General features: G+C 40.7%; 3 protein-coding genes and 2 long non-coding RNA genes across 9 annotated transcripts; 2 read left to right on the forward strand and 3 right to left on the reverse strand.

The window, feature by feature from the left end:
- Positions 1 to 496: 496 nt before the first annotated feature.
- Positions 497 to 56,580, reverse strand: UBE2U (ubiquitin conjugating enzyme E2 U). 4 transcript variants are annotated; one of them, XM_029948024.1, is made up of 11 exons: positions 56,157 to 56,580; positions 54,373 to 54,454; positions 53,285 to 53,377; positions 48,827 to 48,924; positions 42,608 to 42,728; positions 38,762 to 38,810; positions 29,575 to 29,663; positions 22,074 to 22,155; positions 10,643 to 10,746; positions 2,753 to 2,978; positions 497 to 614 (listed from the first exon to the last, which is right to left on the reverse strand). In XM_029948024.1, the coding sequence occupies exons 1-10, from the start codon at positions 56,220 to 56,222 to the stop codon at positions 2,791 to 2,793; spliced, it is 972 nt and encodes a 323-aa protein (XP_029803884.1). In that variant the 5' UTR covers positions 56,223 to 56,580; the 3' UTR covers positions 497 to 614; positions 2,753 to 2,790. The 4 variants fall into 4 exon arrangements, with proteins under 4 accessions (XP_029803884.1, XP_029803885.1, XP_029803886.1 ...); XM_029948025.1 differs by lacking the exon at positions 497 to 614 and having other exon boundaries at positions 2,645 to 2,978; positions 48,827 to 48,921; XM_029948026.1 differs by lacking the exon at positions 497 to 614 and having other exon boundaries at positions 2,645 to 2,978; positions 10,652 to 10,746.
- An 11,138-nt stretch (positions 56,581 to 67,718) lies between these two features.
- Positions 67,719 to 109,892, reverse strand: ROR1 (receptor tyrosine kinase like orphan receptor 1). Its single transcript, XM_029949048.1, has 6 exons — positions 109,558 to 109,892; positions 106,122 to 106,249; positions 103,395 to 103,712; positions 101,122 to 101,367; positions 86,859 to 87,070; positions 67,719 to 72,263 (listed from the first exon to the last, which is right to left on the reverse strand). Exons 1-6 carry the CDS (start codon positions 109,677 to 109,679, stop codon positions 70,836 to 70,838), a joined length of 2,454 nt encoding a protein of 817 aa, XP_029804908.1. The 5' UTR covers positions 109,680 to 109,892; the 3' UTR covers positions 67,719 to 70,835.
- Positions 109,893 to 121,870: 11,978 nt separating this feature from the next.
- On the reverse strand, positions 121,871 to 238,718 carry LOC115299624 (inactive tyrosine-protein kinase transmembrane receptor ROR1-like). Its single transcript, XM_029949049.1, has 4 exons — positions 238,662 to 238,718; positions 196,235 to 196,522; positions 195,535 to 195,565; positions 121,871 to 123,007 (listed from the first exon to the last, which is right to left on the reverse strand). Exons 2-4 carry the CDS (start codon positions 196,494 to 196,496, stop codon positions 122,911 to 122,913), a joined length of 390 nt encoding a protein of 129 aa, XP_029804909.1. The 5' UTR covers positions 196,497 to 196,522; positions 238,662 to 238,718; the 3' UTR covers positions 121,871 to 122,910.
- LOC115299626 lies at positions 173,340 to 175,079 on the forward strand. Its single transcript, XR_003912267.1, has 2 exons — positions 173,340 to 173,422; positions 174,841 to 175,079. It is a non-coding gene; the product is annotated as an uncharacterized LOC115299626 (long non-coding RNA).
- LOC115299625 lies at positions 211,243 to 219,598 on the forward strand. Of its 2 annotated transcripts, none has more exons than XR_003912265.1 (5): positions 211,243 to 211,309; positions 215,196 to 215,378; positions 215,928 to 216,040; positions 217,245 to 217,430; positions 219,472 to 219,598. It is a non-coding gene; the product is annotated as an uncharacterized LOC115299625 (long non-coding RNA). The 2 variants fall into 2 exon arrangements; XR_003912266.1 differs by lacking the exon at positions 211,243 to 211,309 and adding an exon at positions 215,008 to 215,097.
- Positions 238,719 to 252,250: the final 13,532 nt, after the last annotated feature.

The following is a 252,250-nucleotide window of genomic DNA, read 5'->3' on the forward strand; positions in this document are numbered from 1 at the left end:
CCCTTACTCACAAAAAACTGACCTTTACTAAACAATGCTGTTTGCCTCTTTGTTAAAGGTTGCTTCCTTAAGGCTTGGCCTGAGGTTTTGTAAAAAATACCTATGACAACATGAGTGCCTGTAGCTAGGTTTTTAATGACAATCATTACTACTAGAATTGTAACTTCTGCAGAACCCATGTCCTGGAAAATTGTAAAACTTATCCATGAAAAATCATCTACTGCTCTTTCTGGTCCTTGTACCTTTTGCCATAAATAAAGCTTGAGAACCAGACAGGGCAGAGATGCCTGCCAGAATGGTAGAGACACCTGCCAGGTGGGCAGGGATGCCTGTTGGGTGATCAGAATGAAACTCAAGGCTCTCTCACTCTCTCTGGCCTACACCGTCATCCTTCAGAGGAACCCTGGACCTGCTGGAGCTGGACTCTGGCAATACACTTGCACTTTCTATCTCTCAAAATAAATAAATAAACTTTAAAAAAAGCTATCTTGTTCTACTGACTAAGGTCTCTATTTCAAAGACATGTTCCCTACCCTTCCTTTCCCCATCACCCACTTTCACCCCCAGGTCTTCTGGTAGCAGGAAAAGAAAGGAGCAAGTGTAACTTCTTTGTCCTGAAAGAAATTAAATAGAAAGGATAAAATAAAGTATATGATAGCTGATATCAAGGACATCTTTTTGGCTGACTATAATGGTTCTTTTGGGTTTAATTTCTTGGTGATTGCTGTATATCGTTGACAATCTACACGTTTGTCCTCCCAGAAGACCACAAGAGAAGAGTCAGAGGCCCAGCCTCCATCATTGTGACCATCAGCAAAATGCACCTTTCAACTACATTCTATAATTTCACTGAGGTATGGGATGGTCCATTCAAAAGGGCACTTTTCATTGGGTGTAAAAATAACCCTAATTGTTATCAAGTTGGGTGGGAATCATGAAACTGGCTCTTGGCTGTACTTTGACATTGACAAAAGCAGAAGGAAGTCTGGGATAGCTGCTAGAATTTTGTGGTTCTGGTTGGGGAGGATAATAAACATGTTAGGCGCTACAATCACTTGTGGCCTTATTGTCTGAACTACCTCAGTCAGACTTGAAAACATCTAGCTAGCCAGGGAGGTGCCTACACACTAGAGTATATATAATAGCATTTTTATTTTTTTCACAGGATATAAAATCAGTTTCCTTAGAAATGAAGGAGAGACCTATTAACAGCTAGATCCAAGGTCAGGCATCTATCTATATATAGATATACACATTTATATGTATACATATTTATGGTGTTTGTGTGAAGAAATGTGTGTGTAGTTGGATGGGTCTCAAAACAAACCTCTTCCAAGGTGAGTCAATAAACATTAAAAAAAGAGACAGAAGCGATCAATAATATAGAACATAGCCTAGGGGCACCTAGGTGCCTCAATAGGTTAAGCATCCGGCTTCAGCTCAGGTCATGATCTCACGGTTCGTGGGTTTGAACCCCGCATCTGGCTCTGTGCTGACAGCTAGCTCAGAGCCTGGAGCCTGCTTCAGATTCTGTATCTCCCTTTTTCTCTGACCCTCCCCTGCTTGTGCTGTCTCTCTCTGTCTCTCAAAATAAATAAAGAAAAACAAAATATTTAGAATATAGCCTAGAGATACACTAAGATACAGTAGCTATTGAATTTTAGAAATGTGGAAGTCTTTGGTGACCCTAGTGAGTTTTAATCAAGTTAGAAGATAGATTTTATTGTGCAGTTGGATGCAAATATGACGTGAATCAAGTCAATAAAGATGGTGAATGATAGACTGTATAGACTATAATCAATATTTTATTTTTTAATGTTTTTTTAATGTCTTTATTTTATTTTGAGAGACAGAGCAGAGAGTGAGCAGAGGAGGGACAGAGAGAGATAGGGAGACACAGAATCTGAGCAGGCTCCAGGCTCTGAGCTGTCAGCACAGAGCCCGACACGAGGCTCGAACTCACAGACTGTGAGATCATGACCTGAGCCGAAGTCAGACGCTTAACTGACTGAGCCACCCAGGTGCCCCCAGAGATTTTTTTTAAGCTCTTAGTTTTAATCTCTCTACCCAGCATGGGGCTCAGAGTTACAACCCCAAGGTCAAGAGTCACATGCTCCACCAATTGAGCCAGTCAGGTGTCTCTGAATAAAACAGTGTCGAGGGAAGTAGAAATTCAGGATCAAAGGTAAACATTTTAAAAAAAGGAGAGATCTGAGCACATTTTCAGGTTGAGGCAATGCAGCAAAAAGATAAGGAGGGGAAAAAAAGGATATGAGAATATGAGGGGATGATTGGTTAAGGTCAAAGAAGAAACAAAATATGTGAGAGAAAACAGAAGAGGAACATTGGTGGATGGATGACATCTCATCCCTTGAATATGGAGGAAATGAGACACTAAACCAGGCACCTGGGGACAACTGTGAAGATCCCTCTACTTGGTTCATGTGCACTTCTGAAGCTCTGGAGTGCTCTCCCCCTATCCTAGCCTCTTCCTGATTCATACCTTTCCTGCAAAAACTTGCATCCAGTAGCCTAACAATTGTGGGCATAATACCATTGATTAAAATGCCACAATAAACACACCTAATTTGGTTAATTTAGGTTCAAACAATGAAGTAGAGCTCAAAAAATGCAAAGCAACATATTCATTGATTTGTACTTATATTTCTAATTTGTACTTGAAGTGAGAGCATGAGTTCAACTTGGAAAAGAAAATGGAATCCATGTTCCAAAGTTGCTTCATGAAGCTGACCTGTGGTGGAGGCTGTTCACTTTTTAAATCCTGGAGCATCAGGCTTGATCATCTAAAACATTTGTATCAAGAGTGTTGGTCCAGGCGACCAGATCTTCCACTTGTTCTTCCCATGACTCATTCGTGTCACCATCATCTCGTAAAATTGCTCTCTTCCACCTCTCCTTTGTTCTATCAGTCTTTACGACCATATCGATTTCAGGTTGTGAATCAGGAAAATGTTGAACTTTAAGAGGAAATATAAAAAAAATTAATAGACATGGCAGGGAACACAATAAAAAGAAATATGCCCCTGCATTTGTAGCACAGTGCCTAAGATCTGGGAGTGAATGTAAGCAACCTTCTAAAACTCTCTAAATTTCACATTTTTTTGTCATATATCATTATTTCCATTCTTGTCAGATTTTAGGGTTTTGTTATTTCATTTATTTAACATGTATTTACTGAGTCCCCGCTCAGTGCCAGTAGATGTGCAGTGAGAAGAGTGTCCATAAACACTTTAGCAGCACAAGGATAGAATCACTGTGCCTAAGTGAAACAGACTTGGATTTTGCCAGAGGAGAGGCAATTGGCAGAACAGAGAAGGGCAGAGAAGGAAAGTATAAGTATTCTAGACTGAGGACACAGCACATACTAAGGCACAAAGGTATAGGAGCACTTGACAGGTTTGGAGGTAATCAGAATTGACACATGAGCATTTATATGGCTAGCTGCTGTGCTAAGCAGTCTATACGTCTAATATTATTTAATTTAGATACAACCCTCGTGACAGGTAGGTATTACTATCCTTATTTCACAGATGAGGAAATGGAGACTGAGTGACCCACAGTAACTTGCTCAAGGACACCCAACTAATAAGAATTGATCCCAGGTCTGTCAGATCCCAAATTCCTGTGTTAGAGTGTGCATGAAGGGGTAGTGGAGCTAATGAGTTAGGCTGAGGCCAGACTAGGAAAGCCTCCTTATGTCATGCAAAGGAGAGTCATCTCTTTTGTAAAGGTCTTGTAAACAGGGAAACAAACTGATTACTTTTAAAAAAATTTTTATGTTTTTAATTTATTTTTGAGAGACAGAGACAGCGTGAGAAGGGAGGGTCAGAGAGAGAGAGAGAGAGAGAGAGAGAGAGAGAGTTACAGAATCTGAAGCAGGCTCCAGGCTCTGAGCTAGCTGTCAGCACAGAGCCCGACGCAGGACTTGAACCCACGAACCGTGAGATCATGACCTGAGCCGAAGCCGGACGCTTAACCGACTGAGCCACCCAGGCGTCCCACAAACTGATTACATTTTAAAGGAAGAATATAGATATAGAATCTACATTTCTCAATATTTCCACTCAGCATGGGGAATGTGTTTTCTAGGAATGTTTCATCCTTGTTGGTGCTATTTATGTTTTGTTTACCTCTACAACCTCATTCATTTTCCTCCCATCTGCATAGTTGCCACCTAATTCATTGCCTTGTAAGGGATCTAGGACGAATTCTGTTGGTCTCATGTTCATTTCCCTAATAACATATCAAATAAGCCTTGTAATATTCATTGTATTCTAGTTATGCTATGGACAAAAGTTATAAGCAAAATGTTCTCTTGGTCTTTTGCTTTATAGAAAGATTTCTAAAGAGCTATGAATTTAGACCACTGCCATTATTCTGGGAGAATCCTGAGGTCTACAATGATGGAGCTTTTAATTTTGTATTTTAACATTAATCTCTAGCTTTCATTAATGTAAATGTGAATTCTGTCTTTCCCTTAAGAAAACTTTCTACTTTATTTTCTATGAACACATTATTGAAGGACTAACTCTAGTTCTTCCTAACCTGTATTTGGGTCATTCTGAATTTGCATGTTTTGGGGTACGAAAAATTCAGAGCTCAGTTCAAACCAGTTTAAACAATAGGCAAATGTCTTATCTCACAGAAGAGGAAAGTCAGACATAGGGCAGGACTGAATGATCCAGAGACTCAACAATGCCATTAAGGACCATTTCTTTCCACTGCTCTGCTTCCCCATCTTTGGTGTTGTTTTCATCTTCAGAGTCACAGCAAGAGAGCTGTGACCATTCTAGAACTCACATGAGACATGGCAACATTCAGAGATAAAAGGAGGTCTTTCTCTCCAGAATCTCAGTTAAGAGAAGGAAAACCATCCCTTCTGTAGACATCCTCTCAGGCAGAATTGTGTTACACGCTGCTCCTAAGCTAGTCCCTGGCACGGGAAATGGGATTACCGTAATTGACTGACACCACTGTTGTCCAGGAATGATTGTTGAGAGCCAATCACTTTGACCATTTGCCTTCTAGTTTCTGCCATGTTAAAAGAAAAAACTAATAAACAACACCCCACCAAAAAAACCAAAAATCAACCAACCAACCAACCAAACAAACAAATAAAACCTACTAGGAAGCATAAATGAAATCCTGGCTAGAATAGCAGAGCATACTGTCAAACAAATATAAAAAATGTTTCCTTATGACAAAGAAAAATTATTATTTTCAACTTCCTTCCTCCAAAAAATCTTAAGTATTACAAATCCCTTCAAGAAACCTTGGATCTGCTGGTTGGAATTAATAACAAAGGCAGAAACTCTGTTATTGTGTTAACAAAATAACTTAAGAAAGCACAAACCCTAGGAGCACCTGGGTGGCTCAGTCGGTTAAGCATCTAACTTTGGCTCAGGTCCTGATCTCACAGTCTATGAGTCTGAGCCCCCTGTAGGGCTCTGTGTTGACTGCTCAGAGCATGGAGCTGCTTCAGATTCTGTGTCTACTCTCTCTGCCTCTCCCCTCCTCACCCTGTCTCTCTCTCACACAAAAATAGGTAAAGATTAAAAAAAATTTTTTAAAGCACAAACGCTAATTGCCATATAGTTTGTGCTTTCTGGGAATGGATCCTGGAAACTCTACTTCTTATATAAGTTTTTTTAAATCTGAAAATAATTGAGTTGGTAAAGATATTAAAATTTGTTCTGATTGGTAAGCTCTTTGGCAATACCATTATTGCCAGATGGTTTATTTCCATTTACTTCTGTTGTCAGTCAGGGTTCAGTTGGGAAAACAGAGGCACTATAGATAATACAAGAATGAGGAGTTTAATGTAGAAAATAGGGATTACACAGGTGTGGGGAGACATAGGGGGAATGCAGGTCTGGAGGGCCACAGCTGGAGAACTGGAAAAACAGTCACTATCTACCTTAGCCTGATGTGGGAAAACCAGGAATTCGTGGGGAAGTACAAGGAGCTTCACACATCTAGCCACCCAAAATGCAACAAAAATTGTGAGTTCATAGAGATATTTGTGAAGCCATCATATTTTTAAAGTTTATAAAGAGTTGCATAAAATTGCTGTCAGGGGAAACTGACAATTTCTCAGGAATAGTGGCCTCTTCTTTCCTTCCACCTCCTATATCTCTGATGAATTTTTCTCATTAGCAAACTATGATATGCTAACCCCCTCTACGAAAGAGGATCACAGAGTTCATTACTTTTTCAACCATGTCATGCTTCCCTTTCATATGCTGTGTAAGTTCACTATTGCTACATAATAAACAACCACAAAATTGGAGTGACCTACAACAGTAAGCATTTGTGAGATCACACATCTGCAGGTCAGCTGGAGATTGGCTTCCCTAGGCTGGGGACAGCTGGGAAGTCTGGCTGGGGAAGCTTGGCTCTATGGCTCTCATCTTTCTCTGTAATCAGAAGGCTAGTCAGACATGTTCTTGTGATGGTGACAGAAGTGAAAAAGAGCGAGCCAAATTGCACAAACTCTCTTCAAACCCTGGGCATGCCACACCCACCAATATTTCCATTGATCAAAACAAGTCACATAGCAAAATTTAAAGTCAAGGGTCAAGGGAGTACATTTTGCCCATGGACGTAGAAGAGGATAGAGAGTGAATATTTCTGAACAATAATCTAATTTACCATAAGCTATTATGTGCAGTCTCTCCTCTTATTAGTAAGATTAGACACAAAATATAGTTTACCCCATTTTCAAAGAGGACAGGCTCAGGACTGGAGATCTAATTAGTTTCTAGAGATTCCTTAAAGTGTTCTCTCTTCCAGCTTACCTTTCTTACTATTCTCACTCATCATGGGTTTATTTACTTTATTCCAGGTTCAGAGCTAAAAGCATAACCACTCTGCTTCACTGCGGTAGTCATTCCCTCATTCATTTATGAGCACTGAAAGGCTACTCTATGAGGCACTGTGCTGTGGCAGATTGAGAGGTAAGCAGACCCTTTCCTTAGGAGGTGATTTTTTTAAATGTTTATTTATTTTTGAAAGAGAGACAGAGAGTGAGAGCAGGGGAGGGTCAGAGAGAGAGGGAGACACAGATCTGAAGCAGGCTCCAGGCTCTGAGCTGTCAGCACAGAGCCCAACATGGGGCTCGAACCCACAAGCTGTGAGATCATGACCAGAGCTGAAGTTGGTTGCCCAACCAACTGAGCCACCTAGGCACCCCTAGGAGGTCATTTTCTAAGGAGATTGGCAGTACAGAGACTTATATAACATTGCATGTGTGGAGGACAAACTCTAAGGGGCTCATCATGATCCCCACATTCCAGTGTTCACATCCTTATGTGAACTCCTATATTTTAAATATAGGTGGGTCCTATTACTTCTAACCAATAAAATATGACAAAGTGATGGAATTTCAGTCCCATGATTATGTTATATTACATAAGACTCCATTTTGCTATCAGACTTGGTCTAAAGACTCTCCTTTCTGACAGGTGAGGCGAGGTGGTAGGCTAGGTTGGAAAAGCCCACATGGCAATATACTGCAGGCAGCCTCTGGGAGCTACAGGAGGGCTTCAGCACATAGCCAGAAAGAAGCAGGGGCCTCAGTCCTAAGGATAGATGGAAGTATATTCCATTAGCAACCTTAGTGTGTTTGCAAGTAGCTCTTCCCCATGCAAGCCTCCAGATGACACTGCAGCCCAAAACACACCTTGATCACAGCTTATGAGATCCCAAGCAGAGGATCCAGCTATACCATGCCTGGACTCTGGGAACACAGAAACTGTGAAGCAATAGATATGTGTTGTTTTAAGTCATTAACTGTGGTGGTTTGTTACCTAGCAATAGAAAAGTAATAGGGAGGGGGAGTTAAGATGGTGGAATAGACCCTAAACTTGTCTCATCCCTGAAATGCAGCTACATCAGCATCAAATCATTTGGAACACCCAGGAAATTGATATGAGGATGAAGGCAACACTTGTGCCCAGTGAAGGAAACAATCAGCAAAACTAAAAGGCAACCAACAGAATGGGAGAAGATATTTGCAAATGACATATCAGATAAAGGGTTGGTATCCATAATCTATAAAGAACTTATCCAACTCAATACCCTGAAAACAATCTGGTGAAGAAATGGACAAAAGACATGAATAGACACTTGCAAAGAAGACATCCAGATGGCTAACAGACACATGAAAAGATACTCAACATCACTCATCATCAGGGAAATACAAATCAAAACTACAGTGAGATACTATCTCACATCTGTCAGAATGGCTAAAATTAACAACTCAGGCAACAACAGATGTTGGCGAGGATGTGGAGAAAGGGTAATGCTTTTGCACTGCTGGTGGGAATGCAAACTGGTGCAACCACTCTGGAGAAAAGTATGGAGTTTCCTCAAAAAATTAGAAATAGAGATACCCTATGATCTAGCAATTGTACTACTAGATATTTATCTAAAGGATATGAAAATGCTGATTTGAAGGGGCACATGCACCCCAAAGTTTATAGCAGTGCTATCAACAATAGCCAAATTATGGGAAGAGCCCAAATGTCCACTGACTGATAAATGGATACACACACACACACACACACACACACACACACACACACACACATATATACACAATGGAATACTACTCAGCAATCAAAAAGAATGAAATCTTGCCATTTGCAACAACATGGATGGAACTAGAATGTATTCTGCTAAGTGAAATAAGTCAGTCAGAGAAAGACAAATATATGATTTCACTCATATGTGGAATTTAATTTAAGAAACAGAACAGACGAACACAGGGAAGGGAAGGAAAAATAAGACAAAAACAGAGAGGGAGGCAAACCATAAGAGACTCTTAAATACAGAGAAAAATCTGAGGGTTGCCGGAGGGGTGTTGGATGGTAGGAGGATGGGCTAGATGGGTGATGGGCATTAAGGAGGGCACTTGTTGGGATGAGCACTGGGTGTTATATGTAAGTGATGAATCACTATATTCTACTCCAGAAACCATTATTACATTATATGTTAGTGTAGTAAGTTAGATTGGATTTAATTACAAATCCAATTTTAACTTGGATTTAATTAAAACAGAAACAAAGAAACATACAAACAAAAGGTACAGGGAGTGATATGACAGAAATGCTTCGATAGCTCACAGGGAAAGTTTCATAGAGAAGGTAATACCTGAGCTGAATCTCAAAGAATGGGTAGATACTAGAAAGGAATGAAGAGTATTTGGAGTGGGGATATGAGAAAACACAGCATACTTCTCAAATCTTTTTGAAATGAGGTAGAAAGTTGTCATGAGCCACTAGGTCAGCATGGTGTTTAGGGTAAGAGGGGGAGAGCAGAAAGAGATGTCACTGAAAAGGTAGACAGATATTAGAGCCTTCAGGACTTTGCCACGCCAAAGAGTAGAAGTTTTATCCTGAATGAAACGGGGAGCGGAATATTTTAGACTCAGAAAAACATAAGCAGATGTGAGTTGTAGAAAGAAGTCTGACAGAGCAGGGCCAGGAATTGCTGTAATCATCCACGGAACCAAACGATCTCTTCCACCGGTGCAGGTGTGGGGAGGTGAGAGGACAGAGACTGCAGAGAGCAGAGGTTCAGGAGGGAAGCAGAGTAAGGCTAGAAAAGGCAGCGTTTCTTACCAGTGCTTGTAGGTACCCTGAAATGTGGAAGAAGGCAGAGTGGGGGAGAGAAGACTGAGGCTGGGGAGTTAGAGGAGGAAATCTGAGTAGTACATGGAAACAAGATGGAGGAGGAGTAGAATCCAAGCCAGGGGACAGGAAGCCAGAGATACAGAAGCAAGGCTCATGAAAAACCACTAATTGAAGGTTGCTGCCGGTCCCTGGAATGTCTATGCTTTATGCTTGAAGGACAGGTATCAGGGAAATGCGAAAACTAATACTTTTAGTGCTTTCCTGTTCACGAAGAATGTTGGCACACCTGGAGTCATTTAGTCACAAGAATGCTGTGTGTCAGGGCCGCATATTAGAAGCAAGTATTCACTGAACATCTTCTACAGACTCAGTACTGGCTGAGGATGAAGAAATTGAAAGTCAGAGTTTAAGTGACTTTCTCATCATTGCACAGACCTGGTACCTAGACCCAAGTTCTCTGACTCCAAATGTCTTGCATTCCCCTTCATACTAATGCAATTCTATTATAAGGTACCAACTCTCTTCCTGCTCAAGACCTAGCCTCAATTTATCCCAAATATTTCTTTAAGAAACACTAATTTTAAAAAGATTGCCAAACTCAACTAACATTGTTCCTTCTCTTCAGCCATATTGCGTATATCTCTGAATCTACAATGATATTTAGGGATCAGTTTATTTAGTGTTTTTCTTGTTTCGAATGCTTTTATACATTTTGAAACTTAGCTTTAGATTTTCAAGTAGTGTATTAACCCATTAAAGGGTGCTAAACTTCAAAGTAGAAGTGAGTCAGGTTTTTTCAAAGCTCCAATTCTTACGTAAGTGATATACTGAATTTATTTTGTTAGCCTGAAAGAGTTAAAAAATCTTAAAAGGAGAACACGATATCAGGCCTTGCAGATTTAAACTTATCTGAACTCAGCAGAAATGTAAATGTATTATGACTAATATTTTAGTTCCCAAAACAAAGCAAAACAAATAGGCTATACTCAATGTACTTGGAGTTGGGCAGGAATGAACACTTTCTGGTAGATAATTGGCTGTGTAAGGCCTTCTGCTTTCTCTGGCGAGCCTCGCCATGGCAGCAGTGTACCTGGGATAAGAGAAAGAAGACGTTATGTAAGTTTCGAAGTGAATTCTGGGAAGTGTACATTACTATTGAGACAGATAAGGCCAAACATAGCAAATCTGACAGCCCAGCAGAGCAGTGGGGTTTGATTCTGATGCCCTTCTGAGTGAGTATTCACTACTACATCGGTAAACGGAAATTACTCCAGGATGTTTCCTAACGGTCAGTACAAAAGCAAATATAAAGTAATATTAATACTGTAAAAGTAATAAAAGCATCAACTGATAAGGCAAGGTGCATGTGTTTCCTGGTACCTACATAACTTACTTATTTTCACAGAGTTCTGGAGGCTGATTCCTTTTTTTTAAAATTAGGAATTGGTATTGAAATATTCGTCTCCCATTGAGATGATCGTATGATTCTCCTTCCTTATTCTATTTTACATTTTTCAAATATGAATCCAAGGTTACATTCCTGACATAAACCCCACTTGGTCATGTTATAATTATCACAATTATTTATTATATTATCACATTTATGTTATAGTTATTATAATTATATATGGGATTCAATTAGCTAAAATTTTTGCATTTGTGTATATGAGGTATATTTATCTATAATGGGTTTTTATTTTCTTCCTGGTAATGTCTTTGGTTTTGTTATCGAGGTAATGCAAACACTAGTTATTTTGTTTCTTCTTATTTCTTTTTATTTAATTTTTTTAAAAATCTGGTATAATTAACATACAGTGTTATATTAGTTTCAGGTATACAATACAATGATTCAATGATGCTCTACATTATTCAGTGCTCATCATAAGTATATTATTAATCCCTTTCACCTATTTCATCAACCTCCCCTCTGGTAACCACCAGGTTGTTCTCTATAGTTAGGAGTCTGTTTTTTTGGTTTGTCTCTTTTTAAATTTTTGTTTATTTGTTTTGTTTCTTAAATTCCACATATGGAATCATATGGTATTTGTCTTTCTCTGACATTTTTTGTTTTCCACTGTACTCTCTAGATCCATCCATGTTGTTTGAAACGGCAAGACTTCACTCTTTTTTATGGCTGAGTAATATTCCACTATACATATACATATACATATACATACACATACACATACACACATAAACACACATATATGTACACACCACATCCATTTTTTATCCATCCATCAATCAATGGACAGTTGGGCTGTTTCCATAGTCTGGCTTTTGGAATAATGCTGCTATAAACATAGGGATGCATGTATCTTTTTGAATTACTATTTTCCTATTCTTTGGGTAAATACCCAGTAGTGGAATTATTGGATTGTATGGTATTTCTATTTTTAATTTTTTAACATTTATTTATTTTTGAGAGAAAAAGAGAGTGCAAGCAGGGAAGGGGCAGAGAGAGAGGGAGACACAGCATCTGAAGCAGGCTCTAGGCTCTGAGCTGTCAGCACAGGGCCTGATGCAAGGCTGGAACCCACAAACCAGAGATTATGATCTGAGCTGAAGTCAGATGCTCAACTGACTGAGCCACTCAGGTGCTCCTATTTCTAATTTTTTGAATAACTTCTACACGGTCTCCCACAGTGGCTGTACTACTTTGCATTCCCACCAACAGTGCCTGAGGGTTCCATTTTCTCCCTATCCTTGCCAACACTTGTTGTTTCTTGTATTTTTTATTTTAGCCATTCTAACAGGTGTGAGGTGATACCTCATTGTGATTTTGATTTGTATTTCCCTGGTGATGAGTAATGTTGAGTATCTTTTCATTTGTCTGTTGACTATCTGGATGTCTTCTTTCAGAAATATCCATTCATGACTTCTGTCCATTTTTTAATTGGATGATTTGGGGGTTTTTTTAGTTTTGAGCTTTATAAGTTTTTTTAACATATTTTGAATACTAACTCTTTATCAGATTTGTCATTTGCAAATATCTTCTCCCATTCAGTAGTCTTTTAGTTTTGTTGATTATGTCCTTTGCTGTGCAGAAGCTCTTTATTTTGATGTAGTCCCAAAAGTTTATTTTTGTTTTTATTTCCCTTTCCTCAGGAGATGTATGGAGAAAAATGCTGCTATGACTAACATCAGAGAAATTACTGTTCATGCTGTCTTCTAGGGTTTTTATGCTTTCAGGTGTCATATTTAGATCTTTAATCCATTTTGAGCCTATTTTTGTCTATGGTGTGAGAAAGTGGTCCAGTTTCATTCCTTTGCCTGTAGCTGTCCAGCTTTTCCAACACCATTTGTTGGAGAGGCTGTCTTTTCCCCATTGCAGATTCTTGTCTCTTGTGTTGTAGATTAATTTGCCAAAACAGCATGGGCTTATTCCTCTGCTCTTTATTCTTTTCCATGGATCTGTCTGTCAGTTGTTGTGCAGGTACCATACTGTTTTGATTATGACAGTTTTGTAGTATATCTTGAATACTGGGATTAAGATACCTCCCATTTTGTTCTTTTTCAAGATTGCTTTGGCTATTTCGGGTCATTTGTGATTCCATCCAAATTTTAGGATTATCTGTTCTAGTTCTGTAAAAAATGCTATTGGTATTTTGATAGGCATTGCAACAAGAGGTAACCCTGACTTTAAAACATGTATTGGGAGGTATTCTCTTTTGTATTTTCCTAAAAAAAGGAAAAATTTGCATTTTCTACACATTGATACTAGGTTTTCTGGAAAAATTCTTCAGTGAAGCTATTGGGCTGGGGGTTGTCTTTGTATGAAGGCTTTTAATTACCAATTCAATTTCTTTATTAGACATAAAATTATTCAGGTTATCCATTTCTTTTTAAGAGAGCCTATCTTTCACTTCATCTATGTAGTTGGATTTATTGGTCAAAAATGTATTTTATCTTCATTTTAGAGAGGTATTTTCACTGAGTATAAAATTCTGGGTCAATAATTTCTTTCAAGAACTCTAAAGTTGTCATCAATTATCTTTTGGTGATAAAGTTTCTGCCATAAAGTTATTGTTCTTATCATTGGTTCCTCTGCATGCAGTGTGTGTGTGTGTGTGTTTATCCTTTGCTGCTTTGAAGATTTTTCTCCTTATCACTGAGTTTCAGCAATTTGATTACGATGTGTCTGGGTTCAGTTTCTTTTTATTTCTGTTTCTTGGAATTCATTGAGTTTCTTGGTCTCTAAGCTTATAGCTTTCATTAGATTTGGACAATTTTCAGGCATAACTATTTCTTCTTATATTTTTTTCTGTCAGTTCTTGTCTGGGCCACATGTAACTTATACCAGTTGATATTGCTACATAGTTCACTGAGGTGTTTTTTCCTCATCTTTTTTTCTCTATGCTTATTTTCAAGTTTCTATTGCTCTATTTTAAAGTTCATGGGTCATTTCTTCTACAATATCTAATTTGTTGTTCTTTCCCAATAGTGTACACTTCAGTTTTTTTACTTACTTTATCTGTAGATATTCCACTGACCTTTTGTATATCTTCCATTTCTCTTCATCATAATCACAGTTTTCTTTAGATCCTTCAGTATATTTTATAAGATGTATAATAGCTGCTTTAAAAGCCATATCAAGGGGCACCTGAGTGGCTCAGCCAGTTAATCGTCTTGACTTCGGCTCAGGTCCTGATCTCACAGTCCGTGGGTTTGAGCCCCGCGTCGTGCTCTGTGCTGACAGCTCAGAGCCTAGAGCCTGCTTCTGATTCTGTGTCTCCCTCTTTCACTATGTCCCTCCCCAGCTCGCTGTCTGTCTCTCTCAAAAATAAAAGATATTAAAAAAATTTTTTAAATAAAATCCGTATCTACTAATTCCATCATTTCTATTATTTTTGGATCTATTTATATTGATAGATTTTTATTTTGGTTATGGATTATATTTCCCTGCTTATTTTCCTGACTGGTCATTTTGTATGAGATTCTGGGTGTTGTAAATTTTCCTTCATCGAGCAATGAATTTTGTATGTTTCTTTAAATATGATTGCTTCAGCATGGAATTCAGTATCTTACAAATCAGTTTGCATATTCGAGGTTTCTGTTTATAAAATTTCTGACGGGTTTAGCTTCTCCAGAGGGGCTAATATAGCTACATGTTCTTGAAAAGTACATGACAAGAGTGATAAAACGTACTGTATCCCTTCCATCCAGGGATCTGACTTTTTGTAACAAGTTCTAAGGGAACTTCTTGGCTTCCTTCCTGTTCCTCCTTTCAGACAGTACACAATCTAATATACCCCTGGGAAACCACAGCTGTCCTCAATTTCACCCCTGCTTACACCAAGCCCTAAGCTAACATATATACCTTATTTCTGTGGCCGCAGTTGGGGGGATGGGTGGGGTAGGATGCTGACGGGGAAGGCAAAGCGGGGGAGGGACACAGAGAGAGCCCTCAACAGTGTTCTATGTGGGAGCAGAACCAAAGGAATAATTCTCTCCCTCTCCCTTTTTAAAGCCCAGTATGTGTTTTTGACTCATATAAAAGCCTCCTTTTTTAGAGAGATGAAGGGGGAAGCAGCTTTAAGTCACAGTATTTATAATACAGAATGCCCCACTAGCTTTGTGCTACAACTAGAAATCCATGGTAAAGTTTTGGGGTACATTCTGAGAGAGAAGCTGATTAAATGAATTAAACTGACAAAATTTGAAGAATAAAAAATGTGAAATTCGTTTTAAAAAACTGTTGAAAGGACTGGGTATGTTTATTCTGAAAATGAGAACACTTAAGGGGAGGTGGGAAAAAGACACAATAGCTATTTTCTGAACTCAAAGGACAACCCCACAAAAAAGAAGAGCCTTATTTGTGTTGCATCCAAGAACAAGTGGAGACTCTTTCATTTCTGCCACAACATTGCCTTTGAACCAGGCCTTCCACCCAAACCCAGAGCCATCCTTGGCCTCTCAGGGTCTGAGCTGACGCTCAGTCTCATAGACAAAAGCCCGGGTTGTAGCACCCAGGATGCCTAGATAGGAATTTGAGCTCTGTCTCTTACAGAGTGGGTAACCTTAGGGAACATAAAAAACACCCACCTTTTTCTGTATACCCTCTTATTAAAATGGGGATAATTTCTCATTTCCAAATGGTTTTTCAGGCAAATGTAAAAACATAGAGTAAGTATTCAATAAAAATCTGTTAATTGAATGAAAGAAATCTATAATAGTTGAATGTCATAAGGTATTAGATTTAAGCTAGAAATAAGGGAGATTCAAGCTATTTGAATGATCCTTGAAGTACTGAGCCCCCTGTCTCTAAAACCATCCAAGCAGAGAATATAAACTGCTATAGCCGCTCGGGAAAACTGTGGAGGCTCCTCAAAAAACTCTCAGTAGAACTCCCCTATGACCCGGCAATAGCACTGCTGGAGATCTACCCAAGGGATACAGGAGTGCTGATGCATAGGGGCACATGTACTCCAATGTTCATAGCAGCACTTTCTACAACAGCCAAATCATGGAAAGAGCCTAAATGTCCATCAAATAACAAATGGATCAAGAAGATGTGGTTTAAATATACGATGGAGTACTACATGGCAATGAGAAAAAGAAATCTGGCCATTCATAGCAACATGGATGGAACTTGAGGGTGTTACGCTAAGTGAAATAAGTCAGGCAGAGAAGGACAGATACCATATGTTTTCACTCATATGTGGAACAGGAGAAACTTAACAGATGACCATGGGGGAGGGGAAGGGGAAAAAATAGTTAAGGAGAGGGAGGGAGGCAAACCATGAGAGACTCTTAAATACTGAGAACAAACTGAGGGTTGATGGGGGAGGGGGAGAAGGGAAGGGGATGATGGGCAGGGAGGAGGGCGCTTGTGGGGATGAGCACTGGGTGTTACACGGAAACCAACTTGACAATGAAGTACAAAAAAAGAACTTAAAAAAATAAATTAATTTAAAAATAAATGAAACCATCCAAGCAGAGACTAAGTAATTTCTTGGCAGAAATGTTTTAAAGGTTTGTTTTTCCCTTTGTCTACATTTTTTCCCAAGTATTTTAAAGGGAGCATTTCCAATGTCCATGCTAATGCTAATTCTCTCTTTAACCACAAGATGGCACTTAATGTTCAGTCTTTGAGTAGTCCAATAAAGCCAGCATTCCTTCTTAAAAATGCATTAAGCACAGAATTATGTAAATGCATAAAAACAAGGTTTAACTTCAATAACCCTGAAAGGCTAGCACAAACGTACATTAAGTTAATGTGTTCAGCACAGATATTTTCTATATAATTGGAGATAAGGGAATCATAGTATACTGAAGAGTAGTAATCCAATATTTTTGTGAGTTAGAACACTCGCAGACTCAGATACATGAACTTAGAAATCATATATATTAACTCCTTAATTTCAAATACAGTACAGAAACATCTGGGTGGCTCAGTCAGTTGGGCATCTGACTCTTGATTTCAGCTCAGATGATGATCTCACAGTAGTGAGATAGAGCCTGCTTGAGATTCTCTCTCTCTCTCTCTCTCTCTCTCTCTCTCTGCCCCCCTATGCTCTCTCAAAATAAACAAATAAATTATAAAAAATAAAATACAGTACAACAAAATCCATCCTACATTTTATAAATACGAGAAAGTCTTATGAAGGAGAAAGGAGCTAACATTGTTTAATAAAAGAATTTGAGATTGACCCAAAAAAAAAACTTTTTCCACAAAAGGTAGACTTGATTTGTGCTTGCATTTGGTAGACAATATTCCCAGATTATCTGACAATTTTTAAGTTTTTAATAAGCCTATATTAATGGGCAAGTAGAAATAATTGTGTTTTAGTCATCAAATACGTGCTTATCAATAACTTTGGGCAAGTTGATTAATTTTATGTTTCTCTCATTAGCAAACTGCAGAAAATATCTACCTCTATGTCCGCAGAATTTCTGTGGAGACACTTAGGGGTGACAATCCAGGTGAAAAGGAGGCTAGGAACTTTGTCTTGAAGCTGTGTCCATCCAACAAGGAAGTGGCGTGGCCTCAAGTGCAAGTTGATTTGCTGTGGCTTTGAAGGAGGCTGAGGGGGACTACGGTGGGGTTACACTCAGGGGGACAAATGTCAACTCCACAGCATGGCCAGTATTACGTTAGGAAATGAAAGCATGCCTGGCACACAGTAGACGGTTTGCCACTTAGTTCCTGTTCTGTCTGTGCCTACTATGTGTGCACAGGAGCAATATTCTTTCTCAAAGCTACAAAAAATGGAAGTCTCCAGAATGGCTAACTTTTATTTAGATAACCTGCTGTCACACAAAGCTTAGATTATTGGCACAGATATTTCCAAGACCACCTAGGTGATCACCAGCCACAGAGTATGACATAAACAGTTTTATAAGGAAGAATATTTGAAAGAACAGCTTGTACTGCTTTCCGATTCTGTATCTTTCAGTATTTCTCCAAAGAAAATAAATACAAACTACTGATTAGCCTCTAGATTCATATTCTTTCCCATGTCTTAGTAGAAAAAAGCATTTGCTTGAATAGTCAAGAGACAGGCAAGGCAATGGGGGAGGGAAAAAGGCCTTAGAAATGATCGAATGACCAACCAAATGATCAGCTCATGAATATTTATGAGCTGCCTATAATGACAATGGGTTCCTAGTAATAGTAACTAAAAACATGTGTAAAACTTAAGAATTTGCATAAAATATTCATAACAGTTCATTTATATTTCCAGTTTTCAATCACTCTTATATGATCATACCCTCAGAATTCTTCAAAGAGAACCATTATCTATTAGAATCAGCCTTAATAGAAGTCAGCATCTACATTTAATTCTTCTAAAACTTAACTCCTTCACATTAATTTAACTATTAAGTAGGGAAACAATGTAAGTGTGCATCATTCAACAAATGACTGAGTGCCTGCAAGACGCCAGGTCCTGTACTAAGGGCAGGGAATACAAATCTGCAAGAATGGCCCTGGTCTCTCTCCATGAACAGATGAATGTCTACACTGCAGGTTCTGAAGGAGCCCGCAGGTGCTATGGGAGGAGGGTGTGGGGGGACGTGGAAGCCCGAATCAGGGACCCTGGATCTTTACGCCATCCTGGTGATAGACTTTGTCAGGCAGGAGAGATGACTAGAGTGGATAAGAGAAAAGAACCATGTGCATCATGGAACTAAAATAAATGTGGTCACGATAGGTGGGAAAATTCTCTAATTTTTACCTGTTTATGACAGAGACCATTTTCATCATCTGAAAAGTTGGAGGGTGTGGGTTTTTGTCTCCCCTTCTCAGGAACTAATATTTATTGAGTGTCAACACTATATGATTAAATTTATATACAGTCTCACTCAAGAGATCAAATGAAAAACCACTTTGCAAGGTAACTAATGTTATCTCTATTTAACAGCTAAGGAAACAAGCTGAAAGTGAGTAAGAATTTTTCTAAGATTCGCATGACTCAAAACGCCATGCTTTCCCCCATGCTACCTCCAAAGAAGAAGGGCCACAGTGGGAAAAGCCTGAATCATAGTGAACCTTTTGAGGACTTACTGCATACCAGATTCTGTTTGAAGAGATTTACAATGTATAAATATATTAATCCTCACACTCGCCTTGAGGGATGGGTATGGCTTTTACTTCTATTTAACAGATAAGGAGACTGAGGCACAAAGGAGTTGGATAACTTCCCCTGAGTTGGTCAGAGAGGTGGTACTTGGTGGAGCCAGGCTTGAAGTGGAAACAGTCCGGCGCCCTGATCCCATTGCTTAAGCACTCCACATTCCACCTTTTCCCTCAGACCAAAGCCTAACTCTAGACCACCAGCAAAGACCCTGCTGGGAAACGCAGCCCAGCAGAAGGCACACAGTGGTGAAGAGATCTTATGTCCCAGAATAATAGTGAGAAAAAAGAGCTTGGTGTGGCTTAAGAATCAAGTCTTGATTGATGAGGAGATGGGAGGACAGTAGGAGGAGGGATATGAAGCAGGCAAGATAGGGCTTTCTCTTTAATACTATGCAGATAAAAAGTTGTTACTTTGCATTTTCTGTTTCTTTTAATAGGAAATTTCAAGTCCAGGAAAGCATTTTCAATAAAGCCGAGAAAAGCGTAATGACATTATATGGCATGCACATATAGACCAATTGCTTGCAAAGATGCCCAACCACTTTCTGAGACTATGAATTGAGCACTTTATTATATTGTATTTTGATCGAACATGAGATTTCTAATAATTATTTGAAAAGAAGTTGATTCAACATACTTTAGATTTTTGCAATTTCTTGTGCCATACTAAAATTATTCAGCTAAATGTAATATCTTTAAAAAACTTTATTGTTTTTAAACTAATCAACTCCAACATTTAAAAGAAGCAAGTATCATTTGATCTAAATATATTCTCATCAACCACCAGATGGCATAAGGTGTGAGAGTTTTATTCTGACAGGGTCAACCACGCACATGATAATTTCACCTATAACTTCAAAATAATGTATTTGGGAAAATGTTCTACACTCAAACAGCTCACAATTATTTCAGCCATATGTAGAAGTGGATGGATAAGTTGAAAATGACACAGTCCTACTTTTTCTAAATTTTGGGTTCTGTGGGATGCTGGTATTACATAATGAATCAATGATCAAACCAAAAAAAAAAAAAAAAACCCAAAGCAGTTCTGTTAAAGGAAATAAAAAAGGAAGCCATGTCAAAGCAAAATTAACCGTATATTCTAAGTAGCTTTCTTTAACTCTAAATGAAACTTGAAACATGCCTTCATGAAAAAAACCACACTTGTATTCTTCAAATTCTGCCTTAAAAAACATTTTCTACTGCCTATAATTTATTCTGAAGGTAGAGAAGTATCAAATGCAAAAGCTTTTCTCCACTCTGGCTTAAAGGGAAGCTGCCACGGAAGTCAACTGAAAAAAGAATATTCGAATGAAAACCCCAGTCAAAGGGTAGGAAAGTATGTATTTTTTAAGAACCTCAATTTCTTTAAAAATTTTTTAAATGTTTATTTATTTTTGAGAGAGAGAGAGAGAAGGTGCAGAGAAAAAGGGAGACACAGAATCCAAAGCAGGCTCCAGGCTCTGAGCTGTCAGTACAGAGCCTGATGCAAGGCTCAAACTTGTGAACTGCAATATCATGACCTGAACCAAAGTTGGGATTTTAACCAACTGAGCCACCCAGGTGCACCAAAGAACCTCAATTTCTACAGAAATACAAAACACAGTATGTTATTTTTATTAATCCTGTATATCCTTCTAGAAATAAACAATGATATTGCTAACAAGCCAAAGAACTAAAAACTGAGGTTAATGAAGTAAATGCAAAAAAAAAAAAAAAGGATCTTTAACTCCGCTAGTGTTGTGTACAGCACATTAACCGAGTCCTTTGAAATAAGCACACCAGAATAAATAGCTACTCTAGCTAACTAAACCACAGCGCTCTGATGCAATCTTTTCCCAGCATGATAAAGAGGCAAAACTGTCTTTAGGAGTCAAGAAAACAAAGATGAGATTAAGATCTGTCTTCTAACATAGTTTAATCAACAATTTCCGAAGATATTATAATAGTTTTATATTTTACTAGATGCTTCCCGATTAGATGAAATACATTTGGTTCTTGAATGAAAAATCCATGGACGATGAAAAGATATTCGGAACTATGAGGATAAAAAGGATAAAAAGCTAATTGGTGGTAGAGAAACAGGGGGTTCTTTTATTTTCTGATTTCTAAGTCATATGATAATGAGGATAATGGCAATTGGAGTAAGAGAAATAATGTGGAAGGTGTTGTGAGAGTCCCTCACTGAGGCGCATGCCCAACTCTATTTTTGGCAGCCAACAAGTGAACATTAATAAAGGGAACCTCACTAAACTGGAGTTGGGGGGCCAGAAGGTAGAACCCTACCACCCAACTTCAATTACAATTACAATTACAATGGAATGGTCCATTATGGACCCCAACAGAAGAACCATCATCAGGAAAGAATCATCAATCACAGATACTAATAGGAAAAGGTGTATATTCCCTCTCCTATAGGAAACTGACTACGCCAGCAACTTAGCCAATGAGAAACTGTCATCATCCTGAACTTGTGCTTTCAAAACAACTCTTCTCAACTTATTCCTTCTCTATAAAATGATGTTTCTCTTCCTTTGTTTGTTGGACTTGGCCTCTGGTATTGACCTGGATTTCAAGTCCCAATTTGCGATTTTCTGCTATTCCTGAATAAACCCATTTTTGCTGGTCAAATAACTTAAATTTTAAAGGTTAACAGCAGCAAAGATGTTTCCCACCTAGGTTCATAGGAAGGGAAAAAGATACTTCTTATTCTTGTTCTTATGTTTAGAAAAGGGCATCCATTGTTATTTCCAAAGATTTCTTTTGATGGTTCAGCTAGACAGTAGAAAGTAGAATGATAGATATTTCAAGTTAAAAACAGAATACAAATTACTTACTTTAGATTCCATTCTCTAGGATGTTTTAATTCAGGTTTCTTCCATTTATAATACTTTCCAATAAAATGTGGATCTTCAAACACTGAAATTAGAATTTTGAAAAAGATTCAAAGTTTAAAATAATTCTCTTTTCATTAAGTTGATATGTGGCAATGATGTACACTATATAAGTTCAAGTCAAATTACCGTGCTCACTTTCCAAATTTCTTCCTTTTATTTGAACTTTGTATTACTGGATATTTGAAATAAGTAAATTTTTCTACAAAATTTCCATTATAATGACATTTGTTTATATATCATTTATAGTAATGAAGAAGGTGTTAAAATAATGCATAAAAACTATGGACGCCACAGTTTAATAAAATTTGAATTCAGCACTGCAAGTGAAAAACGAAAAGTGACACTATAGGTCTTGATCTTTCACAAAGCTAGAATCTACCCTGAATGAATTCCTTGCCAATGACAGAAAATTCTCCTCTCTGTTGTTGGGAAATTGCCTGTGCAGTTGCCAAACAGTAAGGTCACAATGTCTTTCCGTAACCTGAGTGCTGAGTCTTTATGGGTCCTAGTTCGGACCTCTGGGGCAATATTGACCAGGATCATCCCTTCCCTGTGGGAGAGAGTCCTTCTAATATTTGAAGATACCTATCAGAACAGCCTCAGTTCCCCCAACTCTATCTTAAGATATGATTTTCTAGAGACCTAATCATCCTGACCACCCTGGCGGTAAACTTTGCTAACCTTCCTATTAAAGTTTATGTCCAGAAATGGCTCAGGATCTTGATTTCTTTTAAAAAGCAAAGATGTAAGTAGGTTACTACCCCTCTTGATCTGTGTGCTACGCTTCTGTCACTTCAGCTCAGATCTGCATTAATATTTTCTGGAAATCAAAGTATACCACTGGCTCATATGTTTGTGGTTAATCATAAGCTTTATGCCTTCAATAAAATTAACATAAAATTTACTGAAAGTCAGATCATACACACAAACATCTAACTATCTATCTATCTATCTATCTATCTATCTATCTACCTACCTACCTACCTACCTACCTACGTCTCCCTGTTTCTTGTAATTGTCCTGGGTTTATAGTCTTGAACTATTTAACCAACAGATGCTCTCCACCAGTCTTACCCTTATCTGGAGCTTCCTTCTAAACAATGATTGATTAACCACTGCTAGCTTGATGAAATATGTCATTGATAGAAACATTTACACTGAATAGTTCTCATTTTCTTCTATTAATATTATTTTAGCCAGCAGTGTTCCTGTCTATTCTTTGATTTCTTTTCTTCCTTCAAACACACAAGTACACACACGTACATGTTCTTATAGGCTTTATTAATATTCTTTTGTTGCTATTTGGATTTTTATTTCTCCCTTCCTTTATATTAAGGAAGCAAATATGAGCTCCTTAAGGTTCTTAGTGAGGTTTCATTATTTCCTTTAGATGATTATAATAACTAATATTAATAGAGTTCTTACCACACATTAGGAATCTGTACAGTAGGTATGTAGTGGTTGCCATTACAATATACACTTTATAGATGTACAAACTGACAATTTGAGCAATGTCTTCTCATTGGGACTATTCATTACCACTTAGATGAAATTTAATTTTGGGATTTCTATTCAAGGATAATTCATGTTTCCTTGTTTTTTTGAAATTGCCTTTCCTACATTTTCTATTTGAATATGGACATCAGTCTCTTCCTTTCATATTATGAAACCCCAAATGGCATGGTCATCCTTCCTGAATATTTCCATTAATTTTATTTCATTGACTCATTTTCTTTATTGCTTTCTCTACTATCTGAGAGTTGAAAAATGCCATAGTATTTGTACATTTTTATTTTAATGTTTCCTTTTTTATCCCTATAGTTTATTCATTCACTTGTTCTCGTACCATCTGATCATAAACTTCTCAAAAAAGTGTATCATAATACGTATGTATCTAGACATAGAAGATTCTAAATGAGTGATGTTGACAGGAGGGAAATAGTTCACAAGGTGGTGGGGGAGGACATGAGAGCGAGCAGGAGGAAAGGACCAGTGAAATTTTGTCAGAAGTTCTTGAAGCTAAAATTCCTCACCATGACCATATCTTGTCTTTGTGGCAGTCCGTAGTCTCTGGTAGGAAATCACCTTCTGTTGGCTCCATGATAAACTTTTTTCTTCTCTTCCTTCTAAGGATAACCGGGCATCACCTTTACTTTGTTTTTTCCATGGTGAATCTCTTATCCAACATCTGTATAGGTTGATCTAAATTTTTTTCCGCTGCTCGGACTGTCACATCCGAAGAAACATAGTAGCATCAACTTGCCTTAGCATGCTTTGTTTCCACACGTATTATCTCATACTAACCATTGAACAATTTAAAATAAAATGTTTCTTTCCATGAATAGAAGTTTTAAAATGAGGAATAAAGAGTTAAGTGTCTAACTTAAATCCATGAAGTGTATGTGGCAGAATTAGTACAGGGCTATGAAGTCTCCAACTTCCAACATCATGCTCCTCCCACTACAGCCTTTCCAACCTTGGTTGCACATTGTAATCACCTGGGGAGCTTTAAAAACTACTACTGCCAGGTCCTGCTCCCAGAGATCCTGATGTAATCAGTCTGGGGGTGTGCCTTTTACATGGGAATTTTTACAAGTTCCTCTGGTGGTTCTATTGAGTGGTCAAGACTGAGAAGCACTGCATTAGAATTAGATAACGCTGCCTCTGGTATTCTGGAGACACTTGTCCTGATTGCTGCTCAAAAACAACGAATGGAAGTCTTCTGTGGTGAAAGCAAGCGCCCTCATGATGCTTCAGGGCGTCTGGCCTGTCTGATGGCAGCAAACAAACACCAGGAAGCCTCTGCTCAGGATTACAGAGCACACTGGTCTGAAGGAGTTCTTCTCCTTCAACATAAACATTTCCTTATGGGGATCATATTCTGTCATTAAAGGTGCTGTTGCCCACAACCATGTGTATTGGTTTGTTCTCTGCCAAACTTTTATTTGCCGTCCTATTCTGATGGACAGAGAACAGGGGATCATCAGTGCATTTCCCCATATGATTGCCTACGATTATAAGCTAATAATTATAATTATTGAAAAATGTACTGCATATACTTCAGAGTTTGAACTTACATCTCAGGCTATATAGAGAGAGCATTTTTATACCATATTATGGAAGCAGTTTTAGTATGTGAAAAAGAGCAATAAATGTAGAGTCGGAGAAACTGGTTCAAGTCATAGAGTCAGAACCTACTTGTTCTAATAATAAGCACATTATTGAGCACTCACTATGTGCTAGGTACTATCGTACGTGCTTCAATGCTACGAGGTATGTGCTATAATTATACTCATTTTACAGACGAGGGAACTGACAGAGAGGTTAAGAAACTTGCCCAAGGTCACACAGCTACTAAATGGAAGAACCAGGATTAAATCTCAGCAATTTGTTTCCAGAATTTACACTCTTTATCAATATATAATATTCCCTCTTACCTGTGTGACCTTAGGTAAATTCCTTAGCTTCTCTCAGCCTTGATTCTCTCATCTGTAAAGCAGAGTAATAATAGCAGCAATGTCTGGTTCATGGGGTTGACACGCCACATACTGGTTGACAGATGAATTCAAGAATAAGACGGGGACGATTGAAAAATCATAGACAGCAGACTTTGTCAACGGGACCGTACATGAATACCCGTGCTAGTCTTATTTTTTACGCATTTTTAAATGTTTTTATTTATTTTTTGAGAGAGAGAGAGAGAGCAAGAGACATAGTGTGAGCAGGGGAGGGTCAAAGGAGAGGGAGATACAGAGTCTGAAGCAGGCTCCAGCTCTGAGCTGGCTGTCCGCACAGAGTCTGACGCGGGGCTCGAACCCACGAACGTGAGATCATGACCTGAGCCGAAGCCAGACGCTCAACCGACTGAGCCCCCCAGGCGCCCCTGTACTTGGTATTATTATGGCACACATGACTATGGGTAGATTTGTTGCACAAAGATATGGAAAAGAGTTAATACCCCAAATCAAAACACAACCACTCATCAATATTCATAAAAAAGCTTTAAAAATATATAGACAAGAGTTTCATAATCTTTCCAGTGATAAGGATGTAACTGTAGAAACTGAAGATATTGGAAGTTTCCCTTTTATTTCTCAGTGCTTGAAGAAGCATTCTATAATCGGAAAGCTTCATCTTTATTATACACAAAATTAGACCATTAAAAAATAGTATTGGATCTCATCTGGCTGAATTATCCAAAGGCAAAATGGCCAGCAGCACAATAAGGTTTAACTTTAAATTTAGTTTTAATTTTTAAAAAGTGTTTATTTTGAGAGAGAAAGAGTACGTGAGCGTGCAGGCAGGGGGAGGGGCAGAGAGACAGGGAGAGCGAGGACCCCAAGCAGGCTCTGCACTGTCAGCACACAGCCTGATACTGATACTGGGCTTGATCTTATGACCTGAGCCAAAATCAAGAGTCAGATCCTTAACTGACTGAGCCACCCAGGCACCCCTAAGTTTAATGTTTAAAAATAAAATGCTAATTATTATTGAAGAAAACCTCCTGAAACATTCTTATAACAAATCCGTAGGGGAAGAATAGACAGAGTGATTGTGAAATCCTGCGCCAATGGTTAGAATCAAAGTCTCTGAAACTCTTCTGAGTTAGAGGCAGCCGCTAAAGATCACAAAAAGGGTGGAATTACCAACTAAGTTAGTAATAGATCTAGAAAGGAGAACTAAGTTAAACATTTTGGTGGCAAGTCTTTCAAAGAAGAAACTGTAGTCAGTGGTGCTTCATTATTTTTTCATCTTAATTGTTTTTTCAATAGCATGACAATCATTTCCAAATTTCCTTAAGTTCTGGCATGTGCTATTATTATCATCATCATCATCATTATTATTATTATTATTATTATTTATTATTATTATTTTAAGTGGGCTTAATGCCCAGTGAAGAACCCAAGGTGGGGCCCAAACCCATGATCATGTGAAATAATGACCTGAGCCAACAATCAAGAGTCAGACGCTCAAGCAGCCACCCAGGTGCCCTTATTTTTGTTTCTTAGCAGTTTGGAGTTTCCAAATGCTTCTAACATATTTACATGTTATTCCAAAAAGCACATTCTTCTCCTTCCCCGCCTCCTCCTTCTTTTCCTCCTTCTTTTTTAGAGAGTATGTGAGTGGGAGGAAGGGGCAGAGAGAGAATCTGAAGGAGGGTCCACACTCAGTGCAGACCCTGGGATCATTCATTCATTACCTGAGCTGAAACTAAGAGTCAGTTGCTCAGCAAACTGGGCCACTCAGGTGTCTCTTCCATAAACCACCATCCTATACCAGTTAGTTTGTTTTATGGTTGAAGGAGTTGGATGGTAAGTCATTCCCTAGAATGGGCCACTTGCCTCTCTACCCCTTGTTTGTTAAGGGTTCCTGCCTTCTGGAACCTTTCTGAGTTCCTCAGTGCCTCTGCACAGGAGGTACTCAAGATGTGTTTGCTGAGTTGACTAAACAGCACCCAAACACATATCTCTGAAATGAAGTAAATATTCTTGTACTCTGGTATCAAGAGTAATAAAATTCTTTATTCTGATGGAGTTGCTAAAGATTGTGTTTCTTGAATCATTTTTCTTTACCACAAATCTATGATGAGGAAGGTAATGTTTGATCACGAAATTAATAACTAACATCCTGAAAAAACATTTAATTTCTTAGAAATTATTGATTTAGTTTATCTTTTAATATTTGTTAAGCTTAGTATTATTTCTTTCTCTAATTTGTGCCTTTAAACTACACACTTTTTTGGTGATATTTTGTTCTATTGAAACCAAATATGAGACTATCACAATGATGAGATGAAATTCAATGAGACCACAATTAAGGCAGTGATCATCAGGGTGGAGTGGAGAGGGAAGAATTGGTTTTCTTTTTAGAGCAGGGGAAAAGGGTAGAGGGAGAGGGAGAGGGAGAGTATCTTAAGCAGGATCTCTACATGGGGTTTGATCCCACAATCCTGGGATTATGACCGAGGGAAACCAAAAGTTGGCCACTCAACTGACTGAGCCACCCAGGTGCCCTGAAGGAGAAACATTCTTAATGTGGTAGAAAATAAAGTGAACAAGGCTTAATCTGGGAGACAGAGAGTTCTAGGAAATGTCTATGATTCTGGTTTATTACCCAGAGAGGTAATAAGGGAGGGAGGCTAGATGTTGGGGCAACATAATGACTTCGCTTTGGGATATCTTAAGTAGGAGATGCCTGTAACACACATAGGTGATGTGTCCAATGCAGTTATAAATACGCATGCAGAGTTCAGAAGAGAGCTTGGTTAGAAATGAGGCTTTGAGAATTATTGGCAGGTAGGCTAATGAAAACCATGGTGATGGCTGAGGTCTCTCAGAGACAGTGGGCAGAGGGAAGTAAATGAAGAAATTTTTGGTAGGGGTGACTGGGTGGCTCAGTCAGTTGAGTGTCTGACTCTTAGTTTCCCCTTGGGTCATGATCCCCGGGTCATGGGATCAGACCCACATTGGGCCCCACATCGGGCTCCAAGCTGAGCATAAAGCCTGCTTGGGATTCTCTCTCTTTCTCTTTGGCTCCCTCTCTGCCCCTCCCCCACTCACACATGTGTGCTCTCTCTCTCTCTCTCTTTCAAAGAAAAAAGTTTTTTTTGCTAAAGAAAGAGGCAGAGAAGCACTGAGGAAGGGAGGAGGCAAGCCGTGGATGCGGTGTCATCTAACTCAAGGAGAGCATAGCAAACAGGAGAACAAGTAAGATAAAGATTAAAAGGTTGGGGCGCCTGGCTGGTTCAGTTGATGCGACTCTTGATCTCACGGTTGTAAGTTTGACCCCTACACTGGGCAAGGAGCCTACTTAAAATTTAAAAAGGTAATCACTGAGCCTGGGAGTTAGGAAGTCATGGGTAACTTCAGAATGCACCATTTCAGCAGGACAGACTGGATAATCTACTTGGATCCAAATAATGAAACAGCACACAAAAGATTCAATTAAAGGGGACCCGTAAGTTGTCCAGCTCGCCCCTTCTGCCTTGTGGTTCCTAATGTATGATGGCAACAGGTGGTTCTTCGCTAAACTGATCACTGAAAGCCCTCGGCTCATATGTTTCCTTGTTGTCTACTTGATACTTTTCTCTGGTGTTGAGGATAATTGTGTTTAGAATCAAAAAGGCTCCTTTTGTCAGGAAGGCTGCTGTGAGGAGTTAAGGGAATAAAGTAAACCTCATGAGACTGAGAACTTCATCTTTTAGTCCTCCAAGTGTCTATCTTTCCATCTGGTTGTTAATGAAACTGCAGTCCAGGGCTCTATACAAAAGGGGAACTAAATTAATAGTTGCTGAAGGATTCATATGTAGAGGCAGCAGGGAAGTTTACCACCTTCAGATTACAAATAAATGTCAATTAGTCTTTGAAAGCAAGACAAGTTGAGAATAATTAAGAGATTAATGTATACCAAAAGGACAGAAGATAAGGCTGGATCACCTTACATGGGCTTCTATAACATCCTGTGGCATTGGATGTGGCTATTCCAGACCATGTCTTGTAGTAATCATTGAATGAGATTGCCTTAGTTGACCTGAAAATATACATAAAAATCAGACAATGAGTATTTGCAAATTTGCTTTTAAAAATTATTTATCAGGTTAGACTGCTTCAGATAACAATATCTTGCCATAAGACATTAAACTGATTTGCAATTTCTAATAAATGATCTAACATTAATTTCTCCACTAACATATACAAATCACAAAAAGAAAATCTTGCCAAATGTATTTCAAAGATAAATGTAAAATGTGCATTTGCGTTATTATAAAATGAAAAATATAGGTTTAAGATATCTGTCTTTCATGACTAATATTTAAAAAAAGAATTTCAAGAAAAACATCATACTTGCACATTTCTCTTTCTTCAATAAAGTTTTCTTAAGTATCGCTGACAAATTTTAGTAAAATCATCTTTATTTCCTTCTTATTATGAGGAAAAATATAACGGCAGAGTTGGGATCAGTTTAATTTTCACACAAAATCTGGCCATTTTAATAAAGGGGGAAAAACCCAACTCTTTTCTAATAATCTTACCTGCACTTTTTCTTCCCCGTGCTAATATTACTCTATCCTAATGGTAGAGCAAAGATTGTTAGAAAATATTGAACAGGAACTGTGAAACAGTCACTTAAATAACTACATTTCCAACTCTTTTCGTACAAAGATTTTGACTGCAGAGATCCTCAGCACTCTGCAAACAAAACGCGACTTTGGAATATTTCCAGATGTGTGAAATCACCAATTAACTGGCTTATGTAGATGCCTAAGTGTCAGATATAAAAGAGCTTATGTCTATTTTCTTTGAAGCTCTTAGCTCTTCGGAAGAAGTGACTTTTCAGTTAGAACAAGTACACCAGTATTAACTTTTCTAGGTGAATTGTGGCTACTTTGAAGTAAATATCAGACTCAATTTTGAAATGGATGGGGCAATATCTAAATTCTTTAATGCATTCATTTATTTAAATGATAATTACAGACACCTCATTTTAAGAGTAACATTTTCCCAATGCGTTATTGCTTTTGCAATCACACGTAAGAAGAAATCTGAAACTGGGTGAAGCTAAATTAATCACGGCTGTTAAGGCTCCCAGAGCTGCGTGCGATGCTTTACACCAGTAAATGACATATTAAATTAACATTAATTTTGCCAACGAAATGCTTCAGCATTTGGCAACAGAGGTAACAAAATGAAAGGCTGCATTATATCTCCTGCATGAAAAAGCTTGTGATCAATTTGCTGTCACAGATCATTTACCAGACAACAATGACCCAAGAGGAAGGAAACTGTCAACACACTGTCTCATGAAAAAAAAAAATACACCATCTTTAGACACAATCGTCTCCATTGTGTTTTTTTTGTCTGTTTGACGACGACCCTTGACCCTCTCCCGTCCCAGCGGTGTCCTGCTCAATTTCAAACTGTTAGCCTTTGGGCGCTTTCTTTTCTTCCCCAGCATAATTAAAAATATTACTCAAAAAGGTATGACTTTAGTACAGTTTGAATACACCGAGTAGAATGTCTTAAACATTTGAGAAAACTTGCATTTCCAATTCTGTGAAAGAAACTGTTCCTTAAAATAAAAGAACAGTAACTATTTTAAAGATAATTTAGATAAGCTACTAAGTTTACAGGGAAGTATACACATGTTTATAATTTGAAACATGAACAGGAATTTCCTGAGTATTATCATTGGCATTATGAATATGAGAAAGCAGAAGATATAATTTTAAACTGAACATCAGAGCCTATTATCCTATTGAGAAGACAGGATATATACCCAAATTAGCAAACAGAATCGCTCTATATTTAACACCTAAAGTGTTATATCACTTGACACAGACATTTGGAGATGACAGTGACAGTTCTTTGGCAGTGGCAGTAAGCTAAAAAAGTTGGAAGAGGGAGGTGTGACTTTGTCTTGGAGGCTTTAGCGAAGGAGTCACTTGGGATATGGACCTGGAAGAGATGGAGGCATTTTAGGCCAGGAGCACAGTATTAGCAATAGCTCAGCTGGGAGAGAGCACGGTGCACGCATGTGCATGCATGTGCTCTGCGTGCAGTCCATGTTGAGGGAAGAGACAATAACAACAAGATAATTGACTATAGTGGAGAGTTCCGATTTCAGAGCAATTGGAATTCGACAAAATAGACGAAACTGGGCAGGATCTTCAGATGGAGGCAGAGAATAGGTTAGAGTCGGTTCAGTAATCTGATTTATTAGGTGACAGACAGCAATTAGAAGTTCTTGAATTAAGGCAAGTAAATTGTGAAACGAGTGTGTGAGTTAAGAGCTTTTTCTGGCCTTAGTATGCAGGGTGGAGGATATGAGAGGGTAAATGCAGGGAGATAAGTCAGGAAACAGATGCAGGAATTCAGGGAAGAAACACAGAGCTAACGGGGTAGGGACAGAGATTGTGGAAGGGAGGAGACAGAGCCTCTGACACGCTAAGCAAACGAGCAGACTGGTTTTTTGATAGGGTAGGAAAGGTGGAGGAATCTGGGGGTCAACTATTCTTCTAAAGCCCGGAAGATTATTTAGTCTTGCTATTAACAGAAAGCATCTAGAGAGTCTGAAGTAAAATATGAGTTTAAATTTAAACATGGGTTTTAGGTGATGACCCTTAGGAGTGTGACTGAGAAACAGAGACTGGAAATAAGAGATTTGGGTCAAATCAACATAAAGGTTGATAGATGATGCCATTAGGGAAAACAAACATAGAAAGAGTAAGTAAGTGTTTAGAAAAGAAAGAGGAGGAGCCAATTCAGAGTCAGGAGGAGCCAGTGAAGGAAACAAAAAGGATCAAAAAGGGGAGGAGAGACTCGTGGTACTGCTCGTTCATGGAAGCAACATCCCAGCCATAACCCAAGCCTACTGACTAACCCCCCACAAATCTGGATATTGAGTCATTGGAGCATCATGATTAAGAGTGCAGGCTCTGGAATCATCTGGTCTGTGTTAAAACACTCAGGTACTGCTACTTGTTAGCTCTGTGACTCCAGGCAGGTAACTATTTCACTCCTGTTTCCTCATGTACAAAATTAAGCCAGAACTTTCTCCAGCAATTTGTTGAGCCTTCAGTGAAGCCATCCATGGGAAGAGCCAGGCAGGGAGTGTAGCATCTTGTAACCCTCTGCGTCAGCCACAGCTGCTTCTCTCCAGTGCCTTGAGGAAGCACCTCATCGTTTCTCTCTTGCAAACTCTAAACAGTTTCCTAACTCTTTTTCTCAGTCTCTTCCTATTCCAGGGAATCATGCCTCTGCTTGAGAACCATGTTCAGTGACCTAAGTCTACAGGAAGAAGTCTAAACACTTTCAAATAGAACTCGAGGTGCGTTAGCATCTGACCATTTCCAACTGATTCTTCCACGATTCATCTGCATGTAGAGAGGCTCCATCATATGGAACCTCCTGCGGAACCCGAGTTGACCACAATATTCTGTATGTGTGCAAGCAGTCCTGTCTAGAGACTCGCTGGTCTCCTGTGCTTGTCCAACTCTTATTTACCAAGTTTCCAGTCCAGTAAAAGTAGTATGTATGTGGAGGTTGTCACAGTGGACATTGAGGTCATCTTGCCAATAGTAACTATTCCGTTCTTCCCCCTTATGAACGTGCCATTCAGTCTGACAGGACTGACTTCCACCCTGACTGTAAGCTGGGGCCCGATGGGTTTAAGGCTTTCTGACAACAGTAACTACTTAGGGAACATGACCTAACTAGATGCAACTGGACTGAAATTTATTCTCATTTTCTACTGAACCCTGATATCTGGCAGAGTCAATCCTCTGTTCTTCTTCAAGATTGTCTCGTTATCCTGAGTCCATTGCATTTGTAGAGACACTTTAAAACCGTCTTGTTAATTTCCAGGGGAAGAAGACTGCTGAGATTTTGACTGAGGTTGAATTGAATCTATAGATGAATTTGGAAAGAACTGACATACGATAATATTTAGTCTCTCCAAAGTCACAAACATTGTTTATCTATTTCTTTAGGCCTTTTAAAATTTCTCCCAGATACATTTTGTAGTTTTTGGCATGGATGCCTTACTCATCTTTTGTTACATTTTGATACTACTATAATGGCATTTTAAATACTTTCCATTTCTGTGTATTGATTGCTAGTATATAAAAATATAGTTGCTTTAAAAATTTTTTAGTGTTTATTTTTGAGAGAAAGAGAGAGAGAGAGAGAATCAGAGTGTGAATGGGGGAGGGTCAGAGAGACAGAGACACGGAGTCAAAGTGGGCTCCAAACTCTGAGCTGTCAGCACAGAGCTGGACGCGGGGCTTGAACTCACAAACTGTGAGATCATGACCTGAGCCAAAGACGGCTGCTTAACTGACTGAACCACCCAGGCGCCCCTGTTGCTTTTTTAAATGTTCATCTTCTATCCAGAGGCCTAGTGAAATTCACTTATTAATTGTCAAGCTTTGTATATTCATTTGGATTTTACTTCTTTATAATCCCATTATTTGTGAATAAAGGTGGTTTACTTCCTCCTTTCCAAACTTTGTAACTTGTGTTCCTGGCTTCATTGCACTGCTTAGGACTTCTAGTGTAGCGCCGAATAGAAGTGGTGGCAATGGACATACTTGTCTCACTAAAGTCAGGAGGAAAGCACTCAACATTTCACATGTAAGCATGAGGTTTGCTGTTGGATTTTTATAGATTCTTTTTATTGGAATAAAGAATTTCTTCTCAATTACTAGTTGCTGAGAATTTTGACCATGAATAGGTGATAAATGTTAGCAAATACTTTTTCCTGATTCATTGAGATCATTTTATGGTTTTTTTCCTTTATTTGGTTAACTTAGTGAGTTACACTGATTTTTAAATTTTAACCCAACCTGGTTTTCCTGAAATGAAGCCCTCGTAGTCATGATGTATTACCCCTTTTTATGTATCAATGGATTCAATCTGCTAATATTTTGATTAGGCTTTATGCTTCTGGGTTTATGTTAGGTTACGGCCTATAATTTTTCTTTCTTGTAATAATCTCAGATTTTAGAATCAGACTTCGGAAGTTTGGAGCTATACCCATTTTCTCTATTCAGTGAAAAAAACTAAATACTTTTCTTCAAAAACTTTTCTTTAAATTTTGAAATACAGACATACCTTGTTGTATTGTGTTTTTCAGATACTGCAGTTTTTGCAAATTGAAGGTTTGTGTTCAATTTCAAGCAAACTGTCAAGCAAATCTGTGCCAGTTTTCCAACAGGTTTTGCTCACTTCCTGTCTCTTTGTCACATTTTGGTAATTCTCACAATATTTCAAACTTTTTATTTAAAAAAATTTTTTTAATGTTTATTTATTATTGAGTCAGAGAGAAACAGAACATGAGTAGGGGAGAGTCAGAGAGAGAGGGAGACACAGAACCTGAAGCACACTCTAGGCTCTGAGCTGTCAGCACAGAGCCCGATGCGGGGCTCAAACCCACGAACTGTGAGATCATGGCCCAAGCTGAAGTCGGATGCTTAACCAATTGAGCTACCCAGGTGCCCCAAACTTTTTCATTTTTTTTAATGTTTATTTATTTATTTATTTATTTATTTATTTAATGTTTTATTTTTTTTATTTATTTCTGAGACACAGAAATAGACAGTGTGAGCAGGGGAGGGTCAGAGAGAGAGGGAGATACAGAATCTGAAGCAGGCTCCAGGCTCTGAGCTAGCTGTCAGCACAGAGCTTGACACAGGGCTCGAACCCACGAACTGTGAGATCATGACCTGAGCTGAAGCCGGACGCTTAACCAACTGAGCCACCCAGGTGGCCCAATGTTTACTTATTTTTGAGAGACAGAGCATGAGCAGGGGAGGGGCAGAGAGAGAAGACACAGAATCTGAAGCAGGCTCCAGGCTCTGAGCTGTCAGCACAGAGCCTGACTTGGGGCTCAAACTCATGAACCACAAGATCATAACCTGAGCCAAAGTCGGCTGCTTAACAACTGAGCCACTCAGGCACCCCTCAAACTTTTCCATTATTATATTAGTTATGATGATCTGTGACCAGTGATCTTTGATGTTACCATGGTAACTGTTTGGGGTAAAATGAACCACACCTGTGCAGTATGGCAAACTTATTGATAGATGTGCGTGTTCTGACCACTCCACCCACTGGTCGTTCCCCTTTCTCCCTCCCCTCCAGCTTCCCTATTCTGTGACAAAACAATACTGAAATTAGATCAACTAATAACCCTGCATAACCCTGCAATGGTCTTTAAGCGTTCAAGTGAAAGGAAGAGCAGCAGAAGCTAGACATGACTAAGCTTAGTGAGGAAGGCGTATCAAAAGCCAAGATTAGCTGAAAACTAGGCCTCTTGAGCCAGTGAGCCAAGTTGTGACAGCAGAGGAAAAGTTCTTGAAGGAAATTAAAAGTGCTGCTCCAGTAAACCCAGGAATGACACAAAGCGAAACAGCCTTATCACTGGTAGGGAGAAAATCTGCGTGGTCTGGAGAGAAGATCTAACCAGCCACAACATTCCCTTAAGATAAAGACTAATCCAGAGCACAGCACTCTCTTCATTCCGCAAGGGCTGAGAGAGGTGAGGAAGCTGCAGGGGACACGTTGGAGCTGGCGGAGGTTGGTTCCTGGGGTTTAAGGAAAGAAGCTGTCTCCGTAACATGAAGCACAAGGTGAGGCGGCAGATGCTGACGTAGAAGCTGCAGCAAGTCCTCCAGAAGGCTGAGCTCAGATAATGACGTATGTGATATTCCACAACCCATCCTCTGCCTCCTTTTAAAGTAAAAGTGTGCAGAATCATTCTGAAAAGACACTCCTATTTTCTTGAGATCTAGCAACCAATCCCTTGCTCGTTCCCTCCTTCTGGGTTTATACCTGAGGTCCTGATACACTTTGGTTGCCCCTGGCATCTGGATCCATTTTTACTTTTTATTCTGGATGTCAAATTACTTTCCCTTGGGTCAGGGGGTGCGGAAGTCAGCTTTCTCACATCTCCATGCTTCTAAATGTCCTTCTCCTCTGGTCTGTAGGTGAATTCCTATTCTCCCTTTAGAAATCACCTCAGGCACCACCCTCTCCTGGAAGCTGGTCTTTATATGCCCCTCTTCCCACTCTGGCATTCAAGCTTTAGGAAGATATTTCTTCCTCTATGCTCCTCCAACATCTAGATCTTATCTCTGTGATAGGACTTATTATATTGTAAGTATTAACGTAATAAAATAAATTAGTAGGTGTGGAATTCGTAGCAATGTTAGATTGCATTTAACAGAGGAGGTACCAGTGATAGGTGACCTGGTGAAAAAGTATAAGCCTCTAAAGGAGGGCTTTGAAGAAAAGCTACAGGAGATGAAGTTTCTACTCAGTATGACTCATTTTAAACATGATCCCATCTGGTCTGACTTTAGCATTCCCCCCAGCCATGATCCTGGTATTAGCCCTGCCTTCCAACTATACCCTTTGGTAAAAGTTGTTCCCTATATGGCCCTGGAGACACGGACAGTCAGGCCCACCCCTGCACGGTCTACTCTTCGGAGGAGAGCTTCCCGTCCTGGACTATAAATCACCCAAGATCAAAGATGACGTATTATTCAGATGTGTGTCCCCAGTATGAGAGCACAGTGTCCAACACACAGCAAATGCGTGGGGAATGTATTTTAAATAAACGAGTCAGAAGCTGTTCTCCCAGAAGCTGCCCTGTATCTTGGTAAGTGGCATCCTACAGCCCATGTGCAAACTTCCCAGGTGATAAGCACAAGTCTACTCAGTTGACTAGACTTTGCCTATGTTTTGCTTTATCTTTTGGAAACAGGGTCTTAACTGTCTGGCTAGGTCTCTGGAATTCATTTCTACAGTCAAGTCAATTCTTTTAGCTCATGAAGTAAAGTCCTAGCATCTGATGCTACACAGACAATGCTAAGAGCAGCATCTCTTTTGGAAGAACTTCTGTGAGCCCTCAATGTAAAACTCTACATAAAAATTAAAAGCTAGGAGCACCTGGGAGGCTCAGTTGGTTAAACGTCCAACTTCTAGTCAGGTTATGATCTCATGGTTCACGAGTTTGAGTCCTGCTCAACTGTGCTGACAGCTCAGAGCCTGGAACCTGCTTCAGAATTCTGTGTCTCCCTCACTCTCTGTCCCTCCCACGCTCATGCTCTCTCTCTCTGTCTCTCTCTCTCTTAAAAACAAATAAATAAACATGTTATCTTCTAAAAGATACAATCGCTTCATCCTTAACTCTCAACATTTTCCTCTGGAACCTTATATTTTCCTAAATTGCTTGGCTTTTTGTGATCTGTAAATGGTTTGTGCTCATTATATTGATAATGTGTTTTTTCTTTATCAACAATAAAAAATGAAAAAGGAATAAGAAAATTCATATAATTACATTCCATTTTAACTCAATAATCTACAAAGAATTCAATCATTTTTCCACACTCTTCCCAAAAGCAAAATTTTTAAAAAAGGCATTGTAGGAGGAAAAAAGATCTACTTCCTTTTAGAAGTTAAAAAGTGAAAATATGGAGCACCTGGATGGCTCAGCTGGCTAAGCGTCTGACTCTTGATTTCAGCTCAGGACATGATCTCATGGATTGTGAGATGGAGTCCTGTGTCTGACAGCACAGAGCCAGCTTGGGATTCTCTCCCTCCCTCTCTCTCTCACCTTCCCTTGCTTGTGCTCTCTCTCTCTCTCTCAAAAATAAACAAACTTTAAGTAAGTAAATAAATAATAATGAAAATTCAGTTATGATAAAAAATATAAACAGTTTAAATCAATAGCCCTTTTAGTGAATACATTGAGGGTCAGTTGGCTGGCTCAGTTGTCAGAGCATGCAATTCTTGATCTCTAGGTCATGAGTTCAAGCCCCACGTTGGGTGTAGAGATAAAAGAGAAAGAGAGGAAGGAAGCAAGCAAGGCATTGACACAAAATATATAAAGAAAAACTTACCTGGGGCACATGTGTGGCTCAGTTTTCAAGCATCCAACTCTTGATTTAGACTCAGGTCATGACCCCAGGGTCATGAGTTCAAGCCCCACATCAGATTCTGTGCTGATCGCCTGCTTGGGATTCTCTCCCTCTACCCTTCCCCCTCATGTGCACGCTCTATCTCTCGCGCGCTCTCTCTCTCTCTCCATCAATCAATAAACAAACATTTTTTAAAAGACAAACTTACCTGATAAATTTATCTGGATCTTTAAGTGGCTCAGGGCTGTCATCTCTCACTGTAAAGAAAAATATGAAAGGATTCTGGTTGACTTGGAAGAAGGAATAAATGGTTTTATGTACACTCTTTCCAAACCCTCAATAAAATAGTGATAAAAGAATAAAACTAAAGTATAACACTGGGACACCTGAGTGGCTCAGTTGGTTAAGCATCAGACTTCGGCTCAGGTCATGATCTCAGGTTCAAGCCCTGCATCGGGCTCTGTGCTGACAGCTCAGAGCCCAGAGCCTGCTTCTGATTCTGTGTCTCTCTTTCTCTCTGACCCTCCCCTGATCATGTTCTGTGTCTCTTTCTCTCAAAAATAAACGTTAAAAATAAAAACAATAAAGTATAAAACCTCAAGGAGAGCAAACAAAAAACAGTAAGAAAATCATCAAAATGAAAGGTGTCAAGTGGTAACTGTTTTATCCAAAAATTTAAAATCAAATGACATGATGAGGGGACACCAATAAAAAGCAGTTGAATTTATACTTCAGAACCTGAGAAACAACTTAGGAATTGGAGATGCCAGATGTCTCTGTGTAATTTGTTGTGCCAACCAGAGCATAGAGGGAAAGGGGTGCTAGAAACAATTATACCAGGAGTGTCCCAGGCAGTCTGGGGTGCATGAGCACCCTCGTTATCAGTAAGGGAGTCAGAGGCCAGGCCCAAGAGAGGATGCAGGATTTGGGAAGGTCACTGGAACCTCCCTCATCTGGGTTTGAGCTCAGAGCTTAGCATGTTCTTGTCAATTCGCCAAGGCAGAGACCGGAGACCTAGCTGTTTGGGCTAGACAAACATCACGTTACGGAAAGTTTGGGGAATGAGACGCATTTGCATGTCTGCATACCAAACACCAGGTTTCGGCTTGGGCTAATGAAATTAATTCCAGACCACTGATTATGAGGGAGGAATCCCCTATATATTCAAGGTATGTTCTGGCACAAGGGAGGGCCAAGCCTGTAGATTCTGGACAATAGTTGCTACAACCTAGTAGGCCTGGAGAAGGTAGAACTGATTGTAGCTACTTCAGTGCTTTTGGAACAACAGAGAGGAAACTGCCCTTTTCTATCTGAAAGCCCGTCTATTATTTGAAAACAGCTTTTACAGCTGCCTTTTTATCATTTCTTCCATTAGCTAAACATACAGTTTCTTCAGCTCAGGGAATGAGATGCTCCAGATTGGGCGCGCCGGTGACTCCGGACGAGGGCCCGGCACACCAGGGTAGGGTAGGGTTTTCGTAAGACGTGTACCTAATGGAAGGGCACGCTCTGTTAGCGGTTCACCTAAATTTGTGATCCGATGACTCCTCGAGAACTCTTTCAGGGAGCTCTGCCACCAAGCTAGCTCACTCTCTCATTCTTTACTGGGAAATGTTAAGGCTTTGATCCCAAATGAATGACTTTATGCTCATCCCGTTATATTTGGAGGCACCAGGGAAAGGGAAGGCCTGGGTGAAGCTCCGGCTCTGCAGCTTGCTCTCTGTGTCCTCGGGCCACCTGCTTCATCAGCAACCCCCAGCCTCCTCACAGCGGGAGAGGCTGAGTGTCAGATGAATAAATGCATGTGAAAGCATTTTGTAAACAATGAAGTAAAATCAGGATCGAAGTTTACATGCATTCTTTTTTCATTCATTCATTCTACAAGTTTTTATTCAATACCTACAACCAGACACCACAGTGGGTACTGAGGCTGTGGTTCTAGCCTCTAATCCATGCCTCCAGAGAGGATACAGTTCACTGCCTAGGAGTTTCTCTTTTATACAATTAACTATCTGCTCCAATTTTGGGTTATCTAAAACTATGGTAATTCCTTTTATGCTTTTTCTAGATCTCTTTATTAATCTTTTAAACTATATGAAAGATGACTCTTGCAGCACTCCCCTTGAGACATTTTTTTCAAGTTGTTACAAGTAGGGACGCCTGGGTGGCTCAGGCAGTTGAGCATCTGACTTCGGCTCAAGTCATGATCTCAGGGCTCTTTGAGTATGAGCCTTGCATTGGGCTCTCTCTCTCTCTTTCTCAAAAATAAACATTAAAAAAAGTCTTTAAAAGTGTTATAAGTAATTTATCCTCACTGGATGCAGTTTTTCACAGAAATCCACACAGTTCAAAACCCTCTAATTTAGAGTGAACTTCTCCCCGCCTCCCTCCCCCTTAGCTGCTGTCTCTGCTGTTACCATGGACACTTTCCCTCCAAAGCTGTAGGAAGCCAGTCTCTGCTGCGGTGCCCCAGGCCACCCCTCCTAGTCTGGCGGAGATGGCAGGCAAGCTGATGACCTCTTACTGTCTTGGATTTCCACATATTTCACCAACATCACTAAAGAATATGGCGAAAACCTGCCAATGTTCTGTTCACTCTGTTGTCCTGTGCAGGGGCAGCTTTTCTGTCCGACTTGGCGGCACAGCTGGAGGGCCAAAAGGCGTGAAGGATGGCACCTACTAGCCAGGAGGACAAAAGGAGGTCTCTTCAGTTCTTTTTCTCACCCTTCCTTTTTGCAGGGCAAACCCAAAATCTATTACACTGAGTCATTTGCTATAGGAAATCCTTCAAAACGAGTTTTTAAATGTCCACTTCCTAGACTGTGGACACAGCTTTGTTATACAATCTTTCTCTATAATGATAGTACTGTAGGACTCAAGAAGGCTTACATGATATGAATTGTTCATTCATTCATTCCACAAACAGGAACTGAGTCCAGAGGATATGGCTGTGGATGCTACCGTATTCCATTAGGTCAGAAGTGTGGTCAGAGGTGAAGCGATAGGATTCATCTGTGTGCAAATCAGTTTCAAAACTGTCAGGAATTGGTTGAGGGACTCTGTGACTCTCATGACATGTTTGAAGATACTGAAAAAGATGCCTGTCAACGCCGCTTGATTTGTACCAGACCCAGGAGCCCTTGAACTCGGTCACAATTGGACAGACCTAGCTAATGGACTGGCAGGCCCTAGAAGGGGAACAGAAAAAAGAAACAGGGGACATCTGAGCAAAAAAGTACAAAAGAGCTCGCTTTGGCAGAGTGAGTCTGAAGAGCAGGGCTTGCTGTCAGGGAGGTAATACTTCCCTGACCCATGGCTGCCCTGTGCTGCTGGGAGGGGGAGGGGCAGGACATGGAGGAAAGAACTGTCCCCAGGGGCCCAACCTCACTTGTGGCAAACCTCTCTGGTCATAAGAAGCCAACAGCATTCCTCGGCTAACCTCACAGAGAACACAGGAGCAGTGGAGATGAAGGGGAAAGTCATGAAGAGGTCACTGGCAGGATGAGAGTGAACAGAACAAATATGTATATATTGACCGCCACTGGTCAACAGAGCAGAGAAATTCAAGGGCCTCAGGTGTCATTTCCGCACAGACTCACAGAAGGAATACGTTGGGGGGAAGAACTCTTCAGAACAAAAAACTGAACATATTGCCTGCTAATAAAGAAGAAAGGAGTTCCAGATCAGTAAGATCTGGGGTATTGCAGATGAAATCTGGGAAATATCCATTATAGATCAAAGAGTTAAAATCAGATGTCATGTCTCTGTGATGGGTAAATAACTTTCAGTCAGCACCATCCATCCATATGACCATAACATTTAAAAATATGAAGCTTATGATCGCTGATAATCTTTTAAAAACAACTTTTGATTGGCTTTTTGATGACTGACTAGCTTGACAAAGCGGTACAGTAGGAGAGATCTGAGTATGATTTCATTACTGAAAATGGATACAGAAAATATTCCCTTATGTAACAGTTATTTGCTAGGTCATTTATTTGCTATAAATGTATAATTAATAATTGGCAAAAAACAATAAGTAGGCACTTCTTACATTGTGATGGTTGGCTGCAAAGTCTTAGAACTGTTTGTTTGTACAGAGATTCATCTTTAATCAGCATTTGGGCTGCTTCCAAATTCACTGGATTTTCTACCACTGGATTAGAAAGCATAACCTACAGGAAAAAAATAGAAAACTTAGAGTTTTTAAAGTAAACTTTTTTGTTAGAGCAAAAAGACAAGCAACACATACAAGAATAACAGCATTTATTAAGCGTCTTCTATACCTCCATCTGGAGACGGATATGAAGACAAAGAAGACATGGTCTCTCCTCTCAAGAAACTCTTGATCTACTTTAGTTTTATACTTTACATTCATGAGCCAAACAAAGCAAGTTATCAGTTCCTTCCTATGACCTCTTCCCTTCTACCACATGAATTTAAGTTTAATTTATGGAAACTAAACTTTAGGAAACACTGAGGCATTTCCATTAAAAAATATAAGTTTACATTTTATTTTTTTAAACGTGTATTTGTCTTGGAAGAGAGAGAGAGCAAGCACAGGGGAAGGACAGAGAGAGAGGGAGAGAGAGAATTCCAAGCAGGCTCCAGGCTGCCAGTGCAGAGTCCCACGTGGGGCTCCATCTCATGAACTGCGAGATCATTACCTGAGCCAAAATCCAGAGTCGAATGCTTAAGCAACTGAGCCACCCAGACACCCCAAAAGTTTACATTTTAACATAAAACCATATTTCGATATGGATAAACAAGCATATTTATTAAGGCTGTGTATACTTCATTATTCCTCCAGATCATTGAATGATTACTTTGGTATCTGTAATTTTCTACTGCTGCTGTAACAAATTTAGCAGCTTAAACAATGAAAACTTATTATCTCATATTTCTGCAGGTGGGAAATCTGGAGTGGTTAGGCTGGTTTCTCTTTTCCAGACTTAACAGGACAAAAATCAAAGTGTTGGCTGGCTGGGCTCTCATGACAGGTTCTAAAAGAATCTGTTTCCAACCTCATTCAGGGTGTTTGTTAGCTGAATTCAGACCCTTGCATTTGTAGGAGTGAAGTCCCTGTTTCTTTGCTGGCTGTTAGCTGGGGGCCATCCTTAGCTCCAAGAGGCCTCTTGCAGGTTACATTTGGACCCCTACATCTCAGAAAAATCGAGGTATAAAAAGCCCTTCTTATTCTTGGAATTGCTCTGAAGTCCCATCCTGCCACAACTATTCTAATTCTACTTCTTCCACTGTGTGTCTCTGAGTGGTTATTCTGTCTTCCTCTTCTGTTGGTGAGAGGCCATATAATTTACTTTGGGTCCCCCTGTATAATTCAGGATTACTTTCCTATTTTAACATCAGCTGATTAGTAACCGTAATTCCATCTGCAAAGTCCTTTTACAGCAGTGTGTATATTAGACTGAATAATCAGACCATGGGAGGATATCTTTAAAATTCTGCCTGCTATTGTATATGTGCATTTGGACAAAATAGGGTGACCAGTAGTGATCAAAACTTAATAGTTCTGCCAGACCATGATCTTGTTCACCTCACATTTTTTCATCATTTGCCCAAATTGCAAATATTTATTCAATAATTCAGTATTTTGATGATTACAACATTCAAATTAGATAATAAAATACAGCCAAAATAAAAACTACCAGAATACCTATGTGCAGATGTAGTGGACAGTGTGGCTTATATGTCATGGAAATGATGGCAGTCGTGACCAATGAAAGCAATAGTCTGGCATCTGATATTTCAAAAGCAATATGAATTTGCTGCTGTTATTTGAGTTTTTCTGTTTGGAAAACACATCTGAGCTATATTTCCAAGGATATTATAAGTTGCTTGCATAAGGATTCAGTGTGGATTGCACTATACCTTTCAAAGTAGGTAGGAAGCAGATGAAACTTCTCTTCAAGAACAAGCTTTTTTTTTTAAACATTCTTTTTTTTAAAAAGTTTTTATTTATTATTGAGACAGAAACAGAGCATGAATGGGAGAGGGGCAGAGAGCGAAGGAGACACAGAATCTGAAGCAGGTTCCAGGATCTAACAGTCAGCACAGAGACCGACGCAGGGCTCGAACCCACAAACCATGAGATCGTGACCTGAGCCGAAGTTAGACACCCAACCAACTAAGCCACCCAGGCGCCCCAAGAACAAGCTTTTGGTCTTTGGCTGGGGAAGTAACTACTCAGAGATATGTCTGGCAAAGTTTATTGGATAGTCTTCACATTGACACTGTGCCCAACACCTTTTTGTATAATGTGTACACAAGCTACTACATGTACTTAATAATTTTTAAAAACTGGAATATATTCAAATGTATAAATCAGACAGCTTGCTAAAATAGTAAAAAAAAAAAAATAAAGGTCCAACTTTTAAATTAGCCGTGTGATAGTATGAAAGAACATAAAGCAGATTTCCAGCAGATAAGTACAAAAAAACTGAAGCATCAGTAAACAACTCTAACAGTAGGTACAATTTACAATTTGCAATTAGTTAAAGTCCATGAATTTGGAATTCATTTTATGGATAGGTTTTGGTATTTACCTTTGCACTATATATTAAAGTACAAGCATTCTTATAATCTTATATAAAGTTATAAAAATTTTAGGAGGAGATGATCAGTATAGTTGGGCTTTAAAATATTTTCAACACATTTCAAATGCTACTCCCTCGAAAAACAATGTGATAATTACACGTTTCATCTGTTATTTAAAGGGAAGTATTCAGAAATGATGGTCTATCTGTGTACTGTTCATTACGGTAGGAACTGGGCATATAAAATAAATGAGAACCTGAGTTCTCCTGTTACACTAGCCACGTTTCAAGTTCTCAGTAGCCATGTGACTAGCGCCCGCCATATTGGACAGTGCAGATACTGGACATTTCCATCAGTGCAGAAAGTTCTACCGGGCAGCGCTGACCCTGAAAGGACCATGAAATAGCCATTAAAATATTAACTACAGCAATATGAAAATTACTTGAGATAAAATGTTAAGTGAAAAATAAACAGGTCAAGTAATTTATAGATATAAATCATAACTGAAACAGTGTAACAATTCAGGTTCATTCTTTCATTTGTGTTACTTAGTATCACTGGCAGCATTGTCCTGGGGAGGTAATGGGGAATCAGAGGTGAATGGTACCTGTTCCGACCTCAAGCAGCTTGTAGTTGAACAGGAGAAGACAGATAAGAAAACAGTAATGTGTTTTACAGTATTACAGGGCTCTGTTAGAAATCTGTTTAGAGGGATGGCTGGGTGGCTCAGTCGGTTAAGCTTCCAACTTCGGCTCAGGTCAGAGCTCACGTTTGGGGTTCGAGCCCCGCTCAGGCTCTGTGCTGACAGCTAGCTCAGAGCCTGGAGCCTGCTTCTGGTTCTGTGTCTCCTTCTCTCTCTGCCTCTCCCCCTCTCATGCTCTGTCTCTCTATCAAAAATAAATAAAAATTAAAAAAAAATTTTTTTAGAAATCTGCTTAGAGGGGCCCCTGGGTGGCTCAGTTGGTTAAGCCTCCGACTTCCACTCAGGTCAGATCTCACATTCATGGGTTTGAGCCCCGCGTCGGGCTCTGTGCTGACAGCAGGCTCGGAGCCTGGAGCCTGCTTCGGATTCTGTGTCTCCTTCTCTCTCTGCCCCTCCCCGTCTCATGCTCTGTCTCTCTCTGTATCAAAAATAAATAAAACATTAAAAAAAAAAAAAAAAGAAATCTGCTTAGAGTACTACTCACTGGGCGGGGGACAAAAGAAATTCCTCAAACACCAAAGCCATCAATTCTACCCCTGAGAGAAAGTCAGGAAAGGCATCCCAGTGGACGACTCATTTGCCCCGACTCTTCCGATGGGAGCATCTGCTTGCCAGACAGACTGAGCAAGAGGGAAGGAGAACATGGGTTGTCAGGCAGAAACCAGACTGGGCACTTCTGGAGGTCCGAGACTTGCTTGAGATTAGAAATGAGAACTCTATAAACGCTTTTTAACCTGAACTGAAGGAAGCACTGTGAGTGAAGAAAAGCATGAAGATCTAATATGAGGGGGGCTGCGTGGTATGTTAGGGAGGGTCGGAAGCCCAGGCGTGAGGACAAGTGGATCCTTTGTCAGGCAGCAGAACTGAGCTTGACGCTGCAGTGAATGTGGAACTGAAAGATTTTAAACAAAAACACAGGAGAAAACATTACAGGGAGATGTTAATAACAGGGTTAGGGGTTTTGTTTATGACTATCAGTGATTTCCTTTTACTATCTTATAGATCTTGTGGAATGTAAGCATGTTTGTTTTATAAATCGATCTGAAAAATTAAAAAAACCAAACAACTGTGCCATCTACTGGCTTTCCATGATATAGTTGGCAGTACTTAGCTGTCACTTTGCATTACTGGTTGAAGGTAAGAACAATCATAATATTAACTAGGTTTTATTGAGTTTTTTTCTTGGACCACTCATGATTCTAAGAACATGTGTTAATTTATTTAATCCTCACAAGTTATATAAGGGAGTTACTAACAGCCCCATTTGACTGATGGAGAAATCTAGGTATTTAGAAGTGAAGAAATTTGTCCAGTGGTACAAAGGTGTGAAATGACAGAAACAAGCACTCTAACCTCAGACCCCCCAAATCTTCCTTTTAATAAATTATTCTGCAATTCAAACTTTCTATCATTTCATTCTGGATTTCCCTCACTCATTAGATCTTGGGAACATTCAGTTTTACTATTCTTAAGGTGGATCCTAGTTTGGGTGGAAGAGATCGGAGTATTACTTTAAAGGAATCCAGAAGATCAATCGTAGATATTTGCATATCACACTCACTTACTTCTTTCCACTGTTTGCTCAAATATCTCTTCCCAAACATGACCTGGCACAGGCAGGTGCCCAGTACATATTTACATATTTACAGAATGAATGAATGAACAAATTTGAGCATTAATCTTTCGAAAAGTTTGCTTTTCTCAGTATACTAAGATGACTAGACAGAATTTTTTTTCAAAAATAAGAAATAGGACTTCTTTATAATTCTACATGATTCTATAATTCAATTAAGCCAGAATACTTTATTGTCTAAGTATTCCAGATGATCAACATTTAACAGTTTATCTTCAGATATTACTAATGATGTAAGTAGGTCCATGGAAAAGACATCACTGGGCTGGATTACAGGTGGTCAAAGCAAGTGCCACCGAAAAAACTTATTTTAGCAACAGATGAGGAAGGAGACTCACTGAGGCACAGAAATAACACAACACTAAGGTAAGGCATGCTTCTTAGGACCATGCATCCAAGGGGCAACAGGGCATTCCACAAACAGGCATCAGTCTTAGGAGAGGCAAAGATCTCCGGTTTAATTGTTCCCTGGGTTTGATATGAAAGCTGATAAAAGAGCAAGTGCTAGCACTGTCAGAAGCCAGGCTGGTAAAGCTGAATGTTTTAAGTTGCAGCTATTTGATTCACCTCTCCGAGCAAGGCAAGATTCATGAATGAAGAAAGATCATATCCAATATTATGAAGTGAAGTTAGAAGTCAAAAGAAAAATTAAGACTATATTTCTAGAATTGAAACCATCCAGTTCTTCTTTAAATAAAATACGTATTCTCTCATTGTAAAGGGCCCTAACTATCAATTTCACTTTAAAATAATAATCTTTGGGCACCTGGGTGTCTCAGTCAGATGAGCGTCTGACTTTGGCTCAGGTCATGATCGCATAGTCCATGGGTTCAAGCCCTAAGTCAGGCTCTGTACTGACAGCTCAGAGCCTAGAGCCTGCTTCAGTTTCTGTGTCTCCCTCTCTCCCTGCCCCTCCCCCACTCGCTCTCTGCCTCCCTTAAAATAAAGACATTAGAAAAAATAATAAAATAAAATAATAACCTTTATAAGTTCCACTTTATAGTTTTGGTGTAAAAAAATGTTATTGATTTACATAAGCTTACTCAAGTCCTTCAAAGATTTAAATATGCATTGTACACTTTATTTTTTATATTTTGAATAACTGGGAGAGTTGGAAGTATTAGAGAGAGCATTGGGGGTGCCTAGGCAGCTCAGTCAGTTAAGCATTTGACTCTTGATTTTGAGGTCATGATCTCACAGTCGTGAGACTGGGCCCCATGTCGGGCTCTGAGCTGACAGTGTGAAGCCTGCTTGGGATTCCCTCCCTCTCTCTCTTTCTCTCTCTCTCTCTCTCTCCTCTCTCTCTCTGTCCCTCCCCACTTCTCAAAATAAACAAACTTATAAACAAACTTAAAGAGAGCACTGTATTACTCTGTTCTTACCTGCAGGGTGAGTAAGATGCTGCTCAATGTATAGCTTGTACTCCACTTAGCAGGGTCATCCAAAAAATCTATACAGGCCTGTCCAGTATTTTGGTCTACTGTATTGAAATAATACATTAATATTGACACATATAAAAAAATCAGTATTTACAATTTATGAACATCAAAACATCATAGGCAATATCAGAAAGCAAATGAGAAAGCAGAAAAGTATTTTTGATGAGTGTGGCGGGCAGCTGATACAGCGTAGCTGTTAAAATCCTGGGCTTTGGTGTCAGACACACATTGGTCTGAACACTGACTCCCCCACTTGTCAGCTCTGTGATGCTGAGCAATTTAACTTTATGTCTCTAGGCCTCACTTGCCTAACGTGTGAAAGCGGGATATGATGAAAGAACCTATCTTCACTGGAACGAATTAGAAAATAATGTACTTAACAGAGTAGATGACATGTAGCAAATCTTCCCAAAATGACAGATATCATTAATAAGTTTTATTAATATATAAAAACTTTTGTAAATAAATAAGAGAAACATTCCTACTCTAATAATCTTGTGATAAAAAGCTAAGAGTGAAAAGAAAATTTTGAAAAGGTGAACTTGACACTGTATTGTGAAACTACAATAATTATAACCACAGAGTGGGATTAAATAATGTGATAAGAGCCTTTAGAAACAAATCCTACTATGTATTACAATTGTTACATTTTATTTTATTTTTTAAAGTTTTTAATGTTTTATTTATTTTTGATAGAGAGAGAGAGAGAGACAGTGTGAGCAGGGGAGGGAGACACAGAATCTGACGACAGGCTCCAGGCTCTGAGCTAGCTGTTAGCACAGAGCCTGACGCGGGGCTCGAACCCACAAACCCCGAGATCATGACCTGAGCTGAAGTCAGATGCTTAACCGACTGAGCCACCCAGGCGCCCCAATTGTTGCATTTTAAAAGTGCAATTGTGAGTCAGTGGCAAAAGAAAAGATTGCCGATGGCATTAACAAGTGTGCAAACTACTCATTGTCCTCTGGTATTTACTCTTCCTTTCCTCCATTTCTTCTGGGACAAGAAGCTCTGTGCCTGCCTCTGTCTCCGTCCCTCTGTGTGGTTTTAGATAAATACATGGTTGCCCCGTTTCCCTCAGCCTTTGCTGCAGCGAGAGAGGCGGCCATGTAACTGAGCTGTGGGACATTAGCAGAAGGGAAGTGTGCAGCTTCTACATACTTCCCGAAGGAAGCTGTTTGGCCCTCTCTGCTTTCCCCTTCCCCCTGGCAGGCAATGGTCACAGGGTGCACGCCTTACCCAGAAATGACACCGCACATTGAGGATAGCAATTGGAAAGATACATAGGAGCTTGGCATGTCCCGACACAATTCATGAACGAAATCAGTATTTTATTAAAATTTATAAATGTTTATTTGGTTTTGAGAGAGAGAAAGGGGAGCACAGAGAGAGGGAGACACAGAATCCGAAGCAGGCTCCAGGCTTCTAGCTGTCAGCATAAAGCTCAGCGTGGGGCTCAAACCCATGAACCCCAGATTATGACCTGAGCCAAAGCTGGATGCTTAGCCAACTGAGCTCCTCAAGCACCCCAGTTAACAAAATCAGTATTTTAAAGAAAGAATAGAGTTAAATACGAAATATAAGGCTACAGAACAACTAAAAGAATATTAAAATGACTATTTGATTGTGTTTGGGGAAAGGGTCTACTAAGTTTAAAGATAATTACAAAAATCCCAAAGGACAAAACTAAGAATATGATTACAGAAAAAAAATTTTAAATCCCAGGTATAAAAGAACAAGCATAAGCAAAATTTAAAAATCAGTGACAAAGGAAAATATTTGCAGCATCTAAGACAATGTAATAACATTGTTAAGTCTGACAACTTGCAAAATAAGAAATACAATGAACAGACATGAAAATGTCTAACTCACAAATATTCAAAGAAGTGCTCATTAAAATAACAGTGAGATTCTTATAAAATTGGCCAAAAAAAGGTCTCTGAAGTTTCAATGCCCAGATTTGGAGAGTGCTAAAATGAGAACTTTACACATAGTTACCGGTGGAAGGGTAAATAACATCCCAAAAGGCAACTTAGCTTATGTATCTAAAGACTTAGAACTGTATAGAGCCATCTCTTGGAGTTTGGGGGCTAATAAATAACCCTCCATTCCTCCCAAGTTCATATATAATGAAACAGACCTAAGTGTTGAAAGATAGAAGTAAAAAAACAAAAACAAAAAAAACCCCATCAGATTTACTGTAGGTAAGACTATGCACGATCAATGGTTTTAATTGAGCTCCACCAAAAGCCCCCCATGATTTGAACTTAACATCCAAACTGAGGCCCTGCCTGGAGAAAGCAAGACGGCACCCCTTCTAAGGGAAGGCTGGTTGGAAAGAAAATGCTGAGAAAGTGCTGAGCCACACATGTTCAATCTGTCCTCCTATTTCCCCAACAGATAAGTCATTCCAGGAGTGAGGGAGGGAAACACAGCCATCACAGGTTTTCTATACCTTCCTAGAGACAGAACGTCTGTGTACATTGTGGGAAAGGGACGTGTGATGATGGGTTAAGACCAACCTCCCACTGTGCTCGACCAGTAACTTCACTCGTGTTTATTTTAAGCAAATAATAGAAAATATATGCAATGAATTTTGTACCATAAATTTTATCCCTTAAAAAGAGGGATTTTTTAAAATAATGTACTTAGAAAAATTATATGAAAGTATCTAAAGTATGAAAACTGCCTTGCCTACTAATGCCACTCTTTAGAGCAACTACAAGTTGGTCTATACAAATATACCCACACGTGTGTGCGTGTGACTTGTATGGTTTTTGTTTTTTTTATTAAATGGAATATCTTACATGCTGTTCTTTGAAGTGTTTTTTTTTCCCATTTAACAGCGAATCATCAACATATTTCTGGACATATTTTATTTATTTATTTAATTTATGTGTTTATTTATTTATTTAGAGAGCTTGTGCAGGTGAGAGCAGGAGAGGGGCAAAGAGAGAGAGAATTCCAAGCAGGCTCTGCACCGTCAGCACAGAGCCCGATGTGGGCCTCAGTCTTACAAACTGCAAGGTCATGACTTGAGCCAAAGTCAAAAGTTGGATGCTTAACCGACTGACCCACCCAGGTGCCCCTGGACATATTTATTAAGAAATATTTGAACACCAGATATATGCCAAGTATTAATATTCTCAGACTATAGCAATGACCAAAAAGTCTTGTTTTTATACATCTTCATTCTTATGTATATAGCTGTAAGATATTTCATTTAAAAATTCCCATATTAATGGACACTGGGTTTATTTCTCTTTTTACTGTTTCCAACATTGTTACTGGGAACAAACATCTTTAAATATTAAACATACTCTTCCACACTTGTGCTAGTATTTCTATGGATGATTTACAAATATGGTATTACACAGATTTAGGGCTGTTTGTACTTTATTGCTGATTAGAAACTGTCAAACTGCTTCCCACATTGTTCACACTAAGATTGTCATTATGTCAGAGAATCATGTTTGCCAACCCCAATTAAAATTGTGTAGATTTTTAACATTTTTTAAACATAAGCAATGAATCATAATTTTTTGTTTTAATATGCATTAAAACATGTTTAATAAACGTGTTTATTTTTGTTATGTTTCTTTTATCAAGTATTTGTTTATAGCCTTTGTCCATTTTTCTATTGCTTTAATTTTTCTTATTGATTCTTAAGTGTTTTTTATATGTTGTAGATATTCTGTTCTCATTGCAAATATTTTCCCTTGGTTTGTAAAAGTCATGTGTTTTGTCTCTTTTTATAATATTGTTGGACACAGAGAAGTTTTAAAAATTTATATAGTTTAATGAGCCATGCTTTTTTCATTGATTCTAGGTTTTATCATAGTTAAAAAGGCCTTCTTCATCAAGCTGATAAAAAATTCTATCAGATTTTCTTTTTAGTATGTAAAACTTTTAGATTTTTTGATGCATCAGGAATTCATTTTGTATATGACTTGAACAGCAATCTAACTCATTTCTTTCTAAAATGTTAATTTGTCAGCGCATCATATTTTATGAGAAAAAATTAGATCCAATGAGAGTATTGAACAATACGAGAATAATTAAGTTTATCATTTGGTCATCAAAAATGACCTTTTGAAGAATGTTTAATAATGCAGAAATAAACATGTCATTTTACAAACTTCATATGTAATACTTCAACTATGCAGATGAAATGTATACATAGTAAAAAGAAAATAAATTTGTTTAAGAGTTGAGAGTAATAGTCCTCTGAGTTAGGATTCAAGTTGATAATTTTATCCAGCCTTTTAATATTTTACCCAATAAGCGTGCTTACTAATATAACCATAACAAAGTTGTTAAAAAGAAACATTCTTAGACACTTATGAGGAACAAGGATAATACAGACAGAGCCCCAGTGAAGAAATCTCTTTTGTTCCTTACCATTTGGGTGAAAAGGAATTGTCAAGAATTTCACAGCTGGTGGGACAAAATTGTACTCTGATGTAAAATTTATTGTCAGTTGGAATAATGATCCTACGATAAGGAAACAAACATTTTTACAAAAGTGTCATGTACTGATTAGCTGAAACCTGACGTTTCTCTACAGGTTAGCCTCCTCAACGTCCCTGGATTTTTATTTATAGTAAACTGGATCACAGGGTAGGTAGACGCCTCTACACAGCGTAACAGACTCCTCACAATCTAACACCACTGTGTTTTCAGCTTGTTTCCCATCAACCCTTCTGTCCACTGACTCCGTCCCCTAACACCTGCCTCCTGCACCATATTGCTCATATTTACCGAATTCACTGTTCCAGAACCGTCTTTTGTCAATAAGCTTTTGCCATGCTGTTTACTCACACTGAGTTTCTTTCCCTCCTTCTAAACCTGATGAACTTTTACCCATTCTTAAGGATTCACTGAAACGTCACTTCCCTGTGAAGCCACACCTGATTTTCCAAGGTGACATTAACTAAGCACTGCCTCCTCGGAATTCCATTCAAAATCCATTAATATCACATATTATATTTTATTAGAATTATCCACTTATGGTTTTCTCCCCTGCTTTGCTCAACAAATCAATCTTTTTAATCCACAAAGAGCGCATGGTCATTAAAGGTTATAATGGCCCATTCTTCTTAAAAATTTGATTAATGAAAATTTTGGGGAAAATCATACAGGAAAGAAATGAAAAATAATTGTAGGATTTTTATGCAAGTAGGAATTTTGATAGCTATTCTCTGATTTCATGGAAGGCTTACATGATATTCCCAATTAATACACTTCATTGTGTCTGCCTCTTAAAAGTGTAATAACGTTAAAATTTGGCATAAAGAAAAATTCAAATCTAAAATTTCCATCTATGTTGACAAATGGCAAGAAATTATTTTAATGAAAAAATAACACGCAAATACTTTTAAAATTCTAGAGAATTTATATATTGTAACCTTATTATACACATGTAAAGAAAAGAGGCTAATAATGGCATAAAGACTTTAAAAAAGCAAATTAGTTTTGAAAACACAAACCTTGCCAAAATGTATTCTGCAGACCTTGAATATCAGCTCCCCATTCCATTAGATCTTCACTTACAGGAAAGGCAGTAATGCCCTTTAATTTAAAAAATAAATCAAAGCAGAAGAAAAGATTAAATATCACAGCTTTGAAGATCAGATGTCAAGTTACAGTGAATTCCAAAAAACTCCACATTTTCTTTTCCTGATAAATTTACTTATTTGTTGATTTGGAGAGATGCTATATATTGTCTTATTACACAGATGTTAAGGTAGACTCCAAGAAATACACACAATAGTAGATTTAAAATAAATCGTAAGCACGGAAATTACAAGTGCGACTACAAGGTCAAGATTGAGATGTGTGGCTTATGTAAATCAATAGCTAATTTAAGATTTCAAATAGGAAAGAAGAAAATAGTTGGAAAGGATGCATTTCTTCAACGCTTTAAAAAACTACATGGATGCTATGTTGAAGGAATGAAGGAAATTTTTCATTAAGAAAAACAGTTCCAAAATTATGCTTGTTTATAAAAATAAAATGTTCATACATTTGAGATACTGTCCCAATGGAGGGACAAAAATGTATTTCATGGAAAACTGTCATTTTTGCTAAGGAATACCTAAATATAGTTGACAAATATTTCTGAGCAACCACATCATTATTAAGTATGTTAAAAGCTAGTCTGGATAAACATTATAATATTTCCATTATCTCCAATATCTATATTTACGTATCACTTCTCCCATCATCAAAATCTCTTTTAGCAGAGAACCACAAAGTTCAGGTAGAGCAGAAACAACATCAAATATTAGGTTTGTGCGTCTGGGATGTTTGTTGATGGACTCAGTAATTGGTCCTAACATCTGCAGCGAAGACAACACTTCAATAGCAGGGGTTGAAACAGAACAAAACCACTGAGCTACACCTGAAGCAACTGTTGGTAGCCCTCTATGACCTCCCTTGAAGGTGGCTTTCTTTCTATTCTTTCTCTTAAGTCCTCCCTCCCGCTCCCTTCCATTTTTAATTCTCCATACAAGTGATACAGCAGCCTGGGGCACCTATGGACCTCATTGAGGTAGAACTCAGGGAAAAGCCTTCCTCTGTGTTAAAATTCTAAAGGAAAGGCACTCATGCATTACATATGATAGCAGTTGGTGAAAAGTGCACTGGACAGTGATTGGTAGAACTTAAGAGCAAGGGGTTTGGAATCAGAAAACCCTATGATAGAATCCTGGGGCCAAATATTTACTGAGCCTTTCTAAGACTTGGGTTTCTGGTAGGTAAAACAAAATTGTACTAAAAAAAAGTTTATTTGTTTATTTTAGGGGTGGAAAGGAAGAGAGAGAAAGAGAGAATCTCAAGCAGGCTCCGCACCACCAGAGCAGAGCTCGATTTGGGGATCGAACTCACTAACAGTGAGATCATAACCTGAGCCGAAATCAAGACTCAGACGCTTAACTGAGCCACCCAGGTGCCCAACACTACTTATTTTGTGATACTGTAATTAATGAGCGCAACCCTGCACCCACTAATTACTACTTGATATTCAGGGCTTAAATACACATAAATTACATAGCACAATGTGCTCAATATTTTTTTACTATTATTATTATTATTAAGGAATAATAATAATTATTATAGAGTGTTACACTGTTGTCAGTTCATTAAATAATAATGCTATCGTGGCAAATTAGGTCTAACTAAATTATGCCTTTTAGGATAAACACGGATCAAAATGTTTTTAAAAAAAATTGTACCCCAACAAAACACATCCCTCCACGTCCCCAGTACTTACCTTAAAATTGTTCTCTTTCAACTCTTGGAAGTCTCTTTCCAGCAAGAAGTAAGCCCTGCAGTGCATGATAAGGCAGCAAAGGGTCTGGCACTTGTCCCCACACTCCTAGGGTGTACTCTGAGACAGAAGTCTGAGGTTACCGGTCAGTCTCCCACTCTGACCTAAATCTTGTTTTCTAGAGCCCCAGAACGCTGTGTCCTCCCAAGAGAAGTGGCTCTAAACTGGACATAGAACAGTGACTCTTTTTTCTCCTCTGACTTCAAGAAGGAAAACCGCCACTTGCTCAACTGCGGTGACAGCCCACCCCAGTCTCAAGGCAAACTTGGAGGAGCACCTGGGACAACCCGTGGTGCTCGTGCGCGACGCGAGAGGGAGCGGTTAAGCGTGGAGCAGCGTGGGCCGCTCGTTAGTCTGGTATTTACAGTTCACAGGTGTAACTGGGGGCCTGCTTCCCTGGAGGTCGCAAATCGGTTGCCAAGCAACAGAACCCTGAGGGGAAGGAGAGCGGGAGCTTGGCTGCCCCTCATCCAATCAGCGATGGGGGCAGTCCTCTGGAAACCTTCGCAGCCAATCGTCCAACCATTTCACTTTGACAGACCAATGAGATCCGTTGTCAAGGCAACAAGCCCTCCTCCCACGCCAACTCAGTCCACCAAAGTGGACTGTACCCAATTAGTGTAGAGGGTGGGGGAAATCTTACAGAAATCTTCACTCCAAGTTCTTTTTTGAAATGTTTTCACTCTTCTTTGAATACCAGAAACTGGTAATAAGTAATCACTAGGTACAGGTCTGAGCTTATTAATCATAACGTTTACGGCAGGCTATTATTCATAATACGTTTACATATATTACTGTGTCGTCAAACCCTACAGTTTCCTTGGGAGGATGCTCCGGGAACAGGGAAGTACTTCAAAAGTGTCAGGTTCCCATCTTTTGCCACAGGGTTTTGCACCTCTGTTGCTTCTATCTAGACATTTACCATAGTCCTTCCACCCTTTCGCCCTCCATTTTTCCTTCACTCATTCAGATTTAACTTGGCCCTTAGAGTATCCTTCTTTTATGATCCTAGAGGACCCTGTGTTTGCCTCCTCGTTAGCATTTATCCAGTGGATCACAGCTGCCTGTCGTCTTCTCCAGCAGACTGTGAGCTACTGAGAGGTGCTCACTTGCCAGTGCCAGCTGCAGTAGTTGGCATCGTTGTTCAGAATGCTTTTTGGTCAGCTATTTATTTAGCTAATTTTATAGAACCTGGCTATGAGTTAAATTAGTTCACTCATTTCACAAATATTAAGGACTTCTTATGTGCCGTGAAAACAGTTCAGAGGAAGTGACTGCCTTTATGTCTCCATTATGTCTTTATGTCTCCTTTATGTTTCATGGCTCCAGGATACAATAAAGTACACATAAACAAAACAAGTACACAAAACAAAAAATCATAATTTCGGATAAGTACGTAAGTGCTGGCTAGACAATAAAAGAGTAACGTGACAGAGAGCGCAGTAGGTAGTTAAGGGTTGGACGTAGTGGTCAAGGAAGCCCTGTGTCAGGCGTGGTTTTTGATATGATACTTGAGAGATAAGTTGAAAAGGATCCAGCTTTATAAAACTGTGGGCACATACTTCCAAGAAGATGAAAACACAATAGTTGTAGTCAGAAAAAAGCTAGGCTTAAAAAATGAACTAGGGAGGGCTTGAGAGGGTAGAGAGAGATATAATTAGGATGGGGCCCTCCCTACACAATGGGAGGTTTGGGTTTTATTTGAATAGCAATGGGAATCCATTCAATGACTTTAAGCCAAAGAGAGTCAGGCTCTGATTTACATTTACAGAATTTCTCTGGCTGCTTTGTGAAGGATGGATTGTGGGGAAGACAGCTTAGAAGGCTCCCATGGTCAATTTCATGTCCAAGTATGATAGCTTACAAATTCCCAACAATATATTAATTTTACTAACATTGTGGCACAATAAAATGACTTTATTCTGTTTCATAAAACTAAATATAAAGGAATTTTTCCTGTTAAAATATCAATTAGGATTGAAGATCGAATTTTTTTGGCTACCATTTATATCCAACAGATTTTAACTTGGACGTACGCATATAGGACCGTGAATGTAGTGTGAAAGTGAAGACAGGGCATTTCAGTGAGAAGAGAATACACCCAATTTGGAGGTTTTAGCCAGATTTCTTGATGATATCATGGTGGTCCTGTGGCTCCTTTGACTCTGTAGAACTCTGTGATAGTAAATGCAGAATCCTTTGTCTTTTCTTTAAAATTTTGTTCTAGGGAAAATTATGTTAAGGTAAAAGGAAAAGGTAAAATTGTTCTGAATTTTTAGAAATTGGTATTTATATGGGTACTTTAATGCAATGAAAATCAAGTTGGTAGATTCTCATAGACCCCTTAAGTTGATATTACTAGCCTTGACCTCTCCTCAGAACTTCAGCCTCATACACTCAATTGCCTGGTTCCCAGCCAGCTGTTTCAGACATTTCAGAATCAAAATGTCCAAAAATGGCCCCATTATCTTTCCTCCTCTCCACTAGCCTTCTATTCCATTTTGTTCATCCATTGTCTCAAGCTGGAAATCTGAAGTTCCCTCTGATTCCTCTTCCCCATGACTCACCTTCAAGTACTAAACCAAACCTGCTGCTTTTCTAGCTTCTTCTAGAGCCTTATCGCCAGTACCCAAGTTCACAGCCTTGTTATTTTTGCTAGAACACAGAGCATCTTTATGCTCTACTCTCTGCCTCCAGAGTTGCATGTCAGGATACCTCACAGCAATGTGTGTAAACATGTGATCATGTAATTTGCTGTTTAAAATACTGCCAGAGATCCCCTTCATCACCCCAGCTTACCCTGCCTACCTCCATTTTCAGGATTTTAAATGTGGATTGACTTCTGGGGCATAGAGCTCAGGGGGCTATAATTGTGGGCAACCTTGTACTTGCTTATATATCTATATGTGTATGTGTGTGCACATAGACTTTTTTTTGTAGAACAGGGTCATGGAATTCATTAATTTTAATAATAGCTTGTGATGCAAAAAGCTTAAGAGACCATGCACTACAGAGTTAAGTCCGAGCTACTTAACATGGCGTTGCAAAACCGGCTGCGGTATTATACCTATCGACCTTCCCTTTACTGATGCCCACTCCGCTTCACATTTGAAGCAGCAGCAGCACTGACCTGCTTGCTTGTCTTTTCTGTGTTGTCTTGCCCCGGCTCTCAACCTGGACTTTCTTCCTCTTCTTTATCTGGCTAACCAGCTCTTCCAGATTGCTGAAAGACAGAAGTTCCTTCTCAGAGTCTTCCTGAACCACCAGGATGGGTTGTATTCTTATTTAACCTGGGCACATCTTTGAGGATTTTTACCACATCATCACATTATTTTGGTGCAGTGATGAATAAATAGGTCTTCATGCCCTTAGGGATTTACATTCTATTGAGGAAGAAAAAGCAGCTGGCTCAGAGGGGCATCACCATGTGCTGATTGGATTGAATTTAGCAGATAAAAAACTGGGGAGCCAGGAGAGTGACCCGTCCATGACAGAACCAGGTGTAAGCAGAAGAAGGGGTTTACAGGGATGGGGGTGGTGGGTGATTTAGGGGAGTTTGTCCAGCCTCGTGGGTACAAAGCAGGTTCAAGTTGGGAGGATAGTGACAAAGTAGACAATGGAGCAAAAGAATCAGTGACAGCGGGAGCCCACAGAGCAGAGGGGCTGGCGAGCTGCAGGCAGGACGTCGATTATAAGCAGGATCCCCAGAGCACCAAGAGGAAGGCGCAAGTACTAGAAGGGTCCCCAGCCAGTGGGCCTCAACGGACAAACAGCTTATAACTCTTGGAACTGTTTTGGGAATGAGATTGCTGAGAAATACAGAGCTTCCTGCTAGGCTGCCTCTGGAAGCTTGGCCCTATTGTATTTGGAGGTACTAAGTAAACGGGATCACAGTTCTACTCACTGGTTGGCCAACATCCTGTGTTGTTACAATTACCTTCGCTCCTGTGTGGATGGAAGACAGGCTCTGGTTATGGAGGCTCCTGAGCTGATAAGCAGACCTGGGGCTTTGGTGAGGGGTAGGAGTGCGGTGTGTGTGCATTTGTGTGCACGCATTGAGCATGTGGGTAGCAACTGGCTAGGTTTGGTCTCGCATTAATAGCAGCAGGAGCTGGAGATTAGCAACATTAGCTGTATGAATATCTGAGTCGCTTGAAATTGCAAATTTTAAAGTAGAGGCCCATCTGAAGATACTTTTCTCTGTTTAGACTCACCTTCCATTTCTTACAGCTTATGTTTTAATAAAGTTTCCCTGTATGTCCTTGCTACTTCTAAGTCATGTTCTTTTCTTCTTGTTCACCATATTTGTTGTTGTGTGTGTTTGTGTCTTAGATAAACCAACACAATCAGGAAAATAAACCCCATCTGGAGTCCTTCCACTGTCTGTTTTTTAAAAAAATTTTAACGTTTATTTATTTCTGAGAGACAGAAAGAGACAGAGCATGAGTGGGGGAGGAGCAGAGAGAGAGAGGGAGACACAGATTTGAAACAGGCTCCAGGCTCTGAGTTGTCAGCACAGAGCCCAACACGGGGCTTGAACCCACAAGCGGTGAGATCATGACCTGAGCCAAATTTGGATGCTTAACTGACTAAGCCACCCAGGTGCCCCTCCACTGTCTTTTTTTTTTTTTTAATTTTGTTGATTTATTTTGAGAGAGAGAAAGAGAGAGAGTGAGCAAGCATTCTCGAGCAGGGGATGGCCAGAGAGTCATGAACTGTGAAATCATGACTTGAGCAGAAATCAAGAGTCAGACACCTGACTGACTGAGCCACCCAGGGGCCCCTCCACGGTCTAAGTTTATTAGTAAGTAAACAATGTGTGCTCTCAAGACAGACTCAGGTTGTATCCCAAGATACCTATGTTTTAGTAACGGTGTAACCTTGAAACAGTTACTCATCATTCCTCCCTGTGCCTGCATTTCCTCCCCTGTCGTCTCCAGCCAGTAATAACAGCTACTCAGAATCCTTGTAGGGTTGAAAGCAGTAACGCCCGCTGAGCACTCAGTGGCTGGATGGCATAGAGTAAGTGATCGTCAACCCCTGTGCTGACCATGGGCTGGGCAGGGCTCTAAGAGATTCATGGAAATTCATTTCATCCTCAGTAATGACTCTATAAGGTAGGTACTATTATAATTCCAACGTTTACAGCTGAGGGAGATATACAGTCACACAGCTGGAATGCGGCAGCTAGGACGCAACCCCAGGGTATCTAGCTCTGGATTCCACGCTTTTAACCACTAGGCTATCCTGCCTCACAAATGTTTCATGTTCTACCAAGTGAGCCCTGTGGCCCTCTTTCAAAAAATATTGCTACTATTGGGGCGCATGGGTGGCTAAGTCAGTAAAACATCCCGACTCTTAATTTCAGCTCAGGTCATGATCTCACAGTTTGTGGGTTTGATCCCCAGGTCCGGCTCTGTGCTGACAGTACAGAGCCTGCATAGGATTCTCTGTCTCCATCTCTCTCAGCCCTTCCTTTGTTTTCTCTTTGTCTCTATCTTTCTCTCAAAGAAAAATAAACATTGAAAAAAATTACTGCTATTTTCAATATTTTGTGTGTGTGTGTGTGTGTGTGTGTGTGCATCTGTTGTTTTTGTTTTGTTATTTTTAGTGCATCTGTTTCCAGGTGAATTTCTACTTGTTTGCTTTCTGAGTTTTCCTCCACTAAAATGTAAACCCAAGAAAGCTGGACCATTGCCATATAATCAAATAGAGCCTAGCATGTAATAAAGGCCCAATATGAATCTGTTAACTAAATGTGTATTCTGTGTTTTCTTTTGAATTATAAATTCATTTAAAACTCAGTCTGACTTCCATAACTTTTTTTAATGTTTATTTATTTTGGTGAGGGAGGGGCAGAGAGAGAGGGAGATAGAGAACCCCAAGCAGGCTCTATGCTGTCAGTGCAGAGCTGGACACAGGTGTCAATCCCACAAACTGTGAGTTCATGACCTCAGCCAAAAGCAAGAGTCGGTCACTTAACTGACTGAGCCACCCAGGCACCCTTAATTTATGTTACTTATAAATATGTAGCACTCTGTATGCAGCTCAGAAATATACATACCAACTACAAAATAATTATTTTTACATTAACTTTTATTACTTTTGTAACTTCAAGTGGACAGTAGATCTTATTAAGACCTACTATACCTGCCCCCCTTTTTGTCTTTCTCTTTTAGTCTTTCCCCTTAAAATAGGCCTAGAGGATTGGAAGGAGAAAAATTTCATTGTATTAGGCAGAATTCTAAGATGACCTTCAAGATCTCCATCCACTGCATAGCCCTCAGGACTATGAATATGATGCATTTTACTCTTGCAATTAAGTTAAATGGAACAGTTGGCTTTAAGAATGGGTGAGCCTGGCCTAATCAGGTGAGTCCTTATGAGGGACTAGACTCTTTCTGAAATCAGTAATTGAAAGTGTAAGAAGGATTCATTGTGAGGAAGATTCTCTTTTGCTACTTTTGAAAATTTAGGGGGCCATGTGGCAGTGGCCTCTGGTTAACATACAGCAAGAGAATCAGGGCCTCAGTCCTACAACCAGAAGCTACTGAATTCTGCTACAAACACATGACCTTGGAAGAGAACCTGAACTCCGGATCAGAACTCAACTTAGCTAACACTTTATGAGACCCCAAACAGGGTATTCCATCATTCCATGCCCAGCTGACCAACAGGACTGTGGGCTAATAAATGGGCATTGGTTTAAAATATTAAGCCTGTGGTATTTTGTTACACAGTAATGGCTAACTAATACAACTTATCCAGAATGTACAGCTAGTGACCAAGACAAGTTATACGGTGAAAGGTCAGGCACTTCCTGGCTGGGTTCACCCTGATTTAGTGTGAGAAGAACTTGAAAACAGTTGATAGACATTAACATATGGCTTTAGAGGGGTAGGGGATAAAATGGGTGTGATATCTGAAAAACGAAGACTGCACCAAGGCTCACGTACAAACTTTCACCATCCTAGGTGAGCAAAGCAACGAGCAGTGTAACTATTTAACATTTGCAAAGTTACTGAGGACATCTCCGGCTTTTATGGCGTCCCTTCCCCCTCTTTTTAAAAACAAGTCCTTCCCTCAGGACTTGGACAGATGTTTTCATTTTACTTAAACTAAAAAACTGTTTTCCTCATGCACCAGGAATATGTACCAGTACAAAGTGTTAACCTCATTTGGATTTGAACCCCCATCCTCAAGAACAAAAAAAGGCTGGGGATCGCCAAATGTCAGCTCAGCTGTGAGAAGTGTTTTAAATCATATTTTGACGTCTGTTACGCTAACTAGAATATGAACTGCAGCACACATGCTTCTAGTAACTGGTTTCAAATCATATGATCCCTTCTTTGTCTTGAAGACCTTTTGATGTGTGTTCCCAATATTGAGTTTCTCTGCTTTTAATAATCTTATATTCCTTCCTCAATATAAATGTCATGAAAAATACTGAATGCTAATCCTCAAAGATCAAACAGGAAGAAAGAGATGGGCAGCATAGTTCAGCGACTTAGATTCCTAAAATTTCTCATTTAAAAATTTTATTTTAGCTTATAAAGTCTAAGCTCAAAGAAGTGCTTCCTTCCCCTTTGTAAAGTTGAAGGTGCAGATTCCTTCAAATTTCAGAATTGTGTTAATTATAGAATAATTTAGTCTCTCTCTCCATAAGGTACCTGAGATGCAGGGGCCCGTGGATCACTATTCATATCTGAATTTGTGTCTGCCTAACAGAGGGGAGCTCAGAAGCAACACATGCTGGCTTTGATTTTATATTCTTTGTTTCAGATAGGATGACCAGGAGTGCAGTTTTGCCCGGGCATAGTTCTCTTGGGGAAAAGGACTTTCAGCGGTAAAATTGGGGTAATTCTTGGCAAACTGCCACAGCTAGGTCACCCTACCTTGGGCACTGAGGACATTTTCAGGCTTGGGCCTTGAGGGCATTTTCAGGGTGGGAATTACATAGACAACTTGATAACAGCTGTTTACTTGTTTTGGAACTTGGTGTTTAAAGGAGCCCAATTTGTTTTCCCTGGCAGGCTGGTGCCCAAACCCCGTAATCCAAGTTCTAAAACGTAGTGCCCAGAATTCCATTAGGAGAGGATTTGGGTGGATAATGAAGGAATGCAGCCCTTTCCATACGCTCAAATGTTTTAAGAGGATTGGTCTCCCTTTATTTCATTCTCCACATGAAAACACCAACTGTTGAGAGATACTGCATTTAATATGGTCTAATACAACTGTGACTGCGTGTGTGTGTGTGTGCGCGTGTGTGTGTAGGGGGGTTGGGATCTGCTTAAAAGATGTAATTGTTCAGGGCTTCCTTCACATAGACTGGTTTAATACAGATCTTCATGGTGCTCTTAGTTGCCCCCAGGGATGATTCCAGAATTCCAACATGGGAGAAGCTTTGAGGTGGCAATCAGCTTGGGGGTTTACGGGATGACATATGGCACAGGGATGGTCGGGGGATGTGTCCTGAAGCTGTTTTTAGTTAGTGTATGTTTATTAGGGCCGGTTTTAAGGAAAATGATGGAAATTATTGAAGGGCTAAGCCCACCCCCACCTCACTGGCACTAGTACTGGGTGTTCTACATTATAGTGTGCGCATAAATAACTAGGTGGAATATTTTGTGCTCTAAATATCTTACCACATTAGAAAATAATATATCCCTTTACAAAAGTTGCTTAAAACACATTGAATAATAGCAACGTTACCACTTTCTGGGCACCTACTATGTGCCAGATACTTCTTAACATATTTATATATATTCTCATTGAATGCTGTATCAAGTCTGAAAGGTAGATACCCTAAAAATACCATAAAATTATCTAGACTTTATTTTTTTGATAACTTTGTGTCAGGTGTACTTCTGTGAAGCTCACATAAATTAGCTCATTTAGGTTAATCAGCTTCAATCCTAGGAAGTAGATACTTTCACAGATGAACAAACAGCAGTTCAGAAACATGTCTCAATTTGCATGGTTACCAAGGGAGAAATGGAGACTTAAGCCCAGACAGTGTGACATCAGAACCTTTACTCCTGGCCTGTGTGCTACATTTACAACATTTTACTGATAAGGAGCAGGGCTGCAGCCCCAGACCTACCTCTGCTGACTGACAGGAATGGGAAGTAAACATAATGCAAGTCACTGAGATTTTGGAGGTATCACCACAGCCAAGCTGATCAATACAATGAACACACTCTGTTTCCAGAGTGAACTTTGGAAGTATGAACAAGTCCCAAGCTTTCATTCTGCCCGATGGTTAGTTTCAGTCTCCCTAGGTTGATTCTTAGTTAACAACTAGATCTTGCAATTGGGGTGTTTCAGTCTCTTTCAAGTGATCTTAATGGGTATAGACTCAAAAGAAACCTTTCAGGAAATTGTATTAAAATGGGCCCAGATGATAGCTGAGATGACCGTTTTGCTGTCCAAGGACTGTATTGGTCAAGGACCACTTGCTGTAGGATGAAGCCTGACCTCTCTCCATTTCTGCTGCAAAATCCATGTGCCTTCAAGGTCAGGGAGAGCTTTAGCACTAATCTATGGCTGTGTGCAGCAAGCTCTGTTTTGCATGGGATATGAATTTCGGTCAAGAGCACGGGTCCAACAAAGACTGATACTAAGAACCATTCTCCTTCAAATTGAGTATTTCTTGAATGGTCTTTACTCAGCATGTCAGGATACTGGTCTTTTTCAAAATGTAAAGGATGTCTTGTCTAATTTTAAAGAGGAGCATTCTTCTAACTTTACCGTACCTGGATAAGAATATTTACTAACCTGGTCACTTTGGTGAGGCTTTGCACCGTGTCAAACCTTGTCAGCAAATGTTACAGTACTCGTTTGTGAAAATGCATGTCATAGGTGCATACGATTCAGCTAGTCATAAATATGTCAGCAGACTTTCTCCCTGTATGTCTCTATTTTTTAAACCTTCCCTGCCTAATTTCCTAGGGGATTACAATGACCTTGAGAACTCTGATGGTTTGTAAGTCTCTCCTTCCTCTGAGTTAACAGACTCCTTAATACTCTTGGCATTTACGGTAACCAACTTCAGGTGCAGTCATATTTTGGCTGCAAACATGTTCCTCGTGTGATCCCTTGCTCCTTCTCTTCTAATCTAGCATTTCCTCCTTAGCGTTTGAACTATTGGTTTAAAAAATGCCGTATAAATTAGGAAGAGTATGGGCTTCACCTCTAGCACCTCCCGTGGCTCCTCACTGTCCTCCTTCAGAGCTTGCAGTCTCTGCAGGCTGTGGGGAGCAGAGAAACCCTCACAGCCAGCCAGTGAGGTCCCCTGGTCTGCAACTGGCCAAAGAACACAGTGCAATGCGCCACAGGTGACTGCATCCAGCCTCTGGGTCAGCTTGTCACAGGAAGCTCAGGGGAGGGGGGAGCCTCTGCAGCTGCTTCTGCTCCATGCTTACTAAGAGCTGGATCTTTCTTCCTTCCAAGAGAGAACAGCCCATCCCTGACCCAGACGTGAAGCTGCAACACAGAGGAGAGCGCTTTTCGTTGTGTTAATCATCACTGCAACGAGTCAGAGAGAGTACACTAAGAGACCAAGTCTTTTGAGTTTGTCCATATGAAGGAAAAAACTTTTGATTACTATCCAGCAATAGGGGCCTCTAGTGAACTAGACAAGATAGTCTTGTCAAAGGCTGGGGCTATTAGTTTTCTATCCAAGAGAACAACTACAAGACATATAACCAATTGCCAAGTGGTTAAAGCAAAAGGATTTTAGTGCTAAATTTTCCATTAAGTAAAACTTGATTTTCTTTAAGAGGAACCAAAGCGGCAAATGTGTTATTAAATGCTTACACATACATTTCTAAGGATGTAATGACTGTATCCCCTGCCCCCACTCGCCACCTCAATGTTTAGGTTACAGGAGAGCTGGTTAAAACACAAATTGTGGGTCCCACCCCCAGAATTTTGGATTTAGGGCTTTAAAGCCGGGCCTGAGAATTTGCATTTCTGGTAAGTTCCAAGGTCTGCTAGTCTGAGGACCACACTCTGTGAACCACTGGGATGGGTAGATAACAGAGCTCCCTTTAATCAATAGTTAGTGGTTTGTAGTAGGCATTATCTGAGGTGCTGCTGCACATTTGCAGATGTTGGTGATTAGGGTAAGGCCGAAATCACAGACTTGAAGGGTTGGGGATGGTGGGAGGGGAAGAGCCTGGAGAGACAGTAGGAAATAGGAGTGAAGGGCAGACTGAGGAATTCACATGAGAGGGAGAAACCCAACCTGACATCCATCTCACTGCCAAGAGAGGTGACTGCTTTATTGAGTTTGATCGCTGAGGTGGTGACAAGAACTGTACCTAAAACAGATGGATAAGGCCCTGAAGGTTTTATTGTATTCCCTTCTGTATTAAAGAGCAGAATGGACAAGTTCTTTGAACTTTCATAATGATACTCATTTTCCTTGACAGTGTGTATTAATTGCCAGATGGGGAACTCTTTCTTTTGGGCAAAGAAGGTCATAAAGATAAGCTGTGACAATTAAATGGCCACATTTCTTTTTATTTTATCAGTATGGTTGGAATCTAAGTTGAACATGATAAGATGTACACAGCTTTTTCTTCTTCAGAGTTCAAAGACACGATTTTTGATGTCTAAGTTCACACGGAAACAAGGCAGAAAAGGATGCAACTTTCAAAACCAATTTTTACATTCCATTTGGTTGTAAAGTAATTATTCAATATATTATTTTGATTTTAAAAACTAAAATCTTGCCATATATAGTTGGATAGTTTATGGTCATGAGATCACTGGGAGTTTTTCCCTTCCACCTGTGGTCTGTGGCAAAAGAATGCCCAAATCTATTTTAAAAGCCTACTTTAAAAAATCATTTCAATGAAATAGGAATTACAGTAAATAAGAAGTATGATTCCTTTTTTTATGAAATGTCAATAGTTAGGAGAAATAATATTAAAATCCCCAAATACCTCCATGATAGCAATTTTCAGGAAATAATATTAAATGGTAAACATTTTTAATAAACAGCAGCATAAAGTAATCAGTGTTTAATATCATCGCTGGTGTGTGAAATACAAATGCACATATCCTCAATATAAAATAGCCTTTTTGTCATTACATCCATGCTTGTCTACTTGAAATGCCCATAACAACAGATCAAACATTAAGTAATACAGTGATTAAATGCATGCAGTGAAAATAAGAAAAGATATGGGAGGGCAAGATATCTGAATATTGCCATGATATATTTGAAGACAATCTATATGGAGTTCAAAAGAAACAAACAAAGGAAACAAAGAAACAGACCGGATATAAAAATGCAGAGATATATTTTCACTTCTGTGATACAAACCATAAACATAGTTTTGTGCAAAAAAAAAAAAAAGGAAAAAAAAGAAAAAGATCTGAAAATAAAGTCATCTTACAAAACATTGTCAACAAAGCATTTTTTCAGTTTGTGGAAAAAAAATACCATTTTAATACAAAACGGACTGTGTTATGTAGTATCACAGTGCTATCACAAAATACATTATTACAAGTGGTTGTGAAATTTGGTTTGCTCACCTTAATGACTTCAGTAATTATAAAATGTTTAAAATAAATGTTATAGTTCTTTATAAAAAACTAACTTGAATTTATTTTTTAACCATAGTAATGTTTTTCCAGAGTACTTATTTTATTGGCTCACGGAATGCTAATTTCCCTTTAAGGGACTCCTAGAAAAACTCAGATTCACTGAAATCGTGTTTACTTAAAATAAATATTCTTGGAAAACAATTGATTGTCGTATGATATACAAAATTGTGGTTTGAATCTCCATCATTAAACAGTTGCATAGCAACAAAAGGATCCAAATATTCTCCTCTACCTAAAGTTAAGAAATGTAACTCTTGAACCAGCTTACTTATGCCACAAAAATATTTATCTTTCAATAAAACTGGATACAGCCAATTTTTTTTGAGTTCACAGTTCTGATAAGTCCATGTTCATTGTTTGAAGATTCAGTGTTTAGGAAAATTGCAACACATTTGGTAAACAGATTTCCTTGATTTCTCATCTTAATTGCATTTCTTTTTGTTTTCTTTTTAAAAAATGAAACATCAATGTGCTTTACATTCTCCTCATCAAATATCATTTCCAGGAATTATTTTATATCCTGTAAGTCTCTTTGTAAGTCTCTTTAGCTATAAAATAATTTGAAAAATGAGACCTGGAGACATTGTTCTTAGAATAAAGGAGTTATTTTTTAACAAGGGAAAAATCTAACATAACATTCCTTTCTATATAGAACTTAAAACCCATAAGAATTCGAAACTTGGCAAAGGTGGCTAGCAGGTAAGTGGCATGAAATGCACATTTGATGCTCCCTCCTAAGGCAAAAATGATTATATTGCTTCTATTCACCAGCTTCAAAAATTCAATTCATGGTCATCTTTGAAATGAGAATCCAGTACCTGTTTTTTAAAAAAATACTGTAATATTTTACAAAATAGAATTCATAGTCTTTGGATTCCAACTAACGCTATGAATATATGGTCATAACTCCTGGTGCTGGAATAAAAAATCTATGAATATTTCCAGATCAGATAAAAAAAAAGGTGAGAGAAACTTTAACTTGATACTGGACTTTAACTTGATACTGGTATCATAGGGTTTCCTGCTTCCCCAGAGTCCACTGATGGTGAGCCCCCTACACCTGGGACAACTATGCAGGCTGTTGTAAGCACTAATGAGCTGGTCTGCAGCCACACCTCTATTCTTCAATCTTATTGCTCCAGGGAAGTTCCTGTGAGGCTGTCCCCGTGGGGACTCTTGTTCCTCTCGCATGGGTGCTGATCTAGGTCGAGGGGCCACTTTCCTGACTGTGCTTCCTTTGGGTTCCTCATCTCTAATGCAATGGAGTGAACTATCAACCAATAATCAATTCCAGCATCACGTCTAGCCTTCTTATGGTCTGATGCCCTATGTGATTTGGAGGGCTTGTGTAAACACACTGTGGAAAAGGCCTCGGTGATCAGCAGAGGAGATTCACAAAGAGCCGCACTCTGTACCTTCCCAAAGAAGCCCCACTGTGTAGATGGCCCTAAGGGATCTTACACTTGTCTTATGGCTCGTTTCCATCTGGGATTTCAAATTTTGCTAAAGTTTCCTCATTGATTCTGAATATCATTTCCATACAAGAATGCATAGAGTCGAAATTGAATCAACATAATTCCTGAACATTTGTCCTGAAGATAAGACAGCAGGTAGACAAATGCTACGGTATATACATTTTGGGGAGAGACCAGTCGTGGTGAACGGACGTGAATACACAAAGCACCATTTGACTTTCCTTTTTGGTTTGATATTTAGTCACGAGATTCTTTTCTTCTTCACTGGTTTGCAGTTTTCAGTACGTGAAATCAGATGTACTGATCCAATGCCATGCCACGTACCCCTGGTGGAGTGCTAATCCCACGACGTTTTCTTTTCCTGGCTGGTGTCCACCCTGCTTGGTAAGACACAGTTAAACTTCACAGAAGATACTTGTTGCAATGTCTGCTAAGTGAGAGCCTTACTTTAATAAAAACATTTGAATTTAAACCTTTTCTACGGCTTTCTAGTTTTTCCTGTATACCACATTTACAAAAGTCATGCATTTTACAGTTCTGCAGAAATCATAGATTCGGTGTGTCCATGAATATTGGAGTCTCCTAGCAAAGATGGTTGCTTTGAGTCTATTTTGTACGGTTTTTGAGATTTGTTGCCAAAAACGGTGATACCCATTCCACTGGGATGATTTGGAATCGACATGTGTGGTAGTAAGGGAATGTTTGCCTCCTGATTAGATCCCGAAGAAGGCAGGCTGGTCACATGACCAGTGCTAGTCGACCCACTGGCACTGCTGGGGGACCGACTCTTGGGAGGCGGACAATGCTGAATCACTCTGGGAGGACCCGCTGGCTGAAAGTGGGCGGCTGGAAACGCTGCGTAGCCCGGAGGTACTGGGTATCCACTGATGGGGATGAATCGCTGGTTCTGAGGTATTGGTGGGCCAATGAAGCCAGCAATCTGGCCCTGTGGTGTGATACCCTGACTTGGGAACATATAATTGGGATATCTGGGGTTACTGAGATTACTCACTGGGCTGGCGCTAAGGGAGGTTGTTTGCGTGGTAGCATTTCCTCCCGAAGGAGAAGTGGAGCTGGTGTGGCTTGAGAGTCCCTCCCAGGACCGAAGCCGGACATGGATATCTTTGAATCTTGGTCTCCTGGAAGGAATCTCATTCCAGCACTCCGTCATGAGGCTGTACATTCGGGGCGGGCAGTCTTCCGAGCAAGGTAGCAGCTGCCGTTTCCTTACCATTTCGATCACTTCCTGGTTACTAAATCCATAATACGGTTGCAGTCCAAAGCTGAAGATCTCCCACAAGACAACCCCGAAGGACCAGATATCTGAATCAGAAGAAAATTTGCCATACATGATGGCTTCAGGGGGCATCCAGCGAATGGGCAGCAAAGACTTACTCTGCACCCTGTAGTAATCGGCAGAATAGATTTCTCTGGAAAGCCCAAGGTCTGAAATCTTTACATGAAGTTGCTCTCCAATTAAAATATTGCGAGCTGCAAGGTCCTTGTGGACAAAGAAGTGACTAGACAGGTATTCCATGCCAGCTGCAATCTGAATTGCGATGTGCAGGAAATCTCCATGATCCAGGCTGGATTTTACAGTCCCGTCTTCATCACTGCTGCAGCCAACATCAGAGTGCGGGGAGCGCATGATAAGGAACTCATGGAGATCCCCCTGGTTCATATACTCAAAGAGCATACACACAGGCTGTTCCTGAGTGACAGCACCCAGCAGGCAGACGATATTGGGGTGGTGTAGTTCAGCCATCAAGGAGGCTTCTTGTTGAAATTCTGTCCATTGCTGGGGGTTGTTATAGTCTTTCAAGGTCTTTATAGCAACCAACTGAGCGTGGTCCATGCCTGGGAGATAGAGATGGCCCTTATAGATCTTTCCAAAGGCACATTCACCCAATTCTTCCATAAAACGTACAGCAGAGAGGGGCAGCTCTTTAGCCTTGCTCTGTATAGAAAGAACGGGAAAGTGTAGTTTAAAACACTTAAGGCAAGACAACGTGGCATCTGAAAGGAGGCTTGGGGCACATTGAGAAAGGTTCTAGATATCAGACTGAGTAAAACACTGTCGGTCTATAAGTCTTTAAAATTGTTGGCCACAACTTAGAGGAGGTACCACAGATGACTTTTTATCACTCTGCTCTGCCTCCCTCACCCCTCATCCACATTCCCTACTCCAATGGCAGTTTCCTGCCAAGCCTACCATCTTGGTACTCAATGTGTGGGCCTGGGACCAGCAACATCAGCATCGCTGAAGCTTATTACCAATGAGGGCTCCTGGGCCCACCTCAGACCTGGATCAGAATGTGCAATTAACAAGATCCCAGGTGATTTCAGTGAACAATATAGTGTGAGAGGCGCCACTGGAGAGGATGCAGCCTTAATTCTTAGCCTGGCACATAGAGTGTGTGTGATTTGGTCCTAACCCGTGGACCCTTGCCACTTCCCTATATGATAGCATCACGTTACTTACCTGGGTCTTCTCAGTCTCCACCCTTAAACACCATGGCCATTCTTGCCTAACACCTCTGTCACCGCAATGCTTTCTTATTCTCAGGATATTTATTATAGGAAAAGCCAGAGAAACCACAAAGAAAGGCTGTCCTCCTGAGGTGCTCACAGCAGAGGTAGGGAGTTTTGGAATCTGCTCCCCTCTGCTTATCAGTTTCCTCTCTGAAACTCTTCCTGACGACTATGTTCTTTGCCTCCTCTGGAGTCCTTTTGCATTAGTGTCTGACAAGATCGGGCGCGTTCAGGGTGGTATGGCCGTAGACAGCATTAGTGTCTGAATGATGCCACATGCAAGAGGCAGTGAGGCGGCTCATGACATGCATGGCCTCCGCAGTCAGACAATTAGAGTTTGAATCCTGCCTTCCCACTTACCAGCTGTATGACTCTAGGTACAGTATTTAACCAACCTCTGCCTCAATTTCCTCATCTGTAAAATGGGATGATACTAATTGATAATAATTGTACTAATCTTGTAGGGTTGTTATGGATTTCTAATAGATTAACATTTGTAAAGTACTCAGCATGATGTCTGACACATGGTAAGGGCTATTTAACTTTTCGTTCTTACCTTGCTGCTGCTGTTCTTTTTATTAATATTTTGTCCTCTCAATCAGATTTCAGTTCCTTGAAGGGAGGCATTTGCCCTTGATAACCATACCAATTGATAATCTTACAGCTTCACAAGGGGGTTGTTTACTGATTGACCTTAAGACAGATTGGGGGGGGGGGTGAAGCATCTATCTCACAATGAAAACAAGTATTAAATTGTGACATTTGATCTTGGGTGTAATTTTTGAAATTTACTTCAAATCTAGCCTGACTTTTAGATGAATTTATTAAGAAAAAGATCATAAAAGCAATGCATTTGTACATAAACTAATTGAAAAAATAATCTCTGCACTTCAAGAATTTGATAATTCAATAATTTAAAAGATTATTCTCTGAGTATTCCAATTAAAGCTGGCAATATGGCAAATACATATGGAATTCAGAGCTCTCTGTATAGAGTTTAAAACAACAGTTTAGAAAACTAAGTAATATTTCTCAATCCAAATTGTATTAACTTAAAATTTGTGATGATTAGCTCTGTTGGAGGCTGATTTTCCAGGGCAAAATGCCCATTAACCTAATTATAGAAGTGTAAATAAACATGCAGCAAAATATCCACTTAAGAGGATGAAGTAAAATTGAGAATTTTGAAACATTAATTTGCCCATGCAAATAATATTTCCTATTACAAATATGTCTCATTTATTCATGAAAGCAGATCTCAAGGGGTTTGTATTTGCAAATACCTTACAGGAAAGTTACTTCTGCTGAAAGTAATAACACATTGCTTTAAACATGCAGTAAATTAAAGCTTATTGATCCAGTCCTATTCATTATAGCGTTGCAGGAACAAAAGATTAGAAACAGCCTAAATGTCTACCTAAAGGAGACTGGTTATATTAATTATGGTAGAGCTAATAAATAGAGTATCATATAGTTTAAGAATGAGGACATTTTCCGTGTGCAGATATGGAAGATCTCCAAAATCCTATTGCTAAGTCAAAAATAAAAAGCGGGGTGCCTGGGTGGCTCAGTCCCTTAAGCGCCAGATTTCAGCTCAGGTCATGATCTCATGGTTCGTGGGATCGAGACCCGTGTCATGCTCTGTGCTGACAGCTCAGGGCCTAGAGCCTGCTTCAGATTCTGTGTCTCCCTCTCTCTCTGCCCCTCCCCAACTTGCTCACTCGCTCTCTCTCTTTCTCAAAACTAAACATTTAAAAAAATTAAAAATAAATAAAAAGCAAAAGAATAGTTAATGTTGTATGCTGCTTTTGTGAAAGAGGAGGTGAAAAAGAATGAATATATTCATGCTTATCTGCATATCTGTCAAGAAACTCTAGAAGGATTCTCAGGAAACAGCAGTGGCTGTTGGGGGAGAACAGAGGTGGGAACTGGGTGGAAGGGACAGAGTGAAGAGATTTTTCACTTCATGCTTTTTTATACTTTAAAATTTCTTGAACCAAGAAAAAAGTAAAAACATATGACCAATCTTTGATCTGATCGAATATGGAAATTTCATGGCAATCACAGGTCTGTCCACTATTTTTCCTTTTGCTTATAGGAATTGGATTCTTCTGGGAGATACATTGTTCCTCTGGGGGAGCAGCGATGGAGTATAGGAAAAGCAACCTTTTGAACCAACCCTACGTTTTTCTCTTGTAGCGCTCAGATGATTTTGCTTTAAAATTTTTTTATCATTTCATTTATTTTATTATTTTTAAATATAATTTATTGTCAAATTGGCTGTCAAATACATTTATTTTAAAGGGAAAGGGAGTGCTAGCTGGGGAGAAGCACAGAAAGAGAGAGATAGAGAGAGAGTAAGAGAGAGAGAGAGAGAGAAAGAAAGTGAGAGAGGATCTTAAGCAGACTTTATACTCAGCATCCATGCAGGGCTCAACAGACTGAGCCACCCAGGCTCCCCTGAGATGATTTTGCTCTTGTGGGAAGATTAATCCAAGGTGAATTTCTTCTGCATGATGTTAAGATTGGATTTCTATCACAATTTTCCCTAATGATTTAAAGGAATCCAATTTATGTGAAGGTTCCCTGAATGGCATAGGAGGTATTTACTTACTTTTGGACCTAAACAGGATCTCCAGGCTTCGGTAGGAGAGAAGGGTATGGGACTGAGTAGTAAAAATTTTTGAGGGAATATAGTAATTCATAGCTAAACTCAAGGAATATTAGGAGTTGGGACTACTGCCTTTTCCTGCCCCCGCTGGAACTAACCCATAGGAAGTGTGCTGTATTCAAACAGTGTGGCCTTTGGAATCATACCAATCTGAATTTGCATCTTGGACATGTTGCTTTCTATTAATATTAGTTAATACTTATATAACATTCAGTATGTGCTAGATACTATTCTAAGCAGTTAACAAATATTAACTCATTTAAGACAATAATCCTGTGGGATAGGTCCTATATCTTAGCTGGTTGACATTGGGTGAGTTTCTGAACTTTTCTGAACCTCTATTTTCATATCCTTGAAATGATCTTCAACTTCCACAGTTATACTAGGGATTAAATGCAACAATGTATGAAAGTAATTTCCACCTGGTAAGTAATCTTTAAATTGATCTTATTATACTTACTGTGGAAGTAATCCAGGAAATGGAGTAAATGCAAATGACTTAGATCAATTTATAGCATTAAGTCCCTCTAGTCAGTGTTCTATAATTCCCTTTATGTTTTTCTTTAATGCATTTGCAGCGTCTGGATGGCTCAGTCAGTTGCATCCAACTTTTGATTTGAGCTCAGGTCATGATCTCAGGTTGTGGGATCGAGCCTCGCATCATGCTCCACACTGAGTGAAGAGCCTGCTTGGGATTCTTTCTCCCTCTCTCTCTGCCCCCCCACCCCCGCTCACATGCTCTCTCTCTCTCTCTCTCTCTCTCTCTCTCTCTCTCTCTCAAAATAAATAAACATTAAAAAAATTAAAGATGCATTAAATTTCCTCCTTTTAATCTTTCTCTGTTTGCCTGTATTTATTAGTAAAAACAAAAACCAAAAAGCCATCTTGAAATCTTAAAAATCTTCAATCTCAAGACAGAGTTAATTTTGGAGCCCGAAGATGGGTACAGTTTGAGTGGCATGTAGCCTGCTCCTCTAGGATTCTGGGAGATGCATACAGGTGGAGGAAGGGAGAACCCACGTGGAAGAGTAGATGGAGGCAGACAGGACAAGCTAGCCAGGCTTCTGGGGACTGGAGAGAAGACGGGTGGACAGGACCTTGGCACCAGCCTGACACACGGCCCTTGGGGCTTCATGGCTAAGACCGGCTGCATTCTCCTCCACTGAGGTAAGCAAATTAGTTCTCTGCTATTGCCTTTGGAAAAAGAACTCTTATTCTCACCATTTTACAGATGGAGAAAGAGGCTTGAAAAGCATCAAGAATTTCTAGAAGAGCCAAAAGAACCACACTTGCACTGCAAGCCCTTCTGTTTTGGGCCACACCATTTCTGTCTGAAACCAGAGAAGCCTGCTGGCGGCCGATCCCAGTTTGACACAGAAGGTCTCTGGCGGCTTAGCCTGGGACCCGACGCCTCACAGGGCTGTGAGGTCAGCCTTCAGTGTGGGGTCGCTATGGATTTGCAATTGTTCTTTTTCCCTGTTCAGACACATGAGCGTGTATTTTGACCCCAAGTGTGTCTTGTCGGATCCTACCTCGCCCCATGGTCCATGGGGCTGCTCATAGTCCCAGCTCCTCTCTAGCCTATCGAAGGAAGGAACAGCTCACCAGAGCCTGTCATAACCAGATTTGGGGATTTGCTCTGGACGAAGCACAGAAAGCAACTAAAATGGCAGATTTCACAAAACCTTTCTTGGGAACACCTGTGCGGCAGCCGGCCTAGAAGTTACCAGAAAAACCGCTCAGAGCTTAGTTTCTGGGGAATAATTTACAGAGTGATTTGCATTTTTAAAACGCTCAGGTTACTTGGTACAAATGTGCCTTAACTATAGACTCATTTTCAAATTTTACATAAATCCTGAACTAGTTAAAAAATCATAAAAACCCTTAAAGAAGCAGTCAGTAGACCCTACAGTGACGGCAGGAAATTAGCTGTATTGTTGAGGAACAGATGGTTTACATTATATAAACCCTTTAGGCTAAACTTGTTTAGGTCTGGCATATTGTAAATTATATTTTAGTAATGAAAGTGAAATGACCTCTGCTTGACCTCAAGTGGGGTTTGTCTGTTTGAACCCAATGTCGTGGAAAACTATGAAAGAAAATGAAGTCATAAAGTTTTGGCAGCCCAATTTTGGCTCATTTCAAGTTAAGGGGTTATAAATCTGTTTAGTTTTTGTTTGACAAGTATTTGTCATACAGGGATGTACAAAATGTAAAGAAGTGTAAAATACACATGAGGCACAGTGCCAAAGTAAACTAAGTACAAAGGAAAACTGAAATGAATAGGGTCCTGGGCTCCTATCTCTTTATCACTCCTTCCATTAGTTGAATGACAAGATGGACTCAGTTTATTATATGCTGTAAGGCAATTAAGTACCTTAAAACTGAAACAGGCTTTCAGTTTAAATGTTAACATTTTTACTTCTCAAAGTAAACACACATCTGCCTCACTGAGGTTTAAAAAATTCTATAATTGGGGGGGGGTGTAGAAAAATCAAAGTTGAGTAGAAGTTGATACGTTGTTCTAGAATCCAAATCTGCTTCTTTCCTTAGATTTGTGAAGAGCAACTGTATTAGGGTTTTAATGAGTGCTTCGTAGGAGGAAAATGAAGGGAGAACATTTTAGATGACAGTCATTTACATGTGAGTCAGATGTGACTCTTGCAGTCCTGTCTAAAGGGCCGATGGAGACCAGGCTGATGTTTGTGGCTTCCTTCACCTGAGTGACAAAATACTAAGTGGGGACATTCGATCCTTTCAGATCTATTACCTTTGGATATGAAAGCAATGAACCAGGAATAGAGTTTTTTTACATTGTAATTAGGTAGGTGGTAGATGGATAAGGAGGACAGACTCAATGACTTTATCTTGTTCCACTTTTGAGAAGTTACACCTTCGGTGATAATACACTTCAAATGATTCCTCTGGGTGACAAAGCTTCTGACGAACCTGCCATTTCCTGCTCACTTTACATAAGTGACTGCTGTAGGAACTGAGGGGAGGATTTCGTGATGGCCAACATTCATGTGCAGTACTAATCCATGGATTTGTGACTTTGGCTTCTAACCTGAACAGGGTCTGAATGCTCTACTTTTGAGCCCAACTTGAAGTTGGATGCAGATAAAAAGCTGAGTGACAGGAGGGGGAGGGAAACAGAGCCCAGGGTGTTCTTCAGGACAGGAAAGTGACTTCAGTGGCAGATACTGAAAAAGTTGTGCCAGAATTTTTCATACAATGGACTCAAACCATGCCCTCTAGTCCCTGCCATCCTTATACAGGCTCCTTTCCCACGCCCTTTAACAACTCTCATTTGCTATGCATTTGCTGATTCTAGCCAGACCCAAGTATCTTGAGAAATTGAGCTACTATGGACTGAATACAGTGGCATTTGTCCTCAGCCTCGTTAAAATTAGAGGGGGGATTTGGGGTAATAGGTCATCCCTGGTCCTTGCATGATGAGTGACCACAATGTGTCTGAAGAACCTGATTGAGCAATTTTGACTTATAGGAGCCAGAGAAAATAATACTTTGCTTCAGAAGATGCTCTGGAAATGGCAGCTTAAGAAAATATAAGCATCATTGACTGGTATTCACTGTGTTTGTATTGTGCTACTATCTTAGTGAGATTCAAGGCTTTGACATTAAATATCTATAGCTTGGGCTATGTCATCAGTTTATTCTATTTTCATGTGCAGCCTATGGTGTGGGACCTTTTTTAATAGCTGGTTGTATCAGTCAGTCAACTGATACTGTATATGCTATATAACAAAGAGTATACATATAGAATAGTATATGAGGACCCATGCGAGAAGCATGAAGAGTGGAGACACAGCTCCTGTCATAGACGTCTGTCCTCTTGAGTTTAATAATAGCTATCACAGATCGAATACTTGTCCTGCACTAGACACCGAGACCATAATAAGGCCTGTGAGTTGATTTTGGAGTGCTTATATTTTATAGGCTGTAAGTATACATATCAGCCCCTTTCATCCTTACAGCAACCCCATGAAATTGGTCACTATGCCTATTACTCCATTTTACAGATGGAAAATGTGAGAAACAGACTAGTTACATGAACACACAGCTGGCAGGCTGTATGCTGGACAGCAGAGTCTTCCAAGGACTTCTCTAGGGGCTTCATACATCAGCTTGTTTAATCTTCATCACCATCCCGTGAAATTCATACTATGACATTCCCATTTTATGGATCAAGAATCTAAGAGGCTGCTTAAGAAGCGCACCTATTAAGTGGTGAAGCCAAGATGCAAATCAACTCCATCTCACTGCAAACCTGGAGCATTCTTTCAGGAATAATTGGCAATTTTCAATTTGATCCTTAAAGGGCTCCAGCATTTTAAAAGCATAAAGCCCACTGGTAGAAAAGTGGAATGTCAAGGTATAGTTGCTCTTGGTCTCTGATCTAGACTTCACTCCTATTGATTCTCTGCTGTCCCCATTAGTTGACTGGGACAAGGGAAGAAAACCTTTCTACAGCAGCCTTTGCTGGGCACAAGAGCCCTGGAGAGTATATAAAATAGAGATTTCTTCGTTTCTGGACTTAGCTGTTGACAGAACTTGCCTGACTCCAAAGCTTATTTCCCATTCTTGTGCATCTTCCCGATTCTGCAGGGTTTGAATTGTAAAGCAATGGGTGCTACTCCTAAATGGAAGTGACTATGTTTTAAAAACTTAAAGGCCACAGGCATTTCTTTTCAGGAGGTTACAGACATTCTCAAAGACTTCAGCTGAACTAAGTTCCTTCCAGCTTATGCCCCAAATTCTGGAGGGAGTTTCAACCAAAAGTTTGCCATATTTGCCTGGAGTTCAGCTGCACTTCTCTGGAAGTGATTTAACTTCAGAAGCAGCTACTTTCTCTACAACATAACTTTCTAAAGGTTAGTTTGAATGTTTAGTGGTGACCATGGTTGATACTGTGGGAGCTACTTGATAATGTCAATGGGAGAGCTTCTACTGCCAGAGGCCAGTAATTTTAATGTCAGCTTGAGGTACCAAATGCTCATAACTTGAGCTCGTGTGTTTGGTCCACCTGAAAAGTATGGCAGTAGAGTGAAATGGGGAAGAACATGGGCTCCGGACCTGGACAGACCCGGGTTCAAGTTTTGGCTCTGTCACTTATTAGCAGCCTGAAGACTCAGTTTTCTTACTCCCAAATCAGGCTCAAATTAGCACCTATTTCATATGGTCATAATAGAGATTCCATTGAGATAATGCCCGTGATATACTTTAGTTTATTGGTAATACCACTTAAAATATATCCACTTCTAATACTCCTTCTCCCCAGAAGTAAAGTTTCTACAGACGTAGCTTGAAGCTGAGGCTCTGTACTGGAAGCCACCCAGCCCTATTCGTCAGACCCTCTCCACCCTGTTGGATTTTATCCAGGGTGTCAACAGGGTGTGTGGCAGGATTTATGCTAACTGAATAGGAATGGAATAGCAGAGCTGTCCAAAGAGCTACCTCTAACATCTTTGCTGTGCCTCCCTCCCTCTCTCCTCACCAGTTAATACTGTGGCTGCTAGGTCTTATACTGTGCTCAGCATTTGGTAGTTGAGTAAAATATTTGTGGTTGTTCATATCATCACTGTAACAAAAATAACAGTAACTTATAGCAATCAGGTACCTGTGAAGTACCAGATACACTATCTCAAACTGTCAAAAATATCGGATGTGAGAGTAATCTGCCTGCAACATTGGTCACCCCATTGATCGCCAGGACTGACTTGGCTGATCGGGCTGTCTAGGGGGTGTCCCCTTCCTCCCTCATCACTCCATGCACATCCCTCCTGACGCTGCCTGCTTGGCCAAAAAAAACGACCTCCCCCGATAGAGAAGGACTGATCTTTGGTCAAGAGTATACAAGAAACTGTGCTCCCTGGCTAGAACCTCCACATAAGAAAAAGAAACATCTCTGAGTACTATTTGTATCGTGTGTTTCTTTGCTTTAAAGTTTATTTATTTATTTTTAGAAAGAGAGAGGTGTAGGGGGATAGGGGCACAGAGAGAGAGATGAGAGAGAGAATTCCAAGCAGACTCTGCACTGTCAGCGCAGAGCCAGACGCAGGGCTTGAACTCATGAATCATGACACCATAGCCTGAGCCGAAATCAAGAGTCAGATCCTTCACCAGACGCTTAACCAACTGAGCCACCCAGGCACCCCTATTTGTACCCTTGTTTTACAGGTGAGAAACAAAGGTTCAGAAAATTTGCTTAAGATCTCATGGCCAGTAATCAATGGAGACAAGATTTGTAATCATCTCTCTCCTCTCAGTCCTTGCCCTTTGGAGCATATCAAACTATCTCCCAGAAATAGACTAAGAAAAAAATGTGGCTGGAAAAGTATGTTAGGCCTAGAGATTATGGATCTTTAGGTGCCAGGAGCAAGAATTTTATAGCTTGAGATGTGTCCTTTTAGATTAGGGAATGTGTACCTAGTGGGAACTAAAGCGATGCCAGAGGATGAAATCAGCCTGAGAGAGAGAGAGAGAGAGAGAGAGAGAGAGAGAGAGAGAGAGAGAGAGAGAGGGAAGGAAGAAGAGGGAGAGAAGAAAAGAGGAACTGGAGGAACCAGCGAAGGAAACAGAGGGGATAGGAGGAAAGCCAAGAGAAAAAGTATTTCAGGCTGGTGGTTCAGAATGTCCAATGCTTCAGGGAAATTAAAGAGGATAAAGGCTTGGAAAAGACCTTTGGTTTGAATGACATCACTAGTGATTCTGTAGAGGGCCCTGTCAATAAAATGATGAGCTGAGCTGTCTGGGGAGACAAAGGCTTTCAGGACTGAGTAGAAAAGTTATTGGGGACATTTTAGCACCAAGTGTGAAGACACTGGGTAAGGTCAGGGGTTCAAAAGGGGTAGCCAGGCCATAACCCATAGGCCAGGGCTTTCTAAACAGAAGTATGTTGCTGGCAAAAGGGACAGGCCCAGAGACTATAATCAAATGTCAGTTCATTCAGCAACTATTTTGGCTGGAGAGGAACGGCCTGGATGTGAAGAAACAGAGAAGCTGGTAAGAGATGAGGGTAAACTGAGAAATAACATAGAGCCACCAGCTTCCGAACGCTAGGCGAATCTTGCTTTCCCCCAACTGTTGTCGATACCAGCCAGCCAGAAGCTGCAGGAGTCTGACCCAAGCACGATTCATGCCTTGGCTGTGGCCCTCCCCAAGCCCAACCTACTGCTCCTTGGCCTCCATTCTCAAACTCCTCTACCTCTCGACCTCTCTGTGCACTGGAGTCCCACATAGGTGAGTCACATGTGGAAGGGCAGAACCCCCCCACCCCTGCCACCATGCTTGAGCAGGAGGCTGAGCCACCTTCCTCACTCCCTAAGGAGAGGGCGCCACAGGCTTTTCCCCTTACTGACACTGCCCTTTTTTTCAGACACGTGACAATTGGGGAGTTGGGGGGAAAGGCAAAGGAAAAGAATCCAGGAGAAGGGAAGTTAGGGTTTCCCAGCTTCCTGGAGAAGGTTCATTTTCCACGGTACTTTTAAAAAACATCCACTCGGATTCTAAAATTTGTAATGCAATGTAGAAAAATCCTACTTAGTTCATGCATCACTAGAAGAGTCATCAGGGGATTTTAATGATGGAAAAGATAGGAGGTTATCTTATCCAACTGAATGGCTTGAAATCTTCTGCTTACCACAATAAAAAGAAAACAAACTGACAGTCCCTTATACGACAGGGCCTGCTCTCATACGTAAACTGAGAAAAGCTAGACGCAGCCCAAGTGGCTTCCCAGGGCTGTGAGGCAGCTGGGGTGGAGCTAGAGGGGCGTCTCCATCGCCTGACTTCTCACAACTCAGAGCAGAGGTGCCTCTCGGGTCCACTGAACTGCTTTCCCCACAGGTCAGAAGGAAACTCAACCCTCCTTGAGGTCTGACTTCCAACAGCCTCATCCGCCTCTCTGGAGACTCAAGCCAGGCCCATCAACCAGTCTGTCCTGGACTCCTATTGTCTCCTCAGGAGGGTGTGGGTTTCTAATCTCCCTGAAGAGCTTCTTAATCCAAACACGTGGTGGGAGCGGCTGCAGATTTTAGCAGCTCAGCAAGTGGAGAAGGAAGGAAACCATTTAAACCCTGATGGCCATATTCATTTGGATCAATGAAAACCCTGGAGTCTCTGACTTTTGAATTGATCAGGGAGAAATAAGAATAAGGCTTGGTGGGCAGACCAGTTTCCATACTTCATTCTTTTACATCCCAGGTTTCATATATCCTTTTGATTTTACTCTGGTAGGGAGTTTGTTTTGAGGACTTTCTTTCTTTCTTCCTTTCTTCCTCATGTGTGTTCCTTCCTTCTAGATTTTATAGGTGCATGTAATATTTATGTGTCAGTGACCTTTCAAAGCACTTTTAGAGATTGACTGTTTACAGTTAGGAATTTTCTTTAAGGTCTACAAAGTCCTTTGTGCTTTTTCCAGGAAAGGCACTCAGTAAGAACCAAAACAAACAGCAGAATAATTCAACTTTGATTGGAGCCAAAGCTCTTAGGAGAGTAAGAGAATAAGAGCTAGCATTTGTTTTTGTTGTTTCCCTTTCCCCCTCCTCAACCCAGTCAAATAGACTTGAGCCATTCCAACTTCCAGTGTGGTTCAGAATGATTTCAGAGACATTTAAGGCTGAATTTTAAGCCCTGGGTTGGAGAAATCTTGGCACTGGCAGATTTTGCAAAGGACCCTTCAGAAATGATGAAAACAATGTTTACTTCACCAAGTCTTTGGGAAAATTGGTCCCAGTATATTTTACATTTGTCTCTACAACCACAAAGGGTAGAGGACTATTACTGCTCTGGCCAAATTTCACATGCCTTTGGCAGGATTGGAGCTCTATCATTCAGATGTGCGACTGTTACACAAGCCTCTTAAGGATTTATCACAAGCCAGGGTGATGCCTGTGGTTAGTGTTCAGCCCAAACTGACCGAATGGAATCGTATTCGGTTGTTTGCCTGACCCCCTCCCACTCTCCCTTCCCAGCACGAGGTGTTCCGTGAAGTTATTATGGGGCCAGGCAAGAGCAAGGACTTTATTTAGTCATGAAACATCCCATGTTCAATTTCATCTCCTCCAATTTCTAGCTCTTTGGATTTGGACAAGTTACTTAATCTGTAGGAGTCTTACTTACCCTGGTTGTACAGTAGGAATAATAACTCCTATCTTACAGAATCATTGTGAGGATTAAGTAAGATGATGGCCATAAAAGTTCCTGGTGTGGTTCTTGACAATTTGTACCAGTCGACCCACATTAGCTTTCTCCATTTATGCCAGAAAGCTCTCTGAGACCTTTATCTCAAAGACAGCACAAATCCAAAACATCATGCCTATTGAACGTCATGCTTTGCAAAACAAACCTCTGCTAAAAATGGAATTGAGTTGCAGATTGAGGCTGACCTACAAAACTGACAATTTTCCCAAATGGAAATGCCTCTTCCCGTGGTTCCTGCCACAGCAATGAGCAGTCTGCCCCTCCAGGATGGTGGCTCTTGCACAGTGACTGCTGTAGCCAAACCCATCCGGGTCTCTCTCCTGTCCAGAGTTCTGGCATTTCTAAGTTTTCTCAACATTTAATAACAGAAATAACGGAGAGGGGCTCCTGGGTGGCCCAGCTGATTGAGGGTCTGACTTTGGCTCAGGTCATGATCATGCAGTTTGTGAGGTGAAGCCCCACAGCAGGCTCTCTGCTGCCAGTGTAGAGCCTGCTTCAGATCCCCTGTCCCCGTCTCTCTCTGCCCCTCCTCCACTTAGGCTCTCTCAAAGATAACTCAACATTAAAAAGAAAAGAAATGATGGGGTAAGATTCTCACAGAATAAAGGCGGTTGCACTGGAACTTTGAAGTATGGGGAATATAACATGTCAACTAGGCGTTACTTCACGAATATGCCATCTTAACACCTCTATTTTCTTCAGGTACCTTATAAGGATTAAATATGACGTTATATCACATCCTGTAATGTATGTAAGCTGACTAGCTGCGAGCTAGGATGTCATAAACGGTTGCACCTCCACCTTTACCTGTACCCCAAGCCACGTGTGTAACTTGTGTAAACACTGTGGTCTTCAGGTTTCCTTCACTCTTTTTTTTAATGCTAAAAATTCCCACTTTAGAGAACTGTGGTTTTCCTTGGGACAGAATACTTAAAAATGAATTTTTTAACATTTAAGAAATCCAAAAACCTTACCAACAAATAGGACAACAAAAAAAATATTTCAAGACTTTTTAAATTAAATAAACAAATAAAACCCAACCGCATAGCAGACTACAATCACAAGAGGGCTATGTGTCAGTCCCAAGATGCAACTGTACTTATGAGTTAAAGGAATTAGTTAATTTCAGCACGAAGACATTTTTCCCCCTAAAATCTTATTAAAGTGATGCATCTTCTCCTTATGAAGGCCAAACGAATAATATGGCCACCAACCCACAGAGAGGATAAATATTTGTATAGAATGAGCGAATGAATGTCCTATGGAGTTGGAATAAGAAGAAAAGATGGGCTTTTGGGATGTTTTCTAAGTTATTTAAAGGAAATCTCTTTGCTGTGAGGGCTGGGACTGAGGTTCTGGCTTTCTGGAGAGAAAGCCTCTGCTGTATTTCTTTAAGATGTGGTGTGTGTGCTCCATTTAAGGTAAGGGCCGGTGACCCTGGCTTCCTTGCCCAGACCTGGAGCAGCCCACATGCTGAAAGATGAGGAGGAAAAACAAAGGAAGTGGATTGATTTAGCAAGAGATGAGAAGGCTAAGGTAGGCTATCCTAAAACAGCATTCAAAGATTATAGGGTAGATAACACTTCTCTTTAAATATGCTTACACCGAAGAGGAACAGATTTAGACTTGGCATTGAACTGAACCTAAGTCCTGGGTTAGAATTTAGGTTTTATTGTTGTGGCAAAAGGCACATCCCGTAAAACTTACCACTTTTAAGTGTATAGTCTGTGTACGCTACTGTGCAATGAAAGGATTTTTTTGACAGTGAAGCTAGTAAATCATGTTTTTCTTTCTTTTTCTCTGTTTGTCTCTTTCAGTTTGATTGGAAGAGTGTGGTATTTCCTTCTTGGAAATTTTGAAAAACAGCTCATATTCTGAATCCTCAGGAGAGATGATGTCCTAAGGATTCTCTCTAGCTCAGACTTGATGGAAAGGCCGTGACCCGACTGGCCCGACACCGCCGTGCGCACACTGATGAAAGAACGCTCCGGCTGCCTTGGATACAGTTCGGCTGAAAATGAACTCTGACTGTAGATCATTTGATTTCTCAGCTGGGAGGAATGATAAGGTTTGCTTTAGCCCGAAGCCTATAGAACGGAGGCAGCTCTGTACTGCTGGTTTTACCTTGGGCTTATATGCGTTCAGCATCGACATCTCCACATTTTGACCTCTGACATGCTTCGGTTGCCTCTGGACTGGCGGTGACGATGACTTCTGGTTATTGCGGCAGACGCAGATGAACAAGAAGAGCAGAGCGACGGCCAGAGGAATAGCGACGCTGGGCACCAGTATGTACAAGATCTCCATCTTACTCTTCTCCTTGGAGTCCTTTGAATCTGGGTACAGAAATAAGAAAGAGCAAACGTCATACTAGTTTGAATAACGTGTACGGTATTACACTGCAGAGTTTAAAACGACCTCCTGTTCTTCTATACACACACATTCACCGGAGAAAAAAGAAACCATTGCTTATTACACCTTAGTTCTATCAAACCTTCAATATCATTTATTGAAGTCTAAAAGCTTAAAGTTCAAGTGTTTAAAAATTGCAGAGGGACATTATGAGGCCTTTGCACGTGCACGGGTCCCCCTCTAATGTTGCCGCTCTTTGGCAGAAGACCTGCATTTCTCTAACACCTTTAAAGTTAAACGTCATGGGAAAGGACTGTACACACCCAGGGGCATTGATGTGGACCACAGGGCTCTTCTTCAGGTGGCTGTTAGCCAGAATCGACCACCACAATATGGTGTTCTAGAAATCATGCCCTTGTCCTGGCTAGTTTGGACTTACAGGGCCACTCCTGCACCTTCCAGAATCAACATCACTCAAGAGTCCTGGTCCCAGTGTCCACAAAGCCACTGGGCTGAGCATATGGGGACTTGACTCTGTCTCTGATGAGCTGTGTGACCTTGAGCAAATCATTCACTTGTCTGGGCCTCACTTCTACTCGTCTGCAAGAGCAAAGTATCTATTTTGGAAAGTGTCTACAATTTCCTCAAGCACAGCTTCACTGCATAACTTGATGCTTTTTTGAAATCCAGGAATTCTTCTTAAATGATTTCATATGAACCCAATAATTATGAGTGCTAACACTCTGAAGTATATTTTTGAAATCTTATATATCTACTCTGCCATTGGTTGGAAAAGCATATAAAATGTATAGGAAGACATGAAGCATACTTCTTAAAAATCGATTTGAGTCTGACCTTTAAATTCTTTGGGCATATGATAATAAATTATTTGACTGACAAAATAAACACAAGAATTATGGGCAGTAATTAAAGGGGTTACATATTACATGCCCTGATCACCATTAACCTCACTGGCTACTTTGCTTTAAGAAAAATCCAAGGTATGAAAATTCAGATTGACACAAAATTCAGAGATGATTATTTACTTAACATAGAATTAACCATGTATCCATTCACTCCATCTCCCTACTTGTTCAGTAAGTCAATAAACAAAAGCTACTACTGCCAAGGACTATTCTAGGTACAGGGGGATATAAAATTAAATATGATATGTCCTTTGCCTTTAAGGAGCTAATACTTGGGTAAGGAAAACAGAGAAAAGATAATTACAATATGTTGTTAGAAATGCTACAAGGGAGGTATGACTAGAGTGGTCAAGAAACCCAGAAAGTCTCTTTAAGTAGGGACCTTACCTAGTACAAATAAAAGAGAATAGACTATATACCATCCCTGTTTGCATATACCTTGGGAACCTATTATTCAGTGAGATAGAGCAGTAACTAAATCACATTGCCTTCTCCCTACATAAACAGACTCAACACATGAAGTCAGGGAGGGGTACCAAAACTTGGGTGCTGGGACTGTGCTGTCGGCTAACCCTCAGAGGGATTTGGGGAGGAGTAAAATATGCTTATTGAGAGTAACAGACATAACAACTTTAATATTTACTGAGTGTCTTCTAGCACAAAATCATGTTAGCTGTGGGCCAGGTACTGTTGTAATAACTTTTAATGAACTCATTAATTTAATCCTCACAACCAACTCCATGAGGCAGATGCCATCCTTATGGCTGTTTTTACAGGTAAGGAAGTGGAGGCACAGAGTGGTTAAGTAACTTGCTCAAGGACATGCAGCTAGTAATTCAAAACCGGGACTCCTCCTCTGTTGGTCTTGCTTTAATACCTCCTGCTCTAGAAACTACTGCACTGCCAGTAATTTGACAAAGGCTATTGTTTGGCACCCATTTTCTTATGGTAGGATTTCTCTTCTTTCACAAAGGTAGGAAGGATGAGGAAGGTCTGAAAGATGAGGAGTGACACAAGCTTTGCTAGATGTGCTGGCTTTTCACTCCCTGCGTTATATACGGTGGGAGGTAAGCGTTTAAGCCAGGCATCTCTGGAGAACACTGTAGTCATTCTTGTCTTAGGAACTCAGTCTCGGGTGCGTTCATAACAACTGTGTCTGCATATCTGTGCATAGATGGACAGAGAGAAAGAAATCACATGTTGGGGCATCTGGGTGGCTAAGTCAGTTGAGCATCCGACTTCTGCTCAGGTCATGATCTCATGATTTGTGAATTCGAGCCCCACGTTGGGCTCTCTGCTGTCAGTGCGGAGCCTGCTTCAGATCCTCTGTCTCCCTCTCCCTTCCCCTCCATCTCTCTCTCTCTCCCAAAAATAAACATAAAAAAAAAAAAGAAATCACATGGAAAAGTGTTTAGCAGATAGATCTTCTATAATAGGAATACAATAGATCAGAATAGATTACCTACCTATCTAAGATCTATCTGTCTATCTATAGACACTTTAGAGAGTGTGGTAGAATAAAGGAAGTGTATGTCTTAGAGTCAGAAACCTCTGAAGACTGACTTTGTCATCATCTGTGTAATATTCATTAGGCACTTAGCCTCTCTGCATGAAGTCATCTATAAAATGAGACCAGTAATATCTATTTCATAGAATTGTTGTGAATAGTAAATAAAATAACATGGGAAGTACCTGTTACAACTCAATCACTCAATTTTTACCCCTAACTCTTAAGAGTAGAAAAAAATTCAGAGATAAAAACTTTGGTCTGGGAATTCAAAATAACTTAAGCAGGAAAACTTTCTGACCTTCACCACCTCATTTATTCAAGGGGAACTATAATTTGTTCTACCAATCTTATTTGGTTCAGGTGAGAGACAATGTTCATGACAAGACTTCAGAAAACTGAAAACTGCCACACAGTTGTTGGATGCTGTGACTATTAACATTATAAAAACACTTTCAAATTTCTCAGGACCCCAGTGCGTGTGTGTGTGTGTGTGGGGGGGGGGTGTTGGGAATCCTTGTTATTCTTGGATTTTCAGTGAAATCATTGTAGGGGTAATGATTACAAAAGGAATGAGGTTAATTTAGTACTCATGTAATGCTAGTCATTTTTCTGGCCCAGAGTTTTAGCAACAAGAGAAAGTAGGGCTCTCACCTGTCTGGCAAACAAAAGGGTCTATTCTGTACTCATTCTGTATCAGACTATTCACGGAATGCCTTTGATTGTAAACAGGAGGTCTGGGACAATTCCCCCTGTGGGTCTGCAGGAGAACAAACTTCAAGAAGCTGGATCTTTAAATGCAGTCAAACTTGGCTCCTTCTGATTACACTGAGGATATGCAAATGAGCCCACAGAGTCTTCTTGCCAAGTGAAATAATCAAGCAGAACAATACGTGGCTATGTTGGAAGTGACAGAAAACAAATTTAGACCTGTTGTAAACCTGTGACACAGCATACTTACTTTCCCACACACACCTCTCTGCATTAGGCCAGAGGGAGTCAGTCTGGCTCAAAATTTTTTATATAAAACCTTTCCACAGAACAACTAGCCTTACTCATGGAAAATTAGAAAATGAACATTTGTTCACTTTTTTTTTTTTAACAGCCTACCATTTGTATATATCACTTTAATCAGGTACTTGGTGTTCTTGATTTTACATGTAGATAAAAGAAGGCTAAGAAAGAACAAATAATTTAACAAAGCTAGAAAGTAGTAGGGTCTGGGTTGGAATGCAAGTCTGTCTGCCTTCAATACTTTTATGTTTTCAAAATTCTATCACTATAAAAATTAAAACACCATATGGAATTGTTTTTCATTATTCTCCTTAAAATCCCAAGGTTCTCATTAATGAGAGCTAATATCTGGTGGGGAATCACTGTTAAAGAGATGACATTCAAACAATGGACACTATTTTTACTATTCACTTTACAGGTAATGGACACCTTCAGTGTATTACCAAGGAAACTTGCTGAAAATTAGGATGGTGAAGATTTTTAATACTTTGAAATAACTGTTTAAAAGTTAAACGTACATATTAGTTACATCAAGTTAAATACTTGGGATTTTTGAAACCAGCTATTTAGTCTGGATCACAGGATTAATTTCCTTTTAAAAATCAACAGTTTGGTATCACAGTTCACATCTGACATTCCTATTTTATTTTTACAAAGATATTCAATACTTTGATTAGTAATTAAATATAATGGAGAAAATACTCCTTTCTTATACTGAGGCTTAAAACAAGGTAAACATGACTTCTTATTTAAGAGATACTTTTATAAAGTGAAACACCATCTGGGATATTACTTTGAATTAAAACAAAAAAAATTTCTTAGGTCTTAAATATGGCAAAGGTGGGAAGAAGTCTTACAGAACCTTAGGATTCTAAGTAAAATTTAAAAAGTAAAATAAAATAAAATAAACAAGTTAAATTATAATCTTGTCTAAAAAAAATTAAAACCATAGAAAACAAACAGGAATTGCTATCATTTTTTTCTTTGAAAACTACAAAATCTGTAGCAAATAGGAGCCTGTACCAGTGATATTTAAGCATATGCCTGGAAGCCAAAGGAGAAAAGTGGGTAACTAGGCCCTTAGTTGGCAGGCTGGGTCCAGCATTAGGTCTCTTGATTTAATGATGAAAGAATAGTAAATGACCTATTGCTTTAAATATTTTCAAATTAATTCTTAAAAAGACTATGATTGGCCATATATAGTGATTAAAATTTTTTCTCTTCAGCAAATGTTTTAACCACAATAAATTACGGACAGCAACTCATTTGTGAGCACTTGAGAAAAATCTTAGTAACTAGAATCCACACAAGTTCACTAGAAGTGGTTATAAATTCTTAGGATCTCAGTTTTCTTCTCTATAAAAGGAAAGAGTTGGGTTAATCTTTTCCCTTTAATTGAAAAAAGCTTAATTATGGTAAAAATTAACAAAATTTATCATCTTAACCATTTGTAGGTGTACAGTTCAGTAGTGCTAAGCGCATGCACACTGTTGTACAGCAGATCTCCAAGACTTTTTCATCTTGCAAAACTGAAATTCTATACTCATTGAACAATAACTCCGCATTTCTCCCTCCCTCTAGTGCCTGACATCAACCAGTCTTTCTTTTTCTATGAATTTGATTATTTTAGATACCTCATAGAGTTGAATCATACAGTATTTATCTTTTTATGACTGGCTCATTTCACTCAGTAAAATGTCCTCAGGGTTCATCCATGTTGTTACATGTGTCAAATTTCCTTCTTTTTTAGGCTGAATAATATTCCACTGATGAATAACACTTCTAGGGCACAGGCACATGGTAAATTTCAAATTTATCTAATGATATTTTCAAAATGTAAACACCACATTTTCTTTATGGATTCATCCATCGAGGGGCTTGCTTCTACCTCTTAGCTATTATGAATAATGCTGTGGTGAACATGGGTGTACAAGTATTTCTCTGAGATCCTGCATTCTGTTCTCTTGGATGGATATCTAGAAGTAGGATTGCTGGATCATATGGTAATTCTATTTTAGTTTTCCTATTCTATTTATAGTGTTTTCCTTAATGGCTGCACCATTTTGCCTTCCCACCAATAGTGAGCAATGGCTCTAATTTCTCCACATCTTTGCTAACATGTGTTATTTTCTCCTCCTCTTCCTTTTCTTCTTCTTATAAAATAATGGGTCCTAATAATGGGTGTGAGGTGACATCTCATTGTGGTTTTGATTTGCACATCTTTAATGCCAATGTTACTGAGCATCTTCTCATATATTGTTGGCCATTTGTATATCTTCTTTGGAGAGAGGTCTATTTAAGTCCTTTGCCCACTTTTTAATTGGGCTACTCTTAAGTGCCAAGATTAAAAAAGTTTTATAAAATTAAATCTCTTTCAGTTTTGATAGGATTCTTTTAGAGTGGTAGACCAAGCACATTTAAACTTTAGCAAGTCATTTGATCAAGAGATCCAAGATATCCTTACGGACCTAAGATGAAGGGCTAATGAAAATATCATTAGATAAATTTGAAATTTACCATGTGCCTGTGCCCTAGAAGTGTTATTCATTAAATCAACCTCAAATTGTAAAGAGTTAAGCTGTGCCAATCTGCCTGTTTGACATTATCATTAACTACTTGATGATGATATATTTATCGAACTTGAAAATGACCCAAATCTATGAAAGATATCTGACTATAGAAATAAGATTTATAGAAATAAAATTTACAGACTGAAATAATGCCCAAAACCAACAGTTGAAATTTTACAAATAAATATTTTAGCTTGCAATTACGTTAGAATTCTTGCATAAAGAAGCCCATGATTAAGCAAATCTACTAAATAATTTTTAATGTAACAACCCCCCCCAAAAGAGGAAGGAAGACTAATAAATTTTAGTGAAGACTTGAGGGCTCAGTTGGACCCAGTAACAGCACAATGAAATTGCTCCAAAATTTTTTATATATGGCACTTTTAGCAAAAAAAAAAAAAAAATTCCCTTCATTGGCAATACTTAGTAATGATCAAAAATATCATGGTCCTTTTCTACCTTCACTGATTTAAAAACATGAAAAAGGTCCATTCTAAGAGCCATGTTTTTAAGCAGGGCTTTAAAAAGCAAGAAACATCCAGAGAAAGAGGAAAGTGGGTAAAGAAAGGCTAAGAGGTACATGCTCTTTAGACCAAATTAAAAATTAAATGAAGGATGTAATTGGTACTTTCAAATTTGGATGATAAATGGCACTGGAGGTTACAAAATGGAGCTAGTACATAGACTTATTCCTTTTTAGGTTTTTTTTTTTTTCTAATTTGAATTAGTGGTCAACAGTTTTTAAAAATGAGATTTCACATAGAAGTTTTTATTTCAGATTTTGAGCAGATTTTGAACAGTGGGAGCCATCCCATAACCGCTTTGGGGTGGTGAGATGTCCCTGTCACTGAAGGTCTCTGGCAATGGTCAGAGGCTGGATGACTTCTATGGTTCCTCCCAAAGTTGTCTGATTTCACAAACTGAGTTGACATACCTTATTTAGACCCCTACTGTACTTTGACTTTCTTGAGAAGTAACTGATTTAAAGTTAGTAGGAATATTTCCCCGTGAGTGTCCTCAGGTCCAGTGTTGGTCCTTTTCTCCTCAGCTCAAAGCTGAGGCTGACTTCTAGGGACAGTATCAATGGGCACTCTCGTCCTCTGGCTTCCAGTTAGGTTTAGCCAACGGGAGACACTGGGCGAACTAGAAGAACTGCCCAGAGCAAGAAGAGTATGGTTGACGTGTTTGTACCCAGGATTCCTCCTTGTTGCAGAGGATTGACTGCGTCCCTCTAACAAAGGCCAGAGCCTCTTCAGCCTCAGCTGTGCTCCACGAGGGAAGATAACCAACCATCCCTTTTACTCCTCAAGCCTTGGATAATGCCTCCCATTTCTGCTATCCATAGGTCCTTCACCTTACTGGTTTCTCCTAATTCTGCCAACACCTTCATAAATAGTCTCTTTACGAAGTTCTCCATAGTGTGTTTGCTTGTGTCTTGTTTCCTGCCAGACTCTTGGCTGATACAAAGCCAACAGCAAAGATCATTGTGGTGTTGTATCAGAATTCTGTCACCAAAGGGTTAAAGTGACAAGGAGCCCTTCCTATTGGCATGGTGGTGGACCAGAAGAGTTTAAAGCTTCCCAGAGCTTATTGCTGGAGCAGCTGACACATTGGGCAAATGACTCAATATATTTTGAGAAAAATAAAAAAAACCTTTGAGAAAAAATTATTTTATGGTTAAAAATGTTTATGGAACATGACTTAGTTATAAGTTTTGGGTAACTATTGTTCTTTACTTTGTCAAAAATGTATAGAGACTGGAGAATAAAGTACATCTTGAAAATCTCTGTAGCATAAAAATAACTCTTCCGGAAAACTTCAAACCATACAAAGCAGTGCTCTATTCCTCTCTCCATTCCCCCTCCCCACCATCCATTCACTGTAATGTTCAATTTTGGTTTGAAGAAATGGCTGAAAGACAAATTGCCTTACAACAGGTCTTCTATGAAATATGGGAGAAGGCTGCTGACAGAGTGAGTTAAAAACTGCAGTGTTCGCAATCTGGAAAACATCTGCCTTGCCTCGAACTGTAAACTACCACATTGTAGAAAATGGTTTGTGACAAAGCAGAACCCAGGGCGGGTGTTTGTAAGGTTATGGGACCAGTCAGGGCTATTCAGGCACAGAACTGGGCAATGTGCCCTTTGGCAAACTGTTGCAAGCCAAGGACTTAAAAGGAAATACAAAAGTAATAGGCCAGGTATGAAAACTGCAAATGGAGCCAAATGGTGTACTAATTTTTTTTTTTTTTTAATCATTGGGCACTCTATGGCGAAGCTGGTTGAGGAGTAAAAACAATACTGCTGCTTGGAAGTTCTAGTTGGTTGGAAGAGGTCTCTCAGACATACTAGCCTGGCTGGCAGAAGAAATGTGGCCTCTGGACTTAATCTAGAGTAAAAGAAAGGACTGAAGTTTGAATAGGAAAACACTACTACAATCAAGATTCAGCTTCCCCTACAAGTTGAGAAAGGAACAAATAGAAGATCTCAGTTTGCTGGGGAGAGAGAAAGAACATAAGTCTTGTGGTAGAATACAGCCAAAGTCAAATGGTCAGATCATGCAAAAGCTGCTCCCAGAGAAACAGGCCTTTTCCACAGATCTGCCCCCAGGGCTGCCTAGATAAGAGCTACAGTGAAACTGTGAACCTGGGAGGTGTGCCTAGGTGCCAGTTGGAAAGAACATAGGCAAATGTTTCTTTTTCAACGTCGTTTCCACCCAACCCACAGTATTTGGCTTGGAAGGTGGCCACAGTGACTAGAGGTAAAGGCGTAGTGAATGAAGGTTTGCAGGCAGGCTCTCAGGGAAAATGGCCAACTCTGAGGACTGGGGACGTGGGGCTGCCGGGAAGGGAGGAGAGGTGGATTTAACAGGAAATGGGCAAACACTGTGAGCCCTGCGTGGAGCTGCTGGGGGAGCTAGTTCTCATCAGGGCTGAGGCTGAGAGGAACACCTAGGGTCTCTCAAAATAGATGACTTTGTGGCTGGGGGCCCTACTCCTGCATGTGTGGAGCTACAAATAAGAAAATCAATGGACAGTGTCCCAAAAACCCAGATAGTTCATAGTGATCATAGGAAGGAGGAAAAGGATAAAGCAATATTTATTCTTCTGAATAATCTAGAATTTGTTCCTTAGGTAACTATGCCATGGTGGACAGATGACTGGCCTAGAATCCTGTGGACCTGGTCTTAATCTTGGCTTTAGGAAAAACAACATTGCCTCAACTTCTCCATTGGTAAACGGAGAGGATGCCTTTATCCTATGGTTATTATGAGGATTGATTAATTCAACACATTTTATTAAGCATGAGTTGAGTCACAGGCCAGATGCTGGTACTTAAGGAACTTAGTGCAGCATTCAACAGACCACGGTCATCATTAAAATGCTCAGCGCAGAACAGCACACATAAATGTTCAGAGCTATAAGGCAGTGCTTAATGTGATTCATATTTGTTCCATCTGATTCTTCCACTAGATTGTAGGATACATGAGGGCATACTTTGTTCTACCCTGTTCACAAAGTCTGAGGCACAGTAGAAGCTCAGCATATATTGGTTTCAGTGAGTGACTAAATAAATAATTAACTGTAACTGTGTGTGTTGTTAGATGCCTGGGATAGGAAAGACAAGATAGGGAAGATGGGAGGTCAGGTCTTGCCCAAACTATCTCTTGTCCTGTCACTTCCTCCAAGCACTGCCTGGGCACATGAGCAGAGTCCTAGCAGAGCCAATTCCCAGCATTCACAGCAGGCATGTTTGGTTGTGTTTAACTTTATGTTCTGTCTTAAAGCAAAAGTTTGCAGATAAGACGGTCTATGGCAGACCATTCTCAAATGTCTTTATTCTAGAAAGTACAACAAATGCTCACACTCTGCATTTAATTAGGCCTCAACTCCTTTTAGCCTTACTAGGTTGAAATGAAAACAAAAGTTATCAGTAGGAAAATGAGAAACCGCATGGAGATTTTGAAATTTCCTCAATTTTGACTTAACTAAAGAATGCAGAAACGTTCCCATGGGATTCCATCCCATTTTTAGAGGGAGAAGGGAAAAGATTCCTTTCAAATCTGCCTCACAAGATTTCAACTCATTGTAAGATGAAAAGTTATCCTCAGTATCTATCATCTATCTATCTATCCATCTATCTATCATCTGTACATACAGACACACACATACATAAATCATAGAGTATAAAAGACCAAGGTTAGAGTCCTGAGTTCATATCTTATTAACCATGTGCCCTTGGAAGAGTTATTTAACCTCTACATCTCAGTTTTCTCTTCTAGGGTAGAATAAAGTGCAACTCACAGCATTATAGAACTATTACACATGAGATAATGCATTAGAAAAGTCTTAGCACGGTCTTTGGTATTGCAAGCACTCAATAAATGGCAACTGCTGTTTAATGTTACTGTTTTTTAAAAGTTTATTTATTTATTTTGAGAGAGAGAACTAGCAGGGGAGTGGCAGAGAGAGGGGACAGAGAATCTGAAGGCGGGTCTGTGCTTGAAAGCAGTGAGCCCGATGTGGGGCTTGAACTCACAAACCGTGAGATCATGACCTGAGCTGAAGTCAGACGCTTAACCAACTGAGCCACCCAGGTGCTCCTGTTTGATGTTATTGTTATTCTATGGTTTAAATTGTAAAACTTTTAAAATAATATACAACATACTATATTCTACAGTCTAAATTGTATAATTCCTATCCAGTCTCAGGGTTCCTACTGACATTTTGGGCCAGATAATTCTTTGTGTGGATCATTCTGTGCACTGAAGAGGGTTTAGCAGCATCTCTGGCCTCCACCCGGTAGAAGCCGGTAGCATCTCCCAACCCCACCCAGGAGTGATGACCAAATATCTTGTGACATTACCAAACGTTCCCCAGAAGACAAAACTCCTGCCGACTGGGAAGCACCGGTACAGAACAAAGAGCAGTACGTGTCCTAGAGACAGCAGACCCACTTTCTATTAGTCAGTTTGTGATCTTGGGTTAAGTCCTACCACTTCCCTGGGCCGTGATTTACTCATATGGTAAAAGAGGGTTGATGCCGACCTGCTTTCTCCTTTCATTCCCACACGGGGGAGCCATTGGCCTCTCACAGCTGCTTCTAGATCCCATGTCAAGTGTTCCCTGTGCCTTTAATGGATGTCTTTGTGGCTTGGCTTGAAGAATTCAAAGGAACTGTTTTCTTTCAAAATGAAATGAAAACATTCTTTTTAATAAAAATTATTATTGTCAGTGGTGAAAACTCCCTCGTCATCTCTAGGCTTAACATTTATCTAAATCTATCTCTCACATGACTAGAGCTAACCAGTCATCAGAAGGTTAACTGTGTCCTCTGCTGATTGGTATTCAGAAAGAAATATCCTGAGGGTTTCTAACATCACCGTACCGATAAATACTGTAATAATACAGAGTAATACCATGATGGATTTCCTTACTGGCAAGGGAACTTTCCTATCATATTATGGGAATCTGCATACTGGAATCCAGAGGCGAGGTCTATTGTCATTCTTTTGTTTATTTCTGGAAAGTCTTTAAATGGGAGATAGCAGAGTGTCTGGGAAAAGAGTGTGAGCTTTGAGTTTGGTCGGAGCTATATGTAGACAGATGAGAGTCCAAGGTCCAATCTCACCATCTGTGTGATTCAGACAAGTCCTTTAGCCCTTCTGAACCTCAGTGGATGATTTTAGTAACACCTACCCCAGAGTGCGGTTATGAGTTTTAAATGCACACAAATATGTAAAGCCTGGGGCACTGTGCAGGCACCTGGTAAGTGTTCTGTAGATGTAGGCGATTTTTCTCTCTCTACCCACAGTCTGGCATATTTCTTTCATCCCTCAGAGTGTGTATTTGGTCTGACTGCTTCAGGAAGGTCATTGAAATGAAAACCATACTTTTTAGATAGAATTTAGTCTTGGCTATATAAACTAATTGTAATAAAGCTCAAATCAGCTTATCAACAAATTTTCCAGTTTATGAACAAATTACCTCCCTACTTCTGCAGGGCATTTGTTGGAAATTAAGGGTCAGAAGTCACCTAAAGGACAATAGCATTTACCCAGAGTGGAGTAAACAATATGTTTCCTCCTTAAAATAATTCATTTGGTTTCCCTGAGGACACATATCAGTATTCTGAATTATCATGGGAGAGTAGCAAGAAGGTGAGCTTAGAGTCAGACAGACATGCCATTTACTAGCTGGGTATAACATCAGCAGCATAGGGCTAATAAAATACCTGTCACAGGGGTGCCTTAGTGGCTCGGTTAAGCGACCGACTCTTGGTTTCAGCTCTGGTCGTGATCTCATGGTGTGTGAGTTTGAGCCCCATGTCAGGCTCCACAGCTGGCAGTGAAGAGCCTGCTAAAGTTCTCTCTCTCTCTCTTTCTCTCTGTCCCTCCCCTGCTTGCACTCTGTGTCTCTCTCAAAAGAAATGGATAAACTTTAAAAAAAATTAAAAAACAAGAATACCTGTCACACTGTAGGGATGAGTATAAATAAAGCCTGTGAAAACCCCAAGCACCATGTCCGGCATATGGAAGGTGCTCAGTGAGTGTTGCTTTTATCCTTGGCTCTCTTACAGATCTTTGTACCTTACCTGGTTTAAGAGAAGGGGTGGAAACTGAGTAAATGATCGTAAATCTACATTTTATTTTTATTCCTCTCCTATTAATGTTGAATATTAGCATGTGGGAAAAGTCATGAGTTATTAAGGGCAAACCATTTAAAAAATACAGGATAATTTGCTTTGAAGTTTCCAATGGTGGCTCTGGAAGAGTTTTACTTCATAATTTGTTCTTTATGCTGCATATGAAGGCATTTTAGAGTCCCGAGCACAAAAGGGGCCTGGTCACCTCCTTCTCAAACTTGGCATGTTTAAGCTCCCATAAAACCATTTTGCAAGAGAAGACAGTATGCTAACAGGTAACACATAAGAATGGAATTATAAAGTAATAGTTTCCCAAAGTTTCATCACTAAGATTTCTTTTTAACATTTTTATTACTTCTTCCTATGGACCTCTTTAGTATGTTTTAGCTTCCTCTTCTATAACATTTGTGCTAACTTCTCTTGCATCACACACACTGGACTGTGATTGTAATGCGAGTCACATTGTATTTCTTTTTGAAACCCCCTACTGAGTATTTGCTATACTCATAGCAAACATTCCTCAATGTAGACTGCACACTAATTATAGTAGATTTCCTCTTTATATATCACCCAGATAATAATAATAGATAGTATTTGTTAAGCATTTACTATCTTCTAGACTTCCTAAAATTTTTCAGTTAACAACTCATTTGTCCTCCCAACAACCCCCAGGTGGGTATCATTATTAGGTCCCTGTTACTGTTATGGTTTTCCCTACAGTGACATTGGAAACGAAGTTGACATAATCTATGAGAAGTAGGACCAGGAAGATGAGTCAGTTCCAAAACCAAACTCCAGGTTTCACCCTCGCTTTCATCATCTTTCTCCTGCCCTCCAAACAGTTTTTTTCTAGAAAAAATAAAAGACAACAAACTGACTCACGAATTTCCTTTTCTCTTCACACTTCTGCAGCATGAAAGGATGACAGAGAAGACACAGTTTATCTACACTGCCCTGGATGACTGAGTAACGGCTCTGGATGCATCCTACCTCGTGGGTGTTCTTAACGACACAGGGAAAATGGTTCTCCTGCTTCCAATACACCTATTGTGCTAAATGGGTGCACTGGACATGGACCATTGCAGGTAATACCTTTTACTACATAAGTGACTGTGATAAGAGGTTTCACCTGTGCCCCGTTTTCCCCCCTCACCACAATGGCTGCAGGAATAGAGCAGTTTCCTCCCTGAGAGTGTGCACAGGTACCCCAAAAGGTGTTTTATGCAGCATCAGCAAGGTCTATCTGTCTTAGAAACTCAGTTTGAGACCAAACACACACCACCAATCTCCTCTGCCCCCTTATGGACTCTCCTAAGGGCAGGGGGATGGAGATGAAATCTTTTAAAGGTGACTGAATACATTAAAGGCATTTACCACATGCCGGGATGTCACACAGGTCAAACTTAAAATTTTCATCCAACGTGAAGCACCAGGGAGCCTCCTTCTGATTCCCCGGGTTGCGGCAGTAGGAATGGCCTCCATTCAGTTCCGGGAACCGGAGAGCGGTGAAGGTGTGCGTGTGAGGGTACTGCGAATTCCACGGTTGGCACTGGCGCCCTGATTTGGTCACACTGACGGTCCCACGGTAGTCCACGCCTGTGCTGTTATAGCACTTGTGATCTGAAAAACGGAAGAGAAAGGCCCAAACTGTGAGCAAGAATCAGGAGACGCTGGAAGTCCCAGCCAGCAGTTTCTGGAGGGCGGATGTGCAATTAACTTCATGGCTAAGGCTTCCCTGCTGGTCGAGGGCCACGTGGGCAGTCTCCCTGCCGGCCGGCCTGGGACACAGGTCCTGCCTCGCAGTTACATTCCTGGGAGGATTTAAAGCTTATGCTTTAGGAATAAAACCAGTCCTCCACATGCATTTTTAATATTGAACACAGAAAAAAAAAATCAGAACTGGGGCAGGACCTGGGGGCACAGGAGTAATTTCCTAGTGAATGGTTCAGGGAAGGTTCAAGCCGAACTGCTCTTTCCATGTCTGCTTGATGTCTTTAGACATGAATCATGTGATAAAGAACGCAGTTCCCAGAAAATGTTCATTAGGAGCAGTGAATTATGGGTGTCTCACAGGAGTTGGGGCCCCTGTGTGCTGACGGGCTGCCTGTTCCTGAGAGGCAAATCCCCTCCCCAGGTGACCACCATGGCGCTTGCTTGAAAGCACTGTAAAAATCCATTAAGGTGAAATTAAAATATGGAGGGGTAATAAAATAATAATAATAATAATAATAACAAGGATACCGCTATTATTATGTGCTAAGCATAGTTCTAAGCATCTTAGATGCATTAATGCATTTAAATAATAGAATAACATTAAGTATCAAAGGAAACCAAAAAATTACCAGTAAGCTTAACGATAGGTAAACGGGAAATTACAGAGGAACAGAGGTGAGAAGACAGTAGAGAGGCAAGCCCCGTGTATATATTTTTTAAATTGTGGTACAATACACATATCATGACATTCACCATTTGTGTCTTTAGAACATTCAAAATATTGTGCAGCCTTCACCACTATCTCATTCCAGAACCCTTGAGTCATGTCAAAGGAAACCCTATACTGACTTAGCAGTCACTCCCCACACCCCCTTCCCCTGGTCCCTGGCAACCACTAATCTGCTTTCCATCTCTATGGATTTGTCTTTTCTGGATATTTCATATAAAAGGAATCCTACAATCGTGTCTGGCCCTTTTCACTTACATAAAACTTTTCTAAGCTTCAGCCATACTGTAGCATGTAACAGCATTTTATTCTTTTTTTATGAACGATTAATATTTCATTATATAGATATACCACAATTTGTTTAACCACTCAACTACTGATGGACGTTTGGGCTGCTTCGACCTTTTAGCAATTGTGAATAGAGCTGCTATGAACACTTGCATACAAGTTTTTGTTTGAACATCTATTAAAAATTTTTTTTCAATGTTTATTTTTGAGAGAGAGAGAGAGTGCAAGTGGGGGAGGGGCAGAGAGAGAGGGAGACACAGAATCTGAAGCAGGCTTCAGGCTCTGAGGTGTCAGCACAGAGCCCGATGCGGGGCTCAAACTCGCGAACTGTGAGATCATGACCTGAGCAGAGGTCAGACGCTTAACTGACTGAGCCACCCAGGTGTCCCTGACCACCTATTTTAAATTCTTTGAGTGTATGCCCAGGAGTGTCACTGTTGGGTCGTATGGTAATTTTATTTAAGTCACTGAGGAACCAACAAATGTATTTAAACATTTATTATTGGGGCGCCTGGGTGGCTCAGTAAGTTGAGTTTCTGACTTTGGCTCAGGTCATGATCTCCCAGTTCGTTGGGTTCGAGCTCCGTATTGGGCTCGCTGTTGTCAGTGCAGGACTCACCTCGGATCCTCTGTCCCTCACTCTCTACCCCCCTCCCTTTGACCGACTCCTGCTTGCACTCTCTTTCTCAAAAATAAATTTAAAATAAAAATAAAAATAAAAATGTATTGTCTTCATGAAGCTTCTGGAAGATAGTCACTGCACCTAACCTACCACTGAATGCTCAGCCTCCACACTATATTTAGCCCACTAGAAGGTAATCTGACTACCAATACGAATCATTACAGATCAAGGTCCAGTTTTCACTGTGCCATGGGGTCACTGGCCCCCAGGCAGCACAGAAGGTCAAGAGTCACCTACTTTTATTTATGGGATCCGCCATGGGGATTCCAATCCGGATGCAGTTTGCGGCTTCGGGGCTTTCCGGCTGGGGAAGATCTTCACAGTTTGGTAGTTTCAGCCTCATCAGGATCATGGGATTTGATCTAGCAAAAATGTACTCTGTTTGACAGAGGACGTTCTCCAGGATTTCACATTCATCACGACACAAGTCCCGGGGCTTAGGGATGGATGAGGTTTCGTCGCAGTATGGGAAGGCATAGTGGCACAGAGAAGGAATGGCAAACTGAGAGCACTTATCAGATAAGTGGCTGGAGGTGCCAATCATGGTGAAGGCAGCTGGAAAACAAACACAGTTATTAACTCCCAGGGGCCAGGGTTTATCTCCTTCGGTTATCTAGTCAACAGATATCAGATACAAACACACACTGGAAGGCATCCGCTGGGCTCAAACAGACAGGGCCAAGAAGAGATTCAGTTCAGATGTCCAAGCAGCTTACTTTCACTGGCTTGAAAAAAAATCATTTTGACTACAAAGTTAAAAAAACAGGATTAAGTTACATATGTACCATTTCCTAATAAAAAGAATTAATTAGGTTAAAGCACAATATATTTTTCATTTTTACTACAAAGCAAAGAACTTTGTGTTTCATCCGGTACGTTTTATTAGTTTTGTGCAGCTTCTAAAACGTTTGACAGCTGCAGGGCAGAACTTGCTTTATGCGGTGGCTGACGCTGATCACAGGGTTTAGTTCCGTGTCTTGCCTCTGAATTGGAGGACTTTGGGGGAACTTGTCGAATTTCTTTGTGGCTTGAATACTTTTATTCCATCTTCTGAAAATGAGGCAATTCTCTTGGAAGTTCTCAAAAAAAAAACCACAAGTCAGTGGTTGCAGTGTGTGTATTAGTGGTCACTTAGTCTAACCTCTTACCCAGTGTGGCATCCATGTATAAAAAGAGGACTAGCGTCCCTTCGCACACCTCCATGGACAAGAGCTTCCACTTGCCGAGGCAGCCTCTGAGGTGCCTGGCACCCTGTTTCCCAAAGCATGTTCCTCAGAACATTAATTCTGTTGAATACTAATAGCGTTTGAGAAACTAGGGTTCCACAGCCAACCAAACAAGTTTTGGAGGTGCTGGGTTAAACAAAATTAAATGGCTTAATAAATAAATAAACTTTTAATAAATAAATAATAAATAAATCATATTTCCCAGCAAGCAGATGTCCACCAAAAATGTCTTAAGAGGGCATTATTATTATTATTATTATTATTTTAACATTTATTTAATTTTGAGAGAGAGAGAGAGACAGAGCATGAGCAGGGGGAGGGGTAGAGAGAGAGGCAGACACAGAATCCAAAGCAGGCTCCAGGCTCAGCTGTCAGCGCAGAGCCTGACGTGGGGCTCGAACTCACGAACCGTGAGATCATGACCTGAGTTGAAGTCAGTCACTTAACCGACTGAGCCACTCAGGAGTCCCAAGAGGGGATTATTATAAATGGTGGTGAAACATTTACACGGGAACTCCCATTTATTTTTGTGAATACTTAGTACAGAGTATGTTAAACTGTTCTTATATTATGTTAAAATGTGCCTTTAACAGTCCTTCCCCATCAGTCCTGCTTCTGCGTTCTGGAATTTCACAGAGTCCTTCCTCCTGAAAGCCTGAGGTCTTTAGTGAGTAGCAACTACAGCTTTCTATGGTTGCTTCTCCAGGTTGAGTATCTCCCCTCGGCCCCTCTTAGTCCCTTCAAATTCCTCTTAGGACATAGTTTCTAGATTTTTTGCTGTTCTGTGTGCCTACCTCAGGTTTGTTCTTGCCTCATAAATACTAAGGCTGTCAGGTAAATAAACTATAAGGCATTTAGTTACATTTGAATTTCAGATAACTATTTGGAATATGCTTATACTAAAAAATTATCCATGGTTTACCTGCAATTAAAATGTAACTGGGGGTCCTATATTTTTACTTCCTAACACTGGCAGCTTATTAGATTCCCATTAGGCAATTTTAATGGCTTGCAAGGGTATGTGGCACAGAGGGATCACTACATTAATGCAATAGTTCAAGGCCACTATAACCACCAGAATCAGGTGTGCAAAATTGTACAAGGTGACCTATACCTCTTCACTCATGCGTGCTAGGAAGTGCTTTGCTATTAGATTAAAAAGATACTTTCAATTCAGAAAAATGAAGGGTAAAATATAGAAGGCTAGAGCAGGAAGAGACATATGATCATCTTGTCTTATCACTCACTTCACAGATGAAGAGACTTTCACGGAGAAGAAGAGATTTCCCCAAAGTCAAGTAATGGCATCCAGAATTCTCAACTCTAAATTGATACAGTGTTCACAGGACTTTCTGTCTACTTGAGGACGTTTCCAAACAGTAAGCTCTTGAGGGCAGAGCTGTAACCTGGCTTACTCACCACACTGTCATGTCGCCAGTCCCCAGCCCAGTTCCTGATATACCAGAAACACTAATATTTGTTGATGTCTGAATAAATGCAAGACTTTTCAGAGCATCTTTTCCTTCTAAGAGCAATAACCTTCAATAAAGTGTTCTAATGCACATTCCAGAGCACAGAGATCGTATCTCAGCCTTTTTTGTCATCCTGCTCCTAACCCCTATGCTTCTAACCCCAACCCCTAATCCTATATCCTTTGTCAAGAGAAGAGCTCGAGAAAACTTTTGGTGAGAAACATAGTTATACAAGATATCGATATAATGTCACCGGTGTTACCTACCTGTGATCTGATTTTCTATTTCCCCTTGCATGTGCAAAGACTCCATATAGACAGTGCGGTTGCCAATAAATCTTGCACATGCAATCCCTCTGTATGGCTGACAGAATCCATCTTCTTCATACTCATCTCTAAAAACAGAGCACAGACATTAGCTGGTGCACTACATTCACATTCAGTTGGCGCTGACTGTGCAATGCCTTAAATGGTCGCTAGGGGGAGAAGCCGGGCCCATAATCCCGGAGATCCGGCCCAGGAGTCAGGCTCCTCTCGTCCTCAGTTCCATCCATCACTTAAAACATCTGCTGGTCACGTTGGTCAAGTTTCCTTCACCCCCCAGAAAATCATCCTAAGCACAAAAATCATTCTTAAATATGGGAGAAAGCACTTTTATTTTCGCAGCTGGTGGTGGGCTGGAAGATGATGTAGTTATAAAAGTAAAGAGGAAATGAGTTGGAAATCTGGGCACATGTTCTACAGTTTTTTGTTTTTTAAGCACAGATTATTTCTGCTTCATTTGCTACAAAGGCGTGGGTGCATTATCCCCAAGACCCACTCCAACTGATGTGTCAATTAGGAGGCTCCGTGGGGTGAGAAGCTGGTGCAGCTGGAAAGAAGCCAGAGGGCTGTCCAGTTATGTGGTTCCTCACTGCGTAAGACCCATTATCTCTACCCTGCAGGGAAAGGTCTGGGCAAACCATGGACTGCACAATTTCAAATGAGTCACTAAGTCCCAGGAAATCTAGAGAAAATGGCAATGGAAATCTTGTTTCATGATCCCTGAAAACTTTTAAAACAATCTTAAAATTTATTTTAAGTTTATTTACTTATTATGGGAGGGGAAGGGCAGAGAGAGGGAGTGAGAGAATCCCAAGCAGGCTCTGCACCCACAGCACAGAGCCCAATGCAGGGCTCGAACCCACAAACTGAGATCATGACCTGAGCCTAAACCAAGAGTCAGATGCTTACCCGACTGAGCCATCCAGGTGTTCCAATCTTAAAAAAATTATGTTGCCTCAAAATTATAAAAATAAAAAAGTAGGGGGCGTAGATTTTATTTTGGAGACAAAGGGTAATGTGGTTAGTGACAGTCTCTGATAATGTGGTTAGTGACAGTGTGGCAAATGGCTGGAGATGTAAGGCTAGAAAGTAGGACCCAAGATGGCAGATTCAGCTTGAAAGGATAGAGGCCATAATTTCCTACAAGGGCCTATGATAAACACAAGACACCAGCGTACAGAATAGCCAGCTGCTTTTCAAAAGCAGACCACAGCCAGACAAAAGGCCCCCTGCCACGCTTCTGGGCTGACTTCCACCTTGGATGCTCCTCTTCTGGTAACCTGGCTGGCATCAATACACTGTCTGAATAAAAATATTTTTCCTCTTTGGCTTCTTCTAAGTTAAAGTACTAGAGACCAAAGTCAGGAGAATAAAATTATCTTCCTGGGCTTAACATTGGCATGTCCTTAGACAATCTCTCTAAGTCCTCTGAGCTACAGTTTTCTTATCTATAAGACAAAGATAATGATTGTCTCTACCCTAGAAGTGAAAGTCGAGGACCCTATCAAATGTAAAAGCTTTGAAAAGTGCTATTCAGAGGTCCCATAAGCTTATTATTGAAGTATTTATGATTACCAAAGAAGACAGTTATTCAAAGGGCAATATTTACTAAGCTCCTACGTTGTAAAATCGGCTCTAGTCAGTCTTGTGGAGCTAGACTTCACCATTTGGGGGTTCAGGGTGGGAGTCTAGAAAGCCCACTGAAACAGGAAACCAGGTGAAAAAAGTCTGATAAAGCTGATCATTAAAAGACCAGTTTCCAGTGGCTTCCTCCCCGCTATTCACTATTAACAGTGGAGATGGGAGCAGTGTCTTCATTTTAGTTCCCAACCAGTTTGTATTGCAAAGCCCTTAAAAACTTAACCTCCGAGCACACATACAAACGAATATATCATATACCTGACATGAAGACACTGAAATTTTAATGTTGCAAAATCCTGCAAGCACTCCACATGTTTACTTTCATAAATCCTAGAGTAATGTTGAAGCCTTTTTGGCTTAAATTTTACTTGGGTTGTAAAATTAACCCCACTTTTATTGGGTAACTAATACCATAAACCTATGGGGAGAAAGAAGTTTCTCGATGACCTAGCCTTGGATCTTGGAAACCAAAGTACTGAGACCAGAATGCACTTGCACACCACCCCCTGCTCTCTCAGATGATGCTTTTCTATCCCCAGGCATTAGCAGAGCCCTGGACTTTTAAGGTGTCATTATGAGAACACTTTTTTCTCCCCCATGTTAAACTCTCAAGGCCTCAATTTATATCTCCTGGGAGGACAAAACCCTGGAATTACCCCCAGATATAAATCCCCGGCCTACTGGGAGTTCCCATATTTTATGTGTGAGGCTTAGGCTAAACTTCTTACCACCTTTCCAGTTCAAGACTCTAAAAAGACTCTTTGAGTGCTTTTTTTTTTCATAATAAAATGGAATGCAATTCCTTGGCTGCCTATTTCTTATCAAGGGATTAGAGCCGCAGGCGTAGTGAATTTTTGACTGTGCCCGGAATTCCTGATATTCTGACCAGTCTCTTAGAAACAGATATAAAACGCAAAACAAAACAAACAAACAAACAATAACCCAGTATGTAACGTCATCTGCTAGGGAGTAGTTCTCAGCCCCGGATGCTCTGAACCCTCTCCCCCGAAAGTTCTGGAAAATACCAATGCCTAAGCCCTGCCTCAGACCTATTAGATCAGACTCTCTGGGGATGCAGCATAGTATGCATGCTTTTTAAAAAGCTCTCAGGTGATTTGAATGCGGTTGAGAACCACAGCACTAGAAAAACAAACCTCTATTAAGCGTCTGCCACTCTCTGTGCTGGGTACTATGCTAAGTGCTTTCTTCCAAGTAGCCCCTTATGTGGTATCATTATCCTTATTATACAGAGAGAGAGAGAGAGAGAGAGAGAGAGAGAGAGAGAGAGAGAGAGAGAGAGAGAGACGCAGTAACTGGCTGAAATTCACAAAGCCAGTTATTGGTGGAGCTAGGATTAGACTTAAAGAGCAAGCTTAAGCCATTACACCGTGTTGTTAGATCTAGAGTGATGTTCTGCCTTTCAGTACTGCTTGTACTTGGATCAGCCTAATTATAATTGAGAGACTTTAAAATGAGCCCATATTCTGTACCAGAAACTGTTTTTACTTGCATATAGAATTAAGTCACTTAATCTAACAACGATCTTATAAAAAAGGTGAAGGTATGATCATTCCCCTTTCACAAATGAGAAAACTGAGGGTAAGAAAGAGTGAAGAACTTGTCTAAAATTACACAGCAAGTAGGAAGAAGAGCTAGATTTGCCCCAAACTAGTGCTTGTAACCAGAGTATACAGCTTTCCTCCAACTGTTTGCTTATGAAAGTTCTTGCACTGCTTACAGGGGCTTTCTGTTGTGAAGGCGTTTTGGTGTCTGCTGGGTGGCAGAAAGGCTTTCTTTTGAACATAAACTCACAATCCCCTTCCATGCTTTCCAAAGAGGGGACCAATGCTCCTCCAACATTCATCAGCTCTCTGCTTTGCATCAGCTCTATGCTTTTCTCCAGCTCACACTTCTTTCATCATTAATGTCCTCTGTGCTTAGCAAATGAAAATCATGGAGCACAAGGCAGCAGAAATGCAAGGGTACTGCAGTGAGCATGCCCAAGGCTGCGTTCTTTCTACGGAGAAGAAGAGTGCACTGTGACAGGGAGACTGGAATTTTGCACATGTATCACAATGGCTGGCACTGACATGTGCCGCCTACCTCACCATGATGTCAAGATGCAGGGGTGCTTTGTGAGGGGGACTCATGTTTCTCATAAAGGTAATTTAGATACCACACTGCCAACCCCTATAACCTTCTAAATTCACTGTCATGAGACAGGGAAGAGCTGACCTGGTTTGCCTTCCACCTCCACCTCCAAGGGGCTGAAGAGGGATGGTCATACAGGGCTAAGAGTGACGATGACCAACACGGCAGCAGTAGGGGTATCCAGCCAGGACTCACTGGAGACCCCTGAAAGGGAAATGCTGCCACTGCAAGTCACAACCCAAGGGCACTTACAGCTTTACAAATTCCCGGGCCAATTTCTCAGGCCAGTGACTAACGCAGAGAACTCTAAAGATGGAAAGAAGCACATTGTATGCTATGGGGCATGTGGAGACTATCTGTAGTTTGGGGAGCAGAGAGAAGGAAAGGTGGAGAAGGGATGGGTGGGAGGATGGAGTTGGGGAAAAAGATGCAGAATACCCGAAGCTGATGCCTAAATGGAGTTATGCCAATTTTGGACCATGAGAGGCCCATGACTACTCTTCTGAGACTTTCTAGGGAGGACAAAAGCTGCCTCAATTTAAGGGACACAAGAGGACAAACTCAGTAGTTGTCCTACACCTATGATTTAAAAAGAAATCCTGAAATATGACTGGAAAACCTCACAAAACTCAAATGAAGTCTGTAGATTAGTTTGTATCATACCAACAATAATTCCTTACTTTTGATGATCACACTATGTTTATGCAACACATCAACATTAGGGGGAATGAGATGAAGGACAAATGGAAATTTTCTGTACTGTTTTTGTAACTTTTCTTAAATATAAAAATACTCCAAAATAAAAAGTAAAAAAAAAAAAATCTTACAGGATGGGGGAGGGGCGGGAACTTTATTGTGTGAAGACAGAACTGGAGATGTGGTGGGGTGAGGAGATTAGGAAGGCCATCAGATGAGCTCATTTAATCTTTATATTAACCTTATATCACTCGCTCTGGGTCCATCCCTGGGTGTTTGAAGTCCCATCACTAACAATTCACTCACTTGTCTGAGACTTGGCCTACTTCTAAATTCCAACCCTTCCAGGAGCGATGACCTACTTGGTCAGGAAGCCCATAGTGTAGACTGGTTTTTGCTAGCTGTGCGAGCACTTCTCGCAGCCTCGCAAGGAAGGCTGGGGCAACTGATGAGAGGTCCATGTATGGGAGACAAAGGCAATCTTCTCTGACTCCACACTTAGATCTGGGCCCAGGCTCATGCCAGCACGACAGAGAGCACGCTGAGGATGGAGGGTGCGGGACTCATCAGTAGAGGGCATCTCTGTCCTCTGGTTCATTATTCACTTTGTCACAAGTGATCTTTTCAAATACAGACCCAAACAGGTCATTTCCTGCCTAAAATTATAGTTTCCCACTCACTTCAGTTTCCTGACTGCAGCATTCAAGGCCCTTCACAATCTAGTTCCTCCCTATTTTTCCAGTCTTGCTCCTGTTTGTCAAGCCTATGAACCTAATGATGCTCATCACATGAATGACTTTGCTAGTCTCAAAACAGGGAAGGCAATCTGCTATTCCTCTGGCTTGGCTTATTCTCTGAGGCCTGGAATGCCTTCTACCCTCTTTTCATCTTGTGAATGCCTTCTTGTCTTCAAGATCCAGATGCTAAGTCCCCCCGTGAAGTTAGTCACTGACCCCCCCACCTCTCCAGCCAGTGTCTTTATCACACCCCTCCCAACACCTCTGACTCCATATATGTCTGTCTGTTAAGTGTCCACTAAGGCAAAGACCATGTCTGACTCAGCTTCCCTCCTTGAGGCCCCTGGCATAGCACACAACTCAGGAAACATTTGCTGAATGAGGGAAAGGGTGCTGTCAAGACCTGTCCTCCTCCAGATCTTCAGAAGTAGAAAAGCAGGCCGATTGCTTGACCATCAACCACTGAAACAGATGTAATAGATGTGGGGCTGTTCCAGGCTAGCCCAGTGACATTCCAGAAGCACCCTCCAAACTCGAAGCCACTTTCTTCCTTATCAGATTTTATACCGGAGCATGGGTAGGCCTAAAAGATTTATTGATGAGTTAGGCCCTAAAAAGTTCCCTTTTGGGGTAATAAGACCAGTTAAAATGCAGGTCTCTCCTTAGTGGGAACAGAATGGATGTGAAGGTATTCTGCTAACTATAAAATCTTACTTGGGGCACCTGGGTGGCTCAGTTGGTTAATCATCCAACTCTTGATTTCAGCGCAAATCATGATCTCATGGTTCATGAGTTGTGCCAACAGTGCAGAGCCTGCTTGGGATTCTGTCTTCCTCTCTCTCTGCCCTTTCCTTGCTTGTGCTCCCTCTCTCTCTAAATAAATAAGTAAAGTTAAAAAAAAAAGATCTTACTCCAACAACAAAAAAAATAGTAAGCAAGTATTCAAAAAACTACCAGTATATAAATATTCACAGCAGCACGATTCATAATAGCCAAAAAGTGGAAGTAACCCCAAATGCTCATCAGCAGGTGAAGGGAAAACAGAATGTGAGTAGATACGTGCAACAGAATGTCATTCAGCTATGAAAAAAGGAATGAAGAACGGAAACATGCTACAACATGGAAGAATCCTGAAGGCATTATGCTAAGTGAGATAAGCCAGACATGAAAGGCCACATATTTTACAATCCCATTTGTATGAAATGTCCAGAATAGATAAATTCATAGAGCTAGAAAGCAGAATGGTGGCTCCCAGGTGGGGAGGGAGCAATGGGGAGTAACTACTCAATAGGTATGATGTTTTATTTTGCTATGAGGAAAATATTTTTTTTTAATTTCAGGGGGAGAGAGAGAGAACAAGAGGGGAAGAGGGAGAAAGAGAGAGAGAGAGAGAGAGAGAGAGAGAGAGAGAGAGAGAGAGAATCTCAAGCAGGCTCCACACTCACCTCAGAGCCCAATGCAAGGCTAGATCCCATGACGCTGAATTCAAGAGTCTGAGGCTCAACCGACTGAGCCACCCAGACACCCTGATATGATGAAAATATTTTGAAACTAGATAAGAGTTAGTAGTTACACACATCGTGGAGGCGCTAATGAAGGTGCCAATGGCTCACTTTAAAATGGTTAATATTAGGGGTGCCAAGTAGCTCAGTCAGTTGAGTGTCTGACTTCAGCTCAGGTCATGATCCCGAGGGTTATGGGTTGAAGTCTGCGTCAGGCTCTGTGCTGACAACTCAGGTCATGACTTCAGCTCAGGTCATGATCCTAAGGTTTATGGGTTCAAGTCCTGCATCGGGCTCTGTGCTGACAGCTCAGAGCCTGAAGCCTGTTTCAGATTCTGTGTCTCCCTCCCCTCCCCCACTTGTGCTGTCTGTCTCTCTCTTTCTCTCTCAAAAATAAACATTAAAAAAAGGTTAACCTTAATGTAATGTGAATTTCATTTTAATTTAAACAATTATTTATATATATCCAAGGGACAAGGTTGAGGGACCTTGGGAGCAGGCCAATGGTAGGAATTTCACGCTCCAGTTCTGGGGAGAAGTTTTGTAGACGCTTCACGGGTCACTTCCAGGCAGACTAATCCGCTGTAAGCACTGGCAACTTACACTGCATCAGCAGCTTTCTTTGTTCTGATTCTCATGTCTCTTTAACTGGAATGCCAAGAGGGGGGCCCACAAGACCGCAGCCTCATGTCTACAGATTGCAGTGAATTAAATAATCCAACACTTTTGCCTTATACCCTTATACCCTACTCTGTCCCTCTGAAGAGCTCCATTTTGAGCCACGAAGAGGAAATCATATCAAGCTGCCTGCCCTCAAAGCTCTGAAGTTTGGTTTGAAGGAAAGCTGTCACATAGCTCCAAGTAGCGCCAGGTGTACTACAGTATCCCCAGGATGCTCCAGCGAGCAATTTAGCAAAGTGTGCATTATTTTCTCTCATTTGGGTACTAATTTCTTTTTTTCCCCTCTATCTATTTAGTATCAGAACATTTTTATCATTGCAAAAATAAATCTCCATACTCATTTAGTAGTTATTCCCTAATTCTCCTTCTCTTTCTCTTTCTCCTTCTCCTCAGCTCCTGGTAGCTTTCTGTCTCTGTGAAAGTATCTATTCTGGAGAAGCAAAAATTACTTACCAGTGCCTGACCAAAAGACTATCAAGGCCATAGGTAGCTGGAAAGTATCTCATATAAATTTAATAAATCAGGGCGCATATCAGCTGCTCAGTTAAAGCATAGTCATGGCAGATCCACACACATAGTGCTCCCCAGGGCCAGCTCTAGTAACTTTGGGTCTGGCTGCAAAGCTTCCCATCTCAGAAATAAGGGACTCCCTTGGGGGGTGTGGTCACACCTTTTAAGGTGAAAATCCACTGTCATTTATTTAAAAGGGGAGGGATGTATGATGTAATTAAGAATCCAAATAAAGAATGCAAAATGATTCCAATATGGATATATGATCAGAGACTTTAAGAACAAATTAGAATCTTATGTGGTCTAAAAAGTTACCACCTCTTCAAAAATACTTCTTTCTGTTTCCTGAGAAGGCTAGGCCATGAAGCGTCCTTGGTTAACTGCAAACCAGGAGGAAGGAACATAATTTAATTTTTATCAGTTACATCTACCTATCCTCAAAGAAGGGGCATCAAGACAAACACAGGTGGAGACATGGAAAGAGTTGGTGAGAATGAAGGAGGCAAAGTGAGAGTCTTGGAAGGGGAACTGTCTGGAGCGCCAAGAGTAGACTGTGCCTCAGGCTGGTTGTGACTGAGATTATACGTTAAATATGTGATTCCAAACTTAACTTAAGATACTATGTTCTCTATAGACCAATTTGTAAGCGGGCATTAAAGAGGGTAATGCGTTAACACAGTTGACCTTTAAAGTCAGCTTTCAAAGTAAACCAGCCAATCCAGGCCCGTCAGGCCAGAGGGGCCATGACTCAGAGAGAAGACCTCAATCTAGAAGGCTGAGGATTCACCTAACTCTTAACATCCCTTCTTCTCTCTCTAGCACACCTCTGAGAGCACAAGAAATTCTGAGGTGACTGTGTCGGGTATCCTGTGCTATTTCTCACACCTGGGCACTGACAATTGTTAACATCTATTTCCTCACCAAGAGTCCCTGGCTCTTTCTCACACCACTTTTCTGCTTTAAAACATTAAATTTTAAAAGTTTTTTTTTTCTTGGCCATGAACCATTAAAACAAACAGATGAATAATGTTCTGTCATAGTTTCCAGAGAAGCACATAATAGTTACTTGTGTCCAACTTAGAAATGGGAAGGTATTGGCTTTGCTTCATAGCGATGTTTGGAGACGCAAGGGTTGCATTTCACTTTGGAAAAGGAGCAGAATTACCCAGGCTTATATCTCACAAATGTAATTTGAGGGAAAATTATGCATGTGATATATTGTATTCCTATTTAAACACACATTTGAAATGATAGGACTGCCCTGGTACCTATTTGTAAGAATATAAAGATCACGGATAAAAAGAATGAATGATTTTTGCCCTCTCCTATTTACTGAGGTTCTTGTGGTAGGTTAGCCTTGTACCGTCCAAGAAACCCTGGGGTGTTTTCACTTTTCCTTCTGTGAAGGGTCTACTTTGCCCCTAACCTTAGGCTAGAGCTGGGATTGCATAGGTGGGACGTGGAGCCCCCAGTTCAGCCCCTAACTCCACCCCCCCCAAGTTCTCATTAGAAACTCTTTGGATGTTCTTTGGCAGTTCTCCAAATATAAGGCACTCAAATAACCCCTAAATTTGCCCATTGAGAATAAAAGGAGTTTAGAATAATATGAAATTCACACATACCACTCTGGTCAGATTTTCTACCGCAAATGTTATTAGGATTGCTTTGATTTGTTTTTCACTTTCCTTTTATGCCTTTGGCCATGGATTGAAAAAAAGAAGAGGTCTGTGGAAAGAGTGGTAAAGGGAATTTAGGGACTTCTTATGAAGGTTTGATTTCATATTGCTACTCAGAAGTGGGGTGAAACCCAATCCCCAATTCTTGCTTTTCTGTTTCCCCTCAGCTTTGTTTCCCATCCCTTCTGTGGATGGCAGTTACAGAAAACTACCAGCCTACATAAAAAGCAATGGTGGGTTTAATGCCACCCCCAACCCCCAACCCAAAATAAGACAATACAGAGGTGCCCATGTTAAGTCCAGAATCTTATACATTAAAAATATTATAGTAGAGGCAGAAATTCTTGTTAAAATAAGGATTGATTTGCGATGCACCAAATAGGAATACAATTATTAGACAAGTGGTATCTGTTAGACTACAGGTCTCTGGAAGAGAATTGTGAAATCCAATGGATTCTTCAAGGAGAAGTGTAAAATAGGGTGGATTAGGGGGGATGGTGGTGGAGGGGCACGCATATTTTTGGTATTTCAGAAACCAATAATATAATCCCTGTTCACTAGGACTCTACAGTCTAGTAGAAATGAAATTTAAGTGTGATAAATACAATCTCTGTTCCCCTTTCCTTCTCTCCTCCTGTTCTCTTTCCATTCCTCTTCCTTTTTAAGGAACAAATTTGTTCGAGTGCTGAGTTGAGAACCAAAGAAGGGGCATCCAATTAAGGTTCCACTTTCTAGAAGTGACAGCTCAAAAGACAAGTAGTTCAACAAATCATGGATTAAATACAATTGGCCCTTCAACAATACAGGGGTAGGAGAGTTGAACCCTGTAGGGTTGAAAATCTGGGTATAACTTTTGATTTCCCCAAAACTTAACTACTAATAGCCTACTGTTGACCAGAAGCCTCACTGGTAACATAAACAGTTAATTAACATATATTTTATATGTTATAGGTTTTATATATTATATCCTTATAATAAGGTAAGCTGGAGAAATATTATTAAGAAAATCAGAAGGAAGAGAAAATACATTTATAGTAGTATACTATATTTATTGAAAATAACATGCCAAGAGTGGCTCACAATTCAAACCTGCATTGTTCAAGGTCAACTGTGGTAGGCTAGCCAAGGTAAGTGGAGTCAGAGGCAGAGTACAGCTAAATGGGAATAATGGGATGTGGGAGGCGGGATAAGTGAAAGGGTCAGGTCTTAACCTGTAGAGTCTGGGCAAGTAAAGCAGTTCATCATTCCATTACCTTCTCTGTGCACCCAAATCTTGGATTTTATCCTGAAAACAAAGGGGCACTACAAAGTGATGTGATTAGTGACAGTGGGGCAGTGGTGGGACTGGAGAGCTGAGGCTGCAGATTATGGTCCAAGATGGTAGACTCAGCTTGAAAGGACAGGAGTCATAACCTCCCACAAGGACCTGCAATAAACCCAAGGGAGAGAGTACAGAACATCCAGCTGTTTCAATGCAAAGAGTTGAGCCTACATCAGAGGTGGCAGAAAATGGTACAAGACTGCTGGCAGAGCTGGTGTGACATGGGACTGTGCACTCAGGGCAGGCAACATGCCTGTAGCTGTCCTTTGAACTTACCATCTCATGGAGTCATTCAGGTGGAATGGGACTTTGCAGGCCTCTGGTTGACCCTTTCTAAAGGTGAAAGAACCAAGAGTGAAAGGCTGTGTGACTTGACTGAGTTCGCCAAGTAGTTAGATGGACAGAGTGCAGTGCAATGGAAAGAGCAGGCCTTTGGAGACCCACAAAATACTGGATTCAATCCTAACAGCTACTTTCTAGCTGCATATGGCCTTGGGCTAAGTATGAAATCTCTCTGGCATATTAAATTAGGTAATGTATACAAAGTATTTGCTTATAGATAGTTGCTTATGAGGAGGTATAAGGTCCCTTTCTGTTTTACTTATTCTAGAAATACGTACTGATTTGCTTACTGTATACCAGGCAGTGTTCTAGACACTGGAGAGAGAAAAGCAGACAAAAATCCCCACCCATGTCATGCTCACATTGACTTAGATTTCTAGCTGGAAGTCTCTTTTTCCCATTCCTTTTTAATAATTCTTATCTTTCAGTTCCTTCTCATTGTGCCAAAGATTAATCATGTGTAAAATTATGCATGTGTCTGAATTCCATGGACACACTGGGGACAGAAGTGAGTATGGCGTATGAAGTCAAAGAGGCCTAGACTTAGGAAAGAGAAGTTTGATTAAACTGTCGCTCTCACCTGTACTTCACCTGCTCCCTAAACTGCCTCTCATCTCGTTACAGTGGATGGGCCCTCTGAGCTCCATTGTTAAGTCCCAACCATCGCCTTGTGCTGGTGGATCTCACCCGCTCTCACCTACTCATTGGCATGGTTCTGGCAATTGTTCCTTTTTTCTGTTTATCATCATTTCTCCCATCTCTATTGGACCATTCCCATGACTCCACCAATGTGCTATAATATCTCCCAGTTTTAAAGCAAATTCTTTTTAGACTGTGTCCTGTTCAGCCACCTCCACGTTTCTGTTCCCTTTTATAATATTTCTCTCAAAGGAGATACCTACACCTGTTTTCCCCAGTTCTTCCATTGCTCCTGGATCCACCCTTTGCCTTGCCATTCCACTGAAAGAGCTCTTGTCAAGGTCAACAATCTCCATGTTACTAAAATCCAGTAGTAAACTTCCAGTCTTTATCTTTATTGACCTAGCAGCAGCATTGGCACAGCTCATCACTCCTTGAAACACTTTCTTTCACTTGGCTTTCAGGACAAGGTTCTCTCTTGGTTTCCCTCTTCTCTGGCTGTGCCTTCTTAGTCTCCTTTGCTAGCTCAAGATTCTGTTCAACTGAGAGCCTTAGGCTCAGTCCTCAGACCTCTGCCTTCTATTGTCACTCACTACCTGATCGTCCTATCTCCTACCTTTAAATGGCCATTTCTGTGCTTATGACCCCCAAATTCGTATCTCTAGCTAAGAATAATGTCTGAACATCAGCCTTTATATCTCCACTTGAGTATTTAAAGGGATTCATACTCTGTATGTCTAAAATTGGACTCTTTATTTTCCTCAAAGACCATTCTTGAGTTCTTCCTCTATCCCAGTAAATAATAATTCCTTCCTTCCAATTGCTCACAGCAAAAAGCTTTTGAGTTCTCCTTGACTCTACACTTTCTCTCATAACCCTATCCAGACAATCAGCTCATGTTTTCCCTCCTTCAAAATTTGTCCCAAACTCAAATCTTTAGTGCTACCCTCTGGTTCAGGCCACCATTACCTCCACATGACCTTTCCTAACAGCCTCACAATTAGTCCTTCCACTCATATTCCTGGACACCCTTCACAGTCTATTCTCAACATGGCAGGTGGAGGGAATCCTTGGAGGACATAAACCAATTCACTTACATCCTCTGCTTAAACTCCTCCAATGGCTTCCCTTCTCACACTAAAAACTGGAGTCATTACAACATCCTTACACAGTCTTTTGCTACCCCCACAATTCCTCTGACCTCATACCTATTACTTTCTCCCTTGCTCTTACCTGATTATTACCCACTGTACTTAGTATAGCTGTACTGATAAATTTTGTTTATTGCTTATATACAAACTTCATGAGGATAGGAATTTTGGTTGGTTACTGGTATGTCCCCATTGTGCCTAGAAAGTGTCAAGCTGTTGGCAAATTTTAAAAAACTGTTTAATGAGTGAATTAAATCTCTCTCACTTTAAATTTTAACTTCTGGGTGGTGCAAAGAGGGAGCCTGAGTTCATCTAGTGGCATGAAATTTATAGCCAGTTTTTCCAATTCCCCAGCCTGGTCACTCAGCCTCCCCATGAATTTAGTTCTGCTGAATGGAAGGAACATAGAGGACAAGAAGAGGAAAAGGGGCAATCTTTAAGAGTAGCAACATTCTAACTTGAAAACTAGATTGGCTTCCAAAGCACTATTTGAATTTGAGCCCCCTTCTCCCTCCTGGCTCAGGTGCTCACCACCCCTCAGCTGACTCACCACAACAGTCCCCTGACTGAGGGGTCAGCCTGAGTGTTCTACTCTTCCCATCCACCCTCTGTAAGGCTGCCAAAGGGTCATGTAAAATGGCAATGTGTGTCATTTCTGCAGCGGGCATTCTCCATAAACCACATTGCCATTCTCAGGTACATAATAGATATCAGTCACTTCAATGAATATAGGATGGAAAGGCTACAAACATACTTCTTAGCTAGTCTAGTTTTCAATTGCTATGTTTTTTCCCTTTTCTTCTTTATTTCTCCCACCTGCCTTCACAAGTTATCAAGATCTTTCTCAGTGTTCAATGATATTCTTAGCTTTGGGGTAGATTCAAAAAAACAACCTCTTGCCCAAAACCTTAAGACTCACTCTGAATTTTTCTGTTGTTTTAACTATGAGGAGTACTATAAAGCTAATAAAAATATATTTGAGAATATGTACGCATACAATTTAGTGGAAAAGTCAAAACACTTCTGCACAGACAATGCTGCTGTATAAAAATGATTATACGTACAGAGACAAGGAAGGAATTTAGATGGAAAGAGTAGATCTTGATTTTATTGGACCACATGTCCTCCAAACTGTCCCAATGCTTAATAACAACAGAACAGTTAGATTAACATAGTGAAAAAACAAGCTTGAGGAAAGGTGCTCACTTGGGTCGTGCACTGCTTAGAGTCAGCAGAAAGGAGAGAATTTTTAAGCCATTGTTGGAGAAGGTTTTCTGGAGGAGGGAAAAAGGGTGGAACAGGTAAGGGAGATATTTAAAGCCAGACAGAAAGACAGACAGATAGAAGATGAACAAAAAAGATCCCTCCTGGCAGTCTGGCTTGGTACAAGGCCTCTCTATCCAGCAAGAACTGTTCCCACCTCCTAGATACTTACAGGAAAAATGCTGGCCAAGTAAAGTTTCAAGTTTCTCTAGGGCATTACCTAACAGGCAGGATGCTGGGACTGATCTTGGCATTGCTGAGTGGAAAAGTCACTGGGCTGGAAATCAGAAGGCCAGGGTCCTTGGTCCTGATTTGTCTGCCAACAAACCTTATTTCCATATAACCTTGAATAGGTCATTTATCCTCTTTTGTCCTCAGTTACTCCATTTGTGTAATATACAAGTTGAACTATATGATATGTTCTTTCCAATTCTAACCTTTTATGGTTGCTCTAGTTTAAGCTTTCATTGTGTCCCACCGAGACGGTTGAAGTCTCCTCCTATCTAGTGTCACTACCTCCATTCTCGACCCTGTAGAGTGAACTTTCACGCTGCCACAGAATGAGCTACCTAATACACCAGATCATCTCTTCCGTATAACTGCAGTGACTCTCCACTGCATCAAGTCCACTGGTGGCAGTCCTAGCATATTAACAGGGATCATAAGGCCCCGAATGGCTCACCCCATCTGCCTCTTCAGTTCTGTCTCCTGTCACTGCCTTCTTTGGAACTCTAGGCCTTAGTGATAAAAAAACAGCTCGTAGTTTCTGAGTGCACCACATGGTTACAGACCTTTGTGCCTTGGCTATTTCCTTCCAAGAAGCCAACTTTCACTCTTCTTCACCTGGCTCACATTCCAGGCCAGTCTTACTATCTTTAATATTCTTTCCCTCTATCCCCCAGATTAGCCCATGAGCAGGTATGCTTTCTCTAGCATCCTACACTTACTTTATTCTATTGTGATTAATGTTGATATGCTTGTTCCTCTACCACGCAGAATGTTCCTGAAGCACAGCAGCTGTTCCTATTTTTCTTTGGAGTCTTAATGCATTCCCAGTCTCACTCCCAGTGGAGTCCAGTATATGCAACACCATTTGTAGAAGGCATCCAGTAAGTGTCTATGAAACTGCACTCTATACTTCTCAGCTATAGCCACACAGACTTCCTCCAGACTCCAAAACCATCAGCCTTCGTCAAGCCCATGTTTGAATACGATCCCAAAGGTAGACCAAGGCAGATTCCATCCCTACTGCTTTCGAGCACTTAGCTAACTCCCCAAAAACCCCACAGCCCCAAATCTGTTAGTTTCAGAGTTGGCGAGTCAAAGGCAGGCTCCCCACCTCCCACCACACGCTCCCCCCACCCAGTTCCTCTAACCAGAAACAAAAAGGCCTTGCAGCCCTGGGGTCGGGGGTTCTGTTCCACGGGGCTTGCAGTACAGAATTGTACCGGACTCCACAGGGTATTATTTTAAACATTACTAAACACTCCTAACTGATCAACTCCTTGCTTTGTAGCCATTACCAGTTGTAATGTCTTTGGGCTGAAAAAAGACAGGTTTGTGAAAAGACATAAACATCTTTGGTGAGAGGTGACATATGTTTTTTCCTAGTGAAAGCAAGTCACTCCTGTAGATTCTGCCATTTTTGGACACTGCATAAAATACATCTCTTAGGCAATTAATCTCCTGGCAGGCTTTGAGTGAAGCAATTACTCCATGTTTTTCTTCGTCACTGTTCGAAAGTTTAACAGTGCATCTATCTCCTTTATTCGTGTCTGGAAAGCCAAAGACTGCCTCGAAACCTCTGCAGCAAACATACGTAAGATCACTTAGTGTTCACACGTTTGATTTAAATATTGACAAATTTTTTCATTAGAACATTAAACCCTTCGCTTTATTCATCTTAAATGCTTTCCAGGAGAGTGACTTCCCCCATTAGAACGACTCCCAGTAACTCAATACAAACTTTGCAAGCAGGAGAGCCACGGAACCTGGTAGTCTATTGTGCTCACATTCTGTGGTGAGGCAGCTGTAACTGGTTATGAACCAGCGCTGGAAATAGTATTTGGAGCTTTCTTGGCAGATTTCTTACATCGTTATTCAATATGAACTGCAAATCATATGCTCGTAGTTATGAAAATGTCAGGAAACTCCTAGTGTTCATGCTTTGTTTGACAAAGCTATTTTAGAGCAGTGTTAGAAGGCAGAAGCATCCAACATTTGGGATGTAGAAGAAAAGAACATGCTCCCATGCCCAGCGATCCTTGGGAAGTTGGTAATTCAGTCCCGCATGACAAGAGCTCGGCTCTGAATTGATGGACGTGCATTTCACACCATCTTGATTAGTCCAGGATGTGTGTCAGGGCTACTAGAGGTCTGGAAGGAAATGCAGAAAACTTGTTCACTTCTTGCTCAGTTTGGATCAACTGAGCTTCAGATCAGGGTCAGCAAACTGGTTGACTCTTACTCCTAGTGGTTGAGCAATGCCCCCAGGGACAGGAGCAGGACTGAGGCAGAGCCTAGAGAGAAGAGTGAGAACAGAAAGTGAAGAAAGGTAAAGGGCTTGGTGGCAAGGAGGGAGGGGGAGGAAAGGAAAGGATAAAGAGCAAGAAGGAAGTATTAAAGAAAAGCAAACTGTAAGATTACTATCACATCTAATAATAATGAAGTAGATTTGTATGATGTTTCCACAGTTATTATAATTTAAATTTAGATTCTTATCATACCCTTATATGTAAGGGTATTCTTAATCTACCCTTTAAAAACAATAATTATGGCAGAAATTTTGAAAAACAGAAGCACAAAGAAGACAATTAAAATCATCTTATATCCAGAACCCCCACATAATTGCCGTTAACCTTTAGTACTTATTTTTATGCATATATATAAACATACAAATATATATATATTCACAAATTAGAATTATACTAGACATAATTTCTTCTTTTTGGTGTCATATATATTTTCTTCATCATTCAGTATTCTAATAAATCCTAAATGATTTTTAGTGTCTGCAATTAAACACTTAGGTTGTGTCCAACTTTTCACTATTATGAATATTCCTGTATATGAATCATTATATACATCCATGATTATTTCCCTAAGCTAGAAACAATGAGTGGAATTATTTGTTAGGCCAAAGGTATACATGTCTCCAAGGTTTTTTACATATATTTTTAGATAGTTTTCATAGAAAATTGTTATAATTTATATTTCTGCCATCAGTATAGGACACTATTTTCTTGCACTTACTGCTAACAGGTACCTGATAACTACTAGGTATTATCACATTTTAAGACCATATCTCATCTTTTAAAATGTTTATTTTTGTTTTTGACAGAGGGAGAGAGAGGACGAGCAGGGAAGGGGAAGGGGTGAGGGGACAGAGGATCTGAAGCAGGCTCTGCACTAATAGCAGAGAGCCTGATGGAGGGCTTAAACTCACTGTGAGATCATGACCTGAGGAGAAGTGAAACACTCAACTTACTGAGCCACCCAGGCACCCCCAACATATCCTATTTTTATACTTAGTGAAGTTAAACATCTTTTTCATATGTTCACATCTTTGCAAAATATTGGTATTAGTTATGTAAATCTCGCATATTTTGTACATACTTTCTGTTCATTCTACTGTTGATATTATTATTCTTACTAGATGAATAAACAGATTTTCAGAGACTGACTAATTTGTCCAAGATCACATAGTGACAGATTTGGGTTTTCTAAGTCAGCTTCATGTCATGCCAACCACAGTGTTCTTTTATAAATGACAAGGATAATCATAATCTCCTTAGTCTAACACAGCAAAACAAAATCCATTGAATACCAAAATAAATAAAATCAAGAAAAACCACAATAGTAGATCAAGGTGCAATGCCCTGTAATGAGGAATATCAGATATCTTGTTGGTCTCTGATTAGAGTCACCAAGCTCTGTGCTTAGAATATTAGCAAAGAATAGCAGGAGCCTAATAAGCACATTCATAATGTGTTTTATTTAAATATTTCCTTTGCAAATTGGCAGACTTAAAGTAAGTCTGCAGAGGGATAATGTGAGGAGAGATGATGAGGAAGGTAAGCCTTCCTAAGGTATATGGGACGGCATATTTGTTGATGGTATATTCTACTGGTCAGAGAGGGTAGGTTGCTTCCAAAAAGGTTGACTGAGGCTACAGGCACTCACAAGCAGGAATGTACTCTGAAATGAGGATGAAGCCATCCTGACTTCCTGTATACTGGCCAAACTTCAGCTGAAGCATCGGGCTCCACTCTAGGTACCACAGCTATACATGCACCATCATTCATGGAAAGCAAAGAGACCAGGTTGGTGAAGAGAACTAAAATCATATCACAAGAGGAATGGTTAAAGGAGCTAGAGAGGTCACTATGGGGGAAGACATGAGGGAACAGGAGAACAGTCTTCAAATGCTTGAAGGATACTCTGTGTCCTCTGCTAGACAGGTATGCTCTTCAAGTTCCCTCTTCATCTACTATCTCCAGTATCCTGGAATACAGCAGTTAGTCAGAAAATGTATTTACTGATAGCCTACTAGTGCCAGGCACTATTCCCACCCTTGGGGATAAAGCAGAGCCCTGTCTTAAAGGAGTGCACATTCTCAAGGTATCTAGCACTTGGCCATTAAGAATGGATAGATACCTAAATGAATGAGTGAAAGACTGTACTTATCAAAATGGAGAACAGTGGGGGAACACTTGGGTTCAGATGGCAAATGAATAGTGTCCTCAGAAATGGCTGAAGAAAACTAGGAAATGTCAGTGCATAGAAAAGCTTAAGTCAAGTCTGAGGAGAAAATGCCCATTAGTTCCTTCTCCATTCTCACATCACTAAATCATACCTCCAGCTACAGCTCCATCTGGTTAAACTGCATTGCCCATCCCCTATTGCTGTTATGACACAGTGCAAGTTCCTGAACTTGCTGTATAAGGCAGCTTACAGACTGAAGACTGTCTATCTTTCTAGCCTTAGCCTCTGCTATTTGGACAAAAAGAAGAGAACTGAATAGAAAAACTCCTGTCTGGAGTCTAAATGCAGGTGATGGGGGGCAAGGAAGGCACCTTCAATGAAGTGTATTGGTTCCTTGATTCAAATGGTATCAATTGAGTGCCTGATCTATACCACTGTAACAGCTGGCACAGGTGTTGGTATCCAACGAGCTCATGGTTTAAAGAGCTGGTATGGACTAATCATGGAGAAATGTTCTAAGAGCTACTAATTGGTGAGAAGGAAATGACAGGAAAGGATACAGTGGTAGCTCTATCCATTCATTCTGTAGTATTAAGTGTTTACTATGTGCTGGCCACTATTTTAAGTGTCAGAGCTCAATGATATACCTACGGTTGGGCAGGGGAGCAGTCTGCTCCAATGCAGCCAATGTGGGGCACAAGATCTGTGGAGAATTTAAAAATAATAATAAAAACAGCTATTAAGTTAGACTGCTTTTATTACCATTATGTGTCTGCAATCCAAACAATGTCATTTGAGATATTCCTTCTTACTAGGGTGGATGATCCCACTGCCCTCCCCTTGGTATGCCACTGCGGGAGCTACAGCAGTGAACAAGACATCCCCAAACCCAAGTCCCCCCTGTGGAGTTCACATCCTAGGGAGGTGTGGACGTGGCACTTCTCTTCCAACTTTAATAGTAGAACTGCCCATAGTGATTGGCCAGAGACCACAGCTACATGTGGCCATGTGGCTATGTCCTGGCCAAAGAGATGTGAGTATAAGTGAAGTGTGCCATCTCTGAGTCAGGTCCTTGCAGAGAGAAAGTGAGAGAGAAAGGAAAAAGAGGAAGAAAGAAAGGGCAGGGCGGGATGTAAAAAGAGAGAGGAGAGATGTGGATGGGGAAAGAGAGGGAGAGAGAGTTGAAGAAGGAAGGAAGCGAGGGAGGGAGGAAAGGAGGGAGGGAGAGAGAAAGGAAAAACAGAGGGGCTACGTTCTTAGAAAAGAAAGGGTGTGTTCCTGATGGGAATGTGGCCATGAAGATACTGAAGAAGCCATCAAGGACAAGATAAATGCCATGGGTTGAGGCTGGTAGAAGAATAATACAGAGTGAACCTGGGTCTCAGGATGGGCATGGGGAAAGAAGCTATACTTCTAGCTCTTGGGAAGCATCTTCTGGACCAGAAGGAAATCAATTTCTATCTTGTTTAAGCTATTTCTATACCTACCTACCTACATCCATCCATCCATCCATCCATCCATCCATCCATCCATCCATCCATCCATGTGTCTATCTAGTCATTCATTTATTACCTCAGCTTAGGCTATATCCTGACCAATACTGAGAGTAGACTATAAACAAATAAAGGAAACATAAAGTTTGTCCAATGATAAGTGTATGCAGAGGAGTGAAGCAGGGGTGAGGAAGAATGCTGGCGGGTGGGAGGCTACAATGTCACTGTTACTGTGAGAGCTGCATGGCCCAGTGTAGTAGTCACTGGCCACATGTGTCTGTTTTTGAGCACCTTGAATGTGGCTAGCCCAAACTGAGATGTGTGGTCAGTATAAAATAGACTTCAGATATCAAACATTTAGTACCCCAAACATGAATGTATATCTCATTAATATTTTTATATTGATTACATGTTGAAATGCTAATGCTTTGGATCTACTGGGTTAAATAAAATATATTGTTAAAATTAATTTCACCTGTTCTTACTTTTTTAAATGAGCCACTTAGAAACTTTAAAATGACGTATGTTTGCATTTGTGGCTCACGTGATGTTTCTACTGGATGGTGCCACTTTAACCTCCCTTTAGCAATTCCTGCCATGTTCTTCCCAAAGCTGCTGCTTCCATGGGTGTCACTGACTCCCTAGACCCTCTTCCCCCAGTTCTAGTCTTTCCACAGTCCTTTCCATGAGTTGGGGAGTCCTGTTCTCTGGGTAACAGGGTTCATCATGAATAATCATGATCAACCATTAAACTCCTTCAAAGACCCAGGAAAGGAAGGTCCCTATTTGTGGCCAGAGTGCAGTTATCTCTCTGGAGAGCAGCTGAGAAGCACCAAAACACTTAACCTCTCAAAAAAATACAACACCCTTTCCCAGTTGGGCCACCGCAATATGCGAACTTATTCCCAGGAAGGGTTTAACTTCAAGTGTAATACTTTTGGTTTCTAGAAGGTTTTTGTTAAAGAAAGTGGCATTTGAAAAATGAAGCCACCAGTGTTCAAGAGCAAGGGCTTTGGAGTCATGTAAAGCAGGGTTCACATTCTAGCCCTGCCCCTCCCTACCCACATGGCCCCGGATAATTACTTAGCCATTTTAGGCATCCGTTTCTCCAAAGCCAGGAAACTATGATCCACCCCTCACACCATGGTTCCACCTTTAACATACCTGCCATGGATACAGTCCAACTCTCAGACTAGAGACCCCACAGGCCTCCCAGCCATCCCTCTTAAGAAGCTTTCAGATCAGGAATAAGGATAAAAAAAAAATTTGACTACAGGGGTATGAATCACCTTTGCTTCCACTGCCTCATGGAAAAATTCTGCCAATGGGGAGTGGGCTGGGAAAGGCAGTAAAAGGGGAACCACATTCCCCCATCAAGTACACACAATAAATGTCAAAATTCCTGTCATGCACGTACAGCATTCTACCTGGAGGCTATGGGGTCAGGCCTATGAATGAAAAAAAATTAATTGAAATGGTTCCTCAAGAAGGAAAAACAGGGCAACAGAGTATATCCTCAGTGAAATGTCCTTTTCACGATGGCCCTCGGGTTACGCCAGCCAGAGAAGGCCTGTCAAGGTGATGCTGGCTGATGCACGATGAAGTGTTTCATTAACACTGTCAAATCATGACAACATTTACGGGTCCAAATGCTGCACCTTTATGTGTTACTGACACATAAATCCTACCATACTTTACGTAGCTGGGAACAGTTGACATACCAACAGCTTTCATCCATGAGTCACATAGGGGAGTAAGGGCTGTAGATGCATTATCCCACTTTACTCTTACTGCAATGTTGGCAGCTAGCTCTAGTTAACCCTAATTCACTGAGCCTCAAAGAGGCTTCTCAATTTTCCACTGATCTGGAGAGTAGCAGAATGAGGGTTACAATCGGCCCCCTCTATCAGTTTGCTATGCTGCTGAAAATCTGAAACACCATGTTTTCATGTATTATGAAATACTAAACTTCTAAGGATGGACTTCTTTCACCTTGGATATTTTAATTATTTTTATGGAGACACAATGCTAGGGAACTGATCTCCCTCACGAGGAAGCAGACTGTGTGCAGGGTTTGGGATTGAGAGTGCCTTTGGGAAGGGCCCATGTACTGCAGAGCCAACGTGGTATTGTGGACACCAGAGTGAGGATGGGGCACATTTAAGCCTCTGGATCTCTTTGCTAATCAATGAAAGACTTGCCTCTGCACTGCCTGTATTACTGGGTTTTTGTATGGTTGCGCATCTAAAAATGCTTTAGTTGGCTAGAAAACCCCACACAAAGCATGTACCACACTAATCAGTGGCTGCAGTGGGAGGCTTGGTGTGAGAGAAGGGCAAACATACCGGGGGAGCTCTGACTTCTACAAGCCTAAGTGATTTTGGAAAATGTGATTTTTTTTTTTATAATTTCTTCCCTCCCTCCTTGGTTTGAGGAAAGAAAATTACCCTTGTTTTAAAAACCCAAACCAAATTGAAGTTGCATTAGAAAAATACTGCTGCACAGTGGGTTCCCGCTTACAAAGCATTTTCCATACATTATCTCATTGGATCCTTGAAACCACCCTATGAGGCAGATACTTTAAAGATGAGGAAAATGTAGTTGAAGAGACTGAGTAGCTTCCATTTGATCATTGGCTATCGGTTGGCAAGATGGGGGTCTCAATACCAGGTCTGTTGATGTTAAGTCTAATGTCCTTCTTCTTCTTTTAAATGTTTGTTTATTTATTTTGAGAGAGAGAGAGAGAAAGGCAGAAAGAGAGAGGGAGAGAGAGAATCCCAAGATGTGGTGCTCAATGTGGGGCTCGATCTCATGATCACAAGATCATGACCTGAGCCAGAATCAAGAGTTGGACGCTTTGCTGACTAAGCCACCCTGGCACCTCTCTTCTTTTAGTTTCCTCTGAACTGGGCCTCCATTCTCCCATTTCCTCATGCATTCCTTGTCAAAATAAATATGCTTAGCAGTGTAAAATTTAACATCATTGGTCAATCACTGGTCTTAGTTAATCAAGTGTTGGTTGAGGGGTATATTTGTTTTCCAGCATTCTCCTTTATCTTGGAGGGTTTAAAAGATTAGACTTGACTTCTACCCTCAGAGAGCATGTAGTCTTTCTACACAGGTAAGATATAAAAGGTTGAAACAGCTAGAGAAGCAGTGTGTCGAATCATACTGCATGGAATCTAGTATAATAGATTCAGCACAGGAAAACAGAGGAGGCTGGGGTGGTCAGAGAAAACTTCCTGGAGGAAGTGAAACTTAGGCTGTCTTAAAGTCATGGCAAAATAGAGACCAGAGGCAAGTTTCTGAGTCCCAGGCAAGTATTCAGATTGGTGCCCAGGGGAAAAGTAGACTATACTTTAAAAATGGTTCTAAACACACACACACACACACACACACACACACACACACACACACACACACACCACTCATGTGTTACTTGGTTGCTCAACACAGCCCTGCCAAGCATATAGTTATCTGTGAATGTTACCCAAGAGTGGTTCATATGTTAGTCAAAATGACCATCGCAACATAAGTAAAACTGTGGACAGTGCTCAGGAGAACATACTGCTTTTGTAAAAGAGCTGTACGTTCCAAGGTAATGCTCATTAAAAAAGAAAAGGCATTCTTTCATGTGGCTTTTCCCCAAAATGCAGCCTGGAAATCTAAAAGCCCAAGTAGTAAAGCTGCCCCTTTTGAAACCTCCTTTATATCCACCATGTGCAGATTTATCAGGCATAACATTTTAAAACATTGTGACACAAAATCACTACACCGTCCTTTCAAGTCTGATACAGCCAGTTTAATGTTCTACATCACTGTTCATAGAAATACTTTTTGATCGAGGAGATATGAAACACAGCCCTTCCCTGGCTGGAACATTGTGGATTAACTTGAAAGTGCAGGAGAAGGGGGTGGCCTTGTTTCCTTAGTGACTGAGGGTTCACCAGAAATTCCCTATTTGTTTCTACACATTGTAAATCTGTGTCAACAATGCCGAACTCTGTGTCTGGCATTGAGTATGTATGCAAGAAATAAATTTGAATAAATAAAGAGCTGCTTTCTTTGATGATTTTGTACTTTCTAGTACTTTGAGAGTCCTTATTATAAACATAATAACATTGACCATCGTTGGCATGTATATGCTAAGCACTTTAGAAATGTGATCTTATTTGTACCACTTGACAATCACAAGTGGCAGATATTGCCACTCCCATTTAATAGGCAGGAAACTGAGGCTTAGAGAAATGATTTGCCCAAGTTCATTCTCAGGTCCACATCATGTCTAAACCCATGATCCCAATCTGTTTACAAAGCTGCTCAATTTAAAAAAAAGGTTTTTTTTAGTGTTTATTTTTGAGAGAGAAAGAGAGACAGAGACAGAGAGTGGGTGGAGAGGGGCAGAGAGAGAGGGAGACAGAATCTGAAGCAGGCTCCATGCTCCAAGCTGTCAGCACAGAACCCGATGTGGGGCTTGAACCCACAAACCATGAGATTATGACCTGAGCCTAAGCCAGACAGCCACCAGGGGCCCCAAAGTTGCTCAATCTTGATGTGTATCAGGCAGGTAAGAGACAGTGAGAGCACACAGGCAGATAATAAGCCAATGTTAATAAAAAATAGCTAATATTATCAAGTATATGTACTTTTTAAGTGATAAACATACTCCATCTCATTTAGCTATCATTACACCCCTATGAGGTAAGGTCTAATCATCCCCTTATATAGATGAGTAAAATGAGACATATATACAAGAATATAAGAACCTTGTTTAAGGTCACCTAGTTAGCAAGGTCACCTAGTGAAACAAGGTACCAGATATGTAGGTGTACATATCAAAGTTCCTTTTCTTAAAAAAATTCCAACCATCTAAAAAAATTCCCATCTTATTTTTGCCTCATTTACCACTACTTAAAATGCAAATTAGACTATAATATATATAATCAAACATTCTGGCTAATTTAATATTCTAGTTAAGGGAAGTTAACCGCCTATATGGTGATGTCCTGCGCCCTGGCTTTCTCACCTGTGACAAGAGGTCTCACCTGTGACAGGCTGATGAGGGTTCATGGCCCCTGCCAGGAATGGACTTGGACGGCTCTATGAGCCCCTCATCACTCACCACTTCTCAGTGGTGCTGACAGGCAGGTGATGCCTGTTTGAATTGTGTCAATCAGAAAAGGCCATGTGCCAGTCTTGTTAATGCCACCTTAAACCACTTCTCAGTGCATCTGTCAGCACTTCCAATACCTGGGCCCTGCTGGATAGCAGAAAAGATTAAGCATCTCTCTTTCTTTAAAGGTGAGGCAGGGCTGTGGGCTGAGGGTTCTTTCAGTAGTAATCTTTGAGGAAGCCAGCTTTGCTATTCACACCTGCCATGGGCACCTTTGCACTCTCAGACATGGAGCCCCTCCCCCAGCATTCATTCCTCCAGAAACTACTCTTTCCCTTCTCAATATTTCATATGATGGTATCAAGTGGGTGTTAACTGTCTGGCAAGTGGCGAATTCGGCTGAGAAATTCTGCGGATCAGTCCTGAATGACCCAGCTATAGGTCAGTCATGTTGCAAGCCGAAGATGGCTTTGAGTTGCTAAGATGGGTGGCAAATGTGCAAGAAGAAGCTGATGTCTGCCAGCACCATCTCGTGATTGAGTGATTAGCTGGGTCTTTGCGTCTCGCTCCTCCCCACAGGTGAGTCTCATCTTGGGCACGTGTTCACTGATCATGGCCCCACACGTAGCAAGTCAAAGGCACAGAGGCACAATAAGAGGGCTCCCCATGCCAGAAGTCGTGCCAAGCACTTTAAACTTTCCCCTTTGTAATCTGCATATGTCCTCATGAGTCAAAGTGTAGTTTCTTCATTTTATAGATGGAGGCGGGCAGGGAGCTGTTCAATGTTCCAGCTGCACCTCCAACCCAGATCTGTGTGATCCCTAAAGAAAAATCCTTGGATATTTTAAACTTTGTGCTTTTATTATCTGAGACTAAAACTGGGAACTCCCCTAGATTAACTTGTATTTGAGTTTCCTCCAAAGTGAGCTAATCTTAGGAGTTTCAAATGGGGGTTCTTAACAGAACTTGAGGGAGAAGCTGTGATATCTGACACATCAAATCGGACACATTTGTAATAGTGTCTGTGCAAGTTTCCTCATCAAATTTCTCTTCCTCTTTGTCCCTTGTTTTTCTTAACAACACAGGGGAGGAAGTCATGATGGGGTCAATCTGTCTTCCAATTTACAATCATAGCACTGGCTTGCTGACTTCTGAGCAGTGAGATCCTGGACCAGTAACTACCACATTAACTTTTAACTTCTTCATCTGTAAGATGTGGAGTATGACTCAGCCACCTACCTGCTTAGCACACTGTGGAATAAAAAAAGAAAAGGTTTCTTTTTTAATAATGTTTATTTATTTTCAGAGTAATAATGTTTATTTATTTTAATAATGTTTATTTATTTTGCTCAGCATGGTGCCTGATGTGGGGCCCAATCACACAACTGTGTGGTCATGACCTGAGCCGATGTCAAGAGTCAGATGCTTAACCAACTGAACCCCCCCGATCCCGGTGCCCCGAAAAGCCCTTAATAACCTGCTGAGTGCTAGGTTCCCTTTTATTAACTGATACATTCTTTCAATAGACATTAACAGTGTCTCTTTGTGAAAAGCACAGTGTTAGACTATCTGGTAAATACTGATGAATAAAATGCAATCTCTGCCCTTAAAGTATGTCTATTTTTGAAAAGATATTTACATGAATAACTATAACATAATATAGGGGAAAAATAGGGATCAGAACAAAAAGAAACATTAAGATGTTATGAACCCATGAGCAGAGTAAGTGATGGGGATTCAGGAACATGGAATAAGCCAGTGTAGTTAAGAGCAATCTAGAAGATAAAAATCTATGAAACTTGTCACTGTCTCATTAAATTTTGCATTCATCTATCTATTAAACATTTATCACATGATTAAATGCTGGCTACTATGTAAATTACTGGGCCAATGTGGACAGGTTGAATGGGAAATGCTATCTTATGGGGCAATGTCCAATGGGACATTGGAAATGCAGGTCTCAAGTTCAGGAAGAGTCAGGGTTGGTTGGCAGATTGCAGCCATCCTTATAGACCTGACAGTTGAAGCTATAGGAACTGATGTGCTCATCCAGGTATACAGGTGAGACTAAATGGTGGGATGGTTGGAATGGGAGGGATGGAAATTACGGGGTGCCCATGAATATGGGATTGAAAGAAAATGGAACTGGCACAGCAAGTGAAAAAGTCCCAGAGAGTTAGAGAAAGAGTGAAAAACTACTAACAAAGTGTAGCCAGGCAGCACCCCACCCTACAAAGATCTACACTGGCCACTGAGAAGAAACCAGCAGACTTCTCAGGAGGTGTTCAGTACTCCTTGCATGAGCACAGAGCCGTAATTATCTGAAGCTTTTTTTTTTTTAATGTTTTTTATTTATTTTTGAGAGACAGAGACAGCCCAATCAGGGGAGGATTAGAGAGAGAGGGAGACACAGAATCTGAAGGAGGCTCCAGACTCTGGCGCCCCCGTAATTATCTGATTCTTGGCCACCAGTAACCATGATAGCACGTCTGGATTTGAATCCCAGTTCTATCATCCATTAGCCATCTGAGTCGGACAGCTGAACCTTTCTTTCTGTGCTTCAGTTGAGGAAAATACTTTTATTTGTTCCCTATGGATTATTAAGAGGACTCAATAAGCACAATAGCCCTTAGGACAATTCTTGACACATGATAAGCACTCAGTAACTGTTAGCTATTACATATAGGCCAATCCACCTAGAAAGGCCTGTTTTTCCAAAGCTCTTGGTCTCTAAATTGAGGGGCCAAAGATCAGATCAACCCCTTCATCCTCTGCCAGGCTCCCACTCATGCGGGACATCCCTGCTTCATTATGGAACCCAAGGCTCTGGGTTGGCATTCTTGGGAGGGTACGTCATGTGGACCACACCATTTTCTAGGGCTGTTGCTGCAAAGCTGACCAGGTTTTTAGAAACATGAGGACTTTTTATTGATGAGCTTTGGGTAAACCACTATCAACAAGTCTTAAAAACCATCACATTAGCTACTCTGTAAGTTGTGGAAAGTGAACCCAGATCTAACACATGGTAACAAGAAAAAAAATAATATAGGGAGATTTTGTTACTTTTAATCATAGGTTTTTAATCCACAGGTTTTCTGTGAATGGGTTCAGAGAACTTAGTTAGCTTTCCCCCCTCAATGTGGCACCTCAATTGTCACCATTATTCTATAGATGGAGACACAGAAATGTGAAATAACTAGCCTAAATCTATCTTCTCAGAACCCACTCCCCAGCTTGCCCTCTGATGGAAAATTATGAGACCATAGACATGTACCATGGCAGGGAGCATCACCAACACGAAGGACAACTCCCTAAGGCTTCACAATGGCGTAGGAGCCTGTGGCCAGCTTACTGGGGACTCCTGAGTGTTGTGCTCCTGAGTGTTTCTGGGAAGTGTGGCAAAACTATTAAAGTGCCTTTGAAGTCCATTTAGATGATGGGAGTAGGAACCTGGGGAAGCTAAATTTACTTACAAGTCAACTGGATTAGCGCTGAAGTAATTTTCCTTGTGTAAACTCTACTTCAGGGTAATGCATGAGCTCAATTTGGAGCAGGGGGCTGAGACACAGATTTCCTGTGTTGAGCTCCTGCAGATCTCAGTAGATAACAAAGCTATTATCCTGGCAGAAATGGAAGCATCCTCAAATCCTATCAGAAGGCAGCACTGACAAAAATTACAACCAAATGTAGTTTTACACCGATTTGCTTTCTTAAATCTGGTTCCTAAAAGCAAAACATTCTCTTATAGGAAGAGTTTAGTAAAAAGACAAGAACGCTCTTGCTTAGGAAATCTCCAGGCCAGGGACGGACAGCAGAGGATTTCTGATAGATGAAAGAGGATTTGGAGCAAGTTTCTGAGTGGCTTCATCCTTCCTTCCTCCCTCCCTTTCTTCCTCCTTCCCTACCTTCCTCTCCTTTCCTTTCCTCCTCTCTTTTTCCTGAAATTACCTGGGCTCACAAAAATATGGTCCAAAAGTATTTTTTAATTGTTTCAAGTTAAAAGTCTTTACTCCACTGCTGTGAACATATCCCCTTAATCCTTATCTACTCTTGGCCACTCCAGAACTACCCTGTATTCTGCTTCCAAGATAGATGGGCCCCCTGAGGAGCTTGTGAGAGTGTTCAAACATCCTTGCCTTTATTTCTTATCTGGTAAAATGAAGGAGACCAAAGCTGAACCCTCACAAGGAGAGTGAAAGAATATGTGGCCAATGAACACTACATGATTTTCTGTTAAGAGATGCTGAATTGCATTAGCTCTAACCTTGATTTGAAACAAAAACCAACCCTCATCCTAGTTTTCAGATAGGAAAGGGGAAGAAACATGGACATAGGAGTTAGAAGACCTACTTCTAATCCCAGCTGTTACACTCACTAGTTGTCTATCCTTGGGGTTCGAAGTCAAGAGACCTGTATTCAAATCCCAGCTCCATATCTGATAGGCTATGTGTGATCTTGGGAAAGTTATTTGCCATCTCTGGCTTTCAGGTTCCTCAATGTCAAATGGAGGAAGTAGTATTTACCTCTAGTATTCTCTCTTCCCACCTTACTGTATATCTACATAATAAAATCTGGCTAAAATGAACAATATGGATAAGCAGAGAATAGTTGGATTTTAGAATTGGCTGCCTTCCTTGCTTTGGATATTAGAAATATTTACACATTGATTCTAATTGCAGTTGCTCATTCATTTATTCCACAAATACTTAACTAAGCATGTACATGTGCCTGTTGTACCTTTGAAGAATACTTGGTCTCAGGGAACAGTCAGGGAGTCTCATGCAGAGGGGACAAAGAAGGGAGCCTGGGGAGTATCAAGTCCCCCCAGTTCTAGACATTTGGATTCGGTAGGACTCGTGTGGGGTCAGTTCCCTCACAAGGCATGCTGTGAGCCCATATAACAAAAGGCTGTTGAAACCAGTTGCTAAACAATTTCCTCCTGTCACCCTGTACACATAAACCCCAGGATACAGGATGTCCCTTGGCCCTCTTCTCCCTGATTTGTCTCTTTCATTATTTCTTTTAAATTGTATTTATTTATTTTTGTGTGTGAGACAGAAGGAGACAGAGAAAGAGTGTGAGCAGGGGAGGGGCAGTGAGAGAGAGGGAGAGAGAGAATCCCAAACAGGCTCTGCGCTGGCAGAGTGGAGCCCGATGCAGGGCTCAAACCCACCAACTGTGAGATCATGACCTGAGCTGAAACCAAGATACAGACACTTAACTGACTAAGCCACCAGGTGCCCCACTTCTCTATCATTATTAATCATTATCATTAGTGATCAACATCCATCCACTTCTTTGTTTTAAAATGTTGTATTCGTGGTGTGCCTGGGTGGCCAGTCAGTTAAACATCTAACTCTTGATCTCAGCTCAGGTCTTGATCTCAGAGTTGTGAGTTCAAGCTCCATGTTGAGCTTCACGCTGGGCATAAAGCCTACTTAAAAAAATAAAATTAAAATTAAAATAGTATATGTACTGCTGAAGCGAGCACTAAAATTAAAATAAAATGTAAACAAATATATAAAGCGTTGTATTGGAGTGTGTGTGTAGAGGGTAGAGTTGAAGGCTCACTCGACATGACTTGCTCAGGGCTCAGCAGCCCTATAGTCATTCCCATTGTCATCTCTGCTCATGTCACTTGCCTCTATCTTAGAAGTGGTGTGCTGAACACATCTGCTTATTTGCAAGTTCTGATTATTTGAGATGTTGCTAGACCACAGTGACCATATGTTTTGTGACCTAGCACTTACAGCTAATAAGTAAAAAAACAAAACAAAAATAGCAGATGGCAAAGGTACGATGCCCAAATCAGAACAAAAATTTATATAACTCTATAATATAATTAAACATGTCATTTCCTTGCCATTAAAATGATTATGATTTAGCACAGGGCCAAACCCTGAGCACGGCTGCTGACTATTTACGGCCGGCTCTCTCAGAACACAGAGGTGGCTATAGAAATAGGCTCTTCCTCTACCCCACGTCTACTTGATGAATAATTATTTTACTTAGTGATACAGTGAGTGAGACCAAATTTGAAAATACCTCAGAGGTGAGGCCCAGTGCATTTATGTTTATAAATATGGGTTATTATAATCACTCTAAGTGGAGGGGCTTAAAATAGTAATTTTAAAATGAACCAATGAAAAAAATCTGTACGTCATAAAAAGGACTTACTTTACTGGCACTTTAAAGTGTGTTCTAAAAATTTATTAACAAAAGCAGACTTAAAGAAAAAAAAAGAACCCTCAGTTCCTATTTAAAGTTGAGAGAACACAAAAGTGAAATATAATAGGCACCTTACAAAGAGGATTTCGATAAAACTGAAAATGAACTGGTTATGACTGCTCAGTGAAGACACTGCAACACACAAAGGCTTTCTAATCATCTAAACTAGTCATTGTTGCTTGTAATACTTCTTACATCTGTGTAGCACTTGACAGGCGGCTTTGTGGTTAAGAGAGACTGTGCCTTACAACCAGGCATCCTAGGATCAAAGGCCGGCTCTGCTACTTACTGACCATGTGTGCTCAAGCAAATGACGTAACTTCTCTGTGCCTCACTCTCCTCATGTGTAAAATGGGGGGACCATCTACTTGTAAAGGTTATTATGAAAGTTAAATGAGATAATACACACAAAGCACTCATATAACAGGCATGTAACAAATGACAACTCTACTATTCTTATGAGCATTTCAACAACTATGTGAGAAAAGTGTCATTGTCTCCATTTCAGACCAGAAACTGTAGTTCATTAGGCAGAAATGACTTGCCAACTGCATGTTCCTCCTTCATGGTGGGGGGTTGGAGGGGGCTGACAGAGTGTGAAGCGTTCCAGACCTTTGGCACATACACGAAGAAGTGAGGCAGGAAAAAAAATGGCACACTTAGAAAATAGAAGAAAACAAGGTGTAACAGATGACTATACCTGTGTGCCAAGCATTTATTTTCTATGAGAGGCTAAGACAAATGCTATATTGCTTAGCAGAGGACTGGGCGCAAAATTGATGATTTTCCTATTTTATTCATCAGCAGAGTCCTTGCACAGTCCTACCACATGTGGCTTTCGGTAAAAATAATGACAGAACTACCCCTAGGAACACAGCTGGCCATGGTCAAGATGACCAACTACAAGGTCCAAGGTGTGGAAAGGAACACGGGCTCTTGCTTGTACTAGTTGTAGGACCTTGAGCAAGTTACATCATCCCTCTGAGCCTCAGTTTCTTTGCTGCAATATGAGATTAACAAGATTGAGGATTTAGTAAGGAATGGTATAAGGATTCTATGAGATAACATAGATAAATAGCCTAGTTCAGAGTCCCTGAACCTCAGCACAGAAGTTTTGTGCTGGCTAATTTTTTGCTACGGGGTGGCGGTGGCTTGACCGTGCATTGCAGGGTGTTAAGCAGCATCCCTGGCCTCAACCTGTTAGATGCCAACAGTAGCCCTGCAGTTGTCACAACCAAAAATGTCTGTAGATGCTGTTAAATGTCCTCTATGGGGCAAAGTCCCCCCTGGTTGAGAACCACTGTCCTAATCTAGTGCTGGGCACATCGTGAGTGCTCAGTAAATATAAATTCTTTTCCTCTTTTTAAATGAAACTTCCTTTTTTGATGAAGTAAGACTCAACTAATTTGGAATCTGTGTTAATCCAAATATTGGCAGAACTGAAGTCCATATTTTCAGTAATATGGGAAAAATTAGCAGTGTACATAATAATCGAGAAGACAAAAATTCACTTAGGAAAACATACTATTTATAAGCACTCATGTGAAAGTCATTTACATTTAACTAGTATAGTAAGTAAAAACAATTCTTAAACATTATCAAAGCCTCAAAAAATACACTGATGGCCAAATAGTTTTAAGCAAATTTAAATCTATAACGACACTTAAAGGTATTGAAATGGCAATTGCATTAAAAATAACAGCTATTTCTGATTCTGTCATCTAATGCAGATTAACTTTCCCTTAAAAAAAGAAATTACTTATTTTAAAACTGAAGAAAGTTACAATACAGTATTATATTACTGTAAGGTAAAAAAATAATGATTTAATAATTCTGCACATTACACAGTGTTCACTATGATAAGTGTTGTCACCATCTGTCACCAAACAACATTATTACCATTTTATTGACTATATTTCCTATGCTGTACTTAACATTTCCACAAATTATTTATTTTGTAACTGGAAGTCTATACCTCTTAATCCCCTTTATCTATCTCACCCTCTCCCTCATCCACTTACTCCCTGGCAACCATTAGTTTGTTCTCTATATTTAAGAGTCTGGTTTTTTTTGGTCTCTTTTGCTTTGTCCATTTGTTTTGTTTATCACATTACACATATAACTGAAGTCACATGGTATTTGTCTTTCCCTGTCTGACTCATTTCACAAAGATCTATTCATGTCATTGCAAATCGCATATTTAATTCTTTTTAATGGCTGAGTAATATTCCATTGTCAAATATACCACATCTTCTTTATTTTTTTATCTATTGATGGACATGGGCTATTTCCATATCTTGGTGATGCTAAATAATGTTGCTATAAACATAGGGGTGCTTACAACTTTTTGATTTAGTGTTTGAATGAAATTGGATCACTCTTAAATCATACACAAAAATAAACTCAAAATAGATTAAAGACTTAAATGTGAGACATGAAACCATAAAACTCCTAGGAGAAAACATAAGCAAAATTTCTCTGACATCGGCTATCAATGATCTTTCAAGATATGTCTGCTAAGGCAAGGGAAACCAAAGCAAAAATAACTATGGGAACTACACCAAAATAAAAAGCTTTTTTTACACATCATCAACAAAATGACAAGGCAACCTACTGAAATGGGAGAAGATATTTACAAATGACATATCTGACAGAGGATTAATATCTGAATATATAAAGAACTTACACAACCCAACACCAACACCCCCTAATAATCCAACTTAAAAATGCGCAGAAGACATGAGCAGACATCTTTCCAAAGAAGACATACAGTTGGCCAACAGACACATCAAAAGATGTTCAACGTCATTAATCATCAGGGAAACGCAAATCAAAGCCACAATGAGGTATCACTTTCACATGTTAAAATGGGTAAAATCAAAAAGACAAGAAAAACAAGTTTTGGCAAGGATGTGGAGAAAAAGAAACCCTCATACACTGCTGTTTGGAATGTAAGTTGGTGCACCCACTGTGGAAAACAGTATGAAAGTCCCTCAAAAACTTAAAAAGATAGAAATACCACATGATTCAGTTATACCACCACTGAGAAAGAAAATAGAAACACTACCCAAAGAAAATAGAAACACTAACTTTCACTTTTAATAAGCAGGGGTGGGAAGGCACTGGCTGGCTCAGTTGGTGGAGTGTGAGACTCTTGAACTTGGGGTTGTGAGTTCGAGCCCCATGTTGGGTGTAAAGATTAGTTAAAAATAGAATCTTTGGGGCATGTAAGTGGCTCAGCGGGTTAGATGTCCAACTCTGTTTTAGCTCGGGTCATGATCTTACAATTCATCGGTTTGAGCCCCACGTTGGGCTCCGAGCTGATGGTACAGAGCCTGCTTGGGATTCTCTCTCCTCTTTCTCTGCCCCTCTCTCTCAGTAAACAAACAAACAAACAAACTTAAAAACTTTTTTTAAGATAATAAACTCTTAAAAAATTAAGCAGGTTAATGAGGCTCAGTTTCATTTACATACCTAAAGTGGAGGATATTTTATAATTGCTACACTGAGGTTTTCTACATTCTTACTAATTTTTGAAGTAGGAAATTCTCTTATATGGCTAACCTGACATCTTCCTGCCTGCCTTTTTAGCCCATTTTCCATTGTTCAAGCTTCAGTAGAAAAACTGGACCAGCTGTTCATCCGAAGAGTTTCATTCTTGTTTACTTGGAGAGTGTAAGTAGCATCAGGCCTGGCCTGGGACTTCCTCTTCTGGCCCAGTGGTTCTCAAAAGGAGTCGTTTGTACCGTGGGGGACATCTAGCAATATTTGGAGATATTTTGGGGTTTTGTTGCAATGGGGGGCTAAGGAGCTACTGGCATCTAGTGAAGAAATGCAAGAGATGTTGTTAAACATCCTACAATGCACAAGACAGCCCTATACAACAAAGAATTATCCAGCTCCAAATGTCAGCAGTGTTAAGGGTGATAAATCCTGTTCTAGACCTTGGCTCTGAATGATTTTAGCAAATGAACAAATGTCTTAAAAAAAGAAGTCAATTAAATCCTACTTGTGTGGCTTTGAGATACATGTTGCCTTCTTCAGGAAGCCGTTCTAATCTGAAACTCAGAGGCCTCTCTCTAGACACCACAGGCCTCTGTGCATGCCCCCATCATAGCATTTTATGATACCAACACAATGCTGGCTCACAGCGGATGCATAATAAAAGACAACCAAATGAATGCACAGCTATGGGACCCAACAACGGATTCTTGAGCATTTAGGGCTCTTGGAGTTCCCTTGACTTCCATCTCTGGACATGTCCCTTGTAAGTTCTGATGGCCTCGTAGTGACTGCTTTTTGTGACAAGAAGGAAAAGGGGGTGTGAAGGAGCCGCGTTTGCTTGCCTCACTCTTCCCTGTCTACACCAGGAAGCTGGAGTTTATTTTCCTTCTCTGCCTCATACTGACAGCAATATAGATTTGGTTCCATTTAACATTTCACTTAATCATCTCAAATGTAAAAACTGAACAAACAGATCTGATTCTACACTTTTCACACTCCTTCTTGTAGTGCTGCTAATAGGGCTGTTAAAACAAATAGGAGAAAAGTGGAGGTCAGGATCCAGCTACGTGTAGTAGGTGAGCTGTTTATGCCTCAGTCTCCCGTTCTCCCTAAACCTCTCCCCAGCCCTACAGTGCTTCTTGAGAGCAGGGCCTTCTTTTCCTCATTGCCTGAACATGGAGGTGCTGTGGTTATTAATGGGCACCAGCTTTTAGTGGGTGGGCCATAACCATCAGACACATGAAGGATTCCAGTAAGTTGATAAAGAGATCACAGGTGATCTTAAAGCCATACTCAGTCAATTTCTAAGATGCTTTGCTATTCCTTGAATATGTCAAGCATACTTCCATCAAGAACCTTTCACACCAACTGACCCCTTTGTCTGCACTATACTTTTCTTGGATACACTCCCTCCCTCACTTCATTCAAGACTCTGTCCAAATGTCACCTTATTAGAAAGGCCTTCCCTAACCAACCTGAAAAAGGTGATGGCCCTCCACCACATCACTTTATTACCCCTTACTTTACTTTCTATTTCTTAAGGAATCATTACCTTCCTGCATCATTGGGTTTTCCCTCAAGAAAGTAAGCTTCAGGGAGCCTGGGTAGTTCAGTCAGTTGAGTGCCTGACTCTTGATTTTAGCTCACAGTTCCGAGATCAAAATGTGAGATGAGATCTGTGCTGAGCGTAGAGCCTGCTTGGGATTCTCTTTCTCCTCTTCTCTCTCTGCCCCTCCCTCTGCGTGTATGCACTCTCTCTCTCTCAAGATAAATAAACATTAAAAAAACCCAGCAAGCTCCACAAGGCAGAGAGCAAAATTACTGCCTATTTCTTTCACTGTAGATCCTCAGTTTCTAAAACAGTAGCTGGATCATAGTAAGTGCTCAGCAAATGTCTGTGGCTCACATGAGTCTCATGGCCAATCATGGTCAGGAACTTATACCATAACCACCTCTACCTTCTCCCCATGCCACTAGCCTGTGATCGGTTATTGACCATATTTGTTATTCCCTCCTCTCTAAATCCATTTCACATGTTACATACACATGGTTATTACTTAGAGTTTATCAATTCTTCAGGCCTCCTGAAGAATCCTTAGAAAGGAGACAGAAGCATGGTGAGCAGAGATTCCCTGATCTCCACTTCATTGCTCTATCACCCTCTCCATGCCCTTAGGTAAAAAGTCCATTGAAATATCAGTTAAGACACTTTTTTTTAATGTCTTTATTTTATTTTGAGAGAGAGAGAAAGAGAGAGAGAGACACAGAGTGTGAGCAGGGGAAGGGCAGAGAGAGAGGTAGACACAGAATCTGAAGCAGGCTCCAGGCTCTGAGTGGTCAGCACAGAGCCCAACACGGGGCTCAAACTCAGGGACTGTGAAATCATGACCTGAGCTGAAGTCGGATGCTTAACCAACTGAGCCACCCAGGCGCCCCATGAAATCTGTTTTAAGGTCTTTATTGTACACTCCAGGCACAAATTAAAACTCCTTCGCTGTTTACTTTTTGCATTCAGAGCAGTAAACTCTTCTTCAGAACCATCATAGAAGGTAAAAATAAAGGAGACTTTCTATCCATAAAACTGTAAGATACACTCATGGCTTCATCTGTGACCCTGAATCTTCCTTTTTTTTTCCCCCCAAACCCCTTTTATTTTTGCAAAAGAATTCACAATGTGTCAGCATCTGGCTTGTAAAAATAAATACAGGGACTAGTTTTCCCAAATAACTTGGCCTGATCGTCCAGTGCTCCTAAAAAGACTTGTTTGTTGCGATGTGGCAATCTTCTGGAACAGTCTATTCCCCAGTTCATGCACAAAGAAGGCACCTACCTAGGGTGAATTACAGGCTCCTGAATGTCTGGACTTTGAATCAGGACTAACTCTGGACTCCACAGAGTTAGGAGTTTTCTCATGGAGGGTGGATCACTAGCGATCGTTGTATCCGTAACAGATTTGTTATGACTCATATACGTACAGGTTTGACTGGTTAAGGGCATGTATTAGCAAGGGTTTTGATATTTTTCCAGCTTATTTTTATGACTTATCTTTATGACTATGACTGTTGGGAGCATTTGTTTATTGAAATTAAGTGAGCTGATAGGAAATCATTGGGGATCAATTACCTATAAATCAAAGTATCAATATTAATATTTGAAGATATTAGTGCTAGACATCTAAAAAAAATCACCAAATCAAAAGATTCAATTTAATCTAGTTTCGTTCAACCTATAATTCTTAAATATCTACTCTGGTAACATTTTTAAAACTTAAAATGTTTCTTCCAATTTTTAAATTTGTTTGCAACAAAGCCCCCCCCCCCCAGTATTTTAGTGAAATGAGCACATTTCTCTTGAAATGTTACATATAAGTATTACCTGAATTTATTTCAAGGAAAAAGAATCTGTCAGCATGCAAACTTTAAAATATTAGGTCAGACAACTAACCTGTTGTCATCAATGTTTCTCTTCTTACAACCAACTAGAAAACACAAACACTTTGTTTTGCTTTGTACAATTCTCAGTTAGAATGCAAATGCTCCAGAGCAGAATGTTCCTTTGGTGGCCTCTGATTAGTTCAGATGCTCATATGAGTTTTGCCATCCTTCTCATGCTCCACTGACAATTTATAATAACATCAAGCGACCTTGAGCACTTAGAAGCTATTCAAGTTTATGGAGCGGGCTTCCTATGGGCCAAGCACTGTGTCTGACAACAAACCAAGGATCTCTGGGATGTAAGGCAGATTAAGCATGTCGATTTGTGGGGCTTTCGCAAGGCTCTGGCCCACTCTGGCTGGCCTTCAGTTTTCTCAGCTCTGAGATGGCGGTAGGATACCCTCTCGGCCTCAGGTTGTTTGTTACACGCATTGTGAACGGACCAGAGTTTAATGGTGGAGGTACACTGTCATCCGTGAGATTACAGGTTCCCTCCTCAGCAACCTCACCACATAAGTTCAGACATGTGTAAGCCTCACTTCCTGACATACCGATAGCACTGGAGCCCACCAGTAAACATTTCCTGATTAAGTGGATAATATATGTGAAAGAGCTTGACAAATGGTGAAATATGCAAGATTCCATTATTTTTATTTATAACATTAATTCTCTTCTGCAGCTTATTTCACCTATAGCCCTAATATTTATTTCTTGGAGTTGTGGGGGAAATGATTTATTTATTGCTAAGAGAAAATTATTTCAGGCTGACAAAACCCTGACGTAGGACAGGGTCTGCTTTAGCTCTGTAGCAATATTTCAAAGCTTATTGTGCCCCCCATACAGCTGGGATGAAGAACAAGGCACGTAGCACATTTGTGAACAGCAATCCCCTCTAGCCAGACTATGTAGGACTACGATGCTGAATAATCCTGCAGTCTTAGATCTGTTATCCTCATAAACATGGGGTGGAGGGGGGCAGTGAGCACTGTGAAGAAACATGAACAGGAGAGTGATGCATAAAGAGTAACAGACAAAGCCAGGTCTGCACCAGTTCTGGGCTGCGCTGTTGTGTGCGTTTAGCCAGGAGCCATAGTTTGCTCTGAGGCTCAGCTCAGCTGAGAATTCTGGCCTGTGGAGGAACTATACAAGTGGGGCCTCTGAGTCTCTGTCAGAGAGAATGAGAAACATCCACGAGCAGATCTCAGGCTAAGAGAGATCAGAAACACCCTTTCTGTGCTCTGAGAGAGCACAAAACTTGTGCTGCTTGCATCATACCATCTGATCCCCTTCTTCTGCCATTTCAGAGTTTGGGAAGACGCCATGACTGAGGGCAATGAATTGGCAGGGGGAATCTGTCTCTGGACAAGGCACTTCACATCTAAAAGCCCAAATGCAGGGCACCTGGGTGGCTCAGTCAGTTAATCGTGCAATTTCAGCTTAGGTCATGATCTTGCTGCCCGTGAGTTCTAGCCCCACACTGGGTTCTATGCTGACAGTTCAGATTCTGGAGCCTGCTTTGGATTCTGTGTCTCCTCTCTCTGCCCCTCCCCTGCTCATGCTGTGTCTCTCTCTCTTTCAAAAATAAATGAACCTTAAAATTTTTTTTTTTTTTTTAGTTTTAAAAAGCCCAAAATCTCGCAATGAGCAGCTTCCTCCCTGACCACATCTTTCTGGACTTCTCACCCACAGTGCATATCCGTAGGTCCTGACAAGAGTGGGTTTCATGTAATTTCATCACTGCCCCCCCACCTCCTGGCCCCCATTACCTGGAACAAATTTAAAAGGTCCAAAGTTCTCCTAGAGAGCTAGATAAATAGTGTTTTGTGACAAGCACATGACCCATGCTGAGGGTTCAGTAGAGGAGGGAATGAGGCAGATGTTAAGCCTTATAGATGGGTAGTAACTATGTATAGACTAAGAATGCAGCTCTTGGCAAAAATTTGTCCATCAAGCAGCAGTTAGTAATGCAGCAACTCCAGTCTTCCCACCTCACATGCTTCAAATTGCCCACCACAGCTCAGCCTCAAGGGGTTATGGAGCTTGAGGAAGTCAAGAGTAGGTTTGGAAATCTGGCTTCTAGCACTGGACTCTGCCTCAACCAGCTGCAGAAATGCAGACAATTTATTTCACTTCTCTGTTTTATTTTCTTTTGTGAAATGAGAATTATCATACCTACAACAGAATGACTTTGTTTAGGGAAAGCACTGCTTTCAGACATGAAAAAAATATATGGAACAGTATTCTGAAAAATGCATAAATACAATCCTACCTGTGGTAGACAGAATAATGGTCCCAAAAGATGGTCATGTCCCAATCCCCAGAATATGTTAGGATACATGGCAAAGGGGGAACTAAGGTTGTAGATGGAATTAAAGTCAATAATCAAATGACCTTAAAATAAAGAGATTATCTTGGATTCACTGGGCCCAGTATAATCACAAGCATTCTTTAAATATGGAAGAAGGAGGGAGAAAAGTCAGTGTTAGTATAATGCAGTGTTAAGAAAGATTCAAAAGATTCAAAGCCATTGCCGGCTTTGAAGATACAAGGGGCCATGAGCCAAGGAAGGCAGACAGCCTCTAAAAGCTGGACATGGCAAAGAAATGGATTCTCCCTTAGAGTTGCTGGAAGAAACCTTGATTTTGGCCCAGTGAGACCCATTTTGAACTTCTGACCTCCCAAACTGCTAAGATAATAAATCTTTGCTGGTTAAAGCAATTGGGTTTGTGGTAAATTGTTATAGCAACAATTAGGACACTAATTTCACTAATCCAATAACTAATGTCTTAATGTTATCATTGTTGACTTTGTCATCATTGATACTGTCATCATCTCTGACATCATCATCATCATCATCATCAAGCCTTTCTTTCAAATATTAGCCTGGGAATGAGATTTCTTGCAATGTATAATTTTTTCCAAAATTCTCAGAAACCAAACCAGATGGCTGTCTCATGGAGTGGATCACAGAGGGATTTTATCTTTACAAACACTATCATATTGTTTCTATGCAAACACGGATAGCATTGTTCACTCTATTTATTTATTTAACAAACCTTTTGTTCCTAATTCAAAAGTATACTTCGGAGTGAATTGATTTCAACATATTATTCTTTTAGAGGTTTATTTGGAATATCTTTGTTAACATAGCTAAGAGATCTAAGCACTAATCTTGGCTCTACCAATTATAAGTTGTAAAATTCATAGTATATCACTTCACTTCTTTGACCTTGTCTCTCTTTCTGTAAAACATTTGACAACTGAACAAGATACTCTTTCTTAGATACCCTCTAGTTTTAAGAATGTTGATTTTAAATACTTACTTTGTATAATGTGAGACCAAGACCTAAAGGAATTAGGTTTTCTAGTAATTCAGACTTTTTTGAGAGAAGCTTTTAAAAGTATAATATACATACAGAAATGACTACAAATTACAAATACAGAGCTCAGTGAATTTTCACAAAGTAAACACATGCATGTAACTGCCATAAACAGAGATCTAGAACATTATAGTACCTAGAACCTTCCCCTATGGTTCTCTTGGTTATTCCTTCCAAAGGTACCATTATTCTGACTTTGGACTTCTATCATCTTATGTTAGTTTTTCACCTTTTTGAAATTTGTAGCAACTTACTGAATTATATTAATTTGCACTCTTTTCCACCTGGCGTCTTTCTTTCAATATGTTTGTGGGATTCATCCATGATGTTGCCTGTAGCAGTTATTCATTGCATTTTGTTAATCGTAACTTAGAATTTGCTTCTCAAATTAATCTGTTTGTCAGTAGAATATCATTCTTCTTAATAGAGCTTTGTGTTCCAACCTTATTTATTTTGAACATACATATTTTACATTTTCTGTCCAGCAAGAAGACATCAAAGAGACAGAGTCAACAGGCCAAAGGAGATCGACTTTCTCTGGATATTGTACTTTATCTGAGTTAAAAAGGGCCTTTACAGAGTTACTTGTTTCTGTGTAAACATAGAGATGAAATAGCTGATTGCTGAGGTCTCTAATAATGGTTGCATTGTATGGTTTGTACAAATAATCAGCATGATTGCAACAGGTAGGTAGTCTGAACTCACCTGAAGAATACTCAGATCCCTAGATTTGATGACATAGTCCGTAGGACTGTTTTGTTCACAAGTAATAGAAACCAAAGCTTAAGAAGGGAAAAGCGGGTTGCATTATCTAGTTACAAGGGTGTCTCATTGAATTAAAGGGCAGAAATAGAACCAAGATGGATGCCATCACAGGATGCTCTTCCATTTCTATCTGGTTCTCTTTTCATTGTTCAATTCATATGGTGACTAAGCTTCTTGATTTTACAGGTTGATTCTCTTTTGGTCCTCATTTCTACCTTGGCCCACTCGAGACCTGATGAATCAAACATTAAAGCCATGGCTCTAGAAGCCCCAGTTTTTGGATGGTGTAAAGTGGAAGAGTGGCAGGGAATGGTCCCTAAAGAAGGGGTGTTCTTGGTTGAGGTTTGGGAACACACCCTCCAAAGTGCTCACAACAGATACAGAAACTTTGGAGAGGGGCATTCTGTAGTAATTATTTTAAAAGAGCTACAAACTATCTGATGAAATATGATTCAGGCTTTATTACCTGAGCTTGTCATATTAAGGCAGGGCTGTATTCATGACAAACATTAGTTTGCATTCTTTATCCTGTGGTATAATAGGAATAGGTTTATTCTTTAAAAAAATTTTTTTAATGTTTTTTATTTATTTTTGAGAGAGAGAGACAGCGCAAGCAGGGGAGGGTCAGAGAGAGAGGGAGATACAGAATCTGAAGCAGGCTCCAGGCTCTGAGCTAGCCGTCAGCACAGAGCCCGACATGGGGCTCAAACCCATGAACCATGAGATCATGACCTGAGCTGAAGCCAGACACTTAACCGACTGAGCCACCCAGGTGCCCCAGGAACAGGTTTGAAATCAGATAAAACTAGCTTTCAACCAAGATCAGCCATTTCCGGCTGAGTCTCACTAGACAAGTTACATAACCTCTCTTTGTCCATGTCCTCCATCTATAAAGTGATAATATTAATATTGCCCTCTTTATGAAGTTGCTCTGAGAATTAAAGACAGATATAAAAGTATCAAGCACACTGCCTGGTACATAATTTTTTCATTCTGCTCATTTCCAGTGTTAAAAAGGTGAGATGGCACAGTAAATTAGAGGCAGGGGTGGGTACGGAGGGCAGATAGGAGGGGGATATTAAACTAGAATCAGAAACCTTGCAATCTGGTACTGACATCACTAACTGTGGAGTCTTAGGCAAGACACTAAAACTCATGGTGTCTCACTTTCCTGACTAACAAAAAAGAGGGGTTCATGGCAGGACTATGCAGTGGAGTTATAATCACTTCTAGGACGTAAAAGGGTCCCCATGAGTGCTCAGATGTTGCTGAGTGTGTGTGAAGGTGAACAGCAAGGGAAGTTCAGTTTGTTAAAATTCCCCCTCTTCTTTTATCTGTTTTATAAACTGAGGTTTTGCATCAGATTTATTTTAGGGGGGAAAAGTATTCTGCTTAAAAAATTAAAAAGCATCTTGAAAAACACCAGATGACATTCTCTCTCAAGTCTTTCCTGCTCTAAAACATGAGAGTCTGATAAATGCCCTCTGTTGTTGGAGCCAAGCTACCTCCAAAGCCAGAAGCAACCCGGACATTTTCAGGAGCCCATTAAATCATATGTCTTGGAACAGAAGGAAAAACAAACCCTACAAAGGGCTAAAACAGAAAGACTCATCCAACTTGTCCAGAAAACAAACCAAACAACACCTTCTCAAAACACATTAGTAATATAATATAGGAAATGTCAGCAGGACTATAAAAATGTGTCTTTCATAGTGGATCAACAACCTGGGTTTTGCTTTGATCATGGCTTATGACTTCTTATCTAACAGAGGACAGCACAAGAGCACAAGCTGTCCTATGTGGTCACTCTTACCAAAACAGCTGGCCCTGTGTGGCAACTGTGAAAACATATTATGCCTTTCTTAAGCCCACCACTGATAGACGTGTTGAAATGGAAGATATTCACAAGGGGATAATGGATCTAGCTTGTGCGTTCTGTGCTATATTGAGCCAGGTAGGAAGCAGGATGAAAAGGAGATTATTCTTTTGATAAGAAATGTGTTCTTAGAGCAACAAGTACATGAGAAAAAGAAAGACTCCATTCTTTCAGTAAATGAAGGTCACAGAAAGATAACTTTCAAAATATTGAAATCAGATATACCAAAAGCACCTTGAAGATAACTTAGTCCAGTAGTTTTACACCTCTTTTGGAACAAATTTTCTAGCAGGAGCTCAAAAGTGTGATAGAGTTAAAAATCATTTAGCAAGAACATTTATTCTGGTTGAAGTAGGGATGGGGAGATTTGCCCTGCCTGTTCTACACAACCTCCTCTTCTCTACCTCAACACCTCTTTTGGGACAGACCCCAAGGCACCTCTGAGTATTGGAGGGCTCTTATGAGCCCTTTGAAAATCACTTATTAGTCCACATTTCCCTATTGATAGATGACAAAACTAGGCTCAAAGAGGCCCAGTGATTTGCCCAGAATTCTGAAATATGAAAGGGAAGCCTAGGGCTAAAAGCCAGGGCTCCTGATGTCCAGCCCAGGGCTCTTGCCACTAGGTAGCACGGAGTCCTTCTGAGAAGACATCTGATACTACTTGCAGTTCACCTGTTGTGAGTAACCCAATCAGATATGAACTGTTTAAAGTCTCAATGAAGTTTGTTTGTTTTTCTTTGCTTATCTAAAGGATATCTGGAATTAAGGAAGAGAGGGAGGGATGGAGGGAAGAGAGAATTAAATTTCAACATTAAAAGCATAAGCAAATAACCCATCCTCCATAGAAATGCACTCAAAACTGTATGAATAAGTAATGTGAATGGGGAGAAAAACAGATTAAAATAATCATTTGTTTATTAAATTCAATGACTTTGATGAGCCTTGAAGGAACTAAATGCTTCCAGGCTGCATCTATCCACTGACTCTACCTTCCAAATAGTAGACTCTGTTCAGAGACAACACTTGCTGCTAGGATATGGGTGTGAATGATTCCAGGATAAAAGGCATCCTTGATGCTAAATCTTATTCTGGGAATAGAATGAGGAAAAGAGAGAGAGAGGGAGACAAGGGCAGGGAAAGGGAGAGGAGGGGAGGAGAGACTATTATGGTGGCCTGCAGTTGGGGATCAGAAGGAAGAAAACCACGTAAGCATTTTGTGTGGAAAGGAGGTTAATGAGAGTATTTCCTTGGCCCCACTGACCCCAAGTGGGAAATGTGTTCTGGAACTCTAAAATGCAGACTGACAACCAGTAGGTTGAGAGAATGATCTTTGGGATCCCAGGACATAAGGGGACCAGAGTGTGCCATGTCCTTCTTCTCTACAGCAGTGACCCCAACCAACAAAATGTGATCACTAATATGATTGGTTTTAAGACATTAAACTTGAGTAGAGTATTATCCTAGTCTGTAGTCTACAACCTTAGTATTATGATCTGTGGTCAGCTGATTAGATGTGTTAATGTAAATGTGAAAGAAAAATGTCACCGTTTTGTTCTGTGGCTGGGTCCAATCTGTGTTATACTAGAGGATACAGACCTTTCACACACTTACACCACTAGGCTACAGCCTAACTGCCTGGGGTATGGAGGAAGATCGTCCTTAATAGCTTAAAAAAAGCTTTCATGGGCCAGAAAGAGCAGATTTGCATATGTGGCAGTGAACTGCATGCTGCAATGGATTTAATGGTTAAGATGTTGGCTTTAGACTCAGATAACTGGCATTCAAATCCTAGCTGCCTCTAACCATCTACAAGATCTTTGGCAATGGATTTAATTTTTCTGAGTTTCAAACGGGGATGGTGACAAATGTATGGAACTATTAGGACTGCTTTGAAGATTCCTTCAATTAATACAAAAGGCCATTATTACAATAGGTCCATGTAAGTATGAGAGTAATGTTAGAGCCCTTGGAAAGAGCTGAGCTCTCTAAGCTGTAAAACCAGAAAAAGGATGTCCACTAGGGAAAAAGAGGAAACTTTAATGATATTGATGCTAAACAGCATACCTTCCCCTACTTCCTTTTCCTTTTCTAGGATAGGGAGGAAGACTTCACATTGATTTTCACTGAGGAAAACTATCTTAGCATTTGCTTCTCACCAGAACAACACATTTTTTCTTTCTTCCTCTGTGTAATCAAGTGCAAAGTCCAGATTCCAGTCTGTAACAATGGCCACATGGGGTAAAAACTGATTTCCTCTTGGAAAATACTTAATTCTAGAACACGGAGCTTTTGGGTAATTTCCTTGCACTCTGATGATATCATATCCCGACTTGTTTATTTGTTCATTGTTAACTGTTGCTCTATGTACATTCAACAACAATCAGAGGTACTTATGTACTAACTAAACAGAGCATCAGAGAGTTTGTACTAAGGCAGCTTAGGGTTCATGGGATATCTGACATAATTAATGTTTCAATGAATCAACTAAAGTTCATCCAAATGTGACTTTTGAGATCCTCTGCTTTTTAATAGACACTTATGCACTTGATTACATTTCTCCCCAAGGCCTGTCATGACCCACTGTGGGTGTTCCTTGAATGAGTTATGAGACATCCCTCAACTTAGGATAAATGCAATTGATCTGAACACTGAGAACAGAACAGGCATTTTTTAAAAATGTGAAGACCTGTTATATTTCCCTTGTTCCACTGGGAATAGCAAATATTTTTCTGCCTTCAAAAATTATAAGTTGTGGCCAGATTTTCACATATTCTTTCCTCATTTCTGGAAAGTATAGAGACATAGAAATGTACCCCAGATATTGTGGATACTTTCAAAGAAGATGAAAAATGGGTTTGATGTGTACATTCCAGCCTGTGTTATTCTCTAGTCAATGATACTCAATAGAGCTTGTCCATACTGACACTTCCTAAACTACTGGTTTGTTTATTTGGCTAATATTATCAAGGCTTGCTAAGATAGTAACCACTAGCTGGGGGAAAAAATAGTGTACCAAAGATTAAATGTACCATAACCTTTAGTACCATCATTTTAATCACTTTTAGAATAATCTTCCTGAAAACACAAATGATAGTCTTTAGTCACAATGAAACTATATTCCAACACATAGGAAACATAGTGAAACATGTTCTTTAAAATCTATGTTCAGAACAAAGTAGATTTATCATTTTTAAGCCCTGTTCTTTCACTTCTGCAGAAAACACTGTAGAGATTGGTTTTCCTATAAGATTTGTATTCTGTCGTCTGTATTTCTTGGATTTCAAACTAGCCCTTAATGTCTTCATTTTATACTGTCTTTTGCATACAGGTTCTCCTTATTTTATTCTTTTAAATTAAATTAAAAAATATATATTTTTGAGAGAGAGAGTGAGGGAGGGAAGGGGAGACAGGGAGACACAGAATCCAAAGCAGGCTCCAGGCTCCATGCTGTCAGCACAGAGTTTGATGTGGGGCTTGAACCCACAAGCAGCGAGATGATGACCTGAGGTGAAGTTGGAAGCTCAACTGACTGACCACCAAGTGCCCCTCTCATTATTTTCTTTAATGTAAACCTTGCTTAAATGCTTTTTCTAATTATCAGATAACTAAAGATTACATTTTTGGGGGCCTGATTTTCTGATCATTTGTATTGCTCTTGGTTGCAAATGATAGAATCCCAATTTGATCTAGCTTAGGCAATAAAGAAATATTAACTGGCTCCCTAGCCAAAGCCTGGGAAAAGTGGGGGTGGAGCTAGCTGGGGGAAGGCTACATCCAAAGAATCAGATAATCTTATCTTTCTCTCATCTCAGCTTTTTGGTTTTATGGCCTTAGGCAGTTCCGGATTTATACTGCAATTACATATCTAGAAACACAAGAGAGCTCTTTTCAGCTCCATAGTAGAAAATTTTTGTGGAAGGCTTAGGACTGGCTTAGCTTGTGTCACTAATCATCCTTAGACTGGTCTCTGTGCTCTGAGTGTGAAGGACTCCGCCTGGCACCCCTGTAAGAATCATTATAGTCGGCAAGAAGAGAAGTATCTCCTCCAAAGGAAGAACAGTTGCTCTGGACATATAAAACAGTATGTGCCCATGATCCCTTAATGAGAACGTGTAATACTAATAGATCACTCCTTTCTGGGTCATTCCTTACATTGCCTCATGCTCAATAATATTGGGAAGCAATAATTGATGGCACGTTCTTTTGATTAAGAAGACAGCATTGACTGTGCTTATATGAAAAAGATTATGGATTTTAAGTTTGGCATACAAATTTTAAATCATGTTATCTCAAAACCACAATGGGGCAAAAGGTAGCTTGACAAGGTATCCCTCTTCCAAGCAAGTCCCAATGAAAGCAGTAGCCTTCCCTTAAACAATCACAAGTGTTCACAGGAGACCCAGTCTACTACTAGCCTGCCACTCTCTAACTTGACTCACCAGTTGATTATCAACTTGCAGAAACCAAACAAAATCTCATTACAAATGTAACTCATTTGTTATCCAATTCTTCACAATCAGAAACTATCAGTTGCTTGTTGACACACTGATTGATAAAGGTTCTAAAAAGATTAGGCTTCCTCCCTCCCTCCCTTCCTTCCTTCCTCTTCCCTCCATCCATCTCTTTTGCTTTCCTTCTTCCTTTCTTTCCTTCCTTCTTTCCTACCTAACTCCCTCTCTTTCCCTCCCTCTACCTCCTTTTTCTTCCCTTCCTTTCCCTTCTTTGTTCATTCTAATAAACTCTGTCATGCTGCAGGGCTCTCCTCACAACATTTTTGTGTCTTTATGTCCAGACTCTGAAATGGAGCGCTGCTTTACATCACCATTATAACTTATCACAGGACAATAATAAATACATTTCTGTGTAGATCGAAGAATGTAAATGAAGATTAGACTACATTACTTAAAGTGGAAACTATGTCATCAAAACTGAAAGAAAACTCAGTCTCTACCTGGTTTCCAGGACCCCTGTGGCTCCAGCTGGGTTCTGTTTTTCAGCAGTTGACCCATGCTCTGGCCCTGGCCCACCATCTTTTCTCAGAATGGATGCCAACTGCTAATGGACTGTGTATGGTGTTTAGACCAATCCATTGCACTAATACTAATGTTTTTTAATAAGCCTGTTATCACAAGCAGGTGTGAACCTACCATCTGCCTCCTGAATTTAGCTGATCTCTGATTTATTATTTTTCTAAAAACATAGGGTTCCTTTGCAACTTGCTTTATTGGGAAAAAAAAAAACATGCTGTTATGGACTGCATGTTTGGATCCACCCAAAATTTGTATGTTGCAACCCTAACCCCCATTAAAAGGTGGTGCTTTGGGTAGGCAATTAAGGTTAGATTAGGTCATGAGGTAGGGTCTGCCTGACCTAATTAGTGCCCTTCTACAAAGAGGAGGAGACAAGAGATATCCCTTTTTGTGTGCACATACCAAAAAGGCCACATGAAGGCATAACCAGAAAGAGGGCCCTCACTAAACCTGACCCGGATCTTGGACTTCCAGCCTCCAGACTATAAGAAATAAATTTCTGTGGTCTAAGTCACCCACTCTGTAACATTATGTGATAGCCACTGAACTGAGACAGATACCATTTTAAAAGGATCACAAGGGGCACCTGGGTGGCTCAGTTGGTTAAGCATCCAACTTCAGCTCAGGTCATGATCTCACAGTTCGTGAGTTTAAGTCCAAACTGGGCTCTGTGCTGACAGCTCAGAGCCTGGAACCTGCTTCAAATTCTGTGTCTCCCTCTCCCTCTGCCCCTACCTTGCTTGTGCTCTGTCTCTCTGTCTCTCAAAAAAAAAAAAAAAATTAAAAAAATTAAAAGGATCACAAAATGGAGGGTGGGGCAGGGAACCAATATACATAATCTTTGCAATGAAGGTCTAAATGATTGGATGAATTATTGGTAGAATGGCTAGTAGACTTAAAGAGACCCAAGTTGTTAAATTTATCCTATTTATCCTGCATATAATATAAAAGGGACTTTAGATATTCTGTATGTTTCAGGGGGGCAAAGATTCCCTCCCTCCTTAGTCCCAAGTACCTGGTGGAAAGACATGGGACTTTTAAGTCAAATCATGTCTGTATCCCAACTCTGCTTCTAATTGACTGTAAGAACTTGAGCAAGTTTCTTAACTGCCATAAGCCACATCTTATATTGGGTTGTTGCAGCATTACTAAGACAATGTAAGTATAATATTTAGCATAGTGCTTGATAATTAAAGCTGCAAGAGTCAAGCTTTAAAAAAAAGCCCTAAATTATCTTAAGATTAGAGCAATAAGGAGTTTGTGCCCCAGAGAAAAAGCCTGGAGCATTTTATTTTATCTAATAGCTTGTGCTGGATTGAGTGTAAAATAGAGAAACATTAGAAAGCAGCCCTGCCTTCATGTGGCTCATTGTCTAGTCTGAGAAGCCAAAGGGAAAACATATGCATGAAATAACAACAGGACAATACTCAAGAGCAAATAAAATACCAAATTGCAGAAGCAGTCTATGCATTAGAAGAGAGAGCAGATAAAACTAGGGTAGTGCCCTCTAAGACACAGACCCCGCAATGGCAAGATGCTGTCACGTTCGTCCATTGCTCTACCCCAGCACCTAGACCAATGCCCAGCTCTCAGTGGGTGGTCAATAAATTCCTAATGAATTGATAGGTGAACAAAATGTGTGAATAACTAGTGGAAAAGCACTAGACTTGGAATATGAAGACCTGGGTTTGGATCCTTCCTTCATACCTCTAACACTGGAAAACTTTTTTAACCTCTCTGAACTTCAGTTGCCTTATCTGTAAAATGGCTATATAATCCCTCCCCACTGTGAGCGGTTGTCATACAAATAAATAATATATTTTGTGTGAAAGGTAAATATAATGTAGTCAAATGTAGCTATAATAAGGAACTAGGACTTCAAGGATGGCTACAAATTTGGACAAGCCGAAAGAAGCGATTTTAATGCTGCATTTGCCCATATGTTCCTTCAGTTGGGCTCCAAGACCAGTCAGGGTGTCCATGGAATAACAGGATAGAAGGCTGTTTTTCTTTCCCGCCATAGTAACCAACGGCACATGCTCCATTGCTGTTAACAAGATCAATAAACTTGCCACATTCAGAAATCGACAATTAACCCCTTTTACAACACTTAAAGTCACAGGCCTCTCTATTTTATATGGCCAAGCAGGCTGCTGAGCACATGGTTTTTATTATTGCCTCCCCCCCCCCCCCCCCCCCCCCCCCCCCCCCCCCCCCGCGCCTTAAAAAAAAAAAAAAACCCAACCAACCCTACTACTAATAATTTAACACCTTCTAGAACCTGTCCCTTTCTTAATGATTTTGCAGGGAAGCTCTGTGTGCTGTAGCCATCTTTGCAAGGGAAGGGCCACCTCCAGGTCCATGCTGCTTGGGGGAACCATATTATCTTTAGTCCTGCTTACCTTTCTAAATGTTTTATGGTTTACAGCTGTGGCGAAAAGCATTTTGGGGTCGGCAGAGATTTATTCCCCTTTTTAATGTTTTTACTAGGCTGAATAAACACATTCTCGAGGAATGAAACCTCTGGCCATGTTGGGAATATGGAAACCTGGGCTCCACTCTGTAAGGGCAGCTCTTTCGTGACTGACACTTGCTTGTAACAACGAGTGCCATTGTTGGCTCTGAATGGGTCTGTGGTCAGGAGTCCTCGGAGAGTTCCACAGCACCCACCCCACAAGCCACTCTGTCACAACCCTACCTGAAATCGCCTTCCTCTTTGCAGGATCCCATTAACACCTGTAGGAAAACGCTGCATTTTAAGGGCTCTGGAGAGTCTGGAAGGTGGAGAATGTATAATTGATACTATTTTTTTGGCGCTTTTATATCCAGCATGTGCTCATTTAAATATTTTTGGCAAATGAGTTCTGATAAAACGAGTCTTTCTCCCAAATTCAAACGAACCCTTAATTTTTATGAGGTTTGTAAAACGTCAGCAAAATGATTTCTTAAAAAGGAAAAAAATTATTTCCTCGAGTTTGCTCATTCCGTTGATTTTGGCTAAGACCGCTCATAGAATTACTAGTATGCTATGAGAAAGATTATTCATATAGTGATTTGGAGTTGGGTGAAATCAGAAAGTATCATAAATCTCTTCACATGACATTCCTGCAAACTTTGCCAGCCTTGGAATAAAACAGGCTTGGAAGCCAACAGGCAGCACCTGCATAGCTCACTGTGAGGCAAAAGCTGGCCTGTCATTAGACCTTATCCAAGTATCTCCAAGGTGTGCTTCCAAGTCAGAAGAACAAAGCACTTTCTCTTGTTGCAGAACTTTGGGGGTGATTACCAAGCATCATTCATACTTACATACATGTCAACTGTCCACACTGGAGAAACTGACATGCCTGGCTCATTTCTTTGCTTCCTGATGGTTTTCTCTTCATAAGACCAGTTGAAGGGCCTTCCATGACCTGCTTCCTAGAGCCATGTGTGGCCAATACCAATGACAACTGCCATTGACTCTACCATTCAGGCGATTTCAGTCTACTACACTGTGCTCTGGTCTAAATGTACAGTCATGTTCCTAAGATACCACCAGTTTGCAGGCATTATTATTGAAAAATTACTCTCAGTTATTGAAACAATTATTCCAATAGGAAAAGTACTTGGGAGCTAGGTGCTTTCATCCTTGTAATAGGGATGTTTTTCTTTCCTGTAGGAATGTCTGTAATAAAGTTTTCCTTTATGGCTGTAAGAATTGAGGGGGGGGTGCAGGACAGAGCTATAAAGCCTAAACACTGTACAAATCCAGACTCTGGTAATACAGAGCTTTTGCTCAAGAGCACCAACATGTTTTTCTCTGATCATACCAGCTCTACTATAGAGCATGGTGACGTGCAGTCATTCTTAACATCTGTACCATCCATTGTTATGAAATAAAGTACAGTGCCATCCTAACAAAGCAAATGGGGAACTAGCTATGCATTAGCTCTTTTTCTGAGTATTGATGATTATAATAGTCGGCTGCATGCCATTCTAAACTCTGAATACTCAGGTTATGTCTGAGCTGGGAAAACTCAGACTGTAAGAGAAATGTCAGTATTCATCTGTCCTTTCTGGCCAATTAGAATCATAGTCCCAGTGCTTTTATAGAGACCCAGCTTGGTGCATCGAAGGTAAGAATTTCCTTTAGCACATTACATTTCTTAAGGGACAACTTAGTGTGAACACCAGTGATTCCTGACCTCCATTCTTTTTTTTTTTAATTTATAATAGTTTATTGTCAAATTGGTTTCCATATAACACCCAGTGCCTCTCCCCCCAAGTGCCCCGCTCCATGACCATCACCCACTTCCACCTCCCCCTTCAGTCCTCGGTTCGTTTTCAGTATTCAATAGTCTCTCATGATTTGTGTCCCTTGCTCTCCCCAACTCTCTTTCCCCCTTCCCCTCCCTAAGGTCCTCTGTTAGGTTTCCCCTGTTAGACCTATGAGTGCAAACATATGGTATCTGTCCTCTGCCTGACTTATTTCGTTTAGCATGACACTCTCGAGGTCCATCCACTTTGCAACAAATGGCCAGATTTCATTCTTTCTCATTGCCATGTAGTACTCCATTATACATATATACCACATCTTCTTGATCCATGTATCAGGTGATGGACATTTAGGCTCTTTCCATGATTTGGCTATTGTAGAAAGCACTGCTATGAACATTGGGGTACATGTGCTCCTATGCATCAGCACTTCTGTATCCCTTGGGTAAATCCTTAGCAGTGCTATTGCTGGGTCATAGGGGAGTTTTATCCATAGTTTTTCGAGGAGCCTCCACACTGTTTTCTAGAGAAGCTGCACCAGTTTACATTCCCACCAACAGTGCAGGAGGGTGCCCATCTCTCCACACCCTCACCAGCATCTCTTGAGTTGTTCATTTTAGCCACTCTGACTGGTGTGAGGTGGTATCTCAGTGTGGTTTTGATTTGTGTCTCCCTGATGATGAGTGATGTAGAGCATCGTTTCATGTGCCTGTAGGCCATCTGGATGTCCTCTTTGGAGAAGTGTCTGTTCAGATCTTCTACCCATTTCTTCACTGGATTATTCATTTTTCAGGTATGGAGTTTAGTCAGTTCCTTGTAGATTTTGGATACAAGCCCTTGATCTGATATGCCATTTGCCACTATCTTTTCCCATTTTGTCAGTTGCCTGTTAGTTTTTTTGATTGTTTCCTTTGCCTTGCAGAAGATTTTTATCTTGATGAGGTCCCAATAGTTCATTTTTGCTCTTGATTCCCTTGCCTCTGGGAATGTGTCAAGGAGGAAATTGCTGCGTTTGAGGTCGAGGAGGCTATTTCCTGCTTTCTCCTCTAGGGTTTTTATAGATGACCTCCATTCTTTAAAAAAAAAAAGTTTTCCCAACTCATTCCTTTAATCTCAGAGCTTGTCCTTGTCATTGTCATAATTGTAAGACATGCCAAGTATACAATTCCTCATCCCCACCCATTATTCTCAACCATCTCTGTCATTCCAGCCATGTTCTCTTTCTTCCCTCCAAGTTCCAGAGAAGAGATTTCTCCCTTCCTATTGAAACCTAACCCCTCAACCTGGGCTTATTAGCTTTTTTCTTCCCATTGCCTCTAGGATTTTAATTCCCACAGTGGTTATTTTTTTCTCTTTAGCATCTTTAAAGAGCTCTTCCAGAAGTGGTCAGATGTTCCTAAAGATACACACACACACACACACACACACACACACACACACTCTCTCTCTCTCTCTCTCTCTCTCTCTCTTTCTTACTTTTCATTATCCCAATTTCCCTCCTTCTTGGTTTCCTTCATGGTTTCTTTAATCTTGTACTTTCCTGGTTTTCCTTCTATTTCTCAATAATACTTCCCCTCCTATACTGAGTTCTCTTTCATCTGTACCTTTCCAATTATGAATGTCACATAAGGCTCAACCCTTGGTCCTCCATTCTTCCTGGATTACGCTGTTGGGCAGGCCCTTGTTATTCAGTTATCCCTTAGTCCTGACTGTCTTCAAGACCCATACAATTTTCTCTCCCACATAATTCCAGTCCTCAGGGAGCAGATGCTATGATAGAAGTTAAAAGGTCAAGAGATTTATTGTGGGTAATGTTGCTGGATGATAAAGGGGGAAAGGCTGAAGCAGGTAGGGAGAGGTTTCAGACTGTGATGCAGGCCTGACATCTGAGATAAGGGAGGGGGAGGGAAGGAGGACTGGGAAGAAGAAGCATCAGACCACAGTGCCGCTTTGAGAGTCGGGGCCAGCAGAGAGGGGAGCCTCAGAGCAATGACTGTCCCTCAGGAGGGGCGACGTAGGACAAAAAGGCTTGGCTCAGTTACTCCTTCTGTGCTTAGTTACTGATTGATTGCGAGCTGCGTGGGAAGTGTGATGCTGGCCTGTGTGCTGTGGCAGATTCCCAAGGTGCTACAGCTAGAGGCTCTCTTAAAAGGAAATCTCAAACACAATCCATACAATCCATACAAGATGGTAGACTCCTCCACATCTACCATTTACGCTTTCCTGTCAAATGATCCCATCTCTGCTTTGACATCAGCGTTCTTCCATTTTCCAAGCTATTAAATTCTGAACTTTCAATTTTATCAATCCCTCTCTCTTCTCAATGCCATGGTTTTAATCCATGTAGATTATTATCTCGTATTGGCTGCTGTCATAGGCTTAGTCTCTTCTCTGGCTCAGTCTCCTTACTCATTCTGTACATGCTGTGGTTCCCAGGATTCAGTCCTTGACTCTTGTTTCTTATGCTACAGACTCATCCTAGATGACCTTACCCATTGAGTGACCTCTACTGAAACACTTATGACACCAAAATTTTTATCTTCAGCTTCAGTTCTGTTCAGAGCTCTAAATCAATGTTTCTCAAACTTTAGTGTTATATGTTCCTTGTTTAAAGGGGAAAAATGTATTGCATATTCTATTGCAATTTTTATTGCATATTTTATTTAAAATGTTACATGTGGGGGCACCCGGGTGGCTCAGTTGTCCAACTCTTAATTTTGGCTTGGGTTATGATCTCGTGGTTCTTGAGTTTGAGCCCCATATCAGGCTCTACACTGATAGCCTGGAGCCTGCTTGGGATTCTCCCTCCCTCCCTCCTTCCCTCTCTCTCTCTATAACTCTCCAGCTCATGCGTGCACACATGCTCTCTTCTCTCAAAATCAATAGACATATTAAAAAATGAACAAAATAGTATGTATGTACTAACACAAAACTAAGTATAAACTTTTGTTAATACTTTGGTTTCCTCCCAGACTTTTTCTACACATATTTTGTATAGTTGAGATACTATTAAGTGGATATAGGTGTGTGTGTGTGTGTGTGTGTGTGTGTGTGTGTGTGTGTGTGTGTGTGTTGTATCTTGCTTCTTGAAATTAGAGAACAAACATTTTCTTAGTCAATAAAACTCTATGAACATTACTTTTTCATGGGTACATAACATGCTATTCTGTGGATATGTCATAATTAATGTTTTATAATGATGTTTAATGTTAAATAATGAAGCAGTACATAACTTTGTACATAAAAGTTGGTCTGAATTTTTTGAGGAGTATTTTCCAGAAATGGGAAGGTAGATGTCTTCATTTTAGAGATGAGAAAACCTAGATTCTAGGAGTTTGAATGAGTTTCCTGAGGCCACTTAGCCTGTAAAATATAAGGGATGAAAAGAGAAATCTCAGCCCTGGGTTATTTCTATTGTGGCAGGCTACCCATAGTGTGTCATGAGGGCTGCTGTCCTAGGATTCCTCAGGGGGTAGAAGATCTGGATACTACCAAGGGGTACTTTATGATATAATGCACTGAAAACTTAGCCTGATTTGGGATTCAGAGGCACAAGGACATGTAACATGAGTTGTATGGGATCTCTCAGAGTGTCAGAAGATTAGGTATAACCTAGTGAGGTACTATTTTCTCAGTGTACATTTGTGCTGAAGTCAGATTTGCATTGGTACCACTGTCTTGATTTTGTGCTGGCTTGAAAAGGGTGCAGGGGCCTTCATGGTTGAGCTCTAATACCCAGTATCTCAAAGATGCCATGAGCTCTTACTCAAAGTCAAACAAATGGTACCACATAGTTGTATTTGTAACTTGTCCTCCATTTGTATCCTTGGCCTAGAGCTGCTGCAGTTGGGAGATATCTGATGCTGTGACTCTGAAAGTCATGGCATCCCTGCCTTTATCTGGGAAGAGATCTGGTTCTGTTTGGACCCCAACCAATAAGTGACTTTTCCAGACAAAGAGTCAAAAATGCCCTTCTTACTGCTATCGCATGAAGGAGAGGATGGGTGAGGTATGTAGTTAACATCAGCTCCACTCAGTCATGCTACAACTCTCAAATTGGAAAATCAGAGTAGTTATCAAGGGTTTGACAGAATGTGTTGATACCTGATATGAAACAAAGACTGAAAGATAGATGCGGATTTCTCAACCCCAGCACTATTGACATTTTGAGTTGGATAATTCTCTGTTGTGGGGGCCGTCCTGAGCATTGTAAAGGTTGAGCAGCATCCCTACCCTCTACCCACCAGATGCCAGCAGCCCCCCTCTCTAGTTATCAAAAATGTCAATCAAAAATGTCTCTAGACACTGTCAAATGCCCTCTGAGGGCCAAAATCACTCCTGGTAGAAAGCCACTGAGACAGACTAATAGATTCCAAAGAAAGTAGCCATTCCCAATGCAGGTAGCAAGTGAAAGGAAGGTGATTTGATACAAAAGATACACTAAATGTCTTAGGAGAGAAGGACTCCAAAGTAGATAAGAACCAAAGGTCTTCCCTAGTCACCTGAGCTAAAGATCTTCTTCAGATCTGTAATGAAATGGAATGGGCATAAAAAGAGAAAGATACCCTTTCCATAGTGAATGTAGGCTTTATAGACACATTATGCGTGCTAACTAGATAATATCATGTATACAGTCCCCAAACTAGAGCATTGCCTCTGCCAATCTTCACAAAATTCCTCCTGCAATTAACAAAAAAAATGCAGTATTGTTTCTATAGTTATTGAACTGCACAAACCCTACTGAACATTATGATCAAGATTCTCATGCTCAGAGAGGACAACCAGCAAGAATGCTGAGACCAGCTCCCCCTCTCCCCCCAACTTTGATACTTGCCATGTTATACAACCATAAAATATCTGGGTTAAAAGGATGTAAGAAGCCATCCAATTCAACTTACTAAACTGCCTGCATGATTGCTTGTTGGCCTTTTGGCTAAGATCAAGTGTAAACTGCCTACATAGCATCCTTGACAGATGATTGAAACCCTTCACAAGGCATATGATCCCCTTGGTGGGTAGCACTGCCTGTATGTGTTTATCCCTCTCTCTCTCTGTAACTCTCCAGCTCATGCGTGCACACATGCTCTCTTCTCTCAAAATCAATAGACATATTAAAAAATGAACAAAATAGTATGTATGTACTAACACAAAACTAAGTATAAACTTTTGTTAATACTTTGGTTTCCTCCCAGACTTTTTCTACACAGAAAGAATCCTGTGGAGGATTCTAAAGGTAGACTCTGAAGTCACCTGGGAAGTCTGTCCTTCATAAAATCTTCTCCACTCCATCAGCCCTTCCCACCTGCCCTGTTTCTCACATACCCTCGCTTTTACTCTCTTCTCCCTCTTCTGAACATTCTCTCCTCAGGATCCAAAGGGACATCATCAGTACCTCACAATTGCCCTCAACAGTGATTCCAAAACTTCACCCCTTTTGTCAAGGCCCTAAAGTATTCCTTCACCTCTCACTCTCCTCAGAAGACTCATCTGTAAAAAAAATTTTTTTTAAACATTTATTTATTTTTGAGAGACAGAGAACAAGTGGAGGAGGGGCAGAGAGAAAGAGGGACACAGAATCCAAAGCAGGCTCCAGGCTCTGGGCTGTCAGCACAGAGCCTGATGCAGGGCTCAAACCCACAAACCATGAGATCATGACCTGAGCTGAAGTCAGACGCTTAACCAACTGAGCCACCCAGGCGGCCCCAGAAGACTTGTCTTTGATCTCACAGAGAGAATGGGCATCAGGTTGATCAAGATGTCATCTTTTCCTTCTGCCTCTTCCTAAGTGGGTCCCCTATTTTTGCAACATCTATTCTTACAAATTTATGTCCGTAGGTCTCTTTTTATCTTTCTTCCAATCTGATGAGAGTGAAGGCCTGTCTCCATCAATTATTCTTTCTGTTCTTTGTTTTTAGCTTTTCCCTCTCAATGCCCCTTCTCAAGCCTACCTGCATGTGTCAGCTTTCCATCTCAAAAGGCAGCCAACCTCCATGGTCATCCCTCTTTCTACCTACAGCCCTACAGTACTGGGTCTCCTTCCTCCACATCGTAGCGCTGCTAAAAGTCATCCATATTTGAAAGCTTACCTCATTTATTTCTCACTTCACTGCAATCAGTATCCTCACCCAGCACATCCTCTCTATATTCCCTTTGCATCACACAGAGCAGGTCATCTGCAGGCTTCCCAACAGACCATTTTGTTTTCTCCGCCTAGAATGATCTACTCACCTTGTGCAGTTGGCAAACCCCTATTCTTTTTTTAAGACCCTCAGATGCCATGTCCTTTGCATGGCCTTCCCTAGAGAGGCAGTAAGATAATCAGGTCATGAGAGTATCAATTTTATAGTTTTACAGTTGTGTTTCAACTGCAAAGTGCTTAGCACAGTGAATGGCACAGAATAAGTGCTTGATAAATTATAACTGTTATGATTATTAGACCCTTATTCAGGCTCTATTTCCTTTTCTCTAAGTGTCTATTAATTCTTTTAAATGTTTATTTATTTTTGAGAGAGAGAGAGAGAGAAAGCATGAGTAGGGGAGGGGCAGAAAGAGACAGAGAGAGACACACACAAAGAGTATTCAAGGCAGGCTTTGCGCGTCAGTGCAGATTATGCTGTATGTGTCTAAGCAGGTGACAATGTTTCCACCAGTCTACCAGATTCTTAGGACAGGGATGCCATTTTTTCATCTACATGACCCTAACATTAAGCATAATACTTAATAGGAATTCAATTAATACCTGATGAAAGAGTGAAGGACAATTCACTTGCATGAGTAGAAGGCAATTATTATGTCTTATAATTAGCAAGAGTATACCGGTTCTATGCTGATGGTTCTGCCCTTTTCAGCAGTGATATCACATTTCAAACCTCCAACTTACCTCCATGAAATCTGGAATGAATGAGAATGCCAAAAGGGGACTCAATGCTCCCTGAAACTGGTTCCCCAGAGGGGAGAACTCCCATGCCAAATCTTGGGAGCTGAGTGAACACTTGGCTCTGTTGGTACTGTCTGTCCTTGGCCGGCCAAGGTTGCCCTGAACTGCCAGCCCCTCTGAGTTCAACCGTGGGCCAGCCCCGGAAGGGAACAAAAGCAGCACTGACACTATCACTCACAAAGCAGGCCCTGGGGCGAGGATCACAGGACCTGTCTGTCAGTTTCTCCCTTCCTAGACACAGTGCTCGGCTCCTCCTCTGCCTTCAGGAACTGGAGTAATGTCAGCTATGGAGGTATGGGAGGAAAAGGTATGTTGTGCCAGGTGTGAAAGAGCTCAAAAGAATGTTGCCTGGTAGCTATGAAATGGAGATGAGTTTATGGAGATGAGTTAGCGGATGTTTCATTCTGATGATAGTGTTAGTAACCAATACTAGTCAGAGTCAAGGAGCTCTGCTCCAACATTTCACCACCAGAGAATCCTTTTTAAATTTTACATCGCTCTGCCTCAGGGACCCATGCTTTAAGTATTTTTGTCTAATATATAAATTTGCAGTTTTAATGGGAAAAATATTTATACACTGAACCTTTACGGGGTGCCAGGTACTTTGCGTCTGTGCTGTGTGCTTTGCATATTGTCTTTTGTTCCTTGTAATAACCCTATACGGAGAGTATATTATTTCTTTTTAATAAATAAGGAAACGGAGTGAGGCTCAGGTAGTTTATGCAACTTGCTCAGGACCACACACCTTATAAATGACCATATTAGTAGTTAACCAGCTTTTCCAAGGTCATACAGCTTTTCAAATGATCTCAATTAAGAGCTAATTAAGTAAAAGAGTAATTTACCCCTTTTGTTTTTAAAACAATAAATATAAAAATAGTTAACCAAACTTTACATGCGACTTTGTCAAAATACTGTCAGAGCTTTCAATTAGCATGAGAATGCAAATGTGCTTTCACTTAATCTAATTCAAGATGAGTAAGTTTATGGTTCTAGTTGTGCTCTTTTTAAAAAATAATAGTAATATACAGTTACCACTAGGACTCTTCAAATATCAGAAATAGTTCATGAACTTCTATTACTCACTCCAAGTATCCATGGGATCTGAGACTTCCAGAATGAGCCACAGCTCGATGGTACTAGGCTTTGCTGTCTATCCTTTGAAAACTATTCTTGAATGTACTGAATAAATGCTGAATGCCATTTTTGTTCTTGGTGGCTTTTTCTAAACTTAGACAAGATTCTGTTCATCAGGAAAGCATGCGAAGGTCTTTTCCTTCGACCTAAATGCTTATCTGGAGAAAACACAATTTAAGGATTTCCTCAAGCTGTTTGCACGATCCCTAAGGTACAGATCATAAAGATTTCAAAGGAATGTTAGGACCTGGGGAAGAAATGAAAAGCTCACCTTTGCCCTTAGTTTTGTGTGAGAGATTTGGGGGCTGGGCTTACAGGGTGACTCCAGGTGTATGCAGGGGGGTCCAATTTCAAAGTACTCTGGGACCCAAACAAGGGCTTGAGGCTTTGATTTGCAAAGGAAAGACAGCCTGAAATTGTTCTGTGGAGTCCGCCCTACTCCAAGAAACAAGATTCAGAAAGAATAAGGAATAACTTCCAGCTAAAGGATTCCTCTTGCTCTGTCAGCAAGAAGGACAGGGAGACTGAGCTGACAGACCCACAATAAAACCACCTGAAAGATGAGGCACAGAATATCCCACCAGAAGGAATTCACTGGTTGGTAAAATCACAGCAAACGTATCTTCTGTTGGCAGTCCATCAAACCAGCACGATCCACAATTTGTCAAAGGTCTTCACTAACTCGGGTGTCACTTTCTGGAAAGGTGTGGGCAGAATCACAAGCTAAGCTCAAAGAGACAGTGTATAGAGACCCAAACTCTTACAAAGAACCATATGTATAAAGGTGTGAACTGCAGCATTATTTATAAATGTTTAGAAAAGGGGGAACAAGTTGATAAATGATAGTGATTTCAGTCAGGAGAACATAGACATTAGTAATGAGAGAAAGATTATGTTGCTATATGGAAAGTATCTAAGGTAAATATTAAGTGGAAATAGAAAATGGAAGCAATTGTACTTACAGAGTTGCTGTAATCATATGGAAAATGTCTGGGGAAGATGGAGCAGCACTGATAACATCTGAGTGCGTATGATGTGCCAGGTGTTCTAGAGAGCACGAATTATCTCATTCATCTCAAAACAACAACAACAACAACAACAACAACAACAACAACACTCTGTGAGGAGGCTTCTACCCCACAAGGATGGATGAGAAAACTGAGGCTGAGACAAGTTAAAGTAACTTGTTGAAGATCACGCTGTGGCGAACCAACAGGACTAGAAGCAGATGTTAACCTATTAGGAAATCACGGTTGTGCTGTTGGTAGCAGAGTTATGTTTACATTCTTTTCTTCTAATCTATTCTCCAAAGGTTCTGTAGTGGGATTATATTAAATTTAACACATTTTAAGATGTGCATTAAGGAATTAGAATTTGTAAACTTTAAGAATGTTCAGATAATACATTCAGATCTCATTGGACAGCGAATTTGAGCTCTGATAAGGCTTATTGTTTCATTAAGCACAGGAATGAAAATGTTACCTTAAATCAGATTCAGCAGAGTTTCTTGGGCCTTGGCTATTTGGACTATTAGGTGAGATAAGGCATGTCAGGTGCTTAGCACGGTGCCTGCGGGACACTAGTAAGCACTCGAGATATTATCTACTATTAGTGCCATGTGCCAGGTGCCGCCTGAGGGCTCCTCACAAACTCCCTGACTCTGTAGCGCTTATCTCCATTTTGCAGATGAGAAGATGGAGATTCAGAGAGTACATAGCTCACTTGCTGTCACTCAGTTAAGGTACGGCCAAGTTCAGTGGCCTTTCCCCTTCCTGCTACCAGTCTCTCTCCAACACAGGTGAAACACATATGGCGGCACAGGCTGGTGTGGATTTCCCTCGCCTGTACGTAAGCCCACACTAGTGAACCCTCCAGGTTAAGTTCAAACTTTTCCCTTTGGATTCCAAGTCCTTTGGTACATGCCCTGATTATATAGATGTCAAATCCCACTTTCCATTTCTTACCCACACAGGATCTGCCATTTCTCTGGGCTCCCCCAGTGCCTCCCAAAGAGCACTGCATTCCCTCGATCTCACCTAATCCTCTCTACCCTTTAGGACCCAGTTTAAGTCCAGCCTCTGCCAGGAAGCCCACCCACCCACATCAATTTTCCCCTCTCTTGACTTCCCACAGAACATATTCTCTAGGTAACTCAACAGTACGCCATATCGGTTGGTCTTTCAAATAGTTAATGTCTCTAAGACTTGATACTCTGAGCTTGTTTGTTCCTCAGAGCAAGACCATTTTATATAGGTTCTTTTCTAACCTCTTCAGAGTGCCTAGTATAGCACAAGGTCCTCTAATATTTGTATTAATGAGGATTCTCAGTTGCAAAGGACAGAAAACCTAACTCTACCTGGCAGAAGCTAAACAAAAAAAAGCAAGGGTTGGGGATAGGCAGAATAGGTGTTTATAGGCTCATGTAATTGACAAGTCCAGTGGTTTGGCTCACGGCTGGATTCTCTCAAACACCAGTGGAGCTGGATTGGTCATATGGTGACCCTAAAATGGTTACTGGGCCAGTCCCACCCACACTGAGTGTGGACATGGGGTAGTTTTGCCCAAAGCAAGCTGCTCTTGTCAAAAGAAAAATGAATGGACACTGGGCAGGCAAGAACAACAGATGTTCCTTACCTTACCGAATCAAATCCCTTAGCATTTATTTAATACTACTACTAATAACTGCTCTTCACTGGTCAGGCACCAGGCTGTAACCCCATTAGGACCTGCCAGGCAGCAACAGAGCTCTTCTTAACCTGATCTCAACTGAAGTGAGCCAGGCCTGGGGGTAGAGCTACAAAGGAGGGCTTACAAATCTCTGACACAGCATTTTAATACCACAGGGGATTTTTTCCTTTCCCACAAATTGTGTTAACCCTTCGGGAACAGGGGGGCAACCCAGTGTAGAGCTCATTAGTGGCTTTCCTTCAGAGCTCTTCAAAGAGGCCCTGTCAATTGCCAACGTGATTTTTCTTAATATTGTGCAGACGGCAGGCTAATCCATCTTCAAATGATCTAATTGCATCTAACTTTCTCTCAAGAAACACTGCGTGGAGTTGCAAAGTCTTAATTGTGGGGTGTATGCTGACTATCTCCAAGATCACAGAGCCAAGCACTCAGACCAAAGCTGGGGAATTTCCAGTGGAAACTTTCGGGGGAAGGAAATGGAAGATGGCAGACTGGGAAGCCTCGTCAGGTCCAGTTCTTGGGTCCCAGTGCTCTTAAAATTGAAGAAATGCCTCCACCTACTGACTAGGAATTTCCACTGGGTGCTTGCAGAGGCTCCCCCTGCACCATCAACAACTCATGCTCCCATCTATGATGGAGGTAATGGATAAAATAAAGGGGCACACAGAATGGAAGAGGCAGGGTAGCTGGGAGCTTCCAATGGGCTGAACAAGAATGAGAACCCCAAGCAGACAATATATTCTTAGAGATTTCCCTGGCTTTTCCACTCTCTTAGCCAAGCAACACCTTAAAACAGATCTACATGGAGAAGGCAAGCTAAGCAAAGTTGGGGGATGGGTGGGGTGGGAGGACTGGGGAGGTGGGAGGTGGAGCCGGGAATTGCAATCCTTCTGGGCTTGGTGGGAGAGGGCAAGCACAAGCAGGCAAAATTAGTACAAATCCCAAAGGGTCTCTTTAATTGAGCATTTCTTTAAACCCTTGCTTATCCAAGTTATCTAGTTTATCCATCACAACCACTCTACGGGGGCTTGTTTTCTGAGTGTGCCTTAGAGAGAGCTGAGGCTCCCCCCTGAGGCCTCTGGAGCAGCTGGTGCCAGGCAGAGCTGGGATCCAGATTTCCAACTCCAGGGTGGACACCATTTGCTAAGCCCCTCCCTCAGACACACTAGGAGGGTGCTAGGTGGAGGCTGGGTCAGGGTCACATGCAGGCTGCTCCCCTCCCCAGGTTGCTGGCATTTGTAGGTACAGATAACACATCTCTCCCATTCCCTGGCAGGCCCGGGGGAACTATCATTTTTACTAGGATGAAGTCATATATTAAACAATAACATGGTTTCTGTCAACATCAGGCCTTTAGGCCTTTGTTCTGTCTTCCCCCACAAACATATTTATATTGGCCCCAGCTAACCATATCCCACTTTCCATTTGCATTTGCAATCCCTTATGTCTCATCTAGTATCCAATATGCAGGAAATCAGGCTGTAAAGGAACTGGTGGTAAACCCAAGGCACTTTATTAATTCCACTTCGAAGTCCCCAATGGCAGTGAGGACTGGGAGGGCTTATTCAGGTTCCTGTGCCAGCGCCCTGCTTTCCTGGACATTGGCCCATATACCCCTCTTAATCCAGAGCTCCAAAAGGAGTCTCAGCAGGCCACTTACGTACAACTCTGAAAGAAGAGGCCACAGCAGACCCCTAATAAGAGGAATGATAGCAAACTTCCATCGAGGGCCTGTTATGTGTCAGGCACTGTGCTAAATGAATTATACACATTATCACACTTAATCTTCACAATCCTCTAAGCAGATGCTATTATTGCCCACATTTTTACAGAAGAGAAAACCTCACTGGTTCTCTGCACCCCCAGAAGCTTCTCGGCTCTAAACCAGGCAGCAACAGCACGGTCCATTACCTACTCATTGAATATTTGGTTATTAATCAAGTGCTTTCTTTGTGCCAGGGGTAGAGGACACAAAGATGAGTGGTTCTGCTCAGACTGCTAAGCCACAGACCACAAAAGAGTGTGAAACAGAGAAGCACAAATGTGTCAAAAGTAAAGGAAGGAAATTCCCCTCAGGTAGGCTCTGGCAGCTAGAAAGGGAGATAACACCTTCCTTATTGGCTATTCCTTCTTCTCTTAGAACATGGCCAGGGGCTTCATCCCACAGAACTCCACTTCTCCGTCACCTGCTGAAGGCCTAGGCTGCCCTAAGAGGCGAACCTGGAATGGCCTAGACTAGAGAGTGGTAGATTTAGTCTGTCTTGTCCCATGAAAATCAGATACATACCCGTGTATCTCTTTCTGTAGTTCCCACTCATCCCTGATGCCGGAGAAGTCCAGATGAAGAGGGAACCCATGATATGCTTCCTCAAAGAGCCTCAAAGGCTTGTGAGTGTGTGCATGGGGGTGTGTAGGTGGGGGGGGGAAATGGGACGTGAGTTAAATATTAGTACTGTAAGCTCTGTTAGGCATTTTGTATGCATTTTTTTCATTTGATTTCATTTATTCTGTTTACTTTTATTTATTTAACATAATTTTCACACTTGCCTGCTCTCCAGGCCATCCCAAAACTTGTCACTTCTTTATAACTCTCCTAGCCCACCCTACCCATCACCAAACCACCTTTTTCTATGTCTGGACTAGTACAAGAGCCTCCGTCCACTAGTTCTCCAGCCTCTATACCTGCTCTATCCTCCACACAGCTGCTAGAGTGCTCTCCTGATTGTAAGTCAGAACACGTCACTCCTTTAACTAAAACCTTTCCATGTTTTCTATCGTTCTTGGAATGAAGGCCACAGAGCACGGCAGGATTTGGCTCCCACTTACCTTTCCAGCCTCACGTCACATTTCCCACCCCTCATCACCCATTTTCATCCACAGTGGCCTCATTTCCATTCCACGATTGTGCCAAACCCTTTTCTACCCCAAGATTTTTGCTCTTGCTGTTCTTTTGCCTAGAACAGTCTTCCCTTAGTTCTGAACAAGGCTGGCTCATTCCATTCTCCAGATATCAGCTCAAATGTCAACTCCTTTGGAGGAAAGCCTTTGCTCACCAAGCTGTAAAAGCAGTCCCTTCCTTACACCCAATTACACATCACTTAATCTTCTTCCTATTTATTTGTTTGTGTGTTTATTGTGTACTTCTCCCACGAGAACCAAGTTCCATGAGGACCAAGAACTTGCCCAGTGGTGTTTACCAGTGTAACCCTGAAGCCTTGGCCTGGTACACAGTGATTGCTCAATTCGTATTTATTGAATTAGCAAATAAATAACAGTTCAAGGTTAGCAAATGAACCTTCTCAAAGATTCCTGAGATATCTGTCTCAGGACATTCTCATTGTATAGCTCAAGAAACTGAAGCTGAAAGGCAGGGACAGGATTCCAACCCAGGTCTGCAAGGCTCCTATGTCAGACCTCTTGTTACTATGCCAGAAAGTAACTCAATTTCATCAGAACACAAGAAAGATGCATACTACCAACATGGATGAACCTTGAAAACATTACGCAAAATGAAAGAAGCCAGACACAAAAGGCCACATACTACATGGTTCCATTTCTAAAAAATGTCCAGAAGGGGCAAATCCATAGAGACAGAAACAGATTAGTGGTCGCCAAAGGCAGGGGGGCAGGGAGAGATCAGGACGGACTGCTTGCTGGGTACAGGGCTTCCTTGTAGAATGATGCAAATTTTCTCCAACTGCGTTGTGATGATTGCACAACATTGTGAATGTACTAAGTGCCACTGAACTGTATACTTTAAAATGGTTTAAATGGTAAATTTTATGTTATGTCTATTTTTACCACAGTAATAGCAACAACAATGAAAAAGCAAGAAGGATTTCCCAGGCGAGGAAGGTACCCACAGCCATTTGGAGGATGAAGCAGGCAACCTCTCAAAGCCGTGGACTCCTGGCCCCTCTGCTGTGCTGGTGGCAGACACAGGGGTCGTGCGTCCTCCTCCCATTGTCCTGACCCTCTGCAACGGTCTGCCTACTGGCACAGTGGACTGTTTCCAAATTAACACTAATCTAAAAGAATAACATTTCACTTTGCAACTTGGTGGTGTATCTCTGCAATTTACCTTTTCTCTTTAATCAGGATGACTCTCCCAAACAATCTCACACACACACATATATTTTTAATCCAAGAGGAAATGTAGCCTGCTGAATGCAGCTTTGAAATCCCGTCCAACTAACCGCTCCTGCTTTTTGAATTTCTATTTTTAGTGCTAAGCAGAAAAATGATTCAAACAGATACTATGCTGGAGAAGTCTGAGTTCTGTAGTGTTCTGGTCAAGGAGAGTCTCTTTGAAACAGAAGGGAGGGAGGCCGTGGTGGGGATCAGGATGGAGCTTTTTGCTGGAAGATGTGCTCACACCTCTTCCCAGTCCCAAAGCCAGAACCTCATCCATTTTAACAAAATGCTTCTCCTTTTTGCCCCCAAACACTAAATCTCCCTGTGCTTTCACCATAAGAGTGCTTTTCTAGGGTTAGGAATCCTGGCTTCTTGATTTTTGATTTTGTATCCTGAATTCAGTGACATAGCCTGAAAAACCCTAAGGCAATAGAGCTTTCAGGACTGTTTACAATGAAGCCACAGGGCCACGTGTGCACTGCCTTTCACCAGAGAAAGTGGTCACCAGGGGGAGTGGGCTCACCAAGGGGCCATGGCTGCCTGAAGACCGAGGCCCTGATAAATGAATGAACAAATGGCACATCAACATTCCATCAGTACTTCAACAAATGCCTACTAAATGCCAATCACTGTGCTAAACCCATGACTTCATTTTAATGGAACAAATTGTTCCTCAACTCCTACTGTGCTCTGCTGTGCACTGGGAACAGAGTGGACAAGATGCCCAAGTGGCTGCGGCTTTATGTCCTGTCTAGATTCTGGAGCTGTGCTGTCCTATATGGTAGCCACTAAACAGGTGTGATGACGGAACAGCTGAAATGCAGCTAGTGTAACTGAGAAAGTGACATTTTAATTTTATTCAATTCTAATTAGTTGAAATGTAAAACTGAAGCTGTATGACTTCATTTTCCTTGAATTGCTGCCTCATGTGAGATTTTATTCTTTTACGATAATCCATGTATTGAGTGCATTGTTTCCAAAACTGCATATTAACGCATCACAAATCTAGAATGTGTAAAGACTGATTCAGTTCAAATGATTTTTTTCTATACACCATGTAACATTGTAATCTGCTAATTTGAATGTTTTATGCAGACAGCATAAGTTATGTAAAACCAATGCAAATCATATTCACTAATGAAATGGAAATACTATTATTTTTGTTATAATACAGTTAGTTCATTTTTCTAGTTTAAAAAAAAGTATGGAAAAACTTTAAGTTTAAAGTGAAAGTGTCATTACTTCAATAAAGTAGTATTACTGCTGCAGAACTGAGTGCAGATTTGGAGGCTGGACTGGACAATGACCAGAAAAGTAATGAGAAGAAGAGGCTAAATTGAGATGTGCTGCAAAGTTCACAATGAATGTCAACTGAGTTTAGCCAAAAGTTGTTTGTTGTATTACAAAAAAGTAAAGATTTAAGATGGCATTTTTAGCATATAAAATACAGTTACTTTGATTTTTAAAAGGGTCCCTTCCAACAACTGAAAAAGAATCAATGAAATTAGCCATCTATAATCAGAATGAAATGTCCTAACACAATTTTCTTTACACAATTAAAAAAATTTTTAATGTTTATTTTTTTTAGAGAGAGACAGAGCGTGAGAGGGGGGAGAAGCAGAGAGAGAGGGAGACACAGAATGAATGCAGACGCCAGGCTCTGAGCTGTCAGCACAGAGTCCAATGCACGGCTCAAACTCACGAACAGCAAGATCATGACCTGAGCTTTAGTTAGATGCTTAACCAACTGAGCCACCCAAGCGCCCCTTACACATTTTTAACAGAATCTGAGCTTGTAACTTTGGCCAGGTATAAAACCACTTTTAGGTGGAAAGATGGGGAAAAATTATTATTTTAGTTGTGGATAGCCTAGAGAATGTAAAACCTTTCTAATAAAATCAAAGATCAATTGATCCACAGTTTGAAAATTTCTTTCTTTTAATTTAAATGAGTCAAGAGATAAAAGAGAAACTGGCCAATTAATACTTCAGGTACCTTTTAGCTTAAATGACTTCTAAATTCACAAAGAAATGTCAATTTGCAGCCTATAAAATTGCACTCTTTAAAGTGGGTGTTTTTTTGTTTTAATCTTTCATAGCTGTCAAAGAATTTCAGTTAGATATAAAAAATTAGTTTCTATCATGATGGTACTTCAGCTGTTACATCAAAAACTTATAGACTTAGTGGTAATCTTAAAATGAGACTGAATGGTTTTCTTATTGCTTTTTTCTACTGTATGATACAGACTGAAAATATCTGTGCTCAGCTTTCTGAAGCTGACTATGAAAAGCATCACGGATACAGTTGTTAAAATTATTTCATATATGCATGCAAATGGAATCATTGCCAGTTTATAGAAATGTTGAAAGGAATCAAAGGCAATAAATTTAATGATCTTGTGTTCATTGCCAGTACTTGTTGATTAAATTGTGGAAGAGTTTTACAAAGATTTACTTTGCTGTTAACTCCAATTCAAGATTTTCTTTGAAACTGAAGGGATGCTTGCCAACTACTCAATAATCAAAAGAAAAAAATGGTAACATGATTTACATTTTCCCACCGATACCATTCTGGATATAAACAAGCTAAACTTCAGCTCCAAGGAAAGGAAAAGCTTATTGTAACCTAACTAGACAGGTATGAGAATGTAGGTTGTAACTGAGACGTTTCCTAATACAAACCAACAAACAAAGCTTTTACACACTTGGCATGAACTGATAGGCAGGAGATTTTAACTCTAACTGGAAGAGTTTTGTAAATTGCAAAAGCTGCAGGAAAAATTTGAAGAATGCTATGTTGGTATTGATAAGTTTAGTGCTTCAATTCATGCAATGCAACTTTGGATTCAATATGAATAATACTGAGTTAATATAAGATTTAGTAAATTTACACAACGTGAGTAAATATAATTTATTTTTATTTTTAATTTTAGAAAAATTTTAAATTTGTATTTATTTATTTTTGAGAGACAGAAACAGAGCACAAGTGGGGAAGGGGCAGAGAGCGAGGGAGACAGAGTCTGAAGTAGGCTCTAGGCTCTGACCTGTCAGCACAGAGCCCGACATGGGGTTTGAACTCAAAAGCCATGAGATCATGACCTGAGCAGATGTTGGATGCTTAACCAACTGAGCCATCTAGGCAGCCTGAGTAAATATAGTTTAAAAACTGATATTCTTGTTGTACAAAGTCAAATCAATTCTTCTGAAAAAAATGAACCAGTTTTGGAATATGGATGTGAATATTAAAGAAAAATCATTTTTTTGGTATTTGATTTGGTTATTGGAAAAATTTGAGTATATTTGAAATAATTTGGGAATGTGAATCTATGTTCTTAATTGTTCATTTTATAAAACCGAAGTACAGATCAAGTATTTTCCATGAAAATTTATTATCCAAATTTTAAGATGTTATAAATACAACATATATACTAGATTTTGAAGACTTAAAAAAGAATATAGCTCATTAATATCTTTTATATATTTATACTGATGTCATGTTGAAATAATAGCATTTTGGATGTAGTTGAGTCAAAAAAAGTATTAAAATTAATTTCACCTGTTTTTTGGCATGGTTTCAAGTTTTTATTTAAATTCCAGTTAGTCAACATATAGTGAAATTTTTTAAATGTGGTACTAGTAAGTTTAAAATTACTTATATGACTTGCATTGTTTCTAATGGGCAACATTGTTCTAGAGACACAGGTGAATATTATAGCACTCACCATATTCTCTTTATTTTTAAAGTTTATTTATTTTGAGAGAGTGAGAGAGAGAGCATGAGCAGGGGAGGGCAGACGGAGAGAGAGAATCCTAAGCCGGCTCTGTGCTTACAGCACTTGATTCCCTGAACTGGGAGATCATGATCTGAGCCTAAATCAAGAGTTGGACACTTAACTGACTGAGCCATCCAGGTACTCCATTATATTATATTCTAATGGCCTTAGGGTTAGGGTTTCCTGTGCACACAGAGCATCTACCCAGCCTAGTTCTGGAAGAACTAGCAGAGGGCAGGACACTAGAAATCTACCACAAAAATACTAGGCCATCTAACAGATGTTTGGAATGACAGATCCATGATAGCTTCTCCATTATGTATAGAACATGTCATATCCCAATGGCAACCATTTGCATTTGGGTTACTTCATTATCCAAGTTCTAGTTGTAGGTTCCTGACTTACATGCTAAGCAAGGGCAAGAGGGCTGGAAAGCATGGGTTTATCTCAGCTGACCTAAATTGACCCCAGACTAATATGCAGAGCCACCAACTATTGGCAATCACTGTGGAATGTATTTACTAAAGACAAATGCTGTTCTATGAGTTCACGACTTGTTAAGTCAGGATGTATCAGCTTGCTAGCACTATTTAGTAACAATAGTGGGATTTATGATTTGCACCCAGGTTCAGTGGAGTCTTGGGGTTTTGACAGTTGAGGCTTGTCACTTGGTAAAGTGTGCCTATGTGACCAGCTCACTGTGAGACCTCCACTACAACCTGCCTGGACCTCTTGGTACTCAGGTGCTTTACATGCATGCCAGCGGAGGTTCAAGACCTGCAGACAAAGGGTGTCCTGTGCAACCCAGCTGATGGAGGGAAAGGCTTGCACCTGAGATCCTGGGACCCCCTGCATCGCAGATGGACCTCTTACTGTTGCTGTGCTGTATTCATTGCCTGTGACGGAACTGCTCCATGAGGATAAACCATTTGAATTCTGTGAGTCCTTTTAGCAATCAAACACATAATGTAGCTTAGGTGTAATTCATGTTAGAGGTGATCCATTGATTGCCTCCCCAAGTAAGGCTAAAGCCTGACCCCAGGAGTCTACCTGCCTAGGCCCAGATTGAGGATGCATTCTCTGCTAGATGAGTCTCCTTAAGTGAGTGCATTGACTGAATATTTACGTTGAAAATGAACCCCATGATGACAGTATTAGGAGATGGGACCTTGGAGAGGAAATTAGGCCATGAGGGCAAACCCCTCAGATATGGGACGAATGCCCTTATAAAAGGGACCCGGAAAGCTCCCTTATTTGGCCATGTAAGCATACAGCAAGAAGATGGTCTACAACCTAAGAATGCTGGCACTCAGATCACAAACTTCCAGCCTCCAGAACAGTCAGAAATAGATTTCTGTTGTTGACAAGACACCCAGTCTTTGGTACTTTGTTACCACAGCCCAAACTATGACAGTGACTTACTTAATCTGTACAATGGGAAATTAATAGTGCCCAGCTCAGAGAATTCAATGAGTTCATCCACACAAAGTTTTATAAAGATGTCTGGCACAGAATAGCACTTAGTGTTTACCACTTCAAAAATTATTTTAAAAATTATCTATTTATTTATTTATTCTGAGAAGCAGAGAGAGAATCCCAAGCAGGCTCTGTACAGTCAGCTCAGAACCTGATGTGGGGCTTGATCTCACAAACCATGACTCGAGCCAAAATCAAGAGTTGGATACCTAACTGCCTGAGCCATCCAAGTGCCCCTGCCATCAACAAATTCTGTCTCTAGATTTCCAAGAAGCAAATTTCTACAAGTTTTCTGTCCTTGTTTTTAGCCTCCAGGAGTTCATAATATTGAGTTCTAGACTCAGAGCACCCCTCTACACAATTAAAAAGAACTTGTAACTGATACAAAAGAGCACAGGGATAATCATTTATCAATTTTTCCATTTTTTCTAGACAGGAAAGTAAAACACCAGGCTACCTTGTCAAAACTATTGGATGCTGTGAGATCAAAAAACATTTTAAAAAGTTCTGAAAATATAAATAGTCATACAAATGTAAGAGATCTTATTCTTGTCCCTTTATATAACCTCTCAAGAATTTTACCCTCTTCAAAGCTCTGCCCATTCATGTGGGCAGTGTTGACTACACTATTTTCAACTCACAGTATCCTCCTAGTTTGCCTCCACCCCAGCTTTCCAGTGGCATAGAAATCAACCTGGGGTACTGACACTAGTGCTGGCCCTGTTTGCCCTCAGATTCAGTCCTTGACCTTCTCCTGTTCTGCTCAGGATCCATGAGAGATGACTCCTGCAGGCTCAGTTCTCAGACTTCCCATGTCAGGCAGCTTCATGTAGAGTTTCCTCAATGGAAGGCACTGGCTGGTGCTTTGGAAGTGGAGACAAAGAGAGAAAGGAAGTGTTTCCCCTCACCTACTTTCTGCCCATGTTGATCAGGAGGAAGAGCTTCTCATGGCTCCTGTGCCCACAAAACAGGCTTGCTACCATGCCAACCTCCACAGACGACCCTACTCTTGGGCTCTGGTAAAACCACCTCTTCTCTTTGTCCCTCGAGTCTAGGCATGGCCGTGGCTTCTGTCTGTTGCTGATTTTTTGAGTAACATCACCAACTTTCAGCATAGTCGAGAGTATTCATAAAATTTCATTTATTGTGTTTGTTGTATGATCTGGTTGTTTCTTTTAGAAAGCCCTATGAGTGTACAGATGGACCTGTATTCGTAAGTCACACATGCACACCAGTGTCCTTATTTTCCTGTCAACCGTCAGAGTCTGCCAGTCAGGCATCATTGTCATCTGATCAATGCTTTCAAAACACCCATGTGAAGACATCAGAGGGCTGTCTCCATCCTCACATCACAATGCCTCCTGCTGTGATCCCACTGCTTAACTTCAAATAGAGGCACTCGGCTCACAGACAGCTGCTTGCCCTTCACCCAGGCAGGTACCACACCAGCTCATAATTGGTGCTGGTGAGTGGGGGTTCCTATGTGAAAATTCTCTATAAAATCATTCTCACTGATTGATCCCACTATACAATGTCCCACTATAGAATGAGCAACGTGCAAGCACAACAACAGATAATTAAGGACCATTAACCCCTCAGAGCAGGGAAAGAGAAACCAAGGGTAAATTGCATGAAATTCAGAACTTTAAGAGGTCTTCACTATAATAAAGGAATGAACAAATTGAGTGACAATGAGCCATAAAATTTAGAGTTAGAAGGATTCTTAGATGACATTGAACTCAAACTCTTCAGTTTAAAAAGAAAAAAACTGAGGCTTCCAAAAGCAGTATGTCCAGGGTCACTGGCTACTGAATGATGCAGAAATGACTAGAACCCAGACAGGTACCTTTTCTCTAGACCCTAGTTTCTCAACATATGTGGACCAGCAGAACCAGCACCTACTGGGAAAGTATTAGAAATACAGAATGTCAGGCCTCACCCCAGATCCATACCTTTAGAATCTGCATTTTAACAACATCCTCATGTGGCTTACATACACATTATAATTTGATTCTGACTGGCAGACCCTGAAGGCTGATGGGAAAATAGAGAGAACTTGTTTATGTGTGTGTTTCATAAATCACACAGCTCATTACTGATTTGTATACTCAGAGCTTTCTAAGAGAAATGAATTACACTCTGATTCTTCTGGAGCTTTCTGTTCACCCACAGTCAGAGTTGAGGTAGAGATTTTTCTCCATTTCTTGAAAGTACTTGCTCTCTCTGTAACTTATAGCAGAAGCTGATATTAAAACTCAAACACAGGAAGGGAAAGGGTAAGTGATATAGAATGAGGACTTTTAGATTGGTTTTGCTGCCTGGTACTCACTTACATGATTTGAAAAAAGCCTCTAAAAACCAGAGACCTAGAACACAGAAGGCACTTGATAAGAATGTATTGAGTGAGGGGCACCTGGGTGGCTCAGTTGGTTAAGCGTCCAACTCTGGGTTTTGGCTCACGTCACGATCTCACAGTTGGTGGGTTTCTGGGTTCAAACCCCCTGTCAAGCCCCAAGCCTTGACTGGGATTCTTTCTCTTTCTCATTCTCAAAATAAACAAACATTTAAAAAATGAGTTGAGTAAATGAATAAGACTGTATCATATGTAGACAAAAGATTTCAGGACACAAACTCTTGGTGTCCAATTTAACACAGTTTTCTGAGCATCCACTATGTGCTGGGTGCCAGGTGAGGTGTGGAAATGCATTCAAGACTAACGTGTAGACTGAGAAGGTTCATGGCCTGATAGACACACTTTCCTAGAAAGCAAGGACTTATCTTTCCTCTTCTCTCCTTAAATGTGCCTTTGCACACAAAGATATGCTTTGCCAATATTCACAAGTATCGTTTTAACTGGAAGCTTTCCACACCCCATTCATACAGTCGAGATTGCTGAGTGATGGGGGTGGATGTGGACACAGACATTTGGCTTCTCAACCTTCTGTACTTTTGGATCTATTCCCCACCGGGATTGGGAAATCCTTCTTATCTAATCTCTCCACATTCCCTCCATCTGCCCCTTCTCTGTAGAGCACTGAGTCTCAGGCAGTTTGAGGAAGAATGGAGGTCAGTTACTTCAGTGAAGTGATGGCCCCCCATGTGCGGGACCAGCTGCTGAGTGACTTCCTGGTTTCCCCTCCACAAGGCACATCCGACCTTGGACTGCCTGAGTAGCTGCGTTGAAAGTTATCCTTGAGTTTATCTTGAGTTGAAAATTACATTATCGCTTCCTGGGCTGGGCCAGTGCCCAGTAACACTTCTTCACTGTGGCTGAGACTTGGAAGCAGATAAGAGAAGGAAGGAATTCATCAAAAGCTGGTCACTTTGTCTTTCTGCAAAAAGGGACTTGAGCCAAAGGTCAATAAAAGAAAAGGAAATAAAGGCTTCAAGATCTCTTGTTAGGGTTCACAGCAGGCGATGTTGTCTAGAAAGGCTCTGGCTAGAAAGAAGGCATAGCTTCTTACCTCAAATAGCAATGATGAGTCAATTATGCTTCGATTAAAATAATAGCAAGAATAAGGATGATGATGTCAGCCAGTATATGTTATTAAGCTCCTAATATGTGCCAGGCACAGTGCTAGCTATTACTTTATGTGCGTTATCTTATTATTTCATTTATTCTTTGCAACAATCCTATGAGATAGATACCTTTTTTTTAATCAAGCCCCCCGTTTTAAAAAAACATTTATTTATTTATTAAGAGAGAGAAAGAGAGAGAGAAAGAACACGGGAACAGGGGAGTGGGAGAGAATCCCAAGCAGGCTCCATACTGTTAGCGCAGAGCCCGATGCTGGGATCAATCTCATGGATCTGTGAGATCATGACCAGAGCTGAAATCAAGAGTCAGACGCTTAACTGACTGCATCACCCAGGAGCCTCTTTACCATGCCCCTTTTATAGGCTGATTCTGCAGTCTGTTTCAGAGAATGAGAGAAAAGAAAGAAGTACAACTTGAATTCATTGAACTTTATTAGGCCCCATGCTCAGAATTTTCATGTGTCATTAGATATGTGAGACAGTGGAATCAGACAGTCAATAAATAGCTCATTCACTCGAGGAGTACTGACTGAACTCCACGAGGCGTCATGCTCTATGTTCATTGCTCATTACTGCTAATGACAATCTTATGAGATGGATACTGTGTCACAGAAGAGGACGATTAGATGTCTTTCCTCCCTCCTTCCTTCCTTCTTCTACCTCTAGCCCCATCCTTTCCTTCCTCCCCTTTCCCTTCTATCTTTCCTTCTTCCCTTCTTTCCCTTTTTTCTTTTCTTTTCTTTGTTCTTATAAATGTTTACTAAATGCTAGCTATGTTCTAGGACTGGGATAAAGTGGTATATGAAGCAGACATGGTTCTGAACTCATGAAGCTTATTTTGCAAAAACATAAACCAATGAATAATAGTAACAAAAAAGCAATGTTAGGTAATTGTTGGGGCAACCCAGTCCAAGGGAGGACGGCAGCGAGGGTGTGAAGAACCTGACGCAGACGACAGGAGAGAGGAGCTTCCTGACTCCCTGCAAGGGCGCAGCGGGCAGGGCAGCAGAGGAGAGACTGTCTAGGAGCAGTGGTGGGAGCTGTAGTTATGGGAGGGAGGTGAGGAGCTAGAGGAACATATGGAATTTTCCTTTTTTGGAACCTGTGCCTGTGTGTAAGTAGCCTGTTGATCAGCTAGGGCTTGTGGAGACTTTGGGGCAGGCCACCCAATTAGCCTATTTACGTTTGCCCCAGTGGTCACTGTGGGCCCTTCACCTTACTCGGATCTCCATTGTCCAAGCCTGTGGCCTACAAGCAGCCTCTACAGCGGTGATAACGACTACACAAATGAAGCAGGGTTATATGATAGAAAGTGACTGGGAGCTACACAAGATTCAGGGTCATTTCTGAGGTGAGAACTGAATGGCAAGAAAGATCAAGTCCGTGCAAAGATCTCAGAACAGAGCCCTCCAGGCAGAGACAACTGCTTGTTCAGAAATCCTCGGGTCTGTAGAACAAGCCTGGAGTATTCCAGGAGCCCTGGGGTTGAATGATCAGGAGAGGAAGAGAACAAGAGGCAGCCACAGAGGTAGGCTGGGAGCCTTACAGGCCAGGGCAAGGATTTGGGAATCTATTCCAAATGCAAGTCCTGAGGGTAGGAAGGAGAAGGGGCCTAACAAGCCAGAAGGTATTTTTCAAAGCTCACTCTGGTTTCTGTAATCAGAAATAGCTTGTAGGAAGCAGAGCTGGAGAGAGGTAAACTTGTACTAAGGTTGTTACAGAATTTCGAATAAGATATGATGGTGGCTGGGAGCATGTCTGGTAGGGGAGACAGAGAAGAGTGAGTGCTTGGTTGAAAGCACTTGCTGATGCTGTGGAAGGCTCACTTTTTTGGCCCCAGCATACCAGGTAAGTAGTTTGAGGGCAAAGTGCAGTCTTTGTAGTTTCCACAGAGGTTGGCCGAGAGCCTGGCATTTTATAGGTAATTAATAAATAATTGTTAAACTGAATCGATGCTTAGTGTTTGTTGGATCCATATTCCTGTCAAAAAGCTCAAGTTGTATACCAGGAGAAGACCTAAAGCAACCATGGATAATAATAAAAAAAATACAATACTGGTATTCCCCAGGCCTCACTCAATATAATGAGCCTATAATATTAAAATTGAAGAAATCAGATATGAACTAGGTCCAATTAAAGCCATTTAGTGTTTGTGGAGCATTTTTGATAATACAGATAAAAACATCTTCCCTGGAGAGCTGTTTTGAACAGAGAGGTGATGTTTGTAAAAAATCCCAGGGCCTTGTCTTGTTTTGAGGAAAATGGTCAACAAAGGGAGGCTCTCATATGGAGCAGTGCCCTTGGGCCTCAAAGGCCATCTGAGACAGCACCCACCCAGTACTGTCCTTAGACATTCAGGAGAGACAAGCAGGCAATATGGAATGGTTCTCAAAAGCAATGAGAACACCAGCAAAAAAATTGTGAAAATCAACATTTTGAGAACTCTGAAAATTAGCCAAAGGCTTGCAAGAGGAGAAAAAGGCTAAAGTTTGGTACGAACCCAGTTCTGTGGTTTTTTTTAACTTGCTCTCTTCTCATGTCCCTCTCCTGAGTTCTGTGGTAACCTTGACATCCAGCAGCTCCACCATCATAGCAGCTGTGAAAACCAACAGCCTAGCAGTCACTGGAGGAGGCAGAGGGGGCTGGAATGCCTCAAAAGCCCATCTCCAGAGAACTGACACTCTTCGACCTATCTAGCAGCAGGCTGAAAAAGTTCTATTTACAGGGCTTGTCTTTTTTGACTAGATTTAGAACTTCTCCGTAGGAGAAGCCCCAGCCTCAGGACATTTGTCGAAAAAGACTCACAGGTGCCTAGGGTACCAACACAGGTTGGGAAAAACAAGAGCCTGGCCAAAAAGCTCAAAAGCTCAAAGGGGAGACTTAAGGAGTAAGATGTTCTTAGGGGGCTCTGAAAATCTCTGGAGAGATAAAAGGATGTGTTCATGTGGGGCTATGCGCATGCCCAGGAAAGCCCTAATCTCTCACCTCTGGCAGGAATGGAAGCAAAGGCAGTGTTAAAAACGACTGAGTGCTGAAGGCACGCCCTCAAACACACCCAGAGCCCCTCAGCAAAGGGTGGGAGACTTACTGGTTTGAGGAAATCTCTGTCCTCCCTTCAGCTGACCAGTAGCTAATGGAGCAAAGACTTCAGTACCCACAGATGACAGGGAGGAGAGACTATATAGAATTATTCCAGGAAAGGAACTAAACAAACAATAGCAACAACAGCACATACCAACATCAGAGGAGAGGTCATCTAATTTGAGTTGCCACCTTACATTATGTAAATATCCAATTTTCACACAAAAGACCCCAAAACCAAAGTAATCTTGATAAAGAAAAACAAAACTGGAGGTGCTACAATTCTAGATTTCAAAATATACTACAAACGGTATGGTACTGGCACAAAAAGAGACACACAGGTCACTAGAACAGAACAGAGAACCCCAAAATAAGCCTACATTTATATGGTCAATTCATCTATGACAAAGGAGGCAAGAATATGTAATAGGGAAAGGACAGTCTCTTCAATAGTGCTGGAATGATGCTGGAAAAATTGGACAGCTATATGTAAAAAAAATGAAACCAAACTCTATCTTACACCATACACAAAAATAAACTCAAAACAGATTAAAGACCTAACTATGAGATCTGAAACCATAAAAATTCTAGAAGAGAATACAGGCAGTAATTTCTCTGTCATGGGCCACAGCAACATTTTTCCAGACATTTTTGTTTTCTGGGGAAACAAAAGCAAAGATAAACTACTGGGATGATATCAAAATAAAAAGCTTTTGAATAGGAAAGTAATGATCAACAAAACAAAAAGATAACTTATTGAATGGCAGAAGATATATGCAAATAACATATCCTATAAGGGGTTAGTTAATATCCAAAATATATATAGAACCTAAACAACTCAACATACACAACCCCCCCCCCCCACAAATGGTCTAATTTTAAAAAATGGGGGGAGGTCACCTGGGTGGCTCAGTCTGTTAAGCGTCTAGTTCTTGATTTTGTCTCAGGTCATGATCTCAGGGTCATGCGATGGAGTTGGGCTCCACAATGACAGCATAGAGCCTGCTTGGAATTCTCTCTCTCCTTCTCCCTCTGCCCTTCCCCACTCACACCCTCTATCTCAAAATAAATGAACATTTTTAAAAAACGGGAAAGAGGCCATTTTTCCAAAGAAGACAAAAAAGAGATGCCAACGGACACATGAAAAGATGTTTAACATCACAAATCATCAGGGAAAAGCAAAACAAAACCACAAAGATCACAAACCACAAAACCACAAAAATCACGTCACACCCATTAAAATGGCTAAAATCATAAAGACAAGAAATAACAAGTGTTGGTGAGGATGTGGAGAAAAAGGAACCCTTGTACACTGCTGGTAAGAATGTTAGGTTTGTGTAGCCACTGTAGAAAATGGTATAGAGGTTCTTCAAAAACTTAAAATATAAGTACCATATGATTCAGTAATTCTACTACTGGGTGTTTACCCAATGAAAACAAAAACACTAATTCTAAAAGATATAGGCACCTTTATGCTTACTGTAGCATTATTTACAAGATATGGAAGCAACCTAAGGGTTCATCGGTAGACAAGTTGATAAGGAAAAAGTGGTGTACATATATATTTTGTGTGTCTCTCTCTGTGCCCCTCCCCCACTCATGCTGTCTCTCTCAAAAAATAAAAAGGTTAAAAAAATTAAATTAAATTAAATCAATCAATGTAACAGTTCACATTAATATAATAAAATTTTAAAAAAGACATGATCATCTCAATAGACATAGAAAAAGCATTTGGCAAAATAAAACACAGTTTCATAATTTAAAAAATATCACACTTTCAAAACATCTGTTACTTTAGCAGATGGCCTAGTATTTTTGTGGCTAATGTCCTTATCCTCCACTAATTATTCCAAGACCAAGCTGGGTAGATGCTCTGTGTGCTCCCAGGAAACCCTAACCTTCTCTGAAGGTAGAATGTAATACGGTGGGGCACCTGGATGGCTCAGTCGATTAAGCATCCAACTTTGGCTCCTATCAGGATCTCACAGTCGTGGGTTTGAGCCCTGCATCAGGCTCTGTGCTGACAGCTCGGAGCCTGGAGCCTGCTTTGAATTATGTGTCTCTTGCTTTCTGCCCTTCCCCCGCTTGTACTCTGTCTCTCTCTCTCTCTTAAAAATAAACATTAAAAAAAATTTTTTTAATCACACAACAAAATTAGAATAAAAGAAAATGTCTTGATCTTATAAACACATTTAAGAAAAACCCACAGTTAGCATCATAACAGCTTTCCTCTTAGAATAAAGAAAAATACCAAACTGTCCATTCTTGCCACTTCTATTTAACATTGTACTGAAGTTTCTAGCTATAGTAATTAGGTTGGATAAATAAAAATAAAAATCATACAGATTGAGAAGGAAAAATTAAAACAATCTCTGTTTGCAGATGACATGTCTTATAGATGAAAAATCATAAGAAATTCACAAAACAACTATTAGAGCAAATAAATGAGCTCAGTAAGGGTAAGGGTGCAAAATATAAGATCAATTTACAAAAATCAGTTTTATCTCTTGAGTAGCAATGAAGAAATCTGAAAACAAAATAAAAACAACAAATTCCATTTCTAATAGCATGAAAATAATATGATATTTAGAAATAAATTTAACAGAACAATTCTTGAATATTGATTCTATAAAACATCACTGAAAGAAATTTAATATATGGAAAGAACCTGAATTCATGGATTGGAAGATTTAATGTTGTTTAGATGGCAACACTCCCCAAATTAATCTACAGATTCACTGCAATCCTTATCAAAACTCTAGCTGGCTTTTAGGCAGAAATTAACAAGCTAACTCTAAAATTCATATGAAAATGCAATGGGCCCCAAAATAGCTCCCCCAAAAAATCTTGAAAAAAAAAAGTCAAGGATAATGTTGCAGAATGTGATAGTCTGTTTTATGTGTTAACTCAGCATAGAAATGATGAAGTACTGATGCATGCTGTAACATGAATAAATTCCAAAAACATTATGCTAAGTGAGAGAAGCCAGGCACAAAAATAGTATATGACACTACTTACATGAAATAGCTAGAATAAGCAAACTCATAGAGACATAAAGTAGATTAGAGGTTATCAGGGGATGAGAGGATTTCTTTATGAGATAACGAGAATGTTCTAAAATAAGAAAATAGTGAAGGTTGTAACAAACTTGTAAATATACTAAAAACACTAAGTTTTATACTTTAAAATGGCCAGTTTGATGGTATACGAACTATATTTCAGTAAAAGTGTTTTTTTTTTTTAAAGACGGGCCCCTTCTTAAACTTAAAAACTAAACAAACTTAAAAAAAAATAAGTTTAATATACACCTGGGGTCCTCTGCCCCTTGGGATCTGGCACTTGGTGCTGCCACAATGTAACCAAAACCTTAAACATTGAACCCTGTGACTAACACTGTTCTTAGGACAGAAGGCCACCGTGACTGTATGCTGTGAAGGTCCGTGTGGGAGATGAACACTGCTTGGACACCAGGAAGGATGGCAATGGCACAAATACTTCAGGAAGTATTTATCCAATTCTTCCTCAGTGCATTCTTGCACAACAAGTTATCATTCCCAATATTACCAAGCATCCATTTTCTTGCTTTTCTTTATATTCTGAAAGTCCTTACAAATTAGGATAGTATTTGCAACATATATTCTCATGGCTGAGAATAATTTTGCAATAGTGTTACGAGTTGAACTGTGTTCCCTCAAAATTCATATGTTGAAGTCCTAATCCCCAGGACCTTAAAATGTGACCTGCTTTGGAAATAGGGTCATTACAGGGGTAATTAAGTTAAAATGAGGTCACTGGAGTGGGTCATAAATGGTGTCATTACAAAAAGGAGAAATCTGGGGGTGCCTGGCTGGCTCAGTTAGTAGAGCATGCAACTCTTCATCTTGGGATTGTGAGTTCAAGCCCCACATTGGGTATAGAGATTACTTAAAAATAAAATTTTTAAAAAAGGCAGGGGGATTTGGAGACAGGCAGAACAGAGAGAGAATGGCATGTAAATATCATGGCAGAAATCGAGATGATGCGTTGACTAGCCAAAGAATTATGGCAGGTCACCAGAAGAAGAGGGAGATTTTTCTTCACAGTCTTCAGAACAAATCAACCTTGCCAACATCTTGATCTAGAACTTCTAAGCTCTAGAACTGTGAGACAATACATTTCTGTTGTTTAAGCCAATTCAATATTCTTTGTTTTAGCAGCTATAGAAAACTAATACATTAAGCAATTCATATTGTTCTTAGATTTGTACATATATAGGATAATATGTGAAGCATGATGCTGATTTACAGATGAAATTATATTATATCTTGTATAAGATATAATAGTATAATATTTTGTAATATATTGTGTAATATCATGATTATCACATGATCCCATATGTAATATATACAATAATATAGAATATAACAATACATACTATGTACATAATAGGTTAATTATTACATTATATTATTATAATGTTTCATAATGTATTGTGCAATATCATATGATTATTTATCATATGGTCCCATTAGTATGTCTGAATATGATATACAAAGTTCTTAGTTCATTTGCAATTCTTAGCCAACTGAACTACTGCTTTAGAATTTCATTGACAATTATAGCTGCTACTGGCTCAGGGGAATACAGTTTCTTCAAATTAAAATTAGTTTTATAAAAAAAATTACAGTCACCCAAGAAAGTTTGTCTAGCTTGGCATTGTTGTCAAAAGAACACATGCTAACATCTCATGTAAAAATCTGTGTAAATTGACAGAGGCAGTTATTTTGCTGAAATGAAGGCAATAAAAAAATGTTATCAGAACTAATATATAACAATTTATGAATCATACATGATCTCTCTGGCCATGAACAGAACACCCAGACAAGCACAATAATGATTAAAGGAATCACTTTTGATAGTTCTTGGCTTGTAGTCACACACAAACCATAACTTTATAAGTATTTTTTTATTTTGTCATTATGAAGGTGTATTTGTCAATGTGGGAGGACAGAACATATTTCATTCAACAGTTTGCTAGCTTGATTTATAACTTCTAAATATTTAGACGTGCGGTATGTGGGCCTCCACTTGTACTCATGCCCCAGGCCCTATCATTGTTAGGGGTGGGCCAGGACCCAGCAATGACAGAAGAAATCAAGCCTGAAGCTATGAACAGAAGCCAAGCTAATGTCTCAGGCTTGCTCCTGCTACATGCTAAAATGCCTTTCTGTAAGCTTCATGTGGAAACCTGATGTAGTCCCTAGGAGTGACAAGTGTCTCACCACCTTTGCCTTCCTGGACCATTATCTCAAGCACCCTCCAATTCCTACTCGGTTGGGGATTGTGTAGCTCTGTGGTCTCAACTAGGTTTCATGCACCCAATACATTTCACTATGTCGTAGACTTACACTGTACTTTGCAGTCACACGGCTGGGCTACCTTCAAGTAAACAGAGCAATGTTTCAGCTACACTTCACGCCTACCTTGGAAAAAGTACTGTGCAGTTTGACAAAAGGCTTTCAGAGCAACCCTCAGTGCTGTGGTAGTCACCATGGCTAGTGTTTTGTTATATTCTACTTGACCTCTTGGAGTGAGATTTGTCTGTTTGTTGGGGGCTATGAGGATAGGGAAGGATACTAGCATTCTATGTGGGAGTTAGTCTCAGTTAGAGAACACTTAGAAATAGGTTTCTCGATGGAATGGGAAAAGATAGTTGCAATGACATATCAGATAAAGAGCTAGTATCCAAAATCTAAAAGGAACTCACCAAACTCCACACTCAAAAAACAATCCAGTGAAGAAATGGGCAGAAGTCAGAAGTCATGAACAGACACTTCTCTAAAGAGGACATCCAGATGGCCAACAGATACATGAAACAATGCGCAGTGTCACTCATCATCAGGGAAATACAAATCAAAACCACACTGAGACACCACCTCATGCTGGTCAGAGTCACTAAAATGAACAAATCAAGAGACTATAGATGTTGGCAAGGATGTGGAGAAATGGGCACCCTCCTACACTGTTGGTGAGAATGTAAACTGATGCAGCCGCTCTGGAAAACAGTGTGGAGGCTCCTCAAAAAATTAACACTAGAACTCCCCTATGACTCAGCAATAGCCCTGCTAGGGATTTACCCAAGGGATACAGGAGTGCTGATGCATAGGGGCACATGTACCCCAATGTGCATAGCGGCACTTTCAACAATAGCCAAATCACAGAAACAGCCTAAATGTCCATCAACTGACAAATGAATCAAGAAGATGTGGTTTATATATATAATGGAGTACTACATGGCAATGAGAAAGAATGAAATCTGGCCATTTGTAGCAACGTGGATGGAACTCGAGGGTGTCACACTAAGTAAAATAAGTCAGGCAGAGAAGGAGAGATACCATATGTTTTCACTCATAAGTGGAACAGGAGAAACTCAACAGAGGACCATGGGGGAGGGGAAGGGGAAAATAATTAAGGAGAGGGAGGGAGGCAAACCATAAGAGACTCTTAAATACTGAGAACAAACAGGGTTGATGGGGGAGGGGGAGAGGGGAAGGGGAGTGATGGGCATGGAGGAGGACACTTGTTGGGATGAGCACTGAGTGTTATAAGGAAACCAACCTGACAATAAACTATAAAAGAAAAAAAAGAAATAGGGTCCAATGGTGGTAGCAGTGAAAAGAGAGAGAAGTAGGATATGTCCCAGTTTCTAAGGAAAAGAGAAAAAAGTCCATCAAAATTCCAACCGGCAATGTCAAAACAAGGATGTAGACTATCCTGCAAAAGGCCCCATGGGATTTCCAGCTTCGACTGTATTTTACTGCAGCTCCCTCCAAGCTAACATGGCAACTGTACATTTCATGCTCCTGCTGACTAATCTGATAAATAATCAGAGGGCTAACATGAAACAGAGGGGCTTGACATCAAAGGATACTTTTAGCTGTGTGCTGAGCATCTTTAAGGACATTATCCTTTCCATAGACATCAGCTCGTGAAAATGGTACACTATCTTTGTATAAAATTTAAAACCATGAGAGACTCAGACTGGGCTCATCAGAAAAATGGTAACAGAGGAAGAATGAAAACTTCAAGAAGTAAGGACATATACGTGTTTAAAAATAATTTTGATAATAAAAAAAGTAATTCTCTGCAGCAGATGTAACAGGTAGAACATCAACAGCTCAGTGCTTCACAGTAAAGGCAGATTAGTGACTGCATTCATCAAACTTGGATGCAGATTATCTGCCACATTTGAAATACAGATTAACAGCAACAAATAAGGCACTGGGTGCGGGGGGAGCATTTTTATAGCAAGTAACAAAAGTTTTAATCTTTGTGTAAATAAGATTTCAAAAGGATTCCACATATCAACCAATAGTGAGATCTTTAAAAAAAAAAAAAAAAGATGAACTTCAAGAATGCAAAGCAGAGCAACCAAATTTCTGACCTGCTTTAAGATCAATCAGTATTTTCTACCTAGACGAGTAGAATGCAATTAGCACTTGGGTGATTTTAAAGGCTCTTTTACAGTTGCCTTTAATTGGCTGATGAAATAGCAGAACAGTGTGGCTGAAGGCCAATGTTTATTTTTACCCATTACCTGTTTTATTAATGGGATTGTGGGCCACTGGGCCTCCAGGCACACACAAATATATTAAAATATCCCACACTGTAATTAAGTGGCACAGAGGGGATTAGAGCAAATTAAGTGGCTCTTATATCTGCTGTGGGTATAGTCTAGGTCAGTCATTCTGACTATTGGGGCTCGTGGTAGAGCCCCAATAAATTTTATTTGGAAGTGTACAAAATATGGACGATATTTTCTTACAGAGCAAGGGTTTTAATAAATGGCTCTTTCTCCCCAAATAAAAATATACAGAAAAACGCCCCAACGGGACACTCCTATGGTAAAGAAAAGAACACCATAGCCAGAGGAAAGGTCAAGTGCATCAAGAATAGCATCAGTTTAAGGAATGACATCTTTAGATTTCAGTAACAAAGAACTCAAAACGAATCAAACTTCCATGTAACTCTCAATCCTGGCACAGGGCTTTCTTCTCCTATATGAATCAGAACCTTTCCCACTGGGTTCTTCCAAGGGAATAAAAATAAAGTGATCACCTGACTAGTGGCCTGTTGGATAACTAGAGCAATACTATCAGCAACACAGAAGAGAGCTTTTCAGGCCAAAGGCCTAAGCTAGCATGGTATCATTTTTTGTTTGATTTCACCAAATCCACTGTTGTAACTAAATGTTAGATTACTTTTAAAATAGAAAATGTAAGTAGATTTTTGCTTTCATCAACATGTTCAGAATCAACATGACCACACTTGAGGTTACTGCCTGTGCTGGTCTCTTGTGAATCTTCATATCAGAGAAAAAGCAAAATGGAATGAGGGTAGGGCAAAATGGAATGAAATCTGGAAGAGTGTTTTGGCCCAAGCAGAGGACAACATTGCCTTTGCCCTAAAAACCTCTGGAGAAACACTTCGAAGTGATGAGAAGGGAGATAAATGTACTTACGATGATCCTGGGCTTGCGGTGGGAGGGGGGCCTGGAGAAAGGAAAGGAAAGCAAAAGAAACAGTCAGTCTGGGTTATTGGAGGGTGAGCGCGGGTACAGTCAAATCATTCCAGATTAAAGTTCTCAACCACCCCGAGGTGATATTTATTTTTCTGGGATTTATTATTTTGTTTCAGTTCCCCACAACCACCTCGACAAAAAAAAAAAAAAAGAAAAAGAAAAAACATACCAGTGAGAACCTGTCTATACCCCACACAGTTCAGGGCCTGGAAAACGCTAAGACAAGTGCTAACATTTGTTGAGTCACTAGAGTAGGCATCCTCATGCTGCATGGGGAGGCTGAGTGATTACAGGATCATATGGACTGGGACAGCAGGGGTCTTTGATGGCAGCTGGACAGAGAATGGGCATACATGTGTAGACCTTCCCATCTTCTCTCCCACTGGCACAGTGGTTTAGAGCAGGGCTGTGGGGTCAGACAGATCAGGACTCCACTCCTGCTCTGCTATTTACCAGCTGGGTAAGTGTGCACATGGTACTTAATTACTGAGCCTTGGTCTCCGTGCAAAATGGATGCATGGTACTACCAGCTTTCAGGCTGCCAGGCACATAGGACATTGTCAGTGTGCACCCGTTCCCTCCCTCCTCACCCCCAGGGAGGCTGAGGGCCAAATGCCATCCCCAGCAGGAGGTGGCTTACCAAACTTGACGAACAAGACTCCGGTGGTAGAAACCACCTTCTTGCCATTTGTTGCCACGCACTGGAAGTAGCCTGTATCTGTGGTGTCAAGGTTTCTAATCCGCAGTCTAGAGCCATAACTGGTTGCCCGAAAGGAGATCCTCCGGGGCTCCTGGACCACAGGTGCATCATTTTTGAACCAGCGGATGGTGGGAGGTGGATTCCCAGAGACTTTGCAGTGCAGTTCAGCTGTCTGGCCCAGGGACGTGGTGATGTTATTCATCGGTTCATCCAGGGTCAGGTAAGAATCTGGGAGGATAGGGTGAAAGAGGCAGGTGAGAGTGGCAGACAGCCAATGGGCATCCCACCCAAATCTACTCCCATGTGCCCCAGGACCAGAGAGAAACTGAACAGGAGAGGCAGAGTGGAGACAGACAAGGCATGAAATTTTACATTTACTTCAGCCCCGCGACTACAACACAATCATCCACGGAGTCTGCTGCTTACAAGGAAATGTGATACTAACCATCGTTTAAAACCCAGAGTTTTCAAATGACTATATAGTGACTCATGGATAAGTAGATGTACTTCCTAAGCCAAGACAGAATGAGATTTCATCTTTCAAAGTATAGTAATATACATGTGCCTTGTAACAGACTCCAACAGTACAGTGAACAAGAAAAAGCAGCAAAATTCACCTCAAATCTCCCCACCCCCCAAATGGCATCATTCTTAACATTCTGGCAAAGATTCTTTCCATTTGTCTCCTTTTGATAAAAAAGCATGAAAATCTGGAAAAGTAGGAGCACATATTTATATCCACAGGGCACAAGACCAGGAAGGATGCTGAATCTTCCTGCCAGTGATGATATAAGGGTTCTGAAGGCCAGCCAGGTCGCTGGCAGACAAAATAATGAGGCAATGAATACTTCCCTAATGTTACTCATATCGACCATTAACTTGTTACAATAGATAATTTTATAGATTTAACTTCTAATTGAGACATAATTTACATTTTAGGAAATGTACCAGTCTAAAGTTATACATTTCCATAAGTATTGACAAATGCATATATCCATGTAACTAATACCCTTACCAAGAGAGAGCATCATGAACATCCCAGAAAGGACCCCTAAGATCTTTTGTAGTCAATCCTTGCTTTCACCTGCACCCCTGCCTCTATTCTAGGCAAATGCAGTTCTGATTTCTATCATCATAATTTTGTCCATTCTAGAATTTCATACAAATAGAATCATACTGTATGTACACTCTGTGTTTGGCTTCTTTAGAGATTTATTACATGAAACATTTTAATTATGAAATAAATTTTATTTAAGCTTATTCTTCAATACTATATTTTAAACCTCATATTGATATTACTTGCAGAATCCAAAATACCCTACATGATATGTAACTAGAGCAACTGAGGAACTGAATTTTTAGATTAAATGTAAATGGCCACCTGTGGCTGGTAGCTACTGTATGAGACAGCACAGGCAGAGCATAGTAGATTTGCTGAATTTAATGGAACTCTGTTGAAAAATAACCTTTTTTGGAGATATCTAAGGGGCTAACTTAAGTACCCAAATTCCTATCAAATGCTTTCATAAATGCCCCAAATAAATGACTCATTATTCACCTTAATTTTTCACAAAAAGACTGGGGAGAGATCTCAAAGTCTAGGCAGCCCCACAACGGTACGCCACACGTGTGAATGACATTTATCATATGTGAGTGTTACAAAACAGATTAAGTATGACTATCACTCACTGTGTTACCATAATGACATTTTTCATCCCACTTAAACCAATGAATAATTATCCTTCACAAAAGAATCATGAGCCCATGAATTATTTTGCTAATGCCTTGCTTCTTTATGTTTATATTCTGATCTTTATCTCTGAAATTGTTTCTATAATCTCTATACATATACACTCAATCTGTGAATGTTTTTGTTCATAGATATAAGCACATGTATTCCTAAGATGTTTGCGTTATGAGTAGAGAATAGAGAGACTAACTAACAGGTGGCTTTATGGTGCTGCCGTCATGGCTTCACAGTCCCATCTCCTACCTAGAAAATAGCTAACTATGCACCCTCTGTAGAAAAAAAAAACATAGAAATAAGAATGCCATTATTAGCATAGTGACTAAGCCTCCATTGGGCAGGTTCAGAAATTCAATTGATTGAGTTTGAATTCTGGGTCTGTGCCCATTTATCTGGGTGAACTTGGGCAAGTTCCTTAACCTTTGGGTACCTCAGTTTAACTAAAAAACCCAGGAATAATAAATCAGGCAGAATTGTTAGGACATTAAAATTAAATTGGGTGATACATGGGAAGCACTTAAACTAGGGTTGGGCAAAAAAGTAAGCCCTCAAATGTTCATCGTTGTTATTGCCATCCTTTTCATAATAACGATTTTTGTATAATGCTTTGCAGGTTGCTCAATCTCGTGTTCTCCTCTAACAATCTGGCAAGGTAGGAAAGAAGCATTAATTATCATGATGAGAAAATCACATCTCAGAGATGCACTGATTGGCCTCATGGTCTTGCAGTGAGCTGCACATTGTCCCCAGGCCAATACAGTGGTGAGAACAGATAGACTATTTAGAATCCTACAGTATGCCAGGGGCTTTACTTGGTATTCACCTGCTCATTAGCCCCACATGGGAGGGACTGTTATAATTGCTTTATGAGGAGACCTAGGATCAGAGACGTTAAGTGACTTGCTCGAGGTGGCATGGCTGAACTGAGGTCTGATCCAGATCTCTCTGGCTCCAAAACTTAGCTCTTTCCATCCCACCAGACAGCTTTAGCAGCTTGAGCCCCATTGGGGGGTGGGGACAGAATTCGAATTTCTTCCCTAAAATAGAGCAAGCTAGGGATACACCCACACCCACATGCTCTTAAGACCCACCAGGATTGTCTAGGTAATGGGTCTAAGCTTTATTCATCGTTCTGGTTTCCCACCAGCAGCCAGGTAACTCACCTGACCTCACACCAGGCTCCCCTGCCTATTCCCTGGCAAGCCCTTCTCCCTGAGGGCCTTTTTCCTGTCCTTCCAATAAAGTGAGTCCAGCCTTGAGTTGGAGGGGATCTCCAGAGTGACAAGAGGTGTCATCACCTAGGTAAACCTGGCTCTTCCCTCCCAGATTTCTACCTTCTTTTCATATTGAAGCTACCCAACACTAAGTCACACTCCCTCGAGGCCTGGGTGACAGCTGCTGGGTGCATGCCTCAAGGGTTAACATTACCTGCTGAGTTCTAGTCAAACACCAGTCACTTCTCCTCTTTCATTTTCCCAGACAAGTGGTTGCAGCCAAAGCCCAGTGAGCTTTAGGGCCAAGCCCACATAACATATCATATAAAAAAGTGAGCTGGCACTTTAAACTATGTCTTTGGCTTCAAACTCCGATTACTTTACGTGATACCATAAGCACAGGCACCCAGAGCTTTAAGTTTTTTCTTCTAGGACATAAATTAGGCAAGAACCAGACAGTTCCATAACGGAAGATAGTTTTTCAATTACCCTGTGAAGAGCACTTAAATTTATTGAAAACAAATTAGTGAGGGCTGATCTAATGCATAAAATCAACCGTCATAGACTCTGGAGCCAGAATGCTTGAATTCACATCCTGGTTCTGCTACTTATCAGCTGTGTGGTCTTGGGCAACTTACTTAGCCTCTCTGTGTCTCAGTTTTCTTACCTGTGAAACTAGTATTCTAGTTGTCTTTTCCTTATGGGGTGATTTCAAGGATTAGGTGAATTAATATATAGCAAGTGCTTTGACAAGAGTCTGGCACAGATCAAGCAGCATGTGAGTTTCTGTTATTTTATTAGCTATATTTTTCTTTTCTTTTTCTTACAAATATCTTATTCCTAAAAGTAAGGGGTGATTATGCATCCAACTGATTGGTGCCTGGCCAAGTCTAGCAGATTTTACAGCAAAGGACACCTGAGGGGTGAAATCACCTGTCCGAGATCACAGAACTAATAATTAATAGGGAAGAGTGGCTAATTTGTCCATGAAACTCTATAAAATATCTACCTAAAAACAAAAAGGATTACAGCGCATCTTGAAATCAGTGGAGCAGCTGGCCTATGCAGTATAGGTCCAGAGAGAACAAAAGAAATGTAAACGAATCTTTGTGCTTACAGAACAAAGGAGACTTGCCACAAACAGGGAATTTGGTTTTAACTTTTTACTGATAAAGAGTAATGCTTAAATTTGTTTGCCATCTGCAGCTGCTCACATAGAACAAGCAAATGGTCTGGTCCTCAGTTTGGCAAAGACTAGAAGCATCAGAACAACATTTGGCCAAAACAACATGAAAGCATTTTGTGACTGGAATGAAATAAAATAAAAACGCATGTCTGTATCATTACTATCAGTCTGGTTGTTAACAAGCCCCTGGCTATGATCCATTCTCTTTCTAGAACCAGCTGGACCCTTCTGTAACAGCCTCATGGACCACACTAGGGGATCCATTCTCTTCTCTACTCCCAAAGCTCAGTGTGGCTCTGACCCAGTCATTCCTTTCAGACATCACCTGGGTAACTCCGTGCAGAAGCCTGGTGCATAGAACACCTGTAAATCTGTCTGTGTCGGGCAGGCACCTCACCTCCCTAGACTTTGGCTTCATGATCTATTAACGGGCCATGTGGGCTGCTCCTCCTGAGCAGTTTACGTTTCCATATGAAGGAGATGGAGAAGCACTGGAGGGCAGGCAGCAGGTATGAACTGGGCCTGATGCCAGACAAAGCAATCGGGCTTCCACAATTATCCCTGGTTATTCATAATTCAGTGGCTTCCTCTGCCAATGTGTGCTTGAGCTGTGTCATCCTTCTTTCCCTTCTTCTTTAGTCACACATATTGGCAGACTGGCCAGTAGCAGGTGGGGTATAATCTGGCTTGAGAGAGAAAAATATTCCCATTCTGCTGACTCTACCCTCTAGCTCTGTGTTACTGTGTCTCCCACTGGTGGACGGGCAGTAATGATGATAATGAGAAGAACACCAACAATGATGATACAATAATATAGTGATAATAGTTAACACTGAAAGGGTATTTACTCCTATAGCATGTGTCTACTATTGTTATTCTCATCTCACACATCAGAAACCTAAGGTACAGACAGGGTAAGAAAGTTGTTTGAGATCCCACAGACAGTAAGTAGAGGTAAATCAAATTATTGATTCCATGCAATTACAATAAGAATCCCAGCAAGATATTTTATAGATATGGACAAACTGGTTCTAAAGTTTACATGGAGAGGCTAAAGATCTAGAATAGCCAGAATCATATTGAAGGAGAAGATCAAAGTTGGAAGACGGATGCTACCCAAGTTCAAGTCTTGATATAAAGCAACAGTAATCAAGACAGTGTGAAAGAATGGACTAATAGATCAATGAAACAGAACAGAGAGCCCAGAAATAGACACACATAAATATAGTCAACTGATCTTTGACAAAAAAAGTAAAGGCAATACAAAGGAACAAAGAGAATCTTTTCAACAAATAGTGCTAGAATAACTATATCCACATGCAAAAAAAAAAAAAGTCTAGACACAGATCATACACCTTTCACAAAAATTAACTCAAAATGGATAACAGACCCAAATGTGAAATGCAAAATTATAAAACTCTTGAAAGACAACTTAAGAGAAAATCTAGATGATCTTGAATACCTTAATGACTTTTTAGATACTACCTGGAAGATATGATCCATGAAAAGAGTAATTGATACGCTGGACTTCATTAAAGGTAAAAAACTTGTGCTCTTCAGAAGACAAGGCCAAGAGAATGAGAAGACAAGCAACAATATGGGAGAAAATATTTGCCAAAGAAACATCTGATAAAGAAATGTCCAAAATATATAAAGAACTCTTTAAAATTTTTTACTATTTATTTTTGAGAGAGAGAGAGTGAGCAAGCAAGAGCAGGGGAGGGGCCAAGAGAAAGGGAGACACGGAATCTTAAGCAGGCTCCAGGCTCCGAGCTGTCAGTATAGAGCCTGACGTGAGGCTTAAACCCACAACCCATGAGATCATGACCTGAGCCGAAGTCAGATGCTTCAATGACTGAGCCACCCAGGAACCCCCAAAATTCTTAAAAACTCAATGAGAAAGCAAAAATCTGATTTGCTGTTGGTGGGAATGTAAACTGGTACAGCTGCTCTGGAAAACAGTGTGGAGGTTCCTCAAAAAACTATCCATAGAACTCCCCTATGACCCAGCAATAGCACTGCTAGGGATTTACCCAAGGGATACAGAAATGCTGATGCATAGGAGCACATGTACCCCAATGTTCATAGCAGCGCTTTCTACAATAGCCAAATCATGGAAAGAGCCTAAATGTCCATCACCTGATGAATGGATCAAGAAAATGTGGTATATATACACAATGGAGTACTACATGGCAATGAGAAAGAATGAAATCTGGACATTTGTAGCAAAGTGGATGGACCTCGAGGGTGTCATGCTAAGCAAAATAAGTCAGGTGGAGAAGGACAGATACCATATGTTTTCACTCACAGGTGTAACAAGAGAAACCTAACAGAGGGCCATGGGGAGAGGAAGGGGGAAAGAGAGTTGGGGAGAGAGAGGGACACAAACCATGAGAGACTATTGAATGCTGAGAACGAACCAAGGGTTGAAGGGGGAGGGGGAGGCGGGAAGGGGGTGATGGTCATGGGGGGGCATTTGTGGGGAGAGGCACTTGTGTTATATGGAAACCAATTTGACAATAAACTATTATAAAAATAAATAAATAAATAAAAACAGTCCAAGACAACAGTTAACCTCATCAAAGATATAAAAATGGCAATTAAGCATATGAAAAAATACTCCACATCAGATGCCATCAGGGAAATGCAAATTAAAACAAGATACCACTGTATACCTATTAGAATGGCCAAAATTCAGAACACTGACAACACCAAATGTTGGTTAAGATGTGAAGCAACAGGAACTCTCACTCACTGCCAGTGGCAATGCAAATGGTATAGCCATTCTGGAAGTTTCTTACAAAACTGAACATTTTCTTACCATTTGGTCCAGCAATCTCACTCCTTGGTATTTACCCCAGGGTGATAAAAACTTAATATTCACATAAAAGCCTGCACACAGATGTTTGTAGACTTATTTATAACTGCCAAAACCTTGAAGAAACTAAGATGTCCTTCAGTGGGTGAATGAATAAACTGTCATACATCTAGGTAATGGAATATTATTCAGCACTAAAAAAAAAAAGAACTATCAAGCCATGAAAAGACAGGAAGGAAACTTAAATGCATATTATTAAGTGAAAAAAGCCAACCTGAAAAAGCTACATGTTGTATAATTTCAACTGTATGACACTCTGGAAAAAGTTAAACCATGGAGATAGTAGAAAAATCAGTGGCTGCCAGGCAGGGGGTTGGGAGGACAGGCAGGGGATGAATGAATAAGCAGAACATAGAGGATTCACAGGATACTCTGTAATGGTGAGTACATGTCATTACAACCAACAGAATGTACAATACCAAGAGTGAGCTGTAATATAGACTATGGGCTTTAGGTGGTTATGATGTGTTCATCAGTTATCAGATGAACTTCTGTAAGGATCTGTAAGAGCTCTTCTGTTGTGGGATGTTGATAATGGGGGAGGCTATGCATGTGTGGCAGCAGGGGATATACAGAAAATCTCTGTATCGCACTCTTAATTTTGCTGTGAACCTAAAACTGCTCTAAAAAATAGTCTTAAAAAAATTAGATGTTCTGGGGCACCTGGGTGGCTCAGTCGGTTAAGTGTCTGATTTCGGCTCAGGTCATGATCTCATGGCTTGTGGGTTTGAGTCCTGCATTGGGCTCTGTGCTGACAGCTCAGAGCCTGGAGCCTGCTTTGGATTCTGTGTCTCCCTCTCTCTCTGCCCCCTCTCCCCCCGCTTATGCTCTGTCTCACTCTCTATCAAAAATAAATAAAAACAAAAAAAAATTTTTTAATTCAATGTTCTAATTTTTTGTTCTTAGTTCTCAAACCTTTTGGTTTCGAGACCCTTAAATACCCTAAAATATTGAGAATCCCAAAGAGAAAATTTAAAAACATTTCCTTACTAATTTATTGAAAAATAAAAACTAATCTCATTAATTACTAACATGAATAATATATTTCAGTAAGAAATAACTGTATTTTACACACATAAATAGTGAGAAGGATGGCACTGTTTTCTATTGTTGTGAATCTATTTGGCTGAAGAGCAGACAACTGGATTCTCCTCTTTCTGCATTCAATTTGTTCAGATAGGTTGTTTTGGTCGATGTACAAGAAGAAAATGTGGCTTTACACAGCTGGTAAGGGGAGGGTATTTCACTAGCCTTTTCAGATAGTTTAGAATATTCTTCTGTGATACTACACCAAAATGTGACAAGTAGTAGTTTCTTAAAGGTTAGCTGCAATGTGAATCTAAAGCCCTATCAGTGAACTTTTCATAATCTGTTATGTTAAAATGGATCAGTTTATCCTGCACTTTAAAGATCTTTTAGCCACGTGCAGATTTGTAACACATGAATTGCCCATTTGGAAAACATTGGTTCAATGAGTTATGTAGATTTTCCAAATGTGAACACATTGAATTACACAGTAGAGAAAAATCATTTTTGTTAATATCACCATCAATCTCATCAGTCAAAACCGGAAAGCTATCACGCTCATAGGGGTGCTAAAAGTTTTCCAAAATTTTAATTTTTGCTTAGAAGCTCAAATTTTATTATTGGCTAATACCATCTCCTATATATTGGAAGTGGCAGGCTCATTTTGTTCATTTTCAAGAATACTCAAAAATAACTAACCATAGTTTGTCAATCATTTTTTTTAGTATAGTTGACACACAATGTTATATTAGTTTCAGGTATACAACGTAGTGATTCAGCTTCTCTATATGTTATACTATGCTCACGAGTGCAAGTACGGCTACCATCCGTCTCCATACAACACGGTTACAGGACCATTGACTATATTCCCTATGCTGTGCCTTTTATTCCTGTGACTTACTCATTCCATAAGTGGAAGCCTGTATCTCCCTCTCCCCTTCACCTGTTTTTCACCCTACCCCCCACAACCATCAGTCAGTTCTCTGTATTTATAGGTCTGAGTCTGCTTTCTGTTTCTTTGTTTATTCATTTGTTTTATTAGATTCCACATATGAGTGAAATCATATGCTATTTGTCTTTCTCAGTCATTTTTTTTAAGTAAAAAAGTGGCTAGTTCAGTTCACAACTCAAATGCTTTTCTTTGCAACAACCATAGTATTTCAGCAGTCAGCACCTCTAGGTATTTTCCATTTTGTCATATGGAATATTAAAGATAGGTACTCATGGGCCAATATTTAATTAAGTTAATCATTATTACTGCCTCATCAAAGGCATTCTTTTTAAAAATTGTTAAAATTTTTTTTAATGTTTTATTTATTTTTGATACAGAGAGAGTTAGAGCATGAGATGGGGAGGGGCAGAGAGAGAAGGAGACACAGAATGGAAGCAGGCTCCAGGCTCTGAGCTAGCGGTCAGCACAGAGCCTGATGCGGGACTTGAACCCACAAACGTGAGATCTGACCTGACCCGAAGTCAGAGGCTTAACCGACTGAGCCACCCAGGCGCCCTAAAAATTGTTTTAATGTTTATTAATTTTTGAGAGAGAGAGAGAAAATGAGAGCATGAGTGGGGGAGAGGCAGAGAGAAAGGGAGACAAAGGATCTGAAGCAGGCTCCAGGCTCAGAGCTATCTGCACAGAACCTGATGTGGGGCTGGAACTCATGAACTGTGAAATCATGACCTGAGCCGAAGTCGGACATTCAACCAACTGAGCCACCCAGGCACCCCTTCAGAGGCATTCTTTTTTTTTTTTTAATTTTTTGATGTTTATTTATTTTTGAGAGAGAGACAGATTGAGAGTGAGGGAGGGGCAGAGAGAGAGGGAGACACAGAATCTGAAGCAGGCTCCAGGCTCCAAGCTATCAGCACAGAGCCTGACACTGGGCTTGAAATCATGAATCATGAGATAATGACCTGCACCAGTCTGATGCTTAACCTATTGAGCCACCCAGGCATCCCTGCCTAACTATTGCTTGTGTGTAATCAAGATGGGTAAACTGCAGTTCAGAGGAATTAAAGACTTATTCCAGACCTATCCCAGCCAACAAAAGTCAAAGCCAGGACCTGGACTCTGAGTGCAGTGCTCTTTCTGTCCCACTGGGCCCTGGACTGGTGTGAAGCTCTCAGAACAAATGAGTTTAGTGTAGACCCTGTGCACAGACCCTGTGGCCAGTTTCCCATTTCTGAATGAGCAGCTTGGGATTTAGGGGCACTCTAAGTGATTGTGGCATTGGCCACAAAGATCTGGGCAAAGACCTGGGCACATTTCAGGACTCTACATTAAAAAAGGATTTGATATTTTTTATAATACAAGAAAACGAAATACTAGTATTCTTTTGGTGCCACCATTTTCTCCATTACCTGGAAAGTGATGATTATAGCCAATACTTTTTGAGCATTTATAAACTGCCAGACACCATTCTAAGTGCATTGTACCCATTAACTTCTTAATCTTGAAAACAATCCCATGAGTTAGACCCTATAATTACCCTCATTTTAGAGATAAGGAAATGAGACACAGAGAGGTTAAGTATTTGGCTGAAGTCACACAGCTATAAAATGACAGAGCCAGGACCAAGACCCAGACCTTTGGACACAAGAGATCATATGTTACCCAAAGAACCATTCCCAAGAAACCCAGACTGTGGTCTTTCATGATCTCCCACTTCCCTTAACAGGGACTACAGAATATTCTTGCCTTTTTTATGAGTCCATCCAGCACGTGACAATACCCGCTGGTACTGAGGACAACTAAATCACTACTAGTTATGTATGACGTAACTGGAAGTCACCATTGAGAATGAGCTTTTTAAAATACAGTGCAGGCATCGTTCACACTGACGCTTAATCAACCTAAAAAGTGAACTGTGAGAAAAAAGAAGTTAGTTTATGAGCTTTCTGGGAATTGAGACCCTATTTCCTCCTTTTTTCCTTTTTGTATTTCCCTTAGCACTCCATGTGTTACTGTGAACTTCGTAGGCATTTAATAAAGGCTAGTTGATTAAGTAAATGGAAGGCTCAAGTGTATTTCGGGCAAATGAGCTTTGGAGACACCCCATTTATTACTTACCCCTTTGACAAGACGTCACATCCACAAATCCCTCCCAACATTTATTACTTAATTTTCAGAGCGCCCTCCCACTCTCCTCAGGGAGGGAGGGAGGGCCAAGAGTTATAGTCTCATTTTGACAGGTGAGGGAAACTGAGATATAAAGAGTTTAATGGTCTTTTGCCATGGCAACCCAGCCAGTTAGCCAGAGAGCCAGTCACAATTAGGCTCAGGGCCTCGGTCTGGGTATCAAAGAGGCACATGCCAAAATCCTGGTCTCCTACAGGACTGATCCTTCTCAGAAGAGGGAGGAGGCTCCCCGACATGAAATAAAATGCTTAGCTAAACATAAAGGAAGGCTGCCAAACACAGTTAGGTCATCGCATTTGACTCTGAGAGAACATTCTGTTCACGCTATCAACCTGCATTCACTTTCAGCACACTTCACCATAAATACTTCTGACTCACTATCTCGGGAAATATTTTTTATCTTAATAAACTCAATGCACAACATAATCTAAATCGGCTTGCACATTCTTGAGTTGGAGCCACAAGCTGCATTTAATAAAAATCAGTGGAAATAGCAGGGGACTTCTGAATAACCGCAGTTTGTTCTCTGACGTGGGGCTGCTGGGAAGTCTCGAACACACGAGGAGCAGGAGGTTGGTAAGTTGAAGGTATGGAGAGATCTCGAGACCACTGGATGACCCCACTTCGTGGAACTTAGTTCCCACTGGAGTCACTATTTGTAATAATGGGCTGCGGCATGGTAATTAAGAACACAGCTCTGGAGTTCGATGCTTGGGTTCATATTTGAGTCCCACCTCCCACCTGCTGGTACTTAACACCTCCCCTCAGTTTCTTCAACTGTAAAATGAGGCCAATAATTGTACTTCCCCACTAATGTTCTTGTGGGGGTCAAATGAGATAATCAATTTCTGGTACATCCAAAGCAGTCACTACAAGGAGCTATAAATAGCTAGAGCCAGAGATCCTCAACTCTCTTGAACATCACTATCGCCCAAGGAGTAACAAACAAACAAAAGCAACACAGATAGTTCTCATCCTTAGAGATTCTAATTTAATTGATCCTGGGTGGAGTCCAAGAATAAGCATTTTTTTCCAGATACCTTCAAAAGATTCTCCCAGTCAGCGGGAGAATACTTGGCTGCAGTAACTCCAACCCCCATTGTCTGACCATTGATTTTCACCTGACTTCCTGCTAAGCCCAGTTTTTACTGCTCAAAATTCTCCAGGACAATTCTCCACTACAATCCCTGTCATTCCAAAGAAACCAACATGGAGACGTTACTGTACAGAAGATACCTCAACGAAGATCCATATTGCCTGGCCGAACAAAGCTGCTACAGAGCAGAGGATGAGATGCTTCAAAGTCAAAAAAGAAAAAACGAGCTGGGCTCGGCTGGGTCTGAGTCTACCTCTCACATTTTCTTGAGAGCTCAAGTACTAAGGCATCAAGCTGATCTTGGGCTGATGACCTCTGAGTAACAAGAGAGACTGAAAGACTGTCCTCAGAACCAAAGACAACAAACAGCCAGATACACGGTTCCTTTCTGAGGAACAAATGCATATACATCAGAAATGGTTCTGCAAATGTGCACTTAGAGGAAAAACCCCTATAAATCTGGGCTAATGGGGGAAAAGCAGCTGCCTTTATAGGTCTTTCTTTAGAAAGCACAGTAAATACACAGCAACTCAAAGGAGTTTATGAAAACTTTGCTACCTAGAGGCTTGATTTAATGAATCGGTCATTTTTTACACGTAGGCCAATTGTATGTAAATGGCCTCTTAAAAGCTCAGAGGAACCACTTTTCCCTCTTAAGTAGTTAAGGTCTACACAGAATGAGAATGGCAGGGCTCCAGCATTTAGACTACTTTCTGTCCAACCTACAATTAATCAAGGTGGAGGGAGAAGGGAACAAAGGTGTTGAGCACCGATTCTACCAGGTACTTTATATATTTATACATATATTATTACATTCTATCCTTTCCATAACCCTGTAATGTATATAGGTTTTTGTTACCTGATTTTAAGGAAGATACCGAGGCTAACAGAGGTTTTAGGGTTGCTACGTCTGGTATGGTCGGGATGGAATCCAGTTCTATCTGACGCCTTCTCCTTCCCTCACTATCGACTTGTCCCCCCTCAATCTGATATGCTATCACCTACTGTCATTAAGAATCTCTTCCATGAACAACTCACCTGAATCCATGTGGATGACATCTCATTTTCACACCAAAGATGCCATGATTTCTACCTACCCTTATTTTTTCTCCAGGAGCAGGGTTTCTAATGGGATCATGGGCAACAGCCAACAAGGTTACTCTAGTGACTTCTTTTCTTTTTTCTTTCTTTTACATTTTTAATGGTTATTTATTTTTCAGAGAGTGAGAGAAAGAGTGTGAGCAGGGGAGGGACGAAGAGAGGGAGACACAGAATCTGAAGCAGGCTCCAGGTTCCAGAAGTTGGGCACTCAACCGACTGAGCCACCCAGGTGCCCCAGTGACTTTTTTTTCCAGTTTTAAACATATTTGGACTTCTGTGACTTATTTAAGTATCCAGTTGATTGTATTGCAATTTTCAATCATTTTCATTATGTGGGGTTATTGTGATTATTATTTATATTATATTATTACTTATAATTTGAGGGTTATCAATTTTATTCATATTTGTCATGTATATGTTCCATTTAAAATTAGAAATAATAAGAGTACTTTAAAATAATGAGCAGAAACACACTTAACCATCAGAACAGTGATGTGACTTTGATACAATCAGCCCCATCCAGCCGAAAGTCACGACACAAGATTCTGGCTTGAGAACTGGTCCCTGCATCTTAGAGAAATATCCCAAGCCTTATTTCTGACTCTCTTGGTCTTCATCAATCCTAACTATAAAGTAGTAATTATTTTCATCAAATCCCCATTCTCAAATGAATGCTAGGATGATAACTAAACTCATGGGCTTAAGAATTCTTGTGATGTAAGGTACATCTATATTGCAAGCCATCCCTAGCAGCTCTTTACAGCCCTGCAAAACCGAACTGAATAATACCAGCAGCGATTATCTTGCTTCCCTAGAACGTAGAAAAGTTCTAACTTGAAAACAACAAAAAAAGGGAAAGTTTTTGATACTCAGGCTCAGGCCCGGCAATCCATCCTGCAATCTAAAAACTACATTCTTCCCCCTTTATGGGTGGGTTATAAGCCTTTGTAAAATGCTGACAGACTTTAACTGTAGCAGGACAGGATGAGTGGGTCTGCAGAATGAACTTTTAAATTACCAGAGATAGTATCTAAAAGGCCAAGCCTGAGATATGTTTCTGGTTTGGGCTGTGGGCCAACTCAAACAAAGCACATCATAAGTCATCTCTGTGATTCCGAAACCACGGATAGGAGATGCCTCAGCATCAGCACGATGCGTGATCCTCGCGATGGAAGCCTGTGGATGCTTCTGCATTAGGCAAAGACAACAGTTTGCTTTCAGCCCTGCTAGGGAGCCCTTTTTGAGGAAGAACCAAGCCACATTCAGGGCCTTCAAAGATGAAATCATTGTGTATTTTCACTACCTTGGCCTGACTCCGTAAGGCAGCAGCTTGTCTAGTCATAATAAATTCTCAAACATTTGATGGCTCTAAGGGATGCCTAGGTGGCTTTCAAAATAAAATTTTGCCATTCTGGCCAAGGAATTTCTATTCCTATAGGGACCATCTCAGTGTTCTAGTCACATCTTGATGGAACAGATCCCAAACCCCTTTGTGTGCTGGTCAGCATTCCAACACGATTCCACTGAGGCCAACATTCCAGTTTCAGGTTTTCCCAGAATGTAAACGTCAGAGGACACGAAAGGGCACACAAACCATTCTCTCCCATCTTCTCCATTCATTGTACAAGGTTCGTATTTCAAAATGTGAAGGAATCTGCTGACTGGGCCACATCTTAGATCTCCCATTAGCAGTGTCCTGGAGAGGACGCTGTCACCTTAAGGTTCTCTGTTAGGAATGGAGTGGTTTTGCTCTCAAACTTTGAACTAAATTCCTCAAAAATTAGGCAGTATCTACTCTACTCATTCTTCAACAAAACAGAAAAGGACTAAGCAATCTGGAGATGAAAACTGAAGGGGCTACTATTTTCTCAGTAGTAAGAGGCAAGAGTCAATGAAGCAGACAAGGCAGGGAACACTGGGGACCTGTGTGTGCCCTTTCCCTTCATACGGCACCTTTACCTTTCACAGGCTTGACAGGAGTAGATGCAGAAAATGATGAATAAAATAAAAGAACCAATGGGTTGAAGTGTTCAAAGATCTCTCATCCTGGCTACAGAATCAGACAAGCAAAGAAACAACCATACTAGAGCGTGATCTGAGTATGGTCAAGGTGATAGAGGACCCTGGAAAAGGGAAACTTAACCTGCTTTCTGGGCCAGAGGTGACACCTAGCAATCGGTAGGATGTTTAAAAAAGGAGGTATGGCCTCTGCCCTTCAGGTTCTGCTTAAGATCTTGAAGGAAAGAGGAGACATCCCAGGGATCTAACTTGAAAGTACAAGTCAGAGTGAGAGTCAAGCTAAGTGTATGGCCAAGATGTTGATGGTTGGAGGAGACTGAGAGACAGGGCAGCAAGACCAAAAAGGGAAGGCCAATGTTGCCATGCCCAGCGACAGAGGGTCCAGGCTGTCCCCTGTATTTTATTAGGCATGGTAGGCAAGACCCAGAGGAGAGTGGAGGGGAGAGAAACCTCAGACTTCCTGTCATCTTACTGGAATTGACAGGCACTTGGGGGAGAGGAGGAAATGAAGGGGAAACAAGAAAAATAAGTAAATATTTATCAAATACCTATGTAGGCACTGGGCAGGTGCCTGTCCCATCTCTCTTCATAAAATATTGATGGGAAAGAAACCAATAAAAGTAATCAGAAAAGGGGAAGACACAAGGTTGGGGGGAAATGCTGTTTTCTACTTAGGAAGGGGTGGGCATGTCCAGCTGCAGAAATCATGGGAAGCTTGACAGTAAAAGTGGCCATTCTTGAGCTGGGCCTTGATGGAGAGCAGAGGTGGAGAGCTGGGTTCTAAGACCAGAGACAGTAAGCCTGGGAGAGATGGGAGGAGTGAGGGTAGAGAGCAAGAGCTACGCAGTTGCTGGGGAGAGTGGGAATATGCAAAGTGCAAGGTGCCACGACTGATGACCCTCCTGACATGACCCGTGTGCATCCGCTGACAGTGTCCTCCCGACAACTTGCTCACTTTACTGTGTTCCGCGGGGCGTGACTGATGTCTGAGGCAGGAAGGCTCTTCCTGCAGGACTGCCCCGCACATGGCAAGGGGTTTAATACCCTAGGCCTCCGCCCAATAAATGTCAACTGCATCCCCTCATCACTGTGACGATGAAATACAGCAGCACATATCCAGCCACCTTGAGGAACCCCCGAGGCATCTTTTCATCATGGTCTTAATGTTAACCTAATACCATTAAAATTTGTTTAAAAGACATCATTTGGGGGAGAATGTGTTCTTGAGAAGATTCCAGCCCCTCCCCTTGTACCTCTCCTGCCATAAGCTAAGCTGGGGCGAGGCAAGGTGCTTCTGCTTTCAGGAGGTGGAAGTGGAGGAGATGGCATTCCGTGGGGAAAGGAATGGCTTGAGTAAAAGCTTGAAGGCATGAGTATCTAGAGTGGGCGAGGGCAACACAGAAGAAATCATCCCCACTTGCTTTCTAGGAAGGTTGTAGATGAACAAGTAGTAGGCAAGAAGGCCAGGAAGAAAGGCTGGGCCAAGAATGAGAAAGACCTCAAACAGTAATGAAGCATTTTGTACCTCATCTGGCAGGCAATGGGCAGCGTTTACACAGCAGTAAGCCAAGTGACACGTGCCCAGAGCTGGGCTTCAGGAAATATGAGCTGGTTCCAAAGGGCAGGGAGGGAGGACAGAGCTGGTGAAGAGTGTGGTGGAGAAGAAGGGCTGGAGGGGTTCTGGTTTTGTATCTCTATTTCTTCCTCCCCAAACAGAAATCCAAGGAAAAGCAGCCACAGATCTCTGACCATGGATTTCCATCAGAGGTAACAGTGAAAGGATTTCCCCAGTTGGGGAAAATTTAGTTTTCCCTCCTATTTACTTATTCCTAAAAACAATGCTTTAGCACAGATCTTTATGCTTAAATCTTGTTTCCCTTTTGTATTATTTCCTTAAGTTACACTTCTAGAAATGTCTCTCACTCCTTCCTGGCAAGGCCCAAATATGAGCTTTCTGTCTATTCCTCCAGAGAAACTGCCACAAAGTCCAGCACACAAGAATCTTAAGACAAAATGAGACCCTGACCCTACCTACTCACCCATACTAACTCCTAGGTCACAACACTGTGATTGATTATGGCTAGGAGTGGCAGAGTAGTCAGAAAAGATGTAGCTGTCAGTGGGACCAGAAACTAGTAGCTGCCCCCAGAATCATGGCTCCCAACTCAAATGTAAGCTCCTGGGGGCCAGTGATAACGTATTCTTCCTTTCACATCCCTGTTATGTGAAGAAGTATAAAGCAGAGGTGCAGAAACAGGTCTTAAAATTCTTGGACACTCCTCTCATCAAAAAGTTGAGTCTGTTCCCCCTTTCCTTACACTTGGCAGGGCCTCTCTAACTCTTTTAAGAGAAAGAATGTTGTAGAAGTGACATATGTGAGGTGACTTCTAAGGCCAGGTTGGGCAAGGCTATGTAGCTTCTGGTAGTTTCTCTTGGGGCAGTTTCTATGGGAGCCTTTGGCCACCATGTAATGAGTGCAGTTACAATGAGGCCACCATATAGAGAGTCCATGGAGAGAGAGAGAGAGAGAGAGAGACTGGATTCCTGTAGAGCTCCAGCTGTTGCAGCCGTTTGAGTACTCTCAGAGCCCAGATGTCTACCAGACATGTACATGAGAAAACCTTCAAGACAACCTAGCCTCAGGCACCATCTGACTACAACCATATGATAGACTGAACAAAAACCATCTTGCTGAGGCCAGTCAATTCCCAGAAATATGAGAGATAATAATAAATGATTGTTTTTGGAAGCCATTAAGTTTGGAGTGCTTTGTTACCTAGCAATAGATAACTGATACACAGTCTCTAATTCTCCAGAATAGCAAATATTTACTGAAGATGTACCTTGTGACAGACTCTGTATGAGGAAGTGAAGGTATTGATTCATACTTCGTTTTTGCTTTCAAAGGGTTTCCAAAGGAAATAAGATATGAACATAGATTATCATAGATATTAGACAAGAAAGGCACAAAGAATATGCAATGGGAAGACATTCTGGGAGATTTTTAGATGGATTTTCTCTGATAATGGGTTAGCAAAGGTTGGAATATGCCCTTTCAGATGGGAAACCCCATGGAATGAAGTAAGACTATGCATAAAGAACTTTAATCCTATCACAAGTCAGTTTGTTCAATGCAGAAAGCATGAATTCCAGGACCTGCCATGTATTAGAAACTTTCTCACTATATTTTTACTGGTTGAATGGATGGATGGATGGACAGACAGATGGATGGCACCAGGAAGCCAACCTAAAAAGAGATCAGGTGTCAAGTCCTGGCTGTGTGTGGACCTGCGTAAATCACTTCCCATCTAGGGTCATTGATTTCTTTATCTATCTGATGAGAGGATAGGACTAAGACACCTGTAAGGATTGTTCCCAGCTCAAACCTTCTCAAAGAGTAAGTATGAACATTCATCTGTTTGTTTACTGGGATCATCTCTGTAATCAAACAAGTACATACTGGAGAAAGTCATCCTGTCTTTGTTCTTTGTTAAGACTCTGATTGATTGCATGTAACAGAAGCTAACTTAAGCTGGAGTACAAGGGTGAGAAGGAGCAGAGATGATGTGGATAAGGAATTTACCAGACAATGCAAGGGTTTCTGTGGAACTCTGGCAAGGGGTCCAGCCAGGCCTCAGGAGGAACAGAAACCAAGACTGGAAAGCTTCTGGGAACCAGGTCAGAATTCCCCCTCCACTGTCTATCTTTGGTTCTTTTTATGAATCTGTTTAAATCTCTTCTCTTTGCAAACCAGCTTTCTTGGCTTTTTGACACACTCAGCAGGAGATGATCATATCATTTTATATACCCCAAGTTAATCTCATGGCACCACCAGCAACTCACAAACATTGGCTCTCTCTGAGTCCCAAGTCCAAGTTCCAGGAAAGTGACTGACTGTCCCAACCTGGGTCAAGTGCCTTCCCCTGGTCCAATCAACTCTCCAGAGAGGGGCAGAGTTACATAACATAAACATGGTTGCTAAAGTCTCATCACCATTGGTCTTGGGAGGAGTTATCAGACAACAGGGAGTTCTTGTAACGTAAGTAGCCTTCTTCAATGGTGATTATTATAAAGTCCAAGACATTGTATGGATTCTTGATAAGAATGACAATTTTCTAACTTAAGTTCCTTTTTCACACACACTAAAATCCTTTCCAAAGCTACTCTAGAAACTCTGAAAAATTTCAGGAAAATGAGTTAATTTTCACAATTATCATTGTTTTCTAGCATCTTTAGAATGCTCCTGTGAACATTATGACAATGTGGCTCATGGGAAAACCCTAAACTCTACGTTACCAGGCTGTGCCAGAGAGTCTCCTTTCTTGCTACTTTATCAAAAGGTGGGATTTTAAATTATTTTTAAATTTTTTATGTTTTTTTAATTTATTTTTGAGAGACAGAGAGAGACAGCGCAAGCAGGGGAGGGTCAGAGAGAGAGAGAGATACAGAATCTGAAGCAGGCTCCAGGCTCTGAGCTAGCTGTCAGCATAGAGCCCGATACGGGGCTTGAACCCACGAACCATGAGATCATGACCTGAGCCGAAGCCAGATGCTTAACTGACTGAGCCACCCAGGCACCCCGAAAGGTGGGATTTAAAAAACATAAACAAATGTCTCCACTGAAAGCTACTGAGGATTTGGGTACCACTTTAGAAGCACTCTATTTGTGGATGGCCCCACAAAAGAATCAAGTCAAGCCATTAGGGAGATTTTACTGAAACGTAGGTGCCTCAATATTAATGCTACTGGATAAAGAAAAAGTAGTTATTTTTGACATTTTGATAATCACTTTGGGGTCTGGTTCTCATTAGCCCAGTTTTTGCCTTTTAAAAGTATTTCTTCCCTTTCTTTCTTCTTCTTGTTCTTATTTTCATCCTTTTTTTTCTTTTTTTTTTTTTTTTTACCAAAAAATGTCAGGAAATTTGGAACAGAAACTTAATAATAAAACACGTCCCCTGACCCTGTGATCTATCAATCTTTCAACTAAACAAAAATACTTAAAGAAACCTGGAAGAAGGCAGTTACCTGATAATAGTTGTTGTACTGGTCATTATCATATGCAATTGATCTTTGGGAAGTAGAATAGAGGAAAATGAAGAGAACAGGAAAATGTAGAAAGTGAGTGAGTGCATGCTGTGTGTGTGTAAGAGAAAGAAAGAATTCAATAGCTCATTTTAGCTATAAACGCTCTAAAATCTTACAGATGCCAACAGGACACTCTTGCATGCTTTTTTTCCAATCATTCCATTTTGCAAGCTACATTATTCACAAATGAGACATTCAAGAAACACCAATTCTGAAATAAAAGTGCACATACCACCAGTGGAAAAGCAAACAAAAGCAGCTAATGTACTGTGGCTAAAAAAATTTTCAAACAAAGTGGCAGTAATTTACAGCCCTTGCTCTTAGCTGGACCCCATGAACATAATCAGAACCCCCAGGACTGATGGGAAAGTGTGATTTACAGTAAGTCTCAAGATAATAAAAGAAAATGAAAAAGCAAATTGCGCATGAACATGAAAGCTGTATTTCTTCCGCTTTCAGCAACTGAATCAAATTTCCAGCCAGAATTTCAGGGTGAAACTTAGAAGTCCCTCAAGAAGCAAACTACGAGCCAACCAGCATCCATTCTTGGACTCCGCCCCAGCCGCCTGAATGACATAATTAATATTTAGGGATGGCAGTGATTAGAAAGACCCACACTACCCCGTCTGTTTGGGTGACGAAGAGGTAGGTGGACATGGGTTTGAGTCCTGGCTATTTTTTTTTTAAACATTTATTTATTTTTGAGAGAGACAGAGAGAGACAGATCATGAGCACGGGGAGGGGCAGAGAGAGAGGGACAACAGAATCGGAAGCAGGCCCCAGGCTCTGAGCTGTCAGCAAAGAGCCCGACGTGGGGCTCTAACCCAAGAACAGTGAGATCATGACCTGAGCTGAAGTCGGACGCTCAACCAACTGAGCCACCCAGGCGCCCCGAGTGCTGGCTATATTACTGGCTATGCAGTGTTCTCTGGAAAATTATTTAACATCTCCAAGCTCCAGTGATACCTGCTACCTCAGACTGGTATGTGGATTAAGTGAGATAAAGAATACAAAGCACTTCAGAAGGTATTTAGCACATGCTAGTCTTGATAAACTTTATATTTAAATTATAAATTATAAATAAGACACTTTGCTAAGTGAGTCAATATAGTTAAGGCATGTAGAACAGCATTTGTTCTATAGCAAAGTCCTATAAAGTGTTTGTCAGTAGTATTACTGTACAGTAAAATCGCAGTTATTCAGAATGCTTAGCCAGTGAGGTGACTGAGTTACTTTGCTTTCATTTTAAAAACCTCTTCCAAACCACTTCAGTGTTTAAAGTCTTTGAAAATCTTTCTGAAATATTTGAGTCTATTTTCCAGGGTTAGTAAGTGTAACAAGTTAATATCCATTTAAAACTTTTTACACTGGGGTGCCCAAGTGGCTCAGTCAGTTAAGTGTCTGACTTTGGCTCAGATCATGATCTCATGGTTTGTGGGTTCAAGCCCCACATCAGGCTCTGTGCTGGCAGCTCAGAGCCTGGAGCCTGCTTCAGATTCTATGTCTCCCTCTCTCTCTCTCTGTCCCTCCCCTGCTCATGCTCTGTCTCTCAAAAATAAATAAACATTAAAAAAATTAAAACTTTTTACACTAGATCTTGCATGGTTCTAAGAACCTAAATCAGAAGCCCTGGGCTCTTTCATCTGCCAACTCTGTAACTCTGGGCCTCAGTTTACTCTTCTGTATAATAAGGACAAGGATACCCGTCATGCCTTTCTCATGATAGTATTGATGACTACCAAATGCAATTGTGGGTGTGACAGTACTTTGACAACCAAAAATGCAAGGCAAATAAAAGGTAGCATACATTTGTTATTAGCGCTCCTTAGGATATAATAAAATAGTCTGTTTCTGAGGATGCATACACACGAGGGTATGGAGGTTCAAGATTGCATAAAGAACACTGCTGTGTGTGTGTGTGTGTGTGTTAAAATAGACACAACACAAAGTTTACAATTTTTAATTATTTTTAAGCATACAGTTCAATGGCATTAAGTACACTCACATTATGTGCAATCCTCACCACTATCCATTCAAAAAGCTTTTTTTTATATTCTCAAACTAAGACCCAGTACCGATTAAACAACAACTCTCCATCCTCTCCCCACCCCCACCCCCACTGGCCCCTGACAACCACCATTCTCCTTTCTGTCTCTACCGATTTCACTATTCAAGGTACCTCATATAAGCAGAATCATACAGGATATTGCTTTTTCAATAAATTCCTTATTTATTGTCTTACCTTTTCCATCTTTGCCTTTGAAAGGTAAGTATAGAAAACAAAGGCAGTTAATTGAGGATTTAATTTTGAGTTCCAGATCCCTGAGGTTTGCAACAGGACTGTGATTTAAGAACAAAAAGCACTCTGCCCTGGTAGCATCCTCAAGCCCTGATGGGGCTGATTACTCAGGCTGGTCCCCACTGCAATTCTAGAAGACTTTGTAGAAGCTGTGCTATTTTAAGGCTATGCAGTGAGAACAGGGGAACAGGGTCTGGGCTCACCTCTACCACAAAAAGTATTGCTGATATTAAATGACTCATTCTCTTCTCTGAGTCACGTCTGTTAAACTGAAGGCTGACTGGATTAAATTATCTCAAAGGAGTGTCAACTTGATATTCAAATGTTTTGATGGCATTTCTAGATACCCAAAAGTATCACTCTCTCCCTGTTTTCACCTCTATCCAGGAACAATGTACTTTGTAAAATAAAAATGGAAGAGGAGGATACTTGTGATATTTTTCCTACGAACACAAAGCAGGTGCAAATAAAAACTCAAAACAACAACAACAATAAAATTGAGCTGGTTTTAGAAGTTCATGGAAGCTCATTCTGTGTTGTTATATCTCCTCTGATCAGGGGACAGGGGTGGTGGTAGTGGGAACACAGTAGAGAAGAGTTCCACAGCACATGCCTAAACGTTATTTAAAACATACACCACACACAGGAGCAAAAGGCTTTGCTCAAATTCAAGGCTGTGTGACTTCACAACAGGAAAGAGAAATACTGAGTTAAATAAACCATCTGAATTAAGAAGACAGGGGTGATCATTTTTAAAGGGTCTCTAACATTACACCAAAGTGTACACCAGCTCCAAGATTCTAAGGCTCAATTCCATTGAATACAAAAAGCATAGCCAAATATGAAATGTCAGAGACCAAAAGACTTACGTATTTGGGGTGAACAACTATCCTTATCATTCATAAACTTTCTAACTTGGATGCATTTGTATGAGGAGACGCTTCTGGTCTGATAAGAGCCTGGCTCTGGGAAGAAGAACAAGATGACCCAGATTCTTACGGAGGAGACACTTTCACACATGAATCACCCAGGAAAAATGGCAGCTGCTTCAGAACGTTGGCTGTCTGCCCCAGAAGCTGTTCCTGGGAGGGCTCGGTCTACAGGGACCCACCTTCAGTATGGAATGCAATCAGGACAGCAAAGCTAAGTACCTCATCCATCTGACTTCTAGAGTCAGGTGACAACTTGTGCATGTAATTTTTTCCCCAGACAGAGTAGCCCTTGTTTGAAAAATGTAGCCCCTATGGACTAGGATCAAGTCAATTTTGTAAGTATTTCCAAAGCTGTAGTCTATAAACATCTTTGTAAATAAAAACCAATAATACATTTAACACTATAATGATAATTTGAAATAATCTTAATAAGAGTTTTATAACATATCTTTTCCAAAAAAAAAAAAAGACAGAATATAGGTTTTATAGGTCGATTTCCATTAAACCAATGTCAGGGACTGAGAATTTCTGAGTTAGGGATTTGAGAGATGGGAGAAAACTGAACTAGTAACTATACCAACATTCCCAGAGCATTCCTGACCTAGAATATCTGGAAAATGGTCATGCATCCTGCTTTAAATACCTTTAGGGAGAGGAAGATTGCTTCTTTATGAAGGAAAGGGCAGAGGAGAGTGACTATATGAAATTAAGCTAGGTCTTTAGCCTTTTGGAACTCTGATTTTCTGATCTGTAACAGAAGGAACAATGTTATAAGACTCTGTGGGAGTAGAAATAATGTGTGTAGAGCAACAGTGTAGCTCTTGGTTATCAATGAGTGTCATCCCCCCAACATTTTAATTAAAAAGGTCTTCCCTTTATTGGACTTAAATCTGTTTCTTTGAAACGTAATTGGTAGCCTCAATTCAAACCTCTCAGGGAACATGGAACTATTTTTCCTCTTCTAAAAGGCAACACATCCAACACTTGAAGACAGTCCCAGAGCTTCCTGCACTCTTTTCTTCTACAGCCTAAACCCACCCAATTGTCCCCACCATTCCTTAGAAGTAATGAATCACTCAAGTCAGACCTTTAGGGAGTACCGATAGAATTAGGGCCAGATCAGTTGGGAGAATATTAAAGCAGGGTCCTTGCTTTTAAGGAGCCTATAATGCAGTCTGGGTAAAATTGGGGCTAAATCAAAATAGAAAGTCTTATCATTATGAAGAAGGGGCAACTAAATATGAGTAGAAACCAGAAGAAGCTTCATACGAAGTGGCATTTGAGTTGTGTATTCAAGAATTGGAAGGATTTGGAGAGGCGGCTAGGTAGCTCAGTTGGTGGAGCACCCAACTCTTGATTTTGGCTCAGGTCATGACTTCACAGTTCATGGGATCGAGCCCTGTGTTGGGCTCCGTGCCAACAGCACAGAGACTGCTTGGGAGTCTCTCTCCTCACCGCCCCCTGCCCATTCCCAACTCATGCTCACTTTCTCTCTCAAAATAAATAAATAAATAATTTTAAAATAAAAAAAATTCAATGGACAATGATTAAGAAAATGATAATACCTAGTGTTGGTGAAGGGAAACAGAATGGTACCTTCTCCTGCACTGCTAGGGACTGTAATTATGCAGAAAGATTTATGATGACATCATGAGGCCAGATACTGTCTGCCCTGGGCCCTATAATACAATTTGCATCACAGTATTATTTATAACAACAAAAAACTGTAATAGTTCTAACTCTTCAACCATAGGGGATAGGTTAGATAAATTAAGAAATGCCCCTACAATGGAACATGTTTAATAAGGTCAATAAAAACGATGTCATTAAAAATATGTAATGATACAGAAAGAGGTTTGTGATGTTAAGAGACAAATGCTGTTTACAATAGAGAACATCCCAATATGGTTCTGTTTTGGTAAATATATATGTAAAAACATGTGCATAAGAAAAGACTGAAAGACTGTGTTAAGTTAGCAGCAGCTATATAATTTTGGCATAATTTCATTTTCCTAGGTTTTCTACAACAAATACATTGAGCTTCTATAAGTACTTTAAAATCTAGACTTTTTTAAAAGAAGGGAATGATATAAGGCAAATAGCAATAAAAAGTTCAGAAGGGGGAACCGGGGTGGCTCAGTCGGGTGAGTGACTCTTGATTTCAGCTCAGGTCATGGTCCCAGGGTTGTGGGATCAAGCCCTGTGTCAGGTTCTGCACGGACAGTAAGGAGCCTGCTTGGGATTCTCTCTTTCCCTCTCTGTGCCCCTCCCCCACTCACATGCACACTGTCTTTCTCAAAATAAATAAATAAATAGATAAACCTTAAAAAAAAGTACAGAAGACCCTCCAGGCCCACCTCACCTCAAAAGATCTGAGCTGCTGAACCCAATTTCCTAACAGAAGTTTCCTGGAGACCTTAGTTTTCCTGAAATTAATAAGCTGCTTCCACTGACCCTGGGAAAAAAGACCCAGGTTGTTTAGGTAAATTCTTAAGTGGTCTTTTAAGATTTCCACAAGCCTTCCCCAAGCATCTCTCTTAGCAGGATGAGTGCAGCAGAAAGCTTACAGGACACACCTAGCAGGTCTGTGCGACACGAGAGGGGTAGGCTACAGCAGGCAGTCCTGACTTGACCAGGACCCCTCTGTCATCAGCACCTCAGAGGTACTCATTTCAAGGCCAGCATATCAAGGTCTGCCCAGGATTTACCTGTGGTCCAGGCCCAAGGTCTGATGAGAGTGTCATGCTTGGCCTGATTCCCACTGGGAACTGTTAGCAGAGAGATGCCCATCACCAGCAGACAGGCTTTCTCTGAGCTCTTGTCTTGAATGTGGTTGTTCTATCCCCCTCCCAGTTCCTTGGCCCAAACATCCCTATTCATCTGAACAAACTTCATTATAAAGTAAAGAAACAAGAACCAAACATGGACAAATAAAAGACAACAGTATCAACAGCAACAAAAAGTAGTCTCTAAAAACACACACTACTAAGAGTCCATCACCTATCCTCATAGTTCTTGTAATGCACATGGCTGGTAAGCAGTTGGGGGTTATTTCTGATCACCTGGTGGTTCTTGATGTAAAAATAGAGACTAGAAAAACACGCGCAGACCAACTTTACAGTTTACAGAACACAACATTCTCATGTTAGGATGCAAGGTTGATCTCGGAGGACATTATTGGTCCTGCATGACAAGTGAGAGCCCCGAAGTACAGAGAGGTTAAGGGACTGGCCCAAGGTCACTTTATCACTTAGTGGCCAAGCCAGGGCTCTGAGTTGGGTGAGGGGCAATATGACTAAGTGAAAACAGTATCAGCATGGATATGTCAAACCCATTTGTGTGACCCTCAAGGCACTAGTAGCACACAAGAATAGCATGTTAAAAGCTTATCAATGTGTCTATTTTATTGATTTGGTGTCTTTTTTCTTTTTCTTTTTCTTTTTTTTTTTTTTTTTTGCTTTACTGAGGCAAAATTCATACAACATGAACCATTTTAAAGGGAATAAATAATTTAGTGGCATTTATGACACTCCCAATATGATGTCACCACCATTTCTATCTAGCCCCAAAACATGTTTGTCACCCCAAAAGGAAACCCTATACCCATAAGGCAGTTGCTCCCTGTTACCCTTTACCCCAGTCCTTGGCAACCTCTACTTCCTGTCTCTGTACACTTAACTATTAACGATTATTTTTTACATGAAGGGGACATGGGACTTTTTGTACCTGGCTTCCCTCAGTCAGTGTAACATATTTGAGGTTCATCCATGTTGTAGCATGTATCAGTACGTCATTCCTTTTTATGGCTAATAATATTCCATTGTACATATATCTCACACCATGTCCATCTATTCATCCACTAATGGGCTTTTGGGCTCTTTCTACCTCTTGGCTATTATACATAATGATTCTATGAACATGCATGTCCATGAATTTGTTTGAGTACTTGTTTTCAATTATTTGGAGAAATATATGAGTTTTTTTATTTTCTTATGTATTTTACTTATATTTTATCTGACTGTAGGAGTATAGGATATTTACTGAAGAAAATGTAGAAAGTAGGGCAAAAACACAAATTTAAAACATCAGCTAAGGGTAATTAAGAATATCCTTTTCCAGAAAGGATATTCTATAAGCTAAAAAGCTTATAACCCCATTCTATTTTTCCTCCCTATAAACATGGATTATTATTTTACAACTTGGCAATCATTGGGAATATGGACATTGTAGTCAGAAAAATCTGGATTTGAATCCTGGCTCTGCCATTTATTAGCTGAGTTACTTCACCTCTGTAAGGTTGTTTCCCCAGCTAGAAAATGGACACAATAGTACCTAATTCACAGGGTTTTTATGGCACAATAAATGGGAGGATGTTAGGGCACCCAGGTGGCTTAGTCAGTTAAGCATCTGACTTTGGCTCAGGTCATAATCTCACAGTTCATGAGTTAGAGTCCTGGGTTGGGCTCTGTGCTAAGAGCCTGTACCCTGCTTCAGACTCTCCCTCTCTGTCTGCCCCTTCCCTGCCTGCACTCTGTCTCTAACTGTCTCTCAAAAATAAACAAACATTAAAAACATGTTTTTAATGGGATGATGTTGTGACTAAAGTGTCTACTTTGGCACAAAGGACAGAACAGACATTCAGGAAGTGTTAGCTGTGATAGTAATTCCCACACAGAGATTTGCTAACTCTACCATAATGTGAAGTTCGCAGAAGAGGAATTTTGTGCTTCTACCACTGGAGCTTTAGAGCAGTGCCTGGCATATAGCTGGCGCTCAATAAATATCTGTGGAGTGAATGAGTGAATATAAATGTTGGGGAAATTTTTGACATTAGAGATCTGGGCAGGATCTCTGGGAAAACTCAGCTGAGTTCAGAAAATAAGTTACGGTCATGGATGGAAAATTCTTGCAAGTCATTCTGAATTCTGGACAAGCATATTCCAGTGGCTGGAGTTGGTCAGGTCTGACTTTGGGCCCACATAAAACGGAATCATATGCAGAAAATGGTCAGATAATAAGTTCGTCTTAGTTGCAACAATTGAGGGCAGGACGAGGAGCCTCCAAGGCATGTGGTGAGTTGTACTCTCTAAGCTGCTGGACCAGCTAAGTCTCAGAGCTTTTTTGAAAGCAAATGAAGCATTTGATGGAATAAACCCAGGCAAAGAGATATTTAAGCATAGGGCCTTGACAGGAACTGCCCTGAAGTAATATCGCTTGGAACTAAAGAGATGATTAGTGAGCTTCTCATGGCCCTACAGGAAATCTTGCTTGGCACAGGAATGCAAAATTTTCCAACCTTGTCTAAAAACAGTTTCCCCACACTCTACTGCCTCATAATGATGTCTGTAATGGGTTGCAGAGCTCACTGCCTGCTGAAGGCCTCACTGCCTTCCTCCTGTTGTGGGTCCTTATCCCAATGAGGGACTTGCTCTGTTTGGGGACTAACTTCTCCTGCAAACTCAGAAAGGCTAAAATGGAGATATAGGCATGGAGGTTCCCAGGAGACAAGCCAGAAAAAATGAAGGGCTGACCCCTACTTCAGGTGGCTATTAGTAGGGCCTAGCCCCATAGAATGTGAAAATCCTTTGCTCCAGGGCAACAGGCTATTTTTTTTTCACATTTCTAAAATTTTTTTTGTTGTTTATTTTCAAGTTGGTTTCCATATAACACCCAGTACTCATCCCAACAAGTGCCCTCCTTCATGACCATCACCCCTCTTCCCCTCTCCTCACCCCCATCAGCCCTCAGTTTGATTTCAGTATTCAAGAGTCTTTCATGGTTTGCCTCCCTCCCTCTCCCCAACTATTTTCCCCTTTCCTCTCTCTCATGGTCCTCTGTTGAGTTCTCCCATTCCACTTATAAGTGGAAACATATGGTATCTGTCCTTCTTCACCTGACTTATTTTGCTTAGCATAACATCTTTGAGGTCCATCCACTTTGCTACAAATGGCCAGATTTCATTCTTTCTAATTTCCATGTAGTATTCCATTGTATATATAAACCACATCTTCTTGACCTATTCATCAGGTGATGGACATTTAGGCTCTTTCCATGATTTGGCTATTGTTGACAGTGCCGCTGTGAACATTGGGGTACATGTGCCCCTATGCATCAGCACTGCTGTATCCCTTGGGTAAATCCCTAGCAGTGCTATTGCTGGGTCATAGGGGAGTTCTATTGCTAATTTTTTGAGAAACCTCCACACCGTTTTGCAGAGCGGCTGCACCAGGCTACATTCCCACCAACATTGTAGGAGGGTGCCCGTTTCTCCACATCTTCAAGCAATAAACTATTTTTATGTAGGCATGTTTTCATACTTCTCCTTTAAAGCCCCTATCACTGCTAAACTTAAATGATTTTGAGTATATGTGACATTCATTGTTAAAGTCTCTCTTCCATTAAATTATAGACTACTTCTGTCTTGTTCGCTACTACATCTTCAGCCCCCAGTATAGGCTTTATCCACCAATAACAATTTGTTGAGTAAATTAATCTAAGGCATTTTATTACAGATTTCAATTCAGTTGGAGGTAATATAGTATACTGGTCAAGGACATGGGTTTGAATTCTGACTTCCTGACTGTGACTTTGGGCAAACTGCTGAAATTGCTTTTTATCAGTTTCCTGATGTTGCGATAACAAATTACTACAAACTTGGTGGTGTAAAAGAATAGAAATTTATTCTCTCTCAATTCTGAGGCCAGAAGTCCAAAATCAGGCAGTGTCACGCTCCCCTTAGGGGCTCTGGAAGGGAATCCATTTCTCGCCTCTTCTAGGTTCCAGGGTCCCCCAGCATTCCCTGGCTTGTGGCTGCCTCTCTCCAAGTCTCCACCTCTGTCTCCATGATCACCCTCTCTTCTGTGGGTCTATATGAAATATCCCTCTGCCTTTATCTTATGAGAACACTTGCAGGCACCTAGGGCCCACCCAGATAATGCAAGATAATTTCTTCTAAAAATCCTTAATTTATATCAACAAACACCCTTTTTCCAAATAAGGTAAAATTCATAGGTTCTGGGAATTAGGGCATGGACATATCTTTGGGGGGCCACCATTCAGTCCATGACATTTCTCAAAGTCTTGGTTTTTTCCATCTGCAAAATGGACATACTCTCTCAGAATTATTATGAGGATTAAGTATGACAATGCATGTAAGTTACTTAATGTGACTTTTGGCACATGAAAAGCCCTCAATAGATGGTAGCTATTAACAGTTCATGAGGCAGGGAGGTATTACTCCTGAAGGCCATATACAGGAAGTGATGGAGTTATGTCAACTCATTCAGACATTTAAGAATGTTCTCAGTATTAGTATTTATCTATTTACCTCTCTATTTATTTAATCAAGGAAGGGACCTGAGCTCAGCCCTTTTATATGTCATTATATTCAGTAGTCAATATAGTGGAAGACTGGTATTCTCTCCATTTAAACCCCATTTAGCTAAAGCTCAATTTTCAAGAACCTGACTTAGCCACAGAGTTTAAATATACACCAAGGACTTCTTCCTCCAAACTCAGTGCTTCTCTATACCACCTCAAAAAGTCAGCAGAAATGGAGAAAGTTCCAAGCTTCTGTACCTGGATAAATCACTTGTTAGAGAACACTATGGAAGGAACTGACTACAGTACAGATTAGCCTGGAAGAACTTGAACACAGTGGTTCTCAAAACTTTGTTGCAGTCTAGAATCACCTGGGGAACTTTTAAACCCTTCAAGTACAGATTGTATAGAACAACAAAGTCAGAATTGGGGTGAGGGACAGACCCTGCCACTGATAACTCTTAAAGCTCCCAGATAATTACAATTACAGCTAAGGTTAAGAGCTACTGCTCTGTCAGTGGTTCTCAAGCTTTGACGGGCATCAAGAATTGCCCAGGAAGTTGGTGAAGATGCCAAGGATGAGAACCTGGGTTTTCCCAGGTGATTCTGATACCCACCAAAGTTTATGAACAACTACTCCAAGGTACCTTTCAACTGTGGTGTTCTGCTTTACACTACTCACTCATTCATTTCTCTATGTAGTCAAACACCTGTACTAGAGTCGGAGCTAGAGACATATACACATAAGACGTAATTCCTGACCTCAAGATTCCTGGCAAGCTGTTCTGCTGCCCTCATGCTCCACCATGCTCCTCCTAGCTGGCCCTCCTGCTGAGAATGGAAGATCAATGAGGACGTTCCAATAGAAGATCCTCTTCTTAAAATGAAGAAGATGCTTGATGAGTATTTCTTGCATAAGGAAGAAGGGAAGGAGAGGAAAAACATGACAGTAAGCATCACCCAGGGGTGTGTGGTGAGGCTCATCCACTTCCCTGTGTGCCCCACAGAGTAAGGCATGGTTACCTATGGTGTCAGGAAAGGCTTCTTTGAAGAGGTGAGGTCTGAACTGGGTTTACAGGGATGAAAAAAGGTTGAGAAGGGTACTCTCATCATAGCAAGCACCAAAGTTTTCACAGAGTCCTGAAATGAGGTGGGAAACAATTACTAGTTTGGTTCTACAACACAGCAAGCAGGGGCAGAGGGTCAGAATTTGTGGGAGTTGAGGCAGGAGCCAGATGGCATAGCACTTTGTATGATCACACTTCTCCTGCCCTTAGCCAAAAGGCCTCTAAGTCCAAAAGTCCCTATGAGTGTTTGAGCAAAGCTTGACCAAAGCCATAGGCCCAGGACAAGAAAGACCTATGACCTCTTTGAACAAGATCTCAGTCCACAAATTTCTAGAAGAACCTTGAGACCAAACTCCAAAGCCATTTCTGAGGTGGGTAAAGAAGGAAGGTCCCTCAGCCTGCAGGTTTGAATCCAAACTAAAAGATACGCCAGCAAGGAAAAGGATGGCCTGAGCACACCAAGAAACTTTCTGTTGCCTCCTGATTATTATGCATACAAGATTGTGCGTGGTCTTGGCCAGCAACTACTGAAAATGGTACCAAGGGAATAAGGAATCTAAGACCCATGAGAGGAGATAGATAAATCTCTATCCCAATTCTAAATGGTAAAAACAGGAACATAAACGTTTCCAAGCTTGTTTGATTGCTCCTGTGTCTCGGCTGGGCGGTAGTTGCTGGGAGCAGGAAGCTCTATGCTCCTCGCACAGCCAACCTGGCCTTTTCTGGGGCACCCTAGGGCCTCATCCCTCTGAGCTAAATGCCCTTCTGACAGCAGGACAGGGAGGAGGAAACGGGAGGGCTGACAGGATGAGCTAGAGCACAGCCTGGTTGAAGGGGGACTGATCTCCACACCACATGCTTCCATCCTGGGTTCTATCTAGGTGAAGGGACCTAACTAACAAGGGGCAGTGGCAAGGGACAAAGCAGAGCCAGCACACCTGGCAAGCAGCCCCTTGCCTTCCTATCAAAAAGGTGTTCTTCTCACTGCCTCCAGGTCTACACACTTTTTTTTTTTAATTAACTGCTATTACAGAAAAGGAAACTCACAGTGGAGACTAACTTTGGATGGTCAGGAAGAGCTTATCTGAGTGGATGGCAATCATGTCCCAAGATCTGAAAAAAGGAAAGAGAATTCTATGTAAAAGGAACAGCATATCAAATGCCCCTGGTCAAGAAAAGAGCTTGGCTGGCTGGACAAGCGTAAAGAAAGCCAATGCATCTGGTGCACAGCGGGCACGGGAGAGCAGTGCAAGGTGGAGTTTGACAGAGAGAGAGGCGATGCTGGATCATCAGAGCCCTGTCTGAATGTGCCCCAAAGCTGCAATTTCCCATGCTGCTCTGGGATTCTGCGCCTGTCCTTTATGCAATCATTATCAAATTATAATCCCTTTATGCTTCGGACTTCTTTTTAAAAATATTTTTAACACTGATTTATTTTTGAGAGACAGAGAAAGACAGAGCATGAGCAGGGGAGGGGCAGAGAGAGAGGGAGATACAGAATTTGAAGCAGCCTCCAGGTTCTTAGCTGTTTGTTAGCACAAAGCCTGATGCGGGGCTCGAACCCATGAACTGTGAGACCATGACCTGAGCTGAAGTTGGACACTCAATCGACTTAGCCACCCAGGCGCCCCCAGACTTCTTTCTTCCCCCCTAATTTTTATTTATTTTTGAGAGAGACAGAGACAGAGCACAAGTGGGGTAGGGACAGAGAAAGAGGAAGACAGAATCCAAAGCAGACTCTAGGCTCAGAGCTTTCAGCACAGAGCCCAACGTGGGGCTTGAATCCACAAACTGAGATCGTGACCTGAACCGAAATCCAATCCTTAACTGAGTCACCCAGGCACCCCTGTGCTTCTGACTTCTAACTTGGAATTTTTTTTTCCCCACAAAAGGGATCTTACTCAAAATATTGCCTTTTTTGGAGAGTTAATGATCAGATTATAATCAGTAACAATAATCCCTTACACTTAGCTATTTTAAAGCATTATATGCACATGCAGAATCAGTTTTAGAAAAATTTCTTTTCATAAAAAGTAGTTCCAAGAATTTGAAAGCTGGAATGGACACAAGAACATCTCTTTCCTGGTATAAGGAGGAAACACAGGTTCCGAGAGAGATTTACCTAGGATTCCAGCTGTAGTTTCATTAGAGCAGCGCCTTTGAATGGAAATATAACACAAGCCACACATGGAAGCATCATGTGTAGTTTTAAACTGTCTAGTAGCCACATTAAAAGGATTAGGTAAAATTAATTTTACAATATATTTTACTTAATTCAATACATGAGAAATTATCATTTTAACTGTGTGGTCAATATGAAAATTATTAAGAAGATATTTTAAGTTCTTTTATCATATCAAGCCTTTGAAATCCAGTGAGTGCTTTCCACTTATACTACATCTATCTCATTTTGGACTGGTCACATTTCAAGTATTCAAATAGCCACAGGTGTCTAGTGGCTACTGTATTAGACCATGCAATATTGGAGCCCCGTAATGGGTAAGGCAGCCAGAAAGAGTTGATACCTCCCTTTTGACAGATGAGAACACTGAAGTCCAGAGCTTACCTGACAGATCACTGAACTGTTGGTAAAGTTGAACTGGGACCAGAATCTAGGTTCCTTGTCAAGTGCTCTTTCCCAGATTATACTTCCCTTCCTTTGGGCATAAGAAGGAGAAGTGGAAAGCACAAGAACTACCAGAAACAAGCTCCCATCAGTACTGGAGACAGGGATGGGTTTCATACTTCTTGAACTCTACATTGAAACTCTGGGGTTGATGCCCCTTCTCCCATTTTCCATGTGAGGTTATAGAGACTCCAAGTGCTTCTGTTATTGATTGTGGGAAGATGGTATCTGTCCTTTGAAGAAAATGGTACTATCAGTATAAGGAAGCTGTTGCTTGAGGCTGTAGGGGCCAAGAATACGCTGCCCCAAGATGGGCCCCTGTGGCATGGACATGATTTTGAGTTAAAGGTAATCAAAACCCAACAGATGCAGGAAAAGCTCTCTTCCTGGTCTTCAACTGCCTAAATTTACACTGGAGAAGAGAGCTATTAACAGAGACTCCCCTTTACCTAAGAAACTTATCTGCATAATAGGGCAACCTTGTTTTTCCAAACATCTCCTTTCACCTTCCTGCACAATGGCCTCCCTCCTCTTTGTATCCTCCGGCCTTACCCCTCTCCTTAGCACCTATAAGCTTCTCGCTGCCTCACTGTCTTTGGAATCTCACATCTGTGTGGATTACACCTATTAACTTTGATTTTCTTGTTAATCTGTCTCATGTTAATTTGATTCTAGTCCAGCTAGAAAGACCTCAAAGGGGAGAGGAGGGCCTTTCTCCCCAGCAAGGCTGACACCTGATGAATTGGGGTTGTCTTAAACATTGTAGGGCCACCCTAGGAGTTCCACCAGGAATTCTTCCAACTAGCTACCAGTTTTGAAGATGGGACATAAGTTCTCAGAGATCCAGTCCTATGAGGACTGTTCTTTAGACTGCCCAGAACTAACACTCCTGATCCAGTCCGTCCTTACGCTCTTTCTTCACCCACCGCCATGGCTCCAGATCCATAATCAGGAGCACAAGAAATGTATGTAGCTACCTCATTTGAGCTAGCTGTGAACTAAGCTCCAAACTAGCTACAGGCCAGTCAATATTGTTTACATAGACTCTGTAAGTGCCAAGGACAAATCCAATAACAGAGAAAGGGGACAAGAGAAAGCAATCACTCTTGAACCAGAGAACCTGGTCACTGTTCTCAACAGCCAAGCTCTCAGGGAAAAGGTGGGCTAAGGGACTGAGGCCAGAATGTATCCATCTGTCTATTATGACCATGCAAGTAGATGCATGTTGGCACAACACACAAGTGTGGTCCATAGATGTGTTTGTTGTCCAGGAAAAGTCTTGGGTGATGGATACAAATGCCCCCATTCCAGAGGTGAGCAAAAGGAAGCTCAGAGTCCTAGTAACTCCACAGCTTCTGTTCATAAGAACCACACTGTACACTTCCCTACTATGTGTAAAGCTCTAAGGTAGTAGAGAAAGCCAGGTCTCCATTTAAAAAAGCAAACCAGGACAAAAATACCCCCAAATCTAGTCTGTCAGCACAGAGAACTATTTACAGTTGGAAGCAGGCCTCCGTATTTTTTTTAAGTAGGAGGCTCCCTCCCTTTCTGCTACCTACGGGTGCAATTTCCAGTCCTTTCTCCAAAAGAAACATTTGGCTTTCTGCAGAGAACCTCTGAGACTTCATGTGACTGAAAATGGAAGAAGGGGAAAGAGGCCCACATCACACCCCATCCCAAAGTCCCCCTAGGGACACTGAAGTTGGGCCCCTGTAGATCCATTTATTTTAGAAGGTACTTGGTTCTAAAGCATTTGTTTCAGAAATTACCCCCCTGCCCCATCAATAGCAGCTTTCAACGGCTCTTCCCGGGTGGCCTTGTCTCTTTTAAATTTCATTTCCTGTTGGAAAGGATAAACAGGTAACTGTTTAATGCCACTGACTGGACTCATTTAACTGAAAAACAGGACCTGAATGAGGCCAGGGAACCAGGGTGGAATTGATAGGCAGAACAGAGCAGCTGGGTGAAGAGAAAGACATTAAAGAATACCAAATGATGGGGTTTATTTTACTGCTCCTGCATGGGACAGAACCTGCCCCATAGAAGAAGGGGATATGAATGCACAGGGGATAGCATAACCAGCTGTCATGTTGAACATGGATCCCTGGACTTGGCCTGGAGGTTTTGGTAGAAACCCTGGCATTCCCATTCACCACTGGTGCCCTTCAGCCAACTCCTTTAACCCTGATGAGCCTCAGCTGCCTTTCTGTTCTGCCATACAAGGTGATATGAATTCAAATGATGCATGCAACATGCTTAGCAAGTACCTCACACATAGTAGGTATTCATCTGCAACTGCCTGAATTGAAATAGCTGAGATATGAACCCAAATAATTTAGCATCATGTTTCCTCTACACACCAGACATTGTGTTGGGCAATAAGACATGCCCATAGATAAGAGAGCCCCTGACTTTAAAAAAAGACAGGCACAAAATAGATAATTTCAGTATAGCGTGGTAAGGACTCTGATCAAGATAGACGTGGGGTGATATGGTAGCCCACATATGAAGCATTTGGGGGCACTGTTGATGGCATGGTCAATGGAACTGATGAAAGCATCCATTCATTGTCTCTCTCTCTCTAGAATACAAGGTCTGGCAAAGTAGGGATTCAGCTTATCTTATTCAGCACTGTGCCCATTAAGGGCACTGTGTGGAAAAAGGAGGAGAGGAAATGCTTAAGGCACTGCTTAAGTAAAGAACGAGTTAGCCAGGAGGAGAATGAGGTTAGAGGCAATCCAGTTCAGAAGAAACTGCATGAACAAAGGTGCAGAGACTGAGTAGAGCCAGATATTTAGGGAATTAGAGGCAGGTTGTTGAAACAAATAGTGTATAAAGTACGGGGTGGGGGGGTGTACCTGGGTTGCTCGGTTGGTTGAGCATCTGACTCTTCAACTCTTGATTTGGCTCAGGTCATGATCTCACAGTTGGTGGGTTTGAGCCCTGCATTGAGCTCATGCTGACAGTGCGAAACCTGCTTTGGATTATCTCTCTCCTTCTCTCTCTGCCCCTTCCCCTGGCTCTCTCTCAAAATAAATAATAAAAAACTTAAAAAAGAAAAGGTAAGCCTTTAAAGTACAGGGGTAGGGATAAGGTGAGAGGAACGAGCAGAGGTAAGACCATGGAGAATCTTATCAAGCTCAGAAGTGCGGTGCTGGTGTGGGTGAATATTCACATATGGAAGGCCAACATGGGTGTGGGCTGGTTGAACAAGCTCTAAAATCTCTAAAATATGCTTTCCCTACAAGCCTGCCAAAGTACCTATGATTTTTTTTTACTATAAAGCCCGAAGTAATAATCATATTAACCAAAAACAGCTGTTACTTCTTACTCTCCAATTAGTTTATCAGATTTGCTAGCCAGGTCAACTTTCACAACAACCATATGAGGTCATTACCTTTTATTATCTCATCTTACAAATGAGAAGACCAAAGCACAGAGAGGTTGAGTGGCTTGCCCAGAGCCACACAGAATGTAGGCAGCAGACACAGGATTCAAAGTTAGTCACCTCTGCTCCAGAGTTCGTTCTCTTAACCGCCATATTATCTCACATCTATCTTCCAGTTCAGCATTTTCCTCTTCCGTTGAATGCATCCACTGTTTAACCCACTTGATGAACTTTTAATTTCTATAACTCTATTTTTCAATTCTAGAATTTCTACTTAGTTATTTTAAAATCTACTTTTAAAATCATATTATCCTGTACATAATCTATGGCTTCTATTTCCTCATCTCCATGAAAAATTTTATGTATGTATATATTTTTCCCATGAAACATTTCTTTAAAAGTGTATTTACTTCTTTTGAGAGAGAGAGAGAGAGAGAGAGAGAGAGAGATCATGAGTAGAGAAGGGGCAGTGAGAGAGGGAGAGAGAGGGGGGAAAAAAATCGCAAGCAGCCTTCGAGTTATCAGTGCAGAGCCTGATGCAGGGCTCGAACTCACGAACTGTGAGATCATGACTTGATCCAAAATCAAAAGTCGGATGCTTAACCAACTGAGCCACTCAAGCTCCTCTCCCATAAAAAATTCTTTTAAAGTTTATTTATTTATTGTGAGAAAGAGAGAGAGAAGGAGAGAGAGAGAGAGAGAGAGAGGGGAGGGGGAGAGAACACAAGTGGGGGAGGGGCAGAGAGAGAGAAAGGGAGAGAGAGAATTCGAAGCAGGCTCCGTACTTTGCACTGAGCCCCAAGTGGGGTCCAATCTCACAACTGAGATCATGGCCCAAGCTGAAATCAAGAGTCGGATGCTTAACCAACTGAGCCACCCAGGTGCCCCTCCCGTGAAATATTTTAAACATATATTCTCTCTCACATTGGTCTATTTTCTTTAGTTTCCAAGGTATGAGCTTTTCCATGTGTTTTGTCTACTGACTCTCGCTAATGGTGGGCTTCTTTTATTCCTCTCTTGCATGCGCTATAATTTTTTAAAGTAAATTTAACATCAGTAGGAGTTCGTTGGTGTTATTTAGTGGTTTTGATTTTTAAAATTTTGTTTTTGGTGGGACATGAACTGTGATGTTGAGACAGTTTGTGAGCTGGTTTCAGGTTGTCTCCTGTCAGGGTCTCAGAGTTTAATCAACTCCAGACCAAGTTTTTACATTATTTTCTTGGTTTATGGCTTGTACACTACATGAGAAGAACTTCAAGCCCCAAGCCCGATCCAGCACAGGTGGGGGGCTTGTGTTTCCGGAGAGTGATCCCAACAGCCTAAGGTGGTTCATGGACTGCCACACCACATCCTCAGCAGAATTCTCCTTCTTGCATACTTGGTCCAGTCATTCCTCACCAACGGCTTTAAAGAGTGAGGTTGTTTCCTGTGTATGGCCTCAGTTTTGATCCCCAAAGGGTATTGAAACTCTAACCCCTAAGAACTGTACTCATTTCCCATATTTTTATAAAATCTTGCTTAATTTCTTCTTGCTGATCATTGCTCTACCATTGAGTTTGCTATTCTGGTACCTGGAGATTTCTCCTCTTCGTGTGGCAGCCTGGCAATGAGTTTTTTACATTGTATATTTTCACCAGCATCTCTCTGTAATCAGGGGGGAATGTCTCTTGACAGCTCAATCCATCAAATTGACCAGAAGGCTTTGATTATGCACTTAGATATCAGTCCTTTCCACTTGACTGTGTTCACAGAGGACAGAGACCTTTGTCTCATTCATCTTTCAATACTAATTTTTCAGATAGTGCCCAGACTAGAGCAGGAAGCAAAAGAGATTTGGCCAATGAATAAAAGAATTAATCAGTTCTCTCTCATTCTAAATGGGAATGAAAGATTACATACTAATTATCTTCTAAAGAAATATGACACCAAGAATCCCTGGAAAGCCATCCATGCCCTGTGGAAGGCCCATGCTGAACAAACAAAAAGTCTGGAGCCTGCCTTAGTCCAGCCTTTTAGCAGGTAGGTTCACTACTATTAACACTACTTCTTTCTTGAAGGGCAACCACGGCTAATTACAGTGCTGGTCTGGTAGAAATTCAAAGTCTGGGAGGCTAGATTCTTGACTGGTGGCTCTGCTGCCTTTTTAGCACATACTGATGTCCTTTTATAGCCATAATTGGAACCTCGTCAATAACAGGTAGTATGCAATGACATCATTTTTACTGTTGGTTCCCTAAAGACCATACCGATTAAGGTCACATTTTTTTTTAAGTAGGCTCCACACTCAATGTGGGATTTGAACTCATGATCAAGAGTTGGATGCTCTACTGACTGAGCCAGCCAAGTACCCCAAGTTCACATTTTTAAAAAACATTTATTATTGAGAGACAGAGAGAGACAGAGAATGAGCATGGGAGGGGCAGAGAGAGGGGGAGACACAGAATCCAAGCAGGCTCCAGGCTTTGACCTGTCACCACAGAGCCTGACATGGGGCTTGAACTCACAAACCATGAGATCATGACATGAGCCGAAGTCAGATGCTTAACTAACTGAGCCACCCAGGCGCCCCCCAAGTTCACATTCTTGAAAGCACCTCGCACAGTACTTGTCACATAGTGAGCACTGAGTTAACATTTAGTATGCTTTACGTCTTCTTTTACATTTAAAAAAAGTTAAAAAATATTTGTTGAAAATCTATTGCCTCCTAGGCATCGTCCCGGGTGCTAGACCTGGAGAGGAATAATATACAGTCCCTGTTCCAATCCTGAATTAGAAAGAGAATGTCCAAAGTAAATTTAACAATAGAAAATTATTCTAAATGTCCTTTGATTTAAAATGAAAAGATATTTCATCTTATCCTGCTACCCTTAAATGCCTAATAAAGTATAATCATCAAAATAACCTTGCCTATTACTATTTTATATGCTTTTCTCCCCTCAGAGAGGAAATACAACTCCTAGTGAAAAGATGAGCAGACAAAAGAGAGCTGATTATAAAAGGCATGTGACATAAAGGACAATGATTTTATCACTAGAATCCCAGAACCTAGTATCATGCCTGAACTAAATTAGAATAAGTTTGTTGCTTATTTTGCACATATATGTACAGAGGTGTCCATCTGCATATATGGCCTGAGATAAGTTGTCACTCATTATTCCACACATACTTATGGAGAACTTCCTATGAGCAAGAGTCTGTGTGAGATTCTGTGATGAAGACAACGAAAAAAGAACAAGAACAAAATAGAAATCCTACTTACAAGGAACATTCAGGCATAAGAAAGAGACAAGCAGGTATATAAATCACCATGATATAACACCGAAAATGCTAAGAAAAGAACAGAGAAAAGGGTTATGGGAGTTCCAAAGAAGGAATGGCCACTTCCTGCTGAGGGATTAGATAAGACTGTGGCTAATACAGAATTTTTTCTCGGTCTTGAAGGATAAGTAATTTGTGGCGTGCAGAAGGGAGAGAATGGGCACTGGTCAAGAACAAAAAAGGGTGATTCCGATGGAAAGAACAGCTTATGCAAAAGTAGAGAGGCAGAAAAGCACAGGGTATATAAGAATAGAAACTTTGCTGGAGATGCAAAAAAAGGACATAAAGGGGGCTAAAGAGAAATAAGGCTGGAAAGGTAGGATGAGCCACACTGCAGGGGCTTTGAGTGTGCCCTGATTTACCATTCCAGAACACAGGGTCTCTATCGAGTAACCAGCGCCTAGCATATGGCGGAGCTTAATTAATACTACGACAACTTCTAGCAGGAACCTGTTCCCCACGAGCACACAGGAAGCTGCCATCTGTACGCACGGGCATTTACAAACATTCCAAATACTCTGCCCTGAACCCTGCAAGCACATCAAATACTCACTGTAAAAGGTCACCCAGCAAACAGCTCTGATCAATCCTGGCTCAGGCAGAATCAAATCCCCTAAATAAGATCCACTAGATGCAGTGTCAGGAAGGTCAGAAACAACCCTATTTCACATCTTGAAGCATTTTTACCATATGGAACATTTTAGAGGAAGAAGGGAAAGGAAAAAGGAAAAAAAACTCTCCAGGAATAATAGAATTCCAAGTAATTAAATATTAAATAATCACAAAGTAAGCAAGGGATTTATTTTGGCCCCCACCTCCTTCTAATGATCTAAAAAGCAGCTGATTTCAAAGAAGGCCATGCCAGGATTAAAAATGGAGTTTCACGCCTCCCCCCATCTCTCCCCCAGTGCATCCCCACTGCGTACCTTTGTCGAGTTCACTTGAAATGTTCCATGATGAGGTAGGCACTAACTCAGCAGTGACTGACAACTCTGTTTCTGGAAAGGAAAAGAAGGGAGGGGAGAAAGACAAGGGTGATATTAAATATATAAGTAACTTATGGGCTGTTAGAAGCATTACAGGAGATTTCCAAAGGCACTGCCTTCTGAGAGAGACCATTGCAATCCCATAACTTATTAAACTGGAGCAGCCGCTCTGCTTGCCAGGCAGAGGCGCCTGCATTACAGAGTCTATCCACATGAGCAATCTGTAGGCCAGATTCAAACAGGTGGTGTTTTTTTTCCCCTTTAAAACATGGGCTTGAAAATTAAAATACAAATATTTCATTAACAAAACAAACCAAACTGGCAGAAATGACTGAATGTTATCAAACATCAACTCTTCTTGTTAGAAGATCACTCTTAGACTAATATATTCAATAGTCTTTCCATGAAAAATGAGAACTAAGTTTGCTCTTGCTGCTGATTTCACTTGCTGTGTTTGTGAGTTGATAGCATTTCTATTAATGGAGAAATCTATCTACATTGAAACTTAGAATCAAGACAAATGAAAGCTACGTTTTTGAATATGAGAGTCATTTGAGGTAACTAAACTCAAAAGACAATTTTTAAAACCACCATAAATTAAAGCAAGCATGCAAGTCAACAAGAGGAAGGGTATAAGACACTATGGAGATTTTAAAACTCTTCAGCAGTAATAGATTGTAATATACGAATGATGCTTTTGTTGTTGTTTTTAAAATTTTAAGCCATGGTGCCATATTACTAGCACATTTTAATAGGGTTGCGCAAACCTCCCCTTAGAGCATATCTACACACACACACACACACACACACACACACACACACCCACACCCCCCCATATGTACTTTAGTACATACAGAACTTTAGTACTGAGCAGAATGTTGGAACTCAGAGCCTACAACATTAGTTATACGGCACCCATGCAAATCCATTTCCCTTCCTTCAATCTGGTACAGACATCATTAATTATGGCCCTTTTTGCCAATTAAACCTGAGATCTGCCTTACAGTCTTTCCAATATAGTGCTCTAGGTAGCTACTGAAAATGGATCTGAAATGCAAGACGAACGTTTTAGTAAGTGGAAGAATTGGGATTCAAATCAAGGTCTGTCTCTATTGCCCACATGTCTCTTAGTAGCTCATGCCACCTGGTACTCAGGTCTGTGAAACCTGATTGTTTTTCATCTTACCTCTCTCTGGCTTCACCTTTCACCTAGATAAGCACACTTTCTACCGGTTCCTTATTTACTGATAGGGCTTGGCTGCCACTTGGCCAGCCATAGAAGTCACACACCATAGTCAGTGAGCTTTGCCAAGAACAGGATGTTTATCCACTGAGACCTTGCAAAGGCCCACTTCTGGTTTGTCTACTGCGTCTCTGATCAACCTGCCACCCACAGCGGAGACAAAAGGGTTAATTTGGTTTGTGCAGACCTCCTGGACTCACCCTGTGCTAATGGCAGGTGGGAAAGAACGTAGACAAACCATTCATACCCTCCCCAGTCCAGAGGGCCTCAGCCCCCACCTCTGTCCTGAGCTAAAAATGGTATAGATTCTTTTAAGGGGGCCTGAAGTCAGGTGCACAGTATGGCCAGAAACTTTAAATCATATACTATTGAAAAATATGAAAAGAAAAAGAAAACAGTATCCCAAATAGGAAAAATGCTTAACACAAAACCACAGTACAAGGCAGGGCTTCTGGTATTAACCAGTTGCCCTCAGAATGGTAATTTCATGCAGGTGATTTCATGAGGAAGTGCTAATTGTCTCTATCTGGAGACGCTCCAGGAAGGACTCCGATCACAGTTCCACTCTCTGTTCCTGTTGCCACCTACTCTGGCTCGTTGAATAACGGCCCCTAGTTTGCAGTACTGTGGAGTACTGTGGGTCACCTCCTAGAAGGACTCATCAAGTGCTCCAGTAACCCAGACTTTAGGGAGCCTGGGAACAGAAGCATGGCAGCCAAGGCAGCATTTCAGGCAAAGAAGCAAAAGGTGCGGAAGTGGTGGGATTAAGGCAGATCCTGACAGCATTTATATTCAATATTTTCATAGCTTCATCTTATTGCTGCTCATAGTTAAACTGCCAGAAATATAAGTTTCATTTTACAGTATTAATTTTATAGAAAGTTAGCTCTATGTCCCTTGGTTTTTCTAACCTGAGTTTGAATTGCTGATTGAATATAATTTGGGACCGATGACAAATGAATGGATTCTTGGCACTGCTAACAGTAAAATTGTTCCCCGTGTGTCCCTGGACACTAATTACTATTCAGTTCTTACACTATGGCAAAGATCATTTCAGTTCACAAGCTCATTTAGTGATTGTGATGATTCTGAGGAATTTTGTCCTTGGCCTCAAGATCTAGTCCTTTAGATAACCACATGCTCAGCTTCTCGATAGGGTGATGATAAACACAGATAAAATATTTTAAAATATGAATAACCTTCCTGAAAAATATTATCTTCCAAGGTCATATATTTTAAAAGAAATGGTGATTATTTTATGTGAAAAGTTTAATGTTAGTAATTTCCCCTCACCAAAAAAAAAAAAAAGTTTAATAAGCTTCCCATTCCCCAAAAGGAAGATTGACTTATAGGTGAGAAAAATTCAGTTTGTCTCAGCTTTGGCTCCATCGAGTCCAAAGTCAGTAGCAGCTTTACAGAGAGACACAACCACCAGCCTTGACCATGTAAGATCTCCACGAAGGGATTCACCTTCTTTCCTACCTCCTCATCATGGCAAAAAGAGATATTTCTAAGGACATTTAATAACAGACTGGCAACATCTCTTTGTGTAAGATTATTGTGTAAGAGAAAATGAATATGTGCCAACTAGGAGATGGCTGAATATTTAGGTTACTAATTTTGTGATCACAAGCAAGCTATTTAACAACTTTTGACCTCTATTTTCTCATCTGTAAAACTGGGACAACGAAAACCGCCTCACAATACTGCAGTAAGGATTACGTTATTTTTTTAAAAAAATTTTTTAATGTTTTTATTTATTTTTGATAGGGAGAAATTAAGCACAAGAGGGGGAGGGTCAGAGAGAGAAGGAGACACAGAACCGGAAGCAGGCTCCAGGTTCTGAGCTAGCGGTCAGCACAGAGCCTGACGTGGGGCTCGAACCCACGAACGTGAGATCTGACCTGAGCCAAAGTGGGAGGCTTAACCGACTGAGCCACCCAGGCGCCCCAGTAAGGGTTACATTAGATATGGTCCCAAAGGATTCTGCACAGTGTCCAGGATAGAGTGGGCACTGAAAATCTTTTGTGCTTTCTTCTCTGTCCAGTAAGGCAAATAATAACCATTCTCTATGTGGACATACTCCTGTAAGCTTCTCCTTCACTGTCGAAGTTTGAAATAACGCATTTGCCATGCTTTTAGAGAAAACTCTGTATTTCTCATGCCTTCCTAATCTAAGCCAATCTTTTCACTTTTTGTAAGGTTTCCCCGAATTGGTCACCAGTTCTCTTAAGCACATAAGTGTTTTGATGTATTTTTATCCAATTTGGGCAAAGCAAGCGTGTTTTAGAAAACTCCAGTCCTTATCTTCCCTGACCCCTGCAGGAGGGCAGACCATTCTTCTCCCGATTTGATCAATAGGAGCTATTATCTTTGCAGTTTTGCTGATGATTGACTTCTTGGCACGGACTCTGCAAACCATAAGGTTTTGGTATTTAAGCCTGAATAGTGGGAGTGTTATTTGGAGGAAAGGGAAAAAAAATAAGCCTTGAATCCTCCTCATTGATAAAAGCCTGTGCTCTCTGAAGGGATTACTGGTTCATCTCAGCAGTTGGCAGGTGGAGACCCAACGTTCACAGGATGTGGAAGCTCTTGTAAGAAGCACCCAGCCATGCCACATCCTGTATCCTGATCCGGGGATACGTGACGTTACACAGACATAAACCAGTTTACTCCGGAGACAAGTGGCCAGCCTGGTGGTCACAAAGGCCAAGTATGAGGGAACCAATGTCTACCCCAGGGCCCTTCTTGACCAGAGGTCCTGAGTCCCGGAATGTTGAATCTGGGTGTGCCTTAGCTATAACTCTATTTTTTGCACCCCCAAAATTTTGTGGGAGTATTTTTATAGGGTGACATTACAGGAGAGGATAAGACCCTCCTTTAACAGGAACAATTTTCTGTTTCTCTGTTTTATGTATCAGATATTGTGGAAAAGTCTCCGATGCTCTAAAAAAAAAAAAAAGCCTCTAATATGGTATGGTTTCCTCATTTTACAGATGAAGAAAGGGAGGCGCCCAGTAGTTAAGTGACTTGGCGAAAATCACAGAAGTTCTAAGTAGAGCCAGGCCTTAGGAATGGCTTAGGAACAAATGCATGCTGCCTTCTCTCTCTGCTCCATTTTCTTCTGTCTGTGCCCCTAAGCTGTGATACATATCCTGAGAAGCCAAGTTCAGAGAGACACACAGGGCGTTTTCAAACAGCCAGGGTCAGTCCCACTAAACAGGCACACCTTCTCTGTTTATGATCACTGGGGGAACGGGGGAGCGTGGAAAGGAGGTGGGCACGCTGATAGCTTTGAGTTGTCTGAGGAAGGCTCTTAGCCATGGTTCCTTCCTGATGCCGGTGCCTCGATGGAGGGGAAGCCCATGGCCAGGTCGGTTACCTTCTCCAAAAGTACTTATTTGGGCAAGTAACAGTCAGGCAGGTTACATTCTTTAACAGCACAAGGGGGTTAGTCAGCCAGGGCACTGCTGCAGCTCTGGGATCCTGAATGAGGGGTCCCTGCACTTTGGGGACTGAACTTAGCAAAGAGGGACGCTGCAGCCTTTCTCAACTCATGTGCGATCATCAGGACTGGAGAACTACTATGCTCAGTGTCTACAAGGACGTTACAAGCCTCAGTGGCCTCAAATTTGGATTTCTGATGTAATCATCAAATGAAGTTATCAGTACAGTCACACAGAGAGAGAGAAGAAGGCACTGTTTTGCCACCTTAAACCCCCTGCTCAATAACCCAACCACACCACCCGCACTGCACTACAAAAGCATATTTTTTTAAATAAAACCTGAAATGACTTTGTAAATAGCACAATCACTACACAAGTGGCAAAGCCATAAACTTGTTGAAGAGAACTTTAAAGAATACCAAACTTTGTGGTATTATTCATATTTTTATACAGAGAGAATTATTAAAAAAATTTTTTTAAATAAGAAAGCAAAAAATGGTGTCCAGGTTTTCTTCATGTATAATGGGCTCACAGATCTCATCAGCAAATCCATAGTTAGACACCATTACTATCTACATTCTAAGACTGAAGAACCTGAGGTTATATGTCACTTGCCTACTCAGCTTGTCAGGATAAGAGTAGGAATTTGGATCAGTCTGAACAGGGCAGCCTGACAGCAGAACCACAGTATCTCCAAATGTGCCAAAACCAGGGGGGCGTGGGGGGATCCTAAAAAGTGTATCCACTTGCTCTCTGGCTTAAGCTCCCTTCAGCCCCAGCAGACCCCTGTGAACTCTAAGCATTGCAGAAAACAGCTTGAGACCCTGTACCTGAGACCACACACCTCCTCTCTATCAATGCCCAGTTTCCTAATTCTAAAACCCAAAAGGATAGTAAGGAACACAAAGGGAGGGGGAGGAAATACTCCTTGACTCACCCTTACATGCCTCTTTTTTCTTTGTACATACTGTTTCCTTCTTTAAATCTGTTAAATTAATATTGCAGAGCACGTGCACTTCTTGTATTTAAAGGGATTATGCTACACAAAGCTCTACAATGACACACAAGTTCTTCAATGTCAGTAAAAATAATCTTGAGGAGCACCTGGCTGACTGAGTGAATAGAGCATCCGACTTTTGATCTCAGGGTCATGAGTTCAAGCCCCAGGTTGGGCATGGAGCCTACTTAAAAAAAAGTTTTGAAAACTATCTTACTTAAAAACTATTATATTTGGGGCACCTGGGTGGCTCAGTCAGTTGAGTGACTGACTCTTGATTTTGGCTCAGGTTATGATCTCATGGTTTGTGGGACTGAGCCCCATGTCAGTCTGTCTCTCTTTCAAAATAAATAAATAAACTTAAAAAAAACCTGTTATATTTGGGATCTGTCTCTCTCTCTCTCTCAAAATAAATAAACTTAAAAAAACCATTATATTTGGGATCTGTCTCTCTCTCTCTCAAAATAAATAAACTTAAAAAAACCATTATATTTGGGTTCTCTTCCATCGAACTCTAGAGAGTCATTCATTCATTCATTCAATACACATGTGTATTAGCACTCTCTCTGTATAAGAACTGGCATGAAATAGCTTGTCCTGGTGCCTGACATTTTCAAGAACTCATAGTCTTGCGGGAGGAAAGTACAGGAACACAATTATAAACGGCGTGCTAGGGTAACAAGAGAAACCGACAGAAATGGCCTCCCAGCCCTGTGAACCAACCCTCCCACCCTGCTCTGACCAGGCTAAAAATACAAGAGTACCAAAGAAAACATCACACACCAAAATCCAATGCGGAGCTGAGGCTGAAAGGAAAGAAATTCTCAGGTGCCAAAAAGGAAGAGAACAGTAAGTAGAAACTAATATGGGAGATGCCTTATAAATACAGACCCTCTGAGCTGGGGCCTCAGTTTCAAGGCTCATTTGACAATGAAAGATGTGGCCAGAGAGCGATCTGGGCTCCTGCTTAAAGCCTTTATTAGAGCCTGGGAGAATATCCCATATGTGGAAAGGGGCTGAAAACACTTCCTCTAATGGCCTAGAGAAACTGTTAGACTCTTATAGTCTAGGAATTGGAAGGGGAGGAGGGCACATCTCCACAAGAAATCAAAAGGGGACGTCAAGTTCAGAGAATCCAAGGTACCCTTCACCCAGTTTCTCTCCATGATGACAGCTAGTAGACTCATTACAGCATCAAAATGAGGAATTTGACAATGTTGCCATGTGTATGTAAGTTCTATGTCATTTTATTACATGTAGATTCATATAACCACCATAACCATTACCATCAAGATCTCCCTCATGCTACCCCTTTACAGTCACACTCACCCCCCAAACATCCCTAACACTTGGCACTTGCTAATCTGCTCCCCATCTCTGTAATTTTGTTGTTTCGTAAACAATATATAAACAGACTCCTACAATGCCCTTGAGATCCACCCAATTTGCTGCATGTATCAATGGTCTGTTCTTTCTCATTGCTAAGTAGTATTCTGTAGTATGGATGTACCACAGTGTTTAGCCACTGACCTAGGTCATTTGGTTGTTTTCATTTTCTGGCTATTAAAAATAAAACTGTTATAAATCAGTAAGAAGGAAGCTGAATCTTAGAAGGAAAGAGTTGTATGCAAGAAGCAATGATAGGCAAACTGGAAAATATGTTGAAAATGTTAAATAAGCCTTGATTCTAAAAATAAACATGTGATTAGAAGTATAACAGGGGCGCCTGGGTGGCTTAGTCAGTTAAGCATCTGACTTCAGCATGATCTCACAGTTGGTGGGTTCAAGCCCCGTGTCAGGCTCTCAGCTGACAGCGCAGAGCCTGGAGCCTGCTTTGGATTCTGTGTCTCCCTCTCTCTCTGCTCCTCCCCTGCTCGCACTCTGTCTCTCTCTGTCTCTCAAAAAATAAAATGAAACATTAAGGAAAATTTTTAAGTACAATCAAGGTAAAAGAAGGTTCCAAGTCAGCATTGAGGAGGAGTACATCCTCCAGTTTAGGGAGGGGAAACCCAAGAATCAGGGTGGCAAAGACTGTTCCACTCTAATAGGAGGTCTGGGGGTTGGAAATACTATGGCACATTAGCAGAAGTGCATGTAACTCAATAATGGTCATACTTAATTACACAGTATCAACCTTTTTCCAGCAAGTAAACAAGCAGTAATTTCAAAATCCAGGGGCTTCTAGTTCTGTTTTTTTGTTAGAGACAAAAAAGCAATATCCCACCTAATTACTGGGGAGGCAGGATCTTCTTAGCGTCCTAAGAGAAATTTCAAAATGACTCAAACCTTGATTTTCTCCAAGAAGAAGTTCAAATGAATGGGTCCAAAGTTAGCACTTCCTCATTCACCCAGAGTGCTGCTAGACCCAATGGATGCTTAGTGGAACCAAAGAATTGGTTTATTTTTAACTTCAGAACAAGTTGACAGAGACATAGTAAAGAAAAGGAGGAAGCATGCTGAAAAATGCTTAGCTCAGAAATTGGTCTCTCTCTAGGTAGGTTTCATTTCATTTTCCTTCAGGTGCTGCAGAGACAACTCAGAAATCCCAATGACATCAACAAACTTCACTCTTTTGTTCTGGTTTCCACTTCACTGCTCTTCCTTACAGGCTTTTCCCTTCAAAAGTGTCTCCTGGCAATTTTCCTTCTTTCCTGCTGTGTCACCTGTACTTCTTGTCTTCAGGGTTTGCCATTTGATCTTCCCCTTTGTGTGGCCCATGCACACTTTTGTACTCTATTATCAATTTTGTAAATAAAGTCTATTAACCTGTAATTGTCTTCTGGTCAATTCGTGGTCCTCTGTCGCTCAGAAGAAACAGGACACCCAAGAAAGAGGCTTTCCTAGCTGCAATTCTAAGACTCTTGACGCTTGCAAAACAAACAAAGCGTTGGTTAGGTTCCACACACAACAGGGGCAAAGTTAAGTTGTGCCAGGTTACCCCTAAAGCCACAGTGGACTAGCATACAGTTTGGAAAAAGAGATGGCCACAAAAGATATCTTTAAAACCTCCTTACTTTCACCTGGACTTTAATGTTATAAATTTGTTTGCTCATTGATTCACCCATTTATTCATTCAATAAATATTTATTGAGCACCTACTCTGTTTCAGACCAGCTACGTGCTGGCTGGGTGCTAAGGATATAATGAACAAAATTAAGACTCCTTCTTACTTCATGGAACTGTGTGGTAGGAACACATGGAAGTAAACTGAGTGTTAAAATATAGTATGGTAAATGCTGGGTACGTGTGATGGAACTGGGGACAGCAGGTAAATGGAACTAGTGGTCTTGAGGGATCTCAGTCTGACCAAAACCTTTGGTGATAAACCTTATATGGTTTATGGAGAGCCAGACGTTTAGATGGACACAAGGATCCCGGAAAATCTAATTTCCTCCTCTGAATAAAACAGGATTTTTTTTTTCCAAAAAGGGAGCAAAGAGCAGAGAACTCTACACTGGGTATGTCCCACCTGCCATAGTCACATAACTTCCCTTGCCTGTGAACTTGGCTACTAAAAGAAGCAGGGAATGCCTCTCCCAGGATCAGTGATTTGGCTTTAGCCCTGTATACTTCCTAAATTGATTCTTAACAGTGACTGGGTCCTTTGTGCTTTTATCTTCTTAGTAATGTAAATATCTGCTGGGAATGGAAGGCTAGTCTAATCTAAGAGGTTTCTGAATTTTCAGTTCCTTATAGCTTTCTAATTTATACTTGGCTCTGAAAAGAGAACTAACAGTCTATTTAACATGGTGCTTTGCACAGGTTAAATGACTTCTGCTCCAGCCAGACCAATGAGGAAATAGAATACATACAACAGAAGGTTTGGTGCACAAATTTCATCTCCTTGAAATAGTGTAATGCTGACATTAATAAAATCTTCCTTGTGTTTGAACCTCAAATAGGATATTTCTCTGTTTAAATCACAGCAAAACAACCATGCCATTCAACAGGAAAACAAAATCAATCTCCCAATTCAGTGATATTCAGTTTTCTGTTGAAAAGCAAAAAAAAAAAAAAAAAAAGAGCTGGAATTACTCTAATTTTCTACTTTACTATTTTACACTTAATTCTAGGCCCATGTGCCCTTTGGCCATCAGTGAGTAAGTGCTTTTCCTTTCATTCTGATTACATAGTAAACTTCTTGAGGGCAAGGATTATGTCTTAAGCTTCCTTTGTGCACTACCTGTTTTCTACACAATCCTGAACATGCTAGATGAGAGACAGCATAGCAGAGGCATAAAAGATATCATGTTGACTAAGAGTCAGACGTGTTCAAATCTGGGCTCTGTCACATACTAGCTTATGACCTTGGGCAAACTATTTCACACCTCCAAACCTCAGGTCCTCATTCAAAACATGGGCATAATAGTAATGGCATTGGAGGACTGTGAGGAGAATTAACTAGGAAAATATTTGGAGATGAGTTCAGTGTTCAGCAAAAGGTAAACCTTCAGTAAAGTAGCAGCTATCACTATTAGGTTTTTTGTTTTGTTTTTGTTTTACTTACCACAGGTACAGCGTGGAAGCTATTTAATGCACTGGTTTCCGAACCCAGCTGGGGAGCACATTAAACAAATCCAGATTCTGGGACCCCTATCTCTAAATTACTATAGCTCCCAAGGTGAGTCTTAGATAATCACCCCAGCACTAGTCTTCCGTAAATCATCAGTTTAAGGAAACTCAAATAATGATATGCCTTCAAAAAAATGAAACACACAAAAAGGTTTAACTGAACAGATAAATTTAATGTAATTTAAGAATCGAGGGGAAAAGAAGTTGGCAGACAAACTTATCTCATATTTGCTGTAAAATTCCAACGTGGCCAGCAATCTCAATATTGGAACAGCTCAATGAATATTAACCAAGAACAAAATCGGTACCTCTTGAATGACTTTCAAAGCCAAGTATTTATATTTAACTTGAAGGCTTTCCTAATTGGTTGACCAATGATTCCGCCAATTAGACTTTTAGGAGAAAAATTATCATCCTGCAAAGAATGAGGCAGTACTGTCCCAGCCAATACCTATGTTATATAGGATCTCAATGGCTGGGCATTCTGTGTATGGAACTCTCTACCAACAGGCAAATTGGGAACACTAAACATATGAAGTCTCCCTATCCTAGACATAAAAGGAGGAAAAAACAAAAGGCTTTTCAGCTTTGATTCTCAGCCACTTAAAGCATTTACAAAGAGAAGCCCACTTTGGATGCAGTTGAAAAGGCTATTAAGATTCCAAGCACCTTACAGCAGTACAAGTACCTTGTATTTAGGTAGCTCTCTTCCTTTCAAGAAAGTCTGTACACAGAACAGACATGAGCTCATGACTTCACATGTGAAGGATCAAGGCTCAAGATAATCATACCCTGGTTGGAGTTGAAGAAACCCAGACGCAGCCAGAGAACTTGCCTCAGGTCCCCTGGCATGTCATCAACCACCAGGAGAAGGTAACCACGGCCTTCCCTCCCCCAAACATGGCTCCACGACGGCTCTCTATTATACTGCTGGTGAAGACTCTTCCCCAGTTTTAAGTTGGTTTCCCCCTGCAATACCCTCCAGTACACTGTTAATTCAATCATTTCAAAGTTCCAAGGAGAGAGGAGTAAAATTTTTAGCAAGACCTATTTTCAGTAAAAACCCTATTGAAAGTATAATTTGTACCTTCTGGATGGCCCTGGAAACAAGTGTTTAAGTTAATGGGATTGAGGGACTCTTGGGTTGGTGGAAATTATTTTAATCAGAGAGGTAAATTTAGGAGGATTACTATTATCCTACAAGATAGTAAGATGGTTTTGCTCCAGCCATATTAGCCTGGGCGTGTAGGATCTAAATGGCTGGCAATTTTCAAATACTCCACTTGCCTCAAATTACTCCAGTTTAAAATGCTTACGCCCGTCTGGACTGGGTTTCCTGTACCATATCATCATTGATAGCCTAGGGGGACCAATATAAAATTAAATAGAGGGAAACATGACACAGAGACTAAGTTGGGACCAGAATCTCTTCCCAGAGCCTCTTAGTTCAATCTCTCCCTCTTCTGAGGTCCCATAGTGTTCGATTGGCCCCTCCCTTAAGACACTTTGTGGTTTGTAAAGTAACCCACAATTGCTTCAGCATGCTTCTCTACTAAAATTGCATGTTTCCTAGGGCATCTGGGTGGCTCAGTCGGTTAAGTGTCTGACTCTCAATTTGGGTTCAGCTCATAATCTTATGGTTTGTGAGTTTGAGCCCCGCACCAGGCTCTGCACTGACAGAGCGGAGCCTGCTTGGGATTCTGTCTCCCTCTCTCTCTGCCCCTTCCCCACTAGTGCTGCCTCTCTTGAATTCAATAAATAAAACTATAAAAATAAATAAATAATCACTTAAAATAAAAGTAAAATTCCATGTTTCCTATGGCTAGGGATGAAGTCTAACTTATCTCTACACATAGCTTCAACTAATGCATTGCACACATAGTAAGCACTTAACAAATGTTTCCTGAATGTACAGGTGATACAATAGCTGCACTCTCCATATATTATTACATTTCTTGGGATAAGATAGTCTGGTAGGATGCAAAATGGCCAAAGTTCATTCCTTCCTGTCTCCACACGTTTGTCACTCTTCCCACGAAGAGATGGAGTCTACTCCCCTAGCCTGAAGCTGGGCTGGCCCTCGGCTAACAGAATGTCCCAAGACCTTGGCCCCATCCACACGAAAGAACTACCAGCCAACACACTGACTCATGAGATAAACACTCATTGTCACAAAGTTTTGGGATGCTTATATAGAATTTTGTGTGAGTAATAGATACCCATTTAAAGATAAGAACATTAAGGCCCAGTGAAGTTAGGAACCAGCCTAAAGCCATGGAGTGAAAAAGCTGAGATTTGAATCCAGGCTTCCTGATTCCAGACCCCACCATCTTTCCACTAAATAAATTGACCAAATTTCAAATATTCCTGTGCATTCAGAAATAAGAGACAAATGAGAGAGGAGCTTCCTTCTATTGATGTGAAACACAGTGAAGAACTGAGCGTGGAAACCAATCACCCTCATCGGACAAGGCCATGTGTCAGTGGCTCCCCCAATCAGACTTAAGTGATGCAGAAGTAAGAGTTCATACAATGGTCTGCAAGGAGTGATATTCCCACATCCACAAACACAGAGCATAATTTATAGCAACTGCTACTCAGAGTTGGAGATTTGGTCATTCTCACGTCCAACGTACTGTTTTATTGATTTCTCTTATCAGAAAGAAAAATAACTTTGCATGTAGCTAATTTTGTGACTGTTTGCTTCCAATATCAAGCCACCAAGATTGCTCTGGTTTTCACATCTGATGAAAACAGTTTGAGTTGGTTCTCAGGGCTTGAAATGTAGTTTTACCTGTAGCCTTTAAGCTGCATTGGCATTTGTGGCTGCAGGCATGGGAACTTGTCATGGCAATGCAGGACCACGCTTTGCATTTGCCAAAGAGCCCCTTATGTGAAAAGGGATGGCTTTTTCTCCTCCCAGAGCTGTCAAACAGAAGCATTTCAGGAGCTCTTTCTAGTCAACCGCAGTGAACAAGAACGACCAATGCTACTGTGCACATGATGGATGGGGCGGCCTGTTCGCTCATGTGTGTCACCTCCCAAGATGGGCTACTTGATGTCCGGCTGATAAGAGAATGTTCTTAATAGCTGCTTTGCTCAGAGAAGGTGTATCCCTTCCCCATATGGAATGCAGTCATCCATTTCCAGTCAGGGATGACCAAGGTATTTGGGGCAATTTGTTGTGGCTGGTGGAACTGTTTGGGAAAGAGAGGCAATCTGATGGGTTCTGCCATACTGCCACCCCCCTGAGTTTATGGTGGAGGTCCCA

This window comes from Suricata suricatta, chromosome 8 (genome assembly GCF_006229205.1).
Source record: "Suricata suricatta isolate VVHF042 chromosome 8, meerkat_22Aug2017_6uvM2_HiC, whole genome shotgun sequence".
NCBI lineage: Eukaryota > Metazoa > Chordata > Mammalia > Carnivora > Herpestidae > Suricata > Suricata suricatta.

Coding starts and splice junctions, on each gene's coding strand:
- UBE2U (XM_029948024.1), bottom strand. CDS start 56,222: ATGCACTGCAGGGCTTACTTCTTGCTGGAAAGAGACTTCCAAGAGTTG. Junction 38,811..42,607: donor TTGCAGCCAACCATCACAAT/GTAAGAAGTGCC, acceptor TTTTCTTTACAG/TGAGAGATGACAGCCCTGAG. Junction 22,156..29,574: donor AGGATGTTATAGAAGCCCAT/GTAAGGTGATCC, acceptor TTCTAATTTCAG/TGTTTGAAGATCCACATTTT.
- ROR1 (XM_029949048.1), bottom strand. CDS start 109,679: ATGTTGGAGGAGCATTGGTCCCCTCTTTGGAAAGCATGGAAGGGGATT. Junction 106,250..109,557: donor CTTCACAACAGAAAGCCCCT/GTAAGCAGTGCA, acceptor CTCTGTTTTTAG/AGATGAGTATGAAGAAGATG. Junction 101,368..103,394: donor GGCGGATCCCATAAATAAAA/GTAGGTGACTCT, acceptor TCCGTTTTTCAG/ATCACAAGTGCTATAACAGC.
- LOC115299624 (XM_029949049.1), bottom strand. CDS start 196,496: ATGAATAACATCACCACGTCCCTGGGCCAGACAGCTGAACTGCACTGC. Junction 195,566..196,234: donor AGTCTTGTTCGTCAAGTTTG/GTAAGCCACCTC, acceptor TCCTTTCTCCAG/GCCCCCCTCCCACCGCAAGC. Junction 123,008..195,534: donor ACCGCAAGCCCAGGATCATC/GTAAGTACATTT, acceptor TCTTCTCTCTAG/GCTCTGCCTCAGTCCTGCTC.